This window comes from Abramis brama, assembly GCF_963993115.1.
Source record: "Abramis brama genome assembly, chromosome: 17".
NCBI lineage: Eukaryota > Metazoa > Chordata > Actinopteri > Cypriniformes > Leuciscidae > Abramis > Abramis brama.
Window position 1 is genome coordinate 23,195,281 of NC_139979.1, and position 260,767 is coordinate 23,456,047.

The 260,767-nt window shown below is 37.5% G+C and overlaps 9 protein-coding genes across 20 annotated transcripts; 4 read left to right on the forward strand and 5 right to left on the reverse strand.

The window, feature by feature from the left end:
* Positions 1-5,245: 5,245 nt before the first annotated feature.
* pde11al (phosphodiesterase 11a, like) lies at positions 5,246-34,909 on the reverse strand. The gene is made up of 20 exons (XM_084089209.1): positions 34,122-34,909; positions 23,515-23,673; positions 21,063-21,152; positions 20,710-20,850; positions 19,236-19,300; positions 17,915-18,035; positions 17,748-17,823; positions 17,597-17,664; positions 17,365-17,457; positions 16,929-16,979; positions 16,270-16,416; positions 15,948-16,055; positions 14,798-14,907; positions 10,475-10,565; positions 8,682-8,782; positions 8,279-8,356; positions 8,133-8,196; positions 7,883-7,957; positions 7,707-7,790; positions 5,246-7,632 (listed from the first exon to the last, which is right to left on the reverse strand). Exons 1-20 carry the CDS (start codon positions 34,893-34,895, stop codon positions 7,363-7,365), a joined length of 2,766 nt encoding a protein of 921 aa, XP_083945335.1. The 5' UTR covers positions 34,896-34,909; the 3' UTR covers positions 5,246-7,362.
* A 57-nt stretch (positions 34,910-34,966) lies between these two features.
* Positions 34,967-41,050, forward strand: spmip4 (sperm microtubule inner protein 4). Its single transcript, XM_084089208.1, has 6 exons — positions 34,967-35,098; positions 38,620-38,765; positions 39,148-39,294; positions 40,365-40,436; positions 40,528-40,557; positions 40,879-41,050. Exons 2-6 carry the CDS (start codon positions 38,680-38,682, stop codon positions 41,036-41,038), a joined length of 495 nt encoding a protein of 164 aa, XP_083945334.1. The 5' UTR covers positions 34,967-35,098; positions 38,620-38,679; the 3' UTR covers positions 41,039-41,050.
* A 6,866-nt stretch (positions 41,051-47,916) lies between these two features.
* On the forward strand, positions 47,917-130,082 carry osbpl3b (oxysterol binding protein-like 3b). 2 transcript variants are annotated; one of them, XM_084087995.1, is made up of 22 exons: positions 47,917-48,307; positions 75,025-75,249; positions 84,704-84,820; positions 85,849-85,902; positions 87,298-87,411; positions 88,580-88,744; positions 89,961-90,072; positions 90,229-90,332; positions 92,447-92,539; positions 92,886-93,045; positions 94,744-94,874; positions 102,641-102,778; positions 103,923-104,016; positions 109,070-109,314; positions 114,985-115,122; positions 115,830-115,893; positions 115,991-116,069; positions 125,437-125,581; positions 127,453-127,597; positions 127,794-127,920; positions 128,790-128,912; positions 129,096-130,082. In XM_084087995.1, the coding sequence occupies exons 2-22, from the start codon at positions 75,154-75,156 to the stop codon at positions 129,190-129,192; spliced, it is 2,541 nt and encodes an 846-aa protein (XP_083944121.1). In that variant the 5' UTR covers positions 47,917-48,307; positions 75,025-75,153; the 3' UTR covers positions 129,193-130,082. The 2 variants fall into 2 exon arrangements, with proteins under 2 accessions (XP_083944121.1, XP_083944122.1); XM_084087996.1 differs by lacking the exon at positions 47,917-48,307 and adding an exon at positions 74,891-74,915.
* Positions 130,083-134,138: 4,056 nt separating this feature from the next.
* Positions 134,139-151,452, forward strand: gsdmeb (gasdermin Eb). Of its 2 annotated transcripts, none has more exons than XM_084088088.1 (10): positions 134,139-134,301; positions 135,021-135,262; positions 136,135-136,327; positions 138,635-138,803; positions 138,987-139,110; positions 139,338-139,454; positions 146,168-146,295; positions 148,101-148,272; positions 148,419-148,492; positions 150,938-151,452. In XM_084088088.1, exons 2-10 carry the CDS (start codon positions 135,055-135,057, stop codon positions 151,166-151,168), a joined length of 1,416 nt encoding a protein of 471 aa, XP_083944214.1. In that variant the 5' UTR covers positions 134,139-134,301; positions 135,021-135,054; the 3' UTR covers positions 151,169-151,452. The 2 variants fall into 2 exon arrangements, with proteins under 2 accessions (XP_083944214.1, XP_083944215.1); XM_084088089.1 differs by having other exon boundaries at positions 134,251-134,553.
* pals2a (protein associated with LIN7 2, MAGUK p55 family member a) lies at positions 149,699-174,585 on the reverse strand. 5 transcript variants are annotated; one of them, XM_084088084.1, is made up of 14 exons: positions 174,034-174,585; positions 169,114-169,192; positions 168,426-168,503; positions 163,256-163,374; positions 161,021-161,173; positions 160,641-160,790; positions 159,308-159,535; positions 157,336-157,467; positions 157,126-157,222; positions 156,287-156,358; positions 154,783-154,944; positions 154,479-154,681; positions 154,155-154,283; positions 151,561-153,868 (listed from the first exon to the last, which is right to left on the reverse strand). In XM_084088084.1, exons 3-14 carry the CDS (start codon positions 168,430-168,432, stop codon positions 153,692-153,694), a joined length of 1,629 nt encoding a protein of 542 aa, XP_083944210.1. In that variant the 5' UTR covers positions 168,433-168,503; positions 169,114-169,192; positions 174,034-174,585; the 3' UTR covers positions 151,561-153,691. The 5 variants fall into 5 exon arrangements, 4 of the variants coding, with proteins under 4 accessions (XP_083944210.1, XP_083944211.1, XP_083944212.1 ...); XR_014603133.1 differs by lacking the exons at positions 168,426-168,503; positions 169,114-169,192 and having other exon boundaries at positions 149,699-152,040; positions 152,493-153,868; XM_084088085.1 differs by lacking the exon at positions 168,426-168,503.
* Positions 174,586-175,141: 556 nt separating this feature from the next.
* On the reverse strand, positions 175,142-179,302 carry LOC311066753 (pro-neuropeptide Y-like; the record flags this gene model as incomplete). Of its 2 annotated transcripts, none has more annotated exons than XM_084088090.1 (3): positions 175,142-177,134; positions 177,557-177,720; positions 179,249-179,302. In XM_084088090.1, 2 exons carry the CDS (start codon positions 177,718-177,720, stop codon positions 176,990-176,992), a joined length of 309 nt encoding a protein of 102 aa, XP_083944216.1. In that variant the 3' UTR covers positions 175,142-176,989. The 2 variants fall into 2 exon arrangements, with proteins under 2 accessions (XP_083944216.1, XP_083944217.1); XM_084088091.1 differs by lacking the exon at positions 179,249-179,302 and having other exon boundaries at positions 175,142-176,831; positions 177,018-177,134.
* Positions 179,303-180,790: 1,488 nt separating this feature from the next.
* Positions 180,791-210,174, reverse strand: stk31 (serine/threonine kinase 31; the record flags this gene model as incomplete). Its single annotated transcript, XM_084089990.1, has 24 exons — positions 180,791-180,895; positions 180,996-181,067; positions 182,423-182,548; positions 182,688-182,837; positions 183,110-183,196; positions 183,293-183,412; positions 186,016-186,141; positions 199,774-199,854; positions 200,229-200,330; positions 200,503-200,634; positions 201,126-201,245; positions 201,437-201,553; positions 201,828-202,010; positions 203,364-203,489; positions 203,687-203,843; positions 204,371-204,483; positions 204,603-204,728; positions 207,351-207,510; positions 207,897-208,213; positions 208,367-208,543; positions 209,620-209,691; positions 209,761-209,856; positions 209,994-210,046; positions 210,144-210,174. 24 exons carry the CDS (start codon positions 210,172-210,174, stop codon positions 180,791-180,793), a joined length of 2,949 nt encoding a protein of 982 aa, XP_083946116.1.
* A 10,390-nt stretch (positions 210,175-220,564) lies between these two features.
* LOC311067032 (uncharacterized protein) lies at positions 220,565-241,508 on the forward strand. 5 transcript variants are annotated; one of them, XM_084088573.1, is made up of 8 exons: positions 226,675-226,941; positions 230,732-230,873; positions 235,853-235,936; positions 236,192-236,283; positions 237,201-237,494; positions 238,194-238,556; positions 238,879-239,053; positions 239,358-241,508. In XM_084088573.1, exons 2-8 carry the CDS (start codon positions 230,845-230,847, stop codon positions 239,614-239,616), a joined length of 1,296 nt encoding a protein of 431 aa, XP_083944699.1. In that variant the 5' UTR covers positions 226,675-226,941; positions 230,732-230,844; the 3' UTR covers positions 239,617-241,508. The 5 variants fall into 5 exon arrangements, with proteins under 5 accessions (XP_083944697.1, XP_083944696.1, XP_083944699.1 ...); XM_084088571.1 differs by lacking the exons at positions 226,675-226,941; positions 230,732-230,873 and adding an exon at positions 220,565-220,908; XM_084088570.1 differs by lacking the exon at positions 230,732-230,873 and having other exon boundaries at positions 226,645-226,941.
* Positions 241,509-246,569: 5,061 nt separating this feature from the next.
* uts2r3 (urotensin-2 receptor 3) lies at positions 246,570-247,721 on the reverse strand (the record flags this gene model as incomplete). Its single annotated transcript, XM_084090126.1, has 1 exon — positions 246,570-247,721. One exon carries the CDS (start codon positions 247,719-247,721, stop codon positions 246,570-246,572), a length of 1,152 nt encoding a protein of 383 aa, XP_083946252.1.
* Positions 247,722-260,767: the final 13,046 nt, after the last annotated feature.

The window sequence follows — 260,767 nt, forward strand, 5'->3', positions numbered from 1 at the left end:
TCAAGAATTCGCTATGAATATTCACATAGTTGGAATACTGCGCGCTTTACAACGATACCAAGAGGGAATGCCAGTCGTTCAGAAGTGAGCACAGAGAAAAGCTGCATTTTTCATGGACAAAGGAAAGGTATTCCTCTCAGAAAACGTACAAATAAAGATACTTTTAGATATTTAATTGCTATTTGGAGCATTGGGATCGCTAGACAAGGGCTTAATGAACTAATTTTTGTGAAAACCTCAAATTCGACCAAAATTTACATTTTTCACTTGTTTTGACTGTAGTTCGTAATTAGCCTGGTAGCAGTCCAACTCATTTTGCCAGCACGGGTCACATATGTGTGTGAACATATTTAATTATGGCAGGTTTGCATAATATTCTGAGTTTGCATTTTACTGTTTTTATTTTTTTTGCGACATACTGAATGTTTTTGTGCAAGTGAGATTAGTAAATGCCTACTTACATTTAGAACTACAATAACCATCATCTTCACACAGCGCACACAACGCCTCTGCACCTTACTCCCGATTTCTCTCAACATGGGGGCGAGAGGTGTCAGTTAATACATGTAAAAACAAAGTAACTTGCGTTAATTATTGTGCACTTATTGTGTACTTATGATGTACATTTAAACGTAATGGTTACTTTACTAGTTACGTAAAAAGTAATCTGATTACGTAACTCGACTTACTTGTAATGCGTTTGCCCCAAAACTGCGTTGCAATGGAAGACACTTAAAGGAGATTTGTTCACCCAAAAATGAAAATTCTGTCAGTAATTACTCACCCTCATGTTGTTCCAACCCCGAAAGACTTTCGTTCATCTTCGAAACACAAATTAAGATATTTTTGATGAAGTCTGAGAGCTGTCTCACTCTTTCATAGGCTCTATGTAATTTCATTCTGCCGGCCCAGAAAAGTTAGTAAAGACATCGTTAAAATAGTCCAAGTGACTACAGTGGCTCAACCTTAAGTTTATCAAGCGACGAGAATACTTTTTGTGCGCTAAAAAAAACAAAAAATAACGACGTTATTCAACTATTCATTTTCTTCTGTGTGGGCCTCTGTGTGAGTTCATGTAGTGTAACAGCGCAGCGCTTCTGGGTTGTACGTCAGAACATAGGCTCACTATTGGCTGATGCTGGTCATGTGTGTGATGCGTGTGATGCTGGCCAATAGTGAGCCTACGTTCTGACGTACAACTACGTACACTACGTGAACTCACTCAGAGGATCACAGAAGAAAATGAATTGTTGAATAATTAATCAATTACCTAGCAGCCTATGAAGGAGTGAGCCAGCTCTCAGATTTCATCAAAAATATCTTAATTTGTGTTCCGAAGATGAACGAAAGTCTTACGGGGTTGGAACAACATGAGGGTTAGTAATTACTGACATAATTTTCATTTTTGGGTGAACTAACCCTTTAACTGCCGCCACCCTTGAAGGCAATGGGCATGTGCCTTCGCTAGTAATGTCCCAGAAAATCGATAGACGAAAGGCCAAATTGACACTTGGCAGGGTTAATGATAAGTCTGTGAGTGCTAAGGCATTCTAAAAGAGAACAGAGATTTGACAAATGTTCTTCCTTGGATGTACTTGCAACCAAAATGTCATCCAGGTAGACAAAAAGGAAGTTCAGACCTTGTAACACAGAGTCCATGAGCGGCATTTTTCAGGCCGAACGGCATTCGCATGAACTCAAATAACCCAAAAGGGGTGACAACGGCATTTTTTTAGAATGTCATCCGGGTGGAACGGCACTTGTTTGTTTGTTTGTTTGTTCATTTATTTGATAGGGACAAAGCATGTTAATGAACATTAGTATAAAATACAAAATGTAAACAAGCCGGATTATAGCAACATTGCTAATTTACATCCGCAGTCCCTAGACAGGTACACACAAGAACAAATACTCAGCTATACACACTACACTACAAAGAGACAAATACTGTACCCCAAACACATTATTAAAATTTCTAAGTTAAATGTTTACACAAATGATTCATCATAAGCCACTTTTTCAGATGAAATTTAAAAGTGTGATAAAGTAGAACATTTTCTTATTGACTGTGGTAAACTATTCCAGTATTTGCTCCCTATTACAGATACTTTCTGACCAAAATATGTTTGCCTATATGGCACCTCACAATCCCCTCTAATGATAGACCTGGTATCAATACCACAATCTGTCCTTTGTTTTATAAATTCATTTAACGGAGGTGGGCAAGCTCATGCTTTTTAGAAGTTAACACTTAACTTCGCACAAAGTCTACTTTGCAGAAAATTGTTTTGCCAGCTAGCCGGGATGAACCGCGGTGCAAGTGCGTGCCAAACCATGGATGGAGAACATTACGGTTCAGTTTTTTTACCGAGAACTGTTACACCCCTATTACTTACTGACAAGACATAAACAGCAAGCACAAATGACGCAACATTTCCTATCAAATCTGACCTGCCTGTTCAAAATATAAATTATTCTTTTAGGCAAGAACGCTTTTTATGTACTCTCTCAATAATGTAAATCTTTTCAAAGATTGCATTAAAAGATATAGTGTGGCTTCCGCCATTAGACAATCACACGCCATTTGTTTGTGGATTTAACAGATCTTCTAAAAAGAAACATGGCAGAAAAGGCCAATTATAAAAAGAAAACTAGTGTACAAACTCTTTCACTGGAGTCAGCAGTGAAGTTCTATTATCCAAAAATAACTCAAAGGTTTATAATTCCTATACCCTCTGAAGTCTTATGAAACATTGTGCTGATAACCTATCATAAAAAAGAGAGACAGACAGAGGAAGATAAAGGAGTATAGTCTCCAGTCCCTATAATTCCATTTCTCTCTGGATCTTTGTTTAAGCCTGTTTTTAAATGCACTGAAGAGCCGATTAAGAACTAGGGTTGCGTAACTTCTCTCACATGAATTTTTCACCAGCAAGTCAAAGCACTGAGATCTCTTTGATTGTGGGAGGCGTGCAGACAGAAGAGGATGGAGAACGGCGAGGGGAGATAGGCACGCGCAAACTTTTCCCCACCCGCAATTGATTTGTGGACTGGAGCATCTTCATAAAAACATCTACAGTAGTTTCGGCATTAACTCAAAGGCCAATGAGCCGGGGAGCCTGGCGTGAGTAGCAGGGAGTTGGGTTTAAAGCAAGTTTTCGTCCTTAAGGGAAAAGCGCATGAGCAACATACTTATATAAACCTGAAGAATCTGACTGTATTGTTTCAGTATAAATAATCATTGAACTCAAACCTGACACTGGCAGCTTGGGCCAATTAATATAGAGTTCTCTGTCAGGAAGGTTAAGAGCAGACAGGGTTGGACGCACTCCACTGTCAGCACTCGAGCTGCAGAAAACACTAGCTGAACTTTACTGGGAATTCTAGAGTGTGCTTTTTGACTTTCATGTGTGCAGTTATAAATCTCAGCTTATACTGTGAAAATAGAGCTTTTTATTTATTGGATGCACTGTGTTTTTTTCAAAACACAAGGATTTGAAGATGACTTTTAGAGGCTTATGAGCCCAGAGAGGTATTGCTTTACATTTTCTTATGGCATTCACTTATGGCAAAATGTTGAACTTAAAACAGTTGGGATTTGGGAATAACAATGTAAACCTCTTGATATAGAGTTATTAAATCACTTTTGACCTTTCAATTTAAATGTTTGGCCTAAGGCTCTTGGACTTTAAATACAACAAAGGATGACAAACAATTAAATGTGACAACATATTTGGATACATCCTTTTACACTCTTTAAAACAAACTCTGAGCCACGTGTCCATCTTAACTGTAAAAAGAGCAAAACATTGAACCACAGCAGTTTACTCAAAATATATTTTAATTTATAGGCTATACATTTAGTAACAGACTAACCCTCATCCATCCATACTATTACTTGAAGAATATTAAAAACATGAGCAGACTGCATACGCTTTGATTATCATCCAGATTTATTTTTGCAAACTACCAATTCATTTTTACACTGTAATGTAGCAACAAGATGAATAATTCATATATAATAAGATTCTTTATTGTGTTTAGCAAAGCGCAAAGTTATTATGACATAAATCTAGACATAGAAATGAACAATTTATATGCAAAATTAACTTGTCATTGTCAAGTTTCCGGCGCAAATATGCATACATTAATGTTAATAGCCTATTTATTTCACACTGCCTCTAGTTTAGCGGGTTTCAGTTCTTCATATTGATTCAGTATCATAAAATAAATTGGAGCTTTTCTATATTTCTGCTGAATGTAATTGTTATTGTTATTATTATATAAATAGCCTCATCATAACATTATAATTGTCATTTCCTTCGGCCTATTGGTTATTTTCTGTGATGAAGGCATTTGCAATTACTCAAGGAGATATTGTATTCTCAATACAATTCTTGTAACAAAGCAGTTTATCTTTTGCGTTGCAATACTGTTAGTTGTTATGTTATATTCAAGTGGCCAATAATCTTTCTTATTTTTTTGTTGTTGCCTGGAATAAGATATTCTGCATTGTATGTTAGCAGAAGATAATGTAAATTAACTGTGATAAAGAAGAAGCCTTTTGTGTGTGAAATTAGATTTCATGGAATATAAAGTGTCTTAAAATGGTATTGAAAACACATTTAAAAAGATCTTCTTATTTTTTTAAATAATAAACAACATGCTTACATATCAATACTGATTTGTTCAAAAATAAAATATTAAAATAAAATAAATGAAATATTCTGTCAGCAATATATTATTGAACTATAATTGTGTATCATTAAAATAGCCATAGCATTTTAAGAATAAAAACACAGTTTTATTGGATCTTTCAGGCCTGAAGGAAAGCTGTAAGTAAAAGAAAGGAGAGGTAAAACAATTTAATGAATGAGAGCAATATCCAAGCATTTGGATATGGGAATGTGTCTCAACAATGCCATTATTCCCAAAGAACCATGTGGAAGCAAGTCTGGAAATTGCCAAAAACATAATAACAACCAGGATCCAGCTTTTTGTCCCCTTTTCTTTTTAAATATATAGTCATGTCCACACCAAAATAAAGTATGTAACACTTATTTAATTTTTATATATAAAAAGATGGGAATTGTTAGTTGGTCAATGGGAGAACTGGTTCTGAATATGTTAGTAAGGCAGAGATTGTGTGCTGAAACACACATAACTTCAGTTCTTCTGCCTCATTCCTGTTTTCTCCTGGTTTTAAAGCCTCAGGAAGGCAGCTGAATCCCTGTTGAATAATAGATCACAGAGAGCAGAGCTGGATGCAGCCGGCCACGCTGCTTTTGTATCAGTTGGCTTGTCCGGCACAAAGCCTCCCTCTCTCTCTCTCTCTCTCTCTCTCTCTCTGCAGCCACGACTTCAAACACTCGCTTTCATCAGTCCTCACACTTTCACCCAGGCCAAATATTTATGCATATGCTGTTTTACATAAGGGATATGCTTGCTGTTTGCGTTCTTGGCTTGTTAAAAGCAGCATATCTGTTATGCAAAACTCACATGCATGAAAGGTTAGGCTGGGGAAAGAGTTTTGAGATTTGCACATATGTTTCGGAATTATAATATGACTTATGAGACATTTACACAAGAAGTCTAATTATTAAAGCAGGATTTCATGCAGCCAATCACGGATCACCACACCCGCTTGCATCACAGTGTTCTTTATTTACAAAACAGCCTGAGGAAAATGACCAGCAATCAGTCTGGCAAGAAAAGACCCTATATGCACCTCTTACAAACCGGACAGTATATCATATTCATTCATGTGGCATTTGACGGATATATGATCCATTGAAATACAGTATGAGAATTTCTCTAAAAGAGACACGCTGAGGCACCAAGTATGTTATATGAACATTCTATGTTATAGCTAATAAAATACAAAAGCTATTTCTGGCCTTCTTTTTAACGGTATGAATATAAATTCTCTTTTGAAATGTCGAATCATAATAAATGCAAAAATAGTTACATTTAATTTTAATAAGGCAGACAAACTGAAGTGAATGAGCATAATCTGACTGTGTGCACACCGATAAACATTAGTAGCAAGACTGCAACACAACCCGAGAGTTTAACTCTCATTTAAAGCAGAAAGTTGCTTTTGTCAAATCTATGCAACATGCATTTCATGGCATTCGTTTGAAAAAATACAATACATTTCACATACTGAATTTCAACATGTAACAAAAGTAAACACTGAAACTCCCATTCCAACAACAGATGTTTGTTTTGCATGCAACAAATTCAGGTTTTTAGTATTGTGACAATTGACTTTGGTTCGGAATCAACCATCAAGGATGTATCCCTGATAGCTGGCTTAAGACGGACAATTTATTCACATTCATTCTGGATAATCTTGTGTTTGCCATGTGAACAGTTGGTATGCAATCATGTGCAAAACAATGTTCATACATACAGTATATACTGTATTTTTTTTCTGCAGTGAAAGTAATGTAGCTATAATATTTTATGATTGACAGGTACATGAGGGTAAGGATGCATACTCATTAAACAATTTGCATGTAGAGCTGTTCAATATAAAATTTTAACACAATCAGCAGTTGTAACAGTGGTTCCATGCAAGTCTAAAGAGACAACAGCAACAAAAATCACAGTGATATTAATTTATACATTCATTTTCTCAATTTCTGCATCTTAAGCATAGGAATCCTAGTAGTAACTCAGTTTTATATTAATGTAATTCCAAGCTTTGTAAAACCAAACTCGTAACTTGCAATATAGCAGCACAGACACAAAATCTGAGCATTTATATTCTGACATTCAATTTTTTTGTGCACCTGAATTTTCAGATTTGTCACATATGCCATTTTACATTTTTTTCAGAGACAAAAATCTAAAAAATATGGGTTCTTAATAAACATTTTCTTTTTAAAACCATGTAGTCATTTTTAAATTGTGCTGTAAGTGCCTGCATTAAAGGGGTCCACACAAAAATGAAAATTCTGTCAGCATTTGCTCACCCTCATGTTGTTCCCAACCTGGTCTTTCTTTCCTCTGCGGAACACAAAAGAAGCAAGATGTAAAATCAAACAGTTTTGATTATATATTTTTTGTCAATACAATTGAAGTCAATGGGAGCCGAAACTGGTTACCAACATTTTTCTTTTATGTTCCACAGAAGAAAGAAAGTCATACAAGTTTGGAACAACATGAGGGTGACTAAATTATGACAGAATTTTCATTTTTTGGATGGGCTATCCCTTTAATTTCAATAGAAATACTGTCAGTCTCAAAGCAACCCATATAAAAAAGAAAAGAAAAGTTGGTTAACATATTTCTTTTGTGTGTAAACATAGTAAAGCTGTCAAAGTGGGCCGTCCTTTAATTGCCACATCACGCCTCTTATTTGCAATTGGCTACTGGGGTATGATTTGGCTCCACACAGTAGGTGGAGTCTTCGCTCTGATTGGTTGCTTCACTCTGACTTGACTCTGGCTCATGGGCGGAGTCTTCGCTCTGAGAGGATTGTGTCTCTCCTGCCTTCAGACCGGAGATACACTCTGAGGCTCTCCGTGTCTGCTGATAGGACAGACAAAGCTCCTCCCACTTTTTTCGGTTGGCATCAATTCCATCTGCCATCGGTTGAAGCTTCCTATTCAACTTCACAAGAGCCTGTAAAATACATTATCATCAGTCTATAAAAGTTAATTAGCAGAGTTCATTCATTTGATTTATTTAACTGTTACCTCATATAATGGCTTACAAATTCCATCAATCCATTCCACCTGAAGCACAGGAAGCTCATCTTTACGATTACGATCAAAAATGGCCTGAAAACAAAATAAAAATTGAAATTTAAGCAATAGATTGACAAAATCAGCCAATTTTAGATGTATCTGTTGGTGAGAGAATATATATGTACAGCTGGTGTCAGCTTCAGCTCTGATCTCTCCCTGTCACCCTGTTCAAAGAATTCACTGGTCACTAGTTCAGCAACCTGGAATTAGAAACATATAGACATAACATTATTTTAATGTTAATCTATCTATCTATCTATCTATCTATCTATCTATCTATCTATCTATCAGTATCGCTTCTCAAATAAATGGATCATGTTTTAAGGATGTTTAGATATTTGTACTTATCTAATTTTTTTGCAAGGTCTGTCTAACCTGTTTTGAGATCTCCCATGGTCGAGTCACTGCACCCAAGTCACAGGCAGTCATCAGCATAGACCTGGTATGTTTAAATATATGAAGACCATTTTCAGCAGCTCCTGGTATTTCTGTTACCAATTTTAAAAGTTGTAGTCTCTCACCTGAACATGTCTCTATGTTCTTCATTACTCCAACTGAACTGTTCAGAGAGAACACACTCAAAGAACTTGGTTCTTCTTCTTTTATGTCCGATGGAAAACAAAGATCCACACAATAAAAAAACAAAAACATTTAAGGTTCTTTCACTGCATTCAAGTTAATTTTATTCAATGTTCCTTATGGTGAAGATCTTGTAGAGATCAGGCTTTTTAGGATCTGAACAAAAGCCACAAAAGGGGCTTGATATCACCTCTTCTGCCTCTTTCAAAGGGCGCCTCTCTGTGGCCTAAACATGAATTACATGCACCTGCTGGAATATTTAGAGCTGTTTGAAGCTGAAGACCACTACCTCTTTTAATAACTATTTAAACAAAAAATTCCACTTAAGTTGACACTATGACTTACTTGAAGTACAAGGTGAGATCTGTGGACAGAATGGCCTGTTTCAGTATCTGCATCATGTTGCTGTACTCCTTGGAGCATAGATTCGCAAAAATGTTGTGACCCTGTTGAAGGTTAGGCATTATTCAGAAAACAATGAGAAAAAGATGACAAAGTTGTCAGAGTTGTTATTTGCAATAGTAGGGGGAGAGTGTGTAATCTGGTAAACTGGGTCACCCGCTTATAGTGCAAATGAATAACAATGCAAGGAAGGAGCAACATTTCATATTTCACGTCCCACATAATCATTTATGTCCACATTTGTATTTGAGAACTTAACCCCATAAAGGCTGACATTCACATAGGAAATAATAGTAATAAAAATCTATATAAAAAAGGGATAGGTTTTTGGACAAATTATGTAAAAAAAATATTTAGTATGATATAGTGAGAATTTGAGGCTCACACTCGTGGAGGAAAAAAACTGTTTGGTGAAGTTGCTGATATTTCTATGGCGGAAAAGATGAAATGTAAAAAAAAAGTAGCTGCCTTACAGTTTTAAGTACAATCAACTTAGATGTTTAAGTCATTTCAACTTAAATGACATTAAACTGACTTAAAAAATTTGTTGAATCTCGCATAACGTATAAAAAAAAGTTGAAAATTGCTTAACTTATTTTGATGAGTTAAAGCAATGTAAAAACACATGTTGTCATAACTTATTGATCATATAATTTTTTACAGTCTAATGTAATTCAATGAGATATTTACAACATCATAACAGACTACTTAATATATATATAAATATTAGTTGTCACATGTCTCCCAAAAATGTCTTAGTAAGATATTTAAATGCTTAGTTTCATATCAAAGCTCTGTCATTTTTGTGCATTTATATATGAGAGATGTACAAATAAATGTTCCTCAAAATCCTGATGTATCATATTTGATACTCACATTTGATCATGTTTTCCTGAAAATTATGTATGCATAATCAACTAAACCTAAGTTGCTTCAGTCCAGTAAATGTTGAAGTAAATGTTGAATTATACTAAAATGTCTTTTACCTGTCAATAAGAGGAAAGAAGGCATGTCGTAGATAAGTTTTGATCATGTTGATATTGATCATTTAGTGTCCTTAGAAATTTGCACATTAAATATGATACAGTAGGTTTTAGAGGGTTAAGTAAAATGTGGCACAGCTTACCCCACTCTCTTAAGGTCTAAATGAAGTTTGAGGAAATCACATCCCTCGTTACAAGTTCTATTACTCATACAAAGCCCTGGCTTTTCCTCTGAAATACAGCCAATCACGAAACCAGGAATCACTTCACACCCCTGAGTATCATTCATAGTGTGTCTGCAAAGTTCTCTACGCTTGTTCATTCTCTGTGATGGAAAGCATTTTTTTTCTCTCTTTGCTTCAGTGCAGCTGACCCAAGAGGGGAATCTCCTTAGCACAGTTAATTGGTGTTGGTTAAAAAAGCTCAATGGATGTCTACAGGAAATCGATACAGAGCTTTGTCATGATTAAACAGCTCAGAGCTAAATCAGCCACTTTATCAAACGCTGACAGCCATTTGCATTCTTTCCATCCACTGAGACATGCAAATGTGGACGGGGTAAAATAGGCCATTTGTGCAAATCCATTACAAGAGAGGTGTGAGATGGACACAGTAGTAGTCCATTGCTTTGACAATATTTGTTCTTTTTTATCCTCATAAGAATGCAATTCAGTGCTTTATCTTGCTCCTGCTCACAGTACTGTGACCTGACCAGACAGACATGCTAGTTGACGTCATTTAAACATTACTCACCTCACTCTGCAGGATCATGACGGCGTGGTTGAAATGATGATGCTCAAGTGTGGCAGATGTTCCGTACAGAAGCGCCAGTGCTGACCCAGACCTTTGGGAACACAACAGAGATAAGCTACAGTACAGTAACAACATTATGTTGCTGTACAAACATACAGGACACACTAAATGGAGCTAATTTCTTATTTATGAATAAGGACTGCACAACAAAAAATATATATTTTCTTAATTACCTATATTTTCTTAATTACCAGTAATATATTTTCTTAATTACTGTCACTTTTGATCAATTTAATGTCTTTGCTGGATAAAATATCAATTTCTTTAAAAAGAAAACAAGCAAGATACTGTAACGGTCACCAGCTGGAGTGTCCTTGAGAGCCACCAGAGGGCACTACACATAAGACTATTATCACTCACAAACTACATTTCCCATAACTCACTGCCCGGACTCATCATCACTTATCACTGATCACATTCACCTGTACCTCATTCACTGATTGCATTCACCTGTGTCTCATCATCCTGTTAGTCTCAGTCTATTTATACCATGTTCATTCATTCACTCACCGCGAAGTCTTGTTAAGTGTTACACTGCATTTCTGAGCGTTTCCCTGGTTTTCTTGTTTCTTGGTTTTTGATATCTTGCCCTGTTCCCTGGATTACTCTCTTGCCTCTGGTCCCTGGATTACTCTCTTGCCTCTGGTCCCTGCCTGTTTTGTTTGTTTTGTTTGTTTCTTTGTTTTGACTACCTGCCTGTGTATGACCCTAGCCTGTACTTTGGATTACGCCTCTGGATTGCCCCAGCCAATAAAGCTGCATTTGGATCTCCTACTTTGTGTCTCTGAGCAGTTCGTAACAGAAGACTTCGCCACACCCAGATCCAGCAGCTATGACCTCCAGGAATCCAGCAGTACGGATCTCACCTGATCTTCCCAGCATGAGCCGGGAGTTCGCTGGACAGATCGCGACCTTGGCCCTGGATAGCCTCGATCTGTTCCAGTACACCTGGGGGTTTGTTCCTCTCGCTGCCTCTTGCTCTCTGGGTGACGAGGCAATTAAGTTGTGTTACCGGCTGGGGGCTAAGGAGGTCGACCCGAGGGAGCTCCCCGATCTCTCCGGTCTGGATTGGAGAGAGGCACTCTCCAGATGTCTGGAGAGCTTCCTTCCGTGGCACGCCATGTCACCGTCTGCACTTCACGCCAGTCCAGCCGAGCCCGCACTTCACGCCAGTCCAGCCGAGCCCGCACTTCACGCCAAATCTGCCGAAGCCAAGGCAGTATGCGTCATGCCCGCCGCCCCTGAGACTGAGAGCGTCATGCCCGCCGCGCCTGAGACAGCAAGCAACATGCCCGCCAAGCTAGAGCTTTCACCGCTGGTCTCATCCAGCACAGAGCCCTCTTCACCGCTGGTCTCGTCCAGCACAGAGCCTTCTTCACCGCTGGTCCCATCCAGCACAGAGCCTTCACTGCTGGTCCCGTCCAGCACAGAGCCCTCTTCATCGCTGGTTCCGTCCAGCTCAGAGCCCTCTTCGCTGCTGGTCCTGCCCAGCTCAGAGCCCTCTTCGCCGCTGGTTCCGTCCAGTTCAGAGCCCTCTTCATCGCTGGTCCTGTCCAGCTCAAAGCCCTCTTCATCGCTGGTCCTAACCAGCTCAGAGTCCTCTTCGCCGCTGGTCCCGTCAAGCTCAGAGCGCGCTGATCCTGATCCAGAGACTGAGCTTCACGTCACGTCCGCCCGTCAAGAGTCTCGTCCCGCCGAGACTGAATCTGTTCCTGAGCCTGAATCTGATCCTGATACTGAGCCTGAATCTGTTCCTCTTCCTCTTTCTGCGCCTGTGTCTCCGGACAAGATGGCCTACACCGATCCAGTGTCTGTTCAAGTCACGTCTGCCGAGCCAGTGTCTCCGGACAAGATGGCCGCCGCCGTGCCAGTGTCTCCGGACAAGATGACCGCCGCCGAGCCAGTGTCTCCGGACAAGATGGCCACCGCCGATCCAGAGTCTCCGGACAAGATGACTGCCGCCAAGCCAGTGTCTCCGGACAAGATGGCCGCCGCCGATCCAGAGTCTGTTCAAGTCACGTGTGCCGAGCCAGTGTCTCCGGACAAGATGGCCGCCGCCAAGCCAGTGTCTCCAGACAAGATGGCCGCCACCGAGCCAGTGTCTCTGGACAAAATGGCCGCTGCCACGTCGACTGAGCCCTCAGCAGAGATAGCCGCCGACACGCCTGAACCTGAGCCCTCAGCAGAGATAGCCGCCGACACGCCTGAACCTGAGCCCTCAACAGAGATGGCCGCTGTCACGCTGTCTGTTCCTGTCCCTGAGCCGGTGTCTGTCCCTGAGCCGGTGTCTGTTCCTGTGCCATGGTCGCCTCCCTGGCCGCCTGAAGGGTCGTCTCCTCCCTGGTCGCCTGCACTGCCTGCTCCGCCCTGGTCGCCTGCACAGCCTGCTCCGCCCTGGTCGCCTGCACAGCCTGCTCCGCCCTGGTCGCCTGCACAGCCTGCTCCGCCCTGGTCGCCTGCACAGCCTGCTCCGCCCTGGTCGCCTGCACAGCCTGCTCCGCCCTGGTCGCCTGCACAGCCTGCTCCGCCCTGGTCGCCTGCACAGCCTGCTCCGCCCTGGTCGCCTGCACAGCCTGCTCCGCCCTGGCCTTCCGCCCTGCCGGAGTCTTCAGGTCCTCTTCCGCTGCACGGGCCTGGCCCTCCATCCCGCCCCCGGGTCCACCTCCGCTCCACCTCCCTCCTGGACAGTTTTAGGAGCGTCTGGAATCCGCTCCTTAAAGGGGGGGCTATGTAACGGTCACCAGCTGGAGTGTCCTTGAGAGCCACCAGAGGGCACTACACATAAGACTATTATCACTCACAAACTACATTTCCCATAACTCACTGCCCGGACTCATCATCACTTATCACTGATCACATTCACCTGTACCTCATTCACTGATTGCATTCACCTGTGTCTCATCATCCTGTTAGTCTCAGTCTATTTATACCATGTTCATTCATTCACTCACCGCGAAGTCTTGTTAAGTGTTACACTGCATTTCTGAGCGTTTCCCTGGTTTTCTTGTTTCTTGGTTTTTGATATCTTGCCCTGTTCCCTGGATTACTCTCTTGCCTCTGGTCCCTGGATTACTCTCTTGCCTCTGGTCCCTGCCTGTTTTGTTTGTTTTGTTTGTTTCTTTGTTTTGACTACCTGCCTGTGTATGACCCTAGCCTGTACTTTGGATTACGCCTCTGGATTGCCCCAGCCAATAAAGCTGCATTTGGATCTCCTACTTTGTGTCTCTGAGCAGTTCGTAACAGATACAGTACAATTATCTTGCTTGTTTTTTTTTTTAAAGAAATTGATATTTTATCCAGCAGAGACATTAAATTGATCAAAAGTGACAGTAAAGTCTTATTGCATTGTTACAAAATCTATATGCATGTTGTTCTTTTGAACTTTCTATTCATCAAAGAATCATGAAATTATTTTATCACGGTTTCCACAAAAATAAGCAGCACAACTTTTTTTTTTACATTGACAATAATAATAAATGTTTCTTGAGCAGCAAATCAGCATATTAAAGTGATTTTTGAAGGATCATGTGACACTGAAGACTGGAGTAATGATGCTGAAAATTCAGCTTTTTTTAAGAATGTTATGGTATTTTTACTAGAAATCAATAAAAATACATAAGACATATGGGTAACACTTTATTTTCGATATAGAACTATTAACTATAAGTAACTTTGCAACTGCATGTCAACTAACTCTCATTAGAGTAGACTAAGTAGACTATATGCTTAATATCTGCTAATACTTTATATTGATGATTCACCAACAGACTATAAGTAACAATGCACCTACATGTCAATGAGAGTTAGTTGAGATGTAGTTGCAAAGTTACTTATAGTTCGTAGAGTGTCTAAAGTGGACCATAGAAATAAAGTGTCATGTGAAAACGATGCTAAATGCAAATAAATTTTCAACTAACCACGTAAACATGCATAATTAGGATAGCAAAATAAAAAGACTTATAAACCGTTAAAAGGGAGGAGAAAAAAAATCCTATATATTATGAATTTAAAGGTAGTGCAGCTAATTAAAATCCACAGTATTGGGACAAATCTATCAGTTATTAGAAGATAGTCATATTAGGCAGATGCCAACATTGACAGGTAGCATGACATGCCTCGTCCTTGAACACCATAAACAACTTTATTTTTACATGACAGACTATTTTGATACTGTGTTGGGTGTGATTTGATCCCAATGTAAAATCTGGAATAAACCAGCTGAGAACCACTGATGCAATGTGCATTGGCAGACTGTTGACTCACTTTGCCTGAAAGGCGTTATTTGTACCACGATGGTCCAGGTCATGGCAGAAACACCCAACCATCAGTGCGAGAGTCTCGGTGTCTGTCAGCACCTCCTGTAACCCAGCGGTCTGAAATCCACAACAGAGAAATCTACTACTGCGGTCAACCCAGTCACACAAATCCTCATATTCAGTGATTAAATTATGAAAGATCATTATTAATTTAATCCATGTGTATTTACTACCTTTAACTCAGACAATTATTAGAGGAATAGTTCACCCCCAAAAAAAGCCCTTTTATCATTTACTGGCACTCATGTTGTTACAAACTCGTATTACTTTCTTTTTTTCTGTTACTGAAGGTGTTTATCTCTTCCCTACAATGAAAATGGATGGAGGACCAGGTGCTATTAAGCTACAAAAAAGCACCTTAAAACGGTAAAACCATTAAAATACAATATTACAAATTACAATAACTTTGAGAATTCAAGTCGTGAGTCATGAAAGTGTATTCTCTTTAAGCGCACTTAAATGGACTTATATTATCTACAAGTAAAGGTTTTTAAAAATATACATACTTTTAAGAATTGAAGTACACTACAAGTCCACATTAAATACAATTTCTGTCATGGCGACTCTCGGAGTGTTTGGCTAATGGGTATGACAATGTTAATATGTGCATGAATTACCCATAGCAGATCTATACAGGTGGAGCTGGGGAAGAGGAAGGGTTTCTGAACGCACACTGTACTTTTAAGGCAAATTCTAACCAATTATTTGAAGGTTGAGCATGCAAGCTCATTGGATACAGCAGGACCCAATCAGCTGTGCCCTATAGAGAATGATGTGATTGCAAGCAAGTTGAGTTAAGAACCCATTAGCCTGCGCCAGCAAGAGTTTCATGACCGAACTTTGCATTAAGCATCCTTCTTTTTTCCAAGGGTTGAAAGTCTTTTTGACAGTTATGTTCACCGTTCTCTTTCATTGTATGTATGGAAAAGAGCAGCTTAGACTTTCTACTATTTTTGTATTCCAAGAAGAAAGTCATACAGGTTTCGACCGACATGTAAATGAGTAAATGATGACTTTTTGTTTACGAGTGAACTATCAAATCACACATTATCAGTTCAGAAGGCCTCTTCGATCAGCATCTGTGCTTGATGACTTACGGTGATCATAACAAACATGCACTGCGAGACGTTGAAGGCATGCCTCCAGTTGTGGTAGGCTACGGTGCGGTAGTTCTTCCTCACGGTAAGCAGCCAGCGGCACAGCACCTGAGCAGGAAAAGAAAGGAACGCTGTAGTATTCACACACCGTACAGTAGCTGCAGACCCCCCGGTGTTCCAGGAACCAGCCTGCAGCACAGTATCTCACCGATCTATAACCCAGCGATCCACCCTCAACACTGCATACATATGTAAGCAGCATTTCACTCTTCCAGTCAGTAGGGTTGGCGTTTCGCCCCCTCTCTCAAAGTGATTGCCTCACCTCATAATCAATTTTGAATTTCTGCACGACACCAAGCTCCAAAAACATCCGCAGGGAGGCAGTGATCATGGCGTCGTTGTCCAGAGAAAAGTCATTAAAGTGGAACTCATCGATCCCGAGCTCACTGCTTAGGGGAATCTTAGCAGCCTGAGAGAGGAGAGGGGACAATCTCAGCGACTCCGGTAGCAAGGCAATTAAACACCAGAGCAGAACCTGGTCCACTGAGGGCTCAAACAGAAAGAGTACTGCCATTTCAATTATTAATACTTTAGTTCTCTCAAGTCTAGGACCCACCAACTATAAATTTCTTGGAAACGCATGGGGCTGAGATGTTTTTTTAATCATCTATCTCTCTAATGTATGAGTTTAATTTGAAGTTTTCATCGTGTCTCTCTCTGGAGAAAAGTTTTAAACGTTCTATGTTCTACTGATCTGTGAATCTTGTACCGGCCCTTTAAGGGTGTCCAACACTACAGAATCTTATCATGCTGTAGAGATAGTACTGCATAGGTCAAACAATACAGTAAGTTTGATATTTTTGATATTCAATTCAAATGTGCATAACAGGCATTACAGTTGCAATTATTTGTTTAAAATCAGTGCATCTAGTTAATATGGACTTTATTACCATATTTTATCTCTAGTTTGGCAAAACTTACTTTCAGTCGATCAACCTCTGCCTTAGAGCATGTAGCATGATAAGACAGCATCTGGGAAAAGACAGAAACAACAATACACTATGCATACAAAGTCTTTTTTTAATACCCACACAGATTGTAACCACACCATCTGTTCTTATGAGATTTATATGCAGGCAAAATTGTAGCTGTTATGTTTATGAGCAGCTTAAAACAGAAGAAGAAAATACAAATAAGATATTACAGTTACACTTTATTTTAAGGTGATGTAGTTACATTTTACTTACTCAAATAAGTACTGAGTAATATTAATTAACTGCATGTACTTATTAAAGAGTTACGGTTAGGGTTTGGTAGTTTAGGGTTAGTTGTAATTATGCATGATTTACTGTTATTAGTAAGTACATAGTAACGTAACTATGTCAACTTAAAATAAAGTGTTACTGATATTACTCACATCTAGAGCCACAGACTGCTTGGCCCAAGTCTTCTTCACCTGGTTATACATCATTGTGTTGTTAATACCCAGGCCACAGAAAATAACAAATGCCTGTGAGGATCAACGGACATGAAATTACTCATGCGTGTGATTTATGTAAACATCAGTAGTGGTAGTATGGCTCTAATTCACTTATAAAATATTGATTGGTCATTTTATTCCAACATCAAAAATTCGAATAAAGTCCCACCTCAAATAACCTTTGATCTGCATCATTAAATGTCTTCCTGTCCAAGCGATTCAGAATCTGGGCAACGCCTAATGGAAATAAGAAGTTATTTTAGTTGTTGTTTTTGTGGGTTTGTGTATAAAAAATGAAGCATTTGTGTAGGGAAACTCACCAATAATCTGATGTGTCCGATTCCAAATGGGAACGCACAAAACTGATCTGATATGAAAACCAGAAGCCTGGTCCGCCTGAGAAGGAAACACATTGCTTGCACGATACAACTGACACCATGCGAAATCATGCAATCAAAACGAGTCTGAGAGTGTGTGTTCTGCTCACCTCAGCATCAAAGCGGGGATCCTGACAGACGTCACTAATGTTAACGGGCAGTCCGGTTGATGCTACCAACTCAGCAATGCTGTTATTGATTAGCCAGTCCGAACAAGACACCTTCTCCATGCTGACTTTGTCAAATGCACACACATACACACAAACACACATACTAAGCATGGTATACATTAAACTCACAATGAAATCAAAATGGACAATTCTTATTTTTTGTACAGAATGTTGCAGTGTTTATTATAAAAGATTAATGTGCACACACTGTAAAAATGAATACGCTATATCTAATCAATAAAATTGTGGCAACAGATTACAAGCAATATTATTAATTAAATTTAACAAATTAGAATTGAGTAATAATTAATCAAATTAATTCCTTAAAAGTTAACCATTTAAAATGAGTAAAATTTACAACAATTTTTTTTAAACAATTTTTTTTTTATTGCCAACATTGAAGACACCTGATGTTAACAAGCAGAATCACTGAAGGAGAAATCCGTAAGTCACCATTATGGTGATCGGTGTTTGTTTTAGTTGGGCTCTTGACCCTTAAATCATTAACTTTAGATATTTTTTTTTTGGCTGCTGTACCTGAGTTATAACAGCCAGATGAACAACGAGAAAAGGTGATCTGATGGTGCTGGTTGTGTTTTAACATAATCATTATTTCACAATCATTTAACCTGAATCACTGAACTGAACATTAATTAAACAGATTGAGAACACCAGGTTTATTCTTGCTTATTTATTGGGTAAATATTATTAAAGCCTAAATGATTTTTACCATCCCATTCATTAACAAACAATATTCACCGCGCTAGATAGATCTAGATAGTCAGCATGCTGACAATTCTGGAATTTTGGTCAAATACAGGCTGTTTTCGTGTGTGTACAAAACATACAATATGCTTCAAACTATTATTTTATGGCACGCACAACTCGGGAACATGGGTATCAAAATTATCCCCGAGCTTCCCACTGGTAAATATGACTTGAGAGGGCATTCATGATAGGGCATTTATGATAATTCCGAATAATATCCTCCACAAATGACTACAGACTTTCAAATATGCCTCCATTTAGTTAGCAACACCCAACTTCCTATGATCCAATCAATTCCCAAGGACGAAATCAAGTCCCACCCTACATATTTTTCTCCTTCCAGAAGACGTTTCACTCTGATATACATCACAATAGGGAAGAAACGACTTTCGCAACTTCCGTTTCATGCCGACTTTACTTGACATGCCGTACACATTACTATAAACACACATGTAACAGTATGTTATATTATTAATAGTCCTGTTATTCTCACCTGATGTCATGATCAACGCTGCACAGCGGAGACATAAGCTCAAATGTCTGGGAGAACTTTACCACCTGAGAACACAGTAAAAAAAAAAAAACAATGCTACAATGCTAGGGTGATTTCCAGGACATTGCTAAGGTGTTCTGAGTGGTTGCTAGATGTTTTCTTATAGTCTAAAGTCTGATATATTGTGATATTCTGGTACATACATATGGCTCTGTTTTATTGTTCTTCAAGCATTGTAAATCTAATTGCCTAGAAATGCATTATTTGAGGTAGAATTGTGATCGATGCTGAATACACTGTTTGAAAAGGCACAAATAATAACTTTAAAATGAATGACCAAATAATCTAAAACTGATTATCCAACTGATTAGATTATCAGTGAGCAAGCTTTTGATCATCCAACAAGCAAAATGATACAGTGATATTTTAATGAAGAAATGGTTAAGTTTTGGACAAATTAAAGAGATTTTGTTTCTAAAAAAAAACAGACAGTAATGGTAGCTTATTTACCTGACCAATAAATATGATTCTTACATTTTCTAAGAAAAATGAACACAATTTTGATCAATTTTGAAGCCTAAATACAATCAAGTAAAAAGCTAAACATAAGCTATAAACGATCTACACCACGGTCGCATGACTTCAACGTCACAACCACTAAGCTTCCGACAACTCTTTCAATCTTTATTTAAAAAACACTTTCCCTGAAAGTTTGAGTTAGAGTAGTTTGCAGGAGCATGACTATAGACACAACAAGGCTGTAAAAGCAAACTAGTCAGTAGATGAGTTTTACTGTTCAGTGTGATGACTTTAATGTCCCAGAGAACCTCTGTAGTCCCATTTAGCGGTTTGTTAGCAACCGTCTTTTTCAAGACAAGTGAAAGCTTTAAAAAACACAAGAGGGAATTACTGATGTATTATAGAATAAATTGTGAAAATATCTTGAGCTTGTATTAACCAGAGACCCATTTAACCCAACACCAATTCAAAAACCCATTGACTTTGGAACGATGAAACCGAAAGTGCTAAAATGCTAACTCGTTTCCAGGTTTAAAAAAAACAGCTATATTTTAAATAAATGTAATAAAAATAGAATCAATAATTTAATGAATTATACAAATCACATTTGCTAAATTCAAATGGAATGGAATTGAGTTACATTAAAATTAGCTTTTCGTTTTGTCGAACTCCCACTTTAAGCCCCACCCACAGCCTCATCCACATATAAATTTTTACTGCAGAATACAGATAATAGCTTGGCTGCACACTCCTACTTGAGGTATCATTCATGTCCATAGCACAAACAGAATAAGTTTCGTGCCACATTTCAATGCTTATGTGAAAAAAAACCTAGAATGAGCAATACTGATGTTCTCTTTAGCAAGAAAGGTGAAATGTATAAAGAAAAAGATGTAATAAAGATAGACCAAAATCATGACAGAAAAGAGAAAAGGAGGACTGAAGGTGATCTCACAGGAGAGTGGATGTCTTCTAGCAGAAGCACAGAGCAGCGTTCACACTGCAGTAATGTCAGCGCACGCTGCATGATCTTTCTCACAATCTTCTCCAGGTCCGTCTGCTCCTCAAACAGATCATTCACCACCTCCAGCAGCGCCTTGAGAAACAACAGCAGCAGCTCCAAATGTATTCAGAAAACACAGGCCTTCAAGCTTTACACAGGATTATTAAATATTTGAAACCTTGCGACCTGAGGATTGTATGCAATCTAACAAGCTACACTGTCCGAGAGGTCTAGAAATCTGGAGGCAGGTTTTTAATCATTCTGAAGAGTTTTATTCAGCAACATTTCTGCAGATCTTGACATACCCTGCTCCTCTCATACTCCTTGCGGGATTCAGAGAAGAGTTTGGCGTTGGAGATCGATATTCCGCAGAATGGTAGATACATTTGCAGGACCTGTAGAGAGAAGTTTGATGCTTTCAAAGCTTCAGTCAGATTGATGAGTGACGGTGAGATATTGAGAGGGGGAAAAATAACTGGAGGCATCACATCAGCTCTCCTTCTTTGTATTTCTAGGGCATTTATAACAGCACAGCATGCTTTCTGCTTTCAGTGCTGCTTGGCATAAATAATTCTAAAGAGAATTTCTGTGCTATTAATTACTATCTATAGAGAGATGTTTTGAAGCAGCGATGAAAGTAAGGGAATGAGATGAACGGGTACAGACTGATTTGTGCCTCGAGACTGCAGTACTGTATCTATATTTTGTATTGATTCTGAGGTATGCCATTTACATGTGCTGATTTAGTCAATGACAATAATGACCTCTGTTCACGGCTTAAAGTGTTAGTTCACCCAAAAAAAAAAAAAAAATTAATCAATTACTCACCTTCATGTTGTTCCAAACACGTAAGACTTTCGTTCATCTTCGAAACACAAATTAAATGAAATCCTCTATTGACAGTCAACTACTAGTTTTCCGCTTCAAAACGTTCATAAAGAGATCCTAAAATTAATCAATTAATCAATTAAACAAACCTCATTGGTTCGTGAGGAAGCTCAAATGTGGTGCGTAACATGAGAATGAACCTCATTGGTTCGTGAGGAAGCTCAAGCGTGCTAAGTAACTCGAGAATGAACCTCATTGGTTCGTGAGGAAGCTCAAGCGTGCTAAGTAACTCGAGAATGAACCTCATTGGTTCGTGAGGAAGCTCAAACGTGCTGCGTAACTCGAGAATGAACCTCATTGGTTTGTGAGGAAGCTCAAGCGTGCTAAGTAACTCGAGAATGAACCTCATTGGTTCGTGAGGAAGCTCAAGCGTGCTAAGTAACTCGAGAATGAACCTCATTGGTTCGTGAGGAAGCTCAAACGTGCTGCGTAACACGAGAATGAACCTCATTGGTTCGTGAGGAAGCTCAAACGTGCTGCGTAACTCGAGAATGAACCTCATTGGTTCGTGAGGAAGCTCAAACGTGCTAAGTAACTCGAGAATGAACCTCATTGGTTCGTGAGGAAGCTCAAATGTGCTGCGTAACACGAGAATGAACCTCATTGGTTCGTGAGGAAGCTCAAACGTGCTAAGTAACTCGAGAATGAACCTCATTGGTTCGTGAGGAAGCTCAAACGTGCTGCGTAACTCGAGAATGAACCTCATTGGTTCGTGAGGAAGCTCAAACGTGCTGCGTAACACGAGAATTAACCTCATTGGTTCGTGAGGAAGCTCAAATGTGCTAAGTAACTCGAGAATGAACCTCATTGGTTCGTGAGGAAGCTCAAGCGTGCTAAGTAACTCGAGAATGAACCTCATTGGTTCGTGAGGAAGCTCAAACGTGCTGCGTAACACGAGAATGAACCTCATTGGCTCGTGAGGAAGCTCAAACGTGCTGCGTAACTCGAGAATGAACCTCATTGGTTCGTGAGGAAGCTCAAACGTGCTGCGTAACACGAGAATTAACCTCATTGGTTCGTGAGGAAGCTCAAGCGTGCTAAGTAACTCGAGAATGAACCTCATTGGTTCGTGAGGAAGCTCAAACGTGCTAAGTAACTCGAGAATGAACCTCAATGATTCTCTCGCTACAAGTGAACATGCTTGAGCTTCTTTTTATCATAACTGATGTGGGTGTTGATGAATATTTATATGTGAATAAAAGCCTAAATTCAATCTGTTCATCATATAAAGCGATCGTGTCTCTTCAGAAAATTTGGACTAAACCACTCACTTTATATGGATTAGTTTTATGATCTCTTTATGAACTTTTTAATCAGTGTCAGTTGCGGTAGCTGTCAATGGAGGGACAGAAAGCTCTCAGATTTCATTAAAAAGATCTTCATTTGTCTTCCAAAGATGAATGAAAGTCTTAAGGGTTTACTGGAACAACATGAGGGTCAGTAATTAATGCCTGAATAAAAATTTTTGGGTGAACTCTCCCTTTAATTTGAGTGTGAGCAATTTTATGAAATTCGGAGAGCAACAGAGTATCGAATCTAAGCTTTGATTTATGCAGTCACTTAGCAGAATGACCACAGGGTGTCTAGGTTATGAATATAAAGAATAAATCTTCTCATATAAATAACTAATTTTCCAAGTCTACAACTACTCCAGCATGGCAGGATATTCGTTAATTGTTAATTCATAGATCTCTTTTGATTTAGCACAGCAATTATCTTCACACTCTAGAGTTTCATTACCAGCAAAAGTTTGGGCACTATAGTAATAGGTATCAGGAGAATGAAATAGACTATAAATCCAGTAGTTGGAACAGATCTTTAGAGTTTAATATCAGCATGAAGCCAAGTGAAACGGAGAATAGAGCTTACCTTCTCATCGTCCTCAGTGAATGGAGTTCCGCTGGGGTTCTTGTTGATGGCCTGCACTACACCAATGACTTCACCGTCACTGTTGCGGATGGCCATGCACAGAATGGACTGAGTCTTATAGCCCGTCAGCTTGTCAATTTCATCACTGAACCGATGGTCCTACACAATACACAAGAGGCACAGCATTCTTAGAAAAAAGGGGGTTCTTGATTCAATTTTAAAGAACACTTTAAGCCAAAAAGGTTCTAAGGAAAAATGTCTCAAATGATTGCATGATACTTTCTTTTTAATTAGTTATTAAATTTGTTTCTAGTGATAAAGTATGTTAACAAGCTGCTTAATTCATAACATTTTATCGACAATAAAAGTTAATTAAAACGAAATTAATTAATTAAAACAATTTATAAAATGATCCCATGATGGAAACCCCTTAAAGTTTCTATCCACCGTTTTTCATGCAAGAGCGGGTGCAGGCGTGTGGCCATTTGGAAATTGAATGTGTCTGGCTTCCGGTGTCATTCGCTTCATATTACCATATTATTTTAATGTAATGTACATAAATGTATTTTAATGTAATGACATCGCCAACTACTGGCCTGGCAGCAGAATACACCGTTTTCTGTTCGTTTTCATGGATTTGTAAACGGGGATCATTTTGACAATGTTGTCAACTGTACGTGAAAAACGCAAAGGGAAAACTTTATGATGTCATTTTTAATGACTACTTTTGCTAAATTGCAAAAAAGAAAAGTTTATTTTTTTCCTTTCATTTCCAAATACACTTACATACTCTACGTAATTTAAATCTAGCACAAGATGATTTGGAAAAAGAGGCTAATTGTTCCATCTTCACTCTTGACTTTATAGCAATGAGGAAGAGGAAAAACATGTGTTGTCTTTCAGATCAATCTTCTAGCATATTAAGTAGTTTGCTTTTTGTGAACAAACTGCTTTTATTTCCACCAAAGTAAAAAGTAAAAAGTATGCAATTCCATTGGACTGCTATGGGATAGTGGCACACTCATTGCACTGCATTAATGGATCTCCTCTGACCTATACCGGGGAAGGCTTGCCTGTGGCCATGATATAATGATGTATACGCACAACTGGTAGCTTGTATTTGAAGATGGGGAAACAGTCAACTCTGTAACTGCGATTTCTTCACATGAAGTATTGAGGTTCTTGAATCTTTTGTCATAATCAAAATAATCAGACAGCGATTCCAAGCCTTGGCTGCAGCAACTGTAGAAATCACAAATCTTTGAAGGTACTCTTCGCATAACCCAAGTCTACTCTATCCCCAATATTAAAATTTAATATTTTTGCTGTAGCTGTTGGGTAAACAAGAGAATACACAACTACACAGACATACATCCAGGCAAGGGTAAACTACATGGAGATTTTACCTGAAAGGCTGTTACAATACGTGTCTTTTAAATGTTGTCCAAAACAATGATTTTATATTTATGTGTCACCTCTTACACTAGCTTAAGGCCTAGGCTGTTTAATGGCAGTTCAATAATGTGTATTGATTGAACGGTGGAAATGTCCAATAGTTTTTTTGTAGCCAAGACCAAAAATGATTGATTTCTTATTTTAAATTATCTTATTTTTGTATTAATGTATTAATATTAGATTTTTTAATGAAATTCAATCATTTTAATGATACTGAATTAAAAAAAATACAAACCAATGTATACAGGTATTAATATGTATTAATATATATAATATATTGGTTAAGATCAAATTATGCGTGCTTCAGCACCAAGGAGAGCAGTCCCCTGAAAGAGCTTACACGGGTGGAGCGCGTCTTTTTAAAGATGTCACTCTACCTGTGTGTTTCTGGATGCAGTCGTTACCTGGGATCGCTGGATGGTCACGAGCGCTGCATTGCGTGTCTGGGCATTGAACACGCTGAAGCAGCGTTCGTGGATGAGTCATGTACCCATTGTGTCCAACGCTCCGCAGCCAATAGAGCCACCGACGGAAAGCACTGGTCCATCCACGAGGTGTGTACCAGCCGTATCCTTCGGCTCTCCCCACGATGAACAGATATCGATCGCTGCATTGGAGGATGGGTCAGACTTCTCCGCGGATGACGATTCAGCACCGACTGCCAACAGGATCGGGCTCGTGTGGAACCATCACCGTGTCCCGAGCCCTTGAGGCTGGACGATTGGTTTCTCGGGGTGGCGCGCGCTGGTTCTCAGCAACCCACCCCGGTTCCTTTCTTCCCCGGAGGTGCATGAGGAGCTCACTGGGTCATGGACAGCACCTTTCACCTTTCCCCTCTTCCCTCACCACCCTTGATGGCGGGGCGGCTAAGGGTTACATGCGCATCCCACCAGTGGAGTGGGCCGTTGCTATGCAACTGTGCCATAACACCACTTGCCGCGGAGAGCCACGTCTCCCTTCCCGGGCCTGTAGCACTCGTCGGACTTAACCGGCAAGGTTAACAAGGCCTGTGTGGAAGCCGCCTCTGTCATACACACCATGACGTTGTTGCAGGTCCATCAGGCCAAGGCACTGAAGGACCTGCATGAGGGTCAGGCCCGGGGTGGGTAATCGGGAGAATCGGGAGAATTCCCGGTGGGCCGCTTCACTTTTGGGCCGGTCGAGGATTTTTTTTCTTTCTTTTTTTCTTTTTTTTTCACATTTCAATGTCACGTTAGTTACATTACACGTTCCGCATTCTGACACCGCAGCGCGCAGCCTCTGCATGGGTTGTACCATGTGAGGGAGTTCTCCCCTCCCCTTCTATAGAGTTGGTTGGGTCCATAGCCCGTCTTTACCAAAACGTTTTCTCAGGTAGGCTACCGCGGCACCGCCGGCGCCTACCGATAGCTGGGCCGGCCCTACCGTAACGGTACGCGTCAGGGAGGATGGATGGGAGGAAGAGGCCAGGAGGTATGGAAGCTTGTTTCCGCCACAAAATAAAACATTTTAAAAGATAATTGCGACTTTTTATCTCACAATTGCGAGTTTACATCTCGCAATTCTGACTTTATTTCTCAGAATTGCGAGGTACAAATTCAGAATTGCGTGAAATAAAGTCGCAATTGCGTAATATAAAGTCATAATTGCGAGATATAAAGTCAGAATTGCGTGAAATAAAGTCGCAGTTGCGTGATATAAAGTCATAATTGCGAGATATAAAGTCAGAATTGCCTGAAATAAAGTCGCAATTGCGTGTTATAAAGTCAGAATTGCGAGATATAGAGTCAGAATTGTGTGATATAAAGTCGCAATTGCTTCTTATAAAGTCACAATTGCAAGATATAAAGTCAGAATTGTGTGATATAAAGTCGCAATTGCTTATTATAAAGTCTAAGTAAATTATTATTTAACCTTTACATTATTTGTTGAACCATGGTATTAATACATACTACATAATAGTAAGAGCTGAACTGTTGCTTCATTTATCCAATTTGGAAAAAGTGCTCATTTGGAATTCCACCATGGAAAAAGTGGGCCGGTCTTGGGCCTGAAACTCCCGGGCTGAAAAGTGGCCCCACTCCGGCCCTGATGAGGGTGGTCATGATCCCCAAGTTCTCCAAGAACTTTGTGCGACGAAGGTGACCGCACGGTCGGTGGGTCATGCGATGTCCACTATGGTGGTTCAGGAGCGCCATCTCTGGCTGTGTCTGGCCGACATGAGGGATACAGACAAAGTCAAGTTCCCTGACTCCCCCGTGTCCCAAACCGGCCTATTCGGAGATGCGGTTGAGAACTTCAGTTCTTGGCTGTACAGAAGCAGACTGAGGCGATCAAGCATATCCTGCCGCGGCAGTCAGCAGCTGCCTCCACCCAACCGCCTGCGGTTCTTCAGTCTACTCATCGCCGAGGGCATCCTCCTGCGACTGCCCACGCTCCCACGCTGCAGCAGCAACCTCCACCTAAGTGGCGCCGAGGAGCCAGTCGCAGGCAGGCCGCCCCACCCGTCCCGGCCCCCACCAAGAGTGGTGGCAAAGCCAAGGGTAAGCAGCCCTAGGACGGGCGACCCTGAGATGGATGGGACTGCTCTTCAGGAGATGGTGACCGCACCGCTCCCTCCCCCGGAAGAGGGCCGGGTGGAAAAACTTTTGTTCCCTTTTATTTGTGTTCCGCCACTGGCCTTAAAACCAGCGGTATCCAAATTCTCAATAAAAGAGCAGTTTCTTCCATCTCTGGGTCCGAAGAGGGCCCGGAGAGCAGTGGGGGGAGAGACGCGCCGGACGCTCCAGGCCTTTATTCGTTGAATCCTTGAGAACCGGGTCTAGGCTGGGTCCCATATGTGTGGCCCTGTGGGGATGCCATATGTGTATTCTTCCACGACTCCTCCTAAACGGAAGCCTGTGTCTTTCCCTTGGGCTAAGTCACCCAGTATTTCATATGCAGTACAACCTTCAGGTTAGTCCACATGTATATCTCCACATAACTCCTTCGGGGAAGAATGTGGGTTCCGCAGCATTCTCCTTCCTAACAGAAAGGTCACGCTTTCCCAGTGTTATATAGTCTCACTGTATGGGTATTCACGGAACAACAGTGTCAGATATACTTTGTGCAAGCCCTCTCCTATAGTCCTTCCAGGCATGAAGGGGCAAGAGGCTTGCACAGGGCGCTGGATGGGGTCAGCAGCTGTGGCCCTTTGGTAGGAATTCCTATTCGTCGGTCTCAACGTGGCACCGACTGACCGACTGAAGAGGAACGTCTCAGTTATGTGTGGTAACCCTCGTTCCCTGAAGGAGGGAACGGAGACGCCACGTCCCGTCGCCACATCTGCTGCGGTCTGCTGGGGCAGCCAGCTTTTTCGGCTCGGCTCCTCAGCAAAAAACTGAAGTGCAATCGGACCTACTGCTCATTATATACCCACACTGCATGGCAGAGCAGCTGTTGCAAATGCTAATGTGCATTGGCTTGTTTAGTTTCACTCGAAGTAGCCTCTCTAGCGAGATTCCTATTCGTCGGTCTCGATGTAGCGTCTCCGTTCCCTCCTTCAGGGAATGAGGGTTACCACACGTAACCGAGACGTTTTGTTGTTTGATTATCATTAATGACAGGCAGCAGGTATTTATAGGTTGCTGCATGGGCGTCGGAAGAAAAAAAAAAGTGGGTGGGTCCTCCCCCAGAAAAATGTTAGTAAATACCATTTCATGTAGGCTATTCTGGTGCCTTTTAATTAAAACAACCCAGGTGAAAAAGACATACTATTAAATATATAAAAAATGTACTTGAGTATGTTTTTAGTACAATACAAATTAGAGCCCGACCGATATGGATTTTTGGGCGCCGATGCCGATACCGATTAAAAAAAGACAGATACCGATATATTGGCCGATATTATTTATGTGTATATTATAATACAGTAGCAATATTATTTATGTGTATTATAGTACAGTAAGTTTGGACACACTTTCCAATTGGTGTGTACAAACTTTTGATGGGTACTGTATATAGAATACACAGTATAAACAGAATAAATATATAAACGTTTTGCAATGATCACTCAAATGTGGTGATCAAACACTTGTGTGACAAAGATATGTAATGGAGGCAGGGTGAATGATAGAATGAGAATTTGAGCTGTAACCAAACTAGTTTGCATTGCATTTTATATTATATTATATTCTAAATACTGTTGCATAATCTTCACTAACGACTTTGTCTTTTAATTTAGTCACGTTATTTAAAACATAACTTGTATCAATAAATATATCAAAAGTGTCACTGACAAAACCTTATCTTCTATTTTTAATCTTAATTTTTCTAATATCTACCAGTGGAGGAAGAACTCAGATCTTTTTAGTAAAGTAAAATTAATAATATCATAATGAAAACGTTTATAATTACATATGTACAGTAGTTTTATACTATTTTAACCCTTGTGCATCGTTTAAATTTACAACCTTTCGTTATGTTTGTGGCTGAAAACAGCCACTACTTTAAACTGCTGTAAAAATGTATCAGATAAATATTTGTTTCAAATTTTTTTGCATAAATCTATTAATCAGCCTCAGTCCTGCTCAAAAATACTAAATGTTTAAAAAAAATTCAGGATTTTAACTCTTTAATTGCCAAATTCGTAAATGATGTCACTGATTTGGGGGAAAAAAAACACAAAATGACTAATTTTCAATATAAAATGTGATTGTGGACTGGATTTTTTTTTACCTTTTATCACAGTCTTGGACATGTCAAAGATTAGAAACAACATTAGTTTTGATGCATTGTTAGTTTTTGTGCAGCATCAGATTTTAACTTTTTCTCCCTCATTTACTGTTTGTGGCTGTTTTTGCCCCATTGACTTCCATTATAACCACATTTTTTGATTGCAAAGCCATGACACCATATAATCATGCATTTTTGATTGTTGGTGGTTTTCCCTGTTGGGAAGAGGTAAAATTTGTCATTTTTACTGTTGATAACCAGGTGGAACCATTAACCCTTTAGATAGGCCTGTGCAAAAAAAAAGCTTAGTTTCTGGCTTTTACATGGAGTGTATATGGAGTATAATAGCATAATAAAGTGTGTGTGTGTGTGTGTGTGTGTGTGTGTGTGTGTGTGTGTGTGTGTGTGTACTCACCTTGATGCGTCTGAGAAAATCAAAATATGCACCTCAGCTCTCAGAACTACATGGAGTAAACAAAAACAAAGTAAGTGTATTTATGCATCTGCTGCCTTTTGATGGTAAAATGCAGACTAAACAAATACAAAGCAAGTGGATTTAAACACTTGCATGCAAGCCTGCTGGTCATTTGATGGTGAGAAGAGCAGCAAGCAACATGAGAAAGGGCTTGACTTGTAGTGAAGTTTCAGAGATGATTATGCAGCCTGACCCCTCCAGCGAGCTGCACAATGTATCGTCTTCTCCCTCTGACACCACAGACTCTGGAGAGTCAGATCCTGATTTGGATGTGGCACCCTCATCATCCTCTCTAGCTTCCACTGAAGGCGAGGAGGATTCGGAGGATCCTGGATCTGGGTGGATTGGGAGAAATGGCGAAGTGTGGTTTTCAGTCAACTCCCTTTCTTCAGCCTGTCAGAGGCGTGACTCCAGGGCCGACGCGCTATGCCATCGCAAGGATCTAGAACATGAATTCTGTGTTCAACGGATTTGTTTTTTTACTGAGGAGATGATTGACCTCATTGTCAGCATGACCAACCTCCATGGGCGCCGCACAATGAGAAACGGGGTGGACTCCACAGATCTCCGTGCCTACATGGGGGCTACTGATTTTGGCTGGCGTCTACAGGTCCAGAGGGGAGTCCACACGTTGCCTGTGGGATCATCGCCTTCCCCTCCTATTTTTACTCCGTAAAAGACAGATTGAACACAGAATCCATGTTCTGGACGCTTGCGATGGCATAGCACGTCGGCCCTGGAGTCACGGGAGTTGGCAGGCTGAAGAAAGGGAGTTGTCTCCGCGTTGGTGGAAAACCACACTTCGCCATTTCTCCCAATCCACCCAGATCCAGGATCCTCTGAATCCTCCTCGCCTTCAGTGGAAGCTAGAGAGGATGATGAGGGTGCCACATCCAAATCAGGATCTGACTCTCCTGAGTCTGTGGTGTCAGAGGGAGAAGACAATACATCGTGCAGCTCGCTGGAGGGGTCAGGCTGCATAATCATCTCTGAAACTTCACTACAAGTCAAGCCCTTTCTCATGTTGCTTGCTGCTCTTCTCACCATCAAATGACCAGTAGGCTTGCATGCAAGTGTTTAAATCCACTTGCTTTGTATTTGTTTAGTCTGCATTTCTCACCATCAAAAGGCAGCAGATGCATAAATACACTTACTTTGTTTTTGTTTACTCCATGTAGTTCTGAGAGCTGAGGTGCATATTTTGATTTTCTCAGACGCATCAAGGTGAGTACACACACACACACACACACACACACACACACACACACACACACACACACACACACACACACACTTACTTTATTATGCTATTATACTCCATATACACTTCATATAACTCCATGTAAAAGCCAGAAACTAAGCTTTTTTTTGCACAGGCCTATCTAAAGGGTTAATGGTGCCACCTGGTTATCAACAGTAAAAATTACAAATTGTACCTCTTCCCAACAGGGAAAACCACCAACAATCAAAAATGCATAATTATATGGTGTCATGACTTTGCAATCAAAAAATGTGGTTATAATGGAAGTCAATGGGGCAAAAACAGCCACGAACAGTAAATGAGGGAGAAAAAGTTAAAATCTGATGCTGCACAAAAACTAACAATGCATCAAAACTAATGTTGTTTCTGATCTTTGACATGTCCAAGACTGTGATAAAAGGTTAAAAAAAATCCAGTCCACAATCACATTTTATATTGAAAATTAGTCATTTTGTGTGTGTTTTTTCCCAAATCAGTGACATCATTTACGAATTTGGCAATTAAAGAGTTAAAATCCTGATTTTTTTTTACACATTTAGTATTTTTGAGCAGGACGGAGGTTGATTAATAGATTTATGCAAAAAAAAATTAAAAAAATATTTATCTGATATATTTTTACAGCAGTTTAAAGTAGTGGCTGTTTTCAGCCACAAACATAACGAAAGGGTAGTAAATTTGCCCACAGTGTACTGTTGAGTTTTTGAAAAATTTCAAAGCATTTTCCCAAAATATGTGTCAAAATAAGATTTGTCACCAAAAATCATTCCATTTGCTGAAACACAGAGAAAGTTATGGCCAAATTTAGACTAGAAAATACCCCATAGTGGATGAAAACATCCCCAACAGCACATAAGGGTTAAATAAGTAGTAAGCAAAATGTACTAAACGTGAAACTAGGCTACTCTCAATGCAAAATGGCCCTATATAAAGTGTTATAATTATATAAATTATTGGAATATTGCTTGATGTTGTAACGTAACAGAATGAGCTTTAACACTGTGTCTACCGGACGCGGCCGTTATTTTTTGCCACTTTTGCCAGTTCTTTGTGACAGCTTTTAGGTGCTTTATTGGCAGCGCCATTCTTACATAAATCACCGCACGCTGCAATTTTTTAAATATTAATTTATCGGCCATTATAAATGCCGATACCGATAGTTAGGAAAATGCCTAATATTGGCCGATAATATTGGCCCGCCGATATATCGGTCGGGCTCTAATACAAATATACTTTAATGCATTTTTAATACATTTAACAGTACGTCTTTTTCACCTGGGAAGTAAACTAAACTCCACTTCACGTCGGGCGGTTCTTTGCCTCCAAGTCGTGCATTAAATGCACAGCTATCCGTGGATTATCCCGCTAATACCATGGTCATCTGCCAGCAATGACAATTTAAAGCTGTTATTGATGTTTGCAACGCAATATTTGACTGGAAAGGTACAACGGGCGGTTACTTTCGTCAGTTGCGGCTCGTTGAGAAATATAATGTAGCGATTCAGCGGAGTTTAATTTATTAGGGAATTCCCTAATAATTGGATTTGACTGACAGCACTATATAAAGACAAATGCGCTGAATCAGAGACGGTAAAAGTAAGTGGGTCCAATATCATTGGTCTTAAAAAGTGGGTGGGTCTTGTCCCACCCATATACAATGGTTCCGACGCCCATGGGTTGCTGTCAGCAGGTATTAAGGTATTTATAGGTTGCTGTCACTTTAAGACCTCATGTACGGATCCAATATAATGATACACATCTGATTTCTTTCTCAACTCTTTACGTTCACTTATGTCATAACCAACTGTTTTTTACGAGAATATTTGCTGAGACTGGTATTTTGACACATAATAAAACATTTGTGTGTATGTGTCCGTTAATGTGCACTGAGATGCAAATGAGGAATCAATGATGCTTGCTAAACTAATCTGTGTGCTGTGCTGTGCCTGTGTGCACAGATAACAGTGCTTAAGTACAGAAACTTAGCAATTAATCCGCAAAACACATCCGTGCCGAACCGTGGGGCCTGATCAACTACGATCCGTTTAACCCCTTAGCATAGAGCGGAATATTGCAAATAGGTATAACTGCAGACCGGAGATCTCCAAAGTGGGCAGAACCTCCAAAAGGGGGCGGGTCTCCAAGTGCAAAGACTTGATCTATTGGCTCTGGCTTCATCCTATTGTCATTGACTTATATATATAGTATATATTATATATATATATATATATATATATATATATATATATATATATATATATATTCACTTCATAAAATTCCCTGAAACAACTAGCCCCGTCTACCCTAGGTTACAACTTTATTTTTCATGTAGGCTTACAGTGTAGGCTATTTAAAATTAATTTTAAAAGTTTGTTACATTATGAAATGCAATGTATTTTTCCAGGCGCAATTTGTCTTGCGCAACGCAAATTGTAAACTGTACTTGCACAATTAGCTAAACGTCAGTTATCTGAATGACTTAAAAAAAATGTTTTTTGTGATGTATTTCTTGATATGTACGTTTATAATCAAGTAAAATAAATCTGACCTCAGTCACTTGAGTTAACTGTTGTTATGGTTACCAATGGCTAAGGCGACTTCTATTAGTTTGTGTCTATTTGACGACAGTCAAAAAATACGCTCCGTGACTGACTAGTAATCTAAACCCTCCCGTAACCTTCAAACTTTTATTGTCGAAATTGTCTGTATTATTAGTTGCAATTCTACCTCGTATGCGTTCGGGATGTTGACGGTTTCTCCGTGTTCTGCAACATAACCTATGATGCCTTTTCCCCACGGAACCTGCACCTCATTTGAGTCAAGAGTGCTCGAAGAGGGTCGCACCGTGGTACCCGAGTGCACATCAAAAAACTTGGACACGAGTGTCCTCTTATGAGACGGTCCCTCCACTAGGAAAAGCGAACACCTGTCTGCGTTTACCATGATGCACACATTGATAAGAATCTTGTAACTGAGGTTCGTCATGTCAAGTTCGTTAGAAATGTCCTTAACCAGCTCGAGGAAGAACTCCCTCTCGTTGGACTCTTTGAGTCTGTATTTGTAGTCAATGGCGCTGGAGGCATACTGAGGCACGTTGACTCGGGACTCGAGGAGCGCGCTCAAGATGTGCGCGGTGGTCGGCGGTAACGAGCTGGCTTTCCGCAAGAGCGCGCGCCGTCGCATACTTGACTGGGACTCGTTGGCCGTGAGACTGACGTGCTCGTCGTAGGTCCGGTGTGCCGTCATCGCTTTGGACCGGGCGAAGTTCCTGCGGAGCTCCATGTGGGACGATCTGCGCTTCAGTCCGTCAGGGTTCGTGGGCCAGAATGGGTCCCTCGCGACCCCGCGTTTCTCCTCCACCGTAGACGTTTTGGACGGCTGATGCTCTTTGATCCACCTGCTCAGGGTGTCACATTTTCCCTTTCTGACGAGATATTCCTCAAAAAGCTCTGGGTGGCAATCCAAAAATGCCTCCACGTCGGAAAAATCAAAAGCTGTCATGTCGATAGCCAAAAATGCCACCAAAGTGATCTGAAATCGTCCAGTAACGCTCAGCTACTGCCGCACACACTTCACACATCCATCTGTCATTTACATATCACTGTTCTCCAGCCTTCCTCCTCGCGCCGGTCTTTTATGAAGCTCGTGGAGTTGAACAGTGACTGATGCGCGACGACGCTGAAAAATAATAAGGAATTTGACAGGTAAGACAGGTCTCCTCTGGGAAGGACCTAAATAAACTTAAAAGCAAACGTGTTTGTCTGTGACTGAAAATGGATGTTTCTTTTGTGTGTTTGGTGGTAGTTTAACGAACTCTCTGGTTTTGTTTGGTGAAGCTCTTTTTATACGGTAGGCTATGTCGTCTTCACACTTGCGTAAATACGTGTGTGTGTGTGTGTGCGTGCATGTGTCTGTGTGTGTGTGTGTGTGTTTAGAGAGAGAGAGAGAGAGAGAGAGAGAGAGAGAAATATTTTTCAATACCTTTTTTATTTTATTTCATTAAGCACTAATGAGCTAAAGGCTTTTGAAGTAGCCCCAGTCATGCCTGCTTTCATTTGTCATTAAAGAATCCCTTTAATCTAAGTCTGTCCACAATGTAGGCAATATTCCAACAGGACGAATAGCTCATTGTTGCCTGTTTGCACAGAGAGCATTCATTATGAATGTAATATGAAATAATAATAAATAAATAAAAACATTTCAATCGAACTTTGTATTGCTTTACTGTCGCTGAAGGGAAATTTATCTTGGACTCTAGTGATGTACACACACACAACACCCTCATGCTCCTTCAAATCATTATAAACAAGAGCTGTAAATAATAGCATGTGCATTTACATATTTAAGCGGTATAGCAACAAGGTGTACATTTTATCAATTCATTCATTCACTGGAAATCCCACCATGGTTTTGGCATTGATCTACTGTTTGAATACTAAAATTCATTTAAAAAAATGCATTGCATTGTAATTCAAAATAAAATGCATTGTAAGGGGCCGTTCACATATCGCGTCTTTTGCGCGCTCAAATTCGTTATTTCAAATGTAAAAGAATCTCAACTTTTCCAGAATGCCGCAAGCGCACCGCGGGTCATGTGACTAGAACCGACCAATCAGCTTCACCCTTTCAGTAACAACATTGAAAGCTGGTGAAATTCTCTTCTCCGTAAATAAATCTTGTAGCAAAGCTACAGCGTTTTTCGGTGGTGGAAATCCATTTCTAAACTTCCTGGTCGTTGTGGAGAGCGCAGTTCATGGTTGGATAGCAACGACATACGCCACTGGAGCGCAAGCGCTTTGGAAAGGAGGAGAAAACGGCGCAGCTCCGCTTTCCACGCGTTTTTAGACGCGATATGTGAACGGCCCCTAAAACACCATAAAACAATAATTGCCATAATAATATCTAATTTAAAAGTATATGGACCATTAAAACACAACTATAATGAGGGTGAACAATGCAACAACAAAAAAAGTGTAAATGTGCAATTAAGCACTAATAAAAACTTTCTCTTGGCCATTGATGATTTATGCTGCTGCAACTCTGATAAATGTAAATATATTTCTGTGATATTGACTGACTTTTGAACACAGACATTCCTTTTCTCTTGAATGTTTTCGACAGATCATCTGCAAAAGTGGGACAGTAATTTATTCATAGCAAATTAATCTGCTGCTTAAATAATACAATATCATAGAGAAATTTTCATATATAAAGTAACAAAATAATGCATGAAAATAATGTCAAATTAGCCATTGGTTTTTGGAACATCGTTTCTGCTCATGTACCATCCAATCATCATTGACGCACAGACCTTCACTTCTCCTGAAAAGGCATACTTGTTCAGCTTTCATTCCAACTGAACTCTTTCTGACTTTGTCAGAAATATGTTTTTAACACAAAGAAACAACAAAGTATGCAACTGGATTAGTTCTGCTTTGATATAATATTCCTCCTTACATTTAAACTCCATTTCTGGGATCTGCCCAGAGAGCGTTTATACGTTTTAATTAGAATCATCCATGGATGTGTAATGCAGACAGGTCTTCAATAAACAATTTCATCAGATTCTGGGATTGTAGGGTGCAAATGGAGGAGATGTTTGCTTAAGTATTCATCTATTGTGCTCCATAAAAGAACCTCTATGTGCTACTCTGAGCTTGATAGGTTAATCATTTAAGCACATTTAAATGGTTGCTGGTGTGCGATTTAGCTTATACCAGTTGATGCTCATTAGCAAGTTGAGGTATATTCTGACACAGGCTAATGAAACCTGCTCTCCATAGTTGAGTATTAACAAGCAACCAAGGGAGCGGGATCAGCACACTACATTCATAATACAACAGTAGGAGATGTAATACAGCAACCCCTCCGAAGAGGAGGAAGGTAATTGGTCACTGAACTTTACTTTGGCATGTGTGCTAAATCCCAGCTTTTCTCGAAACCTTTGACAAGGCCCCTGGAGGATCCCAATTAAAGGTGTAATACTGAATATATTGCTCAACACAGCCTTGTAAATAAGGCCGGTCAGTGGAAATGCTTGGCAAGCAGTTGGCGGTGCCACTGGATAGAGTCTGGTATATCGATCGGTGTGTTCGCTTTTTATTGAACACCAAATGTTCATGCTAAGAGTGGGAGTTTTTCCTCAGGAGTGTGCATTTATAAAAACAGCTGGGTAGATTGAATGCATGTTTAATGCAATGCATGATATGGAATGTAATGAGAATATGTTGTTCATATTGTGGAAGTGACACGTTTCAGGACCACGGACAGCACTCCTACTGTTTTAAATGGAGACAGCAGTGATGATGACTTGGTGGGAATAAATTTAAGAGACCTAAAGGAAATCAAACAAGTCATTACTTTAGCACACAAGCCTTTAAAGGGGATTTTCTAACATTCAAGCCAACTGAAGGAACAATGGAGATTCTATTTTCCATTATGATGTCAGAATGCATTTTTTTTCTTTTTATTCAATGAATGAAAGACTTATTAGTTTGGGAACAACATGAAGGAACGTAAATGAAGACAGATGTTTCATGTTGGGTGAACTACCCCTTTAAGCATTCCTATATGTGTAAACTGCACTACTTTTCCATTGGATGCATGTGCTATGAATTCAGTTAGCTGTTGAAACCAGAGATGGGTTTACACTCTCTGCAGTAGCCTAGATCTCTGTTTCTCAGATAGCCTGCTCTGGTTTCAGCCTATCTATTGAATACAAGCACCGAACTTTCTGTACTCAGAGACCCAGCCACGGCAGACTTTACATTCTGAGCTGTGATTGCTCTCTGAGGGCTATTGATTTCTTGCATTATTCATTAGGAATACATTTACTTTTGAATTTACATAATTAGCTTTGAGTGTAACAGTTAAAACCTACAGACGGGAACTGACATCAGCCTAATTTGTTCAAAGATGACTTTTGCATTATATTTTGAATTTATAAGTGAGTTTAAGGGCTTAGCAGTAGGATTAAGTGCGATCTGTCAGCGAGTCGGGTCTAATGAGCACCTCGCATCACCAAATCCCTTAAACACAACAAAGGCCGCAACTGAGCTTCCATAGTGATGGTGTTCGGACTTGGATAAAGTGTCACTCTGTGGTCTCATGTGGCTGTTTGTAGATTCAATACTATGAACAGTGTGGGAATCCAAGCTTTCGGTAGCAGATGCAATTTTCACGGCGGCGTCCACCTGTCCAACATTTGCTTCCTTTGATCCACCAGAATCAGGCTGAACACCTGCCCACCTTTCAACCTGTGTGCCAGAGCATTTGACTGGGAACCATGAAAGAGGAAACCTGCCCTTCTCCACTCAGACTCCCACCCATCTTGAGGCAACCGTTAAGCATCTCTGGACTCTATATTCCAAGGTGAGGATATTCTAGGATCCTGCATTTAAAGGGTTAGTTCACCCAAAAATGAAAATTCTGTCATAATTTACTCACCCTCAAGTTGTTCCAAACCTGTATGAATTTCTTCTGCTGAACACAAAAGAAGATATTTTGAAGAATATGGGTAACCAAATAGTTGATGGTTTTGACTTCCATTGAATGGGTACTATGGAAGCCAATGTGTTTAGCTTGAAGGTGAGTAAATTATGACAGAATTTTTATTGTTGGGTGAACTATCCCTTTAAGATTTAGTTCTATATAATGAAGAGGATTATTTTGTTATTACATTTTAAGGACATAAACATAAAGAAAAATAAGTGTAATGTGACCTAAACTCATTGTCTTTCAATTGTACATATAGGGACAACAGGGTCTACCCAAAAAGGCATCATGAAGAGCAAAGCCAACAGGCTTATAGAAAGATGGCTTTCAGTTATCGGAATGAACATATCCCTGCAGTCATTAAGGGACATCAACACTTCGGCTTCGGAGGGTCTGTGTTGCCTGAGTAAGCATTGCTAATTCTTAAGACATATCTGATATATATTGAACACAATTTAATAAAATTAAATATTACATTAGTTAAATTAATTTAACACGCCGACTTTTTGGGACTTTAGCTTATTCACTGTATCCCCCAGAGTTAGATAAGTCCATACATATCTTTTTCATCTCCGTGCGTGCCGTAACTCTGTCTGAAGCACCCACCGCTAGCCTAGCTTAGCACAAATACTGGAGGTAAACGGCTCCAGCTAGCATACTGCTCCCAATAAGTGACAAAATTACGCCAACATTTTTTTTACATGTTGTGATTTGTATAGTCAGACAGAGTTACAGCACGCACGGAGATGAGAAGGGTATGTATGAACTTATCTAACTCTGGGGGATACAGTGAATAAGCTAAAGTCCCAAAAAGTCGGCGTGTTCCTTTCTCTAGGTATGGTGAAGGCTATGTGATGATGTGGGGCTATTTTAATTCCAAAGGCCAAGGGAACTTTATCAGGATGCATAGTATCCTAAAAAAAAAATAAAAAAAAATACTTAAAAATAAAAATCTGCCTGCCTCTATGGGAATTTAACATAGGGGTGTACTCACTTATGCACCATGTATTTTAAGGAAGAACATTTATTTATTTACGATACATTATTCATTCACAAAGAAAATTGGTGTCCTTAAAGGTTGGATTTTTCCTAATTTTTTAAATTAAGGCATTAAGTTCAATTTCCAAAATATGATTTTTTATTCCTCTTTTTAGTCAACTTTAGCATGGGTGTATTCACTTATGCATTGCACTGTATATATATATATATATATATATATATATATACTGTATATATATATAAATTAATTAATTAAACTATTATTTCATTAAAATTATATAAATAAAATATAGAACTGTTTAATGTTTAATTTACATAGTTGTATTTTATTAATGTATTTTTAATTAAATTTACATTATTTATAAACTTAATTTTATTTGTTTTATTGAAAAACTGATCATGAAAAAGCCGATAACGTTTTCTAAATGCATGCCTTAAAAGATTTTTAGACTAAAATTTGAATGTGCTTACATTTAGGTCTGTCATCATTGAGCAATATTATGACCTCACCCTCACCAAGAAGAGTAATGTCCGACTGAATGACCAGCTGTAAGTTTTCACAGACTCTCGCTTGCTAATTTCACACACTAATCAAATTAGGTTATATCATATTTATTATTTTATTATGCATTGATTCCAGGGTTCCCAAACCGACGGACATTGACATGAGGTAAAATTATGAAATATCTTTCTGTCCGTTTTCTGTTTTTTCTTTTGCACACCTTGGATTTATTTATTTATTTATTTATCTATCTATCTTTTATTTATTTATTTATTTATTTATTTGTATATAAATATTTGCATTTGTGTGTATCAACTGCACATTAGAATAACACACGTGCTCTCTTCTCTTCTACTCTCTTCCTTTCATGCTGTTGGGTAATTGGTTTTGCTGTCAAGCAGGGATGGATCAAGGATAGAGTGAAAGCACAATCTTTTCATTGGAAAAATCCTGAGATTTATAATCCTGTGTCTGTGTGTGTTCTTACAGTAAGAAGATGATTAAAGTTGATATTCCGAGGGAACATCCTTTCAGCTCCCACATCCCCCGGTATCCCGCTATATTTCCATCATACCGATCCCTACCAGTCCAGCCCTCCAGTGCTTCTGCTCCTGTAGTTGTGTGGCGGCATCATCAAAGGAGCAAATAAACATAAAATAAAAGCTGAATAACAAAAACAAAATTATGTATTGAAAAAGTTTGTGGACAAAATGCATTTTGTGATCCATACCAGACAGCCTCTTTCACAAACAAAAAACATACATCTCATTCAAAGATTGAGTCCCTCACAAATATATGTGCACCCCTGCCCTAAAATATAAACATCAGAGTCGTTATAAACTAAATCATTTATCTGTAGCTCTGTTGGGTGCAGATAGTTCACTGAGTTCTGAGTCATTCTTTTCTTTTTTTCTATTTAAAAGGTGCTAGAATGACCTTAGCTTCACTGAGAATAGTTTTTTTCTATTTCTTCTTCAAACAAGTGAAAAGCATGTCTCACAGCTGCAATGTCCTTGAGCGTTTGCAAACACACATTCTTTCATTCTCCAAGCATATGTGCCACCTCTGCATTCGGAAAGCTGAAGAATGACAGCAATCTGTATTTTAACTATTGTTGGAGGTTTATAGAGGGAGAATCAATGTACATATTCTACCATAGACATTCTACCACAATCTACCATAGACATTTTTCTAAGTCACTGTTAAAAGATGTCTTATTGATACTTTCAGTGACCCATGTCTGTAGTTTTCTTCTTCTACGTCATTACTGTTAATTGTTGTATTCGTGTACTTATCTATATATTAATTTATCTCCATACTAAGCAGTGTTGGTTTTTCAACGCAAACATGCCTAATATAAATATGCTTTACGTTCTCACTTTATTAACCAATGTCTTTGCTGCTCACCTTTGATGATCTAATTCAACCATACTAATAAGCAAAAATGACTTCAACATTTAAACATCACATTTATGTTTAATTTTAAGATTGTTGAACTTTCTTCTTCATCCAGTTGTTCTGCGATCCAGATCCAGAATGGCAGCACAGCTGAAAGGTTTGTTTGAGCTGCGCCCTCTACTGTGTACAGGCTTGAATTTGCATTTCCTTCAGCCTGAGGCTTATTCATTTCACTTTTGGTGTGAAAAGGGCCTTTACATTTGGCAAAAAATATAACTTTTTTGAGGGGGGGGGTTACGTGTAGTGTGCGTGATGTTAATTGAAACGTGTGTGACAGAGATTGTACCCTTGAAAGTTAATGTTAATTAACAAGAGTATTGCTAAAACCAAACATTTATGCAAAAAGGAAAATATAGTAATTCATGATGACAGTTGTAATCTAAAAAAAAAATCCAGGAAGAGGAACAGCTGGCATAAATACGTGGGTCTAAGAGATAAGTTATTCCTGTTGTCATGGAGACGACTGACTCTTGACCTCAAGTGCCACAACTGAGGATACGTAGAGAAGAGGCAGTTTTAAGAATTGATAATGTCCTTGTGTAGGTTTTGTGCCTTTTAATATATATATATATATAGCTAGTAGAGCTGTAAAACTCAATTACAGAATAGGTCATATTAATCTACTTGTTACTTCTGACTTCACATGTCATCAGATGCAAAGTCTGTCTCTATTATATCATGTGGCACACCTTACTGCATGCGTAATAATTATAGACTGCAAGCGTTTTTCCTGCTTTCTGCGTTTCTCTTATTGAAAATGAACTACAGTATACAGTTGCCGTGTCCAAAGTGCTGTTTAGTGGTACCAGTTCATGAGCGGGCTACCAGGAATTCTCCTGATTAACCTGGGCCTGCAGTTTCGAAGAGGGTGGTACTCTATGCCTTTGTTACTCAGGCCCTGTCCAAAATGGTACACTTCATGTCCACTTGCAGTCTTGTGGACTTACAATGGCTGCTGTGTGCGGGTGTACGTTAAGTGCACCGTAGGGTGTCCCATTTGTCATTTCAGAAGCCCCTTTGTGGCCAATATCCCCCCTAGATGTGCATTTTTGCCGAGCCCGCAAGCCCATGAGCTCCGCAGCAGACTTCTACTCAACAGTCAAAGCGACATTACATCACAAAAGGGGAGGAAGATCACAGGAGGCTTAGGGTTCCATTTGGGACAGGGCCTTTAGAAAAAACAAGTTACGAATACTTGATTGGTTTGAGTACCATAAGCAAAAGAGTTTAGGACCATTCTTAATAGACTTTTCTCTCACTTCTGCAGCTATCTTTCTCCTTAGTTGCATTCACTCATTTTCCAAAGCCATTTTGAATGTTGATTGTCAATACAAAAAAATATATATATATTTTGAGAGAACATCACAGAAGTTTGTTTCATAAATTGACGTTGATTTCCTAAAATGGTTTTGTTTGAACTCACCATTATGGTGATTAGTGTTCCCATGTGGTTAGGCACTTGGAACTTTTGGAACATTTATATCACCAAATTCTCTTCCTATTGATGCAATGATGCAACAAAAATATGTTTTATTGACAAACACGTTTAAATGATTTCCAGCACAAGAGCACAAGCACAAGAGGAGGCTTGTGTACTGTATACATAGCCGACTCACATATGTTCCTCAAAAATTTCATTCTGCATCCCTCCGCCACCTCACTCTCTGCTGTTTCCTCCCAGTCAGGGGTATGGGGGGAGCACACTGGGTTCAGGCCAAATTCTGATCTTGGAGCCCTCCCTTCGAACAGCACACCAAATACCCAGTAAGCAATAGCTGTCATTTCCGATATAATCGGGCTATGAATAACCCACTTCTAGCCAAAATAACCTCGAATTTGGTTACATGTTGGTATAGCCAGTGGGATACCCCGTTATGGGGTCTATTACAACATTTGACTTTGTCTATTCAAGTATAAATTGTACATATTATCATATACACATGTTGCAGCAGTGTGGGTAGCTGACGGCTGTGGGTATATTGTATTAAAATGTTGGCCTTTCAACACAAACAGCCTCTGAGAAACTCAAGGAAATGTAAAGAGTATTGCAACCGTCCCCACTCTCCTCTATTCTTTTTATTTCTACTTCAGGACCTTTTTCAAATAAGTGAAAAGCATGTCTCACAGCAGCAATGTGCGTCGGCCCACTGGTTGTCCTTGAGCACTTGGGCACACAGATCCTTTCACTGACAACTCTGCATACAGAAAGCTGAAGAATGACAGCAATCTGTATTTCAGCCATTGTTGGAGGTGTATAAGGGACTGCAATTATATATAATAATAATAATATGTATATATATTATTTTTTTAATGGCCTTTACAGGCAGTCTAGCATAATGTTTTAATTTTTCATTTTTCATCAATGCAGAAAGTTTTTCTGTGAATATTGTCAGAGTAAACCATACCTGTTGTTGACTTCTTCAGACACTATGAAAATAGTATAGTTCACTGTCATCAACTAAATGATTGGCACATTCCACAAAGAACTTCAGGGATCCATGACTCTATTAAAACAATAGAGGGCGCAAATACTATGTTTTTAGGGGTGTTTGGTGTTTTAAGCCCCCAACGGCACCTTCCAGGCAGCGAGGGGATGGGTAGGTTTAAGGTTGAGGGTAGGGTTAGCTGCCTCTAAGGAGCCATTGGGGGCTTAAAACACCATCAAGCGTTTTTAGGTGTGAAAATGTCAAATAGACCTAATAAATTGTCTAAGGTAAAATTAAACTTAGCTAAACACATACAAATGTCACATTAATTTGGCTGTATTTGTAATTTTATAAATATAAATAAGCTTTCTATTTCATAAATGCTGTTCTTCTATTCATCAAAGAATCCTGAAAAGAAATTGTACACAACTGTTTTCAACATTGATAATGATAATAAATGTTTCTTTGGCGGCAAATCATATTTCTGAAGGATCATGTGACACTGAAGATTGGAGTAATGATGCTGAAAATTCAGCTTTGATCACAGGAATAAATTGCATTTTAAAATATATTCAAATAGAAAACAGTTATTTTAAATTGTAAAAATATTTCACAATATTACAGTTTTTGCTGTATTTTGGATCAAATGAATGAAGCCTTGGTGAGCAGAAGAGACTTATTTTAAAACATAAAAAAATCTAAATATATGTATATGTTTTGAGGGTTGCTTAATGTTTAGTGCTAGAAAATTAGATAATTACACAAATCAGGTTTTTAAACTGGATTTAGACATGCCCTACATTTTGGTGTAAAGGTTCATAAAAAAATGAAGCTTATAATAATATAACATAATATAATATAATTCAACATCATATTTTGTTAAGTTGACTGTGATAAAAGCTGTTGCTGAATAGCAAGATCTCTACATAACTTCAGCTTTTAGGAAACTGGCCACTAGATAATGAAACCACAATTTTGTAGTATCTTAATTCCAACACTAGATGGGAGAATTGTCTTTCTTTAGAAATCTTCTGTCAACTGAAACAAAGCCCTATGTTGCAGTGGGTTTTATTTAAAACACCCCCAACCCCTTTGTCCGAGACTATATTTGAAGGCTTTCCTTTATATGCTCGTATGTACCTGTTCTTCTGTTGTAATTCATTCATTCATTTAAGTAATTAAGGTTATGTTCATATAACTGAATTTAAATAAGTTTGCAGAGCCCCCCTGGCTGAGAACCACCGCTGTAGAACGTTTGCATTGATTATAGCTGTACTAACTAAATTATGCATAAATAAAAGTCATTTTAACTATGGCAGTCACAACATGTAGTGTCGTTTAATATGCTGTAAATATTTTCAAAAATAAAGACAAACATCGACAGTGTAATGTTGCTTAGTTAAAGACTTAACAAACCACATTTCACCAGTATATGGGAACTTTCTCAAACTGTGTGCTTTGGAAATGTTGGGTGACTGTGGATGCAAACTGTTATAATGCTGTGTGATTATTGTTTGCATCTAGTTTCTGGTGGAAGCCCACACATTTCCAGTGCAGTCACGCACAAACCCACTTCACATGAATGAGTACTGTGTCCTCTAACACACATGAGCACTCTCAATGATGAGGGTGTGTGTAATACCCCGGGAATGTGCTAAAAATATGCACGGCTTGGTGAACACACCCCCATAATACACAGCATGTCCGACTATGACTAACAATACCCTCAACATCCCTCCTCTGTTTTTACTTTCTCCTCCATTACAGGCAACAGCAAACTGATGAAAGATACATAGAGCTACTCATGTATTATTTGGCTTCTCTTTTTTGCTGCTGATTGGCTTTGACATCACAATAAAGGCTTGAATGCTCTACATTTGTAAAAGGTTAATTATCTAATAATTCATAAAGGGTTGTCCAATTCTTATTGGTGAAGTACTGGTGTCATTATAGTGACAACCTGTACATAATTTATGTGCCTGAGTGGATGTTGCTATGCATAACAAAAAGGATATGGCATGCATTCTTAATGACCTTAAAACATCACAGAAACATCATAAATCAATATAGCACCATAAATTTTATGTGTTTATGACTGTGTAAGAGCAGTGATTCCCAACCTTTAGTGTCAGGTGCATCCACGACTGAATGCGTAGTGCCACTCCATTTACCCAAACCATTAGCACTTTCATGAAAATTATCACAATGATTCACTTTTTGGGATTGTATAGATTTAGTTTTAATAATTTAGTTTTAATACATTTTTTCAGAAATGAATTACAGATTTAATTACATGCAGGTATGTACGATGTAAAAACATTATACATTTAAGTACTGAGTAATAATAATTAACTACATGTACTTGCTATAGGATTATTAGGGTTTGGTTTGGTTTAGGGTTAGTTGCTTGTAATTATGCATAATCTAATGTTATTACTATAGTAACTGCATGTAACATGTAACAACGACACTGTAAAATAAAGTGTTACCAAACATGTACACATTAAGTGCATTGTATCAAATTATTAACTTAAACGTTAGACACTTAATATAAAGTGGGTCAAAAAAAAAAAAAAAGTTAAACGTGAAAGTATCATTCAATTATTTAAAATGATAGTTCACCCAAATCTGAAAATCCTGTCATCATTTACTCACTCTCATGTTGTTCCAAACAACTTGTAATCAAACAGTACACTGTAAAAAAAGAAGACAAAAAAAAAAAAGTTGCTGCCTTAAATTTTTAAGTACATTCAACTTGGATGTTTAAGTAATTTCAACTTAAATTACATTGACTTTTAAAAAAAATGAGTTTATTCTTGTATAACTTGTATAAAAAAGTTGATCATATAATTTTACATCATTTACAGTGTTGATGGACACCACTGACTTCCATATTATTTTTATTTCCATACTATGGAAGTCAGTGGTGCCCCAAAACTGTTTGGGTACCCATGTTCTTCAAAATATCTTCTTTTGTGTTCAGAATAAGAAATTCATGTTTGGAACAACTTGAGGGTGAGTAAATGATTACAGAATTATAATTTTTTGGGTGAGCTATCCCTTTAAGACATTTCTCCTATAGAACCTTTTTTGGCATAAAGCATTCTTAAATATTGAATCAAGAACCCTATGGTTCTATATAGAACCCCATTTTTTTCATAGAGTAAAGCTGAGGTATAACATACTGAAGGTGCAGTGTGATACACATATACAAAACACCATCATTGTAACACGAGACAGTGAAATAATGCAATAAACATTCATTTTTAACAACATAAGATGTAACATGAACCAGAATAATGCCATACATTATAAAAATTGTACACAACGTGACTTTGGAGTGACCTTCACAAGGACCAACATCCATCACCAAATATGTAAAATGTCAAGTTGCTGGACAGGGGAAGCAGTTAAGCAAAGATGTATTTAATACATTTGGAAATGTAGGCACTGTGTTAAAAATAACCATTTATATTCATCAAAGTATCCAAAGAGTAACAAAATTGGGTGCTTAAAAACAATAGACGCTTCTGGGAACTAGTGAGCTCTGAATGCGGCGACGTCACGGAAAAGGTGCTGTCAACCCGGTGTAGTCCCGCCTCTACAAGTGACGTATGTGGTAATTCCCCCGCTGATTGGTTAAGGTCACTATCAGTTGCGTCTGTGTGAACCGCTTGCAGAACCCACGCGCACAACAGTTGCAGCACCGTTTATTTGCACAGTGAGCGCGAGGGCAGCGCATCTCCAGACTCGTTTTACTTCATGTAATCGTTTTATTTCTACATGTTGAATAATAGCGGGTTGTTTCAATATTTAAATGTATCCAGTTTTATTGTTCGGAGGTCTGTTGCGTTAATACCTAACGTAAACTTCAAAAGTCTACTCACAAATCTGTTTTGTTTGTTATTATGTTTCGCTTGATACGCTGTGTGCTCGACAAGATGCCGCGCGGATACATTTCGTAGTTCCCTCCGCAGTTTTCTTATCATCCGGAAGTGGCGGTCCGTTTAACACTAGTTACTTCAGTTTAAAAGGTAAGTTAAAAACTTCCTCAATTTTGTGTAACTACTGTAATTGACTATGTCATTCCTTATTCTTTTACACTATTTCATGTGTTCTGCATGCCATGCTGTCTGGAAACATGTCCATGCATGATTGCGAGCAATGTCTTCCAAGACATTGTAAAAACGCTTTAATAACTGATGCCTCTTGGAAACTATTTTAGTTTGGGCGTGGACGACAGGAATTCATGCACAGCTATAACTAAAATTCTCTTATGAGGAGAAAAGTCTCCTGTTATTAGTGTTTTAGTTTGAGAGTTGGCTGCATACATTGTTATCTTAATTTTGAGTGTTGGTTGTCATTATGAACAATACAATTCATGGCATTATATTAAGGTAGGCTATTTTCTTAAATGCACAAGGCATCACACGTGATCTTTATTTTGTTGGCCTGTCAAAGTGTCTCTTTCATATTTCTTAATTTAAGAATGTATTAAGATCTTAGTACGCATATGTCAGTATTAGAGTCCTTCTCTATTGATGACTTTAATCTCTTTAGATGCAAATAGGTTCATTAAAGTTGCAGTAGGAAATTTGGTGCTTGCACTTCAACATGTATTAAATAACAAGCACTCTAAAGTACAACTTACAAGCTTATCTAATTGCTTCAATAAAAGGCATGTACTTGGAAGTGAAGATGATGAAGGTGATGATGATGGTTTGGTTTGAACAGTTAATGTCAAAGCATGTATTTGAGAGGTCTGGGTTTGAACCAATGGGTGTCTCTGACCACTATCTGAATGTGACAAGAGCACTGTATCCATTAGAAATACTCTTTTGTCATTTCCCTGTCACCATGGTAACAGATTGTGAAATGTGTTTTTCTATGTATGTACTAGTCCTAACCAGAAATGTGTGCCAGTGAAGTACTTTTTTTTATTTATATATATTTGCTAGCGCTACCACATTATTTAAAGAGACAATGAGCTGCCTCAGTGGCCAATTTGTGAATATTTTCACAGTAAGATATATTGGGGGTGGACTCTTTTATCTTCCTTCACAGCCATCGAGAGCAGAAGCTATGAGGTGGATGCGCTCTCTCTCTCTCTCTCTCTCTCTCTCTCTCTCTCTCTCTCTCTCTCTCTCTCCCTATCTCTTTATTTGTCACTTTCTATAAACAGTACTCCAAGAAACAAAGACTTTGATGCATTACAATTTTGGAAACTGAACACAGCAGTTGAACAGGACAGAGGATTTCTGCTGAGATTCCTATAATGATTATTTTACACAGTATCCCACAGTGAAATTCAATGCGTAACGAAAGCCCAATATTTTATTGATGTACACCACACATTTACGCTGAGTCAGAGTGATTGTGTTAGTAAATTTCTTCAGCCTGTGTCAGTGTTTCGAAACATGATTGGATGGAACAGGGTGTCAAATTGTCCTCTGCGTAGCTTAAACACCAGTAGATTTTTGAAGTCATGTGTGAAAAGGCTTGTTTCTAACAGACTGGACTGAACATTAATCTGATAAGCCGCAGATGTCTTTAATAACATCTAAAATTATGAATGACTGAGTTATCCTGCCTCATGATCAGTGCCACTATGTCATGAGACATTCATTTTAAACTAGTTCGCAACCTAATGGGTTAAATAATTAGTGCAATAAGTTATTTGTATTAACTAAAAATGTTGCAAATTGAAAATATTAAAAAAGTTTCATATGTAGTATGTCGACTAACAAACAGAACAGACGTAATCCAAGAATGCATGTAAGAAAGTCAACTTCAGACATATTGACAAACTTCAATGATATAGGGGAAAAAAACCTAAACCATATTTTGCCACTTTTTGTAATATCTGTTTTATTCATTTGCCTAAGTAGTTTTAAAATGTTTTCATCTAATAATGAATTTATGCACTTAATTGTGATTAATTGTATTAATTGATTAGCCTAATTAATTAATTAGCATCATGTTAATTCATTAATGGTTCAATTAAGTGTTTATAACGTTGTTATAATGTAAATATGGCTCACACTTTTTATTAGGTGTCTTTAAGTCAAGTCAAGCCACCTTTATATAGCGCTTTATACAAGATTGTGTCAAAGCAGCTTTACAGTGATAACAGAAAATGATGCATTTCGGCTGTTGTTCAGCTGAAGTCAGTTCACTGTTGATTCAGTTCTGTTGTAAAGATAATCAATTATTAAATTAGTTCATTTCATCTGTAAACAGATTCAAGTTTTACTACTTAGTTATAGATGTATTTATTTAAAAATTGAAATACAATGTAAAAACATGGATGTACACAATGAGTTCATATCAAATTATTAATTTAAATGTTACATAGCCTAGTAGTTGCAAGGGGATGTGATAGTCCTCTATATGTGTCCATTGCCCTTTCTCATAAAAATAAACTAAAAGAATGTTCCATATCATCCATTCTGGCTTCTATTTCTGTGCTTGGTATATCCCAGACTGGACAAACCTAAAGGATGCATTAGAGGCTGTAATTTCCTTTTCCATCAATATTGTATTATGGTGCCATTATGGGGCACTTTCCATTTCTTCAACTCTTTGTGTACTTCCTACAGCTTCTCCAATTCCCTGCCCAGCTCTCAGATTAGTGGTTGTGAGTGTGGAAAACACTCCTAGGTACATCATATATGAGTATATTTAATAGTTAAATATATTTTATAGTTTGAGGGTTTAAATCAGATATTATGTCTTTAAACACGGGGGCACCCCAAGGATGCGTCCTGTCACCTCTGTTGTTTTCTGTTTATACAAGTGGTATAAGAGTGCAGCATGAGAATTATAAATTATACAAATATGCAGATGATATGGCACTTGTGGCACTTTTATGAAAAGACTGTGTACATTTTGAGTATGAGGAGCAGGTTTTGAAACTAGAAAAATGGTGTGAAGCAAGTTCTTTATTGATAAATGTAAGTAAAACAAAGGAGTTGATTTTAAATTATTCAGAGCCTGTAACAGAAATAATGTGATCAAACAGTTTAAATTTTGGGAGACTTTGAAGTATTTGGGAACCATGATTGACTGTAAATTGAATTTTTCTGATAATGTGAATCTTATTTGTAAGAAAGTGTTGTAAACTCAGAATCGAAGACCAGGAGACTTGGTTGTTTCTTCAGCAGGATTGTTTATTGAAAACACGAGCTGTCGGTAGCTGCAGTCACCAAGTCTGAATAAGTGAAATGTTCTCTTACAGTTTATATACATTTAGGGGCCGGAACCAAAAAGACAGGAACCGGTTCTAGACTGAGAGTGCTGCCCACCCTAATTCACTCAGCATATCTATTCAAATGCTGAGACCCGAGTACAGGACTGGCAGGACTCTCTTGTTAAAACACAAAATCCGAGAGCCATTAAGAGTTTAAGTAAAACAGGACTGACCGGAGTCTTTTGCTAGAAAACTCTGCTAATAATAATTTATACCTAACCTTAACATGCTAAATTCAATGTAAACCTAAATTAAACATTTTAATAAATTTGGAATCCCACAAAAGCAAATCAAAGGCTATTCTTGCTAAGGAAATTGAGAGAATTTTCTGTAAATCAGCTTGCTCTGCAAAGAGTTTATATAAGTTTAATTGAGAGTGTTTTAGGGTATAATATAACTGTGTGGTTTGGACGAGTTACATCTGTGAATAAAGTAAAATTAGGCAGAATTACAAGAGTAACAAGAAAAATTATACGATCTAAGCAAAAATCAGTCACACAGTTATATCAAATTGCAGTTCAGAGAAAAGCTTTGACTATAGCAAGAGACACAACACACCCCTTGAATCATGTTTTTGAATTATTGCCATCACGTCGTTGCTACAGAACACCAAAAGCGATTAAAGCAATATACTGTATAAACAAACTTTTGTACCAAATGCAATAAGTCTTTTGAATAAGAGGAAGAAAATGTGAATATTTTAATTTTGATTTATATTGTGTATTGTTAATTGTTTTGTGATTGTATGGCGAGACCAAAGACCAATTTTCAGCTAAGGCTGAACAATAAAGTACTACTAACTAACTAATTGTGGGCAAATGATTAGACCAGAGCGTTTGGGAAGAAGTTTAAGTTTTAAGTGGACATCCACCATAGATGTTGGTTTTTTTGGTTTCTTTTGCGACTGCAGCTATGCAGGTAATCCTCCTCAGTATGGGGCTGCACATAGTAGCCGTGTCCTTTAACAAGAAAATACACCTTTATTTTCACACCAGGGCAGCAGCCTGAGCTCAGGACCGTTTTACAAAACCACACACGCTGTTGCCATAGTCACAGTGTGAGGTGAAGTTGAGTTTGATAAGAGACCTCAGGAGGGTGAAAGTGGTTTGATTCTGTGGTTCTTTGATATGTTTCTTATGGGACGTTTTCTATGATCTCAACTGTGTGTATTAAATGTGTTGTGGATATGGAGTGAGAGTGTGTACAGGGGCTTTGAGAGCAGATGTTGTCGTTGCTCAAGCGCAGTGGCAGGTGTTGCCGCTGTCTCCTTTCCTCATCCATAAAAGATGTGATTTCTATACCTAAACAGGTGGGTGAGGTTACAGCTAGATGGAAAGACACCATTCTGTCTCAGACTTGTCTGGTTTTCACTGTATTTAATATGTTGTCTATTTAAAGCAATTTGTTTTTACATGCTGCATTCACCTAATAGTGGAGGCAAAATCTGATATCTTTAAGCCTTAATGACATATTATCTCATTATGTCTGTTCAGACAGTCTGTGCTGTAGACAGCTGATATCAATAGCTCGGTTCAACTTTCCTTTGGTGTCATTTATATTAATTGCTGTCTTTGTGTTGTAGAAAGAGCAATTCCCACAGTGAAATCTTCTCTCACAGAAAACAGAAAAAATTACAAAATTAGCATTACATTTATTTAATTTATTATATTTATGCTAACAGTAATTAAAAAGTATATTTAAACACACTACTTGCAAGAATTTCATCTTTTAGCAATGGAATTGTATTTCCTTTTTTCCAAACATTTCGTTATTAAATAATTGGCGCATTTGGCGGAAACCCATTAGGTTTCTTCTCACATGTCATGCTAACACATGCTTCCTCAAGAATCAATAAAGTTTGTTCATGTGCATCAAACAAGTATGCTTGAGCTTCCGTTGAACATATTTGATGTGCTCTGTGTATGTGTGTTGTTCAATGTTAGTATGTGAATAAATGCCTAAATTAAATCTGTTCATCATATAAAGTGATCTTGTCTCTTCAGAAATGTGCTACTCATATGGAATACTAGGCTATTACTTGATGAACTTTTCATAATTGTTTTGGTGGAATGGCCTTTAAGTGGAGGGACAGAAATCTCAGGTTTCATTAAAATATGTTCATTTGGGTTTTGAAGATGGAAGAAAGTCTTATGGGATTTTAAAATGACGTGAGGGTGAGTAATTTATGACAGAATTTTCATTTGTGAGTGAACTATCCCTTTAAATGTACTAAATCAACTGTTAAGGAACTGGAATCATTAAAATCCCAATGATTAGTTATGTAGTAACAACCAATCACATTAGTAATTTCATCCCGATCTAGCCTTTACAATATTCCAAAATGTCTACTAACAGGCTGTGGGCAGGACTATGTGACTTAAAGGGCCCCTATTATGTATTTTTGAAAATGACCTTTCATGTAGTGTGTAACATAGCTCCAAGTGAATGAAAACATCCCGCAAAGGTTTAAATCTGAAAGTGCACTGTATACAAAGTTATTGTCTTTCAAAAGTAAGAGTCGACTCTGAGTCAATTAAATGAATCGTTTTTCAAACGAGTCATAAGCCGTTTCGTTGTGACGTCAAGACGAACATTAGCATATTGCCCGCCCACTTATTACATGCAGACACTAGGGAAAACTTGAACCTCAAACCAACAGCTGATTCCTGTGGATACTGGATAGCATCATGTCGAGAAGACGCTGTGCTCCATAATGTGAAGGTAAAGCCAGTTTTTTTCACTGCCCAAGGATGAGCATGTGAAGAATTAGTGGTTAAAATTCATCTTTACCATGAATTCACAGCAGTATAATCCTAAACTTTTGCTGCGTTTCCTTTATTTTACTGACGACTGCTTCTCAAATCTCGGAGTTCAATGCAGAATTCGCAAACCGTTTTTACTCTTGAAAGTGTTCGAAAAACTTAGTTTTGAGTTTTATATTGTGTAGGTCTCCTGCTAACTGGCTAACTTATGTTATCACTGTCCTCCTGAAATACTTCTGCTAATCAGTTGTGGACCGCTATTACCTATAACTGTGTCTATTAATGCAGATTGTCTGTCATTCTCACTACTTTGAGGAAATATTTGTTTTACCAACTTTATGTTACATCAGATCATTCACTCTAGAGCTCGGCTAATGTATACATTGCATACATGCACTGTTATTGATACAGTTTCCACGTATTCACCGCAATATATTAGAAAAATACTCTGTAAATAAATTAGTACAAGTAAAATAATGGGTTTGTTGATGGACATGCACTTGTTAATGCTGATGGTGAGGAATTACAGTTGCAACATCTCATAATGTACCTCAAACTGAGTAGTGTATCACTGAGAAACGTCTTGCTCTCGAGTCGTCCTTGTGATGGAGGTTCGGGTTGAATAACTAGTTCTTCCAATGTTTCATCATCGGACTCGCGCTCGCATTGATATGGTCAATTCGACATCATTGTTCGTTACTGTGTTTAGTTTACGGTGTAGGAACCCTCAGGACAGCTGACGTTGTTATGGCAATGAGCGTTTTTGTTTTCGACGCGCTGTACACGGTAGGCCAATCACAACAGACTGAGCTGTCTGGCCAATCAGAGCAGAGTAGCTCGCGGAAAGGAGGGATTTAGAGAGATTGATTCATCTCACGAGTCGTTTGAGAATCATTGAAAATGTGATGATGTGCAAATGTATATTATGAGGAAATTAAACAGTTTTTTTTACCTTTGATGCATGTAAACATGTTGTAGGAGACTCCAAAACAACATTAGGAAACTTTAAAATAGCAAAATAGGGGCCAATTATAAAAAGTGAAAATTGTAGTTTTCCACCTAAGGGATAACTTTTTTTTTTTTAACCCAAGCTCATTCGAAACTATTAAAAATCCTGGCAGTCATAGAGAGTGCAAGTGTTTCTTCCTGGACAGGTTTTCTGGTCTAATAAGTCTTGCGAATAGAATGCAGAAAAGGTCAGAATATCAAAAGACCTGAGCTAGTTTGCAGAGACGGATGAGTTGTCAAGCTCAGAGGTCATGACTAATTGGCTCCTCGTCCTTATAAATAATAAAGACAGCAAAGAGCTTCAACATGCTCCTCCACTGTTCCCCTGCTGTTCTTGCCTTTTTAAAATACCTGTAACTAAAGGGTCAAAACGGCTGTGGTCTGGAAAAATTATTTGCCTTAAATAGAAACCGATCAAAGCACATCTGAATCCCAGCAGCCTCTGGAATGAGGCCTCTCTGGTGGAGAGATAAGAGTCTATGGTCCCTGTATGATCTAAGAGTGTTTTCACACCTATATATTGTTTGTTCTGTTCCGAAACAGGGACTTAATTTGTTACAATGTTGCATTTTCTTCTTGGTTTGGTTCGCTTTCACAAGGCAACCTTTCTAAGCGTACCAAAATGTGTTCACGCAAGTCATATGCGAATACTGTCCTCTTATTGGTCAGCGTTTCCTCTAGATGATTGACAAGTTTGCTCCATCAGCTTATTTTGGCTTTATTTGTAACTTTCGAGACACACGCAAACACTATACGAATGTAGCCGTCATTGCCGCGGTTAAATTATATACTACATTCGTATTAATACTACAGCAAATTCAAACGCGCTCTCTCTGGATCTCCCAGCGCTGTCTAGAGGTTTACTGTGTCAAGACAGACGGAAACACGAATGTTATAATGCTGCTAGAGCAGGAATCAAGGCTTCATCGGGACAGCATTCTCGCACGGAGAAGCGCAATAACACAACATTTTAAGATGAAGAGGTGCTCTTTTGGTTTTTAACTGTGATAACTAATGTGCTCACTCAACCAAACCGAGGGAGAAAACGCACCAGGTTCCGAAGATACGATACGAGCCGATGCCATTCTACTGCACAAGACTGCAGTCTAAAGTGGAGTTTTATTCAATTCGAGCTGCGATCAGGTTTTATCAAATGGACACTGATTGAAAATATGTTATGTTTTATCTTTCCTCTGCTTCTCTGAGTTTGCCTGGATACGCTGGAGTTTGTAAATGCAATAAGAGTGCAATCTAATATTCTCATCTCCTAGAGTGCTTCAGATTACTATATGTTATGTCGCTTTTAGCGAGTTTAGAGCATCAGAGTTGGCCTGTTATTTGCTGGGGGTGTATGGGAGTTTAGGATAAAGCTCTTATCTGGGCTTCATTAATGGCTAATTCACTTTGTTACTGATGTGAATTATCGTACATTAGACACATTATTTCAAGAGGTGGAATTTTTTTTACAGAGCACCACTGAAATACAAGCCTGTTTTGCCTTTGTTTTCCACCGTCTTTCCATTTCAGCAACAAAATGTTAACCTTTTATTGGTATTCTCACTGCATGCATTTTATTTGTGCAAAAGAATCAGACACTAGCCCTGCTAAACAAAGACGCCTACACAGAAAATAAATAGCTAAAGTTTGGCTCACTGTCATTGCTTTGCTTATGAGGAAATGTGATAATTAGCCGTCCTACAATGCATAAATTAGGAGAACCTTTGGTGTCCAGATTCACCTCTCTTGCCTTTTCTCTACAAATATCATCAAAAGAAGAAATGCTATTTTGCTGATGTTTGTATGATTTGGATTTCTTTTTGGAAAATCAATGGCGGAAATCAATCAGCTGCTTTTTAAAGTACCACTATTCCCTAATTATTTTAAGGGTGAAGTGTACACTCTAAAAATGCTGGGTTGTTTCAACCCATGTTTGGGTCAAATATGGACAAACCCCACTGCTGGTTTAAATTTTAAATGACATTTTTTAAACCCAATTGTTGGGTTTGTCCATATTTGACCCAAACATGGGTTGAAACAACCCAACATTTTTTAGAATGTACAATTTATGTACCACTATGTAAAAATAAAACAAAAAGTTTGTTTGCTGCCTTAAATTTTTAAGTGCAATCAACTTGGCGGTATAACTTTCAACTTAAATGATATTAAACTGACTTAAAAAAATTGTAATCTTGTATAACTTATTAAAAAAAATTAAGTTGCGTAACTCATTTTGATGAGTTAAAGTAATGTAAAAAAATGTCATTAGTTTGTGTATAGAGTAGACTAAACAAAAACTGTTTTTGAAGATTGTTTCAACAGATTTTTTCAGTGGAGCCTATTGATCCAATTCATATGTGAGTTTTTGTGTCTTGTTGCTCCAGTGATACTGTGTTGAAATAAATGAAAAACACACAAGTTTCACAGCGGCAAGGTTTTATGCATTGCTGTTAAAAAAATTTCTTTCTTTTTTTCATTAGTCATTTGAGGGGGTTTACGTGTTGCCTGCAGTATCGATTTAAAGGGTTAGTTTACCCAAAAATGATAATTCATTATTTACTGTCCCACATTGATAAATGTTTATATGTGAATAAAAGCCTAAATTCAATCTATTCATCATATAAGGCGACCGTGCCTTTGGACTAAACCGCTCAATACATATGGATTAGTTTTAACTTTTTTGAAGCGTCAAAGTGGTAGTTGTGTAGACTGTCAATGGAGGGACAGAAATATCTCAGATTTTGTTAAAATATCTTCATTTGTCTTATGGGTTTAGAACAACATGGGGATGGATAAATTATGAAAGAATATTTATTTTTGGGTGAACTAACCCTTTATTATCACTACCTTAGTAGAAGACCTTGTATTGTTCTGAAGCCAAAATGTTGGTATCGATCCAACCTCTAACATGCAGTAATATTTAGAGAATTTGTCTTAAAAATATTTCGAGTCCAAGTATAAATTCAAGGTTGTGCAGTTATAAAGTATCTGCTGTTGACATTGTATTTCTGCAAGGCAGTAGTTTTATTAGGTCAGGCCCTCAGTCTTAGCTGACACAAGGAGTCTTCAGTGTGAGCTGAATTTTCCTGCTGGGCTTCTGAGGGTCCGCTGGGACTGAACTGCCCTGTTTGCGTTCTTGCCAGAGGAAGATTTCTGCTGCTCTTATACAGTCTTGCTCTCGCTGAAGTCCGTGTGACATCTCTAAAATACTCTCTTCTTTAAGATATGCATGACTTCTAGCCATTCACAAACAGTGTTTCTGCAGAGATCTGATCTTTCTAGATCAAAGTAGTCGATGAAATATTTTGAGCAAACATCCGTTTGTTGTCTGTCGAAGAAGATGGTTTTCCCCGTCTTGGATATTGTTGCATTTCCCCTCAGCTCTAATGAGTCAGTATTTGGCAGATCACGTCAGCTGAAGAAAGGGAGGGCATGTGGTTTTCAAAACAGTCTGAATTCATGTCAAGAGATTTACGGGGATGGGAGGGGCCGTAGTGTGGATAGGGGTCGGAAGCGGTAAAGGCACAGGAAGCAGCACTTGTGCATTCAAAAACAATTTCATCGGAAAAATTTCTCACAATGCTAGACTTCATGAACTGTATTAACAAGGAAAAACTAGCCTAGATGTTATCTTCACGGTTCACTGAAGAGCTGTTTTTCAATATTCTACATTCACAATGAGCACCAAGACTAATGCCAGGACATTTGTAAATGTGAGCGCGCTTAGTTTGGCTGGCACTATGTCTTGAAGGCTGATGCAGCAGGGTTTGGCAGGCGCTCAGAGCTCTACAGCATCTCATGAGGAAAAGAGCACATCTGTGCAGTCTCATGCTGGAGGGAAAATTCAGGCTTTAATACATATCAGTGTCATGCTTTCTATGTAGACAACATTTGTTGATTGTAATGGCCGAAATTTCAACACATGACAATGCTCCATTTGTGTCCAGCCTAGAGTGTACACTAGAATAGAAAGTTCAAAAGATCAGCATTTATTTTAAATAGAATATTTATGTTTTTAATTTTTTGCTACTTTTGCTGGAATCTGTGATACACTACTACTAAAAAGTTTGTGGTAAGGTTTTTTTTTTTTTTAAAGAAAGAAAGAAAAGAAAAGTGACAGTAAAGACATTTATAATGTTACAAAAGATTTATATTTCAAATAAATGTGTTTCTTTTGAGCTTTCTATTTAAAGAATCCTGGGAAAAAAACATTTTGTGTTTTACACAGAGATATTAAGCAGCTAAATTTGCATAGTTGGATGAAAACCCAGCATCTGCTAATATATAATTAAACTGATGTGCGGTCACAAAGTATATATCAACTGTTTAACAATGGTATCAAACTTGGCTCATCCAGTCATGTTTGTAACATTGTACTCTTTTTTTTCTTTTCTTTTTTTTTTTAACTCAAGTGTTACATAATGTGAAACTGTTTTTATAATAACCTTTCATTTGGAAAGCATTTCTAAGAATTCAATGGATTATCAGAAATATGAATTGTGACGTGGTTATATAATATTTAAAATATGGTTGAATTTACAGAAAAATAACTAGGCTATATTATGATACAGTAGATTATGTTGATATAAAATTTCTTGTGCCTTAAAAAAATATTTAGGCTGTCCCACAAACCACATGCAATTTGAGTAGCCCTGATTTAGCCCTTCAATTTATGCTTGACCGACACACTACACAGTGTGTTTCATTTTCTTAAAGTGTCTTTAAAGCAACTAGTATTTCTAATGTTGTACAGCATAATGTGCTACCTAAGGAGACAGATGGAAAAGACTAACCGGACACTACACTGATTTCAGGAGAGTTGCTGAGGGACAATCTGAGTCATTTATAATGATAAATTAGCCAGAAGTAGCGTCTGTGCTCAAGCTCTGAGTGTGTTGTGTGTGCTGTGAAGTGTGTAAATGGTGGTTTAGAATGGAATATTGTGAAAGAATCATAATTTTTTATTTCATTTTAATGCAAATTTGCTATGAAGTGGGGTCCAGCAGAAAAAAAATCTTCTATTTTACATTTTTCTAATGCAGTGTCATTGTTGTCATTGTAAATTGTAATGATGTTTTAACAAAGTTTGGGAGGGGCACGTTCAGATAATCTACCCAGTCAGCACGAGAGGAGGCCAATATATAAATAGCTGACTCACATCTGTCCCATGACAGTTTTCCAACATCCCTCGTCCACCCCAACTCAAAAATCTGTTCCCATCCCAGCCAGGGATGGGGGAGGGAGTCCTCTGGGTTTGGGCCACATTCCGAGTTTGAAGCCCTCCCCTCGGACAGCACGCCAACTTTATTCGATTATGTAAGAGTGAATTTGTGAATTATCAGCATAACGATTTGCCTGAAAGATTGCATTGAAAAATGTACAGTTTCAAAATGTTTTTACAGCAGCACTTGAGCTAAATAAACTCCACCTTTTTGTGTAAAACCTGGTTTTAAATATTTTAAAATCCTAAAACATTTAGTTAATTTCCAGGTTTAAATTACATTTTAAATATTGGATTCTCAGACACCACAGTATTTAACAAGCAAACTGTACTGAATGTTAAAGATATTCCAAGGCACTCGAATAGTGTTGAAAAAAGTTATTTCATCATGAATGTTTATTTGTATAGTGCAATGCACCAAAACAGAAAAGAAAAATACTTTTTGTCTATTGTAAAGATTTGCATTTTACCTGCATATTTAAATTCTAATGTAAATACAGACGGAGGTGCAAAGTGGAGATTGTTATGATGAATCAGATCAACACACCAGCTGAATTTTCTATGTTGAACAGTAAGCTGGAGCAGACATATTATGATAAGAGCTGCCAGAGTGAAAGTTAATGAAGACAGATGTCCAGCTGAGATGGAACATCCTCTGAGAAACGTACTCATAAAAGGAACCTATTTGCTTCTGAAATTCCCTTTGAAATGAAGCCTGGAGCTCAATATTACAGCATAGCTTTAATAAGAGATGGTACTGATTATAATGTCATTATAATAGTCCTAATGGATCCCAGTAAGATGTTTATCTGTCCTGAAGAAGCAAGAAAAGTCATGAGAATGTCATTGTTCTTGTTATTTTTTGAAAAATCCCAGCATCTTCTAGGGGTGTGTGTTTTGGGTAATTGTAACTATATAAGTACTTTGGGTGGGACAGGGGACATTTTGTCCTCATAGTACCGTGCAGAAAATTGTGCAACATTTTGATGAATTTCCACCCTAAATGCTTTGAAAGTAAAAAATAAAAGAATATTTTACCCAAAAATATAAATTGGCATAATTTACTCATCCTCATGTCGTTCCAAAACTACATTACTTTTTTTCTTCTTCTGCAGAACACAAAAAAAAAAAAAAGTCTTTATCCATGTAATGAAAGTCAATGGGGTCCAAAAAAATATTGGTCCCAATTGACTTTCATTTTCAGAGCAAAATTGTTTTTAAATTACACAATATATTTGTGTTCCACAAGTAGTTCTCGAGTACAGTTGTGACAACAGTAAGATTTCACCCTCTGTTGGTGTGAGGAACGCTGTTACGACAGAGATAAACATCACACCTATAAAACACTTCCAAACCTGAAGCTCCCGTGTTTCTTGCACAACACTATGAGTCATTCATGCCTCTAAGACCTCAGGCTTCACATAAGTATCAATAAAGCGCTATCGGTGTCTCATCCCCAGCAATTCATCGCAAATCAGAGAGCAATGCATTTGCCATGCGGCGCTTTGTTTTTGAGTGTCTTCAGGATCTGCTGCATAATTCAAGCCCACCAGCTGAATAGATTGAGGCTTTGCCCACGGGCTTGACTCAGGGCTGCTAAGCAGAGGTGGCACAGTGTGCATAAGCCTCTTTGGGCAGGGCTTTCTCAATGAAGAGTAAGTAGGGATTTTCTAACTTAATCTATTGGAAACACATTAAAAGACAATGAGTTGTATAGATTTGTCTTCATGGCTTTTTAAGGATTTTTGTTTAAAAAAAACTGGGGCTAACAAATTTTTTTCTATTTTTCTATTAACTATTCAATTGCTATTTCTTATTTCTTATAACAAATATCTAAAACTCTTTAACTACATGTTGTCGTATGAATAACTAATCAGTTATTAGACTATACATTAGATGTAAGCCTTTTATTATCATTTTTATATCAATGAATGTTTCTATTTTATTCTTTTTGAACATAATCATTTCAATGAACCAATTTCATTCCCAGCTAACAAGGAACGTTTTCAGAACTTTGGCTAACGAACTGAAAAGATTCTCTCAAAGTTATGAACAAATGTTCTTCCAGTAATGTTGATGGAACGTTTGTTATAATGCTTTCAAAATATCAGCACAAAAACGGTATTTATACATGGTTTATGGGAAAACATTTGTGGAGGAAACATTGCAATATGTCATTTTTATTAGCTTGGCCATTTTCCCCTTTCTTTCCCTTAGCCTTAGATTTTTGCTGACATTCTGAACATAGTCGTTGTCACTGTTTTGCCTGAGTTCTAGTTTGTAGTTTGATTCCATGGTTCCAAATTAGTGCACACTGTCTTTGTGATTGCCATCCTGTATAAAAGCCCTCTGTTTCTTCTGTTCAGTGTTCCACGTTAACGTTATCTTAGTCACTTTATGTTTATTAAAGTTCCTTTGTTGAATCGTCATTCTGCTTCACATATAATTTTTCAAGAGAACGCAAAAGCATTTAGATATATTTTCCTTTGTATCTCATTTTTGATCAAAATTAGGATGTGTGCACTCAAATGTATTCAAGGTGTAAATAAATATGTTTTTCTAACATTGTTACCTTTTTTTCTAAATTCTAAATTCAATTTTCTTTTTCTCAGAAATAATATAAAGGTTTTTCAAAAACTTTTTTTTTCTCAGGGTCGATATTGTCCCCACCACTTTTTGAACATTCGGTTTTGATGAGAAAAAAAAAAACACTATACGAGTGCGGATTAGAACCCATAACCTCTGACACGCTTGGCAAAAGTTCTAACCACCAGACCATTATGGTTCAGAAGGATCTATACACTTGCTCACGTGAAAAATCTCAACACTAACAATATAGCCTATACTATATTAGTAGATCTCATTAAAAGACAAATTAAATCCAATGTAACGTTACTACTGAAATTGATTTAGTCAACTAAAATTGTTATTGTACATACACTCACCTAAAGGATTATTAGGAACACCTGTTCAATTTCTCATTAATGCAATTATCTAATCAACCAATCACATGGCAGTTGCTTCAATGCATTTAGGGGTGTGGTCCTGGTCAAGACAATCTCCTGAACTCCAAACTGAATGTCAGAATGGGAAAGAAAGGTGATTTAAGCAATTTTGAGCGTGGCATGGTTGTTGGTGCCAGACGGGCCGGTCTGAGTATTTCACAATCTGCTCAGTTACTGGGATTTTCACGCACAACCATTTCTAGGGTTTACAAAGAATGGTGTGAAAAGGGAAAAACATCCAGTATGCGGCAGTCCTGTGAGCGAAAATGCCTTGTTGATGCTAGAGGAGAATGGGCCGACTGATTCAAGCTGATAGAAGAGCAACTTTGACTGAAATAACCACTCGTTACAACCGAGGTATGCAGCAAAGCATTTGTGAAGCCACAACACGCACAACCTTGAGGTGGATGGGCTAAAACAGCAGAAGACCCCACCGGGTACCACTCATCTCCACTACAAATAGGAAAAAGAGGCTACAATTTGCACGAGCTCACCAAAATTGGACAGTTGAAGACTGGAAAAATGTTGCCTGGTCTGATGAGTCTCGATTTCTGTTGAGACATTCAGATGGTAGAGTCAGAATTTGGCGTAAACAGAATGAGAACATGGATCCATCATGCCTTGTTACCACTGTGCAGGCTGGTGGTGGTGGTGTAATGGTGTGGGGGATGTTTTCTTGGCACACTTTAGGCCCCTTAGTGCCAATTGGGCATCGTTTAAATGCCACGGCCTACCTGAGCATTGTTTCTGACCATGTCCATCCCTTTATGACCACCATGTACCCATCCTCTGATGGCTACTTCCAGCAGGATAATGCACCATGTCACAAAGCTCAAATCATTTCAAATTGGTTTCTTGAACATGACAATGAGTTCACTGTACTAAAATGGCCCCCACAGTCACCAGATCTCAACCCAATAGAGCATCTTTGTTATTTATTATTTACATAAAATAATTTTTTATTTTAAGTGATGAACCTTCAGAACTTATAGAAGTTAAATTATAAATATTTCAAACACTTTTTGAGTTGTTTTGAACTTAAAAAATAAAGCAACCAAATCTTTGCTATACTCTCACACTAGTACATTTAATCAACCTAAAATGTAATTAATCCAGGTCTCCAAAGAGCACCGGTTGTCATAGAGGTTGTATTAATGCAGCTAAATTTCTTTCATTAAACCAGCTTTTCCTGTGGGAAATACAGGCCTGTGTCATAAATCAAGCTCTAACATGTCTCTATCCCCATAGGTCCCTCCCTCAAGAGTGAAGTGCCTCCTTGATATGTTTGCCAGCACGTTGTGCAAGCAGAAGTTGTGAGAAACCCCTTACCGTAACCATTCACCTAACAAGCTCTGCTGGTCATAAACCCCTCAAATGTACTCCAGTCTGTTAAACCACCATCTCGTTACCGCTGTAAGATGTAAACCTTGTTAACCAAGCTCGATCGCTCCTGTAATACTGCCAATTACTCCAGCCTGCTGTAAAATCCTCCTGATTATCCCGCTTGCTTATGATAAAGGCTGAGGGTTAATGATAATCTGCCGATCGCTCTAGTGCATTTATGCCTCTGTCCATGACTAAATCCGCCTCTTAAATTTACAGTAATTAAGTGTTCTGTGGTTTAATTATATACCTTTAAAATAACAAACTAGAGCGATCTTTTAAGGTATATTTCTTTGTGTGTGAGAGAGAGTGGGCATCTTACATTTACTGAGACCCCTTTATCACCCTCTTATTTTCTGAAACATTATAGCACCTCATCCATCCACTGGCGCCCTGCCTGTACCGCCACTGTCATTCGGTTTTCTGTCAAAGCTTTGTGTGGTAGTTATTTCTGGCATTGTCTGTGCCATGCTCACTTTCAAAAGAAACATACAATACGCTGCACCCTGTGACAGAGAGATTAAATTACAGGGCCACAGACACGGAGAGAGCTGCCAGTCATCCTATCTCACCTAGCCCATATTACGTCACTCCCTCATCTTTGCGGATGCTGGGGTTACAAGTACAGGGTCTCGACCCATGGAGGTGCTTTTCACTGTGTCCTGCTGTTCTGCATCTGTGCATAATCCTAATTACCTAATTACCTAATTAGTATGGTCTTTATAATATGGTCTGCATAAGACCATTAAGATTTTTGCATTATGGCATAATTTTGTACATTCTGCACAACCCTTATAATTGTAAAAAAAAAAAAAAGTTCTTGTAATGCCAATATATATATATATATATATATATATATATATATATATATATATATATATATATATATATATATATATATATATATATATATATATATATAAAGTATTAAAAAAAATACAGTATTGTAATACAGTAATAAAAAAAATCATGTCTGGGTACAATTTAAAAAAAAAAAATTTAGTATAATCTATATTTATAACTGTACTTTCATTACATTAGCTTAATAATAATAATTATAATATTAATAATATAAATATTAAGTAAATATAAAAATATGTACTCTATATATATATACATAAGTACATTCATACAGTACACATTTACAGTTATTCAAATGTAGTATTACAATTTAAAATAACTTTTTTCTATTTTAATATATTGTAATGTATAATGTCATTTGATTTAATTAAATGTAATGTATTCCTGTGATGGAAAAGATTAATTTTAAGCAAATATTATCCCTGAGTAATAAACCGAGAAGAGACTTTTTTTTTTTTTCAGGATTATTTGATGAATAGAAAGTTTATAAAATAGAAAGCATTTATTTGCAATAGAAATCTTTTGTAATATCATGAATGTCTATATTGTTTTGATCAAATGCTTGATTGGATTTAAGCGTTAGTATAAATAACTTTAAGGGATAGTTCACACAAAAAATCATTTACTCATTTTTAAGTTGTTCCAAACCTGTATAAATTTCTTTCTTCTGTTGAACACAAAAGAAGATATTTTGAAGAATGTTGGTAATAAGACAGTTGACGGTAGCCATCGACTTCCATAGAATGTTTTCTCCAATGAAAGTCAATGGCTACTGTATATATATATATAAATATATACTGAATAATTTGAAAATATAATTTTAATAGAGGATGAGATAGGAACTGGGAAGTTCACACAGATAGATACATAGTTACTAAGATCACCAGTACTGTGCATCCAAACTAACAAATCCAAGCTGTTATGTTGAATTTGTGTATAATACAAAGGCAGAGTTTGTTGTTCTTGTGATTCTGTTAAGATAGTCTATTGGTCTGTTTCCCTTTCGCCTGCTTCCTTAATAAATAATGAATGTCATAAATAGTACTAAAAAGAGTCTGTGTGCAGTATTTCTCTGTTATTTCTGTCTATAATTGATGTAGTGTGAGAGGGTCTTGGATTGCCCACAGCATTAATGAATCTTTCATTCAGACCGGTTGCCTGTGGGTTGGAGTGCTGTGATGTGTCCCATTTCCCCAGTCTGTCTCTTCTGTGACGTAACGACCAGAGATTCACATATCGCCAATCAGGGGTGTGTTTCCCAAAAGCATTGTTAACGAACTATGGTCACAAGTTCCATCGTTACCAGCATAGTTCAACGAACTTCGGGTGTTTCTCGAAACCATGGTCCCAACGAACATTTGCAAACAGCATTGCAAAGTTTTGTGGTTGGAACTAGAGCTCTCGATCTGTGGTTAGAAGCATTATTAGTAAGACTTACATCATGCTGTTGAGCAAAATAAACAAGCAACATACATTCTATAGATTTCATTCCAAATATATGCAAATTCTATTCTACGTCTTTCAGTTTGTCAAGAGAATTAAAGCACTATGCACCGGGGAACCCCGGAATGATGTAAGAGAGAACTTGCAATTGAATGAAACATCTGGAAATAAAGCAAAACAACAAAGAACAAAAATAGCAAAGTAGTCTTCAGATGCCATGTTCGTTATTTTACAGCAGTAATCTGACATTAATTCGATCTAGAACAGATTGGTAGACATTATGAGTCCATTATCTTCATTATCTTCACTAACGCATGGTTCGAATGACAGATGTGCGACAAAGTTACGTTTTAGGGAAACAGTCGTGACTAGTTACTTTCTATAATGATGCATTGTACTATGGTGGTTAAATAAGCAATGAGTAGTGACTTGAGACTGATCAGACACAATTATCTTTTATATTCCATAACTGATCAACCAGACGCCTAACCCAAGAAACAAACTAGGTGTCTGGAAAGTATACCCAAACCGCAACTAACACCCAGAACAGAACAGGCCTCTGGTTACCATGATAACAAAGACCAATCATCAAGATAAGAGTTTCACTCTAAATTCACTTTGAAACAGACAAATGTACCTCTTTTCTGTACAGTCCATCCCAATCCCATTCCCCTTAATAATCACTTGAGATATACAATCATGTATCCAATTTTCCTATGTAATCATATATTCTTTTATATTGTTTTGCCTGTATATTGTCAGCCTGTATTGATACTTGATCAAGATCACACATATACAGTTTCTATTTTATTTCCTGAATGATAATTTACAATAAATGTCGATAGTATTATAAGACATTTATTGTAAATGTTTCTCCATCAACCACCAATCAAATTACATATGCAAAACACCATGCTTTAGCTGTGTAAAGAAGGAAATGCGCACGGAATGGAAAGGGCTTGAATGAAGCGCGTTTGGCTCTAGATAAAAATATTAGAGGATATAGCGCCGAATTATCATTAACATAAAAGTTTTTTCAATGTTTTTTCAGGAGAAGACAGAAATTTGTTATTTACTGAAAATCTTGACAGTCACTCTTGCACCGTGCCACACTCAGGTCACTCAGTCAGATCTCTTCAATTAATGGCTTGATCGGGAACACAAAACCGGTCTGAATAATTTGAGCTGATCTGAACTTGCTGACCAGTCAACTTCTGTTCCTTCAGCAGGCATGTAATAGTCTACGAGTCACATTTTATGTGATAGTACACGAGTCTGTTTTATGATTCCATTATGTACTTTTGTAAGCTTCAATCTTCATTCACTTCAAATGCATATAGAAGTTATTTAAAATGTCTCTTTTTGTGTTCCATGGAACAAAGTTAAATGGGTTTGAAATGACATGAGGGGGAGTAAATGATGCCAGAATATTTATTTTTTGCTGGACTGTTTCTTTGAAGCTCAAGTTAAGTGCTCGAGCTCCTTGATTACAGACGGCAAGCTGCAACTGAAAAAGGATCTTATGAACATATAAACTCAAAAAAGTGCTATTTAAGGATCAGTCAGGATTTAAGCATCAAATTCCTAAGAAAGAATGTGAAAAACATAAATCGCTCATATCTAATTGATATCCAACGTCTATTTTTACAACTGTGTTGGCATATTAGAAAATAGCATGCACTGTATTCAACTGTACGCATGACAGTAAAACGTGACTCAGTGCCCAGAGATTTTCTTTAGATAAATGGCCTGCTTCGTAAAGCTAGATTTACATGCCGTGTGCATGTGTTTGCACTTCTGATGGTCTTTGTAAGATGGTTATTGTGTGTGTGTTTGCATGGTTTATGCTTCTGTCAATGTAAAGCCGCTTTGGAACAATCTACATTGTTAAAAGCGCTATATAAATGAAGATGACTTGACTTGACTTCTGTGCACATGTATGTTTGCATATTCCTGCTTGTGAATAAGGTTAGTTAATGCATGTCCATGGATTTTTTTTTTATCAGCATGTAGATTTTACATCCCAGGCTCGTTAGAAAAACGTGCTTGTGGCGACATTTCTGAAAAATGATATTATGTTGCATCTTGCCCATATCGCAACACTTTTAAAATGAAATGTACAGTGAGTGGCACTAAAAGCATGTTCCGGAACAGATGAATGTGAATCTGGCAGTGTTTTGTTACGCTGGCTGTTGTATGTATTGCGACTGTTCGCAAAAAAATGTCTGTTGAATCAATGGCACTAAAAGCATTATTCTCTATCACGTTTGAAAATAACTTATCTACACTAAACCCTAACCTAAACCTAACTGATAGTGTTATCAAAAGCAAATGTGAGATAAAAACCCATTTGCTAAAGCAACCATGGCATTTTATCTTGCTTCTACAAGTCTGTGAGCTCTTTTATTGTGACTTGTGTCACACAGGACTCATATCCGAGTGCTCCTCATTGCAAGTGCAATGCTGTAACAGGTGAGCTTCTGAGCAAGTTTACTACAAAAGCTATACATATGGAGCTGGCTTGCATGTAAATGTCAAAATGTATTTGTTTACAAATCATGCACTATGGTAAAAGTGTTTTCAGGTAATGTGCAAGGAACCACATGAAAATAATTGACTATAAATAATTAATAAACTGCCTTGTAAGCATAACTTGTGAAGGAATTAAAAGTTGAGCTAGCAACTCCCATGAAATGCATAGATATGTTTTTGAAGTTTTGCAAAAATGAGTACTAATTAGCCTCAATCCCAGTGTAGGATTTAGCTGTCTCTTAATTTATTGTTCACTAGTGTTCACAGAAATGTCCTCTTTTCCAGGCAAAACGATGCCAACGTTTGTGCAAATACTTGTTTGGGTTTGTGCGGTGCATTTCAAATGTTGTGTGTAAGTGAAAATATCGGAACGGACTTCAATCAGCGCTGTCAATCATTGACCAAAGTCAAGTCAAGCTAAGATGAATATTATATTCTAATATAAAAGATGTTTAATGTTGTGCAATTTGTCTGAGCTGTAAAAATAGGCTAGTTTCATGTTCAGTTGAGCTTGATTGGACGTCTCTTATAAGCCAGGCTCAAACTACAGGAGTTTCAGGTCAATTTATGACTGATTTACCCCTCCGACATTCTGAGAAAAAATCGCGTCCAGAGCATCGGTCGGTTCTGATGGTCAGCCAAGATTATGTGGTAATGTGAGGCGTTTACAGATCAAATTTTTCAACTCCCGATCTGCTCGCAGACGCATCGGGCTGACGCAAATCTGTCAAGATTCTCCTTATGTGCATGTGTGACCAGATTTCACAATCGGTTAAGATTTAAAAACTCTTGTAGTCTGAGCTCGGATTAAGGGTGTGTTCACTCTTGGCAGGTTTGGTTCGATTAAAACGGAACTCTGGTGTGGTTCGACTGAAATATGAACGCAACATGGACCAAAGACATCTAAATGATCCAAAAACAGGACGTGATGTCACAAGATGTGACCCTAAAAAGGACAGAATAATCAAGCATACCTGATTTTTCTCATCATAGCTATGTTAGCTATGTTAGCTACGTTGCCCATTACAGTTTGGTACAGGCATCGGAGCTGCCGTCTCCTTGCAGAAGATCTTTGTTTGTGTGCGCAATGGAGGAATTTATGGTAATTTTTTGTCTCCTTTACACGTCATAAGCTCTTCATGAGTTCTCAGCTGGTAAAAATACCATCGAAAAATATACGTCATAAAAGTAGGGTTTTTGAACGCTAAGTGAACCAGGACTAAATGTATCATTTTATTTTTTGGTCCTAACCAAAAGACCAAACTACATTTTAAACACACCCTAAATGTGTAATTAAACCATCTAAATCGGGGTGTCAAACTCAGTTCCTGGAGGGCCACAGTCCATTTATATAAATTCGGCAATCGTCATGATAATGATGGGCTACTTGTATTGAAATATGAATTTTAAAGAAAAAAACTAAACTGTAATTCTTTTTATCTATTTCAATCAACCTTTTGTCTTTAAAAAAGTTAAAAACATTTAAGTGCAAATATGCCAAATAAAATTAGGTTATTAAAGCTGCATGCATAATGATTAAAGAATTAGAAAAATGCAGTTTAAATTGTTTTAGGTGGAGTATATCATATTACAATGCAGAATATAAATTCCCACAAGTATTTCATGTCAGCTACTTATGTGTGTGCGTCTACGTTTATGACCGCATGTATAGTATTTGTGTGTGTTGAGTGTGAACAGTGGAAAGTGAATGAATAAATTATAGGGGCGGCACACAGAGGCAGCTGCTCTCTGTTGGCTTCTGAAGTGGCGTGGGGTGAGGTGAGACAGGCGGCGGTGGAGAGTGCCGTTTACTCACAACCAGGAGTCTGTTTACCGGAACAAACCAGTCGCCATAGCTACTTAAAGTGAGCACATGCTGAGACCGTAATTAGCCGTATTTGTATCCTTGATTGCTCAGTAAGAGGTTTAGGAAGTTGCAGTCAATTCAAACAATCAAATTATCTGAGATAAAAAGAAACACACAAACTCCAATAAAAAGGAGAAAGTTGAATGAGAATATCCAGCTGTTACTTAACCTGAAGTTGCATCTAGAAACAAATAGACAACAATTCTTTCTTAGTGTTTTAAAGGTTGCACCAGCACCCAGTAAAAGTGGAGTGTGTTAAGCACCTCACTGTGCTAATAGTAATTTCTATTAGCACAGTGAGGTGCTTAACACACTCCATCTGTGTAACTGCAGGTGTATATATGATTACTGAATACAGGTATTCAACTGAAATGACAATGACATTTAATTTCAACATTTGTGGTGAAAAAGAAATTCAAGCAAATTAAGTTCAACAGCATTATTTTGTGGTTACAGACTATTTTTCAACATGTACAGTAGTGACACATTGACAAAAATGCCATTGATGAAATTCACGAGTATCACAGGGGACCCTTTTGAATGCATGTTAATATCAAGTGGAAATGGTAACCCGTCTCGGCTGTCCACTTTGGATACAAGATAGATGTCTTTATGACTGGATGTGGTTAATGCAGATCACTCTCTCAGCATCTAGTCTGAAGATTTTCAGTCATCCAAGTCATAGCTTGTCAGTTAAAAAAACACGTCACCACTCTGCTGCATTAAAAAACGCAGATTTCTCCATTCTCACAGGAAGTGATTAAACCTTAAATTATTGATGTGCAACAGACACATGATGATGATTATTAGCTTAAGAGTCGACATACTCATTTACACAATTTCCTGTTGTATCCTGCTCCAAGAGAAGAGAAAGTATAATTTTACTAAAAGAAGGAGTAAATGGCTGAAAGAGAGAGAGAGAGAGAGAGTGTGTGAGAGAGAGATTTGCAAGTAAGTATGTGTGTTTCTAATGACTTCCACAGGCTGATGGAAATGAAGGGGTGCCTGATTGTGGAGTGCAGAACTAATCTAATTAACCTTGCTGCATTCCTGTGTCCCACATTGTGACCTGTGCCGCTGCTCATAATGAAAAAAGTGAGAGAGAGAGAGAGAATATGCTTTTCAAAATGTCATCAAAATACATACTAGAAATCTACTGAAAAAGAAAACATTAATCTCAACCAATATAAAATGCACATGCCTTGCACACATACCATAAACAATTAATGGATAAACATATACAGTATATAATATAATATAGATGCGTATTTACTGAATGCCGACAGTAAGCCCTATATGTGAGAACATTTTATAGAGCTTGCTATTCTATTACTAATAAATTCTAATCATATACCGGGGTTAGGAGGAGGATGCAGAACTGGCAGACGTGACAACCCAGGACGAAGGAGAAGCCCGGGAGGAGATGACAGAAGAAGCAACCAGGGCGGTGATGATGGCAGGAGGAGCCGAAGGGGTGAAGGGATGAGGCAAAGCCAAAGGCCCAAAAGTCTTTGGTGCAGGCAGAGGAACGACTGGACGGACGAGGGAGCCCGGTGGAGCCATGAGGATGATAGTCCAAGGTGGAGCTGTTTGGCCGAGGTGGAATGACGGGCTCGGCAGCTCGAGGTGGAGGAGGCTGGCGGAGCTGTTGACCATAAGACCCGAGGCAGATCCGCGCAGCAGAGTGGAGTAAAGAGAGGAGATGCCGAGGAAGGAGGAAGGAGAGGCGGGCCGAAGGACTGGCTGGCTTGGGTAGAGGAGGCTGCAGAGATAGGCTGGGTTGTATTATCCTCAACGAAGGAGACTTGGAGCTGGGCAGGGCCAGCAGAGATGCAGGAGACTTGGAGCTGGCTGGGACCAGCGAGGACAAGAGACTCAGGGGGAAAACCCTCTTCCTCAAACAATAACACAGAAACCTTGACAAGCTTACCCTCAGCAATGGTAGTATGGGCGGGGCTCCATTCCATTCCCTCGAACTCCACGATGACACCTACAGGTACTGACGATGTTGCCGGCTCACGCACCTGGTCAGACATACTGTTGGGCTCAGGCTCCAGGGCGAGATATGGCTCGGGTAATTTCAAGCGCTCTCTCGATCCCTGCGGTGGGCTCAGGAATAATGTCCGTGTTGGGTGTTGTTGGTGGCTGGCTGGTCTCTGGAGTTAGTCTGGAGTTGGCCTGCCTTATACTGCTAATTTAAGCTGGTCAGGAAAAACACACACAGGGAGCGGTAGGAAAAGGTGGTAAGGCAAGCCGGGTCTAAAAAGTCACTTGTGTGGCTTCATCTTTCTGCTCTATACAGAGCAATCTGACCACAGGAAGATCCATTTCTTGTTAGGTTCGGTCTTCTCTAACATTGTGGCTGTTGTAAAACTACATTGTGTCTCAGCTCAGGTGCTACATTACCTGCATTCTCATGCGCTGTCAAAATAAGCGATCCGGCGCTGTCAGAATAGAAGTATGCTTCCGACACTTATTTTTGACAATTTACAAAATAACAAGTATCAGCTAACATATCAGCCTTGGTGTATATCGGTCTGTAGGTTTGTGAATAATCAAATAAACAAGCACAAAAATATTTTTTATAACATTTTCTAACATTAAATAGGCTTAAAGTTAAAACATTATTCTTTATGTGAGGATAATACTTCATAATAGCTTACATAATGTCAAATTTATATTAAATATAACCCATAGGTGTATTTAAACTTAATGTGACAGTTTTGTGAATTTGTGATGTAATATGTGTGTGTGTGTGTGTGTGTGTGCGCGCGTGTGCGTGTGCGTGTGCGTGTCAGTGTGGGTATGTGTGTTTGACTAATACACCACACCCTGTAACCTCCGCTCTTATTTGACACTAGGCACAGGTGATGTAACATGAGTATGCATATGGTGTTGTCGTGACACATGACTTCAAACAAACCCAGACACAAAGCAAGTGGACATTTGCATTTTGTTCTCCATTTATGTGAGAACCACACTGAGAGGAAGACAGAGCAGCATGGACGAGATGAGACAGGGAAGGAAGGACGGTTACAACAGAGCAGCGATCACTGACGTCTGTTTCTGCTATAAATGAAGCACAGATTCACAGAGTCAGTGTGTGTTCAGTGTAGCTCCCACACTTTATTTCATAACTCTGTAATCATAATTCAAAAAAGCTGAGTGAGTAGGAGATAGTCTGTGGATGACATCTATAGTATGTCCAGTGATTCACGCTGGCATCTTTCCTCAACACAACCCTCAGATTGTGTATTACGCTGACCAAGCCTTTATGCTTTCAGATAATTCTGCTATTTGATATCCTGTGGTGGGTGAGTGCTGTTCATTACCTATACAGATGAAAGCCAGACATCGTGTTGAGGTTGCCTTTCACATACATCTTCTGATCGACCCTTTCTTTCTCTCTTCATCTGCCCACAGGCTCAAAGCTTTGGAAGAACAAGCAAATGGAGACCCACAACTGCTGAGCTATCGGTTCTCCCTCCCTTTTTTCCTTTCTTCCAGCTCCTCCTCTTCTTTTTACGTTCTCCTTTTCACTGAGAGCAGGAGATGAGTTCAGAGGAGAAAAGTTCCACCATGTCCCAGAAGATCTCCTCTCCATCTCATAGCAATAGCAGTTCCTCCTCCAAACATGACAGCAGACAGGTGAGTTTGTGCATGATTTGACAGTTAATGAGTTACATTTATGGAAGTATCACTTTGGTATGTACTATGCAACTCATCCTGCACTTTTGGATGGATAAGAAACCTCAAATCATGTGGCTTAGTGAGGAGAGGTGTTCTATTACTTTTCTAAGCTATCAGAGAATGATTTTTACCTGATGGATGATAAAACGCAAAAAAAAAGTCTAACTAGCACTATCAAATGAACTGAGGATGAAGAAGACAGAGCTCTTTTGTATTAGTGTGTATGATGTAAATTAAGACTCTCACTGTTGATTTTCTAGGTTTAATATTTGTCCTGCTGATTCTGCAAATAGGTAGTTGGCCTGAAATACTTTTGGGAAATTGACATCCTGTGGTGTGATATGAAATACATAATCTAAAATTCTTTTTAGATGATTTTTTCTCATTATTTCATAGTAAAAAAAGCATGAAAGCCTGCATACTATGTTCTTTAGGAAAAAATATAGAATAAATCTTCAAAAGTAAACTGAGAAGTAACTGATTCCACCTTGGCATGTAATCTGCTAGCAACTATATGGCACAAGTTGTTCAGCTGATTGGTCTCAGCTATATCTGCAGCCAATCAACTTGCTTGCTCAACATTTAAATAGACTGGTTCAGAGTTTTCTGTAAGCTGGTCCATCAGCATGCTATCAGTTTCACTGATAACTTCCACCTCCCCCAGCACCACCTGTATAAATCTGCTATATGGGAAATTTGATGCACGTATCTTTGGACATCTTCTGAATATCTGTGCATGTATATTGACAGGAGCAAGTCTCTGTACTTTCTCTGCAATAGAAGCAGAAATAAAAGCAGAAGAAGCATGCATATCAGATCTAGAACATCAAGATTAATAAATTAACATTGTCATAACCATTAACATGCTAAAACTGAGGGTTGTCATGATTGAAATATACTAACCCTTACACATTTATATGAAAGTATTTATATAATAATTTAAATTTCAACCTAAAATGTCAATAAATAAAAATTCCATGCAAACATGCATCAACTACACAAACATTGAGCCCTATTTTAACGATCTGAAACGCAAGTAACTTTGTGGGCGGATATCGGCGCAAATCTAAAATGGGTTGTTCTGAAGTAGCTACATTACTCAGCGTCTGTCAAGGGAAAAGTCCGCTGTGCGTCGGGTGCAAAATTGGAATGATACATGCGTCGTTGTACAAAGTCAATTGCGCTGGGTGCATGATAGGGCCCATTATCTTAAGTTTCAATATAGCAGATATGAGACTCTATTGTACAGTAGATCAGCTGTGGTTTGTTATAAATGCCTGATTTTCTGTTTATAATTTTTAGGATGACATGCATCACTTGATAAATGTTCTTGATTTAAAAACCGTATAAATATTTTACATTGCTCAAAATGAGTTCTTTTTTGTAATTTTCTGAAAGCAAAGGAAAACTTGACGGGCATGACAGATGAAAGCAGAAACCAGTGTACTGGACAAAATGTTTTTGGACTTTGTTCAAAAATTTCTCAGCTATTCCTTTCCGCTTTATCTTCGTCTGTCTCATTACCCACTGTTCTGAAACACAGTATTAATCCCTCTTCTCTCAGTCAGATGACTGTGTGGGAAATATGAATATCACCGATCTATGAAATGAGCCTTGAGTGCCAGATGAATAACAACTCAGCAGCCCTTTGCTTTCTTTTTTTCCCCATTTCTTTCCAAAACACAAAAAAATCCCGAAATACTTCCTGAGGCTTTTATGCGAAGGAATTAGTGGCAAACTAATCATCTTCTGTGGAAATGAAGGATAAATACAGCAGGGTTCAAAAGTGCTCTCAGACCTTTGGACACCATTACGTGTCTTCAATCACACTTTGATCATGGAGATTTATTTATATTGTGTATAGACTTAATATATCTGTGTGCATATGTACACCTGCATGTGTGTGCGTTCATATGCTCTGAGCTCCGGAGGGCGGATGGGTGTCCTTCTCCTCAGATGAACACGCTGACCTGATTATGAGGCTGTAATCTCTAATCTCATCATTTGGTAGCATTATAAAGCTCATTACTCATTCTAAGCAAAGATATGTTTAACTGTTTGGGTGGTAGACTTTACTCTCAATACCAACATCATGGAATTGTGAGTTTAAACTACAGCAAAGAGGGTTGAAATCCCAGCAGGTGATCTGGTGCCCACTTTATCAGAGAATTGCCCTCATTTACAGAACTACCGTGCAAATAAATACTATCTGAGAGTGCTGTATAGTTTACTTTGTGCATACTTACTGTATACTTTGTGTCACAACTGACAATTTTCCCTTGTGGAAAAGAAGTGCGCTTTTGTATTGAATGTGCACTTGTAGTGTACATTAAATCTTAAAAGTAAATTAATTATCTTGCAGATAATATTATATTTATGAAATAAAAGGCCACTTAGCTGGAGACCTACTCAATATTAAACACAAATCGATGTATTTTGAACACCCGGGTACAAAATATATACATCAATAATTAATCATACTTATAGGTTGTGATTCTGAGGAGCAAGTTGGTCCAAATAAAGTGGGTACTGTCCCATCTTTAATTGATAAGCGTTTTGTAAATCCCATTTAGACCTCTCTGAGATTTGAGATGCATTTGAGTCACAGAAAACAGTGACTTCTTGACATGTACATAACACAAACTAGCTACAGGGCCCTATTTTTACGATCTAAGCGCATGGTTTAAAGCGCACAGCGCAAGTGCACAATTCTGAATCCACCAAAAAAAAAAAAATACTGCGCCATTGATTTTAGACCAGGTTTTTGTTGGTGTTTGGTGTTTTTAGCCCCCAACGGCGCTCTCCAGGCAGCGAGGGGATGGGTAGGTTTAAGGTTGAGGTTAGCGTTAGCTGCCTGGAAGGAGCCATTGGGGGCTAAAAACACCATCAAGCTTTTTTGTTGGTCAATGACGCAGTCTATTTCAGTTGCCTCAAAATAGCAACGCGCCAACAATGCGCCTTAACACACCTCGTTTTCAGGCCAGCATGCCCATAGGTGAACAGATGGGCGTAAATGCATTTGCTATTTAAACTACGTGGTGCAAGACGAGAAAATGATAACTGCGTCAGGCTGAAACTAGCAAAAAACGCTTGCGTCACGCCTGGTGTATGATAGGGCCCACAGTGTTTGAGGGCAGAACAACGTAGACTTGTTTGCAGGCAGCCAATGAAGACCATAGGCTGGCATTATGCAAATGTGTTACCGTGTTACATTATGCAGGAATTCCTGACAACTCGTTTAAGTGGTTCAGAATCAGTTCTTTCTTTTGGTAGACAATAACTTATTTATCGTGCACTTTCGACTTTACAACCTGGCAGAACGTTTACATTCACAGACAGCTATATTACATACTGCATGAAGGATAATATTCGAAAAAGCATAATAGGGGCACTTTAAAGAGAGTACACGTTCATGACTAAGAGCATGAGTATGCGCATGAGCATGTCACTTAAGTGCACATTTAAAAAGTGCACTTTGTAATGTCAAATTAAATGTTTTTTTTTAAAGTACATTCATGATGTTCTAATAATCTTTTGTAATGCTTTAAAGAAGTACACTTATTTTGATATGTTGACATACTAAAGCACATGTAAAGTACTTGATTATCATTTTGTAGTGTTATTCGATATAAACTATAGTGTGATTCGATATTATTTAAATTACATTCTGCAGTAGACAACCATTTCAAAGACAAAATAACTAACTACTTGCGTATATAAAAATGTACTCAAGTCCTACTTAACTGGGTCAAAAAGCACTCTAAAGCATATATTATTTATATATTTAAAATATTATTTCTGTAATGATTACTCTTTTTAAAAGTATGCTTAAGTGCTCTTTTTAACAAGGGTTGGTTGATCAGCTGGGCTGTTCCACTGTCATAACTCCCTTGAAGGTTGTGTTTGCTCTTTGATTTGAAATGTTGTGTAAGAGCATTTGGTTTCATTAGTCTCACTCTGTGGTTCTTAATGCATGTTTGGGTTTTGTCCTTGGCTATAGAGATGTCTCTTTGAAAGTTGTCCTTGATGTAGTGAATTGCTGAGAGTGTGTTTGGGCAGTGCAGCTCTTGCCTTGAGGAAGAGACAGAGTTTGCTGAAGAGGGAGAATGGAGACCCACATTTTTGTCCCGTCTGACAGGGCTCTAAATAATAGAGAGAATATCTCTCCTCTCTAAATTTCCACCTGATTGCTAACAGGTGTTTATGCACATAAATTTGTTATTACCATAATGTTGATTTATCCAGAGAATTGTGAATGAGTAACCTTGTTCCTGCAGTTAGCATTTAGCCTAATAACAATCTCCATATAAGGACTTATAGTCATTCTTCACTTAAACACTTTTTATATATTTTAATATACTAGTGCAAAATGCCCGTGCAAAATCAGTTTTTAAGTGTGTTTTTAGTAATTGTTGGTTTGGTGTGTTTGAGTGCACATTGTTACAATTACACAGCAAAAGTTCAGTGACATTTTTATTTGTGCATGGTAGAAAGCACAACGTGAACTCCGAGAAAACGCTATGCTTGAGGAAACATTTTGTGAATAGGCAACTACAAATGATGCCCGTGAAAGAGACTGTGAACACATTGAAAAGGATATGTTTAGTTGGTGAATAGCATTTACACAGTAGCGATAACGTTAAGCGCACCAGAATGAAATATAATATTCAGAAGTAAACAGCATGGCTGACTTATATTCAGTTTACATCCACAACTGAATAAGCGCGATGATTCAGGGAGCAGTGCAAAGTGCCCGTGCAAAATCAGTTTTTGTGAGCTGATCGCTGAACAAAAAAGTTCAGGAGATATTTCTTAGCGATGGCTGATTTCAACAGTTTCAATATGATAAAAAATAACTTTTATATTGATTCAATGGATTAATTGCATTTTGGGAAAAAAAGTGTCATGAATTTATTGCATTTTTGGGGAAAAATAATCCGTTTTTATAATAAATCTTTGAAAATCAAAATCTGGATTTGAATTTTTTATGTTATTATAACCTAAAGATGCTATGTGAAATAATCAAAATGGATTTTTCACGTTCTGGAACCAAACTATAATATTCAGAAGTAAACAGTGTAGCTGACTGAGTGTTTTATGTCAGAATGTTTATTTTTAAACCACAACCTTCTTAGGGCTTCTTTGACCGATACAACCCTCTAATATCAGAATGTTTATTTTTAAACCACAACCTTCTAAAAATGATATATTTAATGATATCTTTTGCATTTCTCATCCAAACAACGTCAAACTTGGCACTGCACTTACTTGTGCCCGTAGCGAGACACCTGTCGAATTTGAAATCCATCGGACTAACGGTTCGAGAGATATGCGGTTAACAGACACACACACACACACACACAGACACACAGACGTTTCTGTAATTTATAGATAGATTACACACTACAGTTTAAATGTTTTGGATCTGTACGATTGTTTAATGAACCTCTATTTCACTGTGGTTTAAATGTAATTTATTCCTGTGATGGCAAAGCTGAATTTTTGTGGAAACTGTTTTTTTGTTTTGTTTGTTTTTTTAGCATTCTTTGATGAATAGACAGTTCAAAAGAGCAACATTTATTTGAAATTATTTGACATCTTTTGAAACAATAGCACTTTTGATCTATTTAATGGATCTTTGCAAAATAAAAGTATTGATTTCTTTAAAAAAAAAAAACTGCTTTATACTTATGAATGGTAGTGTCATGGTTTGTGTTGGTTCCGAATTTTATCCTAAATTCAAGATTTTCTGTATGAAGATGTTTTTACACTACTTTTTATTGACAAATATTTCCAATTTGTGAAATCAAGAAATGACAGTCGTTGCATGCAGGAGCTCTAAACCTATAAATAAGCTGAATACTGGAATGATTTGTTTGATGTTTTTTTTCTGTGTTCCTAAAGAAGGGGAGAAGAATCATAAGCTGGCAGCAACTCCATTTTTCTAGGCCCGCTGCCTTCATGTCCTAATAAAACATTTTCTATCAATTTATTATGCATTTATCATACAAATAAGGACAGTGCACTAAAACTATATAGTAATTGACAAATAACAGAAAAGTAATTGAAAAATGGTTTATATATTAATTTATTTATATAATAACCATGTGGAGATGCTTATTTCGGCAACACTTTATTTTACAGTGTCCTTGTTACATGTAGTTACTGTAGTTATAACTATAAATTATGCATAATTACATGCAAATAACCATAAGCCAAACACTAATCTAACCTTAACCCTATAGTTGTCACACACATTCAGTCATTTGTTCGTTTAGTTTCATTTTCATGGACTTTTAGTTTGCTTTTCATTATTTCCTGTTATTTTTGTTCACTTTCCCCGCTCTAATCAGTTACCATGGCATTTCATTGGATCATCACACCTGTTAGTCTTTTAGTTCATCATCATTGTATACTCAAGTTTCTGTGTTTCCTCAGTTCATTGCCGGCTATTGTTTGTGTGCTATATTGGATATTCTCAGATTATTCTTTTATTAAATACCTTTGGATTAGAACTTTTGATCTTCGTCTTTGGACTCTTTGAACTTTGACAATAGTAAGTACATGTAGTTAATTAATATTACTCAGTAAATGTATAGTTACACTGAAACAAGGACACCTTTAAATAAAGTGTAACCCCTATTTCATATTAATGTGTCAAGTAGCTTCTGTAATGCAAGTGGCTGTAATGAAGTGCTAGACGAAGAAGATAATTTTGCTAACACAGTCTTTAATAATACTTTTTAGAAGATACAGGGGAAATAATAACACGACCACTTAACTAGAAACGATAACCAACAAGGGACAAAACATAACAGAGAGTATAAATACTAGGCGAACATAATGACAGTATGGTGCAGATAATATAACCAAAGGAACAAACAAGGACATAATCAAGTCAAGTCACATTTATTTATATAGCACTTTATACAATACATATTTATACAGGGCTTAATACAGAAGCAGCTTTACAGTTATAACAGGAGAATGAGTCAATGATGCAAACAGATTTAATTTTGGCTGTACAACGGCTCTAACAGAAAATAGTATCATTGTTCAGCTGAAGTCAGTTCAGTGTTGATTCAGTTAAAGATCATCAATTATTAAATTAGTTAATTTAATCTATAAAGCCTTTTTGCAAAAACATTATGCCATCGTCCAGCTCAGTTCAGTTTTTATACAATAGTGTCAGTGCAGTCAAATCAATAATATTTTTGAATATAAAGTGTCCCCAACTAAGCAAACCAGAGGCGACAGTGGCAAGGAACCCAAACGCCATCAGGTGACAGAATGAAAAATAAAAACTTTGGGAGAAACCAGGCTCAGTCGGGGGGCCAGTTCTCCTCTGGCCAACAAACAAACACTGTGTGAATATGATTTAGGCTGAATCACAAATCAGAATTCAGATTGTGGATCGGTAGCATTCAAATATTTCGTCCAGTTCCTTTTGCTTGAAGATCGGATTGATCACTCCAGTATGGAGACGAAGCTGATCATAGGTCTGTGCAGAGGACTTGTCTGGTTCTTATGGTCTTTGCTGAGGATCTGTGGCTGTCTGTCGTGTCAACCTTCACAGGTTATTGTCTTATTTACAGGATCTCTGCTGACATTCAGGGCTGCATTGTGGTCATGCCTAGGTGCAGGTCCACCATCTGATTCGGATACAATAACGATGCAACAATTACATCATGTGCGTTCCCGGTTCCAGTTGACCTAATATATTCAGCCTAACAATCCTCTAACGAATGTGAATTATAGAAATGTGATAATGTGTTATGTGAATGCCAGGTTAAAGAGATGGGTTTTTAGTCTAGATTTAAACTGACAGAGTGTATCTGCTCCAAACTGGTCCAGAGGTTGCTAAATAGGAAAAAGATCTACTGCCTGCAGTTGATTTTGATATTCTAGGTATTATCAACTGGCCAGAATTTTGAGATTGCAATAGATGTGAAGGATTATTATGTGTTAAGAGCCAACTCAAGTACTTAGGAGCTAAACCATTTAGTGCTTTGTAAGTAATTAGCAAGATTTTAAAATGTATGCAATGTTTAATAGGTAACCAATGCAGTGTTGACAGAACCGGGCTATGTGGTCATACTGGTCTAGCTGCTGCAGTTTAGACCAGCTGGAGTTTGTTTATTAAGCGTGCAAGGCAGCCACCCAGTAGAGCATTACAATAATCTATCCTTGAGGTCATGAACTCATGAACTAACTTTTCTGTATTTGTCATTGAGAGCAAATGTCGTAATTTAGATATTTTTTTAAGATGGAAAAATGCATTTTTAAAGATGCTAGAAATGTGGCTTTCAAATGAAAGATTAGTATCAAAGAGCACACCCAGGCTCCTAACGGACGACGAAGACTTGACGGAGCCATCAAGTGTTAGACAATATTCTAGGTTATTACGTGCAGAGGTTTTTGGTCCAATAATTAAAATGTAGTTTTGTTTTGTTTTTTCAGAATTAAGTAGTAGGAAATTACTACTAGTCATCCAATTTTTATATCAACTATGCATTCCGTTAATTTTGGTATTGGTATATTTCATCGGATCGCGAAGAAATATAGAGCTGAGTATCATCAGTGTAACAGTAAAAAATTAATGCTATGCTTCCTAATGATATCTCCCAAGGGTAGCATGTACAGGGTGAACAGCAACGGTCCTAGTACTGAGCCTTGCGGTACTCTATATATACTGAACTCGTGATTAATATGACACCTCTTTATTTACTGCTACAAATTGATACCAGTCAGATAAGTATGAACCATGCCAATGCAATTCCACTAATGCCAATGTAATTTTCAAGTCTATTCAAAAGAATGTTGTGGTCGATAGTATCAAATGCAGCACTAAGATCCAGTTACACTAATAGAGAGATACAACCAAGATCGGATGATAAGAGCAAATGAGATCAGTCTCAGTACTATGATACGATCTAAATCCTGACTGGAAATCCTCGCAGATACAATTTCTTTCTTAAAAGGAACATAGTTGTGAGGAGGATACTGCCTTTTCTAGTATTTAATGAAGGAAACCAAAAAACAGAGCAGGAAAACGGTAACTAAGGGAAACAGAACTAAGAACAAAACAAAGAATATCAAAATAAGAGGAAAAGACTGTGACAGCATTACTTGTTGACTCTTTATTTTCACACTGCATGATTTTTCGTCATTCTCAGTCCTGCCTAATGATAGCCATCCAATTATATTTACTGCAGTATAAATGGTATCTCTACCAGTTGACACATTTATGGTCACATGCTTTATTTAATTGGCATTTTTTCATAGGCAGTATTTTGTATTTTGATAACACATATTTTTAAGATAGCTCATATACTTTATACTTACAGTTTATTACTGTTTTTCATAGTAAATATGTGTATAGTGTAAATATGTATTGAATGGAATTGTACAGGACAACTGGGAGATCGTCGAGGGCTTGCGTGGTGGTCTTTCTAATGTTCAGGAGCCAGAGAAGCAGTCCGGCTACATGCTGAAGAAGAGAAAATGGCCCATGAAAGGTTGGCACAAGGTATGCGTGGGAAATTGTCATGCCTCTACCAATGTTTTATTTAAAATATTTGGAAGACATGGAATAATTCACTGTAAAAAGTGAACAGTTGGATCAACTTAAAAAAATTACTTCAATTGGTAACACCTAAAGAAATTAAGTTTTCTCAACTTAAATTATCACGTTTTTCACGATAAAATGTGATAATTTAAGTTGAGAAAACTTAATATCTTTAGGTGTTACCAATTGAAGTAATTTTTTTAAGTTGATCCAACTGTTCACTTTTTACAGTGTTGGATGAATTAGTGTAAGCGTAGATATTTCCCAAATTACATTTGGGTGGCTGATGATTAAAGAACTTGATGAATGATCTTCCTGTGCATAATTTTGTTCAATTTTAGCACACAATAACACATCTTTTTTGATGCTCAAATACTTTCTTCTATGGCATTTAATGTGCAAATGCAACCCTTATTTGCCTTGAAAATAGCCATATTCCCCTTCAACCAAAAAGAGTGTATACAAGAATTAGGGCTGTCACGATATGATATCGCGATTATCACATCCAAAATAAAAGTTTGTATTTTCATAATAAATGTGTGTGTACTGTGTATAATTATTTTGTATATTTAAATACACATACGTGCATGTATATATTTAAAAATATTTATATTTAAAATGTTATTTAGATATACAATATTTATATTTCTATAATATAAATTATATATAAATCTATAAACAGTATATACATGCAAATATTTCTTAAATATATACAAGCATGTGTGTGTATTTATATATATAAAATAATTATACACAGTACACACACACATTTATTATGTAAATACAAACTTTTATTTTGGACGCGATAATCGTGATATCATATCGTGACAGCCCTAACAAGAATAGACAGAAAAGAGGCATAGTGATATACAGCCTCGCATTCATCAAGAGTGTTTTTGCGTCGCCTGAAAGGACATTCATCATTTACCAAATAAATCTGACCCAAGTTTCTCCTCTGTCCTCTCCTCTTTGTGCTTCTTTTTTCACAGAGATTCTTCTACTTGGACAAGGGCATTTTGAAGTACGCCAAATGCGAAGCTGATGTGAGTCTAAAAGGCCTCACATATATAAATACTGTATACAGACACACTCACTTAGTCCATTAAACTAAAGCATTCAGGACTTTTAGTGGTCACTTATCCTTCATGCAAGTTTTTACAGAGTTCCAGCAATCTTCAGAGGTCTTCATCCTCCATCTTTCCGCCAATATATGTTTCCTGCTGAAAAAAGCCTCTTGCTGTGGGAATGTAAAAATTAAGGTTAATTTCCCCAGAGTTTGATAGCATCATCTGTAGCAGATAGTTTACAAATGTCTAAATTTCATAACAAAAACTGTTATGCTACCCCTGTGCTCCGATTGCCTTCCCTCACACCAATCTACCCTTTTAAGCAGCATTATGAAGTGGACGTGTATGGCCGGGTATTCAGTTATAACGAAAATACATAATTAAGCTGTCGTATGTCTTTCAGATTTATCTGGGGCTTTGTTAGCCTCTAATTCAAGGCCACTAGTCGAATGTTCTTGTGAGAATGCATCATTGACAAGGTTATGCATTAGCAAAATTTGCCAAAGCCCTCTTGTATTTTACGTCACCTTTTTGTGAAGAATCACTGTTTTGAATGCACAATATGTTGCTTACACAGGGTTGGGAACCAAGAACAGGTTCTTAAAAAAACAAAAAAACAAAAAAAAAAACATATATATATATATATATATATATAAATAAATATTGGAAATTAATTACATTTAGTCTAATTACAGAATGAATGACTCTGCACAGGTTATTTTTAGTGAATCAAACTCAGTGTAGTTAATGACTGATTGTTTACATGTCAGTATGTAGTTAAAAATACACATTATGCATTTTGTCTTTACTATTTCATAGTAATTAATGAATAAATGAATTTCTTTTTTGTAAATGTGTTGTTAAAGGCCTTTTGTTGGATTGCATTTGTGAAAAGTCTTTTGCAAGAATTGTATTAAAGTGATTTCACTTTCAAATTTAAGTATTAATATAATTTATTAAAAGTATTATTTCATTATTTGGCACCTGAACTGCTTTACTTTTTTAAAAATGTTATTCCTTATAAATACTAAGTTTTGTTAATGGAACTGTTTGGGAACCAAATCCTTAAATTCTTCACAATTTGCATCTCTACTTTCATGTCATTTATGCAAATCTATGAAATAGCCACAGTAAGATGGGATTACTTGGGCTATCTCACTCTATCTGTTGTATTTTTGGTGTAAAGGATGCAATAGATTTGATTATTTATGGAAAAGCAAAACCAAGAATTCATTGAACCTATATTCAAACCAAGAGCAACATATTTGCTCAGTAGTAATTTGAGTGTGTTGCAACGGAGTAACATAACGTTGTATTGATATATGAGGTAGCGTTGATATTTATAGGTCAAACCTTCTGTCTGTGCTGTAGGTGGAAAAAGGCAAGCTCCACGGCTGCATTGATGTGGGACTGTCCGTCATGGCCATTAAGAATAAGGCCAAGTGCATTGATCTGGATGCAGAAGAAAACATTTACCACTTAAAGGTATCACAACAATTATAGTATTAGACTGACCTCAAAATGCTCTGCGGTCATAGGTAGAGCATTAGTGGAGAATGTAATTTTGCTGCAGTTTTACTGGAACATGTTACATTATGATGGTAAAGTAGATTTGCTTTAGCCTCATATTAACGTAGCACTAGGAGGTTATTTTGCCTTTAAAGTTTTCTGGCTATATGAGAAAGAGTTTTGATGTCCCATCCTAAACTGAATTTAGAATGCCTTTTTAATGGTAGTATAATTCAATTTAAATTAAATGTCATTTGAGATGCAAACAGAATGCAGAATTGTATAATTACACTTAATTACAATACAATTAAATGCAAATAAACTCATAAACATCATGTACACAATACATTGGGTATTTCTAGAAACAGCAGATCATAGTAATAAAATGTATATATATTAATATAATATACTACTAATAAAACGACAGTAATAACATTGTGTACTTATTTAATTCATAAATAAGTTATTTAATTCACAAATTTCAATAATTTTATTATATTAGTATATATATATATATATATATATATATATATATATATATATATATATATAATTTGTTTTTCAATAACATTTTCCAGAATGCTCTGAGTAAATATATTATAGAATTACATTTTGATGTCAGTATGAAATTTCTTAATATAAAGTTATAAATAATAAGATGTCGAAGTAAAAAAATATTTATGTTTTGTTCAAAAATGTGACTAATGAAATTCCTGTGTTTAATTTCTTTGAATTGCAGTATTGTTTTAAATTCTGAAATTTGTCCAAGCATGTTTTTACTAATATTATCTTATAGGTTGTATAGGCTGGCTTATCATGTTTCAAGCTTTTAAAAAATCAATACCATTCCAAAACATATTAACAGTTTAAAATTAGAAAGCTTTACAAACCTCAATAGAGAGATTGATTTTAAAATGAAATTCTGCTCCCATGTAGTGGATCCTCTTTTAAAGAGAATCATTTATGGGGGGAAAGGGGTTTTGTCAGTTTCCGTTTGATTTTCTCCAGTTTGAACTCTTGATCTCATGAATAGGAAGCAAGTCCTTCAATACAAAGTCATGAGGTCAACAGCAGCACAGCATCAAGAAAAACAGCTTCTGAATCCTGATTGAGTAGTTTAACTGTGGTCTCCTTGTGCTTGCAGATCAAGTCCCAGGAGCTGTTTGATGAATGGGTCTCTAAGCTCCGTCACCACAGACTTTACAGGCAGAATGAGATTGCCATGTTCCCTCATGAGAAAACGCTCTTCCACCCTCATTACCCCCTCACCTCCTCCCCCACGACACCCGACAGTCAGTCCATCAGAAAGGTAACGCCATGGGACATGTTGAGGGATTAGATGGAAAGATAAATGTCAGATGAAATGACAATGACTGTGCTAGTCCTTCAACTTTGAGAGGACGTTAAAGGTCTATTGTACCTTAATGCCTACAGCAGTTGTCAACTTTTAGAAACTAACTCTCAAAAATGACTTTTCATTTATTTTGTCCACTAACAATATCCACCAGTGTATACACATTTATCACAGTATACGTTTTTTTTTTCGAAGGTAATGAAAATTCCCACATTATTTCCACAATGATGTATTGCTGTGATGACTGTGGAAATGGCATTTTTCAACTTTTTGGCATAAATTGTCTTTTGTCTTGCTCAGGCTTACTTCAAAGCTAGTTTTAGTCCTGAATACACACAATTAAAGCTGCACATACACACTTTGGTCGCTCTAACGACATCTATCGCATGGTACTTGCAGAACAGCTCTTATATCAGTTACACGCTCTACTGCACGGATGAATCTGATGCTTTGAGGAATTCCCATGGTTACCAGTGATTACTGTGTCAGAGTGGATCTTTCATTATACACCATCTTGTACACCAAGATCTACTGACAGTAAGAAGAATTTGCAGATAAAGTGCAGATATGATAAAGTACTAATCCAACCCGGCAGTTCAAAATGTAAAGCATTATTTGTAGTCTTTCAAGTTCAACACAGATTTTATGTACTCAGTCAATAATGGAATTCCAATCATATCTAATCAAAATACACCTTTAAATAATATTGTTATCATTTTTGCATAATTTGACAATCACAGATTGATTGGAAATGGTGCACAATTCAAATATTCCATTCACAAATGATATATGCAATTGTTCAGTGTGGTGGAAATTATGTCACAGCTGTGGGACAGTTGTAGTGTTTGCAAAATATATGTAAATCAATTTCACAAAATAAATATTGAAATGGTTTATATCATAATATTATCCATAAATAAAAGAAATTTGAAACTGTAAAAAATGTGACCTTCATATAACAAAAAGGGGAAAAAAATATTTGTTTGTTTGTGATATGATTTGACAACTTTAAACAGCCAGAATGTTATGAAGCTAATATTGTTTTAGAGTTTTATTAATACATTTATCTTTCTTTCTCTTTCTCTCTCTTCTTAATCATTTTCTGTATTCTTTTCTGTCTCTATCGTCTCCCTATCATTTTCTTTTCATGCTTATCTCTCTCTCTCTCTAGCGTGCCTCTCTTGCAAAGCAGTCCTCTCTTCACTCGCCTGTATCTTTTACCAGCCAGGCCAAGGTGACCGCCTGGCTCCAGTCTTCTGATGACATGGACAGGTGCACCAAAGGTACACACATACACACCAATTTATAAATCCATCTCATACTGAAGATGCTGTGTCTGCAGCTTTTTACTCTCTCTCTCTCTCTCTCTCTCTCTCTCTCTCTCTCTCTCTCTCTCTCTCTCTCTCTCTCACTCACTCTCTCTCTCTCCTCTCTCTCAGAACTCTCAGTATGTGAGGCTCAGCTCCTGGAACTGAATCACTTGTTAAGAAGTATGGAGGTGTTACACCGTACTTACTCCGCCCCAGCTATCAACGCTCTGCAGGTTACTTGTCATTCACACAAAAAATATCACATTTTTTTGGATTATAATTTTGTTAACATAATTACACATGCTATATATCAGAATTTGTTTTTGGTTAGATTAAGTGTTTTACATATCCAGAAATGTAAGGATGTTTTCAGTTGAATTAGTATTATTTTACATTTTTAAAGTGCCCCTATTATGCTTTTTTATATATTATCTATAGTGTGTAATATAGTTGTGAATGTGAAAGGTCTGCAAAGTTCCAAAGATCAAAGTGCGCGATAAATGGAGTTAATGGAGTCTCCCAAAAGAAAGAACTGATTCTGAAGTTTGAGTCGTCAGTAATTCCAGTCTTACTTCCTGCATAAACCTATTTGTAGGTTTGTAACAAATTTGCATAATGCCAGCCGATGGTTTTCATTGGTTGCCCACGAGCAACGTCTACTTTGCCCCGCCCTCAAACGCTGTAGTTGTAGCTGAGGCCTGGAAGAGTTTGATTCATGTTGTCGGGCTGGAATTGATATGGTAAAACCAACGCCATCGTTCCCATTCGTATCCCTGTGTATATTCAAGCCTCCTGAGCTGAAATTCAGATAATGGGAGTTTTGTTTCTGACGCGCTGTAAGCTGTTGACCAATCACAACAGACTGGGCCATCTGACCAGTCAGAGCAGAGAAGGCTCTCGGAAAGGAGGGGTTTAGAGAGACTGGATTCTTGATCAAACCGTTTCAGATGCCGTAAGGAAAGAGGTGATGCTGCAGTGTGAGGAAATTATAGTGTTTTTTGACCTTGGATGCATGTAAACCTATTGCAGGAGACCTTCAAAACAAGCCTTTGAAATAGCTTAATGGGGGCACTTAAAGTATTACTTGGACAACTTTTCAAAATGTTTAATAGAAAAAACTTTAAAATTGCTGCCACCAAAAAAGGCCAATCTTAGTCCCTCAGGCAGTGGTCCAGCTGTGCCTGTGAATGCTGTTAATGTTCTTCTCTACTGCCCAACTGACAAACAGTGATTCGGTTGATAGCACACGTTCAGAAGGATAGCCATGATGAGATTTGCAGTATTAAATTATTCCACATAACTGCTATAACAGATGAGACATTATTCAGAAAGCTGTCCTTTTCATTTTCCAAATGGGCCAATTTATTTTTTTACAATATCTGTTTACTTTAGCTGCTGCAAAATTTAACTGTTGTCTCTGGATATTTCAATAATTAAAGTCGTCATGAAATCAAAATTGACTCTATTTACTTTGTAAGCGCACATTACTAGTTTTGTGGTGAACAATTAATCCAAAGTTAATACACTGAAAAATATTTGTTTTGTTTTGAAAATTTGCTTCCGCTCTGGAATGGCATTCCTTCTCTGATGACGTCAGTTTGACGGCTTGGGTTGAATATCCTTAACCACTCCCCTCCAACCATCAGTCTGCTATGAGTGAGGGATGGAGAGGTGCGCTAAAGTAAAACCCCGCCCTCTATTCAATATTCCTTTTCACTTCAAGGACAAGTTCACATATTTTCATTTTTTGTCATCTGGCGGACAAATTAACGGGGGAGATCTGGGTGCTGGTAACATGGAGAGAGTACACGTTGTTCTTTTACATATACTACCGATATTGTAAGAAATACAAAGCTGGATGAAAATCACAAACTTGTCGCTTTTTAATTAAATTAATCCCCTTATTATTTTGTAATCGAATTTTATTCACAGTATGGCCAATAAAACACCAAGCTAAAATCAGTCATTAAGTAAATTTTGGCATCACAAAATTATAATGTATAGTATGAAAAATGGATATTTATTTTGAGATTCGCTAAAGATTACATTTCATTTTAATTCTTAAATTATTAGTGTTTTTAAAGATTAACTGTAAGTGATTGTTAGATGACAGCAAAGCTTATCTAAATGTAAAATTAAGGGAAATGAGCGTGCACAATTAAATATCCAATATCAGCCAATATATATCCAATGTTGATCAATACAGGTATATTAAAACATATCTACTATCGGTCGATAACCGATATGGTACCGATATATTGTGCATATAAAAGAATCCATTAATGAAGGGTTTACAGTATGTATTGGGGGATTGACAGGATTTTTCAGTATCTTTTGTTTTGTGTAGGCTTCAATGTACGACAGCCCGAAAAAAGAGAAGAGACATCCCAAAAAATGGCGTGGCAAGAATTACGGGAAAGACAACAAAACCACCCTGCAGGTGATCTGTGACCTTCTACTTGCATACCTGATTTTAAAATATAAAACTTCCTTTAAAACAGTCTTTACTTCAGTTTACAAGAGAGACAGGCATTTTTAATGTTAATTTGCTGATGTATTATGTGCATGAATAGTGTGATGATAATGAAAGTCACTCTCATTCGCACACCTCATCCTGGATTCCCTTAACTATTACACAAAGGACCATTAAGTATTACTGCATGGACTACAAATTTTCTATTACATTTTCCTCAGGTCATTTATCTCACAGTGTTCCTTTTGCAAAAATGAATCGCACCATCATTGATCATTGACCTGGTATTTTCTCCTTCCTCTGATGTTTTTAGGTTCCGAGCTGTATTTCAGCAGGCTCTGTCCGTCTCCACGCGTCCAATCCCAACCTCTCTTCAGTAGACCTGACCAATGAGAAGAGTTACAATGAAACTCTAGACTCGCCTATAGATGTATCCAAACTGCAGGAAGACTTCTGCCGCGTCGCAAACAACCGTGAGTGCTGCAACAGAAAACTAGTGAATCTTTAATGAGATTAAGTGATGTATCACTGGAATGTGTCTTTCGTGACAAATTACACCTCATCATTCTCCCCCAAATCCTACATTTTTGTCTCAAAATGTCTTATTTGCATATAAAATATGTGTCATTAGAATGAAATTGCTGAGGGAAAAGCCAAAACTCTGAAGAACGTGACAGATGTTTATTGCAAATCTGTTTTTGCAAAATCAGTATCTCATGGTCAAATAAATTCCCAAGGTTTCATTGGATAGTATCACAACTTTGAATGAGCTGACCAACAAGAATAAAATAGTGTAGAATGAGAAGACAGTATGAGTTTCCATGCTAGTTGCTGTTGTATTATGTTGGTTTGGTGCTCTTCTACATGATGTACTAGCATGGTATTTCTAGTGAAGATGGATGACAAAAGATTATCTAACTGATTAAGCTAGTTAAGAGTGGTAGGGATAGCAGCAAAGCATCTCATGCTAATGATCGCCTTTTTAACTGGGTGAAATGAACTGATATCCATTCAAAGAATTTGGTGGCTCTGCAAACCTGCAGACCAAGTGTGAATTTTGATGGAAAATCTGTTATTTTCTGCATGTGGTTGGTCATTGTAAATGGGGCAACATCAGCGACATGCAAACAATCAAACATCTGATGTACAGCCATACTGGCTGTTTATAACTGGTGCATACATATTAGGGCTATCACTTTAAGTTCGAAAATCGATTGCACAATCGATCGGACCAACCAACACAAGTTTCGAAAACGAAAATAGGGAATCGATTTTAACGGCCTTCTCTTGGAGCGCGTCCAGCTCGTCACGATACGCCCGCAGCGAACGCTCGTCACACAGCAACTGCAGGCTCTGACAAACACACATAACAGCAAATTATCCTTCTGCATAATGTGTCTCTTTTTACTACAAAAATGTGAATTCTGCCGGTATTCAGACAGTCTCATTTATACAGATAGGCTACAGATTCGGGCTACGGTCTACAATCGCCTACGTAGGTGAAATTTGTTTGACATTTCTAATCGTAAACACAGCCATGTTGAAGCCTGCAGTAATGTTTTTCATTGATGTTATGGCAATCCACTCTGCTTAATGCCTTAATTCGTCCTAATGCCTGCTAGTTGTCCGTGGATTTGCTTATATTTGGCGTTTAAAATGGAAATGTCTTTAGACATGGAAAATCGATTTTACAATCGATTCAATGAACACTTATGTCTCAAAAATCGACCAGGATTTTTTCACAAAAGTGACAGCCCTAATACATATGTATATATATATATATATATGTGTGGGTGTGTGTGTGTGTATATATATATCAACTCAAGTTTTCACTGCACACTTCCTGTTTCCTTGATATAGCTACCTTTTTTCAAATCACCCTTATGATCTGCATGTGTACCAGTTTTCATGTGGAGGCCAAAGTAGCCTTTACACATTACACTGTACACATTAACTATAATGAAACAGAGACAACATTTAGTCTAAAATGCACATTTTGCTTTCAGAGATATGATTCATATGTATGTATACTTCCTCAAATTACAAACAGATTGTGTTTATAAATTATGCATGAAGGTGTTAGAATCAAAACCAGATTCTTCAATGATTTGTCCGCCTTATATATATCTGAAATGGTATATCTCAACTCTTTTTTGTGTGTTTGTTTCCAGTTCATACAACCATGAAATCAGCCATGTGCATGCTGACTTCAGAGAAAGAGAGACTTAAACAGATGCTGGAGCACGAGTCTTGTCCCTCCCCCTCGGCCCAGCTACTAGGACTGAAAAGTGCCCTGGCTGCTGTAAGCACACAAACACGCACACACATTTCCTCTCTGTGCATTTCCTCATGCTCAACACTGTTTACTAACACTCGTTCTGTTTCGTGCCTAAATACTTCTTTAAAGCATTGCATGCTACTCAAGCAGAGCTCTTGTTTTGTGCAGATGTAAACATACTTGTCTTATCAATTCATTAATGGCCAAAGTATAAGAAAATATTTAGATGTGCTTTCTAATAAAGTGCTGAGAATTATCTGTGGAAGTGCTATTGTAATATAATGAGTATGTCGACCTTCTAAAGAATCTTGTGAACAATAGAGTTGACCCTGCAAGGAGCCATTTTTACATGCTAAAAACAGTCTGTGCTAAATCGAGTTCTGTAACGCTGAATAATGACTCATCTTCCTTAGTGAGTCACATTATTGTAAAACAGACCCCAACTCTAGCACTTCTGAGAATTGATGCCAAACATCTGCTGTCTGTGAGAACTGCAGGGGAATCTTTTTGAAATTCACAGTCCAGCAGCTCCATCCTTACTGGGCACATTTAGTCTCAAGATACTTTAAACTCAATAACTTTGTGTTCTATTAGACTTTTCCACACAACGAAAACATGCCAGGTCCAGGCCTGTCTAACTCTAAAAAAGACAAAAAAGTAATTGGGCCCTATTTTAACGATCTGAAATGCAAGTATCAAACGCAAAACGCAAGTAACTTTGTGGGCGGATCTCAGGCGCTGTTGCTATTATATCGGCGGGATAAATTACTCTTGCGCCCAACGCAAATCTAAAATGGGTTGGTCTGAAGTGGCTACATTACTCATAGGTGTGGTTTGGGTGTACGTGAAATAAACCAATCAGAGCATCATCTCACATTCCCTTTAAGAGCAGGCGCGTTTGGTCCATGGCGGATTGCTATTATAACGGCGGATTTGCCAGGCGCACACCAGGAGCGGTTCACACCGAGGAGACCGACGTTCTCGTCAGGGCCGTAAAAGACAGATAAGTGACATTGTTTGGGGATGGGAGAAACCCACCAAAATTAGCTTCGGTTAAACAGGCGTATAATAAATTTGGTGAATGTGTAAGCTAGATTTATGCCTATTTTTTCACATCTTCATGGACACCACAATGGTTTCCCTCATGTGGAATATTTTTCCTTGTAATTATGTATGGTTTGCAAAAATGTGAACTGCTGCGTCTGTGTAGATGAGAGAAGCAAAGTGTATGCGCATTCTGCACACGCTACATTATGGCCAAGCATGCGTCCTTAAAATAGCATGTAATAGCATGAATGAACACGCCTCCTCTTTTCTCTGAACCGCCCCTGGGAGCGCAAGTTCATTCCCTAATTTACCGACGTGCGTTTGTGGAGTAGGCGACTGCATATATGGAAAAAAAAACACGTAACCATAAAAAAATTCTAACAAAAGGTTTCTCAGCTGTTTTTGGTAGTATTAGGTGTCCTTAATAAAATACTAAAAGTTTAAAACTAAAACTCCTTCATTATTTGACCTAGCCAAGTAATATTGGTGTCTAACCCCATGTTTTCTGTGTCTATGAATCCATTGGACTTGTCTAAATTGCACTGACATGATTACATACTTATGGAATACATGATTCTGTGAGATTACTGTAAGGTTTTATCTTTGTTTGGGGTGAACCAGAGATGTAAACGATTTAGCCTATGTCATGTAACTCCTACTCAGTACTCTGATCTAGAAAAGATCAAGGAAAAGTTTAGCATTTACACACCATTCTCTCTGGACCCATCTCTGAGAAACATTGTAACTGGTGTTGTTGCCAAAGAGGAGGTGAATGTGCATGAGTTTGAGACTGTTGGCAATGAGATCATTGAAAAGATGATTGGAAAACCCGTTTTTGGAATATCCTTCAAACGGAAAGCCCGGGCAAAAACCCTTGCAGATGACTCCACCATCAAAGTTGCCCAAGACCGAACCAATGATCCTGCTTTGTTGTTCTAACGGTTCCTGATCATGTCGAAAACTGAACAGTTTTCATTGGAAGATGTAATGAGCTATGAGCCCTGTTCGAAGGCAAGGAAATCTTCCGTAAAGCCAACAAGCCCCAACTAGCGCGGGCAGTCACTGAGTTCTCAAGCAAGAAATCTAACAAAACTGTCCTGGATTCCATCTCACCAATTGAGCATGATGTCCTTGACGTTGGGTCCCTGGTTCACCGCTTGGTATGGAAAAGGGTGACAGTCATATGCAGACTTTACCATACGCCATTATGGTAAAGCAACAGTCATTATGGTAAAGCAACAGTCAAAGACAATACGCATCAGAGACGTGGTGAAAACACTCACCCCATCGTTAACTTCAATGCAGAGACTGAGTTTGTGGGAAGAAAGGATGATTTCCTTTCCAGATCTTGCAACAAACAAGGACTTATCAATCTAATGACGGAGAAGCTGGAGAAGAAGGGCTGATGCAGACATGGACATTGTCAAAGCTGCAGTCAAGGCCTCAGAACATCAGCCCACAACCTTGATAGGGGAGGATACAGACTTACTCATTCTTCTCTACTATGCTGGGACGAACAATAGAGGCCTCTATTTTCGTTCAGACAAGTCCAAAGCTACTAAAGTGTACAACATCAGTGAGATGAAACAAATCCTGGGTAGTGACTTGTGTTCCCAGTTGCTGTTTATTCATGCCTTCACAGGATGTGATACAACTTCACGCATTTTTAGTGTTGGCAAACATACAGCATTCCAGAAACTTGTGAATGGTGAATCAACCATCCAGTCCAGTGCAAATGTGTTTCTGCTCCCACATCAATCAAGGAATGTCATAGAGGACCATGGGACCAAGGCAATGACAGTGTTGTTTGGCGGAAAGAGTACCGATTCACTTGTCTCTTTGCGCTACAACCTTTTTAGCAAGAAAATCGTTACTGCCGCCAAATCATTTGTTACCCCAGAACTTCTGCCTCCAACTGAGTCCTCAACCAAATACCACTGCCAAAGAGTTTACTTCCAGATCATGGTGTGGATTGGAAAGGAAGGTGACATGAACACGGTGGATTGAGGATGGAAACTGGTGGACAACCGGTTACTGCCAGTTGTGACCAGTAAGACTACTGCCCCAGAAAGCCTCCTGCAGATGATCCAACTGTCTGCTGAACACAACGGTGCAGTTGCAGGCCATATGGACTACCATGCATGCCTGTTTGTGGACCATGTCAAGTTGGGAATTGTGAGAATCACTATAATCAACCTCTATGGGAGGACGAGTGTGACGACTAATGGTAAATCTAGTGAAGGTCACAGTACAAATAAGTTAAAAAAATAAACCAGAATAAGAGGAAACAACTGAAGAAAATATAAAAAGATATGTATAAATAAGAAAAGTATTAAAAAATATATATATAAAAATATATATATAAAAAATAAACGGGGTTAGCGGTACTGAGCCTTCACGTGGCAGCCCTGTTTTGACTAATTTTACAGTACCACAAAGTTCTAATGAATTTATTCTTTATTGGAATCAAAAGAATGGTTATGAACCACAGAAACCACCAACACTAGGCAAAACGATATATGAGAGGAGAAATATGCAATTACTTAAGGGAAATTATACTTATTTTTTGCATAAATATGCTTGTAACCAATTGCTTTAATATATAATTGTACTTGTAATCACTTATCTATCATGCAAATATGCTAATTAGAATATTACATGGCCAAAATATGTATCAGGCACCAGTATTCCTGGTCTAAGAGGAATACAAAGGAGTAATTGTCATTTTAAGGACCTGACGGCCGCCATTTTGAAAATGGGGCCTTTCTTGGAGTCAAACTTTGGTAAACTTTTAGTATGTTTTTAAGTACATCTGATACTACTGTAAACCACTGAGAAATCTTTTGTTAGAATTTTTTTTGGGTCAAGCCATATTTGCAGCTGACTAGAGGGAAAAGTCCGCTGTGAGTCGGGTGCAAAATAGGTATGATACATTCGTCGGTGTACAAAGTCAATTGCGCTGGGTGCAAAATAGGGCCCATTAACTTTATCTGCCACATTCTCATTTTGCACTCAAATCTCAAATTCACATCTGCATATTCAAACTAGGGCTGTCACAATATCAATTCACTACACGTTTATCTGGCCAAAAGAATTCACAATAAAATTTCACAATGAAATTTTAGAAAAAAACAATGTTATCAGTCAAAGTTATATTTAACCTTGTTTTTTTGTTTAGTTTTCTGTTGTTTGGCTAAAAAATCACACGAGAAATGCGAGGGTAGGGAGGCGGAAAGATAGTTTGTAGCCATAACTGTACAAAATTGTACAAAGAGAACTTTTTCTCAACGACTGTTGATAGGCACTTCCTGCTTCCTGCAGACTGCGTCTTTTTGACGGAATCCATCAAGCTCCCACACTGGAGAGCTAACATTTTTGGGTGCAGATAGAGTGTCTTGCTTTCACCTGTCATCTCCCCCAACATGATTTTGTGTGATTTTGATTTCTACACACTCCCTGTGTTCCATTCTGAAGGGCTCATCCCTTTGCCCTAATCCTTTCAAAGGGTTTATCTCCGGAGGAAGTAAGGGTGTAGGAGACACACAAAAAAACAGTCCCTTGTCTGTTCAAAGAATCATGGGCGCAAAGTGTTCATCAATTTTATTTTACGAAATCCTTTATTCCAAAGGGCTCTATGGCCAGTTTTGAGCATTTTGGTTTGGAACAACCCTTTAACATGGCAATCATGATTGTTCTCACTTCAAAAGGCCCTTCGGAGGTGTATAGATCCCATTTGGAATGCAGCCACTGTGTATTCTTTTCTTTCTTTTCAGTTCTATGACTGGTGGCTACCAGCATTAAGGTGCAGTACAGCCACCTACTATGTTGAAGTGGGCTGCCTTTCCCAAAAGCATTACAAGTAGATCATAGAACCATTGCCACCAATGGTCTCTACGATCAACTTGGCTCATGATGCTTTTGAGAAAAGCAGCTTAGATACTGGTGCTGGATTATTTATGATGTTAGCCTATAATATGTGTAATATTAACACAATATCAATAGCTAATTTTATGATATGTCACTATACCGGTACAATTGCAATACCCTTAATTCAGACTTGGCAGTTACAATCCATAAACTTTGATCGTTTATTAAAAACACAAGAATCAGTGCCATTTGATGTCATCAACATCAAAACCATTGCAACATATCTTCGCACACCACATTTGAAGTAGTGCGATATTTGCGTTTTTTTTGCAGAATAAGTGTTCTTTTCTTAGCTTGACAGTCCTAGATACTACATGCCTTTGTCGTAAAGGTTTGAAAATACACGAGAGTAAATGAATAATGACCTGATTTCTGTTAATTGCTTATGGTATGTTTAATAGTTAGGAGCTCTATGTGGAAGCCATGTGAGTTTTTGCTGGTTGCTTTTGCAGGCTTTAACGCAGAACACTGAGCTGAGAGAGCGTCTGTGCAAGATTCATGCTGAGTCGCACATCTCTGAGCCCTCTGTCCTTATAAACCTCAATCCTGGCCCCCTGCAGGTGGGTCTGGGAAATGTGCCCCCCCCCCCCCCCCCCCCCCCAATACTCCAATGCTATTATAAAGACCAGATAATTTCTGCAGCTGCCACCAACCATACACTACTTTTCATTAGTCATTGCTCATTATTCACAAGAAATTACATTATTGTTGAAAGAACTAGTGTAAGATTTGTCAGCCGAATATTTGTTGTCACCTCGGGTTAAAACCTGAGGCTTAAGTTGATTTGTGTTAATTGAATCCACAGCTACTCTCTGGAGAGGTTGAGTCAGACTTTCTAATGCCAGTTAATCATGTCTCTGGGTAGTATACGCCCAAACCCACTTGCTTGCACACTAACAACTCTATATACAGCACCCACGCTTCACATGCTATCAGTGATATGTTCCTGTGGAATTGCTTTGTCAATAACCAACTTCCCTAATTGACATTCTAATCAACATAATGCTTTTACGCTAATTATCTTGCAAAGCTCTGCCAACTGTCTTTCCTTTTTTTTCTTACTGCTTCATAGCAAGTCGTGATTCAAAAGAAATTGTTTGCTAATTATGTTTGTTTGTTTTTTACTTGGTCTTGTGCTGATAAGAAATATTCTCCATTATTTAGCATTTTTGTTTTCTTTAATCTTCTGTTGGGACCTTGTATCCTTTTTGCTTCGAATTTCAGCTAATGAGTTGAATTTCATGGAAGCTTCCAAGTAATATCCAAGACAAATCTTACCTCAAAATGAAAAGAAACAAATAAGAAATCATGTATTGTACAAGGCAAATGAAGCCTATTTGAAGACCAATCATTTTATCAATTTTTTTGGCATTTTCATGACAATTAGGCATTTTTAAAGGGTTAGCTTTCCTGTAGCTCAGTGGTAAGAGCATTGCGTTAACAACGCAAGGTTGTGGGTTCGATCCCAGGGGATTGCACATACCTATGTATAAATGTATAGGATAATGCAATGTAAGTCGCTTTGGATAAAAGCGTCTGCCAAATGCATAAATGTAAATGTAAATGTAGTTCACCCAAAAATGAAAATTCTGTCAGTAATTACTCACCCTCATGTTGTTCCAACCCTGTAAGACTTTCGTTCATCTTGTTGTTCAATTGTTCACACAAATTAAGATATTTTTGATGAAATCTGAGAGAGCTGGCCCAGAAAAGGTACAAGTACAAAGTACAAACATTGTTAAATATTCCAAGTTACTACAGTGGCTCAACCTTAAGTTTATCAAGCAACGAGAATACTTTTTGTGCGCAAATACAACAAAAATAATGACTTTATTCAACTATTCATTTTCTTCTGTGTGGGCCAAAAATATCTTAAATTGTATTCCGAAGTTGAACGAAAGTCTTACGGGGTTGGAACAACATGAGGGTGAGTAATTACTGACAGAATTTTCTTTTTTGTGTGAACTACACAGATCTCTGTAACCTACTGTGATATATAAAAATCTTTTTTGTCATTACTGTGATATGTAGAATTCTCATTTACATTACTCTAATGAGAAAATTCCAATTATAAAGTACATTTGTACAGAACAATTCTACAATTCTTATAATGTATTCAAAAACTATGATACTTTTTGCATTCCTGGTTAAGTTTTGACCTGGTGGAATGTGAGCTTATAAAACAAAACTAAAACCATATTTTATCTGATAAGGAACGTATCAATATTTAGTGAATCCGCAAACATTTCTAAGCATTGATTGTTACTGTGTTATTACCATTTTATTACTACATCCCCTTTGGACTGTAGTTCATTTGATATAATTTCTTTGTTATAGGATATATTTTGTCTGTTTATAGTGTCTTTGTGCATGCATATGTTTACCAACAAAAAAGTCCTAAATGTGTGTGAGATATGAGAAAGAGGCTTAATATATTTTACAAAAGTATTTGAGACAAAATGACTCATAGATAACAAACAGTCTGGAATGGATGGACAGGATTATTCATTTCTATATTACAAGAAGTAGGAAGATACTTTTGTATGTGACAGTAATGATAATTTGGGGGATAGTGTGCTTAATTGTTGTGAAAATGCAGAAAAATAATAATAAATTGAATGGTCCCAAATATAGGCATAATATAATATAATTTTTATATTATATATTAACATAGTATAATGAATTATATTAATTTATTTATATGATTTATGAATATAATGTTTAATTTTAGGGTCAAATGTGATCCACATTTTTTCTTTTTGAGATTCACTCATTTGGCTCTATGTGAAGTGAAGCTATGCGTTCTCTTCATACAGAAGCAAGACTCCAGTGATGTTTCGCGCCCCCTTGTTCATCAGGCATCCAATGAGAGCAGAGCTTCCATTACAGAGTCTCTATCAGAGTTCTTTGATGCACAGGAAGTTCTGTTGTCGGCTAGTTCTTCAGAAAATGAGGTAAGGATGAAGTCCCCTCTTTTCACCTGTCCCACAAATTAGCTAATTTGTGACCCTGGACCACAAAAACCAGTCACATGGATAAATTTTTCTGAAATTGAGATTTATACATCACCTGAAAGCTTTCCATTGATGTATGGTTTGTTAGGATAGGACAATATTTGGCCGAGATACAACTATTTTAAAATCTGGAATCTGAGGGTGCAAAAAAATCAAAACATTGAGAAAATCGCCTTTAAAGTTGTCCATTTATGTTCGCGATTGTGCTGCATTCACTCACAAAAATAAATGTTTTATATATTTACGGTAGGAAATTTACAAAATATCTTCATGGAACATGATCTTTACTTAATATCCTAATGATTTTTGGCAGAAAAGAAAAATCGATAATTTTGACCCATACAATGTATTATTGGCTATTGCTACAAATGTACCCGTGCGACATGTGACTGGTTTTGTGATCCTGGGTCACATATGAGTATCATCACACTTGGACACTATGACCGAAATGAGTCATAAGTAGGTTATAATATAGTTTCAGGTTTTTTAAATAGCTTGACAGACTGATACATTTTGCTTAGCTTTACCAAATATTTCATTTACTGCACTTCCTCAAGAAACCAGCTGCCTCTGCTCTCCCCTTCACCTCAGGCAGACATTGAGCCAAACACCCTATTAGAGACAGAGGAAGGGACTAATTATATTAAACATGTAATAAGTGTTACGGGTGACATTCCACAGCTAGAGGAACCAGCCTGCCTGCCATCCCTGCTTTCTCTCTAACTTCATTTCTGTCTCGCTGCCTCACATTGAGGCCGACCTGCTCAAGCATCTCCTGTAGCAGAAGTAATATGAAAATTGAGATAATTGCTTCTCTCTAAAAATACCTCATGAAGAAATTGGCTTCTGTGACAATTAGAACCCCGAAAAACTTCCTTCATCTACTCTACTGGAGTGATGGACTCACAAACGTACTAAAGTCTGCTTTATCTTCATCATTATGATAATGTGGTTTATTAGAGGGTGCAGAGAGTTCCATATGTTAATGTTTTTCAGTTGCTAGATGGTCAATAGACAGGCTTTGATAAATTTATACTGTCAGAGAGCCAAACACCTGTAATGATGATGTGTGGTTTCCTGATAGCCTTCGGAAGATGACTCATATATCAGTGACATCAGTGACAACGTGTCCATGGATAACTTCAGCAACGAGGCAGAGAATGAGAGACTCAATGCAGGTGGGTAATGTTCCCTCTAAGTTGCACACTTATGATGTCGCACCCACACAGAAAGGGAAATGCTGTGCAGAAGGGAGATGCAAAATATGTGGGGAAAGCCATTTGATTGTGTTCTAGTGAATGGGAAATAATCGCAGTGTTCTGGTCAACCGCTGTAGAGTTATTAAAGCTGCCGAGTTAGCACCGGTGAAGGCGGTTTACTGGTTTCATAGAAAGAATGAACTGTCACTGTTGGAATACGTCAGTGGATGATGTCCTAAAGAGCTCGATAGGGGAACACAAAAACATGAGAAAAAAGTCTTCATGTTTTGAAGAATTATATATTATATTATATTATATTATATTATATTATATTATATTATATTATATTATATTATATTATATTATATATTTTGAACACCCTTGATATGGACAAAATCACATGCAGCAGATTAACATTTAGGCCCTGTCCCATTTCTCCCCCTTTAAAACATCCACTTGGTTTTGAGTGCCCTCGAAAGTAAAGTCCCCTCAACGAGGGAAGTGGAGTTGAAGATCTTTCCCTATGAAATGGGACACCACTATATGCAAATTAGCGCGGCAAACCTCACTACGTCACGCGCAGCAAACCTCACTACGTCACGCGCAGCGTCGACGTGTCTACTACTACTACTATTTTCATTCAGAAAAATGCCGGTTCCAGCTGTTGTGTTGCCTGTTGTGTGGGCTGTGTTCGTTTATCTACGTCTGATGAATCAACAGAGAAGACATGTGGAATATAGAAGACGCATTTTTGTCTGTATTTGATCGTTTAGACGCGCACATGAAACCCAAAGTATAGTTTGCTTGTCTAGTTGCAGTCCGTTTCCGAACGCGCGCCGCCATGGGAACAGGGTCAACGTCTCTTGCGCGGATCATTGTGCTTATAATAGCTCCTTTTACAATCAAACACCTCCCGCAATTTAGAATCAGCAGACACTGCATTTTACAACAATCACTGATTGTGCTCAGTGCTGTTTGGGTTTAACGTTAGGGAGAAGTGACAGCGCGCTGTAAAGAAAAAGATGAAGCACTAGACGAACGCGGCTAGTTTTTAATAGTTCTACCTCACATCTTCTTTTTATAATCCTTGACGCGCAAAAACAAGGGTTAGGGCAGAAATCTAGGGTAAGGGGAGGTATTGGGACAGGCCCTTAATTTTGAGTTTTATGCTCCTTGTAGCCAATAAATTACTGTACTAAAAAACACTTTATCATCACAAACCATCTCAGTTTTATATTATATTATATTATATTATATTATATTATATTATATTATATTATATTATATTATATTATATTATATTATATTATATTATATTATATTATATTATATTATATTATATTATATTATTGTCAGGGTTCTGCCCTGGCAGCCTTGTCTGTGTTGTTGTGGTTTCTATGTTTGTCTTGTGTTTGAGCACATGGCTCTCTCTTGGTCTGTTTGCCATGTGCTCTCATGTCCCGCCTCCTTGTTTCCTTTTACCACGCCCCCTTGTTTAGTCCACGTCTTGTCCTCGTTTCACTAATTGTGCTCACCTGATCCTCATGTGCTCTGGTCCCTTTATATTGTGCCTCTTTCCCTCATGTCTTTACTGGTTTGTTTTGTGTGTGTACTTTGTGGTGGTTTCCAGTTTGTGTTCTGGAAATTATCTTAGAGCTTAATCTAGTTTTTTTTTTTTTTTTTTTAAATCTTTCCCAGTATCGGAGTATCCTTGTTGCTATTTAGTTTTTCGCCGCCTTTGTTTTGCTTAGCTTTTGCTCTTTTTCTTTATAATCTAGTTTGAGTTCTCTTTTGTTTTAGAATTTTAATTTTAGTTATTTTCTTCAGTTCTTCTTTCCCTGTCTAGTGGAAGACTTGCTGTTCTTTTGCAATTCCAGTTTTGGTCTTAAATCTTTTTTGTTTTACTTTTTTCATTAGTTTGCTTTTGTTATATTTATTTCTCTACTTTAGTTTCTCTAGTCATTATCTTATCAGGTTTATTTTGGTTCTCTTAACTTTTACTATACTGTATCTTGTCTTGAGTCGTCTTGTTTGTTCTTCTGTGTGTTTCTGCCCTGTATCCTGAGTCCCTTGGCCACTGACTCTTAACTGCCTGGCAGCCTGACTGGTGCAGCTATCTAGCTCCTGTTTCAAGCCTCTGGTTCTGTGAGCCTCTACCTGTCGGCATGACTGGTGCAACATCTGAGATCTACATCGAGATACGAGTTCCATGTGTTCCTGTCTGGTCTTTGCTTTGGAGCTGCTTCTCTTGCACTCATGTCATCACCATCTTACTGACATCTCAGTGGTCACCCACTCTGCCTGTCGTCGTGTCGTCTGCCCTACTGTTTGAACTGTGGTTCACGCTTCGCTCTCCCTGTTGTCTCAAGTCTTCAGTCTGGTTAATAAAAACCCTTATTGGTTATCTGCTCATTTGCATCTGGGTCCTATCTCTTTCAGAATTGTGACAGAACGAACCAGCAAACACAGGACCCAGCAATGAGCATCTGTGTAGTTCCCCCCCCCCCGCAACTGCCCAAGAGAGACTGGCACTCCAGCAGGGTTTGTTATCGCTTCACCAGCAGGGCCGAGATGTGGTCTTTTGCCCAGTTCTTCTGGACTATGGCTAAAGGCCTTGAGTACAATGATGCGGCCCTCAAGGTTGCTTTTAACCTCTGCCTGGATGACCCCTTGCCACAGTGGGAGATGAAGCAACTGAGAGTTCTGTATTTTTGGAACTTAAACTATCGGCATCACCACGAGGACTGGCAGATACTGACACAACCAGAGTCAGCTTGCAGTGACCATACCGCCATCCCTCTCTCGTCGAGTCAAATTCAAGAGCCTTCTCACCTCAGCAGCCCCTGGGGACATCCCAGTGTCCAGTTACATGTATACCCCTTCAGCTACAGAACACTGTTCCGAGTCAGTGCCTAAGACTGTCAAGGTCTCTCCCGAACACATTCCCCTGACATGCACCCTTCCTGCCAGTATGGTCATGGCCCCCCGAGTTCATTCCTAATTCCTTCCCAAATCAAAGATTCATCCCTAAGACCGTTCCTGACACCAAGGCCATTTTCAAGCCCCGACCATTTGAGCAAGCTCATCTTCCCAGGAAGACCACTAAGTCTGTCTCTACCCATCTCGCCCACTGTATTACCTGGTCATTATGTGTTTAAGCCGGCATCTCCCTGGTTAGCCTCAAACTATTCCCCTGGATTTTCCTCCCTCCCAGTCCCGCCTCCTGTGCTTCCTGGATGCCCCGGAACTCCCAAGTTTTGTTCCTTGTCCGCCCTTCCAGTTGGTACCCCCTTTGCCCAGTGTGGATGCCTGGAGGCGTCCATTAGAGGGGGGTACAGTCAGGGTTCTGCCCTGGCAGCCTTGTCTGTGTTGTTGTGGTTTCTATGTTTGTCTTGTGTTTGAGCACATGGCTCACTCTTGGTCTGTTTGCCATGTGCTCTCATGTCCCGCCTCCTTGTTTCCTGTTACCACGCCCCCTTGTTTAGTCCACGTCTTGTCCTTGTTTCACTAATTGTGCTCACCTGATCCTCATGTGCTCTGGTCCCTTTATATTGTGCCTCTTTCCCTCATGTCTTTGCTGGTTCGTTTTGTGTGTGTACTTTGTGTTTTCCAGTTTGTATTCTAGAAATGATCTTAACCTTTAATCTAGTTTTTTTAATCTTTCCCAGTATCAGAGTATCCTTGTTGCTATTTTGTTTTTCTCTGCCTCTGTTTTGCTTAGCTTTTGCTCTGTTCTTTATAATCTAGTTTGAGTTCTCTTGTTTTAGAATTTTAATTTTTTTTTTTTTTTTTTTTTTTTTTTTTTTTTAAGAGTTTTAGAACTTATTTTATCTAGTGGAAGACTTGCTTTTCTTTTGCAATTCCAGTTTTGGTCTTGGATCTTTTTTTCTTTTTTTTTCCATTAGTTTGCTTTTGTTATTTATTTCTCTACTTTAGTTTCTCTAGTCATTATCTTATCAGGTTTATTTTGGTTCTCTTAACTTTTACTATACTGTATCTTGTCTTGAGTCGTCTTGTTTGTTCTTCTGTGTGTTTCTGCCCTGTATCCTGAGTCCCTTGGCCACTGACTCTTAACTGCCTGGCAGCCTGACTGGTGCAGCTATCTAGCTCCTGTTTCAAGCCTCTGGTTCTGTGAGCCTCTACCTGTCGGCATGACTGGTGCAACATCTGAGATCTACATCGAGATACGAGTTCCATGTGTTCCTGTCTGGTCTTTGCTTTGGAGCTGCTTCTCTTGCACTTATGTCATCACCATCTTACTGACGTCTCAGTGGTCACCCACTCTGCCTGTCGTCGTGTCGTCTGCCCTACTGTTTGAACTGTGGTTCACGCTTCACTCTCCCTGTTGTCTCAAGTCTTCAGTCTGGTTAATAAAAACCCTTATTGGTTATTTGCTCACTTGCGTCTGGGTCCTATCTCTTGCAGAATTGTGACATGTTATATTGAACTGTTCTATAGTTTTGACTTTTTTTTTATTTTTATTTTTTACTTTTTTTATTATTAGTTATTACATTTCTTAGTAAAGAATGGCACAGCTGTACTGTATAAAAAAAATCTCATGTAAACAAGATGTGCTTCATATTTAGTAACTTCTGAATTAGCTTGCTTATTTTCAGAAGTATTATTTAGAATCACAAGCTACATCAAGGGTAATAAATAAATAGATGTTGCAACTGCAGGACTGGTGTGGTACTGTATAAGAGTCGTTTTTGCTTAGGTAGCTGAAATATCCGCTCAGTAGAAAAAGGTTTTGCTTAATAAAAAAACATTAGAGGGAACCTTGGTGGGAATACCACATTTTTCCTCAAGTCATTGATATTCTGCTATCATTCCATTGTTATACATGAAATGCATACTGAATTTCATAAATTTGACAGCTGTTTTATAGCTGTATGAAGGATTTTGTATGTTCAGAAAAAGCACTGACAAGCAATTTTAACATGCCAGTACAGAAACTTCCAGAGACACAATTGCTGGAGATCAATTTTAGATGCATTTCCTGAACCGCAAACGTTTTTTGTTTTTTTTTTAGGTTGTGTAGAGAACGGTGGTTCTCAAGAACAGCGGCGGTCTTGTCTTCCCTCCCCCAGCCCCAATACCAGCAACATCAGCCTGTGGAACATACTGAAGAACAACATTGGGAAGGACCTGTCTAAAGTAGCCATGCCTGTTCAACTCAACGAGCCGCTCAACACACTGCAGAGACTGTGTGAGGAACTGGAGTACAGCGAACTGCTGGACAAGGCCGCACACACACAGGACCCTTTTGAGCGCATGGTAGGTAGAGGTCACATGAATAATTGCACAAACCTGTTTGCATATGAAAAGTATTTGGATTTAAAAAAACATGCATACACTTAAACATGTTTTAATATTTTAGCTTATCACAATCATTGTGCACATTAAAATAAAAAGAAATGTTGCCATCCAAATGCTTTCTGGTGCAAATATGAATTTTCGGGAGATATTCTGACTGGCATTTGTGAATGCAAAGTGTTCTGGTTTATGCTGACATCTGCATATCCTTACAAAGTTAATGTAACAAAACATCAGTGAAGAAGAGATGAGAGCTCAAAGTGTGCGTAATAGGCCGCTGTACGTGAGCTGTATCGTTCAGTTTCGTTCTGACAAACGGGGCACTACTTTTTCTTTTGCTCAATATGTTCAACGTTAATAAAAGGTATCCAAGCAAAAAGTTCTCCACGCATTATCCTGCAGTTAATGAGAAAAGTGTAATTTATTGGCGCACTATATTGATTGCGTATTGAGACATATAAAACTGTTGAGCTAGATTTTCAACCAATCAGCATCGAAAATGTAAGTAGGTCAGAGCCGATTCAGCCGAAATCAAGCCAATATCACTACGCACATGTAAACATGGAGGAGGACGTAAGCAGCGCATCTTCATCTGATAGCGGCGATCAAGCTCGATTAACACCCGTAAAGTGTATTCTTCATGTCGGAAAAGATGGTGGGAAAGGTCTGCAGCCCTTTACTGAAGTCCGATGGGAAAAAATCAAGCAATGTGCGTAGGAATGGCTCAAAACGTCGGACACTACGGAGCTAACGTTAGCTATTGCTAATAAACATGTTGCCCTCCAGGGGCCTGTTTCAGAAAGGAGGTTAAGTGAAAACTCTGAGTATGTTAACCCTGAAATGAGGGAAACTCTGAGTTTTCTGTTTCAGAATGGGAGGTATGTTAAACCTGAGAAAGCAGAGTAAGTCAAGCCTGTTTCAGAAAGAGAGGTAACTTATACTCAGAGTCAGTTACCATGGTAACTTACTCTGTGAACCTAACCTGGTCGGGAGCAGGTTTTCTTCAGTAAACCCAGAGTTTCTTTCGGTCTCCTCCCCTTTTTTAAAGAGGAAGTGGTGTTTAAACACCTCATTCATTCTTTCAGTACATTTTTATTAATAGAAATAATCCTTTATTAATAAATACATTTTTTTTTTTTTTTTTTTTTTTTTTTTTTAATAACATGAAGTCTATATAACTCCTTAACTAGCAACTGAAAACACAGTAGTAGATTAGAGTTACATAATGTAGTTCTAAACAAATTCTACAGAATTAAACTGTGGCATTTACTGGAAATCACTGAACTGTTCATCTGTGCAACAGAAGCTGATGGACCGTCCTCCTGCTGTTCTTCCACACTCTGGGGGCGGGGCGGGGTCGGGGTAGGGATTGGGCTGGGGGGAGAGATAAGAATACCCATTTATACTTCGATTTAAACTTAGATTCTATAGGCTACTCCACATAAAAATGTGAAAAAATCTGAATGTGTAGATTGTTTGATGTGTAGACACTAAATGTTAACATTACCTCTGTAGGCCTCTCTGTGGCAGCAGAAACTCTTTATCCCCATGTGATGAGCATTTGGTTGAGTACACTTTATAACACTATTTGTCATAATTTCTGGTGTAGGCTATTTAGTAGGCGACTTACAACTGCCTGGGGTTCTGTTGGGACAGGAGGCTCCAAAAGACAGATATTACCATCAGAATCTATTGGGACCAACAAAAATCCTAACCCAAAGTAAAATAAATGGAAATATTAAAAATAGGCTAAAAAATAACATGTATGTAAACCTCTTACATTTTATGAAGGCCCTTGGATCTTTGGGACTGGCTCTGAAGTCCCTCCAGGAATTCCCTCAGCCAAAAATGCTGCTGCACTGCTAGACTCTGGATGCTTTAGTTATTTAATATGTCACATGTTTGTAAAGTCAGGTAGCCTACACCCATGATATGCTCAAGCCTTACTTGACTGAATTATGTTTTTAAATTTAAATTTCAGCTGCTGCCATGTTCTTTTAATGCCTGCAGGATTGCACCTACATGAACATTAAAATTAGGTTGAATAACATACTGTTCTTCCAGTTTCACCTCTGATATTATAACAGTTGGGCAAGTTACTTGTATTACTAACTACAAATGACATCTTCAACAGTGTAATTAGATTAATGTAATAATGACTATCTTTAGAAATTATTGGTCTAATTATTACTAATTACTAAATCCCATGTCAACCTTAAACACTTGAACAATACCAGGAGAGACAAGAAACAGCACTTTTAATGCTTTCAAATAAACAATATACAATTGCATGAATTATTATTGAATTGACAACTCATTTCAGCTGTTCTGAAACCAAAAACTCAGAGTTTCCCATCTCAGGGTAAGTCAACTCAGAGTTCAAGTTTTAACTCAGAGTTGGTTGAACCTCCTTATTGAAACAGGCCCCTGGACAAACCGGTCTCTGATGTCCCAACAACTACGGGTTTCACCCGGCCTGCTATCGGCGTTTTATAGACAAAAAACGCTTGACTTGTGTGTGTGTGTTTGTGTGTGTGAGAGAGAGAGAGAGAGAGATAGAGATGGGTAGGTTTAGGGGTCGGGTTAGTGTGTGTGTGTGTGAGAGAGATAGAGAGAGATGGGTAGGTTTAGGGGTCGAGTTAGTGTGTGTGTGTGTGTGTGTTAGAGAGAGATGGGTAGGTAAATAAATAAATCAAAATTAAATCTTGTTTACAATAATCATTCCTGTGAATATGTACATGTAGTGCAGTTACTGCTTGTGTATGCAAATTAACAATAAACCATTAAATGTGTTATTTTTAAAAGTATTTTTTTTTTATTTATACTTTTGAGTTTAACTTGGAGTGAGATTTGGGGAGATTGGGGGGGGGGTTGCAAAAAAAAAACTTGCATCACAATAAGTGTATTGTGATTGTCAAAACATTTTAGTAACTAAACTGAATTTTATTAGGTTTAGTGACGTTACAATGTTTATATGGTACAATTTCTGGTAAGCTGTTTTAAAAAAAAAAAAAAATTTCTTGAAACAAATTTCACGATTTCAATTCAATTCTTGTGATTTGATTTAATATTGACTCATTTGGATAAATATTAGGTACACAAGATAGGCATTAATTTTTCTCAAGAAAAAAAAATACATAGGCTACATACAGACAGCCCTATCAGCTGGTAGTATTATTTAAGGTTAAAAATGACTCAAATTAAACATAATGCGTTTTTTTTATTATAATGACAACTTTATTTAATGATATAAGTACAAATATAATAAATATGTAATATAGTACACATATTTAGCAAAATACTCTCTATAGCTCTTTTTCTAGCCAACTAACGTGCCTATATTATGGTCATTAAATGGCTTTCCTGAGGTAAATGTTATGTGACATAATTGTTCTCCAGCTGTTTTATTGACCCCTTTGTTTGATTTATTGATCGATATTGTGTATGAAGAATATACATTTCTTCAGTAAGCTGTACTGTTTCTTTCAACATTGTTCATTCGTGTTTATTTACTATTAGCTAGTAGAGATGATCGGGTCACGTGCCGCTAGGGATCTGTCGCGTCACAATTACAAACGCCAAAACGGTATTTATTGTTTGAATTTCGTAATAAAATTCACAGAATCTGAGAGCTGAGATTTTTTTCATATCATAAGTAACCTGCTCTGTCTAGTCTGATGGTCTCCATGTCCTCTTTGCTTCGCGATTTTTCTGTGCGTGAGAAAATGGATGTGTGGCGTGAGAGCGTGTGAAAAGTGTCAATTGCGTGAGTCTCACGGTGAATGCGTGAGAGTTGGCAGCTCTGTTATTATATTTTGGCTGAATTCTATTTGTTATTCAGATTTTACCTCAAATATTACCTTTGAATTGGAACAACATAATGAGAAGTAATTGGGATGTTAATGCTACAGTAGAAGTTTTCTTGATAATCTTATCATGTTTACTGTCCCTAGATAGCAACTTCAGGTGTTTCACACATTTCAAACTGGTTTATTTTGTACTTCAAGTGGTAATTCGGCATTTTTGGGTTTATATGATAAACAGGTTTGAAAGTGCAAAATTCCCTATGTTTTCCCTTTTTTTCAAAATGGGCACCTTTAGCATCATTATTCTCAAAAACTGCAAGGTTGTGTGTGGAGAACTTTTTCCTAAGGAATCTCTATATATTTCTGATGTTAAATATAAAAAAAGTAGGTAGTGCCCCACTTGGTGGAACGAAACCCTATTTCTAGGCCTCTTTTAGGCTACCGACAGCGGCCTATAAGAAAGCATAATACAAGCATAAAAAACGACTGTCAAACAGGGCCAAAACAGAAACTCAAAAGCTCTAAGTCACAGGTGTAAATGAAGAGCCTTAAAAATAATATTGTAATGTTCAATTTAATAACAATCCATATTGTTACAATAATATAATATTGAAAAAAAACATGAAATAATATATATATTAAAATAAAATATGTATTGCAATTACAAATAGAGAGAGTGAGTGTTTATAAATATTACATTGTATTGTAAATTGTATCGTTTACTATTAATATTGTAATATACACACACTTCCATAGTATGATTTATGATGTCAAAATGCATAATTTATGTGATTGTTTAGGAATAGAGTGATGATCCAGGCTCATCATCACAGGATCCACTATTACTCAACATGAGCGAATGATTATTGTTCAGAAATCATTCTCCCTGCTTGGAAATGTGCTTTTGTTAGCTGCACTCTACTGTATCCAATGACACTTCGAGTATCCATCATTGCTCTGTCTTAGTCTCTGGAGGAAGACAGCAATCCTTTCTCTCGGCTTTCGGATTTCCAACAAACTAATTTCTTGGTAGCTTAGTGTCTTATAGCTTTTCAGTATGCTTACTTATGTAGTTTAATCACAAGAGACAATGGATTTTAAGTCAATATGAAATCAAAATTGACCTGTTTACTTTCCTAATGCACATTTTTTATGTAATTGTGCATGAATCATCATTGCACATTATTTAATTGGAAAAAAATTGCCTTAATTCGGAAGAAAATTAAGTACTTTGCCTCTGAAATGACTTTCCTTTTTGGCTGATGTCTCATAGGCCACATTTTCCCTCAGGTGGCTAAAAAAAAAATCTGGTACTGAATGGAAATGAAGGTGTACTAGATTTCCTTATCACAGTAATTTAATTCCAGTTAATATTAATATAACAAAGGTTACAGCAATACAATAAAGACAGGATTGATAAAGCAGCTTTACCATTGGGATACTTCAAAATGCTCTATAGAGGGTGAACTTGACTTTCAGCTATCACATCCCTGTCAAAAAGCCTCCCGGGTGCTGGCGGTGTTTCAGAAGAGGACTCGCCCTCCACAATGAAATGCAAAGTCACATTCAGGTCTAAAAATACACACTTTTCCTGATCCAGTCAATTCCTAATGGATAAAAACAAGTCTGGGTCTTCCTAAAAAAATTTTGTTGAATATTTTGTTTCACGCCAGATTATGTAAATAAAATTAGTCGTGAATACCATTTTGCGTTCTGGACAGGTCTGAAATAATCTATTTTCAATGAAGTCATAATAAAGAGTGTGATGAAATGGGCAACATATATCAGCGCATAACTAACCAAGTGTGCACTGATCTGTTTGTAGGTGTACATCGCTACATTTGCCGTGTCTGGCTATGCTTCCAGTTACTACAGAGCAGGAGGAAAACCCTTTAATCCAGTGTTGGGCGAAACCTACGAGTGTGATCGTCCAGACAAAGGCTTTCGCTTTGTTGGCGAGCAGGTAGGATGCTCCCTGTAAGATGTGTTTTTGTGAACAGGTATGTGAATGTAGCCATGTTTCCATCCACCTATTTTTATGCAATTTTTGCTTATCGCAAAAAAAAAAAAAATGCTGAATGGAAATGCCAAAATTCCCATAAATTATAAAAATGCATATAAATTATTTTAAAAAAATTATTCGATAAGAACACATGCGCATAAACTACAATGGAAGCACAACAAAAAAACTCACGCGACATTGACTTAAAAGAGGATGTGATTGCAAACTGGACTAACCAGGGGACCAACTTCATTGCATAGAATCTTTGGTCATTCTGAAATGCCTGAGCCAAAGTCTGTCATCAACATGTTTGGGTTTAACAACCTCTCAAAACTGTCTTACACGATTGCGTTCCCAAACACCAGGCATCTGCCTCCAAACGCAAGATAACATGACTCTGTTTATTGCATTTTGTTTGCACGCTCTGATACGCAAGTAATTTATGAAAAAAGAGCCGCAGTGGCTTCCCCCGATTGCAGCAGCTTCCATTTATATTACAGATATGCCAATTTCCTAGGAACACATGAGATGGAAATGGTGAACAATTCGCAAATGTTTTATGCAAAATTAAAATTTTGCACAGAAGTTTAATTCGCAACTTTGAATAGAAACATAGCATGTGTGTGTGTGTGTGTGGATCTCACAGCTGCTCTGTTTTCTTCCTCCAGGTTAGCCATCATCCCCCCATATCAGCATGTCATGCTGACTCTAAAAACTTCATCTTTTGGCAAGGTAACACCACAGTGATAATGTAGGCTTATTGTGTCAGTACAAATGAGCTGATGTCTGCAGATGTGAAGCTGATTGTGTTATATATGACTGATTTCAGACGTGAGGTGGAGGAATAAGTTCTGGGGAAAGTCCATGGAGATTGTACCTGTAGGAAGTACTCATGTGGTTCTTCCTGGGTAAGTTCTTCTGTGTATTTATTATTCACATGCTATCCCGTCTCCTGGCTTCCTGGATAGATGAAGTCCAATTTTAAAAATGTGATTTCTAGACCTGGAAAAGTAATGTAAATTAATAAAATAGTAAAACTCCATGTGTGAATTAATATATACGGAATGACAATTAATATAAATTTTTCTAATTATGCCAAGCTCTACAATATTTTGTCAGGTAGAGATGTTTTAAAAATATATTTTTTTAAATGCTTATCCTTAATCCTTATCCACTAAATCACAAACAATTGGAAAAGTCATGGAACCTTTGAATATTATTATGGAAACATGGGACCTTGGTTTCAAAAGTTTGAAAACCACAGGCCTATTGCACACTTGTGAGAAGCAGACATGTAGTATTAATTTACATTTTACATTTACATTCATTCATTTAGCAGACGCTTTTATCCAAAGCGACTTACAAATGAGAACAATAGAAGCAGTTAAACTAACAGTAGGACAATATGCAAGTGCTATGACCCTTCTCAGTTTAATCTAACGCAGTACATGTTTTTTTTAATAATATAATTAGGGCTGCACAATTAATCGAATTTCTAATCGCGATTACGATTATGGATGCCATGATTACGTAATCGTTCAAAGCCGCGATTACAAAAAAAAATAAAAAGTCCACTCCGCGTGCATTTAGAGCATGTTATGAGAGGCGAATCACAACTACAATAGGAACTACCAGGCAGCGACGTATATGTACGGTGAAATAAAAAGTCTTTCACCTCAGAAAAACGGACGTTCCTGTCATGTCAGCCGTTATAGGCTACTGTGCTCGTAGCGCACACTCTTCAATTGCACCAGAGAATGTCAATTGCACGCGCAAATGCGGCGGCGCGCGCTGTGTATAAAGTGCAAAGGAAACTACGAGCATGCAACGTTTTTACGTTGTAAATTAGTAAGTCATGAAATAAAAGTAAAATACCAATAAATCACGTTACTGGTACGTCGTGTGTTAGCTGAGAAATATTTGCATGCAGGGATGATTTTCATTCTGGAGCAGTTTCCATGTTTCATTAACAGTTCTTGTTAATATTGTGTATTCACCATGGTAACTGTCGTTTCCATATTAACCCCCAAAATGCCACTTTATTTTCACTTTGTGTTATTTTTTTATATTTTTAAATGACTGTGGTGGCTCATACCAACATTGTATTAACAAAAGCTAGTTTGGGACTGCTATTTAATAGCTTTAGCATAGGCCTAATGTTTATTTATTTATAGTCTTTACTATTAGTCGTATTCATACAATTTATGTGTATGTTAAGTAAAGGGGGACAGTGTGTGTGTTCACAATTTTTAAGTAAACATGTATAATAATATGTCTATATATACATTATATATGTCTATATATATATATATATATATATATATATATATATATATTCATACATATATATATTCAGTGTAAATTATGATAATTGTAATTAATAATCGCATTACAATTTCAAGGGAATAATCGACAATTGTGATTTTTGTCATAATCGTGCAGCCCTAAATATAATAGAATAGAATAGAAGAGAAAGCGTTAGTGGATCAAGTGCTGTCGAAAAAGATGTGTCTTCAGCTGTTTCTTGAAAGTGGCTATGGACTCAGCAGCTCTGGTTGAGTTAGGCAGATCATTCCACCGGCATGGAACAGTCATGGTAAAGGTCCGAGAAAGAGATTTTGTGCCTCTTTGAGATGCCAGTGCAATTTTGTGAGGAGAGGAGTGAAGTGCTCTCTTCGGCTCCTTAAAGACCACTCTGGCTGCAGCATTCTGGATCAGTTGCAGAGGTTTGACAGTGCAAGCTGGAAGACCAGCCAGGAGAGCATTACAGTACCGGTAGTCCAATCTAGATAGAACAAGCGCTTGGACAAGGAGTTGTGTAGCATGCTCTGATAGGCATTGCCTGATAGGCAATTGATCATCAATTACAACTCCAAGGTTCCTGGCTGACCTTGATGGAATTATGGATGATGAGCCTAGCTGAATGGTGAAGTTGTGATGAAGTGTTGGGTTGGCCGGGACCACAAGTAGCCTATGTCTTCATAAGGTTTAGTTGAAGGTGGTGTTCCTTCATCCAGCCAGAAATGTCTGTCAGGCAGGCTGAGATACGATCAGCTTTTGAGAGTAGCCGCAGTAGATACTCGTTTGAGGTCGAATGAGGCAAGCAGAGTGTGGAAATTATCAGCCTGAGGTTTTTCTAGGTGGATGTTGAAGTCTCCAAGAACTATGAGAGGAGTACCATCCTCAGGGAAGGATGAGAGTAGCACATCAAGCTCCTCCAAGAAGCTGCCAAGCTGACCTGGGGGACGATATACAACTACAAAATGGATTTTAATAGGGCTAGTGATGGTACTTGAATATAATTCAAATGAGCTGTTGTCACACAGAGGTGGTAAAGGATCAAATTTCCAATCATTTGAGATGAGCAGACCAGTACCTCCACCCCTACCAGTCAGGCGAAGGGTGTGTGAGAAAGTGAAGCTAGTGGAGAGGGCAGCCGGTGTGGCAGTGTCCTCTGGTCTGAGTCAGGGCCAGTAGGCTGAGACCTGAATCTGAATGACTAGAAATAGATGTAATGAAATCAGCTTTGTTTACAGGGGACTGGCAATTCCAGAGACCAATAGGAAAAGAGAATATAGTACTAGAAGACACCGGAAAGGTACGCAGGTTGTTAGGATTGTACTGCCTCCAACGTGTGATATTTGATTTACGTATGTTAGTAATAATAGGGATTTGAAAACACAGTGTAAGAGAGCTCACAAACAGAAAGATCAGATGAAAAGTTGTGTAGAAGAGAAAGGAAACAACAAGATAATTAAATAAGCAACAAGAAATTAATAAATTAATAAATTATTAAATTAATTAATAAATTCCTTGCTCGGTGGAGTTGCACAGGTAGAGTCGTTGGTCTTTAAACTCTTTGGTCGCACAGGTAGAGTCGTTGGTCTTTACACTCTTTGGTCGCACAGGTAGTGTCGTTGGTCTTTACACTCTTTGGTCGCACAGGTAGAGTCATTGGTCTTTACACTCTTTGGTCTTCACACGAGGGCTGCCGCGGTGCACTAACCTATTTTATACACGCCTAATACCTCGTTATTGAATACAGCAGGCCACGCCCTACTATTTAGCCAAGGGAAACTCACGACACAAGTGAAAAGTCACGACACACAAACAAATACCACGTGGGCACGCGTTTTACCAGAATAAAACACTGTAAAGAAAACAAAGTTTCCTAGCAACAAAGAACCGCGCTAAAATCTACTGGGAAAAGTAAACACTCACAGACTGATGTTCTCTCCTGTTGTTCGACTGCTTCTTCTAACAAGTACTAGCAGATGAGTAGAATAAATACTTTAACTGGCTTTGGCCATGCCCTACTATTTAGCCAAGCAGACACAAACAAATGCCACGTGGGCGTGCATTTTACCAGAGTAAAACACAGTAAAGAAAACAAAGTTTCCTAGCAACAAAGAAGCGCGCTAAAATCTACTGGGAAAAGTAAACACTCACAGACTGATATTCTCTCATACATGATGATCATACTGTACATACATGATGATGCAGTAAAACAAGTGTTGATTGTAAATGTAATTAGCAGAATAAATATATGTTATTATCAAATTAATTGACAGTTCCAAATACATGTTACAGGACAGATAACACCAGATAATTACACCAAGAACGATAACTATAACAATAAAGATAGTTCTAAAAATATACAACCAGTCTTGGGTGGCACAGAAGGCATATTATTAGAAAAGAAGTTCACACTATAGCTAAAGTTCAACTTGCTCAGCCAGATGGTTCTGGTTCTCAAAACTCCCAATAGCTTGCTCTCCATTATTGCATCCTCATGGATGAGACATGCAGATGACTACATAGTTCAAAGATTAGTCAACAATTCAAGGCACTCGAGTAAACTGTTTTTAGAAAAATATAAAAAGCCGTCAACCTTCATTAGTCAACCTTCATTTAATTTTATATAATAAATTAACTCTTCATTGAGTTAGACTGTAAGGTCTGTTTCAAAAACTTGCATCTAAAAAATTGAATGTTTAACTTATTTAATCATGTTGTAATAACTCTTTCACAATCTCGTATATCTACTGTTCACCGTTCACTGTTGATCTACTCAAGCTCCCTTGGCACCTGTACCTTTTCCGCGGTCGTTTGACTCGCACCTGGCACTGAGGCGAAGTTAGAGTGTGTGTCTAAAAAGTCTCCCATTTGTTGTAGTCATAAACAGACAGTTCTATGTTTAAATAAACTCAATTCTTGTCAAGAAAAAAAGAGAAACAGCGATTGTGAGCGGGGTGGCCAAGCTTAGGTCAATGGTGTCCACGTCCAGCCCCTAGCTACGACCTGAATCTATAACGATAACAACACAGAGAAACGATATCACTGGAATCACTTACAGAACAATTTCATCCACTGGTGTGGACACTAATATAGTTATCCTTAGAGTTATCGTTCTTGGTGTGAACGGGCTTTGGAGCTTTGGGCTATGTAGACCATAGAGGTGAGAACAGATTGTAGTCTGGGTAATAATTGGTGTCTTGAATGATGGCACTGTCCAAATTATAGCAGCAGCTGTGGTTGATGTTGTCAGTGTCCTCATTCTCCCTAAGCAATGGAGCTTTTATCTTTCCTGGAAACAGCAGACTGGGGCAGCGAGGTGTTGAAGTTGTCAGTGACAACAGCAGCCAGTTATTCAGCTGCACACATTGTAATGACATATGATGACGGACTGTTAGTGATGAGTGGGTTGCGTTGCTTTCACTGTTCTACTGGTTTTACAGATCCTCTGATTCTATGAATAGAGCTCAGTGTTGTCCGCCCAATTCAGCTCATAATGTAAAAGTTAGAAATGGTAGTGAAGTGTTATAGTTTTTGTGATTTACCTTTGTATTGTTTTAGAAATTTGTCCCTCGCAAGTACTTAAAGCAATATAAAGCTGATATATTGCACGGCTCTCTGAAATACTTCATTATGATTAGTCGATAATTGCATTCTGTGTACTTATATTTTTGAGTAATAACTTCTAAACTGTATAATTGACATTTGTTCTCGCAGGGATCTGATTTCTTAAATAGATGTGCTAGTTTAATGTCTCTCATATCACTCCAAGGTCTCTTTCTTCTTATACAATAAAAATCAGTAGCCATATAATAAGAGTCAGTGGTCAACATGAATGTACATTATTCCTTATGTAAAGGAAACCTAAGCTCAAAGGGAATTATTAATTAATTTATAAGGAATTTTGAAAGAATCACTTATTTTACGGCCGAACAAACGATCCGTCCAGCGCTCAATAGAACGGGCCGTTACTATCAACTCTGTAGCGGATATTAATATCCAAACTATAGTGAAAAGTATAGTGTCTATTTGTTAGCACGGTAACAATATCAGCAGTTTAAAACCTTAAATTCTTAAGCACATAACACAAGACACTTCTCTGTAAATACAAGCAAGACTTTATTGACTATTCAGACACATAAAAAACTAATATCTAATAACATGCCGAAAGAAAGAAAGCAAGGAAAGAATACGTTTTAAGAGAGTAAAATGAGGAAATCCCAAGTTTCTTTATGCACTTTATAAGACATGACCCATCAATCATTAATTTAACCCTTCTATCAGTCTAGGATCTGGAGGCGTTACTTGCTTTTGTTGTTTGTGTCTTTGATGGGGATTCCCTTCTGTGGCATCCTTTCTGGAAGGGATTTCCCAGGTTTTTTTATTCATTGGAGGTCTTGTCAGTTCTGGAGTGACGTCTTGGGAGGCCAATCATGTTGGTGTGTTGGCGAATGAATGGAAGCGGAGTCTCGTGGCTCAAGTTTGAAGTTTGAGACGAGTGAAGACTATATAGTCGTTGACTGAATCTTTGCGCAAAAAACGTACAAAGTGAGACTCAACAGAAAAAGGAAGTAACTAAGTAAAGAAAAAAAAAAGAAGTGAGACGAGAGTAGTTAGATGGCTTGCCGCAGTCTTAACCCATTTTACAGGTCTCCCAAATCTGATCTGATCGCATCTAATGCTTTGTTTGTGTACTGAGTTTTTATACTCAGATTTCTGTCCAACACTTTGGAGGAGTTCTGTCTAATTAGGTATCATCTTTGGTGCAGGTTTTTCCTCCTCTCACATATATTACAGTTGTCATCTTATTAGTCACATGGTCTCTTAAATTTCCTGCTTTAGCAGGGGATAATTTAGACATGATTTCTATAATACGAATATGATATATTTTAGATCGATTTGATTTATACTACAATTTGAGAAAGGAAAACCATTCACGCTGATACCGAGCACTCCATGCTGTCTATGAACTATTAATAAATAGTTATCAAAAAGACATAAACAATGAGTGATTACAAAGTGATATTCAAAAGTGTGGGTTACAGACATTATGCAATGAAATGACATTTGATTATAAGTCTGTCTAGCCTTGTTTTGGAATGATCTGATGCATTTTGATATGTAAAGGCAGTCTCTGTGGATTTTAGAGATGATTTCAGTCCTGCGTTCCAGAGGTTACCAAGGGGTCTTAAGAAGAAGGTCTGTTTTAAGTCCTGGGAATTAAACCCCCCTTTGGCGTAAACTCATGGTTTTCCTCGTGACACTCGAGATGTGCCATCTCTGAAACCCATTTGTCTTGTTAAACTGCCTAAAGTTGACAACGTTCTTCCTTTAGCTGTGATCATCTCTTACAAGCGTGCATTGTCTTAAACCTGCTTATCTAGACTTGCTGATGCACAAAATGACACGGTCTTCTGAATTAGAGTCCTGAGTGTTGACTCGGACTATCTCGGAATTCTGCTTCTTGGTTAGTTTGAGGGAGTCAATGCTGTCTGATTCGCTCTCAATTCCTACACTTAAAAATAGAAAATAGTTTCTTATGCTAACCAAGACTGCAATTATTTGATTAAAAAAAAGTAATATTGTTAAATATTATTAATTTGGTGTTCAAGAAACATTTATTATTATTGTCAATGTTGAAAACTGTCAGGCGTGGGTGTAGAGGATGCGCACAACGAAGGAGTAAGAACAAAAACAAGTCTTTAACACAAACTAAAACTCAGGAAATAGCTGCAGAATAGCGAACACAACCATGTAAACTTAGACGAGAACAGACAATGGAACACTGGAAACTGAGGGCTTAAAATACACAGGGGTGATTAACTGAAACAGAGCAGGTTTGAACTAATTAAGAATGGAAACTAACTCTCAAATCAGATATAGACTCTTTTTCACGCAAATGTGAGTTTATATCTCACAATTCTGAATTTATGTCCTGCAGTTCCAAGTTTATAACTCGTAATTCTGACTTTTTTTTTTTATATAGATGTAAACTCATAATTGCAAGATATAAACTCAGAACTGTGAGGTAAAAAGAACCAAAACAGGCTACACGTGACATTACACCCCCCTCCTGGAAGGCGTGTCCTTGCGCCGTAACAGTCCAAGGTGGTTGGCTGTCCAAGTCCAAGGACGTGGAGCAGGCGAAGGACAGGAAACAGGGGAAGGTGACAGTGGGAAAAACCAAGGCGGCGATGACGGTGGGAGGAGCAGATCCAGGAGCAGAAGTAGTGAGGCCGGAACCCAGAGGACAGCCAGGACGATGTCCCACGGTGGAGTCGAGGGAGGGAGAAGCCATGGTGAAGACTTGGCTGACGACACCGACCAGGGGGACTAGGCCGATGTAAGTGGAGCCCTAGGCTCAGACGGAGAACAGATGGGACTGGGCAACACCGATGGTCCTGGAGGCGAGGCGGAGCTGCAGCGACGAGCTTCCGTGGTTTAGCTAGGGTGTCTGAGCACTGAGGTGGAGCTGAAGAGAAGACAGAGCCAGATGGAGTCAAAGGGGTGGAGAGACGGGGCGCAGCAGACGGTTCGTAAGTTCGTGGAGGAGGCAGGTTGACGTCTGACCAAGGCGAAGCTGGAGGGATGAGGGAGCCCGGTGGAGCTGCAAGGACAATGGTATCTGGTGGAGCCAAGGGAGGGAGAGTGGATCCGACTGGTCGAAGAACCGAGGTGGACTGATGGGATCAGTGGCTAGAGGCGGAGCCGGGGGATCCACTTGCCTGGGCAACACTGGAGACCTGCAGATTCAAGGCAAATCCTTGGTTTTGGTGGTGTTATAGGAGAAGCTGAGGGGTTGAAGGGAAAAAATGGAGGCAGGGCTAACGGACTGGCTGACTTTTGAAGAAGAGGTCGTGAGGCTGGCCAGGAACTCTGGAGACACAGGGCGGAACATCGGGGATGGGAGGTTAAGGTAAGCATCCTCTAAGTCATAAAATATCAGCTTCAGCTTCAGCTCAGAAGTGGGAGTGTGGGCAGGGTCTTCCTCCTTTTCCTCCAACTCCACTAGCTGTCCCATGTTGACACATGCTGTTGCCGGCTCACACACCTCATCAGACTCACAGTGGGGCTCGGGCTCCGGGGCAATGGTTGGCTCGTCCTCATTTCAGGCTCTGGCTTGTGAATCATGGCAGAATAAAGCCCTCCGTCTGCAGTGGGCTCTGGCTTCATGTCTGTGCATGGGGGTGATGGCTGGCTCCGAGTGGGGCTGGAATCCTCTGCAGATAGTGTTGGCCGCTTTTGGATAGGCATGCTTTCGTTTCCACATTCAGACTTGTGAGGTAGAAAGTGCACAAGGAGCGGTCAGGAAAGTTTGTATAGCAGATGTTGAAATTTTCAAGTGTGGACCCCGAGGGACTGCTGCTCCTGGTCCATACAGAGCAGTTGGACCGCTGGTAAATCCATATTGAATGGGTCCGGTCTTCTGTCAGGCGTGGGTGTAGAGAATGCGCATGATGAAGGAGTAATAACAAAAACACAGTCGTTATCATAATACACTAACTAAAACTCAGGAGATAGCTTTAGAATAGCGAACACAACCACGTAAACGTATACGAGACCGGACAATGGAACACAGGAAACTGAGGGCTTCAATAAAAAGCGGATGATTACCTGAAACAGAACAGGTGTTAACTAATTAAGAACCACTGTAACTAACTCTCAAATCTGGCAGGCAAAACGGGAACAGTACAGAGAAAACTAAACCAAAACAGGCTACATGTGACAAAAACAGTTGTGCTGCTTAATCATTTTGTGGAAAATATGATACTTTTTTTCAGGATTCTTTGATGAATAGAAAGTACAGAAGAAGAGCATTTATTTGAAATAGAAATATTTGTTATATTATAAATGTCTATATCTAAATGTCTAAATCTCTATTTTAATATTATCCTAAACACTAATTTAAACTAACACTAATAACCAGGCTAATTATGAATTTACAGTAGACACACACTCACACGTTACTCTCTCCTGCAGATTTGGGGATCATTATGAATGGAATAAGGTAACATCATGTATCCACAACATTCTAAGTGGGCAGCGCTGGATCGAGCACTATGGTGAAATCTCCATCAAAAACTACAACAGTGAGAAATGCCAGTGTAAAGTCACCTTCGTCAAGGTCAGCTGCCTCTCCATCCCATCTATTCTGAAATGTTTTATTTTCTGATATTTTAACGTTTCTCCACACTGCATTTTATATGGTAGGTAGTGGTTCAACGGCTTTCCATTTATTGCTTAAAGCTCACTTTAAGTCAGGGGTGCCCAACCCTGCTCCTGCCGATCGACTGTCCTGCACAGTTCATCTCCAACCCTAATCAAACACACCTGCCTTTAATTTTCAAGTGGTCCTGAAGACGTTAATTGGTTGCTTCAGGTGTGTTTGATTAGGGTTGGAGATGAACTGTGCAGGACAGTCGATCGGCAGGAGCAGGGTTGGGCACCCCTGCTTTAAGTCTAACTGTTGTATTCATTTTGGGTAATAATTAAATATAAAATAACACTATGTTGACTGTATAAATTTAATATAGACTAATCTTTGTTAAAGCTGTGTTTTGTTGTTTGATTAACATTAATGACAGACAACACCAGGTATTTATAGGGTGCTGTCACTTTAAGACCTCATGCACGGATCCAATATAATGATACACATTTGATTTCTTTTGCAACTCTTTACGTTCACTTAAGACATAACCAACTGTTTACGAGAATACTTGCCGAGATGGGTATTTTGACAAATAACAAAAAAAAACTTGTATGTGTCCATCCAAGTGCATGGAGACGTGAAAGAGGAATTAGTTCAGAGATTGCGCGCTATCTGAAACGTGCCGCTCTTTGTGTGTGCGCGGTTCGGGTATGCGTTTATATCTAAACTTGTAATTGTGATCTCACAATTAGGACTTTATAACTCACAATTGCAAGTTTATATATCCCAATTCTGAGAAAAAAAATGCAAGATATAAATAAATATAGTCAATTCTGACTATTTTTAATGCAAATCACAATTCTAACTTTATGTCCTGCAATTCCAAGTTTATAACTCGTAATTCTGACTTTTTTTTTAGATATAGGTATAAACTCAGGATTGTGAGATATAAACTCGAACTAGAACTGTGAGGAAAAAAGTTATAAACTTTGAGATATAAACATGCATTTGCAAAAAAAAAATCAGAATTGCACATTATAATTGCAAGTTTAAATATTGCAATTCTGACATGCAATTCTGACTATTTCTTGCAATCGCAAGTGTATATCTCACAATTCTGACTTTCCTCTTGTAATTCGTAATTGCGTTTACAATTGCAGTTCTGACTTTCTCAGAATGTAGAGCTATAAATTCAGAATTGTGAGTTATAAAGTCTGAATTGCGAGATAAAAAGCTTCCATGGAATTGGACCAGTTGTTATTCTGCCCTGCCATGTTTGACAGTCTGACATCCTCCACACTTGTAGGACTTAAAACATGTCGGTCATCTCTTTCTGGCCTTTCAGAGAGCGCCGCATTCTTTAGCATCTAATGAGGGATCTGTGTGGCACAGTTAAGATAACACAACTCAGACGCTGAGGTCTTCAAAGACTTCCAGCAGGCTTCAAGGACAACGGCTTTGGCTTTGCTGAGGGGTGAAGAAAAGACAGAAAAGATCAATTAGGGCAAAGGAGAGCAGGATCAAACAAGAAACAGGACAGAATGAGATTCTGCATAAGTCAGATAATTATTCATGGTTCATCCCCTATGAGATTAGTTAAGTTCAATGTCTGACTCAAGTATGACATCTGCTGGAAATCTCCTTCATCTGACCTGATTGCAGCAGTTACTGTTAAATGTCACAGTTCTTTATAATGCCACATTAGCAAAACCTTAATGGTGAATTGATTCGGTATTTTCACTCATTTGTTCAGTATCAGCTTACTTAACCCAGGTGGTCTCTTCTAAATATGTACACACTTCTTTGTTTAGAGGTGCTCTGCTCAAACATATCTATGTCCTTTGCAGGCGAAGTACTGGAACTCCACCATGAACGAGGTGGAGGGAGCTATCACAGACCACAAAGGAAAAGTCGTCCATAAGCTGTTTGGGAAATGGCACGAGGGCATGTACTGCGGCAGCCCACCCTCTGCTACCTGCATCTGGAGGACGAGTAGGAAACACACACACACACACACACACACAGTCTGCCCTAGTTGATGTGCTCCAATTTTCTGTTGCCTGCTAGCTAATGTATTTCACAGACAATATAGTTACTAGTGTTTAGTAGTTATTGATTCATTTGCTTAATATTTCAGAATGTATTGAAATAAAAACTATTTATCATCTGCTTTTATGTTTGTGTACAGATCCCATGCCTCCTGATTATGAGCAGTACTATGGTTTCACTAAGTTTGCTATGGAGCTCAATGAGCTCGACCCTCTTACCAAACCACATCTTCCACCCACGGACACCAGACTACGACTCGACCAGAGGTAAAAACCTATATTCATATTGTTTGGCTTCCAATGAAAGGTTATATGAAAACATTTTCGTTCAGTCATGTGAAAATAAAAACTAACATAACTAACCTAAAATAAAATACTTTTATACAAATATATTACAAAACTTGAACTTGAAAATGTCACTATAGCAATAACACTAGACTGTGCTGAGAAATGTAATGCTACTAAACATTTTTAAATGATACCAGTTAGTGCATTAACATTGGAAGCCCTACATTTTAAGATTAAAATAAAACCTAAATAAATTGAAACTAAAGTAATTAATATTTAATATTTTGAATGACTAGTTTTATTATTTTTTGTCTTTTTATTTAGTTTTAGTTTTAGTAATTAGCACTTTACAACTCAAACTTATTTTATTTCAGTCAGTTGCCAAGTCCAATATTTATATTTTATTTTATTCCATCTTTATTTCAATTAATTATTTTAATAGTTTTACTAAACAACAACATCACTGCAGTGGATAATACCAATGCTTAGGAATTTGGACAATTGTCAATACAAATTTTAGCAGAATCTCAGCAGAACCTGGAATGCCAATATTAAAATTGATATACCATGAATATTCATTAAGTTATGAGTGGATACTCATGAGTATGATCAAATTAATATTCATGAGATAAGTTGACATTGGAAGATTTATAGATTTGCAACTCACATACCGATTTGAAACGTTGCACCAAACTACCAGTAATTTTGAAATCCATGGTTGGAGGTAAATGTGTCACATCCGGGACCATACTAAACCGTTAGGGACACCAGACGATGACATCACTGCATCACTCTGTTTATGCAAGGACAAATGGATTTCACATGAGACTGTTTATGTGCGCATGCAGGTTATTGGAGGAAGGGAACGTTGAATCTGCAGAGGTGCAGAAGCAGAGGATCGAACAGCTGCAGCGAGAGAGACGCAAAGTCCTGGAAGAGAACCAAATAACACATCAACCTCGATTCTTCCAGTATGAACTAACTATCCTTCTTACTGTCTTTTTTTTATTACTGTTTTACTGTTGCTGTTTGAGCATGAAAAAGGTCTGCAAAGCTACAAAGCACAAAATCCACTCCAAAGGGAGTCATGCATGGCCAGTGTGTGGGGTCCAAATCCAAGTTGTTATAACTGATTTCTGCTTTATCACCAACAGGAAGTCCAAAGATGACACCTGGGTGAGCAACAACACTTACTGGGACTTAAGGAAAGCCCCTGGATTCACTAACCTTGACTGTCCAGTCCTCTGGTAACTCAGAGGAAGCCAACATACATCTGTGCTCACCGTTGCCTGCTCTTATCTGTTCTGGCCAACATTACAGCTTCAAGAGACAACAAACACCGTTTAAAGTGAGGGAGAGACTATGAGAAAGCTGTGAGAGACTGATGGCCGCAGAATTACAATCTGACCGTTTCAAATCATTCCTTAATATTCATTATTTAATGTTCCAGCAGTTCAGTTGCCTTACTATGCTTACATTTATGTATGGTTTCATTTATGCAAATGGATCCCTTGGAAGTATGAGAAATATGCAATCTTGGCCCAGTTCATATTTTATTTTAGTTGATGTGCACAATACGTAGCACAAGAAACCAAGAGAAAAACTGTTGGATTGTGGTCTCTTGTGGCTAAATATAGTACTGCAGATGACCGCAGCCTAAAACGTTACAAAAAAAAGTATAGGATGTTGTCAGAACAAAACTGCGTCGTCTACCTCTTAAAATGAAATTGTTGAGGTTGTTAACTATGAATATAATACATATAATGCCTTATATTAAATTGTATACATATACTTTGCTAGAACTTTTATTCAAAACCAATGTATCGTAACAAAGTATTGTAATTTTATGATGCCTTTTATTCTGAGACTCTTGAATGAACAAAATGTTTGAGGTGTTTCTCAGAAATATTTATATTCATCTTAACTTATTCACAAGACTGACAGATGGCTCAATAGTTCTCAACATTACCATCACAACTTGAGCCTGGCAGTGTTTTAAAGCTTCTTCCACACAGTTTGACCTGTAACCTGTGTTCATTTCACTACGCACTATGACGAAAAAATGTTGGGGGACTGGGGTACTTGCGTGTTGATCGCTGCAGCGTTTCCTCTGTCCTTCAATAAAGTTTCATTTAAAAGATTGTTCTTTGTTGTTTTTATTTCAGATTGAGACAGTGCAGGCATTTGAATCTGGGGAACTGAAGTTTCAGATTGTGTGATCTGGGGATTTCTTTCTGTCACAGCTCAGTATACTGCTATGAATCAGTTTGCATGAAAACATCGTTTCTGAGCTGTATCTTGTGTAGACCCCTTTTTTAATGGCTTTTATAGTGGTTGAGGAAAAACCCTAATGATCCACAAAGTATTTTGTGCAACACTGAAAATATGAGTCATTGAGTTAAAAAGGCGATTTTTCAGTTTTCATTGCAGTCTTGTGGAGGTTTTTAAAAAATAGTAGTGCTAATCCTATAATTAGATTAAGAGTCCAATTAAATAAATAATAGATAAATCTTTTTTTTTTTTTGTGTAGACCAAACCTGCGCTGTAATAATTTTTTTTTTAAACATTTTTAAGTACAATCAACTTGGCAAATTTAAGTCATTAAATCAGGGGAATCCTGGAGAATGATGTATTGAGGGAATCCCCAGTTCTGCAGCATAGCAAAACTAAACAATGAGAGAAATATATGTCTACTACCTCTGATTTAATGTTTTATCTGTACATCAGTGTCGGGGAATAACATTATCTCATTCACGGTAGAGAAAGCTGCATACATGTGCAAAACTAACTGTGAAGACTTAAATGTAAACACAGCTTTTGTGTCTTTATCAGATTTTCCATATATATATATATATATATATATATATATATATATATATATATATATATATAGGCCCTGATTACAAAAACTTAACAGCCGCTTGCACCCCCTGCTGGTGAGGTCGACTAACAGCTATGGAGATTATCAATCGGTAATCTACTGATATTCCTGCCGTTCCGGGATGTTAAATGTTGAATTTTCTGTCAAATTTGAACCACTGAATTTGTGGAAGCGAATTGTTAAAGCGAAATAAAATGGACCGAAAATTGCCTGTCGAATATCATAGGTAGTATTTTTAAACAGAATGAATATTTTGGAAGTGAAATCTGAATGGTGAATATGGATTATTTAATTTTTAATAATGAAAACGTGTGTGAAATGTTTTGAATTGAAATATTCACAGTTTAAATATACAACCATGTTGAATTTCAGCCCATAAAAATGCAAGCCCTAAAAATACAATGCATTGATGCAAGCAGCAGGGTTCCCACGGGTTTTTCAAGGCCCTGGAAAGTTTTTAAAAATGAACATACATAGATACAGGTCCTTGAAAGTTTTCTCGAAAAAAAAAATCCATATTAATCCATTCTGGTTCGCTAATGTTTTATTTCGCCAACACTTCGTGGCCTATGCATACTAGCTTACTTTAGTTACGCGCATTTACGTGTTTCCCGCGTGAGGTACTTTGTGTTGTACGTTGCCATGACTTTCACGCGCGCACGAAACTACTTCGATGGTTCCTCAAAGGTTCACAGACACACCGTGAAACATTGCAAAAATAGTCTGAAACCGCAGAAACGTGATGCCTGGAAAATGCTAATTTCAAGATATCTGGCTCACCAAAGAAGATTACAAAGAATGGTCCCGTATTTAAAGGTAAAATTATGTATTTTACATAGACCCACACATTAATTTGCGGGTGATTGCATGTTAGCGTCTCTGTTTCCATAGCGACGGAGTCTAGAGAACATGCGCAGCAATGTATCTTACAAGGTAACACGATGTAACCTTCCTCTCACTTGAAATGTGCCCCCACATTAAGTCCTTGAATTTGAGGGTATTGGACCTGGAAAGTCCTTGAAAGGTCCTTGAATTTGAAGTTAACCAAGGTGTGGGAACCCTGAAGCAGGGTTAATGCAATGCATATTTTTTTCAAGTAACTTAGTGCAATTCAACAAGCTTTTTTTGTTTCAAAAACATTTGTCATTATTTTACTTCCATAGGTTTCTTTCTTTGTGCTCAGCAGTAGAAGAAAGAAATTCAAACAGGTTTGAAAGAACGTGAGGGTGAGTAAATGATGACAGAATTTTCATTTTTGGGTGAACCTTCCCTTTAAGCAATAATAATGGCAACAAAAAAACCTGTGGATCAGTACTGCACATCAGCTTGGAGGAATGTTTGCCTGTTGGCCTCATAAACTGCTTTCTTCAGATCCTTCAACAACATTTCTATAAGGTCAAGACTATGACATGACCACTCCAAAACATCATATTTCTTCTGCTTTAAACATTCAATCTATGGTCAATCTACTTGTGAGTTTAGGGTGACTGTCTTGCTGCAGGACTCTCTTTCTGTGGAGTTTCAGTACTAAGACTAACACCATGACATTTTCCTATAGAATTCTGTGCCATAGCATAATAACACAGAATTCAGACTAAAGCATCCGGGGCTGCGGTTGCCAAACGCATTGTTAACATAAGTAGATATGTAGACTAATTCTCTACCCATTGGTTTCTACAGTCAGACTTATGATGCATTTGAGAATCACAGCAAAGTGGCTCGAGTGGCATTCATTACAGTTGAGTGAGGTTCCTCATTTTGAATGCAGTTTTTTTTTAAGGTTCCTATTTTATTCCAGTCATTTTAAGCCAAAATGGGGGTCAACCTAGGACAAATTGCAACAGAAGCAAACTCAACTGATTTTGTATCCTTTGTATCCCATTAGGGGAAAGTTTCGAAAAAGACCTAATTAGCCTATTATTTTTCTCATGTGAATAGGCTAACATTTTTAACCTTTAGATATCACCATGAAAATTACTAAGTTGATTACTTACATTAAGACAAACAAAAAATGTATTACAAGTTTTTTTAAATGTTTTGGTAACATGAGCAAACGGTGCATAATAATGTATGTGCTAATTTGCATACATAACACACCATATCTAAACATTGGATATAGCCAGGTGAAAATGTCTTGTAGAATCTTGTTGACATCTTACAGTAAAAGACTATAGAGGCAAACAAATGTCACCATAAGGGTTAGAGATTCAGTCATTCATTCAAGGTCCATTCAACTGTCAATCAACTGTCACTAAGCTGTCACTCAGGTAAGAAAGATTTCCTTTGTTTCTCCTACATGGATTATTCAACCTACATTAATAAAACATACCTGGTGATCTACTGCAATTCATTGGGAACATCTGCATGTGTGTTGAGCTGTGGTACGTACGACTATTATTGGTGAAATAATCTCTGCAATAATAATGAATAAAGGCTGGTTTAAAGTACTTCTTCCTGCCACTATGTATTAATGCTCATGGGTAGCCTAAATGGGTTCCATTCAGACCTTAACATTAAGTATTTACTGTTATGTGTCAACAAGATTCAACAAGACATTTTCACCTGGCTATACCCAATGTTTAGATCTGTTGTGGTATTTATGCAAATTAGCACATATGTAATTAGATTATGCACCGGTTTCCCATGTTAACAAACAATTAAAAAAAAACTTGTAATACATTTTTTGTGTGTCTTGATGTAAGTAATCAACTCAGTAATTTTCATGGTGATATCTAAAGGTTAAAATTTGTACACCATTCACGTGAGAAAAAGAATGAATAGGCTATATTTGGGTCTTTTTTCCTTACTCAGCACATATTGAGGATACAAAATCAGTTGACTTTGCTTCTGTTGCAATTTGTCCTACTTTTTTTCATAAAATGACTGGACAATTATTGAATTCAGTGTTTTTCAAACAGAACACTTCTCATTTAAACCTTACATAACCAGTGTCTCATTGACAGTATCTCATTCCTCCAGGCTGCCCCTCCCTACTGTGAGCCACACCAGATATTAAAAACTTTCCTCTCCTTTACATAGTAAGCTAATAGATATTTAGATATCTGACAGTAATATATAGTTCACGGCTCAACGTTTAATGGTTTTTAATTCCCAGAAAGACACGGTACTTGTTTTCACAACCTGCTATATGATAAAGTAGGCCTATGCTAGATTTAATTACTTTTTTTTTTTTATTACATGAAATCAACTCCAAATTCAATTAAGCAAAGGATTTCGGTGATAACTTTGGAGAACTTAGAACTTGCATGTTGTTTACAAGTACACCCTCTCTAAAGAGATAAGAAGTCCGCTCTTTGATTGACACACTGTGCAGCGAATGAAATCATCCTTGTCTGGGAGTGAGCCAATGAAATACGTGTAGGCGGGGCTGAGAAAACAGTAGGCGTGTGTAAATCTGATGACTCGCCGGGCTTTTGTATGTTTTTCAGCAGTGATAGTAGCGAACAGAGCAGACGACGGTAAGCGCGGGACCAGTATTTACAAGTTTTCTGTTGTCTGCAAAGTTGTATTAGTTACTATTAATTTAGTGCGCTTTTGTCCGAATTGCTATGTTATGAAGATAAATGATTACAATACACTACATTGTAACGTTACCTTTCGCCTTCTTTAGTGTCAGTTTCAATGTAAGACTAAATTATGTATAGGTATGAGTTTGCTGCTGGTAACTACGGAATTAGACATCATAATATTGTTGTCTCTACGTAAATACAGTGAGTTATTTGAATAAGTGTGTCATAGTCAACATGCCTGTTACTTATTTATTACAACTTCAGCTAGACCAGTGTTCATGGTACAGATATGGCATATGGTTGTAATACCACGGTTCTGAATGATTTACTTTATCTGATGGCATTTTATTTAAGGTGTCCTTGTTATAACGATGATATACTGATATTTTAGTATTGGTTAACAAGTAATGGGTTAGTATGGGTAGTTGCTTGTATCATGCATAATTTACTGTGATTACTAGAGTAAGTACATGATGTAACGTGTAACAAGGACAGTGTACCAAATTGTATTTACAAGGTGCTTCAAAGAATTCCTGGGTATTGTCATGGTAGGCTACATGTCTAGAGAACCATGATACTTATGTTGTTTTGTTTTTTTTGTAATGCACACTGGTTGGAGTAATACTTTGAAATGAAATACACTTATGGCAGTTTTGTGCTTTTTCCAGCTGACCCTCAAAAATCTCCCTGTCAGCATTAAGGATGTTTGCAAAAGCCACTAAGAACGTGCTCTCTGAGATTGACACTGAAGGTTCCCTGATCCCACTGTCCCGTCTGAATGACTCGGACGGTCTGGTTCCTCTGGCTCTGGTCATCAAGCGTGATCGCTTCTGGTTTTGGCAGCGGCCCAAGTACCTGACATTAGACTTCAAACTAAATGATGTTCTTGTTGGAGATCCAATAAATCCAGGTACATAGCAACTTTTCTGTCACTCTTTACTGAAATGGTCTATGAAAGTTTGAATTGATCATTAATCCATCACTTTTTTGAAAGGCTAAACACAATGTAATGTTTTGGGATACTTAATTGCATGTTAATTGCAATTAAATGAAAATGTTATTTACATTTATATTAAATGCATTTATCTAAACTTTTGACCCACTTAAGTACATCTTTATATGTAATTTCATGAATCTATTTTCTTTGAACTATGGATTTATGGTAAGATGATAAATAAATTATAAATGTAATTTCTATTGAAACTTTTATGTAATATATTTCAATATATATGTAATTACACATTTGTAATGATGAAGTTGCAATTTAGTACATTTAAATACTACACTATTGAATACTACACTACAGTTAAAATTATAATCAAGTACTTTACACATGCTTTAGTATGATAGTCAACGTATCAAAATAAGTTTACTTCTTCAAAGCATGATAAAAGATTTTAAAATGTTCTTTAAAGTAAAGTTTTAATTTGACTATTACAAAATGCACTTTTAAAAGTGTGTGTTAAGAAACATAATCATGAAAGTATACTCTCTTTAAGTACACTGGCCTTATTTTTTTATTTTATTAATATTATATAATGTGCATATGTCCACTTTTTATACTTTTACAATTGTAAGTACTCTACAAGTGCACATTTATTAGAATTAAGTGCATTTCTTTTTCTCAAGGGACTGTATTATAATGAACACATCCAGCTTTATGTTCTCTGTAAATGGTTCCCAAAAATTATGTTTACAACCAGTGTTGGTTGATGATGTTGTTTTTAACAAGGTGCTATATGTGTGGGAGAACTGATACAACATTGTTATTTTTGTCCACAGTTGTGGTTGAAACAGACTTTTTGTCGTATAATGGCAAGGTTGTGGATAACAAAAGTGGGAGTGCTGCAGCGGATCTTGGGCCGGGGAGCATTAATATAGGGGGGACTGGCTCCAGCAAACTTCAGTCATCGTTTGGAAACCTAAAGAAACAGGAACTGGATGTCCAGAAGCTCTTACAGGATTCCAAATCTAGGTGAGTGACTGACCACTTTTTAGAGCCACGGTCTTCTCAAGCTTGGTCAGATAAGGGAGTGTTGTGGTGTAGAGTGTGGTTTACACGCGTATTACAAGTGAATCTCACCCATAGTGACAGTTACGGGCACTGGTGAATGAAAAAAGGAGAAATTAAAGTTCATGGCATGTTGTTTGTGTTGTAAAACGATTTGTCTGTGAAGTTCTCCTTTCCCGTTTTAGTATGCTCTTGATCACAAACTGAGATTTAGGTTGTATTGTAGGTCTCTAAAAACGTTGCTTTGCTTTTTTTTTTGTTATATCACATAAGGCAGTTATAGGACTTTTCACATTGCGCTTAACCTTGGGCAGGGCTGGCCCCGACTAAAGTTTTTTCTAGTCGACTAGTAATCGTTCATTTAAGCGAATAGTCGACTAATAGCACATTTATGATATGTGTAATAAATGTAATGTAACACTGTGAACTTGTTCTACATTACAGAGAAATTCTAAACCATAATATTGAGCATTTAAAATATAAATTAGCGCTCAAGTCCATGCATAACACTCAAAGTAATGATAATGAATGTGTTGAAAAAACAACAAGGAGACTTTTTATTGGTAAACTAGTATTTTCTTGAGTCCTTGTCTGCTGCATTACATAATCGTAGAATATTTGTTAGATATATATAGATAATCAATATTTCAAGCTTTCTATAGACATTGAATATGTCTGTGAGGCAAGTATCTGCTTGTATGAGTGTGTTTCTGTTCATATTTGTGACATGCTTCATTAAAGAAATTGACGCAGAGAGATAGAGACGCAGAAAGCGCATCCTGTTTTTCTTTATTTTACAAAAGCACAAGTTTTGTTGTTGTGAGTGTACACAAATAAAAGTAGAAAGTAGTTAGAAAGTATGTATTCCTCTTATCTGTATGACCAAAAATGGAGTATTTTAAGTTATTTTCGCTGTGATCTCCACATGGACACTTGGACATTCGCCAAATAATAGCGCACATTTATCTAGGTTAACATTAGAGTGAGCAGTCATGTAAAGTGGCCAATGTTAGGCTACTACTTGATTGTTTTAAATGATAAGCCATATTAGAGGTCGGTGAATGATTGACGAACATTTGGATTCCTGCCCGACACAACAGTGTTAACAATCTGTCCGTCACGGACTGCATGACTTTGCCAATTCCTGTGGAGTTGTTGTCGACTAAGCCTCTTCTAGTTGACTAACGTTTAGATTGACCTAACCCTGGGTCATCATCATGCAAACCCCTGCTTTTAACCCTGGGTCAGGGATGGGCAACTTCAGTCCTGGAGGGCCACTGTCCTGCAGAGTTTAGCGCTAACTCTCATCATACACCTGAAAAAGCTAATAAATGTCTTCAGGATTACTAGAAAGCTACAGGCAGGTGAGTTTTTATCAGGGTTGGAGCTTTTGAAAAATTGATGAATGCATTTTTTCAGTTGTAAAATGTGCAAAATGGCATTAATATATGGAATCATTATTACACATGTGACTATTGTAATATTAGTAATATTATATTGTAATATTACACATTACACATGTGTGTAAATTATGCATAATTACAAGCAAATCATAAGGAAAATGTTAATGGTTATACCACTTGACATTCAAAGTCATTGAAACTTTTTTTTCAAAGACGTGTGGAACAAACATGATTTACAAAGATTACATTTCTGTGTGCACGTCTAAACCATACTGTAAAAAAAAGATGGACAGAACATATACGCTTTCTTCCACTGTAGAAAAATGAAGCCAAAATATCCCAGAAACATTCGTTCGCAGCCGGGTTCTGCGCAGTAGTGATCGTGAGGTGGAGCTGCGGTATCAAGGTCCCAAGCACAGATGTCAATCATGACGTTACACACAGTTTATAGCATCAAATAACTAACTAAAACGAAACCTATTGGAAAAATTAATATTTGAACATATGTCTGTGTGATAACTACCTAAAATGAGAGAAACCAAGTGGATTTTTTTTGGCTCTTGCTCCATTTGATTACATGGAGAGTGTGGGGTTTATGACCTTTACTGCAACCAGCCACCAGAGGGCGATCAAAATGCTTTGGCTTTGCTTTTCAAACTATCTTATAGAAAAGTTTTTGGTTTTCATTGTAATCAAAGCCTTATTTGTCATTGATCCCACTCTAATGATGACCTTAATCGAAGTTTTATCGTTTAAGTTATTATCGACAATGAATCGGTCATCAATTAATCATTAGCATCCCTATTGTAGACCAAAAAAACAGACGCGTGACAAACCTGTCACACTTAAATCTGTCCTGTGGTTATAGAGTTCTGGACATGCAGCACTCTCTGATCCGGCAGACACGGGACACACAGAGGGAGGTGTTGGCAGTAGTGAAGGAACGAATCTTCACCACCCAGCCCTGCACTGTCACTGAAGAGGTTCAGGAGGGTGGTACCTGCACTGGAATGTTCGGGTTTAATAAGACAATAAAGGTTGGCCTTTCTTCTTTTGTAAAAAAATAAAGAAAGAAAATCACACACCCCTCTCTTGTCCATTGACATAACCATGGGTGTATCATCATCATCAAGTAACAACATTCCAGAGTAGGCATGTCCGGTCCTGATGTCTCCTCCTCCTAATACAGACTCCTGTCTTTTTCTCTCGTTTCTCCACAGGTGTCAGTCAATGAAGGGAAGCCTTTTGTTGAGTATGACACTAATGTGTCTATCAACATCCCCCCTAAAACCACTATTGCTTACAGCGTGATTGAACTAGACGTTGCTCACACTGGACACTACGGTATTGATTGCTCTGCATGTTTTGCTAAAGCTGAGTTGTATCATTCTGTAGTTGCTCATTGGAAGTTTTGTACCAATTACTGCTTTTGCTTGAGAAACCAGATTTTCTTTTAACAAGTCAAGTGGCAACGGTACCATAATTGTTTATTGTACAAAACATTATGGGAATAGTAATTCTGGAGTGTCAAACAAGCAGTAATATGATTGTACCATTGATTATTTTGTCAGGACTGTGTCTGCTGCCAAATGTAAAAGGAGGTTTTGAAGTTGACGGGCTAGTGAAGGTGAAGCAAGCTAACTCAGTCAGTGCTGCACCAGGGAAAACAACCAGCAAACTGCAGAAAGGTAACCGCACAGTTTAATGAGTTGTCTTTTTTTTTGACAAACAAAATACCTTCTTTTATCTAAACATAATTATTCAGAGACTACTATAAGTAAGCCTCTTTTTTTAAAGCTAATATCCCTGAAAAGTGTGAACATTATGGCTCTGTGGCGCTATCAAAACATACATTTTTTATGGCTAGCCTTACGCAGCAACAGTGGCTCAACCAAAGGTGTGATCTTGGGGCGGGACTGTCTGTTTTTGAGAACAAGGACACTGATGAGGTACAGAGGGCTGCAGGGATGATGTATTTTTGTAGGCCAAACCTGTAACCGAGTTAGCATTTTAGCACTTCCTGTTCCATCGTCCAAACCAAAGCCTGAAATAAGGTCTGTGGTGAACACAAACTCAAGATATTTTCACATTTTATTCTATGACATAAAACACACCAGTAATACCCAACTCGTGATTCTTTTGAAAAAGGTGGTTGCTTAATGGGACTACAGAGGTTATTGGAGACATTAAATGTCATCACACCGAAAAGAGAAAATGTTTGTTTTTTAATAACGACTGAAAGACCACATCAGTAGTGGTGATTATTGAAGTTGAGTGACCGCGGTGTATTTCGTTTATAGCCTAAGGTGAGCTTTTTATTTCTAGCAATTGTATTTAGGCTTCAAAATTCATAAAAGTTGTGTTAATTTGTGAAGATTATCTTGATGGTCAAGCCCCTATGGCTTTTTTATATTTTTGGCTTTTTTGGATATATGATTTTTATTTTATTTTTTATATTGCACAATTCATATGGTTTAATGTTTACTAAACACTGGATTTAATTAAACAATCTTCAAAGCTATAGCCTATTGCTTTAAACAGCATGCCATTCATACAATGGTTAGTTTAATTTTACAAGAGACCAGGGGCGGTTTCTTCATTAGGGCGATTGGGCGACGCACCACCAAAGTGTGAAAGGGACTTTTTCAATCACATTCACAATCTCATTCAACCACAGAGTTACGCTAGCCGTCACTGTATGTTCTGCCTCTGGATATAGTCCAATCAGCGTCATGTCACGTTCTGTGGAGTACCGCCTCTTTTTGGGCGATTTCACTCTGGCTGAGAATCGCCCAGAGTGTTCCCATAGACTTACATTCAAAGATGTTTTTTTTCGAACTGCAGGCACTGCAATGCATTCTCTATGGGTTCCGGGAGGGCTCGCACTAACGTGCTTACGTCATCATACGTATCCTTAACTTGTGCAGCGATTGGTGGGAACAAACATACACTATTAAAAATCTTTAAGATTAAGTGACAAATAATATTTGAAAACAATTTTGAATTTGAACAAGAAAAAATGAAACACTACTTTAATATCTTTATCAAATGTGATTAAAAAAATAAAAATAAAAAAAGAGAGCGAGATCGAGAGAGACTGTTAGGACATCTCGCGAGTTGAGGCCAGTTGAACTTGAACAACGTCATGGCGAACGCAGTTAATTCTATCGTCTGAATGCACTGGCTATGCTTTCCATGGAGAGGGAGCTAATAATGAGAGAGTAATTGATCACTTTGCTACTTTGAAAGAGAGAAGAGCAAAATTTCAGTATAAGTAAGCAGTGTATTAAGCGAGTAATGTGATGTAAGCAGTGTAATAATAGTGAGTAGTGTAACTAGTGAGTAATGTGCAGGGTTCGTACGGGTGCTTGAAATCCTTGAAAGTGCTTGAATTTTGATGTGTTTAAGGTTTGAAATGTGCTTAAATTTTGGATAAAATGCTTGAAAATGTAACTATTTCTTTCACAACAAATATATATCTGACGGAATAGTTTGTTTATTAAATGGAGAAATAAAATGTAGCCCTTCAGATTCAGAGCGATTTGCGCTACGCTTAAATAGTGAGTTATGTGATTTCAGTTGTTTCTTATTAAAATGAAATTGGAGTAAACGTTTTTGGAAATTCGCATCTTGGCTGGGCTTTGTTAGGGGCCAAGCCCCGAAGGGGCTGAGGCACCTATTGTATCTGTTAGTTTTCTTATTAGGGGCCAATGGAAGTCTATGGCAGCCCTATGAACCATACATAGGAAAATGATGAAATTTGGCACACTTGTAGTGATGGTAATGAAAAGTAATTGTAGCAATTTTTGAGTCTCTAGGACCAACTCTATAGCGCCACCACCAGTACAAAAATCCAACATTGAAATGGTTATAACTTTTGAACCCTTTAATCTAGAGACATGAGTACAACTTAGTACACCTGATTCCTCTCATCATACTGATCACAATCAATATCTTACATTAAGACTCCGCCCATTACAGTAGTAGCCATTTTGAAAAGTACAGTATTCAGTTTTTTCGCTACTCCTCCTTCAAATTTTGTCCAATTTTGTCCAAACATGTGCTCAAATGATCTTCGGACTGAGCCGCATAGAAATGACTGAACAGATTTTTTTTATTTATCTTTGTTCAAAAGTTATGGTGTCGCAAACTTAACGAGGTCAACCCAAAATTGGTTCAGAGGCTGTATCTCGGCCAAAAATGTATCAATCGAAACGAAAATTGGTACGCTTCATCTGAGCCATGACCTGAGGGTCCATGCAACATTTGGGAACAGCGCCACCTACAGGTCATGAGATCTGGAAAATGGCTATTTTGGCCAATAACTTTTGAACAGTTTGAACAGAAATTTTATCAGATGATCTTTGGACCGAGCCGCACAGAAATGACTGAACAGATTTTTGATATTCGCTACCATTCCCGAGATATTTGTCTGCAAAGTTGACCTAGCCTGTGTTTGTTGCCTTGCTAACCAATTCACGTCCTCTGAGTGGCACAAGTTGCTAAACCACATGTCATGAATCTCGAATCATTCTGGTCGTGGGTTCGAGTCCTGTGTGGAACAACTTTAAAATTTTGTATAAAGTTGTCATTTCAATTCCTTCCGGCTCTGCACTGCTTTTGGTGCTTAAATGCTCGCTGCGCTGCTGTGCTTGATGTACATTTACATGTATATTCAATTTCTGCTCTTTTTGTTCTTCTGGCTCCGCACTGCTGTTGGTGCTTAAATGCTCGCTGCGCTGCTGTGCTTACAGTACTTGCTGTGCTTGATGTACATTTACATGTACATTTAATTTCTGATGTTTTGTTCTTCCGGCTCCGCACTGCTGTTGGTGCTTAAATGCTTGCTGCGCTGCAGTGCTTACAGTACTTGCTGTGCTTGATGTACATGATGTGCTGGCTGTGCTTGCTGTGCGCCATACTTGTTCTGCTTGTGGTGCGTTTAAGGGCTTGGCCCCTGTATTGCTGCTTGCAGCTATATTTTGAATTGATTTTGAATTGTTAACACTGAATTTTCTGAATTGTTAACACTCATAGAAACAAACAAGGAGATTTATTTATTGTAACTAAAGATTTATTTATTTGTAAGAATCACTTTATTTTTCATTAATATTAAAGTAGTGAAGTTGCCTTTACATGCTTAAGCTGTTAATTTATCCATTGCATGGGTGGACCTTATCCTTATCAATCATCCAAACATTTGCCCCCCCTGAGAGATTTTGCAGGAGCCGCCACTGCAAGAGACTTGAGCTTTTGAAGGCAGAACCGCAGCTGCTGGCTCTAAATGACATAATTTTATAAAGCCAATTAGCATGCTAAGCTAACTAACATAAGGCTACAAATAGAGGCAAGGTCAACTTTGGAGACAAATATCTCGGGAACGGTAGTGAATATCAAAAGTCCGTTCAGTCATTTCTGTGCGGCTCGGTCCAAAGATCATCTGATCAAATTTTGGACAAAATTTTGCACGATTTCAGACCTGCCAACCTGTACGCATTTTGCGTAGCGGATACACATTTTGACTTCAAAGTACGCTGGTACGATTTGTTACTCTAAACTACGCAAAAACCTGGTGACGCCTCTGCACGCGCAGTCCTCAAATCAAGCAACAGCAAAAGAAGAAGAGTTCGGCCAATCATAGCGCTGGATTCATTCCCCAAATAGCAAGCGGGGATGATTGACAGATACGTAAGACCTATCATTAAAAAGAGACTGAAAATCGACACCAATAAAGAATCCCGCTCGATCCGCCTTCCACTCCCGCGGCCGCCGTCTGACTGATTTCATAAACGAGGACAGTACAGTCGTCAATGTACATCTGACTCCTGAAGGTAAACGGGCTGGGCTGGGCTCGATATGGAAAGTTGAAATATTGTACTGAGTAAACCTAATCGATGATCACACGGATTGCATGGATTATTTTAAAATACTCCGTTCTTCATGGTCACTCAGAAAAGAGGAAGCCATCATTCAGCCATGCAAATAATAAAATGCTCAAGAAATGCTGAACAATAAATCTTAATAAACTTGAAATCGCTATGGCTTAGTGATTATGAAAGTGATGTGATTTGTGGATTAAGTGCGAGTCTGGAGAAACAAGCGTTTATTAATTAATTCTCAGTGCTAAGAAACGTAGCCTTCATGTGTTACGTTATTGTGTTAATAATAAAAGTACCTAATTATGTTACATATTTATTTTGTATGAAAACTAGCGCGTTAGTTATGGATTAAAAAGTACGCTACCGTTGTATCAGTGCTGCGCGAGCTCTCTCAAACACGGAGGCGCGCACAAAGAGAGAGAAGGTAATTGTAAAATTAAATTTGACGGGCTAAGTTTAAATTTTGTTCTTGCTTGTTTTTGTTTTTTTGTTTTTTTTCTGTCAAAATGCCAGAAAGCATTTTGTATTATCCATTATTTATTTTTTAAATTCGTTAAATGACGAACGTTTTACTGTTAACAGCCCTTATATGTCGGATTCGTCTAACTTACCGGTATACTTGATATTCTTTTTAGAATAAGTGATTCGTTATGCTATTATTGGACACCTGTCTAATCATTGTCAACTGTTTTCTATAAATATGTTTGTATTGGCTAACATTCAGCTAATGCGTTTCCTGTTTAAAATGCGCAATGTTCAAATGCAAAGACAGCACGTCACAAATAGAAGCCCTTTTCCCTGTGGTATTATCATATTTGGATATGGGAATAATACATTAAGTAGTCTATCTTAATTGTACTTTTTTTTTTTTTTTTTTTACAGTTTTATAGGGGTTTCTTAATTTTAGACTAGTTGACCAGCACACATTTTATGCAATGCAATATAATGCATGTGTCGTCGTCGTCGTAGTAAGTACCCCCCCCCCCCCCCCCCCCGTCGTCGTCGTCGTCGTAGTAAGTTTCCCCCCCCCCCCCCCCCCCCCCCGTCGGTATGCGATAATTTCAAGGTTGGCAGGTATGCGATTTGAAGGAGGAGCAGCGAAAAAACTGTTTTTCATTTGCCTCAATATGTCGGACAGTCACATTGTTGGAAAATGACAAATGAGATATCATCGGATTCGGCATAAACCAAGGAACATAATGATATAAAGATATTGAATTTGAACAAAGTTTTCAAAAGTTATAATCATTTTTGCAACAAAAAAAACGTATATCTCTGGAACACTAGATGGCGCTGTCTTTGAACTTCTCAGGTACCTTCAGGACATGGTGTTGATCATCCCTACCAATTTTTGTGAAGATATGTCAAATTGTTTAAAAGATATAGCAATTTATGACAAAATTCTAAATGGCGGCCCAATGGGTTGTCCTTATACCCCCTGATTCAGCATGACACAAGGAATCTATAGACACCAAGGTTGTGATTTTCTGTCAAACTGTTCAAAAGTGATTTTCCAAATCTCATGACCTGTAGGTGGCGCTGTTCCCAAATTTGGCATGGACCCTCAGATCATGCTTCTGATGAAGTGTACCCATTTTCGTTTCGATTGATCAAAGTTTGGCTGAGATACAGCCTCTAAACCAATTTTGGGTCGACCTCGTTCAGTTTGACACAACTTTTAAGCAGAGATGAATAAAAAAATATATGTTTAGTCATTTCTGTGCGGCTCAGTCTAAAGATTATCTGATCAGATTTTGGACAAATTTGACAAATTTTGAAGGAGTAGAGATTAAATGGAATACTGTACTTTTCAAAATGGCTGCTACTGTAATGGCATACAGCCTTATGCCAGACTTAAAGCCTTGATGTAAGGTGTTTAATGTGATCCGCATGATGAGAGGAATCAGGTGTACTAAGTTTCATTTTTCTTTTTCAAGTTTCAATTTTCATTTTAAAATGGTTCAAAAGTTATAACCATTTAAATGTTGAATTTTTGAACTGGTGGTGGCGCTATAGTGTTGGTCTTAGAAATCCCAAATTTGGGCAAATTACTTCTTTTTTTTTAAAAGACAACATTTAATAACATGCTTTTACTCCAAACTCACTTCATAACGGCAATTGAGCATCCTTCTGTGAGATGATGTGGCTTCTTACACAAAATAAGGAGGTTGTGTGTTTATTAGTCATGTTTAATCAATCAAAGCGTTTCAATCTTCTGTTTATTCAGCTACAGTGATAGGGATTTCCTGGAATGATGTGTGTTATCATACTTCAGAGGCGGGCATATTTGGCGTGTCTGCATGAGAGCGCCCTCTGGCTTTCAGATGGAGCATTGACTACCGATCAGCCATGCTGCACTGACAAACTGTGCATAAAATAATCGCAGCCTTTGCCAAATCGTGTGCGGTTTCATTGCAATTAATCGTGCAGCCCTACTGTAGAGTATACTGTTTTAATGAGTTAATTTTTATTAAAAGCTTTTTATTTTTTATTTATACAGACCCCTCTTTCTCTCTTTTTAGATCTTGAAGGACTCCAAGGGCAGTTTACGGTTCTCTCTAAACTCCCATCCAACACACGCTGCTCATTATTCCAGCAGATCTCTGTGCTCCTGCAGAACAGTGCAGCCATCAGCTTGCTGGAGGACGCTGTAAGTGAGCCGGGAATCTTACTTTAGATTGTTATTCCATAGATCTGTACATTCACCAGCTACTTTATTAGGTACACCTTGCTAGTACCGGTACTGCCTTAATTCTTTGTGGCATAGATTTAAAAAGGTGCTGGAAACATTCCTCAGAGATTTTGGCCTTTATTGACATGAAACATGATAGCATCATGCTTTCACTGCAGATTTGTCGGCTGCACATCTCTATGATGTGAATCTCCAGTTCCGGCACATCCCAGAGGTGCTTTATTGGATTGAGATCTGGTGACTGTGGAGGCCATTTGAGTATAGTGAACTTATTGTCATCTTCAACAAACCAGTTTGAGTTGATTTGAGCTTTGTAACATGGCGTGTTATCCAGCTGAAAGTAGCCATCAGAAGATGGTTACAACTGGTCATAAAGGGATGGACATGGTCAACAACAAATCTGAGGTAGGCTGTGGTGTTTAAACAATGCTTGAATGGTACTAACAGGCCCAAAGAAAATATTCCCCACACCATTACACCACCAGCTCGTACTGTTGATACAAGGCTGGATGGATCGATGCTTTCATGTTGTTTACACCAAATTCTGACCCTACCATCTGAATGTCACAACAGAAATCAAGACTCATCAGACCAGGCAACGTTTTTCCAATCATCTATAGTCCAATTTTAGTGAGCCCATGTGAATTGTAGCCTCAGTTTCCTGTTCTTAGCTGACAGGAGTGGGACCTGGTGTGTGTTCTGCTGCTGTCCATCTGCTTCAAGGTGCTTTCAGAGATACTCTTCTGCAGACCTCTGTTGTAACAAGTGTTTATTTACGTTCCTGTTGCCTTTCAACTCGAACCAGTCGATCCATTCTGCTCTGACATCAAGACATTTTCATCCGCAGAACTCCCGCTCACTGGATATTTTCTCTTTTTTGGCTGATCTCTGTAAACCCTAGAGATGGTTGTGCATGAAAACCTCAGTAGATCATTAGTTTCTGAAAAACTCAGACCAGCTCGTTTGGCACCAACAACCATGCCAACTGTGGTCGCAAGTTCTGTTGTTACCATATTTGGCTAACAATGCTTTTAGGAAATGCATGCCTAAATACATTGAGTTGCTGCCATGTGATTGGTCAGTTAGATATTTGCATTAACAAGCAGTTTTTAAGGTGTACCTGATAAAGTGGCAGGTGAGTGAATACATACTATATTTGCTATGCTGTTATTATCATGTGACCTACCGCCATCAGTTGCGTCGCTTCACTGCCATTCACAAATCCTGTCCCTTGTCCTCATGGTATAGTAAAGTGTCCATCACATGCACACTTCAGAATCTTGCTGGAACTAGTAGGTCATTCGGGTACTTTTTGCCTACTCTTTTATGAGTACTATGAATTCAGACATACTTATTTTGTCACATTGTTACACTGTGTTACACTGTTTTCGCCTACTATATAGTAGGGAAGTATGCGATTTCGATTGCAGCCTATATTTTTTTATAGATGTGTCAAGAATAAAAAACTAGAAGTTGATGGAGATCTTTACGGTCACACAGCCTATATTTTTTATAGATGTGTCAAGAATAAAAAACTAGAAGTTGATGGAGATCTTTACGGTCACACAGCCTATATTTTTTATAGATGTGTCAAGAATAAAAAACTAGAAGTTGATGGAGATCTTTATGGTCACTTTTGACCAATTTAATACATCCTTGCTGAATAAAATTATTAATTATTTCTAAAAAACAAAAAGATCTTTTGAATGGTGATGTATAGTATTAATAGATAAGAGATCTGGTCTTGTTTGTCCTTCTCTCAGCTAGAGGACCTGTGTGATGGGACACAGCCTGACCTCAGTGCGTTAGATGAAGTTCCTGCTCTTACTGCCACACTGAAGCTGGTACAGAAGGCTGCTGGTTCAAAATCCTCTGGAATGCAGACGAAACCCAGCGCTCTTACTGCCACACATCTGCTCTTCAGCTCCTTAGATGGTGAGTTGGATGAAGTCTGGGATTATTATCTGGTCATAATAAGTTTACTTGACATGCATTTTTGTCAGCAACAAGGCCATAATGATTGTCATAAACCTGTTGTCTAATTGACCTTTGTTCTCATAAACACTCATGTTCCCATGTAGAGATGACTGACTCTGCCCTGTTTGAGCTCAAATCCTGCTGCAGTTACGCAACCCTGCAAGCTCTGCTCCATCTTGTAAGTATCTTTACCGAAATATTGTGATCACAAACAAGTATTAATACCACATGTAATAAATAGGGCACGTTCAAGAGAGGTATTCAGTCATGCGGTCCATTTATGGAGCCTCTTGCATGGCTAATTCACCATGGGGTCCCTCTGGAATTTCCTGTGGGCAGTTTGGATTTATGAGTGAAAAGGCTTGTGGTAAACATATTTTGAAGAGACTCACATTGTTTTGCAACAAATTACAGTCAAAAAACATCAGATCTGAATTTTGAAGCATCTAAGTTGTTAACAAATTGCAAAAAAAAAATGACAAGAACTTGGATGTGAGGTTACATGCTTGAGTCATACAATCATACAATTGTAGTCCTTATTTAACAACTTGTTAGTAATTTACACTACTGTTCAAACGTTTGGGGTCAGAATGATTTTTAAAATAAATTAATACTTTTATTCAACAAGGACAAGTTAAATCAAAAGTGACGCGTTTTGTAATACAAATGTCTACTATTTCAAATACATGCTGTTCTTTTGAACTTTATCAAAGAATACTGAAAAAAGGTTTCCACAAAAATATTAAACAGCACAACTGTGATGAGAAATGAGCACCAAATTAGCGTTTAGAATGATTTCTGAAGGATCATGTGACACTGAAGACTGCAATAATGATGCAAAAAAAAAAAATCAGCTTTGCCATAACTGTTTTCTATTTTAATATATTCTAAAATGTAATTTATTCATGTTATGACAACATTACTGTTTTTACTGTATTTGTAATCTAATAAATGCAGCCTTGGTGAGTATAACAGAATTGTTTCAAAAACATCTTATTGACCCCAAACTTTTGAATGGTAGTGTGTTGAAAGCACAAAATGTATTTATTTTAATATAGTGATAATGACAGCACATCAGGGTCAGAAATTAATTTGGGCTTGGGGCAAATATGTCCTGTATAATCAATGTGAAATGTGTGCAATAAACTACTTCATATACACTTCTTAACTTTTGTCAACAATAGGACGTGCCATTAATGTATTCCATTAAGTCACATTAATAATAATTAAAATATCAAGAGCAATAATTGACTAGGAGTATTGTAATAATCCACCCCTACCCTACAATTCATTGTAGGCTATTTACATTAGGCAACATAATGCAGTTGTGTAAATACACGTTTGTATTAATACACATAAATGTCATGTCAGATGCAGCTCGTGATAACTTTGCAGTGTAAAGTTGACTTTTATTGATATTTTGGGTCAAGGTCAGTGTTTATGTTAACATCCTAAACCATAAAGTGACTGTAAAAATGACGATTTAAACAACTTCACAGTTCAAATACCGGTAATACAAGTTGATACAAACAAGTTATAAACATCATAAAGATTTTTGCATTTTAAAGAAAAGGCACAAGTCAAAATGATTATATATTATTAATTTAAAATATTCTAGATCCCTTATTCATCAGTTTTTAAATGCACATTAGCTTCTTATCAATCCACAGGTTCACATTTACAACACTGTGTGTAATCAGAGTAAAATGTGTGTCGATCTTCACATTTCGTCTGAACAAAAACGGCAGACACGCTTAATAAAATTGCAAATTCATTTTGACAATATATGGCACTTATGAAACAGCAGAAATATAGCAGTTTCCCCAGTTACTTCAGCAAACAAAGTAGCGCTGTGCTTCTATACTCACTACTTTATTAGGAATTACAAGGAGGTAATAATAAAAGAAAATGCAACCAAAACAGAAAGGCGACGAGTTTGCAGGTATGATATAAACACCTTGAAGTAAACAGTCATAATTCATCAACGGTAGATCAAAGCAATTGCTCATTTGGATTGTGAACTGCTCTGAAAGCGCGAGCCTGTAGAATGAGCAACAGCGCCACATTTTTACTTTGAAACGTGAAGCGTTCGCATTTCATTAAATCACAACCTTTTGAAGTTAGCCATATTGCTATTCTTGGTTTTCCATCCCTAAACGTAAGACCTCTTGAAATGATAATTAAGACTTTTCGAATACCATTTAAGATATTGCCTTATTTTGATCAAACAAAATTTAAGACTTTAAGGACCTGCGTGGACCCTGAAATCTTACTGGTAACAGTCTGTATAGTAATATGATTGATTGAAGTAATTCACTACATTGTTGTCTTTTGTCAAATACTAACGAGATTCATTTAATAAAGTAATTATAAAAATGGCCCTTACCAAGGTTAAAAAAAAAAAAAAAAAAAGAATTGATGGAAAAGTTAATTTGTGACCCTGAGTGCGTTTTGTTGATAATCTTTACACAAAGCACTCCATGATATTTGTTCACATGCATTGTAAAAGTCTCAAATTATGTTAACTACAGGCCTTAATATACTCACAAATCCAGAATCATCAGTGTTAAAACCCACAGAAAGAAACAGAACTTCCTTTCTTTGCCTGTCCATTTCCATGCAGGTGCAAAATATGGCTCTAAATAAGAAGTCCTCTCGGAAAGATGCTGCTCTGGCTGTGTTAGCCGATGAGGAGGTTTTCAAGAGGATTACAGCACTCTTTGCTTCTTGTAATGTGACCTTGCTTAAGGAGAAGGATTCACTTGTTACAAAAATCAGCAACCCACAGGATCGCCTTCCCCTCATGCTATGCATTGCAGTCAAAGGTTTGGCATCTCTAGCGCCCCCTGTCTGACTGGAGTACAAAAGGTGCAAGCTGGTAAGTTACAAGGACCAAAGGGCCTTAAAGCCTGCAGGTGGATTATCTACTCTCTGGGATGGAGAAAAAAAAATCATTGATTCTTTAAGTCGCCTTTCAGCTGTTTTGTGGATGACATCATAGTGAAACCCATAATCAATTTGAATTGGTCTTTGAATACGTTTTTTTATATATATATTTGTTGTTTTTAAAGTACTTTTGTAATGTCAAATCTTTTAAAGTGAATATCCAATACTGTGAAAAAAAAAAAAAAATGAATTCACATATTTGGGCTGGTTTTGTAATTCCCTGTTTCCTGCCTTAAACTTTTTTTTTATGAGAACAATTTTATGCACACCAAAATATAAAATGATTTAAGTACAATGATCCAAAATTAAGATTAATTTATTAGACAGCCGTTTCATTTCAGAAAATACAACTCTCTGTATTGCAAAATATAGATTTTTCAAGTGAATTGCGCAAGCTGGATAAAAATGAGTTATACAGCCTTGAAAAAGACACTGGAGCAAGTCGCCAGAGACAGAGATACATCACTACAGACAACCAAGACTGTTATGAATCTGTGAGGCCAGGTAGCTTGTGATCAGGACACAATTGGTCTATATTCCATTTTCAAAGGTCATTTTGCGCCCGTGTAAAAAGGCATTTAGCTAAATACAGTGCTGATTCTGTATACTATGACTGAGTTCATAATTCTGCAACAATTTAATTGAAACCGTGATATTGGTGGCACTTTATTTTATAGTACATGCACTTACAGTATACTTGGTACTCAGTACTCTCATGTGTGAGTAATATAAGATAACTTTAGGTTTAAGGGTTTAGGTGTATAGCAGGGATGGGCAACTCTGGCCCTCGAGATCCACTATCCTGCAGATTTTTGCTCCAAACCTAATCAAACAGACCTAAACAAGCTACAATCAAGGTCTTCAGGATTACTAGAAAGCTACAGACATGCGAGTTTGATCAGGGTTGGAGTTAAACGCTGCAGGATGGTGGACCTCGAGGGCCAGAGTTGCCCAGAGTTTAGGGGCAGTTCACACAGAACACATTTTTGCTTTAAAAAACACGCGATATAACACAATGGTATCCAAATGCAGAGGTGCGGCGCTGGTGAATGGAAAAGCAGCCGAGGTTTTGAGTCATGTTTTCAATTTGAAATGTAAAAAGTTCAAGGCAAGTTGTCAAGTGCGAGATGCTGAAAAATCAGCAAGATGCATGTTCACATAGAAAAACTATTCAAAAGCAGCGCAGTGTAGCAAAAACATTCTGTGAACTGTCCCTTAAGCTCAAAGTACACTTTGGTTTTCACACATACACTAGGGTAAATTAAGTCATTAGTATGGTACACGCGTAGCAATATTTTTCATATTCTATATGCTCAGTTTGTGCATATGCCTTTGCACTAATTAGTTTGTCTACAAGGTGGCAATGCTGTTGCTCACAGTTATAAAAGAAACAAATGAGACGAAGAAACAACTACGGGAGACCGCAACAATAAACGCGCACGTTGACAAAGGGCGATTAAGAGGCTTTTGTTTCAGTCAAACATACACTATTCATATTCTGTATGCTCAGTTTGTGCATGCGCCTTTTTTCCCCACACTGTGGTTTCAGTCCAAAAGAAAAAAGAAAAAACTGAGACAGAAACGATAACAAACTACTGGGGATGGCAGCAACAATACATGCAACTCTAGCTTAAAGAGTTCAAAGAATTTGAATCAGTCATAACTTCTGAAGAGAAGTAGCGCAGACACTAGATGTATTGGGCTGTAGACACGCCAAGCTTTCACGTCAAAACTAAAGGTACTTTGTGCTTTAGGGATAGGTTCAGGATTAGTACCTAGTAATTATAGTAAGTACATGTTGAACAGGACTGTAAAATAAAGTGCACCCATGATATTTCTAAAAGTTAAAACTGCCTTACTCCTAGCATTCCTTGAATTTAACTTGAATAAAATCAAGGCTAACAGGATGACGCTAATAAAGATCTTACCAAGTCAGAAGCTGGATAAACTATAAAGTTGCTCAAATTATTTGACATACTGTAGTGACTGAACTATTTGACATTACGTTTCAGAGAGATGCGAGATGAATACTGCACTGTAAACCAATGTTTGTAACACTAAAATTACAGCAAGAAAACAGACCTCCCCTGCTTTCAATACTGTAATGCAGCTTATACTAGAATGAAAAATGAATTACCATTTCAATAAGTCATTCCAAAAAAAAAAAAAATCCTATTTGTTTCTGTCCCTCCAAGTAACAATCTTTAAAATATGTTTAGTCAGTAGAACATAAAAAAACGTTAATAAATAAGTACACTTCCCTTCTGTCTGTTGTGACTGGATAGCTAGTGTACATTTGCATAGTGACTGGTGGGTCCGTTCAGTGTGAACATGTGTTCTGTGCCGCTGACCTATCAGTGGTGCCGCCGCCGCCGATGATGATGATGATGAAGATGATGATGATGATGATGATGATGATGATCTGTATGTCTCAGTAAACCCAGTTCAAAGGGACCCATTGCGGTTGTGTGGTCAGCTGCTCCACAGCTGCCTGCAGTTTCTCAAAGGCCTTGTCCAGATTGTCATTAACTATAGTCAGATCAAAGTAGTGATTGTACGCCCGCTTGATCCTGCTGCTTTCATCCACCGTTTTCTTTAGGTCCGTTTCCTAAGAGACAGGAAGAGATGAGCTGACTATTCAACAGCTTTGGTTTCCTAAACTACTTCCCTTCATTCATTGTCTCTTAACGATTGAATAAAATCAGCTATGTAAACCATGAACCAAAACTGCCAAATCAGAGTTTTACATGAGGCATATATCAAACAATCTCAGAGATCTAGGTAGCTCTGTAATATTTCTACATTATTGTAAAAAAATAGAGAAAATCATTTTGATAGTTTATTTCCAGAACTCGACTGTTAATGAACTGTGTGGAGACAGATGTGAGGCTAACCGTCAGTAGCTTGGTTGTGATCCCAGCATCCACCACAGCTTTGTGCATGGCCCGTAGTGTATCGAGCTCCGGGGCCGCGATGAAAACCACAAATGGCATAAACTCTGATGTCTTCAGTACCTTTAGAGCCTGTAGAGCACATTTATTAAATAAAGTTTTTTTTTTCTTTTTTTTTACTAGTGATGAGACAAGTGAAGCTTTCTGAATCAATGACACCTTGCTGTGCTATTAAGACACAATTACCTCTTTTTTTTATTTTTATTCCGTGGTGGAAACAAGCTTCCATTGAACACACAACACTTAGCCTTGCACAAAACCACTGACCTGTGGGTTGACGTCCAGTATGCAAGTACGTCCTGTGCGCACGACTTCATGGATGGAGTCAATTTTGGTACCGTACAGATTGCCGTCATACTCTCCGTGCTCCAGGTATCGGCTTGCCTTGATGTCCATGTCCATCTCCTCTCTGGAAACAAAGCAGTACGACTGGACGTCCTTTTCGTCGTCACGCGGATGCCGAGAAGTGACTGAGAAACAGATGAAATTCTCAATGAGTGACTATGTTTGTTGGTAAAATAACATGACAGCTAAGTATTGATGTTCATAGTATTAATGTTTATAGACTCACAAGGTACAGTAGTTCCATATCGCAGTGGGTTTACCACAATCAGACGGTTCTTGAGGCTTCGGCGGCCCACACCTTGTGCGCCAATCAGCACAAGAGTTTTTCTCTGGAATGGAGGCATCTTTGCTACTTCCTCATAGATCTGTAATTCATGCCGATCAAATTCTATTAGAAAGAGAGAAGTTTTGAAAGTTATTCATGTTTTAAAAGTACTTACACTGCCATTCAAAAGTTTAGGGTTGGTAAGGTGTTTTTTAAATGGTTTCTTAATGTTTTTGAAATAAGACTCTTACGTCCACCAAAGATGCATTTATTTGATCAAAACCACAGTAAAATCTGTAATAGGACATTTTAAAACTTTAAATAACTGTTTTAATATATTGTAAAATATAATTTATTCATGAGATGGCAAAGCTGAATTTTCAGCATCATTACTTCAGTGACATGATCCTTCAGAAATCATTCTAAAATGCTGATTTGGTGCAAAAGAAAAAAAATAGAGTTGAAAACAGTTGTGCTGCTTAATATTTTTATGGAAACCACAATATATTTTTTTGAAAGCTCAAAAGAAAAGCATTTATTTGAATTTATTTGCAACATTTTAAATGCGTTTACTGTAATATTTGATAAATTTATGATGTCCTTGCTTGAATAGAAGTATTAATTTCATTTAAAAAAAAAAAAAAAAAAAGACCCAAAACTATACACATACATACACAGATGAGTCAAAACATTATGACCACCTGCCGACCCGCCGAGGCATGGACTCTATAAGACCCTGAAGGTTTCCTGTAGTATCTGGCTCTAACACTTTTTTGCAGATCCTTCAAGTCCTGTAGGTTGTGAGGTGGAGCCACTGTGGATTGAATTAGTTGGTCCAGCACATCCCACAAATGCACAACTGGATTGAGATCTGGGGAATTTGGAAGCCAGGGCAACACCTTGAACTCTTCATCATGTTCCTCAAACCATTCCTGAACAGTGTGGCAGGGTGCATTATCCTCTTGAAAGAGGCCACTTCCACCATGGGATCATCATTGTCATGAAGGGGTGTACCTGGTCTGCAACAATGTTTAGGCAGGTGGTACGTGCCAAATTTCCGCCCACATGAATGGGCGGACCCAAGGTTTACCAGCAGAACATTGTTCTCTGGTAGAAGTGGCCTCTTTCAGCAGGATAACGCACCCTGCCACAAATTGTTCGTGAATGCTTTGAAGAACATGATTTTGAAGAAATTCCCCAGATCTCAATCCAGTTGAGCATCTATGGGATGTGCTGGACCAACGAATTCAATCCACGACGGCTTCACCTCGCAACCTACAGGACTTGAAGGATCTGCTGGTAACGTGTTGGTGCCAGATACCACACGACACCTTCAGGGTCCTATAGAGTCCATGCCTCGGCGGGTCGGCGCTGTTTTGGCAGCACGCAGAGGACCAGCAGCATATTAGACAGATGGTCATATATATAGTATATATATAAAACAAAGAGATCCAGCAATTCTAACCTGCATTTTTTGCTGTTAAGTACATCATTTTCTTTTTCTTCTTTCTTCCAGTTAATGTACCACAGAGAATTCCTAAAACAAAGTTGTAAAACAGTAGTAATATGCAATAGGAAAGAACTTTACCTTAGAATTAACTGTCTAGGTTTTCCAATTAAGATTATAACAAAGTATGATTTAATCCACAACTACACTATCCAGTTTCCAAGGGTACATTAACAACAATGTATAAAAATCTTTCCTTTGCATTTTTTGAAAGTTTCACGTACAGACAACAACATTGTCAAACTTATCCCCTTTCACTCGGATCTGAGAAAGCAACTAAAACACTGTATTATGCATGCAAGGCCAGTAGTTGGTGGTCACTTTGTAAAGAAAGTATGCACCTTTAGACTGAACACAATGCGCATGACGTCACTGTTTTCACAAATTCATTTTTGTAGTTTACACGGAGACAATAACAGTATCGTTTAAAAACTTGCACTTTGTTCCCTTTTTTTAAATCAATCTTCCTTTTATTTTTATAGACGCCTTAATTATCTTTATTTTTATAGACGCCTTAATTATCTTTATTTCAATAGACACTTTCTACCTGTAAATCATCCATCTCTGACATTATGTATATAAGTTCTAATTTTTTTAATTATTATTTTTCTATTATTATTTTTTATGTATGTGTATCTGTTTCTCTTGAGTATATCGGTTTTATATTTGTCATCAGTTGTGTTACACTGAATTAATTAAGTTCTAATGCAGGTAACCTTGTTCGTGAGAAAAACACAAAATATAGGTTAAAAAAAAATTGCACTTTGCGTTTGCCTTTTCAGGCCAATCCACTGTACCTGATCCATCCAGGTCTCTCCTTACAAACGCCTTCCTCTTTTCCTCAAGAAACTGACTGGGAATCAGGCCAGTGCAGCCTCCATTTATGTTACATGCCTAAAAAAAGAAGAAAATAAAACTACATAGCTTCAATATGTCAAATATTTCATCATTTAAAAGAAATCAGACCAAAAAGATCTGGAAAAAAAGAAAGTGTATTTGCTTCTCACTTGCCACCAGTTGGGGTCCTCCTTGTTCACTATATGCAGAATGTCTCCTTTAGAGAAAGCCAAACCCGCCTCTTTACAAGGGATCAGGTTATCAGTGTCAGGATTGTAGTTGAAATGTGGCTTCAAATACACCTAAAAGGAAAATAACGTGTTACTCCTGCTTATTGATATATGAATTATTTTAAGCTGCTAATTATAGCCTAAAAATACAAGTGTGTCATAGCTCACACTAGGCAAAAGGATTTCTTTATAATCATTGTTGCTTTCTGACATGTAATGCTGATGTTGATACAGCTGGGAAAGGAGAAGTATTTTCATAAAACTAAAAATAACCACTTTGCCATTCAGATTGGCTAAAACATTTGCATGTTACATTGACTAATATCTGCTTTCAATGATAAGGGCTGATTCCTCTTTCACACCGTCAATGATTTTCTACAGAATACTGCAACCAAAAAATAACTTGGGAAATAAATGAACAGAAGCAACCCATGTTGGTGTGTGTTGTAAATGGACTTCTCCATGGAGGACAACAGCATGTTTTCACATTAAATATTTATGGATCGTGGTGGATCTTTATCAGTGATGAGGACCCAACAGTAAACATACAGCGGTCGTTCACTGCACATAACCAGGCCACTGAGTAAAGTTCAGGTCGAAAGACAGAAATTTAGGTTTGACACAAGCAATGGAACCCTGTAAACCCTCGCCTCCGGTGTTTGCTCTTTGTGCGAGCTTTGTAAACATTACTTATTCTAGGAAAGTCGGTAAAGGACATCTTCCTGTTTATACGCATACACTCAGGAAATGGTTGATGTGCAGCAACAGCACTGGGGATCTGAATGTATTCGGATCAGAAGTTGAACCAGCAAATATCACTCATCCAGAATCACATTAATAGCAAAAAATAACAAAAAGGTTCCTAATCAATACATTCCAACCGTTTCCGTAGCATATTTCAGCTGACTGTTATAATAATAATAATAATAATAATAAGTTACATTTATATAGCGCTATTCTTGGCACTCAAAGTGTTTTTACATAGAAGGGGGGATCTCCTCAACCACCACCAATGTGCAGCATCCACCTGGATGATGCGACGGCAGCCATATTGCACCAGAACGCCCACCACACACCAGCTTACAGGTGGAGAGGACACAGAGTGATGAAGCCAATCAGTCTATATGGGGATTATTAGGTGGCCATTTTGATGGATAGAGGTTAATGGGCAAATTTGGCCAGGATGCCGGGGTTAAACCCCTACTCTTTTTTTCGAAGGACATCATGGGCTTTTTAATGACCACAGAGATTCATGCTATTATATAGAGTCATTCTAACATGATGCAGGCTTTGCAAAACTACTTGTTATAGAAAGACCAGTTAAAAACTACATCAGACCGCGTCTAAGGCCACATTCACACAGACTGCAGTTAAATTCGGTTGTCAACTCCAAAAAAATATATTAAAACAACTGAAGGTCAGGATTTCTTTTCAGGATCTGTTTCTTTCCAGGCCCAGATCTCCTTAGAGTATAGCGTAAGGGTGTGCGCGCGAGTTGACTCCTCCCATCTGCCCTACTTAGCGCAGGTTGTGTTATTAATAGGGATAACCATGCTCACAATGCCACCAGGCTGAAACTGAGTCACCCAGAGGCCAGGTCTCTCCTTCCTCTTTCTCAAGGACTGTACTAACCAATATCCCATCAGGAGGTTATACAGCACTAAAATCTGGTCTATGGGAAAAGACCAATTTGTACTCTCAGCATCTGATTATTAGGGAAAAATACTAGCAGCTCAGATGAGGATGATCTTGTACATCAATCCACATCTTGCTGCAGAAAATGGGTTCAGGTTAATTTTACATTTATTTTTATGAGTTTTGCCTCAACCAGGCAACTTGGTGGCAAAATGTTTTTGAATATTTTATATAATTTAATTGCATTGGACTTGTTGTGAATCAGCGGTGCGCTGACCTGTGCAGGTGGAGGTGTGTCCCTGTAGCTGGGCAGGATTTTGAGCGTGATGCTTCCATTGCAGTCCCTCAGCATGTGCTGTAACGCCATGGGGTCTTTGCCCACCTCTCGGCCGTTCACCTCTCGGATGACATCACCAGCGTGCAGCATCCCCTGCCTGTCAATCATGCTGCCGTGCATAACACGCGCGATGACAAGGTCACCCTCCTCCACCCGGAATGTTACACCCTAAAAGAGATGACACCATGAATCTCTGACATGCCAGCACAGAGAGTCAGTCATACTTTTTATTAAGGGATGATACTGGCACCCTGGAACTGGTTATCAGAATTATTATTATTTATTTATTTTACTTTATAAGGGCCTATAATATATATTTTCCTAGAATATAATAATACCTCAGAATAAATCAATCAAATAAACAAATGTTATTTTCAGTGGCTTTTAACAATATATAATAATATAATATAATATAATATAATATAATACAATATAATACAATATCCTTAAATGAATATTTTCAGTGTATGTTTATAATACAATATCCATAAATAAATAAATAAATGTTATTTTCAGTGGCTTTTAACATAATACAAAATCTCTAAATAAAAAATAAAATATTTTCAGTGGATTTTTATACAATAACAATATTTATTTAGGGATATTGTATTATATGTTATTATTGTATACAAATCCACTGAAAACATTACTTTTTTTTTATTTTATTTTAGGGACATTGTATTAATATATAAAAATGCACTGAAAATATGCATTTTATTTGTTATTTATTTTAGGGATATTGTATTATATTATCCTATAATATATTATATTAAAAGACACTAAAAATAACATTTATTTATTTAGGGATATTGTATTATAAGATAATACAATAAAATAAATAACAAATAACCTTTTTATATAATAAAAATCAATCAATCAATTGATTTATATCATAATATATATTATAGATAGATAGATAAATTCATTTCAGTGTCTTTTTTTACCAAGCACCCTTGTGAATTTCTGTCCTTGGCAGAGTCACAATGACTTATTTTACTAGGTGTTAAAAGACTGCATGACTGCCCACTATAGATAAGCTCAAGAGACTGGTTGGCCTTGTATATTCCTATCTTTCTTGTATATTAAAGGAAAATTTAACAATTAAGCCTAGTTCTCGTTAATGCAAACTTTCCAAAGCAGACTGACCAAAAATGGCTTTTCACGCTGCCTGAAACACAAGCTGCTAGTAGTTAGTAGAGCTACTCTGAATGAGCGGAACATCTGACTGACTATCGGATCTAATCCTGTGAAACGGAGAATGTCTGTCACTCACAAGAGGCTCTCCGGCCTTCTTCTGGATGCTGATCATGCGAACCGTGTCAGCCGGCATGAGGGATGAGCTGGTCATGCTGGTGGAATTGGTGCTGGTGGGAGGAGCTTCATATGACTTAGAAGCCACCTTGTCGTGAGCTTCTAACAGGGACTGAAATTGCCAAGAGAATTAAATTGAAGTTTGGATAATTAAATTACCAAATTAATTATATTCATTTAAAAAAAAAAACTCAATTTGTTCATGGTCTCAAGTGCTTAAAGGTGATTTTGCTATACTACTGAGAAAGCAACAGGATGAATAAATAGTTGTAAATAGACAAGTCAACAATGTTATGAAAAGGTGCAGTCAGACACACACACACACACAAAAAGGTCTGGTACCTGGAAATGCGGTTCCTTCAGGATATTACTGAGTTCTGCTGCACTTTCATCACGACTGATCAGACTGTTCATATCAGACAGGATCTCGCTCACTAGCTCCACGTTATTACTTTGCACCGCCTCCAGCTTAACGTCCTCCAATCGCTCGTGTGCCTGAGAGAGAGTGGGTGGAGACAAAATAACTTGAGTATCTTGCCAAGAAACGGATTAATGGATTACGTCTAGATGGACTCAGGGCATTAACAAACGCACTGCCAGGTACACTTTAGATGGAAGAGAGTATTAACAACCGTACACAAAGTCATTGAGAGAAATAATTTAAATCAAGTGTCTCAGGTCTAAAAAAAAATAATAATTATAAAAATAAAAAAACATTATCAAATTACCTATGAATAAATAAAGATCAGACTTTCAATCTTAAACTATTAAAATGCATCGTAAAAATATAAATGATAACAATTAAAACTAATGAACTAACTAAAAATAATATCTAAACAAAGAGGAAATAAACTTCAATATTTATCAACTTCAAAAAAAATTAAAAATTAAGGCTACAGTTGTCATTTCCACCACTGACCAATTTTGCCCCCGTTTTTTTCCAAATTAGCATACTTGTTTAGAAATGTCATTTTTGAAATTAAATATAGAAACAAATATATCTTATTTAAATAATTTGTGTATTGTTCGTCATGATCAAACTAAGCCAAAACATTATTATTTCAAACAGAGAAACATTAAAAACACATAATTTGACATGGTGGAAATTGCACTGTGGTGGGAATTTTTACGACTTTCACAAAATTAAATGAATGACAGAACTGAGAGATCTACTTGAGTATATATATGTTACCGGCAAAGTGTGTAATCCGGCATTCTATAGAATGCCTAGGTAATGTATAGAATTAGGTAATGTATTTTTGCAAAAAACATCAGGAATTCTATACATTGCCTAGGCATTCTATACAACACCGGGATTTCACACTTTGTCTAACAATGTGTATATGTTACCGGCAATGTTGGTGAACAAATGAAGTTACAATCCATCAAATATTTGAAAAATGTGTTTAAGATCAATCATAAGGGTCAGTCACGTGTATTGTTGACTATCTTTTGCTATTAACCCTTATGTGCTGTTGGGGATGTTTTCATCCACTATGGGGTATTTTTGAGTCTAAATTTGGCCATAACTTTTTCTGTGTTTCAGCAAATGGAATGATTTTTGGTGACAAATCTTATTTTGACACATATTTTGGGGAAATGCTTTGAAATTTTTCAAAAACTCAACAGTACACTGTGGGCAAATTTACTACCCTTTCGTTATGTTCGTGGCTGAAAACAGCCACTACTTTAAACTGCTGTAAAAATGTATCAGATAAATATTTTTTTTCAATTTTTTTTGCATAAATCTATTAATCAACCTCAGTCCTGCTCAAAAATACTAAATGTTTAAAAAAAATTCAGGATTTTAACTCTTTAATTGCCAAATTCGTAAATGATGTCACTGATTTGGGGAAAAAAACACACAAAATGACTCATTTTCAATATAAAATGTGATTGTGGACTGGATTTTTTTTTACCTTTTATCAGAGTCTTGGACATGTCAAAGATTAGAAACAACATTGGTTTTGATGCATTGTTAGTTTTTGTGCAGCATCAGATTTTAACTTTTTCTCCCTCATTTACTGTTCGTGGCTGTTTTTGCCCCATTGACTTCCATTATAATCACATTTTTTGATTGCAAAGTCATGACACCATATAATCATGCATTTTTGATTGTTGGTGGTTTTCCCTGTTGGGAAGAGGTAAAATTTGTAATTTTTACTGTTGATAACCAGGTGGCACCATTAACCCTTTAGATAGGCCTGTGCAAAAAAAAGCTTAGTTTCTGGCTTTTACATGGAGTTATATGGAGTATAATAGCATACTAAAGTGTGTGTGTATTATTACTATTTTAAGAAGGAGAAGAGAGCCCCTGTACATCATGTTCTTATGACCTCTAACACTGCAACCAACCCCTGGCCTCCAGCTCATAAATGCACACACACGATTAGAGACATGTGAACAGGGTTTATGTTGATTTCCGGTGGCGGATACAAGATCTCTTATTGACTAAATTTAAATGACTAATTATTTGATTTTAAATAAAATGTTAAATTTAAACACTTGATGTCCACTAATAGTTATAGAGCTAAGTGAGAGAACGAACAAGAGTTAAAATGGAGAATTAGTTTACACCTTAGCGAGGGAACGAACTATAGGACTCTCCATAATGCCACGGAGGAAGATGAGGTCGATGTCTTTGGCTCCCGTTGAAGGCGGCAGCTCCTTGAGGTTATCCAGCACCTGCTGCATGGCTGAGGGTCACACAGAAATTACACACATATTTAAAATGAATAGCCCATAATGTAATTGAGGTGATTAAATTAATAGAAAAAGAATAAAGCACACTGGCAACAGAAGGACATATGACTTAAATCTTATGCAAATCTTATAAGTCTTATATGTTTTCCTATGAATAAATCTTTAAGCATTTTCCTTCAGGTATGCATATCATAGTAGATGATATGGTGGTACTTCATACACATTTTATGGTCTGTAAATTATATACATTTCATGGTATTAAAATATATCAAATGGAATACTAGAGTTTGATAAATGATGTCAACATAATACATAAAACAAAAAAAGACAAAACAATTTAAGATATTTGAACAAATAAAGTAACCTAGTTAAACAAGCTAGGTGTAGCTGACATTTTTTAGCACCTCAGAAAAATTAACTTAGTAAATCTGGTTCCCATTCAGTCAGTCACGTTCAACATTACGTCGGACTGACGTCATGGGGTCTCTCGCCTGGGAGCCCAATCACCTCCAAGTGGTAACAAAATGAGTCAATGGACATTGGCCAGTGAGATTTGCATGTCACTACCTGGACATACGGGTATAAATAGGACCTGTATTACTCAATTTATATTTTGCGTCGGAGCAGAGCGGTTGTGACAGCGATCGCTCATTTCCATTCACCTTCAAGAGAGGAGTGCAAATTTCCTGAAAGAAAAGAGCAAAAAGCTATTTTCATTGCTACTAGGAGAAAATCCCCCCAAAAAACAGCAATTGTAATTGCTATTTTGCTTCGCAGCTCGTCGCGGGTTCTCTCTGCCGGTGTGAAGGTGCATTCCAGCGGAGTGCAGCATTCATCCCTGGCCGTTTCTGCTGAAAGAGCAGTTCCCTAAAAGAGCAAGCATGGGCAATCAGCGTCTTTTTCAAAATGTCTTTTCGCATGTGTGCGGTCATTTCCTAACTTCATTTGATGGCCACGATCACTGTCTCTCATGCCCTCCATGCTGAGATGGCGTTTGTGGGTGGTTTATATTCTCGCATGGGAACATGATCACATCAGGTACGCTGGTCGTAACTCTCCTTTCTTGTAAAGGCTCAAGTCCCCTTAGCTTTGAAGTGGAGTCTGTTCACAGAGTGGTGTTCTTCCCAGCAGGAAGACCGCCAGAAATGCCAGATCGGCTCTGTGCCTTCCTTCCTTCAAGAGGGCTTGGAGCGGAGGCTGTCCCCCTCCACCTTGAAGGTCTATGTTGCATCGCAGCACATCACGATGCTGTTGATGGCAGGTCACTGGGAAAGCACGACCTGGTCATCAGGTTCCTGAGAGGCGCCAGAAGGTTAAACCCTCCCAGGCTACACCTCATCCCCTCCTGGAACCTTTCTGTCGTCCTTACGGATATACAGAAAGCTCCCTTCGACCGCCTAGAATCAGTCTCTAAAGACAGTGCTCCTGACCATGCTCGCTTCCTTCAAGAGGGTAGGGGACCTGCTGGTATTTTCTGACAGCAAATTGTGCCTAGAATTTGGCCCGGCCTTGTCTCATCTCATCCTGAGACCCCACCCCGGATACGTGCCCAAATTTCCCACCACTCCCTTTCGGGACCAGGTGGTGAACTTGCAAGTGCTGCGCCCGGAGGAGCACACTCCACTTGGGTGTTGCCTCGGCTCGGGCGCCTCTCTGGCAGACATCTGCAGAGCTGCAGGCAGGGCGACACCTAACACATTCACGAGATTCTACAATCTCCTAGTGGAGCCAATCTCTTCCTGTGTCTCAGGTACAAACAAATAATGTACGGGAAGACTGGCTCAGTGTCTTGCTTGCAGCGCCATTCCCCTCTAACAGGGGGATATGAGCGCCTACTTGCTCTTCGGGGGGCGTATTACAGAAACTTTCTATCTTAAGTCTTAAAGGGTCATAAAACCCTAAACCAAATTTTTTGAGAGGTATGTGTGTTGTTGAACACCATTGAAGACAATGTTGGCATCTGTTAGATTTAATAGTATGGGGAAAATGGTTAAATTTTAGTTTTTTTTTTTTTTTTTTAAGCGAAAAATGAATTATTTTCAAATATATGCATTTATAGTGTATATAAACAAATATATATTTTATAATGACATTATAATTATACATGTACATTAATATGTTTTAAATACAATTACGATTACTGTAGGCTAATATATGTAGCAGGGCATTCAGTTACTTTTGAAAGGACAAAAATAAGGCGTTCAGTGTATTTCATTAGACTTTAACTTTGCCAGCTATAAAAAAAAAAAAAAAAAAAACTAGCATTTTTTTCACGTTTTACCACTGATTTTTAGTGACAGTCGATATGCATGGGCCACTGGCAATGACAGTTTCTCCCCCCACCCTCTCCCCTGCCGTGCCATTCCACACCCACTCCCATCCCTTCTTCTCACAGCCATCCACGCCCATTTAAGTTGCATTTTTCAAAAAGATTGTGAGCTAGACTTAAGCTGAAAGAGGGGGGTTTTGTGTATTTTTCACAAATTCGTATTACAGAAGCAAATCTTAAGTTGATTTAGGATTCTTATCCCATCTTACAAAATCTCATCTTATCTGTAGTTAGGAAATCTTAAACCCCTTCATCGAGTTTGGTAATCAACTCTCAGGTCCGTTACCAAGCAACATTCGACACACAAACAGCTGCTCTGTGAAGTAAAACGGAAAAACTCTATAGAGATTAAAATGAAGAAACAATAAGTGGTTGTAACGAATGCATGTTGTTGTGGGAAGGAGGAGGCAGGAAAATAAAATAAATAAACACAAAATGAAAGTAAAGACGGCAGCCCCTCACAGCCGACTGCCGCACACACATAAACTAAACTAAATATAAAATAACATTACATAAATAGTCCAGGCCTGGTCCTCTCTCGTTGCTCCTCCTTTTATGCTTCCAAAGCTGTGACGTAACATCGAACGTGATTGACTTAATGGGAACGTTTAGGTTACTAATGTAACCCCCGTTTCCCTGAAGGAGGGAACGGAGACGTTAGGTCCCCCCTGCCACAGCTCTGAACCACCGCTGAATGGCCAGGATCCTGTCTCAGCTCCTCAGCAAAACATGAATGAAGTGAGCAATGCTGAACTTATTTATACCCGTATTCCCGGGTAGGTGTGACTCGGCCTGCAAATCTCACTTTGTTACCACTTAGAGGTGATTAGGCTCCCAGGCGAGATCCCATGATGTCAGTCCGACGTAACGTCTCATTAGTAACCTAGACGTTACTTGGCCAGTTGGACGGTAACCGAAACACTATTTCAGAAAAAATTAGGAATATTTCAAGCTCCAAATGCGACTAATTCGCTTTGGTGAGTTATAAATATGAAGGTCATTTGGGAACAAAAAAAAACAAACAAAAAAAAAAAATTACATGTTCACACACATATATACAAATAATTTCCACAGCTTTCTACAGCTTGGCTGCACGGTGTGGCAGAAAGCTGATTTTGGATCCTGTTTATAGTCAATACTACGCAACATACTGCTCTCCAGTAACAGAGAATGACAAAAACAATCCATGTGTATTACTGCATCAGAAAAGGGCATAATTTGCATAATGCAAACAGTAACCATTTCCATGGTGAACAAACCCACGCAGAGACCTCTCCCACTATAAGGCAACAAACTGCACAACACAGCAGAGAAAATGGTGTCAGTGAAAGCAAGTGAAAGAAAACACTGCGCTGTGGGTCATAGATGCAGGTCATTAAGCCTCTGAGACACGCTATTTTATCAGCAATTTTAATCAACCTCTCTACCTCCATCCAGTGCTGCAAGGGTTGCTCTCTATAGAAGCAGGTCCATTAGACATTGCTAAAGTTATAATGACATGGCTGGAAGGACTGAAAAGGTCTTTCTGACCCATACTCAGGAGCAACTGTTTGCAAAAGGTATATCAACCGCAGTCATAGTGTGAACTAGGTGAAAATGTAATGGAAAAATAAAATAAATAAATCTGAAGCCACTGCAGCATAAAACTGGGGCTCCTTGAATATGGCAAAAATCCTAATCATAAATTATAGACAACATCGAGACCACAATTGTTTGTGATCATGTACTAATTTGATTTTTACAAAGTAAACAAGTAATTTTAAATTTGTATTTTTTTTAAGATATTTTTAGGGACGCACGATATATCGACCTCCAAATCGGTATCGGTCAACATGTTCATTTTTAATGTTATTGTTATTGGCCCGATAAGAAAATTTGGCCGATATATTAAAGCCGATAAACAATGGATTATTTTCTTCAGCTGAGACACTTCAGATGCGCACGGTTCACCATGATGGTCTTGAATAGCCTAACTTGAAATATGACTGGAATCACTTCAAAAAACAAAAATAACGATAAGTGCAACATGTGCAGCGCAAGTCTGTCATATAGGCTACATAAAATTATAATGAGAACATTGTAATTGTGTGTTTGGGACATGGCTGTTAATGGTGAGACTTTTGTTTTTGTAATCAGTCAAAAATAATTTTAAAAATATGAATTTAGATTTATTGGCCAATATATCGCTTATATATGGCTTTCAAATATAAAAGATATATGGCTTTCAAATATAAAGAATTATCGGTATCGGTCAAATTTTCCTAGATATTTCCTAAAATGCTTTAAATATAATTCAGCTGAAAAATATGTTTTTTAAATGATAAAATAAAATATTATATTTTATATATATATAAAATATTATTATATATATAAAATATTATTATATATATAAAATATTATTATATATATATATATATATATATATATATATATATATATATATATATATATATATATATATATATATATATATAAAAAAAAAATATATATATATATATATATATATATATATATATATATATATATATATATATATATATATATATATATACACACACACACATATATAAATAAAATGTACATGTACACGCACGATTAAATAAATAATATAAAAATAAATTAATAAAATCGGTCTCAGTGGATACCATGAGTTTCATGTATCCTACTGATGTATAAAGCATCCTATAAACCTGTAAGAGGCTCAAAGGTGCTTACCTGTCATTTTTCCTATATGGCAGGGGAAGCTCAGGGCTAAGACAAAATTTGTCTTCAATAGCAATGAGAACCATGCACCTGGGGGATGGGAAGAAGCAAGTCCACATCAGAATGTTTATTCACTCCATAATTCTGTGCAACTTTTCCCATTTTCATTTAAAACAGAATGAGAAAGTCACACGATTGCAATAAAAACACGAGCCGGAAACAAGTGCATCAAAGTCATCCTTTTGAGGTTTTCTTGGAAATCTCAGCATTATTGCTGCTCTTTTCCAGGAACCTTGAAGTATGAATGATGTGAAACCAAGAGAAAGGAACTTTATCCACAAACAGACCATCTTTACACACAATAGGATCAGAGAATCGCATTCAAAGATATTCTACAAACAATACCTGGATCTATTTTTGCCGATTGCTGATATTCCAGACAGCTTTGGCATAAACACTGCAATCCTACGATGTGTGTGTATGGATACACAATGTACTACGGAATCATCACACTGATTTCATGTATAGACAAGCAAAACTCTCAGTTGTACTTTAGCAACATTTAATTAAGCATCTATACATACTATAGCCTACTCCTGTCCGTTACCATTTGAGGAAATGTGACATCCACCACTACGCGTCACTGCAGTGCAAAAAATGTGACAACAGAATATAACAATACATTCTATTTGTAACTCACCTGCAAACTGAATTTCAGTGCAGTTCACAGAAGCTCTGCTCACTCTCTTCTCATCTGGAGCTCATGGAGACAGCAAAATCTGCCATAGAATTCAGACATTTCCAACATCAGCAAAAACTGCAAAAGCTCACCTGTGTGTAGGCCTATATCAGGGATTGGCAACTTCTGTCCTGGAGGTCCTGAAGACATTAATTAGCTTGTTCAGGTGTTTGGTGTGGGTTGGGACTACACTCTGCAGGACAGTGGCCCACCAGGACCGAAGTTGCCCATCCCTGTCCGATATACATCAATAACACTATACTGACTGAGATTGGCATCTGATTGAAAGAACTATTAAGCCATATCAACATTTTCACTTAATTAGCACTGCTTTATTGTGGATAAATGAGCAAATAACTAAATGCAAGCAATACACAACATTACCTTCAAAACAAAATAAGCAGCTCACTTACAAATAACTCTGCATAGCTCCTCTGAAAGTAGGCTAATAAATAACACTTCCACATGTTCACAAATGATGGTGTTTAAAACAAAAGTTGTCCAAAATGTACTCATGACCTATAGTATTCCCTCATGACCTGACCTGCAGTACTCACTCATGACCTGACCTGCAGTACTCACTCATGACCTGACCTGCAGTACTCACTCATGACCTGACCTACAGTACTCACTCACGTGACCTACAGTACTCACTCACGTGACCTACAGTACTCTCAAGTAACCTGACCTACAGCACTCACTCATGACCTGACCTACAGTACTCACTCATGACCTGACCTACAGTACTCACTCACGTGACCTACAGTACTCACTCATGAACTGACCTACAGTACTCACTCACGTGACCTGACCTACAGTACTCACTCACGTGACCTACAGTACTCACTCATGACCTACAGCACTCTCAAGTGACCTGACCTACAGCACTCACTCATGACCTGACCTACAGTACTCACTCACGTGACCTACAGTACTCACTCATGAACTGACCTACAGTATTCACTCACGTGACCTACAGTACTCACTCATGACCTGACCTGCAGTACTCACTCACGTGACCTACAGTACTCACTCATGACCTACAGCACTCTCAAGTGACCTGACCTACAGCACTCACTCATGACCTGACCTACAGTACTCACTCACGTGACCTGACCTGCAGTACTCACTCACGTGACCTACAGTACTCACTCATGACCTACAGCACTCTCAAGTGACCTGACCTACAGCACTCACTCATGAACTGACCTACAGTACTCACTCACGTGACCTGACCTGCAGTACTCACTCATGACCTACAGCACTCTCAAGTGACCTGACCTACAGCACTCACTCATGAACTGACCTACAGTACTCACTCACGTGACCTACAGTACTCACTCATGACCTGACCTGCAGTACTCACTCACGTGACCTACAGTACTCACTCACGTGACCTACAGTACTCACTCATGACCTGACCTACAGTACTCACTCACGTGACCTGACCTACAGTACTCACTCATGAACTGACCTACAGTACTCACTCACGTGACCTGACCTACAGTACTCACTCATGACCTGACCTACAGTACTCACTCATGACCTGACCTACAGTACTCACTCACGTGACCTGACCTACAGTACTCACTCATGAACTGACCTACAGTACTCACTCACGTGACCTACAGTACTCACTCATGACCTGACCTACAGTACTCACTCACGTGACCTGACCTACAGTACTCACTCATGACCTGACCTACAGTACTCACTCACGTGACCTGACCTACACTACTCACTCATGAACTGACCTACAGTACTCACTCACGTGACCTACAGTACTCACTCATGACCTGACCTACAGTACTCACTCACGTGACCTACAGTACTCACTCACGACCTGACCTACAGTACTCACTCCTGACCTGACCTACAGTACTCACTCATGACCTGACCTACAGTACTCACTCACGTGACCTGACCTACAGTACTCACTCATGAACTGACCTACAGTACTCACTCACGTGACCTGACCTACAGTACTCACTCATGACCTGACCTACAGTACTCACTCAAGTGACCTACAGTACTCACTCATGACCTGACCTACAGTACTCACTCATGACCTGACCTACAGTACTCACTCACGTGACCTGACCTACAGTACTCACTCATGAACTGACCTACAGTACTCACTCACGTGACCTGACCTACAGTACTCACTCATGACCTGACCTACAGTACTCACTCATGACCTACAGTACTCTCAAGTTACCTGACCTACAGCACTCACTCATGACGTGACCTACAAGACTCAACCATATAGTGTATGAACTGTATAAGGTTATTTTGTCATTCAACATTGGAGTCGGATAGCCCCTCCCCCTCCACTATGTAATTAAAGCTGTGACCGTTGAGTGCATTCCACGCTTTGTTTTTTCGGTTAAATAAGTGCATCATCTGGGTATTTAAAGTGCACTTTTTCTTTTTGGAACTTTCAGTGTGATGATAATACTCGCACTATTTATACTACAAAACGGCATAGAATACTGCACAAGTACGTGAATTGGGATACACCTAGGCCTATAGTGTAAACATTTACTTAAGAAACCAAGTACAGATACACTATCATTCAAAAGTTAGGGATCATTGTTTTTTGTTTTTGTTTATTAGACTTTTATTCAGCAAGGATGCATTAAATTGATCAAAAGTGACAGTAAAGTCTTTTACATTGTTAATTAAGATTTCGGTCATCACTGTATCCACAAAAATATTAAGCAGCACAATGGTTTTCAACAATGATGATAAGAAGAAATGTTTCTTGTGCACCAAATCAGCATATTAGAATGATTTCAGAAGGACCATTTGACACTGAAGACTAGCGTAATGATGCTGAAAATTCATCTTTGCCATCACAATAATAAATTACATTTTAGAATATAATTAAACAGAAGTCATTTTTAAATTATAATTAATATTTCACAATATTAAAAATTTAAATCAAATAAACGCAGCCTTAGTGAGCAGAGCATAAATACTTTTCTTTTTTTCTTTTTTTCTTTTTTTTTTACAAATCTTACTCCAAACATTTGAACAGCAGTGTACACCTGCAGTACAAAGAGCAAAATGTACTAAATCATGTCTTCGCAAGTCCAGGCACCTGCTATACAATGCATATCCATTCCAAGACTCTGACAGGTTAAGGAAGTTGAACAACCACAACTGTGGCAGCAGGTGAATATAACCGATTAAAAACAAGCATGGAAGTTTAATCTGATTACAAGTCAGATTAAACTGAGATCAAGGCTGCATCTGAAAGCTATGACAGCAGCATTCCTGTCTCACTTCACAGGGGCCATTTTAGTATGAAGGCACATCCTAAAGAAACTAAAATGTCACATTTAATGATTTCAATGCTCCATCTGACACACTCTTATTTGGACAGAGGCTACAGGTTTTAGGGGTCTCATTTTTGAAGCCCAGTAAACTGGAAATATGAAGTGATCAGAGTGGTCACATGCATTTTATAGTATGTATACAGTAATAGCTTGAGGCCAAAAGGCTAGGAATAATTTAACTAGGCCAAGGCGTTTCAAAGCTGAGGAGCGTGCAAGAAGCTTACATTCTGAAATAAGTCAGCACAAACAAAATCACATGAAATCACATGTTTGCTCAACTGTTACTGCAAACACCAACATGTACTAACTAATGCAAGGGGTGGTGAATGACCCTTCTGATTGTTCAACTATCTGAAACCAAAGCTTCAGTTTTTAGTATTTTTTCAGTTAAGAACAAGAGTTTGTCCGAGTTCATTATGAAATGTAAGACAAAAAGAATGTTTTCAGAGATGAAAGCAAATGTTATCTTTCGTTTTGGTGAAAATTAATCACTTAACACTAAACAGTCAATAATGTAAGCCACTGGGAGAACACAGACGGCTGTCATTCACTGTATTGATTTAATAGAAAGCCAGTTAATATAGCCTTAAGATTTTGAATACTATGTATTTTTCCTTAAATTAACAGTATTTTCATCTGACGAAACCATGGACTAGGAGGAACACCACCTCACTAGGATGCAGCAGGATTCTTTGTAAAGTCTTTACTGCCACTTTGATCAATTCAATACATCCTTGAGGATTATATGAATAAGAGTATTAATAATGAATAATAATGAATAAGAGTATTAATTAATTTATTTTATTTAAAAAGGCAAGCCGACGCTGCTGGTGTCTGTTTTGAGATGTACATACGTAAATTGCCCACTAATGAAGTCATAAACATACGTAGATGAAATTCAGAGAAGCACTTCATAATGTGCGTTGTAAATGAGTTATAACGCCACAACAAAGGCCAGTGACCGCCGCTCTTATTGTTCCAGGCAACAACTCGCTCGCGCATTCCAGCTACAGTTGACTGTCCTGGCAGTGGCACGTCCTATTCAGATACTGCTCCAGTGCATAACCTACCATTAGTTAACGTTTCCAGCCACTCCGGACCGTAAGAAACATTACAGTAGATTTATGATGGCAACACAAGCGCACGTGCGGCCCATTCAACTTCAAGGAAACGTGCAGCGCGTGGGACTCATTGAGCACATTGCTCGTCCTGTGCTAGTAACGTTACAGCATTTACAAACCGTCACGTTTTCCCTAAAAACATGAAGTTAACATTGTGAATTCGGTCGGCTCGTTTTCGCGGTTCTTTCATTCATGGTTTGAATTGAATACAACAGCTAGCTTTAACAGTGTAGCAGCGAAGCGCTAGCAGCAATCAGCTGTTTATTATTAGACGGCTAACTGGATTTAGCTGGTTAGCGCTCCAATCAAAAGTGTCCACAGGGTGAGACAGCTGTATAGACAGCCACGTGTAGAGTCCTTATCACACAAAAAACACCCGCAGCCACAATCACTAGAGATTCACAGTTCCCAAGACTTACCTCACTAACCCCCACTGGGTGGATCTGTGTCCCGGTGAGAAATTTAAAGCCCCATGAACTTCCCAAGCAGACAGAACAAGACACTCATCCTCTCTAGTGCTCTATATGTCAGTCAAGACGTTCGGACACGCCCTTTTCGTTGACGCCCGAGTGGAATGACCAATTAGAGGCATGGGATGCATACAGGACACGCCCACTGACCATTGTGTTCGCATGTGCGACTCATTTGTGAAATATGTGAGGATTATATATTTTCTACGCCCCATTACTTGCTCAGCTTGATAAGGGTGTGTTTGACCAGGCAAAATGTTGAATATGAATGGTTTCCCTGACGTTTTTTTTTTTAGAATTCCCTTTATAAATAATCTATTAGGGAACTTTCAGTTTGGACATCTATAACAATTGTATAAAATAAAACCAATAACTGGATCACGCATGAATCTATCTATGATATAATAATTATCAGTTTCTTGAATTTTCAGATACATCTTTAGGCAGTCACCTCGATTTTAATCTTGCGTGTGTTGTCCAGTAGAGGGCAGCGTCAACACATTTAAAGCATGTCTTTGAAACAGAACTATATAATTATAGATTTTTTATTTATTATAATAATTATATTTTTTCCCTTTATATAGGCCTATTGGTCAAGGGTCTCTAAAATGAAAAATAGTGAAATGATTTCTGAAGGATCATGTGACACTGAAGACTGGACTAATTATGCTAGTTATTTTAAATTTAAAAAATATTTAAAAATATTACTGGTTTTGTTTATTTTGGGTCAAATAAATGCAGCCTTGGTGAGCATATATACTTATTTTAACATATGTGTATTGTATATACATATACACTGAACAAAATGCAACACTTTTGTTTTTGCCCCCAATTTTCATGAGCTGAACTCAAAGATCTAAGACTTTTTCTATGTACACAAAAGACCTATTTCTCTCAAATATTGTTCACAAATCTGTATAAATCTATGTTAGTGAGCACTTCTCCTTTGCAGAGATAATCCATCCACCTCACAGGTGTGGCATATCAAGATGCTGATTAGACAGCATGATTATTGCACAGGTGTGCCTTAGGCTGCCCACAATAAAAGCACAAAGGAGAAGTGCTCACTAACACAGATTTAGACAGATTTGTGAACAATATTTGAGAGAAATAGGCCTTTTGTGTACATAGAAAAAGTCTTAGATCTTTGAGTTCAGCTCATGAAAAATGGGGGCAAAAACAAAAGTGTTGCGTTTATAATTTTGTTATACATACATACCCTTTTTAACAGATACATACATTATAATTGGTATAATTTGGTATAATTTTATATGCTAAGGTATTTTAAAAATATATATAGTAAGGTATTATGGTCTCTGTTGATATTAAAATATATTTCAGAACCTTAAATTTCTGAAAAGTGTCTGGAAAAGTAAAAACGAAAGACTATATTCATGCATAAAATATTTTCAGTCTATTATAAGGTTAATAATGTGTCTGTGATTTAATGAAGATACAACTGTTAATATTCATTTCTGCAATGCATTTAATTCACAAACACTGTATAATGAATTGAATAGGCTTTATGCCAAATGTCACATGAACAAACAGGAAAACAGGTCTCATTGCATCTGCTTGTCAGAGAAAGCGTTAATGACACAAGGAACTGATGGCGATATCTATAGACTTTTGAGGTAATCGGCTAACCTATCTATTTCTTTTAATTGTTGGTGTGGTTTTTTATTCAGTGTAAATATCAAAATGTTAGTAAGAAGAAGAATTTTTTTTCGATATCAATCTGCATATGTGATGTACAATCGGTTATGCTCATCTATGCTCGCTCCTTTGAAGGTATCTTGAGTAAAACAGCTTTATATTTAACAGAGCATATACAAAAGACCTAAAACAGAAGCGACGCGACCTGTTTTACAGAATACATAAGTTTGTTGCGCATAACCCCCATAGTACAGAACATAATGAACGCCGTTGGGGTGAGAAATCGAGTCCCCCCAGGAATTGGTCTCCTTTAGGACCCCCAGTGATCCCATTAGTTCAATGGTAGTTTTTTTAAGCGCCCGATTACAATTCCTGCAAAATCACGTTCTGATTTCTGTCATTTAAAATGCATTATAATGACCTTTTAAATTTCATAGACTAGTATAGTTTATAGACTAGTATATAACTGACGCTATAGGTTGTGAAATCAAGCTTTTTTTTTTTTGTTAGCTTACGTTCTTGAATAGCATACATCTACAAGATCAGCCTGTTAGATAAGCTTATATTATATTAGGTGTGTTTTTTGCTTTCAATATAGTTCCCAATTACATGTTCCAAATTAATGACGTTTGTGTGTACTTAGCATGACAATTAATTTATTAAAAATGTTTTATAGTATTATTATAACCTATACTGTACCACATTACTATTATTGTGTAAAATTAATATTAAATTACTTTTATAGAACATAGTATGTTCCTTCTAAAAAAAGGTGTTCCAGTTTGTTTTATAATGCAATACATAAGAATTAATTTTAAATTTCAAATATGTTGTTTGTGCACTTAATGTAATAAACATCATACAATAGTTAAATAAGTTATAATTAGTCGAGACATCACAATAACAACTTTTAATCAGGCATTACCGTCTGGGTCCTAAAGGAGACCAAATTCCTGGGGGAGGACTCGATTTCTCATGACACTGTATAGGATCAATGGTTTAAAGCTGCACACTGCCACTATCTGGTCACCGCTGACATCGATTGGTGGTTGATAAAAACCTCCCAACATCATATTGGCATTTCCTTGAATCTGAAAAGACACAATCAAAAAGCAAAATCTTTGTAACTTTGTATAACATGAAAAAGGGATAGAGGAAATTATACAAAACCTTTTTAAGTGAAAGTTTTTATAATCTTCTTTGTAACGTATGACGCACAACTAATAAAAACATCATATCTAGTCTCCAGCTAAATGAAAAATGTGCAGTGTTCTAACCTGATGCTGTCATGTTCAGTGCCTGCTTCCTCATATGTGGACTCAGGAATGCTTCCTGGTGTCTCGCTCAACAGCAGACTCAGGAACATGGGTTCAGGACTGTTTCTTTTCCCATACCTGAGAGAGGTGAGGACAACAAGTATGGAAGCTGGTTTCTGCCACAGAATAAAAAATAAAAAAGGTAATTGTGACTTTTTATCTCCCAATTCGGACTTTCGGACAATAACGCACAATTGCTTGTTAATATCTCACAATTCTGAAAAAAAAGTCAGAATTGAGAGTTATAAACTCACAATTGAGAGTTATAAAGTCTGAATAGTGTGATATAAACTTATAAAAATTATAAAGCCTGGTCGTCATCTCGTCATTACAGTACTTATGACATGGCGTGAACGCAGCATAATTCTCACAATTCTTACTTTTTTTTCTCAGAATTGTGATATTTATGCTGTTCACACGATGTCATAATTACCATAATTTCGAGATGATGACCCGTGACTTTCTGTCTTTTACTGATTATTACACTTTTTTTATCTTACCTTTGTCGTGTGATGAGCTTGATATAGTGCCGCAGGGCAGTGTAATATTTGGTCAGGTCCTCTGCAGGGATGACTGTGTCTGGTGGTGTGTATGGATATGCTTCTGTGACTGTCACTATCCACATTACAGCAATGATCATGAACATGAACTGATGAGAGTGCATCTAGAAAACAGCAAAGAAGAAGATGAAGCTGACTCTGTAATACATATGGGATCACATGATTCATGCATGCAGCTAAAATGTCAATTTAGCCTAGTTTTGAACAATTACTTCACAGAACATTGTTGCTGCTGATCTATACAGGTGGAGCTGGGGAAGGTGGAGGGTTTTAGACGAACTCTGAAAGCGCATTGCAACTGCTATAGTGAATGGTAACCATAGACAGTATAAGAAGTGGACAGAGCCATCTCATTGGAACTCAATTGAGACAAGTGAAGCCCATTTTTTAGCGATTTTTGATTTTCTGACGCGCAGACTCAAACCGACTCAAACTAAGCTTGATGACGTGAGCAACCTGTCTGACAGATGTAAATCTTCTAGTAGCTGTGCGTGCAAACTGCCAACGTTAATCTTGCAGAGACGGCGAGCTTGAGCAAAGAGTTCTTTGGCGTGAGTAAGCAGGAGTAAGTATTCTGATTAATTATTTTGTATAGTATTTATTTTAAAATGTAACGCCAGGGCTTCTCCCTTGACGTCCCCCCGATTGCCTGCGAGCTTCTCCTCCTGTCTGTACGGTAATTTCTCTACTGTGCGACAGAGAGTTGAGTGGTTATGACGCAATCGTTAGCCTATTTTTACAAAAACTGTTTCTACACGGCCATAATGTAACATAGAAGGTAATGGAGCCCTTTATACATTGTCGTGTTTCTTTAGAAATAAATAATGGACAAATGGAGTCTTTAAACGCCTCAGATGTAAAGTTATTCGCTGTCAAAGTGACGCCAAAATGAATGGGAGTCAATGGAATGCTAACGCAAGTGAAGTTCTGCTACAAGATGGCGGCATGCGGCCGGCTTCCACTTCCGGTCGATGGATTACCCGCCTGATGGTAACCAGCCATTTAAATGTTGAGCAGCAAGTTCATTGGCTGCAGATAGCCTATAACATGAACCAATCAGCTTGTGCCAAGTAATTAATCCTGTGAATATCATCAGCTTGCATTAAGGACCCATCAGCCTGCGCCATCTAGAGTTTCATGACAGAACTAAGCATTTATACAAACTATGCATTACATTTTTATGTAAAGATATGTAAATAATGAAATAATTTGTATTATTATAAATATTTGTAACTTTTCCCTTTTTGCTCCTTCATGAAAAAAAAAAGAAAAAAAAGAATTATAATGTAAAAAAAGTCAACAGGCTTGATCTTCTTCTTCTTGATCTAAGAACTTCACTTTTTCATAAAACCGTGTGTAATATAGGCCTAGTTTTCCCATTGTTTAATTGTTCACACGTTTACCTACAACAACTACAAAATATGATGATGATGATGATAATGAAATTGACATTTTTATTTGTAGAACAAATTAGAAATACTGTAAGAGGGTTTTGAACTAGCTAATAGCTCTTGTAACAGCCCGGATTATCATAGGCTACTTTTCTTTTGTAAATTTCGAAATTTAACTTGCACATTAACAATGATGACTTATATAAGATTAAAACAAAACAAAAAATGTTATTTTACTTACCTTCCTCTGGCAGACTGTGTATTTCTTGTGAGGGTTTGACTGACAGAGCAGCTCCCTGTGTTCTCAGGTGTTGTTGTCTGTCTGAGGGCGCTTGCTCGTGTTTTATAGCAGACCTGAAGCACGCCTCACTTTTGATACAGCGAGGGCACTACAAGAGGGCGTGTCGATGTATAAAATGCATTATACGACAACTTTGTCAGAAAGAAAGAAATTCTCAAACGTCCTGAATGCAACAAACAAGCATTTTGGCTTGTCGCATCTCAAACTCAAAAAGAATTGAGGCTGTAATTGCTGTCAAGGTGCTTCAACATTTACTCAAGTGACGTCGTTCCAAACATGGTGACTTCTTTCTCCTGAACACAAAAATATATTTTGAAGAATGTTGGTAAATAGTTTTGGCACTGACTTCAAATTAAGTTTGACAAAAAAGAAAGTCAGTGTGGAACAGAGTAAATTACGTCCAAAATCATGTGTCTGTAAACGATGCCTTTGGTAGCCTACGAAATTGAGTACTTCTGGCATTATTTCAGTTTTTTTCTTTAAAATAAACTTATCAGAAATCTGTTTTTTTATTTTATTTTGTCGTTATGGGCTATAGAGTGTAAATTGATGTGGAATTTTTTAAATAGCATTTTAACAAAACAACAAATATTAAGGGGTCTCCTTATTTTCTCTTAAAAACAGTTGAAGCCCTATATTATATATAGTGCTATGTTCTATTAAATGACCTTGGTTCATTATTCAGCGTCTTAACCCACCAGCTGAGAGCACTGTATGGCTCTGTGTTCTGATTTCCAATAACTGAACATCATCATGTTACATAACTTTCAATCTCACCCTGATGAGCTTCTTCTTAAGTGGCGTAAATTGTACCTTTCATCAATATTTTGACTGATGCATTTAAAAAAATAAAAAGTGCCCAGTGGAGTACCAACTTCAGCTGAAATACCAGGTGACCCATCCAAGGTCAACAACCACATACAGACTCAATGTGAAGGGTGACTGTGCTGTGCTCAAAATACTAATAAAAATGTGGTTTTACTTTCTCACAAATTTGTTAATGAAACTAGAAATTTATTATACACTCATATAATTCCTGTGAAAATTCAGTAGAATGCCAAATTGCTCTTCTTTTCAGAATTTATGGGTCACTTTTTGATGATCCTGGAGAAAAAAACGAGGACAGAAAGATAAAAGATATTATGGAGACACTTTTCGAACGGACAATTTCAAAGTAAGGTCTTGTCAGTGACTAAGATTAAAGCTGACAGCCTTTTATGTTACACTGATCAGATCTGGAACAGGATAAAACATCACAAAATGGAAAAACCAAGCATATTCTTCCTCTTCTCTGATGCACATAATGAACTGTATTGACAAAGATTCCCACTTTATTCTGCCTTTATATATTTATTTTTATTTATTCAAGGAACACGAAACAGAGTGTGAGGAACAAACGAACACCTCTGTGGGTTTTTTTTTCTTATGAGAAAATTATATTAAAAAAAGGGTAAAGAACGCAAACATGAACACATTTGACTTTTACACATCAAATGAGATGAAGTAGTCATCTTTGAGGGCTTCGGAAGCAGACAGTCTTGTAGAGGAAATCAGCAGCTTTGAAAGGAGTTTCAGCAACTGAGCATCCTGTCAGAGATACATTAGATGATTGAATCATTTTGGAGTAATAATTTTAAACTTATAATAATATTATACAAATATTTATCAGCTCTTATATTCTACATACCAGATCCAAACCAGTGAACTGGACATTTTGATGCTCATTCTCTAGAGTTCCGCTGAAGTCTGGAACATGCAGCTGTGAACAGAAAAGTCTACTTTACTGACAGAAAAAGACTAGAAGACTACAGAAATAGTTATTTTTAAAGTGCCCAAATTATTTTATTTTAAAGGCTTCTTGTTTTGGAGGTCTCCCATAATAGGTTTACATGCATTTAAGGTAAAAAAACACTTTAATTTTCTTATAATATACATTACAGCATCACCTCTTTTCAAACAGCTATATTACACACTATATGAAAGGTAAAATCTGAAAAAGCATAATAGAGCCACTTTAAAGGGTAACTCTTGCCAAATTGCAACCTAGGCTATTTTTGTTAATCTACCCGAGTCAAACATTCGTGTAAAAGTATAATTATAATGGAAAAGCCACTTTTAAGTTTGACCGTATTTTCGTTTTCGGTCAAAATGCCTTTTGAATAGGAGTGCTAGGGGCACTACAGTGATAGCATCAAAATCGCTATTTTTAAAACACTAAGAAGGCTCGACACAACATGAAACTTTGCTCGAAGTATCACCAGGGGCTCTACACATGAACTCGAGCATCGAGAACATTGTTTGTGTACACAGAGTTTACTAAAAAGAAAGGTTTTGTACAACTCACTTTATCAGTTAGTGTTTCCGTCTGCCGGCATTTTGTCAGTCAAAAATAGTCGATCTACGAATGCAACGTAACAGGGAGGAGAGTAAAGATGGAAAGCTCCTAAAGTTTAGTTCCATATAAATTCACAGATAATTACTTGTTTTGTCGTTAGTGAAAATCAAAATTGACGTTGTATTTGAAAAAGGATCCTCATATAAAAAACAATACTAAAATTCAGAGTCGGTTCATTCGCATTCGGAGATCGACTATTTTTGACTGTCAAAATGCCGACAGCTGGAAACAACAACAGTTGTTCAAAGCCTTTATTTTAAGTAAACTCTGTGTACACAAACAATGTTGTCAATGCTCGAGTTCATGTGTAGAGCCCCTGGTGATACTTCGAGCAAAGTTTCATGTTGTGTCGAGCCTTCTTAGTGTTTTAAAAACAGCAATTTTGATGCTATCATAGTCGTGCCCCTAGCACTCCCATTCAAAAGTCAATTTGACCGAAAACGAAAATACGGTCAAACTTAAAAGTGGCGTTTCCATTATAATTATGCTTTTAAATGAAAGTTTGCCACAGGTAGATTAACAAAAAGACCCTAGGTTGCAATGTGGCGAGAGTTACCCTTTAAAGATACCAGTTGATTTTATATTTTTATATCTTATAATTACATACTTATGTATATTTTTAATATAACTGTATATAATGGAAATTATATACTATAATTAACTTATAATTGTATTTAATAAATAAATAAATAACGCAAGCAAGAAAGCAATAGTTCTACCCAGAGCATGATTCCTCCATAGGCATACATATCAGTGGCTGGGGAAGGCGGCTGACCCTGTTTCAACTCTGGAGCCACCAAACTGATGGAACCAGCAACCATCCCGCTGTCAAACACCCTCTGCTCCTAAAAACACAAAAAATTCAAACCTATTGTCTGAGGTTTAATAATCAGAAACAGGTCTGTTTCCATTTAGGTTTTTTTTCCCCAAAGGTAAATGAATCCATAATGTCACTGAAGTTGCAGTTTATTAAATTTCACTTACAGGTGTCTTTGTGAGATCGTAATCTCCAACAATGCCTTTCTCTCGGCCGATGGCAAACACGTTGTTGGGATGCAAAGATGCATGAGTAATAGATGCTGCATGAAGACTCTGCAGTCCCAGAGCTACACCCTTCATCACCTTCCTAACCTCCTACGTCACAATAAATGGAAAAAAATCAGAGGACAAAAATAGATTTATGCATTTAAAATAAAATAATCACAAAATGGATGCACCAAAATTTAAATTCTTATGTTACAGCTGATAACCTATTAAGGCTTGATATTAAAATTCGTCTAAATAAATACAATTATAAAAATCTTCTTAATAATACAAATATGCTTTATGAGAATTTTATGTTAATCTGTATGCATTGTAGACAAGTGGTAAAGTTTGTCAAATACATTTGGAAGTGATGCACTCACACAAGAGGACAGTGGGGAGGATTTCTGAATGGCCCTGAGACTTCCATTAGAGTAGTGTGGTACCATGATGTATGCCAGTGGATCAGACTGGATAGAACAGAAGACATTTTACGCATGAGATGGTACAGAGCAGTAACATCAGCAAAAAAGACAGAAACAAGTATAGTAAAATATGAAGAGAACTTTGCCGCAAAACAGCGCCAGAAGAGGAACCGCTGTGGCCGGATTCTGCTGCTGAGCTCTGTGATAGTGAGCAGCTTGTTCAAGCATCTTCACCTCTGATTCTTCATCCACAGCGTAGCACTGCAAACAACCCAACATCCTTAGTAATCCTGTTGTGATTACGTATACATACTGGGCACTGCTACTTGGGCGGAGCGATTAGCGCAACACCTGCTCGGTGCTGCGAGTCTGATATCACGTCACCGAACTGCGGCTGCATCAACCGCTAGACAAAATGGCTCATATTTTCTGAAAATAGTTCATTGTTTTGCGAAAATGCAATAATTATTTGTGTATGTACCTAAATTAAATTATGATAATGAAAAAATATTGATTTTATACACAGTTCAATATACATTTAGAAACGTGCTGATATTCGGGGAATCCAATCTTGCTCGTTTGCTTTGCTGTATTATTTTATGATCTCAGTTTAACACAAAATGTGATACATTTTATAAAACCAACACCCTTCTTACAAATTAAATACTGTACACGAAAGACAAAGCTATAAATCTGTATCTAGGAAAACAAAACAGGACAAAATATAAAGACAATTTACAATTATGAGCAGTATACAATGTACTAGCATAATTGTGACTGGCATATCTTACTCTTAGTTCAACTGGAGTACCTAGCAGTGAGCTAGGCTTCATGTTATATTATATTCTCTTGTGCAAAAAACTGAATTTGCAGAAGCAACAAGCATATTATTATAGTGTATGAATACTTTAAAAATACAAAACTACTGGCAGGTATAGGTAGGATAATTAGGTAGGATCAGAGCCATAGAGAGAAAGAGTTGCGACACTCCCATAGACCTCCGTTGTAAAAAATGGCGGCGCTTTTAACCGCCTACTTCCGGGATTTGAAGATCGGATTAGTTCCAAACACTGTCATTTGGGCGTTGGACACCATTCACTTACATTGCTGCGCGTCGAGTTGTTCCAGAGTTAAGTTGCTGAAATATCGACCTCTTTTGAATTGTCAACTGTCTATATTGTATCAGAGGCCCTTTGCGATGCTTATACTGGTCTTCATTTGTACATGCACAGCGTAATTATTTATATTTTATGTTGGTTGTTTCAACCAATTTCAAGCACTGCCTGCTAGCTAGTTAGCTAGCGCGACTTCGTCAGCTGTGACAGTAAGAGTTCGGTAATGAATCGCTGCCACCTTTATAGCAACTTTTATTTAATTTAATTTTTTGGGATATACTAACTTTTCATTATGTTTTATTGTCTTGAGTGAAGCGGCTTGTGAGAACAATGCTGGACCTCTAGGATTGTTATGGCCATCACCAGTCCTGTCTGTTTCATTGATCACCTGCCCCTGGTTTTTGTTTTTCTTGTTCACACACACTCACACAAGCACACATTTTTGTTGTCTGTCATTGTTTAATAAAAAATATTTTATTTGAAAACCTTCATTTGTATCAGCCATGCTTAAATTCGTTTTTAATATGTTCTTAACATGATGTTTCACGTTGTGGTCCTGGGGGTGGCCACTTTCATCAGAAGAAGTGAGCTAGCTTTCTGAACGGACCGCCACGGCAGACCTTTTTGCGTGATCACGAAGTTAGGCTAATGGCCGAATCAAAATTTATAAGCAAAATCACGGGAATCAATAGCCTAATACAGCCCAGTTGTGCTAAAATAAATATCATGAGACGTCTATCATCAGATGAATGATATGGAAAAGTTAAGTTAGAGCCGCTAAAGCCAGTGCTACTACCCATGCGAACATGAACACTATAAGCTTTTCCCTCCAAAAATATAGCCTAAAACTTATCTCCAAATGCAAAACTGACATTAACAAAATGCAATAATGCAATAACAGCTGAAAAAGTACTTGGGTGTGTGTTTTATTTTATATTTACCGTTCAATAATGCAATTGCTGCTGTCTGTCCCATAGAAGAACATGACAGCCAGCGTATGTTTTGGAACTATTGGGGCTTACATGAACCACGTGACAGCCATAGCGGCGACATCAAAGAGTGTCGCAACTCTTTCTCTCTATGGCTCTGGGTAGGATAGGTAGGATAAGTAGGATAATGTTGAGATGTGACTGGGTCTGCCTTGATGCTGAAGCATTATACTTGTCCGTCACATGCTTATTTGTACTATTGGTGCGTTCAAGTCATCTTGTAAAGATCGTATTTACGAGTTTAGCGCACATGAACGCCACCACAATGTCATAAATACGAGTGTGAAGCTATTTAGCAGTGAAATTGCTAGACTTTTCTATTCACAGCGAAGTAAGCTAATTGCCTGCACAGAATATGATGGCATTATAATATAACAATGTAATATGTAAAGATAAAGTTTGCAGTGGCTTCATAAATTAATTAAAAACATAAAAAACCAAAGCACACCTGATGCACATTTCTTTGTTCTTCATTTTCTAGAAATAGAGTTTAAGAAACTTTCTCTATTTTTGTGTAATTAAGAGAAAGTACACCGCCATCTTAATCCGACGAAAGTGACTTGAACGCACATGCCGTCATAAACACGACTTCCCACCTCGTAAGTACGAACTTCCCAGGAGGACTTGAACGCACCATATATTTCACGTTTTTGGTGTGTAATTCCATTGTTCTTCACTCTTGTCTTTTCAAAATGTCTTTACAGTTGAAGACATTGACCGGCAATACTTTTGACGGGAAATTAATCCCATAGTAACTGACCTTTAGGACTACTTTCTGCCCCTGGAAGTCTGTACTGAGAAGAGGTCTCCTCCCGCTCAGCTCTCTCATCGGCTCTGCGTCAAACATGTCTCTGTCCAAGCTCTTCATTAACAGTCCTGCAGAGCTCTGAAAGCACACGTATGCAAGAAATTAAACAATATCACTCTGCTCCAACACAGACCTTAAATACACAGTCTTTGTTCCATCCCAGTAAATATTAAAAAACAAATGGCTGAAACGCTTCTTTGCTTTAATGACGCCTTATTATAAAAAAGTATATACTATACTATACTTTTCTGCCACTCTGCCACTGCTGTAATTCATGCTTAAACCACAGTTAAACATCATAGCTGTGACAACTGATAAATAAAACTGATAATGAAAATAATCATGCAGTGTATACTAAATATTAAGCAGCACAACTGTTTTCAACATTGATAATAAGTATATACTATAAAGTATACTTTATATACTCGGCTGATTCTGGGTCTTAGCGCTAGTTTATGATAAACATTTTGTAAGCTTAACATTCTAATCGCTGAACACATGCAGATACACTTTTGGCAGAGGTCTAACGTCCTTGTGTTATTTAAATTAATACATTTTTAGCTAAGTGGGATTTGTATATGTACATTTCTGAAATACATAACTTAGACACAGGGTTCGTACACCTTTACCAAGGTCAAATTCAAGCACTTTACAAGCACTTTCAAGGTCCATTTTAAATCTTTTTCCAGCACCTTACACCACCGTAAATAACATACCAATATATTGTAAAAATTATTATTTAGTGTTTTTATCACATTAAAAGAGATAATGCTATAAACAGCCAAAATTATGTTTCGTAATAGCAGAAGGATCAGATATTTAAGCAAATCACAAGTTTTATTTTTCAAAATGTATCACTGTTTAAGTAGATAATGCCTATGAATAATACTTTTCATTATATTAATGTCCACATATTGCCTCCCAGATAATGTGATTTTCAGGCTGTAAAACTGAAGTAATTTCAAGGGCTGAAAATATGAAGACAGGATTTGAACAGAAATATTTTACAGGCCTTGGTTTTGGGACACATTCTTGATATAGACTTGGTTTGAACAAAATCTGAGACAGTGCAACAACAACCTGTAATTCCATTTTAACCCAGAAGACTCTGACAGTGCACAGGCGCCTGCCTGATAAATAGCCTATATTAATAAAAAAAAAAATGTATTTCATTGCCAAGACATATACATTTATCTACTGGAATAGAGCAGTGTAAATATTGCATAAGGCCATCCTCAACCTTCCAGTAGGCTACTTGTATGACACTCCATCTGACACGATTTCTGTTCAGCAGTCAACGATTGTTGTTATGCACTGGGTTAACATTTGCAGGTTTTAATTTGCAGGTAGTTAACGTTACAGTTACTGTGCTGTAACTTTGGCTATGTTCACTTCATATTCCACAAATGAACGTGCCATAACGGACATGCAATACTAACATTACATTATCACACCAAGTACTCTCAGTCACTAATGGCCCTTTCAGACAGGACGTGGAATGCGCTGTCCCATCCCAGGAATCTATGGGATATATATATCAAATATATATATATATATATACAGGGCCTGAAATTAACACCCGACCACACGCCAAATGCGGGTGAATTCTGCAATTGGCGGGTAACACTGTCAATCTACCTGCCACATTGGCAGGTAGCCAATGAGAATCGACCCTTCGCGGGGAGTTTGATTGACGGCGATCTGGCCAATCATAATCCGCCGAATCCGCCTTTTTTTGTCCGACAAAGCAGTCAGGAGAGTTCAACGTTGGATGATTTGAACTTGAAAAAACGGAGTGTACTAAGTAGGCCTACTGACATCTTTCCGCAGTTAAAACTACATTCCTTCTTATGTTCATTCATGTTTATTTGATGCTTTTAATTTTTTTTTAAAAAAGACCAAATTTTAACGTTGAGACTTTGTTTAATATCAAAAGTAACCTGGACTGTCTTGTCTGTCAGCGTGTTGTCAGTGTCTCTGCTGCGCAATGTGTTTTTCATTGCATGAGATCATGGTTTGGCGTGAGCGCGGTGTAGCTTGTCGGACATAGCAACAGTAACTAAAGGGGCCGGGTCTTTGCGTTTTTTTTTGTTTTGTTTTTTTGCAACTGTTGTTCTTTGACATTTAAACGAAATGGCTGACTTTTAGCTAAAAATGTGGCGGCACATTACTGGAGTACAGAAAGCATGTGAAAGCAGCGCAGTTTGAGTGTTTCGGAACGTATATGTGATCGGAGAGAACGATGAGGCCCTTCTCTGACTACGTTTGAATAATATGTGAGTTAAGTATTAAACTGTTGGTGAGATGAGATGAGATAATGCAACGCTGACATAAGCTACATTACAATGACAGTTGCACAGATGTTGGGAGTTGGGAACCGGTGAGAAAATGCGTACCCGGTAACTTTACCAGTAATAACAATATTAATTTAGTTCTGCTTAACGGTTCCTGAACGCTGTAACTAACAGCTGCCCAGCCAACACAGCCGCGTGTGATTTGTTTACATACGAGCTGCACTAGGTCTATATCTGTATTCTAAGAGTTATTATTACTTGTATGGATCTCGTTAATAACTTGACAGCACTTAAATGTGTATTCTTACAAGTTAAAGAACAAATGTTTGTGCAATTCCTTTTTTTTTCACCTTTTATGAGGCCAAAAAAAAAAAAAAAAAAAAAAACTGGCTGGTAAAAAGTCACTTGAAAAGTCACAGTGGCTGGTGGTCAAAAAAGTTAACTTCAGGCCCTGTATATATATATATCCCATAGATTCCTGGGATGGGACAGCGCATTCCACGTCCTGTCTGAAAGGGCCATTAGTGACTATAGTGATATATATATATATATTATTAAGGAAGTTGAGTGTTCGTAAAAACAACAACAACAAAAAAATATATAAAAGTGCCACTTCACGTGGAGGAGTGGCATTTCGCACATATATGAGTGGGTCGAAGAAATTCAAAATGAGTTTTAAATTCATGAGAATTTTATTCATTTAGCCTAATGTGTTAATTCTAGATGTTTATTTATGTAAATGCGCTTGACTGACTATAGTATATGCGCGTGCGCGTTGAACATTCCAGTAGCTTTCAAACCCTGGAGCGCGCAGAGTTGCCATGGAAACGGCGCAGCAAACACAACAACTGACAAGCAGCAAACTCCCTCTCTCGCTGTTGTTTTCACTGCTTTCAGGTGAGTTTAGTCTCTAAAATCACACACATAATACACACAACTGTTCCTGACACTTTCCTTACGTGTTATTGACACACATCTGTTGAATATTTACTTAATAGAAATAGTTTAGTGTCTTCGAAAAAGTCTGTTAGCATCTCACCCATTTTCAGAAGAGGTAACTTAACTTAAGTTAACGTTAACTGTGGCTAACCTAAACTCTTTTTTATAATCTATATATATACTCTTTTATTTAATCACGTCTTTATGTGTAGACAAGATTTTTTGTTAGGTTTGTAAAGGTTTTGCTGTCAGTTAAATGGGTGATTGGAAGTTGGCTAAGTTTATTTATTTAACAAACTGATATTTAACATAAATGTATGTGCTGTTAATCGATGCCGTTACTTAACGTTACACGGAGCGCAAAAAATGTCTGAAACTAGTTCAAATGCATTTTGATCTTTCACGGTAAACAAATATTGATGAATGTTCTGTTATTTTAGCAGCGACAAAATACCATTTCTGAAGAAAGCTGCTGCCAGAGAGGAAACACAGGTGACGTGAGGAAGCTTATCTATCTATAAATTACAGAAACGTGTCTGTCTGCGTGTGTGTCTGTCTGCGTGTGTGTGTGTCTGTTAACCGCATAACGTTATCTCTCGAACCGTTAGTCCGATGGATTTCAAACTCGACAGGTGTCTCGCTACGGGCATGAGTAAGTGCAGTGCCAAGTTTGACGTTGTTTGGATGAGAAATGCAAAATATATCGTTAAATATATCATTTTTAGAAGGTTGGCAGGCACGGCGCCAGGATTTTTTCTCTACTGGTGCTAATGGGGAGGTGGACCGATACGTGGGGGTGCTAAGAAAAAAATTGATTTTCATTACTTAAGTTACTCTATAATATAGAGGTTCTCGTTTTTTCAATAAAAGCAGCTATGATACACAGCACTTTAACTGGATTTGGCCAAAGAATAGTCAACAAAATAACTAAGCCTAATACAAGCGACCACAAGGCAATGACAAAAATGTTTCACGTGGAAAGGTGTGAGATTCAGCACCGGACAGCGACCATGCGTCTGCCGGTAATCAGACAATACATACAAAATGCGACAAACATATTTATTCCATATGCATAATTAATGAAAACAAACAAACATCTATGCATTGGTAATATTGTCTTGGATCACAACATAACTTAAGAAATTAAATTGATAGTTAAATTAATAACATAGGCTACAAAGTGCAGCCGCAACGAGAAGTGCAAACAGTTTGTGTCTAATGATTCGGATCACAACGTCAAAAATAGAATTAATAATATAAAACGCCACAGCAAGAAAAACAAACACCCTGTACCTGTTAACTGGGCACACACTTAAAGAGCATAAAATGAACTGGCTCATTACAGTATTGATTATTATTCTACTGCAAACAAAAACACGCGCCAAATTCTGTTGTGCATTTGTCCGGACATACTGTGATGCATGTATGAATTATCATGTTAGACTAAGTTAGTAATGTAATAGCCTCTATAGAGCCCGAATTTGCTTTTATACAAGTTAACCTTGTTTACGTTACTTTACGACCTGCAACATATCATAACTGCACACATATAACGTTACTTTACTGTAAATCAAAGATTTGACGATGGATTATGTGGGAAGCCTTAGTACCTCTGACCGTGGCGATTATATTAAAAAACTCACTCTCAGCAATGGTGAGATCTTGCCGGATCCCTATACAATAATACCTGACAATCTTTGGATTGTGGATGACAAGAAGTGGCCAGCAATTGTATGGCCTGATATATATAATTATCTAATTCAGACACCAAGTGTGTATACAAGAGAAAAGATTAGAGCGCACAAATCCCTTGATGCATACAACTACGTGCTATGTGGTCATGTGGTCATGTGCAGCTCATCAAATACTTTGATGCTGCACCGGATTTTTGCGTGTTGAGGTCAGATGTACTCCGGTACGAACTAAGAGCGCGGGTCTTTTGCCCCCTGGTTGCGTGGGCTTAACTGGGGCTACACAGATTTTTGATGGGGCTTTAGCCCCAGTGTAGCGCCGTGCTTGGTTGTGGTTTAAAAATAAACATTCTGACATAAATACTCAGGCCCCGTCCACACTACTGCGTTTTAGTTTAGAAACGGAGAATTAAAACGAATACGATCTCCGTCCACACCAGCGTTTTAGCTGCGTATTAGAATTGATCTCCGTCCACATTAAAACGACTGAAAACGCGGATCACGTGACCATTCACCAACACTGGGCATGCGCGTGCCGGTGTAAACACAACTTCATTGATAAAAATTATCCCACCATGCGCTGGTTCTTCCCGGGTTAACCCAAAACCGACGCTCCATGTACGGTCGGTACCGCCGCTGCACACGGGAATTGTCACAGATCGCTCGAATAATAACAGCACAACAGCTGATAGCAAAGATATACGCCATGACTGATGACACCCAATCATAGAGCCGAGCGTGAGCCTCTACTACGTCATAGTTTCTAAAGTCCTCCGTTTTGACCCGTCCAGACTAAAACGCCCTCCGGAGATTCAAAACAAAAAACGGGTCAGCAGCGTTTCTAAACTTCTCCGTTTTGGGTCTCCGTTTTTGCCGTTTTAGTGTGGACGGGAGGTGAAAACGTAGCAAAAGGTCTCCGTTTTTAAACGAAAACGCAGTAGTGTGGACGGGGCCTCAGTCATCTACACCGTTTACTTCTGAATATTATAGTTTGGTTCCAGAACGTGATAAATCCATCTATCTATAAATTACAGGAACGTCTGTCTGTCTGTGTGTCTGTCTGTCTGTCTGTGTGTGTGTGTCTGTGTGTGTGTCTGTTAACCGCATAACTCTCGAACCGTTAGTCCGATGGATTTCAAACTCGACAGTTGTCTTGCTACGGGCACGAGTAAGTGCAGTGCCAAGTTTGACGTTGTTTGGATGAGAAATGCTAAAGATATCGTTAAATATATCATTTTTAGAAGATTGTTGTTTAAAAATAAACATTCTGACATTATGGGTTGAAGATTGTTGTTTAAAAATAAACATTCTGACATTATGGGTTGTATCGGTCAAAGAAGCCCCAAGAAGGTTGTGGTTTAAAAGTAAACATTCTGACTATACTATACTGTTTACTTCTGAATATTATATTCTATTCACGGCCATCATTTGTAGTAGGGCGATTCCACAGTATCTGTCCACAAGGGGTGTAATGAACAATATAGATTGAATAATACCCAGTTGTTGTCATTTTTTTATTTTTAGTTCACTATTTTGTTAAAGATAGATGTAAGAAATAATAAAGTTACTTTTATCCCACTAGGCCTTGGCATTATCGTGTAATGAGACTTTATTTTATTTCCGTCCCCAGAAATTGCGGATGTCACGGTGGGACATTCAGTGCATCTGGATTTTTCCTAAGTCATTTCTTTCATTTCCTTTAATAAAATCCTGAATTTTGGCGCAAAACATTTATTTTGGTGTGTCTTCTACAAAATACTACTACTAACACTGAAAGTATAATTCCCTTAATCCACCACGATGCAATGGAAACATTTACTAACGTTCGTTACACTTTCTGTCCAAGCAGTTACGCACGTTAAACTATGATTCTAAAGGAAGCGGAGATATAATTTTTCCATGTAATTCTATCAGTAGCATAACAATAAAACCATCTTGTGTGGGTTAAATTCTCATATGCGTTGCTACATGATAAATTGTTAATAAATCGGGATAAAACGGGCCGAGATTTTCTGTCCAAAAATCATAACGCTCGAACATTTTATTCTGACGCTGAATTTCCATCTCCTAATGTCTCAACGGTTCTCATCAAAGAAATAAGATTGTCTAGGTCACGGTCGCTCTGCGTGTGAGAAAGTGTTAACAGGATTTCACGGATTTCGACGAATGTGGGTAAGTTTGTGGATTCTGTCCAAAAGGTTACGAACGTTAAAATGATACGAACGTGGTAAACTTTGGTTAAGTAAACATTAAATAGGATCATTGTGGTGAGAAAGGATAAAAGAGTGTGCAAGTCGGATGATTGCGAGTGGTTTCGGACCGAAAGCGTCGTTCATCGTGAAAGAGCATGCATGAATGGTGGTTTTATACATTTTGACAGATTCTGCACATCTTGTTCGTAACTTAGACGGAAATTTTCAGTCTGTCCAACTTCCAACGTTGTTTTCTGCGTATTTTTGACTCAATAAGCTGTTCATGAAAGTCAACATCGTCAATGACATTTTTCTGTTTTTTTTTTTTTTTTTTCTGTCCAATGTTCGTAAGAATATAGCTTAGGCTGACGAAGTTAACACGTTAATAGTGCGTTAACACAATCTGTATGATCTTTAAATTTGATAGTATGATGACAGGTTATTTTAATGTGTTATGAACTTGTTCTATTCTTGTTCTATTCTATGCCAGTTTTCATGAAATGGTATTATTTTGTGTTACAAAGGCAATCTTGCAGGATTGTTTAATTTTCTCCGTCCACGTTACACACGTTATAACTTAGCACACTTGTAGGAGTTCCTTTTTTCTTCTACATTTGGCAAATAAATTAGAAAAATATACCTGTGGTATTTGTTAGTAATTTTGCTGGCTTTCAGTTTATGAACATACCAGACTCAAAAATGCACCTTTAAGTTTATAGAACAGATAATATTAGATGGCCACCCTGCCTGCATGGAAGTCCTATTACCAGTTTTGTGAACCATACACAACGTATGACTCATAACTATACCAAATTAGGAACAAAGTAAAACATGAACTGGGATTCAACCAGATTTTATTAAACTGAATTAGATTAAGTACACTTTCTGCTTGAACTTACATTGTTTTTCCGTCCATGTTACATACGTTAAATTTGACATCAACTCAACTTTGATCAAAGTTTACTAGTTTACCATTGCCAGATTTATCCTGCCTTTCACACAGCTGTACCCCAGGTTTTCTCAGGATGTTAACCTGAGGACAATGGCTTTCTCCATGAAGATTGATTTTTGCAGGCTGTTGTCCTTGCAGTTAGCCCTAAACTGTGGAATCGCCCAGTAACCAAGCGGCAACCTCCCTGTCTCTCTCTTGAAACCAACACGGAAGTGAATTAAACGGCAATTCACCAACTGGCCACTAGAGACCGGCTGCAGAAGTGAGTCAAATCTGTATCTCCCCCATGTTAAAATGCCCAACTTTACAGCAGAAAAAAAAAACGTTTACAGCCTGGTGCAAAAAGTGGCTTTGGTCTATACAGCTAATTTTGCCCTTCATGACAACTGTGAGGGGGTGAATTTTTTTATAACTAATCCTTTTAAATTATATTAAGCCTTAAATTTCTGCATAATTAAGGGTGTCCACTTTTGAGTGACAGGTGGATTCCCGCTGCTGTGGTCATTAGTCATCATTAGCCGTTTGTCTGCAGTCTGTTAGCCGTCACGTTACCTCAGCTCATTGTCTGACTGTAAAAATAAATAAATTCGGGAGTGACGCGCTGCCAAGATGGAGACGGTCGGCCACGCCCACTTTAGGCTTCAAAAACGGTCTTCAGAAACCTACTGGTGACGTCACGGACACTACGTCCATATTTTTTTTACAGTCTATGGTAGTAACCTATTCACAAACTGTTTGCTCAAGCGTAGCATTTTTTTGGAGTTCACTGTGTAGCCTGCTCCCTGAATCGTAGCGCTTATTCAATTGTGAATGTTAACTGAATCTGTAAGTCACCTACGCCGTTTACTTCTGTATATAATATCTATCTATAAATTACGGGAATGTCTTTCTGTCTGTGTGTGTGTGTGTGTTTGTGTGTGTTATTCGCATATCTCTCGAACCGTTATTCCTATGGATTTCAGACTTGACAGGTGTCTCGCTACGGGCATGAGTAAGTGCAGTGCCAAGTTTGACATTGTAAGCTTGGAGTTCACTGTGTAGCCTGTCTGTCTGTATGTCTGTCTGTCTGTCTGTGTGTGTGTCTGTTATTCGCATATCTCTCGAACCGTTAGTCCGATGGATTTCAAACTTGACAGGTGTCTCGCTACGGGCACGAGTAAGTGCAGTGCCAAGTTTGGCGTTTTTTGGATGAGAAATGCAAAAGATATCGTTAAAAATACCAGTAAAAGAAGCCCCAAGAAGGTTGTGGTTTAAAAATAAACATTCTGATATAAACACTCTGTCAGCTACACTGTTTACTATTATATTTTATTCACAGCCATCATTTGTAGTAACCTAGCCTGCTCCCTGAATTCAATGCGTTCACGGTCTCTTTCACGGGCACCAAACCAACAATTACTAAAAACACACACAAAAACTGATTTTGCACGGGCATTTTGCACTAGTTAGTAATAACTTCATATCCATTTTTCCCCACAATGTTTTACCTAACGTACAGTATATCACCATACATCTGTTTTTCCTTCTTTTTATTATCTCAAATTTAAAAAATATCTTCATTTAATTTATTTTAAGAAGGCTTTGACATTCAAATGTAAGTGTATAAATGTAAAATGTCAAATTTATGTTTTAGGTTTACATATTCAGTGAATATTGCTCATATAGTGTATATGAGCAATATTCACTGAATATGTAAACCTAAAACATAAATTTTGTTATCCTAAGAAATTGTTTTCTGTATATTCTTCTTTCTCTTTTCTGCATTTCACCTTCTTCTGTAACGTTAGCTTCTTTACTTTTATTAAACATGGCATTTTCTGCAAATAAAATTAATAATAAAGAAACTGCTGAATCTTTTTATTTCTTTTTTTTAAATGTCTTTATTGTTTTTGCGCCAAATTATAGAGAAGAGTGTCAAGAGTATTGATAAGTATTAGTGATAAAAATCATTATTTAACTACACCCATCCCTAATGATAAGACACTTTTTTCAATAAAAAATAATAGTTGGTTACATTATTCATTGATTATGTTTTTTTATTAATTAATTGACGTGTTAAATTTCTGTACTCATAACTTAACACTTTACATGGTTAAAAAATCGTTAATGTTCAAAATGTATTGGCTTAGTAATTGTACAAAGTAACAGTGAATAAATGTGTGGTTTTGGGCCATTTTCTATTTAGAATTTAATAGGGGTTTGTGAAAAGCGCTATACAAATAAATGTGAATTGAATTATTCAGCCTGAGGGTGGTGCTCTAATGTTGATTGACAGGCAAGCATAAAATGCTATCTTAGTATTGCCTTAATGTAGTGTTTATTGCCTCTGAATGTTGTTTTAGAATGTTACAAGTTATGGAGGAATTCCTGTGAGGAAAAGAAAGTAATTTCTATTTTTAGAACAAACATAAAACAAACACAACAGAACTATATAAAGGCTATTCATATTAGCATGTTTAAACTTTCATTAATTTGATACGAAGAACAGACATGCCAACTAGTTACTGATGCAGACTAAAGCCCTATTCGTACGGGACTAGTTTTCTAAACGGCGTTTGAGACACAATTCTTATCACTCGACGTCTGTGATTTCATTTTCCGATTCAGACGGGACAAACATCTCCATGTTTATTATGGAGGTCAAGTGTGTGTTTTAGGGATGGAAACGGTTAATCGATTATCGATTAATTGTTGACAAGAATTTACTCGATTAAATTAAATTAATTGTCGGCTAATTGAACATTGCGAACGTGACACGAGATTCTCGCGGGCGGCGAGAGACCCGACACAAACCTGAGGCGGCAAAAAAGAAACCAAACATGAGGCGGTCAAAACGGAGTGGAGTGTGCGGGAGCATTTCAAATTTGAGGCGAAGGAGGACGAAAAGTGCCACCATTGCGCATATGCTTCAGTTATTGTGTGTGAGAGAGATCTCAGGACTGGTGGGAGCATACTGGCTTTAAATATTGGCTTTAACGTGGAGCAGTGGTTCCGAAATTTTGTTGTGTACAACAATATGTTGGGTCAACATTTGTCCACATTCCTCTCCTACGACGACACAACGTTTCGTCGGGTCATCCGTCCCTTTGCAGATGCGCGTGGGTTTCTCTCGTCATTAAACCGCGGAGACGTTGCCTAATGCCTCAGAAAATCTGACCTGCCTGTTTACATGACAGTCGCATTTGCACATATCCAATTTATTTCCACATATGAATGAGACCTGAGCAACCGATCTCGATATATCCGAATGCATGCGTTTTTTTCCTGTTTACACTGTCATAGAACACATCGGATCTGTCACATGTGAGCAAAAAGGTCTAGTAATCTTACTGTTACCTTTCTCAGACCAAGGGCGATTATAAGTGCTGCTGCTGCTGCTAATGTTTCAAGTTTTTCATTCAAGTAGTTTACCAGATAGATTATTATATGTAGGCTTAATATTGTAGGCTAAGCCTACCCATGTAGATTTTTATTTAAAATTTATTTTGTTGCTTAATGTTTCACATGCAACAGGTGAGCCAGTGCACAATTATTTTTTATGTATTTTAATTTTCTGTAGATAATTTATTTTGTTAAACTACATAAATGCCATTATCTGTACCGTATCCCAACTGTTAGAATAAAACATCAATTGAGCAATATAACATGCATTTTTATTCAGTAGCCTATAAGCAATATTTAGCTTTTTATGTTAAAGACACTATTGATACAGTAAGAAATTTACATTCTCAGGAAAATAGCCGCTTATCAGTTAATCGTTAATCGATCGATAAGGTCAATCAATTAATGATTAATGAATTAATCGATAATTTGCATCCCTAGTGTGTTTTCTAGACGTGGGCATTACAGAAGGTCATGTGCTTGTGCATGCGTGCATCACGTATGACATAAATGTTTTTTTTTATTTATTATTTGTTAACATAATTTTAATTTATTAAAAGAAACCCTATTTAAGTAAACTTCACAAGTTTATTGCAGTGGCTATTTCTAGACAATTCTAGACAAACTTTTCTAGTATCTAGACAAATATCTTACTCTTTCCTGACACTGATATTAAAATATGCAATCTTCGCAGTTTAGCGATTTAGTTTTCTGCGATTTAGCTCTATTTATTGATTGTATAATGTTGTATAATGTTTTTCGTTGGATACCATCCATATTGAAACTAAATGAAAGCATGCCGAAAAACAGTAGGTAATTTGCTCTGGAATTTTTACTGCGGTTGTGTGAGAAAAACACAGACTTGGTAGATTCGGACAGGATTAAAATCGCAAAGTACGCCTGTGAAACACAAATTTCTCTAATGACCCCCTGGAAAACTATTCCCGTCTTAATAGGGCTTAATATACACATAGCTGAAGCGGATTGATATCATCTTGGTCTGGAGAGAGGTTTTCGTAAGGTAACGTGAAAGGTAACGTGACAATGGCTCTCAATCAGAGCGTGCTGCAGTTCCATGTTTTACCACAGATTTACATTGGAAATTTGTGGTGCGCTGTAGAGCTGGGGAAGACTCAGGAACCCGCTGCCCCTTTAAGTATCATAATACATGTCTGCCGAAGCCATATGTTCAATTTTAATATATCCTGCTCACTTTACGATTTAAAATAGTGTAGAAAATCCAAAAATATTAGTTACAGAATGCTGAACACGTTTACAATTTACTATTGATTCAGTTTACATAGAGGTTTATGTTTTGGATGAATATTTTGGTGGGACACGCGGAGCCGCAAACCACAATCCCACTCAAAACCATGTCTGAACCCGAAATCGCCTCCCTAAACCCTCATTCACTATTCCCTACGTTAGTCCACTAATACTGTTCACTTGAAGGAGTAAGCGAATTCGGACAGCCGCTGAGCGCACATCGACTGTACACTCGTTATTGCGGTGCAATGTGGGATTGAATAAGTGCACACAATAACGTCCACTATGGTTTCGTATACCACCTCAAATGGCTGTCCCCTCAAATAACGCCCTATTTGAGGGTATATGGGGCGATTTCAGATTCAGCTCATGGCTCCCTTCCTAGACCTTTGGGGACACCTTTACTGATCAGCAGGTTCAATATGGTTAGGGTTAAGCGGGTCGCACACCGGACGCGCAGCTCAGCGCCGCGCCGCGCCACGTCTAGGACAACTCTCACCTGAAAATCCGATAACATCAGCAATTTTCTGATTTCTGTAAATAAATATAAAACTAAATGTATATTGCAGCACAGGGTGAAGTCCGTATATACATTAACTACGATCGATTTGAGACACATAAATGTAAATTTAATATAAAACTATGTAAATGGCGCTCTGTGGCGCGGCAGGATTTTGAACACGGTCCTGAGCCGTTGCTGGGCGCCGCGGACAGACGCCGCCGGTGTGTGTACTCTCATAGAGAATAATGTGTTCGAATTTAAAAGACGTGGCGCTGCGCGGCGCGGCGCTGAGCTGCGCGTCCGGTGTGCGACCCCCTTTAGGGATAGGTGTAGGGGACGGCTTAATGTAAAGTAATGTCCCAATACAGCTATTTTCCATTAGTGAAAATAGCATCTTTCACACTTAGTGCACATAGCAGCTACCTAATTTTAAACAATGTACATTTTTAAGCAAAACTAGAGGCTTGTAGGTACTGACAAAACAAGTACTCACCATATAGCCATTGAGATCAGCATCAGGAAAGATCATTGGCAACTCAGGAAAGCCTCTTTTCACCAGGTCACACAGCATTATCTGCACATCAGCACATTATAGACATTTCAGGCATTAGATAAAAAACAAATAAGGAACTTATTAGCTGCAACCTGACCTTCATTATTCAAATATATAAAACACATACAATATGTATATAATGCGTGTTCATTTACATTACTTGCATATTTTTATTTACCATAATTCAGCACTGACATTTCTATCCCATGACCTGTATTTCATTGCCAACCACAGATATAAAGGCATAAACACAGAATTATATTATAATTCTTTGCCTTTCTTAACTGTGTTTGTACCACTAAAATGAGGAACAGTTCACTTATGTGTTCATTCTAGTAATCGAAGCTCAGTATCTTCAAAGAATGTGAAAGATCTTTATACACATCTAAACATACATATTGCTTCTTCTCTTGGCTGATTTCTTGAAAGAGAGCATTCCTCGTCTCAGCGATCTCCTCCTTCTTCTTAAGAATCTCTGGCAGGTCCAGCTCTTCTGCCTGAAGGACACTCAAACCGATCATTTCCATCGGATGTAATCAGCATAATGTAGTGTCAAATAAAAATCAAACCAATAAATCAATATTTAGCCCCTGGTCATCTGAGATCCCAGTGCATTTTGTGAACTGTGGCCCCACCATGTGGTTTCTCAGAGCACAGGACTGTTCTCACCTCCTCCATACAGCTGACCTCAACCAGTTTCCAGCGCAGCTGAGATCGCAGGCTCCGGATGCGCTTCTTCACCGCAAACAGTTCGTCTGCTTTTGGAGGGCCGCTCTGCCACTGCTGTAATTCCTGCTTAAACTGCAGTGAAATGTCATAGCCTTGACAACTGATAAATAAAACTGATAATGAAAATAATCATGCAGTGCATACACTAAATATTAAGCAGCACAACTGTTTTCAACATTGATAATAATAAGAAATGTTTCTTGAGCATCAAATCAGCATATTAGAATGATTTCTGAAGGATCATGTGACACTGAAGACTGGAGTAATGATGCTGAAAATTCAGCTTTGCCATCACAGGAATACATTACATTTTAAAATATCTTGAAATAGAAAACAGTTATTTTAAATTGTAATAATAAATTGAAAAAATATTCATTCACAATATTACTGTTCTTCCTGTATTTTGATTATTGATTATTTTTATCAAATTAATGCATCCTTGGTAAGCAGAAGAGACTTCTTCTGAGAAATCGTACACACCCCAAAAATTTGAACGGTAGTGTATAAATATCTATACATCTAGAGATCAGCTTTTCTGGTCAGCCACTCAGAGAATCTCTTACCTTTGTGTTGAGTTCGTACTTTTGCCTGATCTCCTCTAACAAACTTTGTTCTCTCTGGATGTCTCTCATGGCTTTGCGAAAGGCATTAAACACGATTTTCCTTTCTTGATTGTCTTGTTCCTATGAAAACAGTGTATAACAAATTTTCCATTCAGTAATACAGTAGTAGCTTGCATTTCACGCTTCTGTTTATCTAAAATTGCACTGGATAAAACCTGAGGGATAGTACCCTTGCTCAAAAGAAAGGGAATGCACAGGGAAAGGCAGACATAGATGAGCAGAATGTGGTAGATCAGGACAGAAACTCTTACAGAGAATTCAGTACTGAGTTCTTCACACAGGGCATTGTCAGCATTCATCAGGATCTCATCCACACTTTCTGCAACATCATCTTCGGTCACTGATGTTTTCTCCATCAAACACGAAAACTGAAAATCAACAAAGGCTTCATCTTATGGCTTTGAATAAAGTACCTTGATACAATAAACCATAGCTGTGTCCCAAATTACACATTATACACATTGTACTTATGCACTCATTGTACATGTATGAATTTTATAAGGTTATTTTGTCATTCAACATCAGAGTCTGATGTGCATCATACAGGTATATAAAGTGCACTTTTTCTTTTTGGAATTTTCAGTGTGAACAAACTAACAGTAAAAGGAGACATGAATTTTAGGTTTACATGAACTAACATACCTTGCTAAGCCTGGCTGCCCAGCCGCTAAGAGCAAGGAGAGCCTCATCTGTAGCTTTTCGTACGTTTTTGATTTTCTGTTGTTTTTGCCCCTTCCACTCACAGAACTTCTCAAAAGAGTACTCTTCGGTCTGCTCCGCCAGCATAACAGAGCTAAATATTGCAGTCAATGAGGATTCAACTTCCTGTAGATGCAGATGACACCATTTAAAATGCAGTTATGAAAACCTGTAAGGTCAATCTTTACATACTATATGCAGTTTGACTGATATTTTAAACACAAGACAGTCCTGGGGTCCGTTCTTCGTACCTTGCTTAATACATCTGAGATGATTTAACAGATGCCAGATCATCCATTCGTGATAATTGATCTCTGGCTAATTTGGTTCTTCAAACAAATTTGCAGATTTGATTAAAATATCTAGATTTAGTTGTCGGATATTACTGCGTGTTATTGTGTTCATTGGAAAGGACAGATATATCGATACTCGAAACCATGATCAGCAATCAGCGATTGGCTGGCGTCAAACGCCATCATAATAATCAAAACAGGAAACAGCCAAGCAGGCAAAATGACAAAGTTGTAAATGTAAATGAAATGTGTAAATGTTTGTTACACAATTCCAAATTATTTCCATTTTTCATGATTTCTAGTATTTGTACAGGCTTTTTTATCAGTGTCAAGAGTAGCCAATTGTAATTAGCAATTCATTTAATTTTACATGTGTAGTGGATAAAGCTTCTTAAGGGTCAATAACATATTTGTAATGGCACAGCAGACACCAAGTTATCTGCATCTCCTGCACTCTATCAAGCCAACCATATAATAGCTGTCACCGTTCAAATAATGCATTGCTCTCTATGTAAGGCTCCAATAAAATGATGAGGTAATTATTCCCTTCTCTCAATGAGTAATATTGGCTCTGTCTATAATAGACTACACAACATTATAATTCTTTTCAAATTCATTATAAAAATATGTATTATGTATATAAAAACATATTCCCATTTAAATGTTTAATTAATAATTTCAATAGCATGCTTTTATTTTACATTTTTTTGCCTTTTATTCTGACAGGACAGTAGAGAGTTGACAGGAAGCGAGGTGAGAGAGAGACGGGGGACGGGATCGGGAAAGGTCCACGAGCCGGGACTCGAACTCAGGCCGCCAACGGCGCCACATGTCGGCGCACTGACCACGAGGCCATCGGCCCTGACTCAATAGCGTGCTCTTGTAAGAAAGTAGCAATGGCAGGGACAGACTACAGCAGAGTAGGCTCACGGAAAGGAGGGGTCAAGAGAGACCGAATCCTAGATTTAACCGTTTCAGACACTGAGAAAAGAGGTGATGCTGTAAAGTATATTGAGAAAATTGGATGCATGTAAACCTATTGTAGGAGAATTTCAAAACAAAATTTAGGAACCTTTAATATAGTATAATAGGGGCACTTTAAAATGAAAAATGAAAATATAAAAAAAAAATACCATAATGGTATAAATAATCATAAAAAAATCCTAAACATTTCTTCACTGCATACCTTCAGCTTGTCCAAGCGTTCAATGATTGGCAGCTTGTCCACATCTTGGAGGAAGTGGTCTACAGCAGTTAAGAGAAGATCACGGGCCTCATTCCTGCTGTTCACCAATGACTCTATTTCTGCCATCTGACGAAACACACACAAACATCTTACAAGCAATGCCATCGCCAACAATACAACGGGGAATTCCTAATAACAATAGTTCACACACACAGCAATATTTTTTATTAAAACTCTCTTTTTTGAGCAACAGAGACAACATTCTCTTACACGTAAACTCATTTTATTCATTCATTGATCAGGAGAATGTATATTTTACTCACGGTTTGACAGCCTCTTAGATTCTCCAAGGTTTTGTCATAAGCTTTCCACGCAAGCTCCAGCCTCTCTGAGCTCAACGGCACTGAGATCCTGTAGTTCATGATGATGGTGATGGACCCCAACAGGTGATCTTCATCAGCGGAGCATGGATTACTCTCCCTGAGGTTCAAACCCACAATAATGGCAAGTGCATCTCTGAATCACCAACACTTACACATTAAAACCAATGATAACTTTTCAACAACAACAAAAAAACAACAACAACTGAATGTTAAACAGGAAGTGTTTCTGAAGAAAACTGCCCATCTCTCTACTTTGATTTGGTAGGATAGTTTGCACTGTGTTCTATGTTGTTTTTATAGTGTTGCTATGAAGTCGCTAGGGATTATATTGCCCCTTATGCAAAAATTGTACATCCGATGACAAAAAGACACAATTGACCAATCAGAATCAAGTATTGTGCCTTAGCAAGCAACACTAATTATTAATACAAATACAAGTGACCATCATAGGATACATCTCACCTTTTGGACCTTGATAAGCCCAAATGGGCAAAAAAGAATTATGTTAAAGCTATAATGTAAAAGCTATCTATGAAAACCCAACTTTAAGTGTCAACATTTTGAATCCGAAACACTGCCCAATTATAGCAAGTATGCATTAAGACACAGAAAAAATAATTTTGCCTTAGTTTCCTCAGAGAATCCACTTTCTTGGCCAGCTGGGAAATTCTGGTTGCAACTGTTGTAGGATGTTTATGTTCAGTGTCCTTTGTCTTCTCATAACTCTCCTTCGCTGTCTGCAAAATATGAACAAACCTTTATAAGATAAACCGTTGTCATAACCTAAAACACGCTGAACAATCAACCAAATTAATTAAAAAAAACACATGTGTGACACAGCTCAAGTCAAGGGCACCTGGAGCTCTAATTTGGCCTCCTCTAGCTGCTGCCCCAGGAGAGATACATGCTGCTGGATGACACTTCCTTCCTCTTTTAGCATCTTGATCTCTAAGTCCTTCTCATTTATCACCTCTCTCATCCTCTGGGTACACAAAACAGCACAGAGGCCACAGATGATCTCGCATGTAACCAGGGTTTTCACTTCAAGTGTGATTTCTTACATGCAGCATAATGATAATGAGAACCAAGCATCAGTGTACATACATACACTACCATTCAAGAGTCAGTAAGAGTTTTTTAATGTTTTGAAAGAAGTCTCTTATGCTCACCAAGACTGCATTTATTTGAAAATATAGTACAAACAGTAATATTGTTACAATTCAGTCTTCAAATGTAATATATACAAAAAATAATAATATTGTGAAATATTATTACAATTTAAAATAACTGTTTTTTATATTAATACATTTTTAAAACATAATTTGGGCAATTACTCCAGTCTTCAGTGTTACATACTTTTTCCAAAAACATTCTAAAATGCTAATTTGGTGCTCAAAAAACATTTCTTATCATAATTATCAATGTTGAAAACAGTTCTTTCAGGATTCTTTGATGAATAGAACGTTTTTTAAAAAATAACATGTATATGAAACATATCCTGCAAGTGAATGTCTTCACTTAAAAGCGTCTGCTAAATGATTAAATGTAAATAGAAATATTTTGTAGCATTATAAATATCTTTACTGTATCTTTTGATCAATTTAATGTGCCCTTGTCGAATAAAAGTATCAACTTCTTAAAAAAAAAAAATTCTTACTGACCCCAAACTTTTGAATATTAGTGTACATTGAAAATTCTGTCTTTAAATATCTTGAACGCTGAGCAATGGAAAATCAATGGTTCTTCTGCAGGACCCAGATATTATATTTGACATCAACTAGCAACGATGTTTATTTTACAGTTGTAAACTAAATCAATTGTTAGATTTAGATTTAAAACATTAAACTAACAGTGAATAAATAATTAGTTAAAAATGTATGTAAATTAAAATAATAATTCAACTAAATTTAAATATTTAAAATAATAATTTGAATAAATGTTCAAATGTATTAAAATTTGTTCAGTATGTTGACTTGTCTACTTTGTTGGTTTTCTAAATTGTTGGCACACCCTTAAACATCAATAAAAAAATATGGATATTAGAGTTGAGCCGGATACTCGGCTGAAACGAGTATCCGGTACGGATAAAGCACTTTTGTCGAGTACGAGTATTATACGAGTAATACGAGTCAATATCTGTGCTCGGATTGAAGAAAAAAAGAAAGTTATGTTGAGATTAGGGCTGGGCGATATATCGATATAAAGAATATATATATATATATATATATATAGCCTATATATATATATATATATATTTTTTTTTTTTTTTTTTTAAATGCGATATGGAATTAGACCATATCGCATATATCGATATAGTTCAAATTTGCGCTGTGATCCTTGCTCCAGAGCTCTCTGCACTGCTCCCCGCCCCTCCTTTTCCACTTTGCGTGCGTGTTTAGAGCATGTTATGTTATAATAACATGAAATAAAGTCTTTCACCTCAGAAAAACGGACTTTCTTGTCCTGTCAGCCGTTATACTGTAGTCGTAGCGCACACTCAATTGCACGCGCAAATGCGGCGGCGCGCGCTGTGTATCGCCTCACTGTATATAAAGTGCAAAAGAAACTACGAGCATGCAACGCCGTTACGTTGTAAATTACACTAAATAAAAGTAATGTAGGTATGATTTTCATTCTATTCACCAGGAGCAGTTTCCATGTTTCATTAACAGTTCTTGTTAGTAGGCTATTGTGTATTCACCATGGTAACTGTCATTTCCATATTAACCCCAAAATGCCAAAATATTTTTCTTTGTGTTATTTTTTATATTTTTAAATGACTGTGGTGGCTCATACCAATATTGTATTAACAAAAACTAGTTTGGGACTGCTATTTAATACCTTTAGCATAGGCCTAATGTTTATTTATTAGTACTAGTCTTTACTATTAGTCATATTCTTACAATTTATGTTATGTACTTGTGTGTGTGTTAACAAATTAAAAAAAAACAAAAAAAACATGAAAAATAAAAAATATTGGGATATATATATCATGTATCGAAATTCAGCCTAAATATATCGGGATATGGTTGTATTCATTGTTGCAAAACTTGAAAACTTCTGTAGTTCGTTTGTTATCGTGATCAAAACCATTGATCTGAAGCTCAATGCTGATGCTGTCATGTAAATAGTTTTCTAATCAGCAATAAATATAACAATTTCTGATCAACCCATATCAATTGCATGCTTAAAATAACATACTGGTTAAAGCCCCGCCCATTTGAAGACAACCCGACCCACTTCCGGGTTAGATCCCGCCCACTTCCGGGTTAGGCCCCGCCCAGTCCGAGTACAGATACAGATACAGATAATTCATATGGTTAACAGATACAGATACAGATACAGATAATGCTGTACTCGCTCATCCCTAATGGATATTTTCTTTTCCCTTCTGAAAGTTGATGGGGTCTAAATCTCTCTGAATATTTGGCTGGCAGATTTGACCATTGGGTGCCTACAGTGTTTTTTTTCCCCACAGGTCTGATGTCAACAACCCTAACAGAAGATAACTACCAGCTGAGGACCACTAATTTATAATGATTAGATGTGCTGTGAATGTGGTGATAAAATGAACCTTTGAGAGAATGAGAACGTGTCACCTCACCTGGAGTTCAGACTCGGTTTCATTTGCCATCTGCTCAGTATCCTGAGAGCACAACTGCGGTCCATCTCCATCTGCCTTTGAGGCCTTGATCTCAGTAAGAGATTCCTCACCAACATTCATTTTCTCCACAGGCTGGAGAGCAATGATGCTTTTCTGCTCCCTACAACATGTAGAAAAACATGGATTCATAACTCAGAACATTCATCAAGATATTTTCATGAAGAACATATGGGTGCTACATCCCACTGCCATAATAAAAGTGAACAGAATCCTTAAAGTCACCATGAAATGAAAATGGACAATTCTTATTTTTTATGGAATATTTGAGTGCTTAATATAAATGATTTTTTTTTTAATTCATGTGCCCTCATAATCTTTAAAATGTTTTTATTTAAAAACATTTTTTTCTCGTTTGAGAAACTGTTTCACTCGGATACCCGTCAAAATAGCGAAGAATAGTCTATCGCAACTTTCTTTTCATGCAGACTTTAAGCACAAACAACAAGAGGTAAATGCTTATAATATTGTCTGCGTCTCAAAACTTACTTAATAACTTGAGGTTTCTGGTCTGAGAATATTGGCCGCAATTTCGGCATGCATCCCAATGAAGAGAGTGTGTCCAACTCCCCCGGGGGGTTCCTGGTGGGCCATAGCCCTGTGCGCTCCTGCAGGTTTCCTGTGGGAAGGGAGTTCTCCCTTTTGCCTGGGAGACTGACTTTGGCAAACTTAAATTTCAACAGCTCTTCACCAATGTCAAGATTCCCCTGGAAGGCTTCAACCAGGATGGTTCCATCAAAGCAAACTGACTTTTTATGGACACGCAACTTTTTTCCATGAATAATATTGTGAAGGAAGGACTTCCCCTAGTAGTGAACAATACAACAGTTGCAAGAGCTGTATCCAAGTCTGAGTGAACATTTCATTTCACTACATTTCATGGTAAACAAATATTAGATGCATTTAAATTCATATTTATAGGAAAACGGACCATTCTATAAAACAGTTGTGTCAGATACCTGTGAAAAAAGAGGGGAATCTTGCTCGCTTGACACATGAAAGCCCCAGAACTTGTACTTTTTTGCCAGTCCTGTTGTCTGCAGTTCTTCAGGAAGTTCAACTAACTCAGACCGACTGACAATCTCCATATTTCCATAGTCAATGTACGAAATATAGAACTGAGCAGAAAAGATAAATTAAAACCTTATATGTGATATTCATGAGAACCACATCAGTGTTAAAAAAAACAGCTCTGTACTTTTCTAATTATTCATAAAGTTGTTATTTAATAGACCTCAAAGTATCTTTGTCCGCTACAAAAAAATGACACCATTTGCTTTTGGTCACAGAATAAATTAATCACAGGTGACTTCATCTGATTCTGAACAGGGAATTTCTGTAAAGTCATTGGTAATCTTCCATTTTTGTGTCATGATGCATTAACACCAATTTCAAAATAAGGTCTAAGGCCACTGTAATATCAACCAATAAAACAAATAATTCTGATTATAGAGTGCAACAGTGCCCGCCCACTTTTTCAGCGGCCTTCCGGAATCATTTTTTGGGTCAATTTTTCCCATAAGGATTTTAAAAAAGCATAATTTTAAGAGTTGTAAGCCATGAACCAAACCAACCAGCTACGAGGTAAATCACAAACATTAAAACCTTTGATTTTAAGCAAAAAAGTATTTGAAAATTAGACAAAAGACAAAGGTGCAAGACTGTGTACTTAACGGCTTTAATAAGGGAAAGAACTACAATCCCATGGATCCCAATCCCAATCTAACTAAAAATGATGGAGAAATATACAACTATTGAACAATATATTTTGTTTATTGAAAAATATGCAATATTTAAGTAATTTAAGAGTGTAGCGAAACATTCAGTTTAGAGTGTAGCGATTATTCAGTGTTTCATGGGAGTGAGTGGGCGCTAAAGTTATTTTGGCACGATTTACTTGTTTCTATTCTCTGATTGGTGGAGATTTCTCTGCAGAATCATGGGTAATGGCGTTTTTCAGCAGGAATTCCACTGTTAAACATGATTATTTAAAATATATTGTTGAAATAATATAGATTTGGAGACTTTAAAAAAAAAGCAAATACCATTGATTAGCAACCTCGTAGCTTACAGTAGATCGGTCTTTAGGTTTATAAGTTATTGTTTAAAATCAATTCCCATATGGAGAAAATGAATGGTATTTTTACTTCCAGAACCAGACTGTTGCACTCGATTTCTTCCCTCATTGAGGTTTACTCAGCTTTTTACAAACCTTGTCTTCTGTTTGCTGTTGCACTGTACACCTGTACCAGCACTTGTCCTCTGAATATCGTGCCCCATAGACCTACACAGGAAAATGGAGCAAAGAGTCAGATCTTGTAGACCTTTCCTATTTTGTCCATATATTACTTGCCTTGTGTGAACTTGGCCTTCCCATCAGTATAGGCGCGATGGGGCATTTTTCTGTCAGCATAACATTGATCTTCTCATTTATTTTGTCTGTTACATTCTGATGAAACAAAAAACAGCATATGGATGAACATACTGCATATTGTTCAATTTAAGAAATGTCAGAAATGTTTCAATTTACATTTTTGGCTCACACTAGCTTAACATGGTAACGTAAACAGTAAATATTAAGCTTACCTGAGCCCAAAACGTGATGGCATCCACAACATGAGTGACAACCACGAGTTCCACTGGATAAATAACAATGAAAAGCAACGCTCAAACATCAGCTCGTGTATAAAAACGGACAATGACGAATCGAAAACCAGGAGAAAAGCTGCAACTTACTTTTTTCAGGCTGAATCCCGGACTGATCCATGAGATATGCCTAAAGTCAACAACGTGGCAACCGTTATATTAGTTTTAGTTTTCCACGGGTCTCCATTTTGACAGTAATGTTAGTTTAATTTTGAATATAATGTCGTTCGTCTTACCAATGTTTAGCGACCTGCTAACGTTACTGAAAATCCCGTTGCTAAGCCACACAGGCGAACGATGTGGTCAATCGATTGCAGTACGTTATGTTCTGTAAAGTAACGTATAGCAAGAAATGTATTGTTAAACATGCAAATTGCAAACCAATTAATCCGTTTTAATAATGGGTAAAGTCACCAAAGTTTCTAACTTAAGTTACAGTGGTCTCTCTCAGGTGTTGTCGTGTTTTGCCCTTCAAAGCAAACGATTGAAAAAGGATGCAATTTTAATATAGGATATTGACACTTATAATTTTAACTGCAACTAAATATTATTTTAGCTATCGTTAAGTGTAAACTAATAATTCGGATTTTTAAATAAAATCGAATCTTTGTTGTAGTGTCGTCCGATTTGTGAACAACTCGTTCGTAACTCGGATCTTTTCAATGAACTGCTTGAACCGAATCGAATCGATCTCGAATCATACTCGATCCGAGCAGTTCACAAATCAACAGCCTAGAACTGAACTAGCCAAAATTACTGTATCAAAGTGATGATATTAAACGGTATTATTTTAAAATATATATATATAAAAAACTCTAATGCGATAAACAGCAATATGCAAAAATATGGATCTGTGTTGAACTGTTCGAAGGAACCGATTTGAATGACTTAGACCCAGCAGTTGACCAGTAGGTGGCGAGAAGAGATCGTAGCTTTTTATTTTAATTAAGCAATTCATTTAAATGACTCAAGCTATTGCAGGAAAGCAATTTTTTCGACTAAACAATCTCCTTTATTTATACCACAGCGCGTTATACAATACAGACTGTTTCAAAGCAGCTTACAGTAGCCTAACAAACAGGAAAATACTCTTGAATGATGCAAGAGCCATTCCACCGAATGGGTGACATTTCTGTCCCCAGGACATTATATGTATAAAACACATGAAAATGCATTCTAAAAACATTTTATTAAAGCACATTAAGCTATACCTGCAAATTTAAAATGTATAATTAAAAACATTAATAAAAACTAGAACACCAAAAAAAAAAAGCATTTGTTGCATGTACCTATCTCTAAATGCTCTATCTCTAAACTTTACCATGAAATATAATGATTAAAATTTCCTTCAGAAATCTTTTTCTTTTTTTTTCTTTTTTTTTTTGTTGTGTGACTTTATATCCAATCTATGCTTTAAATGTTAGTTTTTTTTCACTGAGAAGGTCAATCTCAACATACTGTCCTGTTACCTAAAATATTTCTTAATGTTATTTGTTTATTTTAAAAAATATTAACTTTTGGTAAGTCACTAGAATTTGCTCAGTGTCCTCATGCTATGTGGTCATATGTCATGTATTTGATAACTTTTTCCTTAAAAACTGAATCCTGTTACTTTCAGCCCTGTTACTCATATAAAAAATAACAGGAGTGAGTTAAAGTAGTGAGTAGAGTCCTCTGTTTTGTTGATTTAATATTATAAATATTAGTTGATATAATACAGTTCACCTGAATTATGAGTTCTAAGGTTGCAATTACTTAAACTAGACATTAGTATTAGTTTTACGATGTGAATGCCATACTTCCAGGGAGCCAGTTGTCGTGGAAATTACTTTCACGACTTTAAATAATAATTGGAAAACAGCTGGAGATTTCAAAAGTTATAAAGATCTTTATTTCTTGCAAGAAAGGCAGTTCACACATCAGTCAGAGTCTGATATGGAAGGGCAAGGGGTTAGTTCCCTTTGCCAAGCTTATATACCCCCAATACATCCTGATAGCTGCATCTGTCTCAAAAGATCGCCTTGGTTACCTTAAAAGGAAATATCTTTGTTCAAGACCTCCTATCTAACATCAATTTTATCTTAGACAGAACAATTACCATGTCTGCAGAAGTTTCCTGTTTTTAGCTGCTCCTTTTCACACATTTTGTCTATCTTTAATTTTATCAAAGCTGCGCACATACTTTTCACACTTGAAGTACAATAGGTCACTTTGACATTTTGTTGTACACAGTCTATTTCTACTAAGCCGTCTATCACCCAAAACATTTTGTTCCTGCAAGCTTGTCCTAACTTATGCATTTTCTAAAAGCTTGGTTATATATCTTTAATAATGCTTCATGAGTACAAATAAATGTTCAATGTTAAATGTTCAATGTTAATACAAGTGATACACATCTAGAAGTAAAAAACACATCTAAGTAAAAAGAACACATCTAAATGTAAAATTTCCATAACACTCCACCCCATATTCATTCAAAGAACATACACACAATTTTGACATTTACTTCTCCATAATCATAGTTGCCTGGTTTGGCCTTTCACTTTATAATACCTGTCAAATATTCCTTTAATTAGCATCCTAAGTTGTAATTAAAATACCACCTGTTTGCAATGTTACCACATACACATACCATCTTCTCATATTCTTCATCTTCTTCCCAACATTCTATCTTCAAGCAATCTAATTCTATTTTCAGTAAAAAACTAAACATACCATAGTACATTGCCTTTTAACTTTGAATCAAGTTTCATTATCCTTTGCTAAATTTCGAATCACATTGATCTATTAGGCCTTTAACAGGCTGATACTGCTGATTAACCATTTTTTTTTAACCTTATTTTCAAGTAGCGATTGTACTTAGTCAGATCTATTTAAGGATCTGTGTAATAAAATCTAACCAAAGAATTATATAATCTTTTCATGTTTATCTTTAACACAAATATCAATAACTGTATTATTTTGTTTCAAACAATGTCATTATTTTTAAAATTATCTCTCACCCAGCTGTTGCCATGAGAATAGCTTTAGCTGCATATGTGCCATTTAATCATTAATCACCTATCCTAAAATCCTATTTTTCCCGAATTAACTGATGGACATAACATGTCCTGCCTCTATTTGTTGGCAATGCGGAATAGTTCATAATGGATCCATTGATCCAGATCATTAAATCTGTAACTTTATTTTGAATTAAGAAAGCTTTTTAGAATTTTGCTTTATGAGCAAATATTCTATTTCACTGAAATGTCTTAACTGTTTAGATTCATTTTAGTTTTTAGATTGAACATTTCAACTGTGTTAAATTCAAATTCAAAAGTGTTACATTGTTCTTGGTCTAGGTTTTAACTTTGTGCCCCCTACATAATTTGTTTTGATTAATGCTCTGGGCTTCAGTAAATCATTAAAATCTTTAAGTTGGAGATTTGGTTATGTTATAAAGCCGTTCAACTAATAATAATTCAGAAATTAAATATGTTTCCCAAAAATCAATCTCCTTTTGAAAGTTTTTCTTTTTCTTTTGCTATTTCAACAAATGGAAACACCTAAAAAATATTTAATTTAGTCATTCATTCATCGCTATAGAAGTTTACCCTATTATCTATTCGGACCTAGTCCGGCAAAGTAACTTATCCTCTCTTATTAGAGAACAATTATTACCCCTATTAATTTTTTTGTTGCATCTATGATATCTGAATTGGGGTTCTAAAACCCCTCAAGTTTCTTCAAAAAATAGTCCCAAGATTATTTATTATTTTTACAGTAAGGTACCTATTTAGAGTTCCTATACTCTATAGAATTAAGATATTTTCCTCTTCTTAATTTACGTGTACCTGAAATATTCAAATTAATTAGTAATTTTTCAAATCATGAGATCTATATCAATTCTCAGTCATTAGTTGGTTCACATCTTCCTCCAGATGTGTTGATCATCTCGTTGCCCCTTGGATGTTCCATCTTCACCATGGTGATTCTTTGCGAACCGTTGCAATGGGCTTTCCCACGCTGGCAAGGGAGGAAAGTTACTAGCACTTCCTTTGCCCCTCACTTGACGCTGTGCGTTGTCGTTGGTGTCGGCGTTTGGGGTTGTTGAGGGCTGTTTGGTGTAGTTTAAGTCGTGATGCTTGGACGGAGGTGTCACCGCACCCCAGATGGGACCTTGTTTGTGGAGTGAACCACAAGAACAACCTGTGAATGGAGACCTTAAGTATTTTCGTTAGTGACAACATGTATCATGTCGCCAGACTCATCTACTTGTCTGGCCGGTCGTCCTCTTTTGATGAGACCTGTGAAATTTCATGTTAAACAGTGACAAGACAATATTTTATACATTTGGAACAGAATCAGTTCTGTTCGATGAGATCCATCATGACATCCTGTAAAAAGGAAAAGTTAAACGTGGTAGACAGGGCAAGCTTGCTTGCTCTCTGCCTTCCCAAAATTATACGCTGCGCAGGTGTGGCATTGCTTATTTCTGCCACAACAATAACCTATACCACAATAGTTAGCCAAATTCATCCATGGTTGTTATTTTATTGGGAATATTTTTTTCCCTGTTGGGTCATATTTGATCTGTTTAGATACAGCTGTTTTGATTGACATCATTTATGTCTCTGAACACCATGATTCACACATTCACTTTCACACACTCCACACACCCCTCTCTGGCCAGAGATTAATTAATTCATTCATTCATTCATTCATTCTTGTCTGCCTTAGCAGTTTATGAACTGAATGGGGAACATATATTTATTAGGAGTGGAATACCACCAAATATGAACGGTAACAATGTTCGACGACGACAGAAACTACTGAACGTAGACACACTGTGGCATTCCCCTTGCAACAGTGTCTTAACGTTAGGATATAAATTGTCCGATGCAGTCGCCATGTGATTGAGTTTACACAGTGAACGTAAACCTAACTTTTCAAAACAAATAGATTAAACACTTTTAAATAGTAATCGTATTGACCTACAATTGCAGTTGAGAGAATCCGTTTTAATTTCCCAAATGCAATTTGTCATTCTTTGCACAATTTCAATTTTCCACTTTTGCTGTTGCTCATAGCTATTTAAAAGAATATTTAGAAATCTTCAAACAATCTTTGATTCATGGACAAAAAGGAAAAAAAAAAACATTTCCATCTCGTACCCCTGGCGATGACAGCATGTGATTTCAAAAGTTTAGAATTAGAAAACATTGTTTCTATTGAATCTAGAAAATTACCTTTAAATGAAATGGAGTGACCAATATTTTTACTTTTCTAGTCAAAATTTCTCTTTAGAAGCCTTGTGGCCTATTATTGTATTTTTCTTCTCCAAAGAATTCTGCAATGTCAATAACCTATTAATGCTTTTACATAACTCTCACTGCCATATCCAGCCTCAGTTTTAACTGAATGTTAACTTCCGCTATTGAACTTCCTGCAGAAGGGCTGTTACTGACTGGTACCTATTGAAAGCAGATTCAAAGAGTTAGTTTAAACAGAAAAATGACGAATTGCTGAAACCAGTGGATAATCAAAAACAATCAAGTTAAATAAAAGCTAAATTTGAAACGGTCTCTGTAGTGATCATTGAAAATGCAGCACCTAGTCCACAAGGCTGATTGTCTTTCTGTGTGGATTGTCATTCAGTTGAACTTCAGGCTGATACATTGGATCGTCAGGCTGTTGGCACTCTCCTCTTTTGATCCATCCTGCCACAAAATTTCATAATGCATGGCAAAATTGTCTTTAGGAAAAGTCTCAAGTGAATTGTCACCTTTGCACTGTCTCAGTCTCCCCATATGACCCCTCTCAGAAGTGTCAACTTCCTCTTTCAGGAGGGCGGCTGCAGGCCCCACTTCCTTTATTTTTCTGCAGTCATCCCACTTTTCAAGGCAGCTGTCTGAAATCTTGAACACTCAGAGAACCGCAAAAAATCAAATTAAACAGCTTAATTTCCAATAGTCTCTTCTGGTTTATAACACAGCAATTCCTCAATTTATTAAAAAGCTTAATCCTTCATTGCGGAAAAAAGCAAGCACTTCTTCTTTGCAAAGACGCAGAAAAAACACAGGAAAACTCCTCCAATTAATACAGTGTATAATGTAAACCAAAATAATTCTTTGTCTTTTCTACTTTTTTCAAGAAAACAAAATAAAATGGCTCTAATATGTCTGTTATGTGCTTTTTCAAATCACAATTTCTATTTAAATTGGACACTCAATTTCATTATCATACTATGCATAATGCACAACAAATACTGTCACTGTACACTGACACTGTCTCCCAGGGATAACTGGATACAAATTCTAGACGCCTTCATATAGAGCTATTTATTCATCACTTTAAAAGCACCTGTTGCTTGGTTTTATATATCTCATCTACATGAATACATAATTAAAGTCTAACTCATAAAAGTTTATTTATGACTCAAAATTTCCTAATTATCACAGAATGCATATTCCTATTATTATGATTTATAATTTGATCAATTTCTTCATTTTTTGCCATTGTACTATCACACATCACTTCAACAGTTCTGATCCCCTTTATAGTTTTTCTTAGTGACTGTTTGTAAAACCCTGTGCTCTCAGATTGCCACACATTTTTGTCAGTGGTTGGCCACCAATCTTTTAGTGAGTCACATTGTTTCACAAAAAGCCCCAATTCTCTCCACTCTGCAGTCAGTGGTTTAGCTAAAGAGATGTGAGGGACGGCCCCCTCCACATCATACAGTGATGCTTGGCTATCAGTCAATTCAACCTTCACAGCACACCATTTATCTGACCAAACTAACTCTGAGGTTTTCAGTTCCTCACTCTCTAGTTCAGACCATTTTCCAGCAAAAATTTCATCTGGCTCAACTGCTAACATGACATGTGCAATGCAAATCACTTTCTTCCATGAAATCATGGTCAGGAGGCATCCTATTTGTGGCTTTGTTTTGCAGACCACACTGAGGAGTGCTCCATTCAAAAACATATAATATTTCAGTTGGCATTCGCACCATGCTCATATCAGCAGTGAGGCCACTGTCATCACAATACAAATTCACCTTTAGTTTACACATCAAATCTCTTCCCAGAAGATTACAAGGACAGGTATTAGTCACAAGAAAAGCATGAGAAAATGAGCGATCACCAATCTGACAAGACAAATCTGCTGTATATGGTTCCTTTACCAGATGCCCTGTGGCACTTCTGGAGGTTGTCCATTTTCCAGATCATACAGTTAAACTTGTTTTACAGTTTGGACTTGGTTTTTTTTTTTTTTTGTCCAATTTTCCTTTGTCTTTTGCAGATGGCTTACACTCAGACATTAAACACACATTAAATCTGTACAATTTAATTAACTGTGGTATCCTATGATGTCACCACGTTCCCTTTTGAGAAATCCACTGTCTCCAACTCTTTATCATTATCCATTTTTGCACTAATTTTACTCAACAGTATTTACATTTGCGTATTTAAATTTATCCTTTGTGTCTCCACGCACTATATTCACTGTATTAATTCTTTCCCCAGCGTGGCCTCCACGCACCTGCCTACATTCGTCAATATAGGACTTTCAAAAAATGCCTGCATCCGTCGATGTAGGTCTTTCCCCAAACAAGTGCTTCTACACTAAATGTTTGAAAATTACTATCAGGCTTATTTCAAACAAGCACCCGTTTGGTGTTTGAGAAATTACTTTCCGGCTTATTCTCTTCTCAAACTCTGGCCCTTTTGGGAAAGCAATTAATACATGGCATTTGAGAAATTACTATCAAATCAAATTACTTATTTACTTATTCTCAAACCCTTTTTGGAAATTACTTTCTTATTCCAAAATCCTGACCCTTTTAGGAAAAATATTCAAATACGCAATTAATTTTCTTATTTACTACGTAAATAACTCTCACCGTCTTTTGATGACCTTGTGAGTTCTTTTCTAGGAGTGCGTTCACCTCGGTCGTCGCGATGAGTAGAACAATTCTCTCTCCTTCAAATTGAGGATATTGAGCCGCAGAGTATGCTCTCTCGGGATGATCAGTCAAAATTGTTCCTTCTCACTCACGCCGACGTTGGTTCACTGCATCCCATCCTCCCTCGTCGCCATTTGTCGTGGAAATTACTTTCACGACTTTAAATAATAATTGGAAAACAGCTGGAGATTTCAAAAGTTATAAAGATCTTTATTTCTTGCAAGAAAGGCAGTTCACACATCAGTCAGAGTCTGATATGGAAGGGCAAGGGGTTAGTTCCCTTTGCCAAGCTTATATACCCCCAATACATCCTGATAGCTGCATCTGTCTCAAAAGATCGCCTTGGTTACCTTAAAAGGAAATATCTTTGTTCAAGACCTCCTATCTAACATCAATTTTATCTTAGACAGAACAATTACCATGTCTGCAGAAGTTTCCTGTTTTTAGCTGCTCCTTTTCACACATTTTGTCTATCTTTAATTTTATCAAAGCTGCGCACATACTTTTCACACTTGAAGTACAATAGGTCACTTTGACATTTTGTTGTACACAGTCTATTTCTACTAAGCCGTCTATCACCCAAAACATTTTGTTCCTGCAAGCTTGTCCTAACTTATGCATTTTCTAAAAGCTTGGTTATATATCTTTAATAATGCTTCATGAGTACAAATAAATGTTCAATGTTAAATGTTCAATGTTAATACAAGTGATACACATCTAGAAGTAAAAAACACATCTAAGTAAAAAGAACACATCTAAATGTAAAATTTCCATAACACAGTCCATCACGAAGTGACTTTATACGTTTTGTCTTTCTTATATTTTGTAGAAGATGGAGAGAACCCATACTATGCAGGTGCCAGACACACCCGCCCATGGCATCCTGCAAGGGAAGGAGCGAGACACACCCACAACCTTCTGTTTTCTCCATTTTTGTCTTAACTTCCCTCTTTCTCCCTTCCTCTCTCTTCTAATCTCTCTCCTTCTTTCTCTTTCCACCTCCTTCGCTGTGAAGTACTAGCACATAGTACATCACTTCATCACAGACATCTTATGCACACACAGTCATGTACACTCCCTCTCATGCACACACATATGGATACTCATTCCTGTTACCCAATGTTCATTCCTGTTAAAAAAAAAAAGTCTTCTAATAAAAAATAAAGTTAAACCACTGTTTTTATCAGTTTTGTTTGGTCCATCAGTTATACAATTGTTTAATAAATTAAATTATTTAAAAAAAAAAAAAAAGATAAATTTGAGGCTTCGGTCTTCTTTAAAATGAAAAAATGGCTTTATGTTTTTTATTAAAATACACCTTCCTTTTTTATCACAAATATCAATTATTTGAACATATAACCAACAATTTCTTTACAATAAACACTTTCTTGTGATGAAAACAAAGGAATTAACTGACATGCTTTTAAACATGCTTTTTGAATAGTTAAATATCTGTAGTATTAGATTAAGTGTTGAAAAAAGATTTTTAAAAGATAAAGGTTCATTTTGAAGAGTTACAACAAGCAAATGTCACCAATTCGGTGGAATGGCTCACAAACAGAATTGAATTCTGCTGTAAAGTAACAGTGTCATTCAGCTTAAGTAAGTTCACTGTTGATTCAGTTCAGTTAAATAACTGTGTAAAGTTCATCATGAAATGAGTCCAATTCAGCTATAAACAGCTCTAGAGTTCAAAGTGAGTAACGGCAAAAGTGTCGTTATTAACTTTGAGTCAGTGTCAGTTCAATTACAGTGTCAATGTTTCAAAATGGTCAATTATGAAGTCAAATCGGCTCTAAAGCAGTTCTGCAGATATCATTTCTATCATTTCTATCTCATCCAGTATATTGTCAGTTCAGTGAAATCAATAATATTACTGATTAATTAGTGTCCCCAACTAAGCAAGTCAAAGACAACAGTGGTAAGGAACCCCGGGGTTCAGACAGGGGGACCATTCAGATCAGGGAGCGGCTATGGAGAAATCCGGCACTCTTTGGAAGAGTGATATAGGAGAGTATGTGGCGCTCATTTCTCCAAAAAGGACTACCCAATAGTATCCAACTGCAGAACCACAGATCCATATGTCTCAGGAGTCTCAGGGCAGCCGCACCAGGCCAGCAGTCTCAAACTGGAAGTTAGGGAGGAAATTGTAGCTTCATTAAGGAAAGGATTAGTGGTGGGTTGGGGTTAGGCATTTGCTAGGGTGGAGTTTATAGTCAAGTCAAGTCAGCCTTATTTATTTAATGTATTTTAAATTATACGTTTCATATACTAGTATTTAACCGAAGCTATAGATTGTGAAATTAAACATTTCTCGTTGTTAGTGTTTTTTTTAGTTAGCTTAGATAATAGCATAGCATAGGCTACAGCTAACATTATCCGATGATCGTGCTATGAGCTTAACCTAATTTAAAATACATTAAATACATGAATGACTCGTTATAACGTAGTACAAACGTATTCTATAATAAAATGATTTTGTATGATTTGTAACTAGGCACTAAAGCGATTACCCATAAAACGTGCTTTGAACCAATCGGATTGCTTAGGTCCTCAGCCCGGACTCATCACACCAAAGTGACCGGATTATTCGCCACACCTATTGTAACAAATTGCTTTACTGCACTGCACACGTACACGCACATCCAGGATCCGCAAGTTATAAGAAAAAGGTAACGTTAGATATTGAGTTCTTCACACTTTCGTCATGGCTGAACCGGTAAAAAAGAAGAAGAAAGTTAGGAAACCTTTGTTGGAGGACCAAAGAAAGAGGAAACGGCAGACTGACCGAGCAAGGAGTCAGACTCGAGTAAATATCGGACCGGCTTTTTCAGAATGGCGAGAACTGAGAGAAACAGAAGCCTGCAAGTCCGATGCTGACCTGGCCTTCCTGCTGTTGCACTTGTAAGTATCTTTGGAATAAACTGTGTTTAATATCTGTATTTCTTGTAAGTGTGACCTCAGGATGTTTGCTATTGTCTGTAAAGGTTTTTATTATGATCGCTGTCTGTTACGGGCTTACTAGTTCGCTAGATACTGTAACTTAGATGTTAGCATTGTCATTAGCAAACACGTTTGTTTTCTGTAGTTGTTTGGCCGTTCCTCTGTCGGTTTTACTTGTGTAACTCGCCAATAAATCGAGATCAAATTCTTCAAATCATGCTTTCATTTAGCTTGTCGTCTGCCTCAGAATTAGTAAATATTGCATGTTACCGTGCTGACTTGACATATAATGCAGAAACCGGCACGAGAGTTGCTAGCTAGCCTGAGTAGCCTATTCTGAGTATCATACACACATGGCTCCGTGCGTTCGCCGGCTTCTCTGACAACAAATGCACGTGACCAGAGGGAGAAGATGGGAGGGGGGATCTATTCCGAAACTGTAGGGGGAGCTCTAAAAAGAAACCTGCGAGAAAACAGCGAAGAAATTGCCAAAACTACTTGAGCGCAGCTTCTATGGCTTTAACACTAAACTGCCAGTAATGTAAGCCACTGGGAGACCAGAGATGGTTGTCGCTACTGTTTTACATGAATAAAAAGCTAGTTAATATAAAATAAAATATGACATAGTATTTTTTTCGTGCCGTGACCGTGGGAGCGGGAACATGTGTGACATAAACCTAACTAAACCATCTCATTCTATGAGGAGGAGCCTAGCCTAAGAATCCTCAGAAGGACTGGTCTAGGATGCAGCCTTTCATTTGAGAAGCACCCAGTAGCTGCATCCCAATTAAAGGTGCAGTGTGTAAAATTTATGAGGATCTATTGTCAGGAATGCATTATAATATGTTTTGAGTGGTGTATAAATACCTTACAAAATGAACCATTATGTTTTTATTACCTTAGAATGAGCCATTTCTATATACATACACTTTTTTTTTTTTTTTTTTTAACAACTTTATTGAACAATATAAACAAACATAATGGCCTGGCTTGGTGACCGGGGCCTGTTTCAGAAAGGAGGTTCAACCAACTCTGAGTTAAAACTTGAACTCTGAATTGACTTACCCTGAGATGGGAAACTCTGAGCTTTCGGTTACAGAACAGCTGAAATGAGTTAGTTCAATCAACTCTGAGTTGACTGACTCTGAGTTTTAAACTATAAAAAGCCATTATCAATGGAGCGCAGATATTATGATATTATCACCATGGCAACAGCGCCAGACAAAAAGAGGTCTGCATATTTCTCCCCAGCAGAACTGGATGTGCTTCTGCAAGCATATGGAGAGTACGAACACATATTATTATTATTATTATTATTATTATTATTATAATTTAAATATCGGCTGCAGCAGCGAAGGACAGAGAGTTAGCTAGGGAGAAAATAGTTGCTCGAGTCAATGCGCAAGTTTGCATTTTAATTACTGTTATACAGTATCTAAATACTGTAATTTAATTAAAGGGATTACTCTTAATTATTCTGTAATTTAAAGTAAAATCTGATGTAATTGCATTAGACTATAGAACAATTCTGTATATTTAACATACATTTTTAAAAGGTATATTTTTAATGTAACCTTCTCCCTCTACACACTTTGGTCAATTCAAGAATAATTCATGCAGTTGTATATTGTTTATTTGAAAGCATAAAAGTGCTGTTTCTTGTCTCTCCTGGTATTGTTCAAGTGGTTGAGGTTGATATGGGATTTAGTAATTAGTAATAAGTAGACCAATACTTTCTAAAGATAGTCATTATTACATTAATCTAATTACACTGTTGAAGATGTCATTTGTAGTTAGTAATACAAATAACTTGCCCAACTGTTATAATATCAGAGGTGAAACTGGAAGAACAGTATGTTATTCAACCTCATTTTAATTGTCATGTAGGTGCAATCCTGCAGGCATTAAAAGAACATGGCAGCAGCTGAAATTTAAATATAAAAACATAATTCAATCAGGTAAGGCTTGAGCATATCATGGGTGTAGGCTACCTGACTTTACATTTGACATATTAAATTAAATAGCATCCCGTGTCTAGCAGTGCAGCAGCATTTTTGGCTGAGGGACTTCAGAGCCAGTCACAGGGCCTTCATAAAATGTAAGAGGTTTACATACGTGTTATTTTTTATATAGGCTATTTTTAATATTTCCATTCAGTTTACTTGGGTTTTTTGTTGGTCCCAAACAATTCTGAAGGTAATATCTGTCTTTTGGAGCCTCCTGTCCCAACAGAACCCCAGGCAGTTGTAATAGCCTACTCAATACACCAGAAATGATGACAAATAGTGTTATAAAGTTTACTCAAATGCTCATATTCACAGGACGAGTTTCTGCTCCTACAGAGGTAATGTTAATATTATGTGTCTACACATCAAACAATCTACACATTCAGATTTTTTCACATTTTTATGTGGAGTAGCCTATAGAATCTAAGTTTAAATCAAAGTATAAACGGGTATTCTTATCTCTCCCCCCGCCCCCAGAGTGTGGAAGAACAGCAGGAGGACGGTCCATCAGCTTCTGTTGCACAGATGAACACAGTTCAGTGATTTCCAGCAAATGCCACAGTTTAATTCTGTAGAATTTGTTTAGAACTACATTATGTAACTCTAATCTACTACTGTATTTTCAGTTGCCAGTTAAGGAGTTATATAGACTTCATCTTATTAAAAAAATAGAAAAAAACAGCAGTAAAAATAGCAATATTTTATTTATTAATAAAAGATTAATTTTATTAATAAAAATGTACTGAAAGAATGAAAGCGGTGTTTAAACCGAAAGAAACTCTGTGTTTATCTAAGAAAACCTGCTCCCGACCAGGTTAGGTTCACAGATTAAGTTACCATGGTAACTGACTCTGAGTATAAGTTACCTCTCTTTCAGAAACGGGCTTGACTTATCCTGCTTTCGACATACCTCCCATTCTGAAACCGAAAACCCAGAGTTTCCCTCATTTCAGGGTTAACATACTCAGAGTTTTCACTTAACCTCCTTTCTGAAACAGGCCCCTGATAAAGAAAATATAAATAAAGAAAGAAAGAAGAAAATAAAAATACATTCGAGTAGATAATAAATAATGAAATAAAAGGGTTTTCAGCAAGTTTAAGATCCTCTATCAAAGTAGATCATATTTAGGCATTCTTTTTCTTCATTAATTTTAACGTTAAGAAGTAATGACACAGTTCCTTATGAAAAACATAAAAGTTTGGAAGTGTTTTCAGGAATCTATTCTTGTGTAAAAAGAATTTCCCAGAGTAATAACCAGTAATGCAAATCCTCCCAAAAGGCACAGGCAAATTTACAATCGTAAAACAGATGTTCTGTTGTTTCAATCTGATCAACACAAAAAGAGCATCTGTTAACATAAAGACCAAATAGACATCTTAAAACTTCTCTAGATGGATACACTCCATTAAGAATTTTAAAATGCACTTCCTTTGCTTTTGGTGCAACTGGAAATGTAAGATATTTTGTTCTTAAAATCTTAACTTCAACACTGGAAAAATATTGGAAACTTAGGAAGACAAGTTAAGTTACATTACTTTTGAGATAAGTTGAAAAACACCTGAATTATAAATTGTCGGGTTGCTTTTTATCATACCGTTTTCTGTCAAAATAAATTAAAATTTGAACAGAATGTCTTAAAAGACATAACTCGGGTATTATCTAATAAGTATGTATGCATCACACACCATATTCCTTTCTCCCACCAATTTTCGTAAAAAAAAAGATTTATTCCTAAATACCACATATCTATAATTCCACAAAGGGATGCTGTGGGGACTGAAATTATGCGTATATCATTTTCCAGTAAAGTAAAACCTGTTGATGGAACAATAACTTAACATGTTTTTTAAGGTCATAATCACATCTAAGGAGAAGATTGACAGCTCCTAATTTCATAAAGATTTGACTGTGGATATGAAACCAAAAACTATTTTCATTTTTCAAAATCCGTTTTAATAGTAGGCCTACCATTAATACATTCAGTGTTGATTGCTTTTAGCCCTTCTTCCTACTCTTTTACCAAAATTCCTTTTCTAATGTAGTGTTTTTCTTTTCCAGATAAAATTGAAGTTAGCTTGATTTGTAGATTTTATTGTTTTCTAAGGAAATGAGATTGAGTAAACTGGGTAGGTGAGTCTAGAAATGTCATCAACCAATTGGCTGTCTCTCTGAAATTCCAGTTTTTAATTTGTTTGCATAAATATGAGTTCAAATTTTATAGTCATTATTAATTTAATATTAGTTGTCTATTAATTTAGGATTTTTCCCAGGTTTGGGAATGAGAGTGATAATCCTTTACATAATAGTTGGAAGAATGCGGGATTCAGATATTTCTTTAAACATGAAAAATAAGGTATAATATACTTCCAAAAATACCTATATATTTATAAATTACTTGTTAAACCGCTGAACCGGGTGATTTAATGATAAACATTTCATGGCTTTTTCCACTTCTTCAACCATACTAATATCTGCATCACATACATTTTAAAACTCTCATCTGGGGATTCGAACTTTAATGAGATCAATGAAAGCATCGCCATATGTGAGTGAATAAGAGGAGGAATACAGAAATTGTAAATTAAATCTTATCAGGATCTTTTTTTAATTTATTTTTTATTGAACAATTACTCATGTACAAACAATATGGCAATATTAGTAAATCTTTACATTAGAACATACAGAACAGGTGCATGAAAAAACACACAAATAAAACAGGAAATAATCATAATAGTAGTAAAAAAAATTAAATTTCTTGTAAATCATATTCTTCTATGATGGAAAAAAGATTAATTGCATTTTTCTTTTTTGAGGGCTTTTGTATAAGAAACAAACTCACCATGAAATGCACAGAACATTGGCTTCACCTTCAGATACTTAGATTTGTGTACATAAAATTTTCCAAGCATGAGGATGTTAACCAGGAAGTTATCTTTGTTATTGTTCATTATTAAGTCCATATATAACGTCCTTTGCAGTGAAGTCTTCGAGGTGAGGTATCTTTGGGTAAAGCCAGTCATAAATATCAGACCATAAGGCCTCCACAAACATAGAGTGGAAGAAACAGATGCTCCGTGGTTTCAATATCATCACAAAATAAACGTTTATTTGAGTCAAATCTAAGTCGTAAATATTCACTCGATGGATATATCCCATTTAAAAAATTTAAATTAATGTATTTAACTTTGGGAGGTAAAGGGAATTTTAAATATTTGGCTCTAAGTATGTGAATGGTATCTTTTGAGAAATTATGTGAAATTGAGACAATTTAACAATTTAGTTTGAAAGTTGGCTTCCTTTAAAATCACGGCCTTCAACTGAAAGTGTGGGGAGATGTGGGATCATGGAGACAGAATAAGAGAGCATTTCTTTAATTAGACAGACAACAGAATTAGGGATGGCTTTAGTAATAGATTCAAATTTGGCCCGATTGCAAATGAGATTATATTTAAAACAAAAAATGTTCTTATCTATTCACCGCGGGTCCCCCTACTACACGTTAAAGCTGTGGTCTACGATTTCAAAGATTGTTCATTATTAATAACCTCGTTTAGATGCTGGTTATGGTTCTACAGTACAATCCTAACAATATGAAGAGAAAAAAGAGTGAAAAAAATCCATTCACTCTATTGGGTGTACAGCTGCAGAGAAGTTGACCAATGTAAGCTGTCCACCCCGCCCCCCTCCTGCGACATGAAATTTCGCGGGCAAGCAGCTGACAGTCTATGGTAGCTAGCAAAGTAGCATCAGCTCAGCAATGGAGAAAAAACAAACCGACAGCAGCAAGCGGCCCCTGCTTGCCCCTACAGTCAAGGTTGGAAGAAAGAGAAAGTCTGTAGAGGAAAGAGCAGAGGTAAAAAAAAAATGTGAAGAACGCCGGACTCAAAGTAGAATCAATATAGGGTCCAGCATTGCCCGTTGGAGGAAGCTTCAGGGAGATTTGGGACTGAAAACCGACGCTGACACGGCTGACTTTTTGTTGAGCAGGTAAGCATTTATTTATACTTTTATGGTGAGAGGTGTTACATAAATAGCTTTTTATCAGTCTGACAACATGCTCATGCCGCCGCACCCTCCTAAGACGGCAGCTGTAATACAGTATTATTTCTTTTATTTATTTATTATTGTTTGTGTTTCGGGGGGGGGGGGATGGGGGGTTTAGAACATTGCATGTGTTGCTAATCTTGCGTCGGCGTGAACTCAAACGTGTGCCTCTGAGCTATTTTGTTAGGACAATGCTGACATTGAATTGTTGATGAAGCAACTAAGTTCAAGTGTCGAAAGTCAACTTTACATATGACATCGCACATGTTAAATCTCTGTTCCGATGTTTACTACCGGTGATCACCATAGACAGTAAAAGAACTGGACACAGCGACCCCATTGGAACTCAATTGAGACAAGTGAAGCCCATTTTCAGCGATTTCTTAGCACTTCCTTTCCTGACGCGCAGACTCAAACCGAGCAAAGCGTTACACGGACCACGTGAGCAACCCGTCTGTCTTCTAGTAGCTGTGCCAAGAGAAATCTGAATCATTCCCTTCCGAATCTTGCAGAGACGGAGAGTGTGAGTAGGAGCTGTCCATAAGCTTGGAGCAGGAGAAACTTTTGCTAGGTATTCTGATTAATTATATTGTCATTTTGCCTCTACGTCCCCCCGACTGCCCGCGAGCTTCTCCTCCCGTCTATAGACGAATCCGGCGAAACTACCGGAAGTAAGCGGGCGCCATTACTGAGCTGTTGCTGGGTAGCGTTGCGCCATTGCCTCCTATTGGTTTGGTTGCGTCCACTGGAATAAACAGCCCGCGATTTACGACTGTCACTAACGTTACATCTACAACTTTCCTATTCTTCCTCTGCAGTTATTTGTACAGTATGAGTGTTGTTAATGGTCTGTGAAAATCGGACAGGTCCTTTAAGAACTATGTGTTTATCATCTGGTAGAGTGTGCATTATTTAGCTAACCAAACCATCCGGAGCTCAGATCATTTTGACCCTCTATCAGTGACCTGTAGTTGGCATTTTGTTGATCATGGGATGCCCGGCGAAGGAGAAAATACTCTTGAATACCTTTAAAACAACCGAAGGGGCGCGTTGGGGCAGTAGTAACATTACTTAACTTATGTCTGTTGTTAATGTTTGATTTGCTTGACTGACTCTCACTCTGAGAACCAACAACGCTAGCAGTTAGCTGTACCACCCTTTCCTTTTGAAATGTGAAAATGAGATAAATAATGGTCACAAATGAAAAACATGAATTCGTTTATTTGATATTCATTTATTTATTGTTGCCAAATGGACAGATCTTTTTATAGTTTCCTCGTTAGCTCGCCTAGCTAGCATAGTTATTGCCAAGCTATTTTCATAAATAATCTGTAAGATCGTTTGTACCTTCATCTGTGACTGGAGCCCACTGTCTAACATCATCAACCCAACAAGTCATTCTGCCTGGCTGTAGCTGTCATCGAGGGTGCGTTATCACGGAGGTTTGTTTATACTAGTAACAGCTCAGTAATGGCGTCGCCACAAGATGGCAGCCTACACAGAACGCTCTTCGGATTCGTCTATACGGTAATCTCTCTAGTGTGCGACAGAGAGTCGCGTGGTTATGACGCAATCGTTAGCCTACTTTTACAAAAACTGCTTCTACGGGTCCATAACATAAGCTACAAGGTAATGGATCATTTTATACATTGTCGTGTATCTTTAGAAATAAATAATGGACAAATGGAGTCTTGTGATCACAGCTTGACTGAGTGACGTTGTTCAGGTCGTTTCCCGGTGGGAGGGATCAGGTAGCACAGAGGGGAGGGGTGTGTGTGTGGAGGGGCGGGATGAGTTTTTTAAAACTTCCCAACCGTCTCAGGCTTTCTCGACCGATTTTCAACATCGTAGACTACAGCTTTTTTTTTTACGCCATTTTTCTACAGTAGCCCAAAACAGACAAACTTCTCTACAGCGCGCGTTTTGTCACTCTGTTGTTTTTCTTCTTCTTCGTTGGTGTTTTTAGAGGCAACTTGCACGAAGTAGTAGTAGTAGTAACGAAATTTGAACAAATGGAGGACCACGCTTATTATTTAGCACAAGAGCGTCAATCTTTGTCGGCAAAGAACAGAAAACATAATGCAGCCAGACGAAGTCGGGACAGGCGACGGCAAGGCGAAGCAACCTCGTTGCTTGACTGGCTACTCTCTGCTGTTTCGGACGTCTTCTTCTTCTTTAGGGTTTAACGGCAGCTTGCATCCAGAAGCGTTGCACTACTGCCATCTTCCGGATTTATTTTGTATTGTCAATGACTTTTTTTTTCTTCTTTTTTTTCATTCCTATCCTTGTTAAAAAAAAAACTGCAAATGCTTCTTCTGCTTTGTTCGTTCTCACCACTTTCTAGTTTTTACTTAAAGGCACACTATGCAAGATGTGTACCTTAATATGACAGCTTCGAAGTCATTTCAATGGTAAATGAACTCGTAGTGGGGCGAATCATCCCGATAGCAAAACCAGCAATGCAGGTTTGAGAGGTAGTGCCCCGCCAAATCATTTTGCCTCCACGTCCCCCTGATTGCCCGCGAGCTTCTCCTCCTGTCCATACAATAATTTCTCTACTGTGCAGCAGAGAGTTGCGTGGTTATGACGCAATCGTTAGCCTATTTTTACAAAAACTGCTTCTACGGGGCCATAACGTAAGATACAAGGTAATGGAGCCTTTTATACATTTTCGTGTTTCTTTAGAAATAAATAATGGACAAATCGCTTTGTCTTTAAACGCCTTTGAGTCTTTAAACGCCTCAGATGTTAAGTTATTCGCTGTCAAAGTGATGCCAAAATGAATGGGAGTCAATGGAATGCTAACAGCAGGTGAGGGTCTGCTAATCAATGGCGGCCCCCGGCGAAGCTTCAGTTTCGGCTGAAAGATTACCCCCTTGATTAAAATGGGGTCCGTGCGTTTGGTCTTAAAGGGGCAGCAGTCTTATAAACCTGCTGCTGCGTTTTAACAAACAAACAAAGGACAAATAAATTACTCGCTACTCTTGACTAAATAGGCTACCTTTTGTTACTTTACAAAAATATCTATCTATATTTAATTTATTCAGTAATGAATATGCAGTGGGGTTTTTTCCATATTTGATTGATTACTGTAGTTTTGTTTAGTTTTTTTTTGTTTGTTTTTTACAATTTTGATCAAAATTGGAATAAAAAATTGATATTTCACTGTGTCCAAACATTTGTACCACTGACTCAGTCCTCAGCACTGAGCCCTGCTGTAGCAGCTCTAAATATGCGCTGTACTATTAAATGAAAGATAAAATGTGATAGAGCAATAGAATGAAGAGTGAAAGTAACAGAAGAAACTTAATTTGATGAACAAATTAAGCCAACTAATATAATTTATATTCTTTTGGTTTCTCTACCAATACATTTAAAAATGACAAATGCAGTGTAAATACAGTATCGGTGTCGGTATCGGCGAGTACCAAAAATGAAAGTATTGGTATCGGACTCGTTCGGGTAAAAGTGCTATTGGTGCATCCCTATAGATAACCAAATCAAAAATTATTTTCATAAATGACCGTTACAGTACAGTTTATGTTTAGGCATAAAGTAGTCTAATAAACTAATACAATGTTTTGATTTTTATTTATTAGATAGGCCACATGTTTTGTATATATAGGCCTATTATATGATTTTAAATTTGAAAGTGAAGTAAATTACAATATTTATTTAAGTTATATCCTAATCTGCGTGACCCGGTTGTTGCCTTTCTTTGATGACGTTGCAGGGCATTCCAAATGAGTGATTATTGTCAGCGAAGTCCACTTCAACTGATGTACCGTGTTCAGGGAGTAAGGAGCAGTGAACACTGCGTAGGGCACCTATATCTGTGCCTGTTCGATGTCCGACACTTCCATCCTGCTGAACAGGTACCGGTATACTGGGGGCAGGGTTCCTACGCAGTTTGGAAAAGTATGGAATTTGATTCGAGTCATTTCCAGGTCTAGAAAAGTATGGAAAAAAGAAAGCAGAGTATGGGAAAATATTTGTATTTCCAGACTATTGCCCATATTTAGTTTTCTATAATAGAAAATTAAGAATTTAATGAACATAAATTTATCATAGAAGTGTGTTTTCATGGCAGCTGTTTAGTGATGGTCAAACACGACTGAATTCAAGCTGCACTTTTTCATTATGCAAAAATGCAGGTTCTAAGCGTTTTGGGTTTCTTCTCATGATATTCTTAGCACCGTATTACAGAGCCACTAAAAGGATCTTTACAAAAAAAAAAAAAAATATGCAGACTTTCGTGTGCGCATGAGAAACCATTAAACTTAGCATAGACAATGCACACTGAGCCACCTATTGCACCATCAGCCCATTTCATGGTGTGTTTTCTTGGCCGCCATAGAGTATGTGTTAAAGCAGACCTAAGGCCTTGACATATAATGCACTGCCCTAATGAAAGCCAAATTTAAAACATTTTCTTTCTTTTTTTTATAGACCCTTGAACTTGGCAAATAGGACAATGTACACAGCCATATTGTGCCATCAGCCCATTTCATGTCATGGTTTCTCCTCCGCCACAGAAGATACATTAAATTGGATATTAGGCCTTGATATTAGAGGTACTACCACATTTTGAGCAAATGGGCCTAGATTTCTATTAATTTATGTGCATATTTGCTCTCTTTTTCTTCAAAGGACATAGGTTATATATAAAACTAGAAATTGTAATGCGTAATTGTAAATTGTAAGCATGCAAAAAATTTCTGTGCGCATGTGAATAGTTTCTCGAGGGCACGAAAAAGTTTTGTGTGTGCATGCAAAAGTCTGTATATATACACTACTGTGCAAAAGTATTTTCACCCCCCAAAAATACTTATTTATATATTTTGTTGTAGTGTGTCAGCTTACATTTCCAAACATTCATTTTGCCATTAATTGTAATAATCCAGTGAGATTTTTGTATGCACAAGGAGTGACAAGAGCCGGTATGATCTGAGACAGACTAAATCCAGAAGAACTGCAGCAATGTCTCCAAGATGCTTGAAGAAACCTTCCTGCAACAGACACTTTCATTTTCTCATAATACACATTGTACATCACCACATTTTTCAATGATTCTCAAATGAATCGTCCGATGATTCAGTCTCTCTAAATCCCTCCTTTCCACTGCCTGCTCTGCTCGGCCAGATGGCCCAGTCTGTTGTGATTGGTCGACCACTTACAGCGCCTGTCGGAAGCTAAACACCCATTAAGTTGGTGGGGTCAAGTTGTTTGCGGGCAGACAACATAAAACATAGGTAGGCATTAGGCAAATGTGTTACCCAGTGACGTGTAGCTGTCACGGAAGTAAGATTCGAATTCCCGACGACTCGTTTATGCGGTTCAGAGTCGATTCTTTCTTTTGAGAAAAAACAACTTTATTTATCGAGTGCCCTTTCGTCTTCATAACTTTGCAGAAAGCTGCATTACACATTGCATGAAAGGGAATATTCGAAAAAGCATAATAGGGGCACTTTAAATGTGGTCTGAAAATCTACAGAGAGGTTTGGAAATTTGAGTCTGGAAAAGTATGGAATTTTGAAATGGAAAATGTGTAGGAACCCTGAGGGGGGAGGGGATCAGGCCGTGAGTCCAGAGACGGCTCTGCGTGAGTGGTATTTACGACAGTAACGTTAAATACGAGTACTCCACAGCGACTCTAGGGGTCACTGTTTGACAAAAACGGAAACTGCATAGTATGCCTTTAATTCCTGTCCCTGTTATTCCAACTTTTCCTGATTCTTCCATCATCTTTTTCCTCAGTTCTTTATATTGTCTGCAACTCATAAGCACATGTTCTATAGATTCTGTAACCTGACAAGCCATGCCGCTCTCACGCCGCACAATGTTCTCACACAGTGTTCTTTTGTTTGGATGGATGACTATCTCCATGTCCTTTTAGATTTATCCAATAGTTTACAAGCAATTGTTTACGTCGAATGTTCAGTGGCATTTCTCCCGCTTCAACTTGTAGAGCACACACTGGCGATGTTTTTACTGCTCCTAGACATAATCTGTCTCAGACGATGTCATGTTTGTTCTGTTTTGGCCACCGTAGCTTCTTTCGAAAGGGAGGGGTGAGTGGTACAAGTACACCTGGCAGCAGCCTGCAGATCGGGGCGGAGCTGCATGTGTTGCGGAGCAGCGGAGCTGCACCTACTCTGATTGGCTCATTCCTCTTTAATAGGCATTCAATACAGTTCTATCTAACTGATCTAATCTCATCTAAATTAATTTGTGCCAATGAGACCACGGATTTCACTTACACTGGCTGCAAAATAAATTTTGCTGCCGCTAGGGTGCGTCTACATTTCTAGACTATGGAAACACGTAAATTTCGCAAAAGTTTTTACGCTCGCATGAGGTGGTTTTTCAGGCAATTCGAAAAAGAAATATTTTGCAAAACTGCAATGGAAACAGTTTTTGGCATTTACAGGTCACCTGACGTAGATGACGCGGTGTGTTTGGACAGAATACGAGACAGTTCTTTATTAAATTCATAAAAGACAAAAGAATTACAGGAATACTGGATTCTAAACCTCAAAGAAATGGACTGCATTTATATAGCGCTTTCACAGACCTATGGCCACCAAAGCGCTTTACATATAGCCTCACATTCACCCATTCACTCGCTCATTCATACACCAACGGCGGTGTCAGCCATGCAAGGCGCCATCCAGCTTGTCAGGAGCAGCTGGGGTTAGGTGTCTTGCTCATGGACACCTCGACACTTGGTCAGGTGGAACCGGGGATTGAGCCGCTAACCTTCCGGTTTGACAACCTACATGAACCACTGAGCCACTGCCGCCCCCAAATGCCACAATCAAGACCTCGAAGCAGATATGAGGGAGAAACACCCAGAAACACCTCATATGTGCCGCTTTCAAGTATAATTGTCTTTCCTTGCCATTAATGATTGGATAACACGCATACATCTCCTTTGATTAATAATAATGGCCAGTGCAGTGGCTGGGATATGTCCGTTGCGCAAAAGTTTTTTGACGATATTTAGAAATATTTTTATTTTTGCGCAAATCTGTAATAGAAACACGCCTATTGTTCACCGCATCACCAGTCTGAACTAACCATAACTGCGGGTGGGAGAGAAAACGCACAAGATGAGACCTCTACAATTATTAAGACCATGTTTAGAGCACATTTGAAGAGTTCAGATGCAAAAGTGCCATCTGAAATTTTCTTCTAGAATGGTCATTTTTATCAAGCTCGTATATTTAAGTTCAGTAATTTCACTTAAATGTCAATTAGCAGGTAATTTTCATTGCCATTTAAGTGAAATTACTGAACTTAAATATACGAGCTTGATAAAAATGACCATTCTAGAAGAAAATTTCAGATGGCACTTAGAGGCTTTTGCATCTGAACTCTTCATTTATATAAACCAAATCAAAAATTATTTTCATAAATGTCTGTTACAGTAGAGCTTATGTTTAGGCATAAAGTAGTCTAATAAACTAATGTTTTGATTTTTATTTATTAGATAGGCTACGTGTTTTGTGTATATATAGGCCTAATATTTTTAAATTTGAAAGTAAAGTAAATTACAATATTTATTTAAAGGTATAGTGGAGGATTTTCTTTTTCTGGGTGGATCATCAAGACTATTGGTCCTCCTAGTTGTCAGTCATTCTGGTGATATGTTTACGTAAGGCCGTCGTACGTGCTCGTCCCTAGGTAGTTTTCGCTTTCTGCGCATGCGCACTTTCAGGTGTATATGTGTGGTGAGTAAATCTCACCGGGTTTTTTCAAAATGTCTGAGGGTCGCAAGAGAAAAAGTGTCTACGAATTGTATGATAAGAAGAGAAAGGCCTCCGAAGAAAGAAACAAGACCAGAGTGTTTTTGGGAGAACATTTCACACGCTGGCGTGCGCTAAAAGCACAGGTTGGGCTTCCCACTGATGCCTCAGTCGCGAAGTTTCTACTCGACAGGTAAAGTTTGGCATGCTATTTGGAGAAATCTATTTAAAATCACTCTAAGTAAAAGTTAATGTAAGCTATGATTAGCGATGCTAGCCCTGGCACAAGTCACGCAACGCGCAGACACGGTAAACATCTCAATTTGTCTAAAGTAGCCTTATGACCAAATGGTAAAAGGTATCACGCTGAAATGTTCTAAAACCTTGTGTGTTAATTTTTGATAATTCTATGTGTTCACCATAGTATTTATTACACAAATGCAACAAGCTAAGTTACTTAAGTTATATCATAATCTGCGCGACCCGGTTGTTGCCTTTCTTTGACGTTGCTGGCCATTCCAAATGAGCGATTATTGTCAGCGAAGTCCACTTCTACTGATGTACTGTGTTCAGGGAGTAGGGAGCAGTGAACACTGCGTAGGGACCCTGTCGAATGGAACGCGCCTTGTGTTTACATATCTCTGCGCACCCTGCTCGCGCGGACAACACGCGTCATCGGCGCGTTTCAAGAGGCTAGGTGCTTACTGTAATGGTCACTGAACGACAATGGCATATAAACAGCAGCCACCTTTTGTAGTTCCTCCTCAACCAACAATACTTGGCACAGGAAACAAAGGTAGGAAAAGAAAAACCGTATTAGAAGTTGCTATGACAAAAAAACGTCTGGAACATGCAAGAGCTCAAACTAGAGTAAACATCGGTGTTGCTTTTCCACGCTGGAGGCAGCTGCGCGACTCAGAGGGTCTGAAGACCGACGCAATGGTTGCTGTTTTTCTTTTGGAGTGGTAATATATGGTTTGACTTGTTCTTGGTGGAGTTTGCTACTGTTTTGAGCTATTTAGCTTACGCGTTTATTACCGCAACGAATTAGCGCAACGCTAACAGCAGCTACAGTGTAAAATTAACATTGTTTTATGTTTTCAAAGTTACCAGAAAACTGCAACATCCACACCTTCGGGGCATGGATTCACAAGACCACCTGCAGCCGTTTCGATTATTTTGTCCGACCGGTGAGTGAAAATTTTATTTATTTTTTTCTTGTATGAAAATGGCCTTCCTTGATTATTTGAACCTTGTTTAAATGAATGTCCTTATATAGGTATTGTGGGGAGATATGCGATTTTTGTCTTCATTGCATGATAATTTTACCGTTTTCATTGTGTTTTTCTGCTCTGGCTGTGCGCGTTTGTTTTTCAAAAAAATGTATTGTGGATATATGTAACTATTTGCAGTTTCTTCAGAGAGCATGTGATATTTTGTTCTAGCAAAGGACAGGAGATGAAGTCTGACGGTTTTGGTCCTTGGAGCTCAGTTTCACTTAAACTTCAGCAAGTGCAAGAAGATGGTGATGGAAATGGCAAGTACATATTTTTCTGTGTGGCTGAATATACATTTCTGTAACAAGCACCTGCTATTGAGCAAAATGCTGATCCAGAAGACTTTAGTTAAATTCACCTTTTACTGCGTAATCCTGTTCTTTACACACACAAAATTCAGTAATTAACTCTAGAAAAATTAATGTGGTGACAACAGCATTTACAAAAATGCTGTGCTGTGTGTATGCAACCAAACTGAACAACTAGTTAAATATGTTATTAACAAACACGTATCAGAGACTTTTCTCTCTGCTGAATGTTAAGTGCAAGAAACCACAGGGAAATAGATACAAGCCTTGACTCATGTGTTACCAGATCTTGCTAGGAAAAATAGCGAACAAGAACAAGCCCATAATAAACCAAATAAATCCAAATGCTTCATATTGAAAACAAGATAAAAATATCGTAACCCACCCCTGCCCCCTTTAATACTCCATAATCGTGATTGTTTTATGAGCCAAACCCAAACAAGTGGCACAATATAACAAGTGAACATGGCATCACTTCAAGAGTGTGCTCTGCAAATCGGCCTTCCAAGCATAAACTAAACACGATTCTGTTAACGGTGGTTTGGTTAAAATTGTAGCATGTGGTGAGTCTTTGTTTGCTGTAATATTACTTTGGTCTAAAATAACATACCAACTACAAGCCACCAGAACACTGCTACAGTTACCGCGGTGTCAATCATCATTATTTCTGGATTGAGTCGTGTTCTGTACACACACAGAATAATAATTTAGGGGACTCACTCCCGTATTTAAATGAGGTTGACACTCCTGAAACTTTACAGTGCATATGGGCCACTTAATAGCTGGGATGATAGGTTTTATACAGTAAATGAATGATTTATCAATGAACTTTAATGAGAAACTTAACACATCTCTCTCTCCACTCCCAGATTCGTCCTCTTTCAGTGTGGACCCCATACAAGGGAAGCAGGAAGTCCCAGTACAGGTGAAGCAGGAAGTCCCTGTACAGGTGAAGCAGGAAGTCCCTGTACAGGTGAAGCAGGAAGTCCCAGTACAGGTGAAGGTGGAAGTCCCGGTACAGGTGAAGCAGGAAGACCCAGACGAGTCAGAGTTTTGGTGCATGCAGCAAGATCCACAGATGTCTGGGGGTATAGATGCTAGTCACCCAGTTCAACTTACTTTCAACAAATTAAAAGAAGAAACTGATCGTTACTGTGGAAATGGCAAGTAATCTATAATATTTTTATATGAATTTAATGTTATTATGCTGATATAAAAGACTTATTGGATAATTTTATGACATTTAGGGTGTGTCACACATGTAGTTTGGTTCTCTTGGTTCGGTTTGTCTGGACCAAAAAAAAAACAAACAAAAAAACATTTAGTCCTGGTCCGCTTAGCGTTCACATTGGCATTTTAACACAGAACCTAAAGGCATAGGAATATGTTGATTGGTCAGCTTTTATGATGTTTAATTCGCGATGGAACATATCAAACATCCAAAACTATGCTGTGTGCCTGGCTATATGCGCTCGTTGTATGTGCGTAGCCTGCATATTATGGTATTTTGACCAGTTGAAAACTTGTGAATCACACAATCGTCAGTCACACTTGTCCAGAAAGTAAGAATACAGACAAATCTAATCAGTTTTATCTAATAATACGGTATGTATAGCGGTTCACTTTTAGTGTGATTGAGTTCATATCAGCAGACTCAAGTACAGACCGCATCCGAGTTCAAATAGCAGTGTTCACATCATCCAAATGAAGTTGAACCAAACTCTGACATCAATTGAACCCTGGTGCGCACCGAAAGTGCTAGTGTAAAAAGCATCCTTAGGCATCACAACATTATAATGTACATATTAAAAATGTATATGCGTGTATATATTAAAAATGTATTGGTGCCAATTGTTCTACAGTGGAATTGTTACCTTCAGAGCATCCTGTACAATCTCTCAAAAGTGAAGATTTGAAGACTGAAGAGGCCATTGAGGAACAGAGCATGGATAGGAAGGATCACATAAAAGTCTGTTCTGATAGCATCTCAAACCAGACCACCCACATGCAGACGAATCAAGTGTCTTCCACCACCACCACTCAACTTGTCAGCACAGTTTCTGAACTGGCCATGAAGGGTCAATGTGAAAACTGTCTAATTCTTGCCAAAGTCAGAGAAGAACTCCAAATACAGATTGCAGTTCTTCAAAACCGAATTCGAGCCGTTATGTGTACAAAAGTCTCCCAGCACTCAGTCTGCTCTCCACATTCTGATCTCGATTATGGTAAGAACAACTTTATCTATGCAAGCATTTTAATTATGATCACATGATTACTGTTACTTTGGGCACAGTCTTAATCTTTGAAGCGAGTGTGACTCATTTTTATTAGATTAAATCATTTTAATTAATCATTTTAATTTAATATTGGTCATTTTATCTTTTTTGGGCATACATAATTTTTTATTTGTTTTCTTAATTGGCTCGTTAATATAGCCAGAATTTTTAAATCACAACTTCCATCATTTTAATTGTAAGTATTAAAGCATTTTACATTGCTGTTATAGGGACTGTTAATGGACATTTTGTGTTGTTACTTTTTGTGCAGAGAAACTTCTCAAAGGCTTCCACAAGAATTGCTTGGGTAAAACTCCACTATGCAAGGCGAGCGAAAACACAACACAGAAGGTCAATCATGTGAGAGATTTCATTCTCCACATGACAAAAGGATATCCTCCAATCAGAACATTACTCTTTTTGGACAACATGGAGCGTATTAATGAGTGAGTACTGAAATCATTTATAATTTGTTTAAAGATTAAATTTATGATTGTGACTGAATGTAAAAATCTAAACTCAATGTCTAAGAACAGGAAACAGTGTTTTGTTATTGGGCTGCTAGACCACCTTGTTTATATTTAAAATGAACACAAAATTAGCATTAACCTTTCATTTGCCATCTTTAATTATCATCTTATCTCAATAGTATCATCTCTAATGTTCATATTTATAAGAACAGTGAAAGGAAAAGAAAAAAAAAATGAAATTTTCATTTAAAATGTTGAACTTGTTGAATCTTATTTTAAGGTGGGTGGTGACCCTTCAGAACGGTAACATGAATGTCAGACTCTACTTACTGGATGTATTGGCCTTCCTGAAGTTTTTAAACCGAACAAGTCGTCCAATCGCTCACCTCACACAACATTCAAGGAATCGCATTTCGAGACATCTGAGACAAAAGCTAAAAAACATTAACACACTCATAAAATCCCACAAACGGGCTCTCAAGGACTCTGGAAACAATCCTTCTACACCGAAGCAGCGTGTAAACAAGAGCACTTCTTGAGTGCAGGGCATGTGATGCTGACAGTACATGTCCAGTGTAACATAAAGATGTTGATAAGATGTTTTAATTTTATATACAAACTACTGTACATTTGATTTAAAAGTTCTTGCATTCAATTGCTGGTTAGTCTAGATTTTTTATTTTTTGGAAGAGATCACAATTTAACATACAGTAAATCAATTAAACTTTGCACATGTGTTCTCAGCCTTGCACATGGTCTTTTTTTTTTTATTGATGTACAGTACTGTGCAAAAGTCTTAGGCACATTTGTATTTCCACACAAAAAAAAGGTTTTAAGCCAGTTATTTATATCTATATAAATGTAAATACTGTAGTGTGTCAGTAGGAAATGCCAGTTTAGATTTCCAAACATTCTTTTGCCATTAATTGTAATAATCCAGTGAGATTTCTGTATGCATATGCACAAGGAGTCTGACAACAGCCGGTGCTCCACAGAGATCTGATCTCACCATCATTGATTCTGTCTGTGATCACATGAAGAAACAGAAAAAACTGAGACAAACTAAATCCAGAGGAACTGCAGCAACATCTCCAAGACGCTTGAGGAAACCTTCCTGCAAAGCTACCTGGAAAAACGCAAAGGATGGTCACGCCAAATATTGATTTGATTTAGTTAATAGAAGTTAATTGATAAAATCTATTTATGACTTTATTTTTGAAAGCATCTCCACTTTACAGCATTTTTACACACACAGTACTGAAGCTTTGCAGGAAGGTTTCCTCAAGCATCTTGGAGACGTTGCCACAGTTCTTCTGGATTTAGTCTGTCTCAGTTTTTTTGATTGACAACTCTTAATGGAATGGTTCTTTTGAAGAATCTTTCCTACCTGCATGTCAAACTAAATGTGAAACTAGTAATTAGCATAAAAGATGTTACTTGGGATGTTGACGCATTGACACAAGAACCTATTCTAGAATACAGATATGGTAACTAGAATATTCTGATGCATTTGTATTAAGATATTTTTTAAGCCTCAATTTTCTAGTGAAATCCATTTAGAGTGGCTATGGAAGGCTGAAATAAGATTTTCAGGTGCTATTAGCTGAATCCGACCACAAGGAGGTGCAAGATCTCTACAAAACCTCTACAGTATTATCTGCAGTGTCCATACAAGTCAAGTCCCATAGAAAATATTCTGGAACTGATTTCCTTTAAAGTTGAAACCTTTACGTTTTCAAGTGTTAGGAAATGTATAACAAAGTTTGGCATGAAATTCTTAGTAATTAAATATGATCATATTAACCATGCGACTTCGTTTGCACAAAAGGTGCTTGCTTCCACTAGATCCTCAGGGTGGAAAGTCAAGTAGGATACCTTCTCACTTCTCTAGGATACCTTCTACATTTTCACTAGTAGTCACTATATGTATCTTATGTGTGGAGTTCCAGGCATAGGAAAGGAGAGATTAGCTGAGGATGGCGAGAGGTGCAGACATGGCATTTTTACAGTTTTGCTTGCTGGTCAGAATCAGTGTGTGACTGTGAACAGTGGCTCTGATGTTCATTTATATAACCTCCGGCCTCCAAAGCACGCAAACCAGGGTCTCGCCTGATCTTGGCGGCTGACGTGGATGTGTGAAGACAGGGATTGAGGCAGGAGAAGGTGCTTTATGGCAGCAGGGCCCCTCGGTCTACAAAGAGACACTTGTATTGCTGGCCATCTTCTGTTTGCTGGCAGTGTTCGAAAGGTTTTCAGTCACACATCTGCAAGATTTGCAACATGCTGACATAAACGTTCTGGTGTACGTGTGCGAACATAAGTTACGGTAAAAAAGGCGGCGATCAGTACCCTTTAGCAAGTCATTGTGGGGATTTCTTTCTTGCTGCAAGGGTCTTTGTAAACTGTTTCAAATAAACATTACAAAAACTGATTTTTGTTGTTATTTGTCATGATGAGCAGGGGCCCCAAAAGTATTTAGACCAACACAATCTCATAGCAATTTGTTTTACATTTGTCAAATTGGTATGGATGCTATGAATATGATCCTAAAGGTTTGACAACCAGAAAGTGTCTATACTTCCATGCATCACAGAAGTAAATAAATACGATATACATTAAGTGTTTTAATCGTGATGGTGTAAGTACATTAATTATATATATATATATATATGTGTGTGTGTGTGTGTGTTTTATAATTAAACACTTTACAAACATTTTTTTTTTGTTAAATGTTTAACTAGAAAAATGTGCTTGGCGATCAGAGAAGTGATACACTACAGTACAATCAACTTGGATGTTCAAGTCATTTCAACTTAAGTTACATTAAAATGACTTAAATGAGTTGAATTTTGTATAACTTATAAAAATGTTGAAAATTGCTTAACTTATTTTGATGAGTTAAAGCAATGTAAAACCATGTCATAACTTATTGATCATCTTTTCTTTCTTTTTTTTACAGTGAGGCTTTTAAAAACTGAATCAACTAAACAATTTGCTTTTCAAAATGATTATTTTTTATTTTTTTATTTTTTATTTTTGGAAGCTCTGTAAAATTCCGCACTCTGGGGACATCTGCTGGTTAAACTAAACGCATTGAGATTGCAGCAAAAATACAACTTTTATTAAATTATAAAACTTAATACTTTACATTTTATACTGCTTCATTCATGGGTTCACTTAGATCAGATCAGGTCCAGAACAAAGCCTCGTTTCCAGAAATCACATGACTTGGTCAGTTTGAATTGAGCACTCATTCAAAAGATTTGCAAGCTTCTTAACGCTGTGTTTTGAACACGGTCATATCACTATTTGTGCTACCTCCCCCCACTTATTTTGATATTTTGCAATCTAATGTAATGACAGTCATACATTTTCTACACATTGGGGCGATTGTATATTCTTTCACTGCTCATAAAGGGAGAAAAACGGGCAAGGAAGATACATACAAAGGAAAAGAGAGAGAAAAAACAGATGGGAATTTTGAATTTGGGTCTGTGTATGTGTGTCTTAGAGAAAGGGAGCCTCTTATTCTCTCTCAGCAGGAGCTTGGCCTAAACTTCGGCCTAGTCTCGTCTGCCCAGCAGGAGACTTTCCTGTGCTGACTGCCCAAGGGAGGGGCACCTGCCCCTGCCACAAACACTGCAGCACAGGGAGGGGAGTGTGAGGATGGAAAGACACTCAGGATTCCAGGAACAGGAACATGTGTTGGATTTATGAAGCACACAGGTAACACAAAACGATGCAGTGGAAAAAAAAAGTGAACTATTTCCCCCCATACGTACCTCTTGAGGTCGGTCTTCAGGAGCTTTCTGCTGCCTCCTTCAAAATTAGAGCTTTCTCTCTGACGGTCGCAGTGGTTATTGTTGGAAACCTCAACCATACCAGCTCTTGGTGACTACCAATATAAACTGACAGCTTATGGATTTGCTTCCCTCCCTCATGGCAATATTTTCCACTGTTTGGGTTCGTTGGATACAAGCATATGTTTGAAGTTTATCACATGCTCAATCATTCAGACCCTCTTGAGAGAGAACAACGGAGAGGGTCTGAGTTCAAGACCCCAAAGTCTTGTTATTAAACTATCAGGCTAAGAACGTCCCCCGAAAGACTTCTTAATGCTAAATACTATTCAATTAATCTGAATCAGCAGTTCTGCTTATGTGATAGAACAGATGAGCATGAGAAGCATACATCTAAAAGAAATAATTCACCCAAATTAACATTGTTCGTAATTTACTCACTTTTACTGAGTCATTTTGACCCAATATTATCTTCTTTCTTTTGTGAAACGCAAAAAGTTATGTTCGGCAAAAAAAAAAAATCTTGCAAATAAAGATCAGTTTATATTGCCAAGCTCCAGAAAAGCAATATAAATCAATATGGCAGATATTTAAAATATAATATATAAAAGCAATATGGCAGATGCTTTTTATCCCAAGAGACTTAAAAACTGCATTGAAGGTACACATTTTATCAGTTCTTGCTTTTCCTGGGCATCAAACCCATGACCTTAGTGTTGCTAGCTCCATGCTCTACTGTTTGAGCTATAGAAAGGCACTCATAAGCGTCCTCTCCCGTCAGATCTCAAATTTAATTTGGGTGTTGTCACCATCGCATATCATATGACAGACTGTGATTCAGCATATTTGAAAAAAAGCAAATGAGAAGACTAGCAGTGAACACTGACAAATTACATTTCCACACAAAGCGAAAATACTATTTTTTTCCCCCCCAATGGAAGTCAATGGGGCCCATTAACTGTTTGGTTACCAACATTCTTCAAAATATCATATTTTTTGTCCAGCAGAAGAAAGAAAATCATAAAGGTTTGGAACAACTTGAGGATGAGTAAATGGTGAACTATCATTTAATATAAAATAACTGACACATTAAATACATTACAAGCTTGTTTTTCCACAGGATTTACCCAAGTGAAAAGTGGATCATTGAGACAAACTGAAGCTGTTGTGGCAACTGTATTCTCATGCAATAGGACCTCATTTATGACTTTCAACTGTCTGATCACACCGTGAGGTAAGAACATACACATACAATATTATTCCTTCAAGATGCTGTAATGTTTCTCAGGTAAATGGAAACACATGCCTAAGGAAAATGAAAAGAGAGGGAGGTGCACACATCAGGTCCTCATGGAGTCCCATGTTAGATGGCGTTTTTCCAAACTACATTATAGTGGCTGGATGGAGCTTTTAGACCAAATGATGAGAACATCAGTATTTTATGATATAGCTCAATGAAATCACAACCTCAAACATAAAAATGTTGTGTAAAGGTAGATTAGGTGTTTGATCATTGTATCCAGCTTATCTAACTCAGGATGTATAACATTATTTAGTTGTGTATTGTTGATTTTATATTCTTTTTTATGTTTCATCTTAAAAAACACCTGCCAAGTCCCAATTACATCTCCAAGGGGCTAAAGACAGACACCCATGTGACACACACACACAGAGACGTCTACAATCTTCACTGCTCTCTTTCAAACAACAATAGTTCATGTGCGTCACAAAACAGCAGGCAACCACAAACCAATACAGTACTGCCATTTAGCAATACACATGAATTGTACATATTGCAAATACAAGGTTCCTTTTTGGGTAGTCTGTACTTGTTTATGACGATGCCAATCAGTCACAAACTGCATTACAAAGTTTACTAACCAAACATGAAGGTTGAAGCACACACACCAACATTTGTGGGTCAGTTTCAGAAAGTGCAAAAAGCTGATACAGACTCAATAAGGCTGATATTATCCAATGAAAACACAGTCACATCCAAGCACTGCAGTGCAACACACACACACCCCATGCAAGACCCACAAAAAAGTGAATGCTAGCAAAAGCATAGTCCAGGCCAATGCAGACACATAAATAAATGCTTCCTGAATGAAAACCATATTTCATTTTTTATTTTATTTGCACAGTCTCGATCTCTCCCTCTCTCTGACTGTTTTCTGTGTTTTTCTCTTCATTTCTAATTAATTTCTCGTCCATTCTCCTTTCTAATGTCTTTCTCCATCTCTCTGCCCTTCCCTCTCTCTTCATTTTCTTCACTGAAAAACCCACTCATCTGCTATTGTAATAAGGACAGTTCTGCTTTACAGTGTCACGTTTCTGCAGTATCATTTAGCCAGTGTCAGGAAGTCTTCTAAAGCTTCCCAGAAGACTCATTCAGATCATGAACCATTCTGTTGTTGGTCGTACATAGAATATTTCTTTATTGACAATTGTATGATATAATAAGCACCTCAGATTTCATTTATAATTCTTTCAGCCAAGCTTTCTTGTGCAAAGCAATGCATTATTAAACAGTAAATCATAACAAATATAATACAGGTAAGCTAGAACAATTAAAACAAAAATCTTTTCAAAAATATATCTTGAAGGGTCCAGGCTTGGTGCAATTTTTCAAATACAGCATTATTTTTTTTATTTTTTTTTAGAACACTTGATCTCAAAATTTTAGAGATATAAATATTTCCCTAGCTGACATTGTCCATAAACATGCATAAATAGGGGTAAAGATACGGTTTTACAAATGGAACAAATTTGTGTGGATCAAAAAAGTTCATCAAAGTTGTCCTAAGACAAGAACGGGTATTGTTCAAATTTCATGTATAACTTTGATGAAAGGTTTTGATCCACTTCAAATGTTGACTACTTTTTTTGTAAGAGTGGTTCAAAATTCTAAATTTTGTTTAAAATTGCATAATTCAATTTAATTGTGACACACAAAAAAAAAAAAAACAGAATCAGGTAGAATAAAAAAACGAATGATTCAAATAAGGTGCCAATAAATAGACAAAGTCAGGATTGTAACAGATCTGTTGGCTAAAATTATATTTTAGTTATAATGAAGTACCTCATGGAGGACGTAATGTCCTATTGGATTGTTTATCCTGGCTTCATGACAGAAGTGATTTTTCCTCCTCAAAAGAGCAAACTCTGACAAGTCCTTTTAGCTTTGAGCCAAATCCATGTAATTTCTCCTTTGCACTTAAACCAATTTGGTAGTTAAATGTTTCACACCTGCTTTTACAGTATCCTGGGGGCGATTTACGAATCCTGACAAAGCTTGTTTTGTCCCTTTCAAGTTGTCCTATAAACAGATGTTTCACACATTTTTGTCCACTAGTATTTAACAGCGGCTTGACCAGAATTGATTGCTATGTCAAAGGTGACAAACCCTAAAGATTTCTGTAAGTTTTCATCACTTATTTCATTTTGGTTTGCAGGGACCATATTGCTGATCATATTAACTATGATGATATATGTACAGGGGTCCAGGGAGCAGAGAAGACACACCGTCAGTGGCTTGGATAAAAGAGTATTATTATAATTGCACAGCGTACAAAGCTATAATCTTTAAGCCCTTTAGCACCAAAATTAGTAATCTTTGTAATGAACATAACTATGCACAGTCTTATTGGTCATGGGCTGCGCTAATTGGCGAATAAAATAGTGGGCAGCTGTTATTGTTGTTCAGAGCTGCCCTTGTTGCAGAGTGGGGCAGCCACACTTATGGCCTTCCTGCTGGGACGCCTGCGCTTGCCTGTCAGCAGTGTGTAGAAGAAGGGATTCACACACGAGTTTCCATAAGTCAGCCCTGTGAGGATGCGATTAATCGTCACCTGCGTGCCCACCGGCACCACGCGCAGAACCTCGGGCCGGTACAATAGTAGAAGCTGCCAGATCCAGAATGGAAGGAAACAAGCCCAGAACGTCAACACAATTCCCAGGATGAGGAGCAGGACTTTGGGGCGAGGTGCACGGGGCGGGTAGGCGTTGCTCCCTCCGACCCAAGCTGGCTGCGTCTGAGATACCCAGTAGAGTCTCCCCAAAGCTGCATACAAAGCTCCGATGGCCAGCCCTGGGCCTAGGATACTGGTGCAGAAGAGTACACTGAGGTAGGCTTTCGAACTCTGCTCGTCCCAGGCGGGAACGCACAACTTGCCTTCCTGGTTCTCTCCGTCCTCGAGGTGCAAAGTGATCATCATGGGCAAACTGAGAGCCACGGCAAAGCCCCAGGCCAAAGCGACTCGCAGGAGTCCAGAGGAAGGTGTGGACGAGGCTACCAGCGGATCGGCCACAGCTCGATACCTATCCAGACTCATAGCAGTGAGGGTGAAGATGCTTGCGTGCATGGTGAGCAAATCCAGACTGAGTAGGAGCCGACAGCCTAGTTCACCGAAGGCCCAGTCAGATGCCAGGCTGTCGTACACAATGAAGGGGGCAGTGGAGAGGTACACCAGGTCTGCTAAAGCCAGGCTCAGAACCTGCAGGTGAAGGGAGGAAGAGGAGGAGGACGAGGTGGGAGAGGAGGAGGGAGAGAAAGAAGGGGAGGAGGTGCCGAGGCAGGAGGAGCTGTAACAACAGGTAGGAGAGGCACGCCGCCGCCTAGACATCCTGCGGCGGCGAATCAGAAGCCCTAGGGTGTACAGGTTGCCCAGAATGCCCAGTAGAGAAAGGAGGGATAGGAAAAAGCAGAAGAGAGCAGTGGAGGCTACACTTGGGGATGGGGAGTGAGAAGGAGAGGATGAGGGAATGGAGAGGTTAGTGAGAAAGGGAAAGGTGTAGGAAGGGGAAGGGGAAGAGGAAAGAAAAGTAGAGCCAGAGACGTCCATTTGTCCTGGATGGCAAGAATCCCAAGATGAGTGACCTTCTGAGAGATGTAACTTCAGCGTGTATTAGGGTGTTTACTGTGCCCAGGTGATCAGAGAATCCAAATGTGAAGGGGGGAGCTGTGAGTGGACTGCTTTAATGGGTGAGAGAGGAGAGAGAAACAAAGAAACACTGATTTTATAAAAACAAAAAAATTTAAACTACAAATTGGCAAGTTTGTCAAAGTACGCTAAATATCATGCATATCACAGATTACAAGAACTCTAATATTATGTTCAAGATAATTAATCGTTAGATGCACAGCACCAGTTTTGACAGTATTGACAGAAATTCGTACAAATCTACAAGGGTTAATTTTTTTGGTAAAGAGCTCAACTAACTAATATCAACACAGCAAACTTGGTTGGATTAGTTTAACCTGTTATTAGCTTACAATTATCAATGTTAATAAAATTTATCAAGTAGCCTAGTTAGGCTATTTAAGATCAATGATCTCAGCAGCGCTGTTTTAAGCTACTCTAAAAATGTCCTCACAAACCTATGAAATTTTAAGCTTAAGTCCTGAATTATTTTTTTTTATTTTTTTAAATAAGACAATGAGAAACACTTGAATGTAGGCTATTTTGCATCTATGTCGTCATAAAGCGGCATGGCACTTCTTTTCTCGGGGAATTCTATATTCCTCGTCATAATGACGGGTGTGAAGATCAAAGCCCAGCCGGGGGGCGCAAGAACACATACGGGAGAGAATTATGTGGCACATGGTGACCCTGAGAAAGAGACGGGTTACAAGGCTACGAGCTACTGTTACTACAGTGAAGCACTGGCACAGGCAGTACCCGCTGCGCCCATCACCCTTTACCAGGGTGCTTTAAATAACACCTTTTAGATCGACACGGAGATCGACAGATTGGCTAATTTGAGTTAATTTATTTATTAATTCAATACAAAAATGAATTTAGTTCATTTAAATCATAAGATGCCCAGCTAAGCCAATTAAATAAATAAAAACTATTTAATAATTGTCATAGACTATACGCAAACTGAAACTTAAGACGAACTAGGCGAAGGAGTCCTATCATTTTAGTTGTTGTAATTTATTGTTTTCTTAATGTAAAAATGTCGAACACATGTAGTCTGCATTGAATCAGGGGAAATCGGGGAATGTTGCGCCAAGGAGTGAGTTGTAACACCATCAGTTTAACCAAATAAGCTACAGGGGTGATCATTCATTCTTCATGACAGGAGAAGTGTGTTGCGTGTAAAAACATATAAAGGATTTACAGGAGAACAAAAAAATTGCATGTTGAAATGAATGATGACAGAACAAGAGATATCATCTGAATCAAGTCATGTTAATCTTGTTTAATTGTATATGGGCTATAACGTCCACACAAGCTCTTCACCTGTTTAAAAATAAATAAATAAATATCAGACGGGGAGGGCTGAAACAGTTCCCATACTTTTGTAGCCTATAAAGACTTTTTTTAAAAAACGGGACAGTGTCCACTTGACACAAACACTGTGTGTTTTGTGTAGGCTGTTGTTTCCATTTTTATGTTCTTCTTTATTTATTGTGTAGCCTTTTTATATGCTGTTTTGAATTGAATGAAATGTGATGGTGCGATGATTAGGCCTATTTTATATTTGCTTACCACTAATGTAGCTACATGTTAAACGAAAAATGTTTCCTACAATCCGACACTGAAATATTGTAACAATTGCACTCTTTGTAGCAACTTGACATTAATTTAATTAATGTACCCTATTCGTTGTAAATTTATAATAGCCTACCTAACAGAGACATATGGAGATAGGCTAACCTATAGGCCAAAGTTTGTGACACATCACGCAAAAAAAAAAAAAAAAAAAACATCATTTCAGATGGTAACGAAAAATGTCTCACAACACTTCCCGGTCTTCCCCTATCCTATTAGCTAATACGCATCCTTAATATAAAGCTCGACGGTTGTCGCATGTAAGAACGGCATGTTCATTAGACAGCTGAAACTGTAAGTAAGCTATGGGCTACTATTATTCAAACAAACAATGTCTCAGAATAATAAACTGTAATAAATACAACAGCATTACGCATAGGCTATTTGTTTCGTTTAAATTCTGAGGACACATCAAACTAAATTAATATGATTAAAATGAGCTAATACAGTAGCCTAGGTGTAGCCTATTCTTATTTTTGAAACCCTAAAATTGTCTTACCCTTAAATTGAGTATTCAGAGATGGCATGTTCCATATGTCGGCATATCCACACTTCAAACCGCGAGACAATGACGAAAATCCCACTCTAGAATATTCTAATTAAATTGTGTATTTGTAAAGTATAAATCAAAAAGCTCAGCGAGGTGTTAATGTTCCTCTAAGGACAGAGTTAAAGAAACTTTAGGATGGTGTAGAATATCTCTGTCACAGTCAGTCCACTCCCCATATGTTGTCTGAAGCAAATGAAGGGAGGGATGAAGAGAGGCTCTGCTGAAAGACTGGAGAAAGAAGGGTGTCTTTAATAAAGACCAACTATTATGAATGGCCTTGGAGGGAGACAATTGATCTTCATTGGCAGAGGACTGAATGTGATTTGATGTTTAGTCTCTAACCCTGACTGATATTCTTTGTGGTGTTCATTAACTTCTCTCTTGTGATTAGATCCCTTCAGCCCACTTTTAACGAACATTTTTACGAGTGAAAAATCTGTGCTTTGGGGCTGTATTTATCAGTGCCAAAAGCAATACAGTCAGTATACCATAGGAAAAACACATGTAAATGTCAGGGAACAATATTTATGTCCACCATCCATCAAAGTTATTTGGGTTTGGGAGCATAAAAGGAATATTTTAGGTAGAATTTATTAGAGAACTTTAAGAATTACAACAGCAAACATGAAAAGGTACGTAAAATGATTTCAGTTTTACAGGTACTCGCAGGACAAATGAACATGTTATTAAACCCATTCTTTGAGGCTGGACTGAATCATGCGTGAAAAATGTTGGATGAAATTTTGATACGCGTCAAAATCCAAACCACAGCCGAGGCAATGAAAACCATTTAATCACTTAAAAAATATGGTATCGCTCCCTAACGACCATACAGGAATACATAACCATTAATGGAGATAAACCGTTTCAGTGGAAAGACATTTTCACCTCCTTAGTCATACAAAACTTAAAATGATGCATGGTGTGGATATCTTGCAAGTAGCTTATGCTGTCCTTTAGAGCCACATGAATGGATTAAAGGGATAGTACACAAAAAAAAAAAAAAAAAAAAAAAAATCATCAATTCAGTCATCATGCACCCTCGTGTAATTCCAAACATAGACTTACTTTCTTCTATAAACCACAAAAGATGTTTTGAAGAATGTCTGTTTTTGTCCATACAATGAAAGTCAGTGGGGTCCAATGTTGTTTTGGCTTTCATGGAAACAACAATTCTTCAAAAAATATTTTCTTTTGTATTTCATAGAAGAAAGAAGTTATACACTATTGGATCGACATGAGGGTGAAAAATGATGACAGAATATTCAATTTAGGATAAACTAACCCTTTAAACTTTTGTTAAACCAAGAAGGGAAACAAAAAATGGGGTAAGTGATACTTGAGCTGCATACAGTTTTGATTATGGGGACTGGTTTTCCTTTGTTTTGATATCATTTTGGTGTAAACCACAAAAAAAAAAAAGAAGGCTTTCAACCAGTCAGGTCAGAATGTGTAAATCCAAAACACCAAAATCGAATTAGATTCTAACTGGGAACAGTGGCTAAAAGTTAAAAATGTTTAACAAAATGCTTTTATATGACCAAGGTTAGTTATCATACAGTGCTTCTATTAATATTCAACCTTATTTCAGTTCTAAAGTGATCCTGAGATCTTTGAAGCACACGAGTGGGTCAGTGGACACATGTTCTTTCCTGTAAAATGAAGATGATTCATTAGATGAAGGCGGTCCAGAGTAAAGGAACAACCGGCTTAAATAACTGTCCAGTGAGAAAGAAAGAGTAATAGAGTGAGAGAAAGAGACAGACAGAGAGCAAAAGTTACAACCCCGTCTCCTCATGAGCTACTGACACCAAATTCAGCGTTGCACCGCGTGCCAACACACATCTACACAAGGCCAACAAACACATATTTGCACATCTACTGCACTCCTGCCAACACACACACCGCTGACACACTTCAACTTAACACCACCTCTGAACACCCGATACGGTCAACACTCAAACACATCTAATCAATGGGGTAAGGAGAGTATGTGTGTAGTTGACCGCAAGAGCCCAGGATCATCATCGCAGCCCATAGGGCCCGCTTAGTGAATTAGTCTCCTGGTTCAACTGTTCAGTGTTTTTCTATACGCTTCTCATTTTGTGACCGCAGTAAGTAAAGTGAGTAAAACTAAAGGCATTTGAGTCACCGAAATATTTGCAAACAGTCATTAAAGTGAATTACTGTTAGACTACTAAAAAATAATTATAGAGCTTAAAAATGGTCAGATCACTTTTTTCTCAAGTTCAGTCTAAAATGGATATTGTAATATTATTAGTAAGATCAATCAAAAATCCATGTACCTTTAATACTGCATTGTCAAATTGTATACATTAATGCAACCACAATCCAGTTGTTCATTGTTCTTATAATGGGCCGATTAATGGGCTGTTTTACCCCTCAAAGGTTATTTTATTTTTTATTTTTATTAGATATCAATGGCTCTTATGACAAATTGCTTGTGATGTTTATAATATGTAAGTTGCTTTGATTTGCTTTGGTTTTATTTTATTCTATATTTTATTTTATTTATGTGGAAGGCAGAAGTGAGAATACATACATAGCCTACATATATATATATATATATATATATATATATGTGTGTGTGTGTGTGTGTGTGTATATATGTGTGTGTATGTATGTATGATGTATATGTGTGTGTGTATATATATATATATATATATACAAAGCTATTTTACATGACAGTTCACCATGTCTGAAAAAATATATATGTGTGTGTATATGTATACAGTATGTATATGTGTGTGTGTGTGTGTGTGTGTGTGTGTGTGTATATATATATATATATATATATATATACAAAGCTATTTTACATAAACATGTATGACAGTTAACCTGTCTGAAAAAATATATATATAAACACTATAAAAGTAGTCGACATGCTTGTGTGATATTTCAAGTCTTCTGAAACCAGTTTGAATATGCAGAATGGAAAATAACTTTTAAGAGCTACGGCTGAGGAGAAGATTATCATGAATAATGATTTTTATTTTCAGTCTGTTCCTCTCACAATCTATCATATTTGAACTGTATTTATGGCATTTTCCAGATTTCTTTGTTTAGCTGGAAGGGATAGGTCACGCAAAATGAATATTATGTCATCACTTTAGTATTCTTCTTTTTTTTCAAACAAGAAAAGTCATTGGGACTTTAATTTTATGAACAAACAGTCACTATGAATTTTTCTGAAAAATAACTTAATGTTGCTTTACATTTTTATAAATCGCAGTTTGGAACAACACAAGCGTGAGTAAATAATGACAGAGTTTTAATTTCATGTTCTTTAGAAGCATTAGACTGGTAATCCTTTCTCAAGCCACTGCTGTGTTTGTCTAAAATGGGTTTCAACACTTGTGTGAAGTCTGCAGGATTTAGAGAGGTGCTCTGGGCTTAGCGTGTCCCAGGCATGTGCTGTATATTTGAGAACACAAGATGGACAGAGACAGGCACCAGGGCCAAGACGAGAAGAAGGGCAACATACCTCTCTCTGCGGGGTGTGGGGAATTTCAACAAATACCTGGCACAGGCCTGCCAAAATAGGCAAAGGAGAGAGAGATTAGTAGAAAGAGAGACAGACGGGACAGAGACTAAATGAAAGAAAGACACAGAACGTTTGTCTGATGTCTCACTAAAGGATGGATTGTGATTAACAAATACAAAATGTTAGCAAAATATGAAAAGGGAGATGGAGAGAATGATAACACACACACACACACACACAAAATTTCTATAATATTTTCTCAGCATGTTTTGGTACTGGCTACTAGAGTTAATGTTGAAATTTTTGAGTTTTTGCACAAAATTAATTAAATGGATATAGGAGGAGATCTGTTAGTGTTTAACATTCTGAAATGTTGTTTTTGTTATGTTACCATTTTATACATTACATTAGTACTATAGTAAACTGCATATTGCTTTATATTAAACAATTATTGTGTGTAATAGACTTAATTACCTTAGGACATATATGTGCACTATTACTAGCTTATAGTTAGCTGCTAGTCTTAGTGTATTTAAATGAAATAAGTTCACATTACTCATAATATTGGTTTATTTTACCAATGTTGGGTTTACTCAATTTAATTTGTCATGGTACCACATGTAGTAATTCAGATCTACTTAATTTTTTTACTTACATTTACTCAATTCATAAGGTACATTTCATAGCTTAAAAATGTATGCTGATCCACCAGTGTGTATATATATATATATATATATAGCTTTATTTTTTGTTTTTTAGCACCTATTGGCTTGTGTATCTTACGCTAATCTTATATTAAACTTGGCATTTTGTTCTTGGCATTGTGTACTCATGACAAATTGCTTGTGATGTTCCTCATTTGTAATTCGCTTTGGTTAACAGCATTCGCTCAATGAATAAATGCAAAGTAATGTAATTTGCATAAAAATGCTTGTGGAAATTCATGTCTTTTCTGGAGGAAACTGAACTGCTGTCATTTTAACAAACATGCTTTTAGATTTTCAGCTAATTACTACCCCTTTCAGCCACTCATACATTTCTGAAAGAACAGATCATCCTCATTTCATGCTGTTTGCTGACATGAGGCCTGTAGATTAACACATTAGATTTCGTGGTGTGTGGTGTCTTGATGCCTAAAGCTTAAGGGTAAGGTTCTGCCCTTCCCAGGGTGTCTCCCTTCACATCAAAGGGATCATAATTGCCAGACACAACTGCACAGCCCCACCGGGACCCCCAGCTCAACCTGTGTGTGTGTGTGTGTGTGTGTGTGTGTGTATTTCAGTGCTGTGCAACTGCACATGGGTTTCTAACAAAAACAATCTGATTAAGGTACCTTGACATAAATAATCACAGACCCTTTAAATGGCTTTAAACCGCCCTTGTGCTTTGCTTACATTATGTTAATTAATTCTCCAGTCTTCGTCAGCCAATTGACAGATTGCCCCCATGTTTGACTTCTCCTTACAGCAGATTTAATTAAATGGGCGGACATTTTTGCGTGTAACAAACTGTTTGTTTCCCTGCAGACTGATTAGTAGAGTTCAAGATGAAATATTGATCCTCCATCTCTGGTGCTGATGTTTATATTCACGTCACTTTCAGTAGTTCTCTGTAATAAAGATAGAGGACTGACATTCCTCCGACACAGTTTGTTTAATGGCCGACTTGCAAGCAAACTAGACACATTGAAAATCTTTAGGCTTTCTTTTGCTGTATCTATGCATATGTCAGAGAAACAAACATTGCAGATAGCCTCTTTGTTTGTTTTTATCAATACCTTATTTGGACCAATAAGTTGATTAGGGACCAAATTTGGTAATTTTACACTGTTTCACATATGCATATAGTCAAGTATCAGCAAGGCTGTGAATCGTAAGCAACACAAAAAGTGCTGTTTCTGAATGAATCAGTGCTTTGAAGGAATAGATTGAGCAAATGATTCAATGACTCACTCATGAAGAGAGTAACTTATTTTGTTCCTGAATGAATCAGTGCTTTTGAATGAATAGATTGAGTGAATGATTCAATGACTCACTCATGAAGAGAGTAACTTATTCAATGACTCACTCATGAAGAGAGTAACTTATTTTGTTCCTGAATGAATCAGTGCTTTTGATTGAATAGATTGAGTGAATGATTAAATGACTCACTCATTAAGAGAGTAACTTATTCAATGACTCACTCATGAAGAGAGTAACTTATTTTGTTCCTGAATGAATCAGCGCTTTTGAATTAATAGATTGAGTGAATGATTCAATGACTCACTCATGAAGAGTAACTTATTTTGTTCCTGAATGAATCAGTGCTTTTGAATGAATAGATTGAGTGAATGATTCAATGACTCACTCATGAAGAGTAGCTTATTTTGTTCCTGAATGAATCGGTGCTTTTGATTGAATAGATTGAGTGAATGATTAAATGACTCACTCATTAAGAGAGTAACTTATTCATTGACTCACTCATGAAGAGAGTAACTTATTTTGTTCCTGAATGAATCAGCGCTTTTGAATGAATAGATTGAGTGAATGATTCAATGACTCGCTCATGAAGAGAGTAACTTATTTTGTTCCTGAATGAATCAGCGCTTTTGAATGAATAGATTGAGTGAATGATTCAATGACTCGCTCATGAAGAGAGTAACTTATTTTGTTCCTGAATGAATCAGTGCTTTTGATTGAATAGATTGAGTGAATGATTAAATGACTCACTCATTAAGAGTAACTTATTCAATGACTCACTCATGAAGAGAGTAACTTATTTTGTTCCTGAATTAATCAGCGCTTTTGAATGAATAGATTGAGTGAATGATTCAATGACTCACTCATGAAGAGAGTAACTTATTTTGTTCCTGAATGAATCAGTGCTTTTGATTGAATAGATTGAGTGAATGATTCAATGACTCACTCATGAAGAGAGTAACTTATTTTGTTCCTGAATGAATCATTGGCTTTGAACGAATCAGTTAATTGAATATTGTAATAGCTGCATCTGAATATATTTCCCTCCTATATATAAGGTGAAAAGAGTAGTATGTCCAAATTCACAAAATTCATAAAACAGAAGACAAAGAGTCCCTGAATGACCTACTACATCCAGTGAGATTCTGAAGTACTCCAACGGACACTTTACTATACCATAAGGCCATGGGAGAGAATTTGTAAATGACAGTGAAGTGGCACAAATGATGAGGTCATATGAAAATGAAAACATAACGAGTGTAGCTCATCCAGATTACATTCATACTATCATACTTTTTTAACAGCCGAAAAGTAATTACTTATTCAAAACAAGTACCTATCAGAGAATATGCAATTTCACACACACATTGTTTAATTCCTGAAAAAATAAGTGCTTTTGGATAAATCGGTTGACTGAATGATTCAATGACTCACTTATAAAGAGACATCCTGTTTAAACCCTGGATTGTTTCATTTCACTACAATAGACTAAGAAACGTGCATTTGTTTTATGAGATCACTGACTTGACTAATTTACAGTTTTTTTTAAAGAGACAAAAAATTTTGCATCATTTACTCACCCTCATGTTGTTCCAAACCTGTATGAGTTTCTTTCTTCTATTGAACACAAAAGATATTTTGAAGAATGTTGGCAACTAGACAGTTGATGGCACACATTGACTTATATTATATAATATTTGTGACATTTTGAAGAAGAAAAAGTGAAATTGTAAAACGTTTTCCAGTTATCTTTGTTTTTATTTACAACTTTGAAAATCATATTTTACAGTGTCAGGTGAGAGAATGCATGGTTTTAGTGGGCCGACCCAACGATGACTGAAAATGTCCTACATTCAAATCTTTGCTGAAAGTCCATTCTTGACCTTGGCCATACATGAACACTGTATTTAGATGAATGACCTTTACGCATTTCCTAAATATGTTCAGGCAGAATTTCAATAGTTAGCTTTTATTCTACAACCCCAAATCAGAAAAAGTTGGGACACTGTACAAATTGTGAATAAAAACAGAATCCAATGATGTGGAAGTTTCAAATTTCAATATTTTATTCAAAATACAACATAGATGACATATCAAATGTTTAAACTGAGAAAATTTATCATTTTAAGGGAAAAATAAGTTGATTTTAAATTTCATGGCATCAACACCTCAAAAAAGTTGGGACAAGGCCATGTTTACCACTGTGTGGCATCCCCTCTTCTTTTTATAACAGTCTGCAAACGTCTGGGGACTGAGGAGACAAGTTGCTCAAGTTAAGGAATAGGAATGTCCCATTCTTGTCTAATACAGGCTTCTAGTTGCTCAACTGTCTTAGGTCTTCTTTGCCGGATCTTCCTCTTTATGAAGCACCAAATGTTTTCTATGGGTGAAAGATCTGGACTGCAGGCTGGCCATTTCAGTACCGGATCCTTCTATGCAGCCATGATATTGTAATTGATGTAGTATATGGTCTGGCATTGTCATGTTGGAAAATGCAAGGTCTTCCCTAAAAGAGACGACGTCTGGATGGGAGCATATGTTGTTCTAGAACTTAGGATATACCTTTCAGCATTGATGGTGCCTTTCAGCATTGATGGTGCCTTTCCAGATGTGTAAGCTGCCCATGCCACACGCATTCATGCAACCCCATACCATCAGAGATGCAGGCTTCTGAACTGAGCACTGATAACAACTTGGGTTGTCCTTGTCCTCTTTAGTCCGGATGACATGGAATCCCAGTTTTCCAAAAAGAACTTCAAATTTTGATTCGTCTGACCACAGAACAGTTTTCCACTTTGCCACAATCCATTTTAAATGAGCCTTGGCCCAGAGAAAACGCCTGCGCTTCTAGATCCTGTTTAGATATGGCTTCTTTTTTGACCTATAGAGTTTTAGCTGGCAACGGCGAATGGCACGGTGGATTGTGTTCACCGACAATGTTTTCTGGAAGTATTCCTGAGCCCATGTTGTGATTTCCATTACAGTAGCATTCCTGTATGTGATGCAGTGCCGTCTAAGGACCCGAAGATCACGGCATCCAGTATGGTTTTCCGGCCTTGACCCTTACGCACAGAGATTGTTCCAGATTCTCTGAATCTTTGGATGATATTATGCACTGTAGATGATGATAACTTCAAACTCTTTGCAATTTTTCTCTGAGAAACTCCTTTCTGATATTGCTCCACCATTTTTCACCGCAGCATTGGGGGAATTGGTGATCCTCTGCCCATCTTGACTTTTGAGAGACACTGCCACTCTGAGAGGCTCTTTTTATACCCAATCATGTTGCCAATTGACCTAATATCCTCCAGCTGTTCCTTATATGTACATTTAACTTTTCCGGCCTCTTATTGCTACCTGTCCCAACTTTTTTGGAATGTGTAGCTCTCATGAAATCCAAAATGAGCCAATATTTGGCATGACATTTCAAAATGTCTCACTTTCAACATTTGATATGTTATCTATATTCTATTGTGAATAAAATATAAGTTTATGAGATTTGTAAATTATTCCATTCCTTTTTTACTCACAATTTGTACAGTGTCCCAACTTTTTCTGATTTGGGGTTGTATTACTCAAAGCAGAGCATGCAAAAAGTAATACTATTACTATTAATACATAAGTATTGCTACTATTACTTTTGATGGTGATATAAAGAAATTGGTTTAATGCAATTGTGAGCTTCTAGTTAACTCTAATTTATCTATTTTCCCCCAAAATTGTAGTTTTTGAGCTTCTTCCACTGCGAGAACAAAAAACAAACTGAGTGAATCTGACTTTCAGCTCAGCGTTTTATAGATCTGGCAAACCCAAAGTACAGAGATTGAATCAGACTCCAGTGGAGATTGGCTTTTGTTCAGTTGGAAGTTTATCTTATTCCTTGACCACACTGAACATGTGCTGAAAGGTAGCAGAGGATTACGTCTGCATTTATGGAAGTTAGATTATATAATCCTAGTTTCCATGAAAATGAACTAATCATGCTTTCTAATAGCTGACATGTGGAAGATACTGTATGTAAGCTGAGACATATAACTTAACTATATAATATACAGAAATGTTCAATTCCAGTATTATTAATAATATTTTTTGATTGTAATGAATCTGACCATGTCTCTGATTACAGATATAATAGCAAAGCAGTTTGTGTATGCCCTTACCTTATTGTACTTGAGCACACACAGTTCAGACATATGAGTGACGGTTAGTTCGATGTCCATTCAGTTGTAATTTAGCACTGCAATTTATTGTTTTTTATAACTTGTGTAATTCTATTTTTGCATTATATTATTATTTAATTAATTTAATATTCTTTTTTATTGAAAGCAAAAAGCATTTAATCAGGCAAAACAAATTATAGTGATGTGGAAATAAGCTTCAGACAGAGTTCAAAAACAAGTCCAAATGTCCTAAAGTTTATTAGGCTGTACAAAAAACAATAGTATGTGGTTATATTATAAATAGGACTTTAAAGCTGCAAATTAACACTGCTATTAAGACCACTTTCATCTTATAAAACTTAAAACAGATCCATTTTATTGTAAAACCACACATTCTTTTACATTTAGAGGCACATTCATTCCACTGTTTAAGCCAGTCACAGTATGTATAACCATGTCCAGGTGAGTTTCTTTTTTACACTTATGTAACAAGCCCCTTTTTCACAGTGAACCGTGTTAGCTGTCAAAAATTTTACAGGTTCAGCAAGTGGCCAATCAAAAGAAAACATTATTATTCTCTCACGGTCTATTCAGTCAAAACAGAAAGAGTTTGTTCAGTCTGATGAAATAGAAACATTCTGCCCTCTAGTGGTTCATATGTGAATCCTCACCTTTAACAAGAAATGAAATGACGTTGACTTTTATTTCAATTTATTAATTATGTAAATGTATTTGAATTTATTTAGATCGACAAATCAAAACCCTCCACATACTATGTCATGTATGGCTGTAAAACATAAAACAATCAGTCTATAACTATGAGCAACACATGTTGGCCATAATATAGGCTAACCAAATATATTTGATCAGTCATAAATAAATTATTAATGTATTTTGGATAGCCAATCGTTTCTCTTCTATCCTGTTAGCCTGTCTCTCTTTCTGATTCTGTTTCCGTGCCTGGAGAGCATTTTCCATTGATCAATCTCAATCTTTTTTCTTTTTTTCTTTGCATGAGGCACATGCAAGATAGGCTAAAGGGCAAGAGGCATCCCATTTATTCCATACATATTTATATATATATATATATATATATATTCTACTTGTGTTATACTTTGGTGCTGTAGATATCAGTCATATCCACTTTAGAATGGACC

Excerpts from the sequence above, each read along its gene's own strand:
- LOC311067032 (XM_084088569.1), top strand. The coding sequence starts at position 235,473 with ATGGCATATAAACAGCAGCCACCTTTTGTAGTTCCTCCTCAACCAACA. Across the intron at positions 237,495-238,193 it reads TGATCGTTACTGTGGAAATG|TGGAATTGTTACCTTCAGAG; the intron begins GCAAGTAATCTA and ends ATTGTTCTACAG. Across the intron at positions 238,557-238,878 it reads ACATTCTGATCTCGATTATG|AGAAACTTCTCAAAGGCTTC; the intron begins GTAAGAACAACT and ends CTTTTTGTGCAG.
- pals2a (XM_084088084.1), bottom strand. Across the intron at positions 161,174-163,255 it reads TAGTTCGTTCCCTCGCTAAG|GCACACGAGCGATTGGAGGA; the intron begins GTGTAAACTAAT and ends ACTCTCTCTCAG. Across the intron at positions 156,359-157,125 it reads GAGAGACCTGGATGGATCAG|GAATTCTCTGTGGTACATTA; the intron begins GTACAGTGGATT and ends ACTTTGTTTTAG.
- gsdmeb (XM_084088088.1), top strand. The coding sequence starts at position 135,055 with ATGTTTGCAAAAGCCACTAAGAACGTGCTCTCTGAGATTGACACTGAA. Across the intron at positions 139,455-146,167 it reads AACCAGCAAACTGCAGAAAG|ATCTTGAAGGACTCCAAGGG; the intron begins GTAACCGCACAG and ends CTCTCTTTTTAG. Across the intron at positions 148,273-148,418 it reads GCTCTTCAGCTCCTTAGATG|AGATGACTGACTCTGCCCTG; the intron begins GTGAGTTGGATG and ends GTTCCCATGTAG.
- osbpl3b (XM_084087995.1), top strand. The coding sequence starts at position 75,154 with ATGAGTTCAGAGGAGAAAAGTTCCACCATGTCCCAGAAGATCTCCTCT. Across the intron at positions 127,921-128,789 it reads AGACTACGACTCGACCAGAG|GTTATTGGAGGAAGGGAACG; the intron begins GTAAAAACCTAT and ends GTGCGCATGCAG. Across the intron at positions 128,913-129,095 it reads CATCAACCTCGATTCTTCCA|GAAGTCCAAAGATGACACCT; the intron begins GTATGAACTAAC and ends TATCACCAACAG.
- spmip4 (XM_084089208.1), top strand. The coding sequence starts at position 38,680 with ATGAAAGAGGAAACCTGCCCTTCTCCACTCAGACTCCCACCCATCTTG. Across the intron at positions 38,766-39,147 it reads TCTGGACTCTATATTCCAAG|GGACAACAGGGTCTACCCAA; the intron begins GTGAGGATATTC and ends TTGTACATATAG. Across the intron at positions 40,437-40,527 it reads GTCCGACTGAATGACCAGCT|GGTTCCCAAACCGACGGACA; the intron begins GTAAGTTTTCAC and ends CATTGATTCCAG.
- pde11al (XM_084089209.1), bottom strand. The coding sequence starts at position 34,895 with ATGACAGCTTTTGATTTTTCCGACGTGGAGGCATTTTTGGATTGCCAC. Across the intron at positions 14,908-15,947 it reads GCATGTTTGTTATGATCACC|ACCGCTGGGTTACAGGAGGT; the intron begins GTAAGTCATCAA and ends TGTGGATTTCAG. Across the intron at positions 7,958-8,132 it reads CATGGGAGATCTCAAAACAG|GTTGCTGAACTAGTGACCAG; the intron begins GTTAGACAGACC and ends TTCTAATTCCAG.